The sequence below is a fragment of the Drosophila grimshawi genome, unplaced genomic scaffold (genome assembly GCF_018153295.1).
Source record: "Drosophila grimshawi isolate 15287-2541.00 unplaced genomic scaffold, ASM1815329v1 contig_1377, whole genome shotgun sequence".
NCBI classification, from domain to species: domain Eukaryota; kingdom Metazoa; phylum Arthropoda; class Insecta; order Diptera; family Drosophilidae; genus Drosophila; species Drosophila grimshawi.
In genome coordinates this window covers 3,611,619-3,881,907 of record NW_025062900.1, presented here as the reverse complement: position 1 = coordinate 3,881,907, position 270,289 = coordinate 3,611,619, and the positions used below count along the sequence as shown (strand labels likewise).

Below are 270,289 nucleotides of genomic sequence, written 5' to 3'. Positions count from 1 at the left end.
AATCGCAAAATATACGCAGCTAAAGTCGAGTATGCAAAGAGCAGTTGTCACAGAAGTGGGAAGAGGAGAGGTTGTTGGGCTTAAAGAGGTGAGGAGGGGAAAGAGTAGCAAGTTGCGGGTTAAACACAAACACTAAAATGAGTATCTATTTGGGTTTTTTTCTCCACTTTTTCCACAATTACGAGGAAAGTGGCAAATTTCAAATGAATGAAATGAATTAAAAGTGAAATTAAGTGCGAACAACACTAAAAACAACAACAAACAACAAAAAGCTGTAAATGTGTCTTACGGAAGAGTCAGGGACGTGGCAATTTGTACTGCAAAGCGGCTTAAGTTGAACGCATGTTGGCTTATATAATAATGGCCACAATCTAAAGATGTTTTTTTTTTCTTTTTTTTCATGCTGCTTGCGACAGGCGAAATTTGTGAGTTACTTTTAGCTTTCGATTTCATTGCCGTCGACTATTAAATGGCATTTATGACAATTCAGCTAAGAAACATTTTAATGAAAATCTAGTTGGCAAACTGCCCGACTTACATATATATGATATATATATATATATATATATGATATATATATATATATTTATATATATATATATATATAGTATTGGCTATATCGAAGGCAGCAACTATTTGTTTTCACTTGTAAGCAACAACAACAACAACAACAAAAACCACAAATGCCATAAATATTATTGCAAATATAATCTTCAAGTGTTTTTTGCGGTTTATTTGTGTGTATCAATTTATCAACATTGCCCCTGCACCCTCCTCCACTTGTCAATAAATTGGCAATGGCCCAAAAAAAAAATAATAAACTTGCATTCAGTTGATTTGAACTGTTTCGACTGGAAATATTTAATAACAATTATTATTTTTACTTTGGCCGGCTGCGCTTTTCTTTTGTATGTTATTTTTAATATTGGGTCACGGAAAATGCTGAAAAAATTTCAATTCGTGCATTTTGCCATGATTTAAATGAAGTGTGCTGCAAGCAAAAGTCAAGGTCTGAGGGGCACAGCATATGAGGGGGCTACGGTTGTTGGCAGGAAAAATGAGATTAAGTTTTTATTGTTATTTGGCAGCTGCGTGCTAAGGAGCAAGTTTTTCACTAGCTGTCCGCAAAATTTACGACCTGCAAATGCCGTGCCGGAAAAGAGGAAAACTTCTAAATAAACATAATCAAGAGCAACCGAAATCTTTATGCTACTCAGCTCTCTTTCTCTGTCTGTCTCTCCTCTACTCTCTCTCTCTCTCTCTCGCTCTCTCTCTCTCTCTCTCTCTCTCCCTCTCTCTCTCTCTCTCTCTCTCTCTCTCTCTCTCACTCTCTCTCGCTCGCTCTTTCTGCAAGGTGAAAGCCAACACGCTAAGGCTAACAGCTTTACATGAGTTATGGCCAAAACCTTTACAACTGCAAATGCAACTGCAGCCACCACCCAGAAAGCCAGTAAGCTAGCTGACCAAACAAAAAGACAGCTCAATAGCCTGGCTTTAAATTAGTATTCTACGAGCCACAGCTTGGACCATTTTATATACCCTATAATTGTGTGAAAAATGAGGCTTAATGTTGAGTTAGTTGGGCGGAAAGGAGAACTTGTACAATTTGGAAATTCTATCTAATTTATAATTTTTCGATAAGGGATTTTATTAACAAACTATAAGAATTAATAATATGCCCGCAACATGTTCTTGAAAAAATATTTGTTTGGCACCTCGGCACACAAAATTTCAAAGAAAAGTTTCTGAAACTGGTTCTTAAAATACTCTTTGTTGGCTAAAATTCTTTGAGACATAATTTAGAGTCTCTTCTATATTTATAACAATAATCCTAAAATATGAAACACAGAAAATATTGAAGTAAAGTTCTTTCCTACGGTATTTCACTTACATTCATTTTAGTCGAGCACTCCCAAAGTATATTTTTATTTATTTATGGCTCGTGCCAAGCCATTAAGCCATTTACTAAGCTACACAAACTTTAAACACGAATTTCTAACCTTTTGGCTGGCATTGAAGCAGTGAAATGCAGTGCAATTGCCATTAATCTGAAACATTTTTCAGATGCCAGCAGCGATTAGTTGCAAAAAAAGTGTTGGTGTGAAAATGTGAAATGTGAAAATGCAATCGGTTATTTTTCTTTAGAAGTGCCTTGGCTTTATTGATTTTCCGGCTTATCAAAACAGTTGCATGGTGTGGGCTCTCTGCCAGCCCCACGAACTCTCCTCTAATTTGCCAGAAACATGAAGTGATTGATGGATGGAGGCAGCTGCAACAGCAACAGCAATTAGCGGCTGTGGCTAATGGTTAAAGTGGAGCAAGTGGAGCAAGTGGAGATCTCGATTGCATGCCAGGCTGCCTCCATTTAGTAAACAAATCGGACACAGCGTGTAATTGTGCAGCTGACACAGATACCGCATACAATACAAGATACAATTTGTATATGGAAGTATCTTTGATTCGATCACATGCTGTATTTAGCCTTTGTATCTTTGCATCTTTGCATCTATTCATCCTCGATTTGACTTTAAGCTGACTGACTCATTGTGTCGATCAATGTGCATTCGTTGCATATTCTTTTCAAATGAGCTCACAACAATTGATGATAACAGAGAGAGCTCGTCTCTCCAATAAATTCATATTTGGAGCTTCCTCTTTGCTGGCAACCGGTTTAAGAAAGTTGTTTACCCAAAACTGGTCGCTGCCAAAAAACACAAAAGAAACATACTCAAGAACAGTGTTCTTTTTATTTATTTCATTTTTTTCTTTCGTTTCTGTCTTGACAGCTGGGTCATTGGCTGCAAAATGTGCTTAAAGTCTTTGTTTCAATGTTGAAAAAGTATGCAATTCGAATTTAATAGGAATGGGTATTAAAATTTTCATTGGAAATTGTTGATATTTCCAGGTTTTTTGCAATTCACCTTATAGATTACATTTTTCAGATGAATTTGCGTACAATTTTCCACATTAAATATATATTTATATTATTATTATATATACAATGCATTTTATATTCAATATTTTTTTATTAATTTTGATGACTTGCAGTTTGGGAAATATTAATAATAATAATAAAGTCTATCATGAAATCATGAATGAATCATTAAATCTATATGCAAATAATCATTTGAACAAAAGAGATTTTTAAAAATGTATATAATAATATATAAAAAATAAAACAAAAATGTTGGAATTTGGGAGTTGTTTTAGCTGCAGTTGATGATTAAGAGACTACTACTACAGTTGGCGATCTCGTCATTGTCGTTGACATAGTCAGCTGCTTACGCAGTCAACAGTTACCCACAATATTACAACAATAATAACAACAGCAGCAACAACAACAACACTCGCTTTTAACAAAAGTTCAGCGATGAATCACAGCCAAGTTGTTTTACCTGGGTGCTAAAAACTGTTGTTGTATTGGTGTTGGTGTCTCGTTCGTTTCGCTGGAATGTCTTCAACACACACACACTCAAGCACACACAGCAACAAACACACTTACAACACACTTATCAATGAAAAATTAATTTGATAACAATACGACACACATACTGATATAGCTATATCTATATATGTGCATAGAGCACTTATCCCTGACAATACCAAAAAAAAAGCAAAAAACTCAAATTGCATTCAGATTAAATAAAAAAAATTGAGAACTGTCAATAAACGTCACCAACACACACACTCACACTCACACGCACAAACACACTCACACACAAATTCACAAACACTTATTTGTTTCTGTATTTGAATTGAATATATTTGAAATTTTCTATCAAAACTCTTTGTAAGCACCACCTGTAGCCACTTGGCTATATCTCTCTTTCTCTCTCTCTCTCTCTCTTTCTACATTTCCCTGTCTATCTGTACTATTCTGTTAGTTTGCACTCTCCCATTGAATATATGTATAGAATTTGCATACACTTTGAGCTACTCATTAGCATCTCTTTTGATTTTTGAATTGTTGTCTTCATATTCTTATAAGAATAATGTTTGCACTTTTGAGACACTTTATGAACGCTTACATTTTCAATATTTTGTACACTTAAAACACACACAGAATAGGGAAAAACTTGCGCCACGCCGCGTAAAACTAATAATTGCGTTGTTGACGAGCTTAAACTGTGTTTTTTTTATATATTTTTATTTTCTGTTTTTGTATTTGTCGTTATTTGTTATTCAAACTCAAGAATTGTGGCACACTCTTGAAAAAACGCGCGTCCCGTTGCAGCACGTCTGAACAGCGCGAGTAGGTAAACTGAACTAAATGTTAAGCGCCGACACCGACACTGCGGCAAGTTTGTGTGCACAGCATTGCCAGACTGTTAAATATTGTACTAAATGAGTGCTGTAGCAGCCAGCTTTGCAGTGCATTGGTTTTGCGTAGTTTGATGAACTTCTAAGTGTAGTTAAATGAAATGTTACTTTTTGCAGAGATATCAACATGCTTTTTATTGGAATTATGCATTTTAGATAAAAGAATATAATTTAGAATTCAAAATAATTATAATAACATTTCTTATGAGTGTAAATAATAAACAAGAATTTAAAAAAATTATAAGAAATGTATTTATATAAAAAACACTGCTTTTAATAAAATTGTAAACGTTTTTTATGTGGGACTCTATTTTGTTTCTCAGAGTTCAATGCATGTTTATTAAATTAGAGTATTTATTATAAAATATTGTTTATTATCATGCTATAACTTAACGCACCAGTTGCTTTAAGCTTTCCCATTTTCCATGGCATGATGTGATTTACATATATTTTTGGTGGCATGTCAAATAATTTGTTTATTTTCGATGGATTATGTCAGAGTTGACATATGATTTAATCCGTCTTCTGATCCACATGCAAGCCAAATACCTCTACGAGAGCAATTAAAAATAACAATAAATATATATGTATATATATATACATATACACATAATAATGTCCAGCGATCAGTTTTGCAATTGAGCTGAACGATCAGTGATCGCAGTATTCAAGCACCGCTTAATGTGTAAATAATTGTTGAGCTAGCGAGTCGAAACGTTCCCATTTGCACTGACCTGACTGTATAAATAGGTCTTCAAATAGGGATAGTCTCTCCAAATCCATATCGAAAATGTTGCCGAATTTTGTGATAGTGCTCGTCATTTGCACAATGGCCTTTGACGTGGCCTTAGCTTGTGTAAGTTACAAAAATTAATAATTAAAAACTAAATATAAAAAACATTGTTCAACTGAGTTTCTAAGGCAGAAAAAGGCTTAACTTCAGCTTGGCTTGCTTAGCTTTTTCGTTTACAAGTCGAGGAGTCCTTAGAAACTCAATTAAAGCCAATAAAAGCTAACTAAAATGATTAATTGCATTTGCAAATGTGTTTAAAATTAGAATGGCTACAAGGCAAAGCTTGTGAAATTGGAGAATTGTGCCGGTCCGGATGGCATTATCCAGTTGGATGAGGACTTCAGTGTGAAGCTGAACAAGAAGTGCGAACTGGTGCCAACTGGCTGCTTTTCGAACAAGGCCTTCTCAACGGCTGTGTCCAAGTACAAGGTGCAAAAGGATGGCATTGTGATGAAGGAGGGCAAAATGGATTTATGCGCGATGATGGATCAGGCGCCCAGTGAGGCCAAGGATATGTTGAAGGTATTCGGTGCACCATCCAAATGCCCAGTTGCCGAGGAGAAGATCTGTTCCAACGATCACAGAGTCGATCTGACCAAATACAAGAACATGTTGGGCATAGCTCGGGGTCATCTCATCATCGACAGTGAAATCAAACATGATACTGTGAGTTATTTTTCTAGATATTTACTTATTTCTCTCTTTCTCTCTCTCTCTATATATATATATATGCGATGTGATTCATATTTATTTATTTATTTTGTGTCTCTTTTTTCTTTGCAGGGCAAGTCATGTTTCCACGCTGAGGTCGAAATCATAAAGAATTAATATCCTCCGAGATCTGCTATATTATATTATGAGTCTTGCAAATTAGTTGTTCATTTCTGGTGGCAATAAAACATAACGGTAATGGAGTGCACAACACAATTAACAATTGTCTTTTCTTCTCCTATATATGCCTGTGTGTGTGTGTGTGGTTGAGTGTGTGTGTGTGTGAGTATTTTGGCAGTAGCTCGCATAAAAAAAAAAATTGAAATTTGAAGAATAATAAATAAATTAACTACTAAGTGCTTACTTTTGATGAATATTTCAAAAACTCAACACAAGTTCGACTCAGCATTTTTTTCTATACTTTATTCACATATTTTTCTGTACTGATTTGATGAGTGATGAGTAAGTTTTGAATACATTTGTTTTCTATTTAGAGAAGTGTTAATATTAAATATTATTTTGTCAGCTTATTTGTAGATAAACAACATGTGGGCTTTAACAGCATTTTTATAATGTAATTGACGTTGTTGAATGTTGTACTTTAGATTCAGTCCAATCATCCGGAACCTGTGCTGCCTTACTTTTGATGAATTGTTTCCATATACTACGTAGATACATTGACAGATGCAGTGACGCACTTTTATTCCCAAACCAGATCGGGTGTCGTACTTCAGATTCAGATTCAGATTCATTTTCTTTTTCTGTTTTCTTGGCTCGCTTTTCCCATCTTATCCACAACAAGTACTGGCTGAATGATAGTTTCACTGCCCGCATCATGATGCAAGAGTACTGGCTTCTTGCTAATGATAAATTCGTCACCATCGGTTAGGCGACGCCTCTTGGTGACGTGGTAAAGGCCGCTTTTCAGTTTCCTGAATGTGGAATCCTTGAAGTGGGTGCCAGCTGGCACGAAGATGACACGATTCTCCTCCAACAGCAGATAGATACCCGTGCCGTGTCTGGAGCACGATCTTTGAGCCGATTCCACTTTGTAGCTGACATTGCGAGTCATATCTTGGATGAGTATTACAGGATAACTCTTATTATCATTGGAATAATAGAAACTGACGCTTGCCGGCACTTTCCACACGAATTTTCCATTAATTGTTTTTGCTATTGACATATTGCTTGCACCGCTGCTGTCCTTGCCAGACTGATGAGCTCAGTTCAATTGCAGTCGCTTTTATAGACGAGCCTGTTGCTGCCTGTTGCTGTTTTTCTCGCATTTTCCTTTCCCCGGACTTGTCAGTCGTAAACTCAACAAGTTATTAGGGTGTAAAGGATGTGCTGTCAATTTTCATTGAGTGTTTGATTTGATTTCTGAGTTGAGCAGACTTCACAATTGCATCCGAGTCGATTGCACCCACAACTCAGGTAGAAATTCACCAAACTAAAACCGAATAATTGAAAAACAAGACAAGCAAGAAGAAACTCGCAGAACAGAATTTCTTTTTTAATTTATGCAAAAAATATGTGAAGTGCATAATAATCAAAAGTAATCATAATAACTCGAAATCAGAGGGTTTGGTTTACGATCGATGCTGAAATGTGTATTGAATTCTGAACCCGGTTTGACATCCCAATTAATAAACACCTTTTTTCCTCGAATTTCACTCAGGATCGTTGACAAAAATAAACAGATTTTCACAAGCGATGCCATTTGATAAATCTTTGAGCTACAGATTAATGCTACCACAGATTTTAGATACACATTTATTTAAAGATAGATATATCTCTTTGATACTATACGTAAATTGAAAACATATTCATCATGCGATAATGAAGTAAATGTTGAGCATTCTTACTTGTTTTTGTTTATGTATATTTTTAACATTTTACAACACTTTGGACTTACAATATATGATTTCCAAAAATATCAAATCTTAAGGTTAGTGCTCGATGTGTGCCACACAAAGAGTTTGGGGTTACTTGGAGTTTGCAACTGAAAGTGAGGAAGCTAAGTTTTGTGTAAAAGAAATAGAGACCGTCTTGAGCAGAGCGAGGACGAGCAGATGAGTTCCACAGGTGTTCCAGGACTGTTCCACAATGTTCAGCAGATGCCCGAAAAGCCATAATCGCAATCGTTGTCCTTCTGTTTCAGGTGGCCCAAATAGGGCGAGTGCTTGATCCCGAAACTGTAGGAGGGCATATGGGATAGATTCACCTGTGGATTAACATTAACAAAACAGATCGAATGGCAACATTTATTTTTTGTTATATTTAGTTGACATCATTTTAATCTTTTTCTAATTTGGCTTTCTGTTAATGCTCTGAGTGGATTTAATGGGCTGTGTTCAGCTTATGGAAAGTTCTTATAGGGTCGATTTGTGAGCAGGCAGCGTGTATAACGCTCGGGCAACATATATGTGCCCAACTTGCCACAGAACTGTGAATGCATAATGCCAAAGGATATCGAAGGCGTCGAACGTTTCTCCCAATACTGCGGGTCAGGTCAGGTCAGGTCAAATAAATAAATAAATAATAAATTTAAATTGCCTACCTTTTCGGGACAGTGTGCGCCTGGGCCGGGTTTATTATCATCGCTGGTCATCTTATATTTGCCGCGCATCGTATAAACTGGGGGCTTGGACTTGGTTACCGTATACTCGCCATCGTAATAACCGGGTCCGGGCAACACCAGTGCAGGAATCAGCGGCTGGCGCATCCGTCCGGCCATTGTGAAGGCAGGTGCTGAACGTATGGGACCCTCCTTGCTGCTGCCCAAGACAGTGGGTATCTTGTAGACGTTAGGAGCTGCAGAATAAAAGACATCATGCACAATGTAGACCATCAAATACACACAGAAGAAGCAATGACCAGCTTATGGACATGGATTTCGCTATATTCAATTTGTACAAGTACAAAATTCTTCAAAATAAATTATTCCGAGTTAATATTTACTCAAAATTGTAGATTATGTTGAAATGGCTTTAATTTTTTTAAAGAGAAATATTAATAAAAATCCAAATAAATATTTTCCTGACTCAAGAAGGAGCATTGAATGCAAATTAAGTTTAATATTTAATTTAAATGTAAAATGAGATTGCCTCAAGTTTGAAAATGCAGCTAAAATTAGTAATTAATTTTGGGGTCGGTTTTTAATACAAAACTTGAGCTAAGCTAGCCGACTTTTGCTTAAATTATGCTACAATTAATTGTAGTAAATAAGAATTGAAAAACGTATCCAAATGAAGAATTTTGTACTTAGTTTCAGGTACTTCAGACTCGGCTAAGAAACGATTCTGTTTACAGATGTTAATCTTCTATTTTTATATATTTTTTAGGTTATTAGAATTGGTTGACTGGTTGTTTGAATGGCTGGGTTAATAGGTGAGAGAGCTTGGATTTTGATGAGGCTGCAAAAAAAAGAAATAAAGAGAAAAACACACAAAACAACGAGTAACAATTAAGGGGAGTTTAGTGGGGCGAGGGTTACCTGATTATTTTCTCTTGCACGCTGCTCGCCTCCACAGCGTACTTGACGGTGCTCGATTTGATGGATTTGGCACTTGTGACAATTGCACCGTCACTTTGCACCACTGTGCGTGTGCTTGCCGCTGCCGCTTTGGTGGTGCTGGCATCCGCTTTGCCTTGGGCGGTGACTTGAAGATTGCCCCTTTGGGCGTGTGCATTTGCCACATGGTGCATGGTGGTGTGCTTCAATCTTGATTGATCGCTCTGATTGTCATTTGTGCTGTTTACGACTTTTGTTGTCTTTGTGGTGGTTGTTGTTGTTGTTGCTGTTGCCGCTGGGACTGGTGCTAGCTGTGTGTGTGGTGTGGTGGTGCCATTTGTGGTTGTGTGCTTTACGATTGTCTTTGTCTCCACTTGACCCTGCTCCTGCTGCACTGGCACCTGAACGCCATTCACAAAGCGCGTCTCAGTGGTTGTTGTGGTGGTTGTTGTTGTGGTTGCATTGGTGTTGTCATTATTGTTGCGTACTATGATACAGATTGCAATTAGACTCAATTCAATTGTGTATTTTGCTATGTCGGTTTATACACAATATATACATATGCATACGAGTACACAGAGAAAATTAAATGCATTCGAACAAAACAAACTAGGAATGGTGAATCATAATCTCAACCTGAGGTGTCTTATCTCAGATCGAGAGAGTGTCGGGAATACAAATGAGAAGTAAGCATTCGAACAACATTCGAAGTAAACGAACTTGATACGATTTTCTTCTCTGTGTATGCATGTATGTAGTTTCCCACGCCTCTAGCAACTTATCAAACGTTTCAAGTACTCTGAATGCCAGTTGAAATTTCACTTGACCTTAAACGATAACTGAGCTATGGCAATATCATAAAGAAATCGAATTATATTTGGGAATATTGAGTATAACTTAAAGTTATAATTACAAACAACATTTTGTGTATGCATTAATTCAGTACCTGTGGCTGCCTTAAGAAATGAATGTGCAATTGCACACCTGCTTACATTTGGATGTGTAAAATTTGTAAAAGGGACATTTGGCAAAAGAAACTGGAATATACATAACAGCTCACGATCAGGGTTCAGGGTATATCGTAGTCGACTTTTTACTTTACTCTTTTAGTTAGCATTTCACTTATCGGCAACGTCTACGCTATGACTGCTTCAGCTCGAGCTTCAGCTCCAGCTTCAGCTCCAGCTTCAGCTCCAGCTTCAGCTCCAGCTTCAGCTCGAGCTCCAGCTCCAGCTCCAGCTGTACTCTGTGGTCTGGCTGCTCTTGGCTTAGTCGCTTGCCACTGCTTGTCTGCCAGCTGCAGGGTCTTCTGTTGTCGTCGTTGTATTCGTTGAGTTGGGAGGCATTATAATTTGCATATGCCAGGCGCATTCTCTTTGACATTTGTTGAGACTGGGCCACTCGTTGTGCTTGTGGACCCGCTGGCACTTGGAGAAAACTGATACACAGTTCAAAATGATGCGATGGAAGACATAAAACTGGCGACGGGGTCCCTTACAGTATCGCTCGTTTTTGTATTTGTTTTTCACCAAACACGCCCCGTTTGGTCTAACTAAAATGACAACATTTTGGAGTTTCTTGCAACGGCTCTCTCTTTGGCTAACTCATTATAAACTTACATCTGCCACTATCGATCAATGAGATGATCCAAAATACTAAAATTGCCATAATCAACCACTTCATTCTTCTATCCAACAGTGACTACAAACTCTATTTGTATATTTTTTTGGCTTTACGCAACGGGTAACAAATGGATTTCAGTGTATAATTGCAATTAGGCATATTAAATGAAAGTACTTGAAAGGTTTTCGAGTATTTTTGTTGGATGCTCTCTTACCGGGACTAGCCAAGCGTCGTTCACGTCTTTGCAAGATGCGATCTTCAATGTAAGCGCCTCTAGATTCTAGTGAGTGCAGTTTGGATGAATATACAGTTTTGTATATATGTATTGTATATACATGTGGTACATATATATGTATGTATGCAGGCCAGTACACCGATATAATGTAAACAAAATATATATATATATATGAGATACACAGAAAATAGGAAATACAGAAAATAGTACATACAAAAATAAAATTAAACAAAGAACGGCTAGCTTCGAATTGCCGAAGATCGAATACCCTTGCAGATATATGAACATATATCTTATATCACATTGATTAGTTTAACAAAAAAAAAGTTTAAAAACACTAGAAAAACATACAAAATTCAAATATGGAAGCTGAATATTGTTTGACCGTTTCTACACTCAGAAAAAATCGCCTTAATTTTAGAAGCTAGTCATAGCTTAATATTCAGAAAGTATATTTCTAAAAACCAGATTTATCCATTTTCTTAATTTGAAGGTACATTTTTCTAAAATTTAGTGTGTTTCTTCATATATCTGAATACAGAAAACTAAAATTTTTGAGTGTATATGAACTATTTATCCTATTTGGATACAAATCGGACAAAATGCTACAAATAAGTAAGGAACCTTTAAGTTCTGCAAGGGTTTGTATAAAGCATGCGAATATCCAGCACCAGCTTAAAGCTTAGAACAAAACATAATAGGCAAGCAGCACCTACCTCGAATGATGGGCATAGGTGTTGTCTTGAGACCAAAACTAAATGCCGGCGAGCTGTCGAGATTGCATTGCTCTGGATGATAATGTCCGGGAGCTAAGGACAGGCGTTACAAGATGCAGCACACAAAACACATACATAAATATATATATATTGAAACAAGACAAGACATAAAGTAAGCAACATGCTGGTGAAAGTAAGCCTAAGATGTATTGGATAGTAATACTAAGTAGAGTTCTTTACCGGGTGTATCGGTGGTGACCTTGGTCTCGGATCTAGTGCCAAATGTGTAGGCTGGTGTGTGCTGAGTATTGTGCTTTTCCGGTTCGTATGCAGTGGGTGCTACAAAAAATAAAGCCAAAGAACGAACCGATTTGAGCTCATTTGCAAGTCAAATGAATACCCCAATCCGCTTTGTGCTCAATTATTTACCTGGAGTATCACTGATCTGTTCCCGTTTCAGCTTCATGCCAAAGGTGAAGGCGGGCGTGCCATCCAGCTGACAGTTCTCCGGTCTGTAGTCACAGGGTGCCGGGGTATGGCTGACATGCTCGATGATCGTCCGACCTGTAATTGTGTAGGCGGGTGTATGGTCGAGGCGTACTTTCTCTGGCGCATAGTCGCCGGGCGCCGGCTGATGGGTGTCCACCTTGGGGTCATATTTGCCACCAAATGTGTAAGCGGGTGCATGATCCAGTCGCGTCTTCTCCGGCGAGTAATCCCCTGGCGCTGGTGTGCCATTTGTGATCTTTATATCATGCTTGCCGGCCATCGAAAATGCTGGGTTGTGATCCTGACGCACTTTCTCAGGCGAATAGGCTCCAGGAGCTGGAGTTTCGCTTGGCCTGTGCAGATCATGACGACCGGCAAATGAGAAGGCGGGAATGTGATCGAGCCGAACATACTCTGGGTGATAATCACCAGGAGCAGGTGTATGATTCTCCACTTTGGGCTCGTTCCTGCCACCAAATGTGTAGGAGGGAGTATGATCCAATCGAGACTTCTCAGGGGAATAGTCCCCAGGCGCTGGTGTGCCATTTGTGATCTTCGTATCATGCTTGCCAGCCATTGTGAATGCTGGATTGTGATCTTGACGCACTTTCTCAGGAGAGTATGCTCCAGGAGCTGGTGTTTCACTTGGCTTTTGGAGGTCATGACGACCGGCGAAAGAAAATGCCGGATTGTGATCTAATCGAACATTCTCTGGGTGATAATCACCGGGTGCAGGTGTATTATTCTCAACTTTGGGATCATTCCTGCCACCAAAGCTGTAAGAAGGTGTATGGTCCAATCGAGTTTTCTCAGGGCTATAATCTCCAGGAGCTGGTGTTTCACTTGGCTTTTGGAGGTCATGGCGACCGGCGAAAGAAAATGCTGGATTGTGATCTTGGCGAACTTTCTCAGGAGAATAGGCTCCAGGAGCAGGTGTTTCACTTGGCTTTTGGAGGTCATGGCGACCGGCAAATGAGAAGGCGGGATTGTGATCTTGCCTCACCTTTTCTGGGTGATAATCACCAGGAGCAGGTGTATGACTTTCAACTTTGGGATCATTCCTGCCACCAAAGGTGTAGGCAGGAGTATGATCCAATCGGGATTTTTCAGGCGAGTAATCTCCCGGAGCTGGTGTCCCATTTGTGATCTTTGGATCGTGCTTGCCAGCCATTGTGAATGCCGGATTGTGATCCTGGCGAACTTTTTCAGGGTAATAATCACCGGGCGCTGGTGTATTATTCTCAACTTTGGGATCATTCCTTCCACCAAATGTGTAAGCGGGAGTGTGATCCAATCGAGTCTTCTCTGGACTATAATCTCCAGGAGCTGGAGTATCGCTTGGAATTTTGGGATCATGTTTGCCAGCCATTGTGAATGCGGGATTGTGATCTTGGCGTACTTTCTCAGGCGAATAGGCTCCAGGAGCTGGAGTCTCACTCGGCTTATGAAGATCGTGGCGACCAGCAAAGGAGAAAGCGGGATTGTGATCCTGTCTGACCTTTTCGGGGTGATAATCACCGGGAGCAGGTGTATTATGCTCCACTTTCGGGTCATTTCTACCACCAAAGGAATAAGCGGGAGTGTGATCTAACCTAGTCTTCTCGGGACAGTAATCTCCAGGTGCTGGGTTATCATTTGAGATCTTTGGATTGTGTTTGCCAGCCATTGAAAATGCTGGATTGTGATCTTGGCGAACCTTCTCAGGAGAGTATGCTCCAGGAGCAGGTGTTTCACTTGGCTTTTGGAGGTCATGACGACCAGCGAAAGAAAATGCTGGATTATGATCTAGTCGAACATTCTCTGGATGATAATCACCAGGAGCAGGTGTATGATTTTCAACTTTGGGATCATTCCTGCCACCAAAGGTGTAGGCAGGAGTATGATCCAATCGGGATTTTTCAGGAGAATAATCTCCCGGTGCTGGTGTGCCATTTGTGATCTTTGGATCGTGCTTGCCAGCCATTGTGAAAGCCGGATTGTGATCTTGTCTGACTTTTTCAGGGTAATAATCACCGGGCGCAGGTGTATTGTTCTCAACTTTGGGATCATTCCTGCCGCCAAATGTGTAAGCGGGAGTGTGATCCAATCGAGTCTTCTCAGGGCTATAATCTCCAGGTGCAGGAGTTTCACTTGGCTTTTGGAGGTCATGCCGACCAGCGAAAGAAAATGCAGGATTGTGATCTTGCCTCACCTTTTCTGGGTGATAATCACCGGGTGCAGGAGTTTCACTTGTGATCTTCGTATCATGCTTGCCAGCCATTGTGAATGCTGGATTGTGATCTTGACGCACCTTCTCAGGAGAGTATGCTCCAGGAGCAGGTGTTTCACTTGGCTTTTGGAGGTCATGACGACCAGCGAAAGAAAATGCTGGATTATGATCTAGTCGAACATTCTCTGGATGATAATCACCGGGAGCAGGTGTATTACTCTCCACCTTATGATCATTCCTGCCACCAAAAGTGTAGGCAGGTGCATGATCCAGCCTGGTCTTTTCGGGACAATAATCTCCCGGGGCTGGCGTGCCATTTGTAATCGTCACTTGATGCTTTCCAGCCATGGAAAATGCGGGATTGTGGTCTTGTCGCACCTTCTCGGGGCAGTATGCACCCGGGGCCGGGGTGTCGCTCGGCTTGTGGAGATCGTGTCGGCCGGCGAAGGAGAAGGAGGGATTGTGGTCTAAGCGCACTTTTTCGGTGTCATAGGCGCCTGGGGCTGGGGTGTCGCTGGCTTTGAGTGTGTCATGGCGTCCGGCGAATGAGAAAGCGGGATTGTGATCGTGCCGTACTTTTTCGGGACAGTAGTCGCCCGGTGCCGGAGTGGAGCTATCGAGTCGATGCTCATGCTTACCAGCGAAGCTAAACGCAGGCGTGTGATCGCTACGATACTTTTCCGGGGCATACGAGCCTGGGGCCGGGCTGAGGTTTACGGATTTCAGCTCGTGTCGGCCGGCCAGCGTGTAGGAGGGCGCAAAGTCCAAGCGCACCTTCTCCGGCTCATAGGTGCCGGGTGCGGGTGTCTCTTGCGACCTGCTCAACTGCACCCGTTGCCCAAAACTGAAGGCGGGTGTTTTGTTCAACACACACTTCTCTGGCTCGTATGCGCCGGGCGCTGTAAACAAATAAAAGATGCGGAAATTCCATTTAGAGTAGGAATAAAGCTACGGCTTAGAAATATAGCTAAAGTTTCGCATTGGCTTGGAACTTGGCCGAATACACTCACCTGGTGTGGCATCAACCACATCATGATTCGCCTTGCCAGCGATGCTAAAAGCGGGTGTCGAATGCAATTTAGACTTTTCAGGACTGTACGTGCCGGGTGCTAAGGTTAAGAATTTAAGTGCATTTAATCAGTTGTGATTAGAGCAAGGCTCACGACTAGACCCCACCTGGCGAATCGTTGACTTGTGTGTGCTTCGTCCTCAGACCAAAACTATATGCGGGCGTGTGCTCGAGGACTACTTGTTCCGGCTTATAAGAGCCAGGTGCTGCAAGGGTTCACAAAATTGAAGCCGATTGGATGCAAGTCTTATATCTATATGCTACTTATGAGTGTCTGCTCAATGTACGACCTGATTCGTTATGAATCGTTTCTGAATTTCAATCAACTTTTATAATGCAAATAAAGTATTTTAATTCAAGCGAAACTTTTGCTTAGCATTCACTAAAAAATATAGATTCAAATCGACTAAGAACTGATTGATGCATAAAAATATGTGATTAATGGGGTTTATTTCTGGGTCAGCTGCGCTTCGGGTGCTGAGAGTTTTAAGTTCAAGTTTTTGGGCATGCAATGTATTCATTATTCTTTTAACATTTGATCAGTTTTGTGGCAGTTGACTATTTAACTTCAAAATAACACTTATTTTAAGAACTACTTGCAAGGAATCCACTTTGAAAACAAAATTATTGCTCAAATTGTGTTATGTATGCTTAGTGCCACAATGGATACTACTACTGATGGTAAACTACAGATATTTACAGCTTGAAGGACGTACATTGAGGTGTGCTTGGGTTATAAGTTGTATTTAAGTGGAGCTAGACAAACCTGGCGTATAGTCGGATCGCAGCTCATGATGTCTGATGCCAAAACTAAATTCGGGTGTCCTGCTGAGCTTCACCTTCTCGGGGGAATAGGCGCCGGGAGCTGTACGGGTTAGATAGGAAAATGATTACTATGTGGAACTGGAGACCGAAATGTTCGTGTTCGTTTAGCCGGGTGTAATCCAATCCGAAGTCTAACTAGATGCTACTACTGGCTAGGCATATATTACAGACAAGTGCCTCATTGCTCGTGGGTTTGAGGGAGTTAGGTTGTGTGTAGGGCGTAGGGCAGGGGGAAGGGAGTTTGACAACATATTACCTGGTGTATGCTGATCGTGTTGGATTTTAGTTCGTCTACCGAATGTGTAACGTGGCGCATTCTTTCTCGATTGCGTAACCTTTTCGGGACTATAGCTATTTGGCGCTGTTAGTGTTAATAAAACAAATAATTACGGTACGGGTAACGTTTTTCATATTTTTTAGTTTCTCTTTTTTGGTTTTTAGACTACAAACATGGCAATAAGTAAGACTAGAGTGGGTTAAACTGAATGAGTTACGGAGTGTTGTTACTAGGAGTTAAAGAGATAGAGATGGTTAGATGGAGAGCACACCAGGAAAACCAGAAGTGGTGAGGAACACATGCAAAAGAGAACGTGTGTGAGAATGTGTGGATATTAACTGGATGGCGGGGCAACAGACATTAGCCAATTGGGCCGGCAGTTAGTTGTGTTACCTGGATTGTTAACTAGGTAAACGTTAACCTTAATGCGAAAGGAATAACGAGGCGCACGCGGCTTAATGACATCAAGCGGCACCACTTGATAATGGTTAGGACCTAAAAAATGTTGTTGTTTTGTTTATCGCAGCATTCGCGATTGGCAGTCAGTGAGTGGGTCAGTTAAATTTGGTTTAAAAAGAAGAAAAATGTTAAATGTCAAAATCAAAATCAACAAATCAAAAATCAAATTCAACAAATCAAACACAAACCATACAAAGAAAAACCACATAGAAAATACATTGAAATACAGCTAAATGCCTACTAATTACATAAAAAAGTACAAAAAGAAAGAGAGGGAGAAAGTCGTCAAATTAGGAAAGCAAAAGAGTGGGAGGGAGACAGCTATACCAGACCAACTGGCAGTTGCAGTTGGCGGTGATGGTACAAATGTACCAAAACTAGACAATTTATTTAGACAGTGGTACATGGTACATGGTAAAGGGTACATTAATTCTTTTTCGCTTTGGTGTGATAGGTACATATAAATGTAGTGATAAGAATGTACCAATTAACTGTACAATATTTACACGACTTGAAAATTGATGAAACAACAAAAAAAAATATATATAATTTCATTTTTTTTTCATTAAAGGCTTGTGATAACATTAAAAAACATATGTGGGAGTGTACATGGTTCAAAATCTACGACTATCTACATACTCTACACAGCATTTGTTACTCGCTTTACGATAAGTCTAGCACACTACACGATTGCCTTCAAATTGACTATAATTTGTGATATTTCATAATATGCTCCTATTTAAAAATTGTAATTTTCTTTGAATATTTTTTTTTTTGGTACAAGTTGCCACAGCTACGTGATTACTGAGATATATAGATATATAAAGATAGAGGGAGAGAGAGATATGTAGCAAGCAGTTACAATTATGTGACTACTGAGTTAGAGATCAAGAGAGAGAAAGAGAAAGAGAGAGAGAGGGAGAGAGACACAAATATACTAGCAAGCAGCACAAAGTTACAGCTACGTGACTACTAAGAGAGAGAGAGAAAGAGAGAGGCAGAGCGAGATAGAGCTCATGACTTTTAGGGCAGCGTTTACTTACGCGCTGCTTGGATGAGATTCGATTCATTCATGGATCTGTTAGCTCGATATGTGATTCTTATATATACAACAATGATGATGATGATGCGGCCTGTCTCCGTGACTTGGATCTTGGATGTCTTGGATGTCTTTGCTTGAGATATGAGGCTTCTCCGTAATCCATAGCGATAATGATGCGCATGCAACCCATGACCAATATAATAAGTACACAACACCATAATAAAAACGCATAGCCATTCAAACAACCAACAGGAACCAACAACAAACCAACAACAAACCAACAACATCAACAACAAACCAACAACAACCAACACGGTGAACACTCGTTTGGGCCATAAGGACCGTCTCGACTTACCTGGTATTAGCTGGAACTTGGCGCTCGCCGGCTTCTTGCCAAATGTGTATTTGGGTGTGGCATCAATGACAGCCTTCGCCGCCGGCATCACATCGTATTCACCCGGGCCGGGATTCACGAAGCGTGTCAACTCCTTGGGACGACTCTGTAGGGTAGCGGCACGTGCATGATCTCTGCCTTTGGGTCGCATTCCCGACACATTGTACTGTGCCGGACCGGGTCCGGTTGTTTCATCCCTGCCACATAACTTGTGGCCAAAGGAATATGACGGTGCGCCCTTCTTCTTTGAATCCGGCACTTTGCTGCCTGTGAATAACAATCGAAATTTGACTTGATTATTGCATGTAGAATATAGAATATGCTTACCAATTAGCGTTGGTAACTGGACAATAGCTGGTCCCGGATTTGTAGTCTCCGCCGCAATTCTACCAATGCGCACTGTCGGCGTCCACGGACGTTGTTCAATACTGCCGGCCATGTTGAGCGTACGGATATTGCGTACGGGCTTACAGGGTCCCACTTCCTTCGACTTCGATTTGGATTTGTGTAACTGCAAAACGCAGAGTGCAAGGATTGATTATCAACTCTGCCAATATCATCAACTTATATCTAACATTCTTAGTCATTTTGGTGCAGCACTTTTGGGGCACAATCAGTGGATTAATCAATTGAACAATTTTCGAATATTATATCTACAAAAAATGAAGTTTTCGTATGGGTTTTGGGCGTTTAAAAATGGTGTACTTTTGATCGATATTTGACGGAGCTGAGCAGTAAGCTACTTTGATTGATTTGCAGAGCTTTCAATTTGTGTGAAATATATACTTAAGTGTGATTAAATATATATAAAGATATAAAGATTAAAGATAGAACGATATTTTTCAGCATCATTTCGTGGTTAAAGACTCTTGCATGTAAAACTGATATTTTATATATTTGGGGTTTTGATTATTTCAGATTTTCATTTTGGAATGAGTTAGCCAATAAACCAAATCCTTAAATTACCCTCAAAATCAATGGCATAAATTCCATAAAGTCAAAAAAGAAAAAAGGGAGAGGCGCCCCTTAACTCTGAACGTGACTTCAGCGATTTATTTGTTTGGAATTTTCTGGGCCACTTTGCTGCAGCAAAGTGATTTGGTTGCCCACCTGAAAAAGACAAACAATGGACAAAAACTATAAGTTTGCGGTAGGCTCTTCAACCCGTGACCTTCTTTTTTGAGCGGCATAGCCCAAAAGGCGCTAAAAAGCCCTTTTGGAGCTGTCAGGCACTGCTCGATATATATGCCTTGCCATGCCTTGCCTTGCCCTGCCTTGCATTGGGGCTTGCGTTTTGGATTTTGGTAACAGGTCGCGACATCGCAGCGGATGTAATCGATACTTTGCGATGACGACCTCAATTGGCTTTGGCTTTGGCTTTGGCTTTTTCTTCGCTTGAAGCGATTAGCTGACGCGATTGAACGTTAGCTGAAACGCCCATTTCCCCATTCCCCGCACTTACTGATGACTGACTTGGGCAGTCTGGCAGCAGCAAGGTTGCGCCCCAAAAAACAAAAAAAAAATACAAAATACAAAATAATATTCAGAGTGCTAATGTTGCCCATTTGGCGCATGTAAGCCCAACAAAACGATTACTTTTAATGACTTATGGAGCGACAATTGCATGCCATGAAACGAGCACCTCAAATTAGAGTTGCAGCCGTGTTTGTACTGGGTATATTCTGATAATTCGTAACGCGTCCTATATATCTATATATTCTTGACTCTTTTTTGTTGTTTAATTGGATTCTTTGTGGACCAGTTTGCATTTAAATACCTTCAGAAATCTTATTCATAATTGTTACTTTCTGTGTTTTCCCCAAAACATGTTAAATGTTTTAGACCAGTTTGCTTTTAAATACCTTCAGAGATCTTATAAATAAACCTTTTTTGAAATTTAATTATAACATTTTATATATGATATGAGTCCACATTAAATAAATGAATAAATTTAAATATTAATTCAATTCAATTTTTTTGTTGCTGTTTGTGTTTTACTGTGTCGACTGATATTATTCGACTTTAAATTAATAAATAAATAAATCAGTCGAGTTTTCGACCAGTTTTAAAGCCATCTTGTTGAAACTGGAAATCTATGCGTCATTTAGCGGCAAACAGCATATAAGTCAGAGCCGGCAAAAATTGATAATTATAGCTTATATTATCATGAAGTCAGAGACAATATCAGTCGAAAGATGAGTTTTTGCACAAAGAACATTTGTTTGTTTGATTTAATTATTGTTTTTATAATTCAAATATTTATTAAGCTGTCTCTAAATACATTACTATATAGCTTTAAAGTGTCGGATATTTTCATTTGTACTGCAAGTTAGAAGTCAGCAGTTGGAATCCTTTCTGCAAGGGTATAAAATCTTTGTTATATTTTTTTCATGCCATCCTGTTTGATTTTCAGTTCGTGTTCGTGTCACGTTGTTGATACGTTGCCAACTCTGGCTCAAATTGAAAAGGGAACAAGAGCAAGTCTTAAAGTCCAAGTGGCTGCGGACGTAAATGGTGGCAGTGGCACTAACAGTTGATGTGGATGTGGCAGCGTGGAAGCGTGCAACTTCTTTGGCCGTGAAATCAACAGCTCCGCTTTATGTAAATAAACAGCTGAGCCAATTTCTGAGTGGGTGTGGCTGACTGCACTGACAGAGGCAGAGTGAGGGAGAGAGAGAGAGCAGCAGCGGCGGGGCTGGAGCAAAGCTGTTCAAATTGAGGCTAAAAAGTGGGCGTGTTTGCGCCCCGCGACCTCGCACGCAATTGAAACATGTTTTTGTTGTTCTTTGTGTGTTTGTTTTTTGGGTAGCTTTTTTGTTGCTTTGCTCAGTTGTATTTAGATTACCATATGCTCCGCTAAGTACGAGTAGAAGCGAATCTTACATCATCATTGAAGCTAAATCTGAATGTGAATCTGTATCTGAATATGCACCCACACGCGCAACGCACTTCAATTGCCTGCTGCCCCGGAGTCTAGAGACGGGTAGAGATGGGGGGTAGCGGTTAGCGGGTAGTGGGGCTCAATATCAATCAGTGCTGCCGCAACCATATAAGGCCACCGCTCAAGTGAAATCGGATGAATCAGCTATACATATAGTCTGATTGATGCCAGACATTTGCGTGGCTGCAGTTCGCAACCATGAAATGAACTCAGCAACAGTCTTGCAAGCACTGAAATAATTCGTGCTGAATTTTAGAAAATCTGAATATGTTTCTAAAATGCAAAAATGTATCTTTTTAAGAGGAGTGCCTTTTCGAATCATTAGAAATTGATTGCCAATAATAGAAAACATTTATAGAAAATAGAAAAAAGCTTGTTTAATTTTAGAATTATTTTTTTTATAAATATACCAAATATTTTTAACAGGCAGAAATGTTAATTTTAGGAATATTTTCTACATTTTTCTATGTGTTTTTTTTTTAAGTGTAGGCGTCGCAGATTTCATACATTTACAGAGTAAAGGAGTCCATATGCTCGCTTAACAATTATTTACTCATTATTTTGGTTTGGTTGCGCAATCTGATCAAACAATAATAATAATCCTCTGCCGAGCTATTAGAAAAATCGCAGTGCAGTTATTAAATTTAAGAACTCGTTTTTGTACAGTGTGTTTGTGTGTCTGAAAGTGTTGCCTGCCAACAGCTTATTAATCTTAATTTGTGGCACAAACACGAGGCAGCCGACAGCTTAGTCCCATTTAATCAAGTTAATCGGACATGCAACTTGACATGGCTTTCCATGACGGAGCTGAGTCGGGGGCAGGTGCTTTCTAAAATTGAATTATAGATGGTGCAACTGATACGAGTACGAGTTAATCAGTGTCCAGTGTTCAATGTTGAGTTTTCAGTCTTGAGTTTCAGGTGCACAGGTCAAACGGCAACCGGTTCTGTGGCCAATTGAGCGTATTGAAACTGATTTTGAATTGAGCACACGCCCACATTAGCTACTGCGATTATTTACCTCCCTCTCTCTGTCTCTCTCTCTCTCTCTCTCTCTCTCTCTCTCTCTCTCTCTCGTTCTCTGTCTCTCAGTCTCTGTCACTGCCGTTTGCCGTCAGTCGGCTATTTTCGTTGCATGACTCTATGCAAAATTTGCCACTTGAATCTTGATGGATGATGCCAACTTTGAACTCGTACTTTTTTTCGCGGACACATCACACACACACACACACAAACACACACACGCAAGCACGCTTCATGGGTAACAACACACGGCAAACAAACAAACAACAACAACAACAATAACAATAAGTAAATTATAGAATAGCCATTCAGAAACCTGGCGCACGTCATCAACAATTTATGCTATCAAGTAACAAGATGAAAGAATAACTAAACAATGCCCAAATACCCTAACCCCAGCAGGCATATGCATTATCCCATGCATTATTTGACAGTTGGTATTTGTGGAATGCAGATTAAAAAACTAACAAAAAAGCAACTGAGAACGGCTATCTTTGCGTAAGCCTTGAGTCTGAAATATAATTATTTTATTTATATTTATTATTTATTTTATAAGTTTTCTATTTCACGATAAGCTGTGCTGTGTTCACATTTGGGATATTAAATTCTTTTTAGAATGGTTTAAACGTTTAGAATGAACTCGATTGTATAACTTAAAATACATATTTTGTCCGATTGTTATCACGGCAGCTATATGATATAGTGGTCCGATCCGGTCGTCTGTACTGCATTCAGCAGTAAGAATTTTTTCAGAATTTGTGGTAACAATTTATGTTTTAACAGGAATTAAAGCTGAGCGAGTGTCAAGTGCAAAAAATGAAGGCAGTGTTGCTGATGAAGATATATATATATATATACATACTTTACTTTTATTTATATATACTTTATGGAGTCGGAGACTTCTCCTTCAATGCCTTACAATCTTCACAAGTAAATTATATTGCCCTCAACACGGTCAACATATTTACAGAGATCGATTGCAAATTTTAAGTTTGGTGAGCTTGGAGCTATATTTAAGAATAAAAGGTTTTCCTATGCTTACACCTGTAGAATCAATTTCATATAGCATATAAATCATATTCAAGGCTATATTTGATATACCCTTTGATAGCTTTTTGTATTTCGCAATGAGTTCTCAACTTTCATATTTCGTGTATAGTTCCTACTACTTGGTGTAGATGCTAGGGTATATATTTAATAATAATAAAATCAATCATAAGTTTAACAGCATACACAAAGAGAAAAAAGAATTCATTTATGGCAATTCGAAGAATTTATACTCTCTCCAAAATATGGTTTGGTTATAAATCTTAAGCTTTAAATCCAGCTGAAAGCCGACTTGCAATAAATTATTGATAGAAAATTGTTGGATTAAATATGGAAAGAAACGATTGATTAATACATATTGTTAGGCACTTAAATCTGTTGAGTTCATGCCATAAAACATCTGTCAGCTTTAATCATTATTAACAATAGAACTTTTGTTGTTGTTTTTGCTCATTTTAATAGTCGCATTTCACGCTCTCTAAATTGCCAAAAAAAAAACACACACAAAATAATAATAATAAATACAAAAAATATATAGACAAAATGAGCTCATTTTCCAGCGTTGATCATCAACTTTTACGCCCAAATAGGGGCAAGTTGGCTGCGTCGTCCGGCTGTCTTAGAGACTGTCTTGGCCGTTTCCTTTAGCCCACATGGAGTTGGCCAAAATGTTGGCCAAGTTTCCAGACAAGGCGCCCACACACGTTACGCCGTTTTGTATCTCAATCGACGGTCTTTGCGACCGTCTCTTTCTCTTTGCCCAGTTAGTACAGCAACAGCAACAACAATAACAACAGCAGCAGCAAAAATCACAACAATCAAGTTGTGTTTAAGTTTAATTAACAGCAAAACAAGGCAACAAGACAAAATACCGGCAAACTGGTAGAAGCATCAGCAACAAATAAAGTGTTTTGTGCCAAAAACGGGTACAAATAAAAAACACACACAAAAAGTGATAAACACACAAAATAAACAACAAACTGACGTCAACTATGTGTGTGAGTGTATGTGTGTGAGTGTGTGTGTGAGTGTGTGTGTGTGTGAGAGTGTGTGAACTAGTTTTGTGCTCGAAATCTAATTAGAATTGGTAAACGTGTTTTGTGTCTTGAGAACTTAAAGCAAACGCTTTTGCCAAGTGAAAGCTGGCCAAGAGAGCTCCTGACCAAACCCACTTTTGGTTTCCTGCCAGAAAAACAGACAAACAGACAAACAGACAAACAGACAGGCTACAAAATACAATATCTAACTGAAATATATATAATTGGGTATATATATATAATTAGAGACAGTTAACGGAATGCTAATGCCTAAGCTGTGACTAATATTTGCCTACCTGTTTCTTGTCTTTCTCTCAGTTTTTGCCTTCCCAGTGTTATATCATTTTATAAATATTTATTTTTTGCTGCAAACATTCATAATTTGTAGTCGTTTTTTTTACGCCTCAAGCTTTTTCACTTCTCTTTTACTTTGGTAATTTAATTGTTGCTGTTTCTGGCTCATAATCGGTGGCTTTGAAAACTGAGTCTGGCAGCGAGAAAGAGACAGAGAGAGAGAGAGGGAGAGGGAGTGTACAAAAGAGGGAGTGAGATACATATATATAGAGAGATAGATAAAGTCGACCGGTTTGCATTTAATGGAGCTGATGTCATGGGCTTGAAAAAACACTAGAAGCCACAATGAACTTGCCCAAAAAAAGATTTCCTCGTTTGCCACTTGTGGCACAACATGTCTGTGTGTGTGTGTGTGTGTGTGTGTGTGTGTGTGTGTGGACATCAATACAACATTGACAAAACAATGAAACGGAGCAAGTTGCAAGCATAAACAGATGTTGTTGTTGCTGCCACTAAATGCCAATACAGACAGACAGTCAGACAGGAAGACAGACAGACTGACTGAGAATCGACCCAATCGACTCCTGCCCCAACTCTGCGTTCAGTCAATGAACTTTTAGGTCAGGATAAGCAGCAAGCACGCAATGTTAAGTAGCAGTCACAGTGGCTATCACAGGCACCGGCACAGGCACAGTCACAGTCACAGTTCCTGTTTGCAGTGACATTCACCAGTCACAGGAATAGTCAGTCGGGTCAACGCCTACTTACTTAGCTAGATTGTTTGCTGTTCCTTGATTACCAATCGCTGCACAGCGCCAAAAAAAGAAGCTAATTCGTTTTTTAAGTAATCTACTTGCTAGCTTGTTCTTTAATCAGGTAATAATTTTCAAGAGATAAATATTTCGTGTTTAAAGTTTTAAAAAATAAAGACGAAAAAACATGTACACAAATCTTTAGATCTGTAATTAATACTTGACTTCGTGACAGATTTTAAGCAGATACTTCTGGAATCAGTTGAAAATGTCGCTGTACGCTTGGGATAAAGTTGCTTTTACACTTTTGCCTCAATCAAGCCAATTTATTGTTATCTAAAAATCTGACATTGAAAAAGAAATTCCCTTGAACTTAATTTATTTTTTTTTATAAAATTGATGGGTAACAATTGAAGTTGAAAGTTGATGATTTTTGTGCAGTGTACTTACCACAGCTGTGTGTCTAGGCCTGCTGTCTGTTGTCGCCCTTTATTGTTTGTATTAATTTTGTTGTTGTTGCTGTTGCTGTTGTTGCTGTTGCTGTTTACAACTTTGGTTTGCACAATAATAAACTTTGAGTTAGCACACGGCTAGCCGTTATAATGGCAAACAGTCCTTGTTGCTCTTGCAGCCCGAACTGGAGGACTTTCAAAACATCTGCGTACACGTTTCCACACACGAGACAACACGACGCGAGCGAGAGAGATGATAGAGATAGAGAGAGAGGGAGAGAGAGACAGGGATGGGGTGGAGGTGGAAGATTTGTTTTCGTTGTTCGCTGATCGTTAATTGAGTTAAAGTGACAGCTGTTGGCGAGCTGAGTTACGGTTTGTTAAATTGAAAAAATAAATTGCCAAATAATATACTGTTCAACTATTTGTTGCTACTGTTTTCCCATTTGCTGATTGCTGATTTCGGATTTAACTGGCTTTTTTCGTATCGCACTCGAGCGCTGCTGAACCCAAACTAAGCGCCAATGTTGTCGTCTGTCGCCTTTTCGTTTCAGCTTCGCTAACAGAGCAGAACATTAACAGCAGCAGCAAAGGCAAAAGCAAAAGCAAAAGCAGCAGCAGCGCCAATTTTGTTTTCTGTCGCGTTTTGCGTTTCAGCTTTGCTAACAGAGAAAAGCATTAACAGCAGCAGCAAAAGCAGCAACAGCGCCAAATGTGTCTTCTGTCGCGTTTACGATTCAGCTTCGCTAACAGAGCAGAACTTTAACAGCAACAGCAACAGCTGCAGCACACTTAACAGTCGCAAGCAGTTGACAGTCGACTTGTAAGCTTTTGCGTAGGCATTAACAGCAACGCCCACTGTTAATAAATTGTATTTTTGGCAATATTATTATTAACGGTTTTTCAATTGTTTTGACCTTGCTGCTGCTCTAGGAATACAACATTTTGATCTGGAACATACGCAAGACTGTTTCGCCCACAACACAAAATTGCAATTGTCGTTTACTTAATGGCTCATTGAATAGCCATAATTCGTTTGAGGTTTACTCATCGATCTTGTCGTTTATGGCGCTTTAACAATGCCGCCTCTTGTTTAATTTTTTTTTTCTCAATTTTTTATATAATCATATTTATTCTCGGTTGGAGCTGCGGTCGCACACAGACAACCTTCACCCACACATGTGCCAAATGGTGCGTGAAAAGCTTTTTGCTTGCCCACCCCCACAACCATATAAGATCATTTTTCGCAGTATTTTTCATAGTGAACATGTCACTGCAATTAGCCCATGTCAATTTATATATAAAATTGATTAAACTATTTGCAGTTGAAAAGTTCGCCAACAAATTTTTCATTTCCTTGCTGTGCATTTCCCGTAACTTTTTATGGATGGGCGCACAAAAGTTCCGCTAGATATGCTAAGGAAATGATCACCATTCGCACTTATAATGAGTATGCATACTTTTCGGGAGAAATTATTAGCCAAATCAATCTTGTTTTAAAAATAAAGTTGTCTTCTAATACTAATTTTGAATGCAAATAGTGAGAGATCTAGAGATAAAGATATATAGGTTTATATAACATTTTCCCGATAAACAAAAGAAAACCAAGAATTTCCTTGCTATTGAAAATTTCAACATATTTAGGACCATTTATTTATATCATTTATTAAGTAGCAATATCACGTTGAAGATTTTTGGTGTATTGTTTGTTTTGTTGTTGTTGTTGTTTTTATAGCGTTAATGTGGATCTATATAAAATGGTATATAATATATATATATATATATAGTATATATATATATATATATAGTTCTATATGCATAGGCGCAATAAATCAACTAAGCGGCTTATTTTGATTAAATAGTATTTTGTATGGATTGCATATGTTCTTCTAGAGGGATTATTGTATTTCATAGCATGTGATGAGTGTGTGTGTGTGTGTGTGTTTGAGTGTTTGTGTGAGTGTGTAGATAGACCGCAGGACATAGGACGCTCTACCGATTCTAGTTAGGATCAGCTCCAAGATTCTTCTTATCAAAAATGCAGTTTTGTAATCAGAGTTGAGGGTTCGTTTTGGCTTATGGACGTATAACATAGATGTGTGTTGCAAAAGGATTGTATTTCTATATGCTATATATGTATGTAGATTGTTAGTTATGCTAGGGATTGTTCTTACAAGCTAGACATATAAACGCATGTCTTAGACTTAGACTGGCTCAAGCAGCGCTTCTGTATCAAAACTGTATCAAAATGTCGTATAAAATGTTGTTGTCATGTTTGTTAGCTGATTTGATTACTGGTGTTGTTGCATTTGATTTCATTCTTTGGTGTTACATTGGTGTATATATACTTTATAAGTCTTCAGTTTCAGTTGCATTCGGTTTGGTTCTGTTAACGGGTTCGGTTTTGTTTGGTTTTGGCTCTGTGAAACCGAATTCTTGTGCGTTCAGTCTGGCCCATAGTATCTTGATGGTTTCTCTTCTTTTTTATTTGTTTTGTTTTTTTGTTATAGCTAAAGAAAAAGCAAAATTAAACAAAACGCAAATCATAAAAAAAGTAGAAAAAATAAAAAAATGAATTAATTTTCATTATACATTTTATTTGTATATAGTATTTCTTTTCGTTTCTTATGTTGCGAATTTTGTGGCTTATGCGAACGATAAAATTAATTAAGTAAAACTTTTCTCATAAAATTAGGTAAAATATATATATATCAATATAAATATATATGTTTATGTATTCGTATGCATATTGCTGATGATGAATTTAAAAAAATAAAGAACTGAAGAATCCATTTTAAAATTGAATGCATATAAAGATAATATATATATATATAGATATAGATATATATATATATAAAAAGAGAAACTGAGACGCATACGAAAATTGTTTGCGCAACGCAAATGAGAAATGATTAAACAATAAATCACAAAACTTAAGCTAAGCACGTAAAATTCTAATCTAAATAAAAAAGTGTTTCCTTTTTTTTGTTTCTCGTTTGTTTGTTTGTTTCGCGTTCGACTTGGAGGAGAGCTTAAACATTTAATTTACGCTTAATCAGTTTTCTTAGATTCATGTTTCTTTCTTGTTTGTATTAATTGTATGTGTGTGTGTGTGTGTTTTGAGTTTGCTTTAACTATATAAACTTACTTAAGAAAGCACAATCATTTTATATATTTATATATATATATTTTTTTTATATATTTGCGTAGTATATCGTATCGTCTGCATACTTATCAATATATATAAATTTATCATTTTGTAATTATCATTTTCATCATTAAACGCAATCGTTATGAAATGTATCAAAAATTTGACTATTAACTACAGTTATCTATACTCCATATATGTATATATGTATTTGTTGTTGTTGTTTTTTGTTTATTGTTATATGCTCACTACAACCATATGCATATAATAAATACGTACACACACACACATCTATATTCCGGTTTATATAAACATAATGATATCATTTGCTCAGCTTTAGCTCTGTATATATATATATATATTTATTTATATATGTATGTGTGTATTATAAATAAAATTATAATTCAAAAGTGAATAATCGTTTGGCTGTACGACAATTTCCGTTGAAATACGTGCACATACATACTATATATTATGTACGATCCGATTCGATCCGTGAATAACTTTTTTTAACTCTCCACTTAAACTTAAATGTTAATGCATATATCATATATCATTATACTGTCTGTCTATCGTTAACTTTAGCTCATTATAGGTAAATATTTAGGTTTATGTGTTTATTTTTATGATGTTGATGTTGATGTGGATGTTGTTGTTGATGTTGGATGTTTGATGTTGATCAGTGCTAATCAGTGCGTGATCCCAGACATGATCTCCATTCACCTCCATTGTTGACCTCTCCACGTCTCTAGTCGGTTAGCGTTTGGGCAACAAGTGCCAGCTGCTCTTTGAGCACACGGAACGAAGGACGCTCCTCGGGCCCATGCGACCAGCACTTTTTCATGACCTGCAATATAATTACAGGCAATTATATATTAGATACATTCATATATATATATATATATATATATATTTGTATAGTAAATATAGCATTAACTGCTTTTAAGTGGGTCAGTTGTGTGTGCTTTTTCTCTTTGCTGTATGCTTTGAGTTAGTGTTGGGTTTTCTTACACATTTCTTGCTTAATTGCTTGCGTTGAGTTTTGGTTGAGTTTAAAGTAGTTTTCATAGAATATTATAGACTAAAAAGTCAGTTGGCTAAATTTGATATAGTTAGTAGCGAACCTCAAAGCGCAGCAGATTGTAAAGACTTAACCAGGAATGTAAGTAGCATCTCAGAGAAACTTGTTTTAAATAGAAATATGCTCAAATTTGTGTAGGTTGATGGAATCAGAGTGTCAGAGAATCAGAGTTAGAGATATATCTAACAGGTCTCAACGCATGAAGCGCCTTCCAATATTTATAATATTTATTATTATTATTATTAAATACAGTAAAATTGCAGTTATGAACTGAACCATCTCGCTTAAGGGGCTTTATATCTAATGGATATAAGCTTAGCTATATTATAAATAATATTAAAGTAGTTTTGCTGAACTTTTGAACTAGCTTTGCATCATTTTTACAATAGTCCCATAGCATTTTGAAACCCACTTTGCTGCTTTTTCACACAGTCTTAAGTTATGCATCACTTTTAATAATAATTATAAAAGTCGTCTACAATTTGCCGACTACTTTTATTGAATATCTCAGCAGTTGTTTAACGTCTATTTGCACAAGCTCTACTCTGAAAGCAGTTGCCAGCTATATATATTTAGTTGTTGTACTCACATCGTATATTTCCTTGGCACACGACTTTGGTTTCTCTAGTATAATGCCGCGCTGCACACGCTCCACGACTTCGGTGTTCTTTAGACGGCCATAGGGCATTTTGCCACAGGTGAAGATCTCCCACATGAGCACGCCTAGAAATGCAGAGAGATTTAGTTTGGGCCTATAGCTTATAGATATTTTGATCTGGCACTCACCATAGGCCCACACATCGCTCTTGGATGAGAAGCGTGTGTAGTTGAGCACCTCGGGCGGTGCCCATTTGATGGGGAACTTGGTGCCGCCCGAGCTGGTGTACTGATCATCGAGCACATAGCGGGCTAGACCAAAATCGGCGACTTTAACCACATTCTCGGAGCCGACGAGGCAGTTGCGTGCCGCCAGATCGCGATGAATGTAATTGTGACGCTCCAGATAGGCCATGCCCTTGCTAACCTGTATGCACATGTCCAGGAGCAGGCCCATATTGCCAATTAGAGTGTTTTCGTGCCGGCGCAAATAGTTGAGCAGCGAGCCGTGCTTCATGTATTCGGTGACAATGTAGATGGGTCGATGCTTCGAGCAGACGCCATACAGCTGCACCAGATTCGGATGCTGTAGCTTTGTCATCACCTTGGCCTCCTCAATGAAATCATCCTCGGACATGGTGCCCTCTTTCATCATCTTAACGGCCGTGTCAATGGAGCCACGCCATTTGCCGCGACGCACCACTCCAAACTGGCCGGAGCCGAGCTCCTCCATCAGCATCAGCTCCATGGGATGGATTTCCCATTTGTCGTGTGAGAGGCCCGCCGTTGGTGGTACTGGCCGATCGCAGGGCGAGGACTTTAGTCGGCAGGCTAGTCCGCCCGAGTTATGGCGATGATAGTTAATTAGATCCGGTATAGTCTCGCAGCAGTGCTTCTCACTTAGATAATACTCGCCGCGCGCATTCTGCTTGATGTGGTAGTGCTTCACATGCGATTGCGGACTGTTGCAAGTTGACAAAGCAGCAAAGATTAGTATTGTGAAGTAAATAGATTTAATAATATATTATGTAATATATAAAATTGTATAAAGTTAATATAGCTATCCCGTAATTGTGAAATGAATAATAGTTAATACAATAGTATATAATATTAACAAAGTTATACTTAATCATCTACACTAAACCAATTTACAAAAGGAGCACATTTGTTACCATTGTTTAACCCCTGCATTGAAATTTGAAAATACGATTTTGTTTCGAAATTTAAACTGTTCCAAAAAGTCGCATTTTCATCAACGATTGGAAATGCTACATTTTTAGCTCTTGCTACTGCTAAAACAGTTTCATTTCAGTTTTTTACTATTACCTCTGCAAATGCTCTGTTAAACTTGGTAGTGGCTATTTTGTAGCAAATTCAAACACTGATTTTTACATGAATCTCGACATAAAAACGTGATTCCCAATTTAAATGAGTATGAGTCTTAAGACGAAGCCGTGCTCAAAAACTCTGCCACTTACCCAAATGTTAACCACTTAAAGAAACCCATTTTTAGTTATAAAATCTACTCCGTCGAGATAAAGTTATGCAAATTTCCATAAAAATATGTATTCAATACCGGGTGTACTTTAAGCCCGGGCCTGACCAGATCACTTTGTTAATGGAACATATCGAAATTAGTCTTTCTACTCTTAGGGATACTTAAAAGATGCTTATGAATTTCTAATATTTTAGATGAATTACTTACACTTTGGTATGCAGCGATAGTGTGTAGAGACCCTTGGTCGATGACTTGCGCACCACAAAGCAACCCTCCTTGTCGCCCTGCTTTAACAGCGACTCGGCGCGTTGTCTGGACATGTCGCCCACATACCATCTATGCATAGAGAGAAAAATATGTTAAGTATACCTGTGCAACAGTTTTTTTTCTATGCATTGGCTTACTCGTAACGCTCGAGACCCAAGAGGGCTTTGGGTTTAACATAATTGCTGGGTATGTAGCCGACGTTGCCAACTGTGTCCTTGACCTTCCACCAATGCTCCTGTGAGTCATCAATGACCTCATATTCAGCATTCTAATTCAAAACAGAGATTAGCAAATATACATTTATTGTTAGTTAAAGTTAACTGCTTACCTTCTCTAGGGATAAATCGCCGCCTTCGATGGCTTTGAATGGATAGAGCGCCACCACCAACTTGACAAAGTGTGAATTGTCCTGGAATTCAGAGAGAACGTTCAGATTAAACAAGTCAAATTGAGCTAGACGGGTGTAATCGACTAGCAAATACCCTGTATTCTATTAAGAATGGTCGTTTTACGTCTTATAATATCTGTGAATGCAAGTAACAAGTGAATAAACCAAAAGCTAAAACAAAACCTCTCAAAAATATCTTTGAACATTTTGGGAGAAGTTATTTTATAAGTGTATTACATAATCTTTGAAATTTGTGTAATAAACTCAAGTTGCATAACGATCTTTATATAGTTTGAACAAATACGAGAAGTCTGTTCAGCTCCTTTGCTCTTTTAGACTTATACGAGACAGACAGTCAGACAGATCAACTCAAGATGTTATACTAATCAATTTAAATAACAACTTTATGAAATCCTTTTACTCTACTCTATCACAATAATTTACAGTATTTTGATGTTTACAACCTATAACCAATTGTGCAGCTTGAGGCCAGTAGCTTACCTTGGCTTTGGAGTTGGGCGTGCCGGGCGTTGGTATTCCGCCGGGCATGTTGGCATCCAATAAAACGCCGTTGCCGTTAAGTAATGTGGGTGACTGCTTGAACGTTGTCAGCGAGGACTAAATGGTACAGAAAGGAAAAAATCGAAGATGTGGTTAGCAAAATCATGCCACATTTTGTGGTCGTGCCAATAATTTACCTGTGGCTGCAGCGATGTGGGTGTGCAACTACCGCCGCTGCCGCCGCCGCCTCCTCCTGCTACACCGTTGGGGCTGCCTAAACCTGCAACACCAGCGATACCACCACCAACGCCACCACCACCTCCAATCCCACCGCCAACGCCGACAACTCCGCTGACGCCGCCGCCTAGGCTGCCGGAGCTGTTGTGCTGCAAACTGAATTGACTGTTTGTCGTCGAATTGTTTGGACTGATGCTGCGCGTCGAATTCTGGGCTGGAGAACTGCCGTTGCCTGTAAATACAAAAAACAGCAACAAGAAATTAGAAACGGAAACGGATATGGATAAGATTATAGAAACAAGCAGGTTTACATTTTACTTTTTTACTTAAGTCACAAAACATTATAAATTCAATTAAATATATACCCCGCTTGTCAAGTTTGTTGCCTAAGTCTTTCGTTGTTTTTTTTTATTCGCCGCAGGAAACAAACATTATTTCCTATAAAAACTTGATGTAAGCTAATTCGTTAAATTGCTTGTTTTTTTTAGCGTAGTTAATCTCATCTAATGTGAATAAATAAAAAAAAGCTTTTGTGTTTTTTAGGCAAGTAGTGATCAATTTTGGGGTCGTCTCCTTTAATGAGGGACACACATCATTTGCAACATTCGAATTATTTTGATTTTAATTTGCTTGTACAACAAGCACAAAATTTGGTTTGGCTTGCTGAGTTCAAGTTCGTTGCCTAAGTCTTTCGTTTTCAAGGCACACACAATTTGCCGGCTATTTGGCAACAACATATTATAAATGACACAAGCATACAACAAAATGCTGGTTCAACACTCGTTGGCGATAATTAGCCGAGCCAAAGTATCGAATCGAAAATCGCCTTACGCGAGACACGAGACTCGATTCTTGCCAAGGTTAATTACCGCAATGCGACACTGAATGCCAAGATTCCAAGGCGGCCAAAACGCCCACAATTGGTTGCTTGGCATTTGAAGTGGACAAGGGGAAAGGCGGCCAGCACTGATGGCTTTATCTATTTGATCGGCTCAGTCAAGCCTGTCAATATATTTCTCACTCACTATGCAAATTCAAACGAACCAAAAAAAAAAGCCAAGCAACCACAAAACTGAACTCCAAAGCTAACCCCAATTAAGAGTAAAAAAAATTTAGAGATTTATTTGGGGTATTTTTTTGTGGGCGCAAGTTATGCAACAATTGCACACATATTTTATACAGCTATATATACTATAATATATATATATACGTATATGTATATGTATATGATGAGTAAGCAGCATTAATATTTTGTGTAAGCACTCGAATCGAGTGCTCGAGTAGGCGCCTCTTCAAGTACGCTGTGCGCAGGCGAGAATCGAACAGAAACACACAACAAAATATTACAAATAATAATAATAATAATTGAAATCACAAAAAAGTGAAGGTTAATCGAAGCGAAAGTGTTGTGCCGAGCCAAGCGCATTTAATCATATATATTTGAGATTTTTAAATGCCCTGCGGACGCAGACAGACAATGGGGCAGAGAGGAGAAACCCATTTTTCTCAATTGATCCAACCAATTTTTTCAATATCACAAAACAAAATGCAGGCCACATTTTTCATGTGAAAACTCACGATTTTAGTTGACTCCCCCGAAAAAGAGACAGGCTCAACATCTCTCCATCTCTCTCTCTCTCTCTCTCTCGGTATCTCTCTCTCTCTCTCTTTCTCTCATATCCCTCTCTTTCCCACTCTCTCTGTATAAACAACAAGCAAAACGTGCCAACGATAGGCGACACTGAAGCCTGCAGGCAGCTTCAAATTCAACTTTAGTTGCAACAACAAAGGTGCAGACTCAATAGAAAGAAGAAAAATAGAAAGTTTTTCTTTTCCCAGCGCACTTGCCGGCAGCAGAGTCGTGCGGCTTTTGTTATGCCATTTTCCATGCAAATGAAAAGTGCCCACAGTCATTTTCATTGTCTGGCAAAAGCAGCGAGGCGACATTCGCCCGGCACACATGTATGTATATGTATGTATAATACAATGTCATTTGCATTACAAGTTGCAGATATAACTCAAAGTTGGTCGCGATAAATTAAGGATAAGTCAGCGATAGGATAGATATATAGAGAAAATATTTTCAAAAGTTAAGTTAAGCCAGTAAGGAAAGCAAATATAATAAATAAAAATATAATATATAAACCTCATGTTCATGAAAATAAAGATAGTTTTCATTTAAAACCAATTCCGCAATTTATTCCAATAGTATAAATAAAATAAATATTGAAAGAGAGAATTTGAATTTTAAAGCTATTCCGTAGTGTACAATTATTTCTTAAAACGGAAAAAAATTGTTGGGAATCTCTCTGAAAATAGCCAACAATTTTTAATTTGCACATATTACAATTTTATGCCTTTATTGTATAAGAAATGCCTCAAACTCTAATCAACTCCTATTTTAGACACATTTCCTTCTTTTCTTTACATTTCTCTAAAATACATTTTTCCCATGCACACTATAATTTTCCGAGCCTGGACTGCAGCGTATTCAAGCATCGTTGTTGCTTCCAAAAAGCTTTTACTCAATTAATGCAGGCTTTCTAATCATAATTTTCCTCGCACACACATAGCCGTACATAAATTGGCCTGCTCCTGAGCAACCAACGGAAGCAAAACTATTTTATATGCATATTAAAATGTCTTATGATTGGGGCGCGTTACAAGCCACATTCAAAAACAGCCCCAACGGCAAATTTGTCATTAACTGTCTGCATACATAAACACAAACGAAGCAGGCCGCAATCGTGTTTATGGCCAATTGTGTAATTTTCTTTGCATTTTCTTGCACATTTTTTGTTGTTGTTTTTTTTGTTTGGTTTATTTGCTTGGCAAATTGTTATGCAAATTTTATGTGCAGCTGCCAGACCTTGCAAAAAAAATGACTACTTGTCAGACTTTCAAACACGTGTTCTATTGTTGTGCTTATTGTTGTATTTGCTGTTGACTGACGGGTCAGGTGAAACTGCGCTATATTTAAATCAAGCGTGACTCAATCGTAGAACGCCCACGAAAAGAGCATTAATGCTAACTATTATTGAAACAAGTTGAGCGGCATTTTTTTGATAAATCAATAAGGGCATGCCGAGAATACAAGAAATACTGGACCTACTACACTGAGATCAATTTGAATACCATTCGCAATATTTAGGGAAGAAGAAATGTTGGTGCGGAGCGGGGAAAAGATGGTTTATTTATCTATTTATAATTTATATAAAACAATAAAATAGTTTGGTATCTTTAAAAATCGCTAAAAACAACTTTCAGTTAGCATGTTTAATAATTTTGAGTAATTATTTTAGGCAAAACTTTTTATGTACAACTTTTTCGCATTTCTTATCATTAATTAATAGATTATTCATTTAAATAGATAATTTGATCCTCAAACTGACTAGTCGAATCTTTTAGAAACAAATTTTGAAGCAGCCGCATTTTCCATACAAAAAAATAAAGCGAAACCTTTTCAGAAACATTTTAGTTAATCTCAAAACCATCTACAAATAGTAAAAGCAGCAATTCAGCAATACTAAACATTTTGTGTGTGTGTGTGATTGTTTCTTCCAGTGTATTCGTCATTTTTTTGGCTGTGGTCTTAAGTCATCTTGTGATTGTCTTACCCAGCTTGAGAGCCGATAATAGCATCATCTCTAATGCGGCTGCAGCTTCAAAAATTTCAAATCGTGCGACGCGCTCAAAATCTTTGTTTGTTTTTATTTTTTTTTCGTTAGGATTTCGAGTGGAAATAGAAAAAAATGGATTAACGCCAATTTAGCCGTATTTGTGTCAATTCACTTTCACGTAAATCACTTGTTCAATTTTTCAGTTATTTGTTGCTATTGCTGCTGCTTCTTGTTGCTGTCGTTGTTGTTGTTGCATTCGCTTTGGGGCTGTTGTTAAAACTGGTTTCATGGCTGCTTCCTTTTAGCAAAATTTGTTGTCGTAGTCGTTGCTGCTGTTATTATTGTTGCTGTTGTTGTTGCTGGCATTTTCATGCTACTTGGCCTGACCTTTAGGCGTTCGACGATCTGCTGCGACTGGCTTTTACCGTTATTTGTTATGACGTTCACAGCCTGGCCCCCAAGTGCTTCCTGTCAGCATACGAAATACAATGCACAATGCATATATGTATATATATTCTAAATATATTTATAATTATTTGTTGCATTAAATTTGTTTATTATGCAATTTGTGTTTTGTTACATCTTCATCGTCTTCTTCTTATTCGTCTTTTGCATTTTCTTCTTCTTCTTCTTGATAATGATGATGGCTTTCACGCAATGGCAGCGGCAGCCATTTTGTAAAAAATTTCCATGACAAGACGAAAGTTGTTTTTTTTTTGTGTTTGTATTGTTTTTTTTTTTTTGCACTATACGAATTTTACACAACAGCAATAAAATGAACAAGCTAGTCGCTCATTAATACTAAAATAATAATTGAATTATGCATTTAATTGGCACTTTTATATATATATATATCTTTTTATTTGGGTATATTTGAAGTTTTGGATTTAGCGCCGTCGCGAACTGTTTCAGTAAATGTTTAAAAGCCAACTGACAAAACGGCAAATGAAATTTTTGCTAGCCACCGCAAGGCAGCAGCAACAACAACAAGAAGAGTAACAGCAGCAGCCGCCGAAGGTGAGCGACGACGTTGGCAAGTGTAGAGCAGAGTAGAGCAGAGCAAAGCGAACGGCGAACGCATGAATGGGAAAATAAAAAATAAAAAACTTCAACGCCAGCAGAGGCAATAAACATAAAGTAAAACTTAATTGTAGCAGCAGCAGCAGCAGCAACAACAACAATCAGTGCAGGTGGCGGTGAGTGAAAAGCAAAAGAGCAAAGCTTTTGAGCGAAGAGAGCGCGGAGAGTGGAGTGCGGAGCATCAAAGTTAGTAACAAGCAGCAACAACAACAACAGCAAAAAGCAGCAGCAGCAGAAGCCGCCAAGCGCAACGAAGAAGAAGGCAACGTCGAAGACAACGACGACGATGGCTGCTTGGGCAACAGCAGAGCTACAGCAGATCAAGACTTCTGCCCACTGGGCATGTGTATGTATGTGTTTGTGTGTGTGCATGATTATGTGTGTGTGTAGCTGTATTTTCTTAAATGTTACAGTGCAAAAAGGCAGCGTTAAGGTTCCAAGTTCCAAGCCAGGCCAACAACAATGCTTATTTAAACTCTGCTCAAAGAAAACAAAACAGAAAGAAAAAAGAAACAAATCAAGTAACAAGTTGCAAACAAAAAGCACTTGTATAATACGTCAAGCAAACAAAAAAATGCGTTTGTGGTTTTTGTGTAAAGTTTTGCGATCTTTTTTTTTCCTTTTTCTCTTTTATGCAGAGTTGCTGTAACTGCTGATGAAGCAACAGGCAAGCCAAAAAAAAAAGAAAAGAAAAACTGCGATTGTGAAGAGAGCGTGAATCTAAGAGAGAGATTGCGTTGGATAAAGAGAGCAGCTTATTGTGTGAGTGCAAGCAAACCACTGACTAAATGAATTATATAGGTTCAAGTAGTTGTAAGTGCGAAAGCTTCTCTCTCTCTTCAATAACTTTAGTTGCAATTAAACGCAGCTCTTGCGCTTTTCAAGCGCTGCCTAAAAGTAGGCAGCACAAAAGAGAGAGAGAGAAAGAGAGAGCGCTGACACACTCTTCAACACAAAATCAAAGCTCACTTGTAGAAAAACAAACATGAAGATCCATTAGTCTTCTGCTTTACTAATTTGCGCCTCTATTATGGCTGTTATTGTTGTTGTTGCTGTTAATCATGCACATGATGAAGGCGCGTGCAGCAACAGCAAAAAACAACAGCAACAACAACCGCAACTGCATTTAACAGCATTTTGTTAACACGTAAGGCAAAGCAAAAGAAGATAAAGAAGAAGAAGCAGCAGCTGCAATTGCTGCTGACATCTAACATTTTACATAAAAAAAGATCAAAAACAATTTAGCGGCTCTTTTTTTGTCTCATTGCTTCAACACGAGCCACGATGCAAATGCACAATGAATGATGATGGAGAAGAAGAAGGAATTGATCAGAATAAGCATTAAATCATTGCTAAAACTTACGCAATAAGCAAACAAACTGAACAAAACAGAGAAAAAACTCAAATTATTTCTGTTAAGAAACAATTTACACTAACACTAACAAATTAAGGTTAAATGTTTACATCCGAAGCGCATAAAAAGCGTGTGAAAAATGTTGTCAACTAATTCGCAATTTGCATGATAAAGAAAACTTTGCAATTACAACAAATAATTAGAAAAACAACAACAACAACCACAATCAGACAGGAAACAGCAAAAAAAAAAAACAATTTTTAATCGCTATGCAGTTGTTGTTTATTGTTTATCGTTGTTGTTGTTGTTGTTGTAGCATTTTTATGCAAATGTAGGTTAATAACATTTCAACGCATGCGCGACTCGCATATTAAATAGCAACAATAACAAATCTAATAACAACAACAACATTGATTCATGCGTAATAAACATTTGGACTTTTAATTAGATTCGAGAGCGTAAAAAATACGCAGCGAAAAAAGCAAAATATGCAACAAAAGAGAAACGAGCCTAACGGGCACATACCCTGTTGCTAAAGTTGTTTCTTTGAGAGAGAGAGATAGAGAGAGAGATTAGAGGAAAACATAATCTGAAAGCTTATTATCATATATTAGATACATTATATATATATATATTCTATAATTATTATAACAGATTTATCTAAAACAAAAAGGATTTTGAGTATTTTTCAACTCATTTCAAATGGTTACAGAGGGTATTGGCCTATAGCAGATTGCAATAGTTCAGCCAAGAAAAATAGAGGCTGTGGACGTTTCGCCTTGCTGCTGATTCGAGTTTTGTTAATTGACTAAAGAGCAATTTATGCGCTGATTACTCAGCGCCATCACAGCGTGTAAAGCATTCCAAGTATGCGAAATTTTCATGCTAGACGGAAGCGAAATTCGAAGTGGCTAGAAAACAATGAGAGAAGTGAATCTCTAGTGAGAGTTCGGCGAGGTAATCAGCACTGCGTAAACTCCCTTTTAGTTAGCGTGTCTAGAAACTCCCTTTTGAATAATAAGTCGATAAATCTTTACATAAGACGTTGTTAATTATATATTTATATATATATACAGCTTAGAATAAGTCACGTTTTGGCAAGAAATTATAGGCTATCATATACTATTTACGATTTCTAGTGAGATCATCTACAAACAAAAAAGTTTTTCTCCTTGAAAACAGTTAGCTTTGATAACTACTGATTATAATTTCATTGTTTTTAAGATAGAGTTATTTTTGTAGTAGTTTTAAACAATGACTATTTAAATTCATGTATAATAATTGTATTCAATTTTACTCAAATAATTTTTTACACTCTTCATTTGGTATTTACAAATAAGCCATTAGACGTAATAAAACATTTGCCAAGTCATCAGTTTGTAAATAAATAAATATGATATTTATGTCAAGTTTGTCATAGGTTTAGTCGAAAATATAAAGAATTTTAATATGCAAAAACATAAGAAAAACTAAAAAACACAATCAATCATTACAAACAAAACAATCCGATGTGATTAATTTTCTAAAACGTTGTCTGAAAATGTTGCTCAAATTGCTTAACTAATTTCTTTTTAATTATGTTTTAAACATCGTAAGTGGCTTTCAAAATGTTTTTCCCCCCCACAATTTATTTTCACAACTATCACTCTCAATTTCACTCCAACAGATTTGCTTGCCATAATTGGTATCAAAAATGTTAGGGAAACAGTCGCTGTTGCTGTAATCTCTTGACCCAGACCCACCCGCTGGCTATGCGCTCAATTAACGCAACATAAAACCAACACCAACAACAACAAATCAACTTAATTTGCATATGAAAAATGACAACAATAAAAAAAATACAAAAAAACAAAAGGCGGGTGGTTATATATTTTTTTTCATTTTTGTTTGTGTTGTTTTGTTTCAAGCTAAAAACAAAAAAATGCTGACTAAAATATTTTGGTATTAATATTAGTTGTTGCTAGTTTTTGTCGAGTGAATGTCGATGTTGATGGTGATGATGACGATGGCGTGGATTATTTTTATGCATTTATAACGAAACCATTTTAAAGGCAAAAGCAACAACAACAGCAACTGCCCACAACTTTGGCGAGTGACTGGAAATGTTGTTTTAAAAAGTATTGTTGTAAAAGTATTTTTGTTTTTATTTTTTTGATAAGCAACTTTTGTTGCTCTTTTGACCTTGGCTACTAGTCTCAGTTCAAGCTGCGCATCACAGTTTTTTTTTTTTTGGGAATTTTGTGCAATAAATTTTTCCCCATTTTTCAAGCTGTCAATATATAAAAATTGCTGAACTCGTTTCCAGGTCGCATTATATGCAAAAATTGTATTGTTGGAGATTTTTCACCCTGGCTAACCGGATATTCCAGCTGAAAGAGATCTCTCACGTAGCAACGTGTCCAGCACTGCACGGAATGGTCTTACAATAATATATATATATATATATATACATACTACTTAAACATTAAGATTGGGCATTTTGCATATGCATATTTAATTCATTGCTGTATTACTTTTTGTCAGCGAACAACTCTCGGCTGGGTAATACGTGCGCATTTCCCGAGAGTACCAGTTAAAGTGCCGACGACCAACAAATAACAACTAGCAACTATTAACTACCAACTGGCAACTGCTCTTGGCGTTTTTATCGCGAAAGCAGCAACAACAATTTGCAAATGTGTCACAAGCTTTGAATTTGCATTGAGGCACGACTGTGCTGTGACGTCATGACTTTATAATGTAATGACGTCATACTTTTCTTGCGAAAACCTGGCTCGATATTTATCGTCTATTGGTGAGCATTTGTCTCAATAAGCGATCTATTTAGGGAATTGTTATATACTATTTCACTTTGTTATCGATATTGATCGTTATCGATAAAGATATATATGTTGCAGATTTATAAATTGGAACGTTGTATCGACGCGGCTGCCGATCCTGATCAAGAATATGTATACTTTCTGATTCATTCTGCCTTAAGGCAAATATTCCCCTTCGTTTATATACGCAAATATTACAAATAGTTTTTCCAATGTATTATCGATAACAAATTTCAACAAGCTACAATATTTTAGCGGCAGTTCCACTGAAATACCTTTGCTATAAACTGAATTCCCCTTGTGCTGGGTATAAAAGCGTAAAAATTGATTGACCCCGCTGGTCAATTGCTTGGCCAACTTTAAAGCAGCCGGCAACTGTTGGCAACTGGCAGCACAAGCAACAATCGATTACAAATTACAACAACAAGCAACAACAACAAAGGGAACACAAACCACAGCTTTTGGCCCCTTTAGTCAAGTGGCTGTTTGACCGTTTGGCTCAAATTGCAAATGCAAATTGCGAATTTTTGTGGTCATTGTTAACTAAAGGCCATAAAAAGGCGCACAGTCAAAGCAACAGCAGCAGCAACAACAACAATAAACACCCATCAACAACAATGCAATAATTTTATTGTCAACTTTACATTTTGCTTTTAAGCCCAACTACAACAATTTACAGGCAGTAGATGCAGATACAGATGCAGATACAGCTACAGATACAAGATACAGACACATAAACAGCGCCCGACAAACAGATACAGATACAGATTGAAATTCCTCAAGTGCGCTTTGAGGCAGCTTTCAATCAAGTCCATAATTGCCACATGTGAATGAACAAAGGCAAAGATGCGCATAAACTGAATAACTGGCAAATAAATTACAAATGTTCAGCGATGTTCACTCTAAGAAACAGAGAAGAAAAAAAACCATTTATATTAAGGGGAAAGCCTTTACTTAGAAATGCTACAGCAAATCAACTCTACTTCACAATCATTTTTGTATTATTTTATCGATATACAGTTGCGATCATGATAATAGTTGTGCTTGTAGAATTGTTAACTGTTTTTCCGAGATTTTGACCATCGTTTAAAACATAAATTTCCATTCGTTTGACTACAAAATCAAATTTTCAACTTTGGTATTTTATTTTATTATGTTAAGATTGTAATTTTTTACTCAATGAACTAAAATCAAACTAGCTCAATTTTGATCAATTTCAAATTGAGATACTTGACAAAAAACAACTCAAAACATATTTAATATACCTAATGGAACTGAGTAAACTAAATAAAACAAAAGAGACTGGGATAAAATAAATGCTGCGTAGTGAAATCATTGAAAGAATTAAACAGAACATGAAAAGATTAATAAGGAAATTTTGCTATGCAATATATAATATTTTATTCAGTTTTTTATTGCAAGTCAATGCACAGGGGCAAGTCATGCTAGCTGTCAACCGACTTTGACATTGATGCATCTCCATAACAGATATATATGTGTGTGCAATAATGCAATGCAATAAGTGCTGTGTTTGCCACGCCCCTTTGTTGCATTTCCTTATTGGCACGCTTGCCACTTTCAGTTTCAGTGCACTTCTCTGTCTTCTCTCTGGGGCATGCTGTGCTTTGAGGCTTGGCTGCCTGCTAATTCATTTCAATTATGCAATTGCCGCATCTGTTGTCTGTTGCCTGCTTTCTGCTGTCTGCATCTGTGTTTCATTTTGCTTTTTACTCATCATGATCATCATCATCATGATCGCAATCATCAGTGTATTTTGTCTGTCATATGAGGATGCGTTCGTTGCCGATCATCTAATAACTGCCTGCCATCATCATCTACTCCAGTCAGCCTGATATTTAACATAATTGCCCCCATCGAGGAGCAGAGAGAAGTGGGAAGTGAGAAGTAAAGAAAAAGAGAAGTGTTGTAGTTGTAGTTGAGCTTGTAATGGCTCAGAAGTGCAGCTGACAACTCAGCGCAGACTGCAGATTGTCTTGAGCCAAACCTTGTGATTATTATCCATCGACAGAGCGACGCCTTCAAATGTATATACATATAAATATATATATACAAATTATAATTCGTGGAGTGATGTGCGATACGTCTGGTCTTTGAGTTCTGTTTCAATGATCATCGAGACTTAGCACGTTTAGCCAAAATGTTATATAGTTGTTTCCGCTCACTTTCACTTTTTATTTTAATGAATTCATTAGATTTTGGTTGATTTTTGTTTTGTGTTTAATTAATTAGTCAACTTTAGTTTAAAGGGGAAATTTGTCTGTATATTTGTCTCTTATATATTAAATTCTAAAAGAAACAATACAACTTTTATGTAGAATTTGTATTTATTGAGTTTCGTTGATTAGTTAAAAATAAATAGGTTGCGTCAAAAACAGGCTCCACAAAAGCAAGAAAATGCAGTTTCTAAATATAAATTGAGTTACGGGTTCTTCTACTAATTTACCTCCCCTCCCTCTATCTATCTCTCTCTCTCGGTTTACACTTTTGCTCTTATTTCTCTCGAGCTAAATAACAGATACTCTATTAAATGCTAATTCTAAGTTTATTACTTTAAATTGGCATCAGTTCAGAAAATCAATTTGAAATTTGTAACCGCTGAGAAATAAATATGTGAAACACATTCAGCGAAAAAAATCGCTCTGAAAACTAGAAAGTTTTTCTGGTTTTTAGAAATAAATTCAAAATAAAAGATAATAAATTTCTAAAAACCAGAATATACAAATCGCCGTTAAATCGAAAGTTTGTGTGTGAAATCTTAAAATACTAATATTGATTAAATAATATAATCAAACAAACTAGCTAATTTTAGAGTTGCTCGGAAGACCCTGAAAATTAGACCTGTTTCATTTAAAATTTATAAAAATGTACGCTGAAATTAAGAAGAGAAAAACGCTGATTTTTCGATATATGCTCGCTGAATAATCAGGTCAGTTTACGGTTGAGGAATTGCTAAAATTCATTGCAATTATTTGTTAAGCACTTTTTTTCGACTTTTCAGTTTCTATTGCTTAGTTAGATTTTATTGAGTTTTTACCTTCTTTGGCCTTGGAGCTGGTTAGGCTATGGCCGATGTGATTCCAGAAGTTGAGGCGGCAGCCAAACACTTTCATTTCCTTGACGCGCTCCTTCATGTTGCCAATGACGCTCGTTTCGGCGAGACTCACGCAGGGTATCATCACTGTACTACAACGACAGCAAAAACAACAACAGCTGCTGCTGCGCGCGGTTTTTGTGCGTTTTTATCACGCGGCGCAAACAAATTTTGTTATGCAAAATCTGAGCATAAATTTAAAAAAAAAAATAAACAAAAAAATTCATTGACTATTAACAATTTGTTGTTGTTGTGATGGCAATTTAAAATCATTTGACGGTTGGGGCAATTGCTTCACTTGCTTGTAATTGTGATTGACAGCGTACACACACACAACACACACACTCACACACAACACACTCGTTTACTTGGCACTTTTTCAAGTGCTCATCGTTCAACGCTCGCGGAAGCGTTTTATGGACATTATTTATTTTTTTTTTGCTAGTTTCTTGGCCAACTTTTTGTGGTTTATTGTACGCTTTAATTAAGAAAAAATAAAAATGAAGTAAAAATTCATAATAATAAATAAATCGCACGCTAAACGCAATTTTTAACAATCAATCACAGCTATAAATCTGAATTTTTCATAAAATGTGCCGCACATTAGATACCCTAAGAATACAAATTAAAGTTGTCCGATTTATTGCTATGTATGTAGAGCTCTCGGGTTTAGTTACAAGTTAACTTTCAAAACCCATAAAGCCCTCCAATTCTCTAGCGGAATAAATCTGAATTTGAATTCGTCAATTTGGCAATAAATCAATCAAATACCAAATCAGCTGCTGTTGCTGCAACTTTTTTATTTTCGGCTCGATCTCTTTTGATTTATGTTATTAAACACAAAACGTGCTTTGTTTGCATTGCTAATCAGCCAACAAAAAAAATTCCCAAAGAAAAAATACAAACAAAAATGTCGATGTTTTTTTACAAATGCCGCCAAAGATTCTGTGAAGAACAAAATCACGAAAACTTGATGCCAAACACAAAATCCAAAAAAAAAAAAGAAAAAAGTTGCGTCATGAACAAAGAAACAGAAGAAATAATACGAGAAAAAAGAAGAAACAGAAATATAAAAATATAAGCGCGTAATGACAATAAATGAGTTTATTTTTAAGCTGCTGAAGTTGCATTTAATGATTGTGATAATGATAAAAGATCAATGAATAATCTTTCGAGATGCACAAAAGTCGGTTGAGGTTAAGTTAAGTAACCCCCCTTCCTTCCCCCCCAAACATTCCACAATTCGCACCGCTTCAATAGCGAGTAGTTTGCCTCGTTAATTGCTTAAGGCAAAATCATCAAGTTTTAATTTTTTTATTTATTGATTTTGTTTGGGTCTAATTAGGCAAGCAATCCGCTGCCTCCTTCCCTCTTCTGTGAGGGAAGTGTGTACTTCAAAATCTTCAAGTGGAACAGATATAGAGCCCTGAATATAGCCATGACTTAATGACTTGATCAATAAGAGAAACTAGAACACTTTTTACATACGCTCAAAGTGAGTGATGATTTTTTCTTAGTGATTGATTGATTGCAGGAAAATCATATTGGGCAAAGCTTTAAGTTTTTATTTGCTAATAACTATTGGTTCTTAAATAAATTCTTGGGTTAATACCCGCTCAGAAAAAAAAGAAAAAACCCCGCTTTGCCTTCGAGTTTATTTTACCATATGATAATGATTATGATGATGACGAGATGTGAAGACCTTGGCTGAGCAGATGAATGAGAAGCGAACACATTTTGTACGCATATTTGAGTTTGTTTGTGCAAGTATCTGTAGCCATATCTATGGCCATATCTGTATTGATGTATCTGTACCTATGTATCTTAAACTTTGTGTGCCGTAGGCGCAGTTCAATGAGCTGACAGTTAGACTTGAGTTTTAGCTGCTGTTGCTGCATAATTAACATCAATTTCGACTTGTTATTTGCTTTTTTTGTACACAAAAGCACTATAAATCAAAACTCAATCAAGAATAGCCTAGGCACATAACAAATGAACTCTCCTCCAAAAACGATAAGCAAAAAAAATAGAAGAGCTGCAAAAAACAAAAGGAAAAAACACAAATTGCTTCATACGCTCTTTTTACAACAGACACAAAAGGGGCGTGGCGAGAATTTATTGGCTCATAAAATTTACATTTTAACCAATTTTTTTCTTGATGTAATTTACGATTTGAAATTGAAAATTTAATATGTGTTTCTCAAAAAACATTTGACAAGAGCATAAAAACGTAGTTCTTAAAATAAACGATAAATTTGTTTGAAATGGTAATAGAAAAGACTACTTTAAAACAAATGTAATTTATATTTTCAAAATCTAAATATATTTTTATCTTTAGATCTCTTACGTAAGTCCCCCTTTAACAATATTAATTTAATCATTTAATGGATGTCAAAGCGGAACCATAACTTAAGTATAATTAATTCATATTTACAGACTCGTAGCTAGCTTTACACGATACAGAACCTACCTTAAATCAAATGAAATTAAATATAAATTCTGAATAACTGAAGACAACCGCTTATCGCTGATGTTATCACCTCAAAAATAAATTGCAAAAAGCTAGCAATAACTGTAAGCTTGAAAATGTACAAAAAAAATCACAGTAAAACTGTAAAACTAACTGAAATTGTTGCAATAAAAAAAACCGCTCGCTAAGATTTCATCTGTTGAAGTTTTTATTTGTTGTCGGCATTTCAAAATAGATATAGCCCCATTGTGTTATATGATGTATGTAAATTGAACTTGTTTTGACCTTGCGGCTGAGCAAAGAAAGCGCAGAGTGCATGCAAATTTTTTTTTATCGTTTTTCTTCTTTTTGTATTTTTTAATTTCCCTCTTGTGGTTTTTATAATTTGGGGTAGGCGTGGCAGTGAAAGAAAGCAACCGTTTTGACCTGATTCGGGTGGACGACAATAACAACAACAACAATAATAAGAACAGCAATAAACAACAACCCAAAAGCAATATGAGAAACGTGCACAAAGCAAAAGCTCCAAAATAATAATAATAATCGTCGTACAATAAAAATTTAAGGCGGTCAAGCATTGCGACTTTCAAACTTAACAACGAGGCCAGACAAAGACAGAGAGCGAGAGAGAAGGGCGTAGGGGGAAGTATGATAGCAGGGCATAGGGGTTATTTACTTAGCCGGCTTTCGCTTGTCATCCAAATGAAATGGGCACGTCGCTGACCTTGAACTCATCATGCAATTTTTATGCAATTCCCTTTGCCCACCTTACCCTTACCTCTTCACCAACACCCAACACACTCTCGATCAAGTTAATTTACTTTGATTAAATTGCTAACGGTACACAAGTTGTGAGGCTTCTTGCAAAAGCATTTGCCAGCCAATGAGATCAAGATTTAGAGAGAGAGAAAGAGCGTGGAGCGAAGAGAGTGGGAATTTGGCTGGACTGGAAGAAACTTGTTTGTGCAGATCTGTTCATGTTTCGACAACAACCTTCGAGATGTGCAGTAACAAGAGAGAGAGTGAAAGAGAGGGAGAGGGGGAGAGTGAGAGAGAGAAGATTGCAGAAACAGCAACAAGCACAAGCAAACAACCTTTTTATTAGCGTACGCAGCAAAACAACCGTTAGCTAAAGGATCTCCACAAACAGAGAGAGAAGCAAGTGAATAAGAGAGAGAGTTGAGCCACAGTGTTGCCGACTTGAAAAATATCTTGTTCTTGAACCAAAACTAAATTTTAATTGAAAACACAAGTCACAATATACAAATTTTACAGTTTACTTTTCACATTTTCTCTCTAAAATATATCTTCAATTATTAACTACTTGCCTTAATTTTATGTATGTAAACGGTTAATTAATTTTAAATAATTTTAATAAATATATTAAAAATGTAATTGTTAACCACTTGTTTAAATTTTATAATGTGAATATTTATAACAATTGTAAATAATTTAAAATATATATATAAAATAAAGCTAAAATGCCCTTCGAGAGAAAACAAAGACTTTTTATGCTTAAAATTGGCAACACTGGCAACTTCAGTAACGCATTATAAATTAGCCATGCCCAAACAAAAGTTGCAGTCGTTTGGCCTGTTTTCTAGGTCCGTCGTCGTCGTCATCGAGTCGATTTTTCTCGCTGCAAATGGAAATTTGATTTTCACCAAAAGGTGCATAACTAACAAACGAATTTCTCTGTCCCTCTCTCTAATGGAGGTACCTTTTTTCTGTGTGTGTCTGTGTGTATTTGTACCTGTAAATGCCACACAGGGTTCTCAATATTTCAACGATCCTAAATATCCCAATTACCAAATGTTCGTTGCTGCTGTTGTTGTTATTTTTTCGATTTGTTGGGTACGCATTTTATGGCTTTTATGATCTTTAGACGGCAATCGCATTTACCGGGAAATTACTCGCCGGCTTTAAATGTGTTTTTGTGTATTTTTTTTTTTTGGTTTCGGTAGCGCTATCAAAATATTTGTGTAACTCGCCGTCATTTTATGGGCAGGTTACATTATGAACAGACAAATAAACAAACAACAGTAACAAATTGAAGGCGAGTGCATTTTTTAAGTGTATCTTATTTTTATTTTCTGCCTTTTTAACGACAATTTCAAGGGGGGAGGAGGGCGAGTGGTTAAGGGTCATTTTATGATCAGCTCTTTTTCAGCTGAAAGCCAAAAGCTGAGACAAAAGCTTTTGTTGAGAGGCAACAACAACAAAAGGAACATGAGTCGAGTTTTGTTTTTAATTGATTTCTATTGAAATTTGAAACGGCACTTTTAATGCCCAGCTAGATAAGAAGAAGAAATGTTTTTAGTTTTTCTTTCTTTCTTTCTTAATTTTACGATTCAACTGAAATGTCTAAAAATAGTGCCACAAAATTAAGTACAGATAAGAATTACATCGAAAGAGATTTTCGATAAAAAATAATGAAAAGAAAAACATGATTATCTTTACAATATGTAAGTAAGTAAATAAAGTGAGAACTTCAGGAACTGGTCAAGTCTCTCACTTTGAGTCAACTGACGTGTCTACGTGATAAGCAGACCCAAACCAGACGTGCCTGGCCTCAAAAACGAAACGTTCAAAACACACCGAAAGAAAAAATTACAAATAAATTCCCGATAAAGCAAAAAACCAAAACAAAAATTCAAACAACACAAAAAAACCAATTGCAATCAAAGTGAATAAATAAACTAAAGAAGCAGCAGAAGAAGAGAAGATCCTGTTTGGACAACAAAACACAATAGAAGAGAACAATATTGAATTACACAAGAAGTGGAAGAGAAGGTCACATCTACAGTCTGAGGATGTTAAGTGGATGTTAACAGCAGCAGCTACCTGCTTAAGGCTGGGTAGTAGGCAACAACGACTTAATATTTGAGCTACTTCTCAACACAGGCGCCTGCGTACTAATTGCTTTGTTATAAAGGAGATACATAGAGAAAGAGAGACGAGAGAAGACTCTATTTAAAATTGCACTTCTTTTAATAACTGCAAATACAGCAAACACGTGCCGCAATTCAACATTAACAATTAAAAATTACAGAGTGACAAAAAGTAGCCAACAAATTGCTGAAATTTATGCATGTTACGTTGCTGTGCTTTTCTTATCTTTTGCAACACACACTAGCAAAAACCATAAACTGAAATTTCCCTTTTTTGGGCTTTTGTTCTCACGAAATTTCAGCTTTTATTCCGTACAAGTTAATTAACAAAAAAGATTTTCGTTTTGTAGAAGCTGCTGCGAGTTAGATAAAAACAACAACAACAGCAGCAGCAGCACGTCCAGAGCAGAAAGTCACAAAAAAATGAAGAAAAAAAACTGCGCACGCCAAAAAAGAAACAAGTTAAACAGCTTTGCGGCGACGGCGTTGCCAGATTGTCGCCCAGCCCCAGCGCAAATATGTATGTGTGTGCATGTAAATGCAGAGGTGTGTGTGTGTGTGTGTGTGCGTGACATAAGCCACTTTTACTGTTAGAAATGCACTCGGAGATGCGCACATTTAAAGCTGTTTGTTGTAAGCTGTAATAACTTTCGCGTCAAATGATTTTTAACAATTGGCTCTTATTTATTTGGAAATTATATATGCATTTACATTTTTTTCAGCTGATGTTTTTTTTCTTTCGTTGTTTTGCCTCCTTTTGTTTTGTTTTATTTTATTGTGTTACACTTGTTTTTTTGTTGTTATTATTTGACGTTTGATTTACATTTTGTTGCCGCCACGTTTTGCTCATTAACCGAATGCAATTAACTTTGTCTGGCTGTTAGACTTGACAATTATCATTGCATGACTTTGGCGTTGTGTTATTTTTCTCGCCTAAATCACATTAAAAGCGCGACTTGTTGGGAAAAATGGTGACAAAATAAATTTTACTCAAGTTGACGGCGAAGTTGATTTTTATTTATTTTTTTTCGCTTTTGTTTTCTGAATGGCACACGCGCTTAACGGCAAAACGACGACGACGTGAATTGAACAACGATGAAGCGCGCAGCGCTCTCTTAAAAGCCTGTTGCGCACTCAAAGACGGCTCGTAAGCAACTGAACGAAGACGCCGAATTGAAAAGTGCGAGCAGACCAAAGAAACAAGTTGTGTGAGGGAGGGCGTGCGCTCAGAAAGAGAGAGCGAGCGAAGAGCGGAGAGTGGAGAGAGAACTAAGAGTGGAGGAGAGCAGCACGACAACATTTTGGGAGTTGATGCCTGCCATATGGGTGGAAAAAGTACATAAACAAAAGCAACGAAAAGAACAACAAGAACGCAATGCAGTTGTTGTTAAACATACAAAGCCATATGTACACACACACACATGTATATATATGCGTGTTGTGTGTTTGCATGTATGTATATGCAAGCAGCTTGTTGCTGTTGCTTTTAGAGTCTAGGCAAATCAATGGGCACACTTACACTTAAACTTACCCATACCCACATGCAGTTACAGTTAGAGTACGTACCTGCAAAGAGAAAGACAGAGAGAGCAGGTTAATTTAAGCATGCAGTGCTGACAAATAAAGTTCTAAAGTTCTGTTAAATTTGCTGCGCAGGAAGAGTCACAAGCAAGTTTTTTTTTTATATATACTTTGTTTGCATACCCTGTTCACATTTCATATGTAAGGTATATCTGTTTCCTTTTAGAATGAAGAACGATATATTATATTTTTACCCTTTATATATTATCTCACATAATATGTATTTTAAGAACTCAATTAACGTTTTATTTTTTACTATTGTATAAAAAAACCATTTAATATTTACTTGATCAATTTTTTTTATAGGTAAATTCCAATTAGGGTATCTACTAGTTGGGCAACTCGAGTACTTTCAGTGGTACACAACATACAACTTGCAAGGGGGATGGGGAAGGGGTATTTTGTGCATGTCGTTGGCTGCCAGCCAAAAAATAGAGTTGACGATGGGAGAAGATGGCGACGACGATGGCTAATATCAATAATATGGCGCAATTAGAGAAACATTCTGCAAAACGCTAACAATAACAACATAGGCTGTTGAAAGGAGACATTTTGAATGTCTGCCTGCTGGCTAAACACATTTTTTTCTATTAATTCTTGAGCAATTTGTTGGGTTTCTGTTCTATTCAATCTGTGAATTTACATAACAAACATTAGTATTTCAATGCGTGAGTGTGTGTGTGTGGCCTGAAGCTCGAAAGCTGCTTATGGACAAGCGTCAAGCAAACAATCATCATCAGCGTTGATTATTAACTTAACTTAAACAGTTGTCAAAGATAAATTGGTAAAATGTGAGGAAACAAAAATAAGCATTGCGTAGCCCAAAACGAAAGGAAGAGAGAGCAACTGCGATTACGATGAGAACAGCGATGGGGAGGCTGCCTTTCAAAAATCACATGTGAGAGAGGGAGCTTTTAAGCGCGGCTGCTGTAACTGATTTCCCACGTTTAGAACGAATCACAACAGAAACGCATCATTAATCATGCCAGGCAGCAGCAAGCATGCGAGAGAGAGAGAGACAGACTGAATTTAAAGAGAGCGCTGCGTATGTGCGGGGAAGAAGGAAACCAAAAACTTTAGGCTAGCAAGAGTGGGCAGTGTAGGGCAAGGGAGGGCAGGGCAGGCAGGTCAGTCAAGTAAGAAGTAGCAGCAGCCAAAGATGCATGAAAAGGTAAAGGCACAAAAAACACAAGAAGAGTGCTTTACTCCAAAGGTAACGACTAGCAAACACCCTTACTTGTACGTAATTATATGTACAAACACGAATTAACATATATATAGCATATACGAATAATTATCAAATTTGTATAAATAATTAATAAATATGTACAACTTTTCACTTTGTGAATATTTACCATATTTAAATTAAATTAAAATAATATACACATGTTTGTCTAGATCGTGTTCGTACACAATTTCAACTACCCGCTTTTAAACATTTGCAATGTTAGCATGGTATCAAAAAGCGCGTTTGGATTGTGTCTGTGGCTGGGTTTGGGGTTTTTGATTCTCTACTGCTGCTGCTACTCGACTGCTGCTGTTGCTGCTGCTGCTGCTGCTCTTTTCATGGTCAATCACCCGACGCTTTTGAAGGAGACGCAACAAAAACAAAACCAAAAAAAAGACACTACAAAACATCAACAAAAGCGCCTAATTACAATCATTTGTGACTTTCGAATGGGTGACTGTGTAACCAGGGATTGGGTTGAGGAACTCAGATGCCTATCGTTAAATAGGCGCAGCAGCGAATTAAAGAGTGAGAGAGGGAGCACACGATATATGTATTAATCAGAGCAGCGACAAAAGAAGCAACTCCACTTCTTTCTACAACCTTCCCCCCTCCACAACCCCCGTAGCCCTTTTGCAGCTGCAGTTGCGCCTGGAATCCTCGCAGCACTCGGGGCAAGTTCATTGCACATGCCCCGCCACAAGAAACACACTAGACACAAAATTTTTGTTTACTTTTTCTACTGGCAAAAACTGGTTTGTTTTTGTGTTTTTTTTTCGCTCTTTCGGCAGCGTCGCTCTTAAATATCGAACTGGCTTTTCGAATATGTGCCCCGAATGCCCCAACAACAAACAAAACCAAAAAAAAAACATACAACACCAAAAAAAAAGAAACCAGTTTCCAACTTCAAGGAACTCCAGCAGGCATCTCTTCCAGCTCCGCGGGGGTGTCCGAAAAATATATACATATATAAAAAAGCGATGTCGAAGTCGAAACCGAAACCAACAAAAACGAACCCTAAACCTAATAGAAAATTGTGTCTATTTTGTGGTATACCCTGTAATTATGTCGAACATAGTTCATTTTCTTATATTTAATGATGACTTAAAAAATGCGAAAGATAATCAAAATATGTTTCCTAGAAATATTCAAAGATTATTCAAGTGATTTGTGAAAATTGTGTGATTTACTATTTACTATTTTCTTTTTATGCTCTGACACCGAAGATATCAAGAGTATATCGGTTTTGTCATTGGAATGCTAAATCCACTAGGTGACTAGGAAATCGATAAAATCGATAAGACATAAATATTGTTGATTGTTGACGATGTCCTTCAAATATTGGCATCAGCCACGCCACCTCCGCCCCTTCCGCAGTTATTGATTCTTCTGAAAGTGTAAATCGATAAAACCGCATATCTGCCACAATTGTAAAGATAGAGTCACCAAACTTGAAAGGCAGTTTGCTGGTAGCCTCCTCCAAAGGTCAGCGTATAAATTTCAGAAATCTGAAATGCGCATATCTGCCGCAAAATCTTCCAGAGTATGGCGCAGTTGGTTACGTCCGACTGCAATGTTTTCTATATTGTTTTATTTTTTGGAGTAATACTTGAGTTCAAGTGCGGACTTATTAGACGAGACGCAGAGCGATGGAGAGAGAGAGAGAGAGAGAGAGAGAGATGGCGAGAGAAAGAGAGAGAATGCAAGAGAAAAAGTGCCGATAATAATCAGAGACATGAAACTATTTTCAAAGGCACTTAAAAACAAGGCGAGCATAAATCTTTGACAAGTGTTTTGCCGCAATCAAGGGGTTGGTTAGCTGTGCAAGGAGGGGAGGGGAGGGGAAGGGAGGGTGCGGATGGGGCTGGCGACATCGTAAAACTGTGACTAGCTGTTGATTTCGGTTTTTTTTTAATTACCCAAACGTGCAAGGCACGCAGCGAAAGTATGAAAGAGAAAGATAAGTGAAATAAAAGGATGAGAGACGAAAGCACAATTAATCTCAACGCATGGCGAGCAATGGGGAACCTTTTGCGGGGGCGTAGCTGACTAAAAAAAAGCAGAGATTGCATTCATTGACAGGCTAATTTATTGTAACGGCAACTGACAACAGGAGCCCCAAAAAAAAAGAGAGAATTCATCCTAAATGCGGCTGATAAATGGCACACAGCTGAGAGGGCGACCTGATTTCGCAACACACACAAAGGAGATCTCAACAGCAATAATGACTTGCCAAAAAATATGGCAGACTTAACGGCAACCTAAAGTGAAGTTCACAATCTTCCCCAATCTTCCCCCTCCCGGTTTTGTATTAAGGGTAGTCCCTCACTCAATGCGAGCGAGACAATGCGGGCAGTTGTTCCGTTTGGCTGCATTTTAATCGGATGAGATCGAAATCAGCTGAGCTGACAAGCAGTCCAAGTAATTGGTTGAGCTGATGGGAAAAGTTCTTATCTCGCAGTGCAGCAGGACTCCTGAATAGAGAAGCGAGAAACGAGCAGTAGACACAACAAATGTGACATTCATACAATGGGTATGTGTTTAATGCGATTTTAAAATCGATGAAAGGGCTGATAATGAGTAGAATGTGCATTCATATTAAAGGTGTCTGCATAGATTGAAAGATAAGTTGACAATGAGCATAGAATATAAGGAGGAAGACGGGATAAGTAGTGTATCTTAGCAGCCTTCAGAAATGACATATCTCAACAATTTGGGCACATTATATTGTTAAAAAAGAATTCATTTTCAAAAAGAAATTATTATTATGGACTTTTAAAATATCTAGAAAATAAAGATGCAATCTTAAAGACGCGATGATAATAATATTAAAGGTGTCTGCATAGATTAAGAGGCAGAAGATGGGATAAATTATGTATATCAGCAGACTTCAAAAGTGTCATCTCTCAACAATTTGGGCAGATTATATTATTAAAAAATAAACCCATTCCCTTTCAAAAAGAAATTATAAATTTCAAGCAACGAATTCGATTGGTGGACTTTGAAAATATCTAGTAAATAAAGTTAAGATTTGCAATCGAAAAGACGCGATAATAACTAACTAAACATAGAAAGACTCACTTGCATATCAGATGCTCTCTCTCTCTATTGCTCTCTCTCTCTCTCTTTCTCTCTCTCTCTCTCTCTCTTTCTTTCTTTCTTTCTCTCTCTCTCTCTCTCTCTCTCTTTCTTTCTCTCTCTCTCTCTCTCTCTCTCTATCCTAAAAGATAAGTTAAGTTTATGAGCCACTACTTGGAATTGGTAAATAGTCGACAGCCAGACTGCCAAGTTGATTGCCAGTTGGCCAAATGCATTAGACAAACTCAAACCAAACTGAGAAGAACTGAGACTGTTTTGTTTGTTCCGGCCACACACGCGTTGGCAAAAGTATTTGCGCATCTTGCAGATACACTCTCATTAACAGCTCAAATGGGTAGCCAGTTGTCACTGGCGGGGAACGGCGGCGGCAACGGCAGGGCGGGGCAGTGCCTGGGAGGTGTGCGGAGCAATGCACAATGTGTCAAATTGTGCAAGGCAGCGACAAGCCGGGGAATGGTGAAAAGCGCTGCGAATGGCAAACATGTGTGAAAAGTCAAGAATAGCTGTGGCAACAACAATTCAGCCAGTTGCAATCGGATGCAGTCGGTCTCGTGCACAACAACAATCCACAGTCAATACACAGAGAGAAAGAAAAAAACAAATCAACGAAAAGAAAGGATTTCGTATATACAAACATTTTAGATAGTTTATAAAGTCAAATCAAAATTTAAGATAGTTTCAAAGCTGAGGGACTGGTGGAATGAAGAATAAAACAATTAATTAATCAGGTTATTCGGGCGAAAATAGTGCGTTTTTTCTGGTATCTAGAATTTCTCAATTTCTCCAAGTGTAGCTAAGGAGAAGTTGCTTCTAGTTGCTGTTGCTGCTGCTGCTGCTGCTGCTGATATCTCCATTAGGCTCAGCCATGTCTAATGAATGACTCGCTCGCTCGCTTGCTCGCCAAAGGTGAAAGCTTCAAGCATGAAATTAAAATCGGAGCACATTATCCGACACCAGACCCAGACCCAGCCCCATCGTCAGCCTTTGCTCCAAAACGCGCCCCGCCACACTCCACAGCAGCCCCATTGGCCTACGTCCATTTCCAAAGCCACGACGAATGCCTGCCACAGTTTATCGCCACATGTTGCAATGCCAAAGCGAAGCACAACAAAACAATGCGAGTTCAACAACAAACAAGAACCGTTATTGTATTTCTTGTCGATGATCCAATACCCTAAGAATATCAAGATGATCTTAAATAATAATAATAATCTTAATTCTAAGTTTGCAACGAGAAAATTTTAAAACATATAAAAAAATTCTTTGTTCAAAAAAGTATTTTTTCAAACGGCCTAAAATAATGTAAGCCGATATTGCAATACAATTCTCAAATCGTAATAAATATCATAATCTGAATTTGAATTTAATTTCTGCTTAAAACCCAAAGAATCTGGGGATTCCGATTTGCTATCGGGTACTATATAATATTATACAGAATGTCAAGATAGTTTTTTTAACAAGAATAAAAATGAATTTCTATGACTCTGTGTAATTATAAAGAGATCCATTGATAAAAATAAATTGAATCTTTTTTTCCAATCTGGTATATCAAATAATGTTAACTTTTCTGGCACAGCAACTGGGTAAATAAATATTTTTATTTTTTATCAAAATATGCTCACATTGAGCGTTACACATTTGGTGACAAAATTGAAATGCCTTTTTTAGCACCTTAACCAAATGAAAAATGTGCAACCCCCAGAATCATTTCAGAGTAGACAAGAACATATTCCACATGGTTGCCTGGGCCTATCTGCCGCCCTATAAATAGGCACCGGGTCTATAATGGATGGGGCGAGGGAGAGAGCGGCAAACAATGGAATGTAGCAGCTGGTCGTCGGATCGACCCCCAAACAGATTTGGAGCAGGAGGAGGACTCTATGCTAAAGACTGACGCCATGTTTGCAAAATGTGGTTGGTTGGTTTTTGCTTACTTGGATTGTTATTGGCCTCACGCCAGTGGATGGCGGCTCGGCATCCAAATGTGCTCCTTGTTGAACCCTTGCAGCAGCTCCACTTCTTGCCAGACCAGAGACCCGGATGATAGCGATACGATTTGGGCGTATTGCTGTCTTCACAGACTGCAACAGAGAGAGAGAGAGAGACAGATAGAGAGTGTGAAAGAGTTAAAAATCGTATTATAAATAAATAAATAAATTGGACTCTAGCAAACTGTGCTGATTTGGGTTAAGCATTAAGCTGGCCCTGATGCAGAGACTCCAACTCCAACTCCAACTTCAGCTCTTATCGTGTTCAAACGATTGGCACAGCTGCAGCATCTGCACCTTTTTTTCTGTATACTCTGTTCCGGCTGTGGGAGAATGAGTTGATTGGGTTTTCTTATCAATGCTATCGCATCTATATACTCAAAACTTTAACATCTGTTTGGCATATTTGTTTGCCACTCTTACTTTCCGCAAACTTGAAGTTAGTCTTACTTTTTGGAATGGCTTAATTGATAGCCATCAAATTGTGGATTTACACACACTGGCAACATTGCCAGATCAGTGTAAGCACCTAGAGGCAGATGCCAGAGAGAATTCGCTCGGCAAACTGCTGGACAAAAATCCAACGAGCATCAGTGATACTCTGTAGAATTTGAATTGCTGGGAGTTGAGAATTTAATTCTACATTTTAGAGTTGTATTTATTTATTTAAGAGTATCACAAATTATTTTTGGAACGATCAACAGAGTAAGGTACAGTCGTGTGTGCTGTTGACTGTATTTAACTGATTTTTTGGGGTCATCATTCATACTTTGCGACTGGAGATGAAGTTGCAGATGGAGATGTAGATAGATGGTTACCTTGTCGTATGGCGTGTATCCACTCGGTGCGCTCCTTCTCGCTGTTGGCTATCACGTAGAGCGTGTATTGAGGCACCGCTCTAAAAACCAGTTGCCCCTCACTCCCGTTAGCAGTTTGCTCTTTTTGTTGCTGTTGTTGTTGTTGTTGTTGTGCGACGCTTGTCGACGGCGTCTCGCAGTAGCCCACTTGAAATGGATAACCCTGTGCAAGTAATTGTAAATGTTCATGTTAATCAACATCAATATCAATATCGGCCAAATCTAATTCAGATTATGTGGCACTTACATCCGGCGCAAAGGGATCGCCACCCTCTCCGCTAACCGTTGCCTCCTCCACGAGGCGAACGTCTTTCAAATTAATTCGACCCCGTTCACGTCGTCGCTAAAAAACAAAGAAAAAAAAATGGGAAAAAGAAGAGGATAAGATTAGCTGAACTACAGATTTTGCCAGAGGATTTTCATTATTTTTTTGCATTTGATATAATTATTTTTAATTGCTTTTACATCCGCAATTTTATATTTTACCCCAAAACTAAACGAATATTTTTAACAAATTGTGCTTCTTAATCAAGATTAATATTGCATTTAAAAATTATAAACACATTTCTAGATTGAAATCCATGTTGAGATTATGGTCAAAGAAGAAGAAAAGAACTATCAACTATATTTCAATTTCGTAATACAATTTTTACTCGAAATACGAAAAGTTCTTGCTTTTCCGTCAAGTCAACGAGTATTCTAAATACCGTTGTGCTTGAGATTTAATCGATTTAAAAAGTACGAACAAAAAGAAAAAAGAAAAAAAAAACATTAACAAAGCACACACCCTACAATATATGCAACTGGTTTTAATAATGTGTTGGCAAAAATTCAGCTTTGCCAGCTTCTTCCTTCTTTTTTTTTGTTGCGGGGATTTTTTTTTTTTGATTTTTTGGCGTGGCATTCCACTTGGCGGCTCTGAAGTGACGTGCTGGCTGCCTTGCTCCTTTGTTGCGACAACGGCGAGGGTTAATTTTTGCACGTGTGCCGTATTTGCTGGCGGAAGGGGGGAAGGACAAGGGTAGGGAAGGCTGTTGCTGCCTCAATTGTGCTGCAAGCGCAATTAAGTCAACATAATTGGCCTAATTGACTTGAACAGAGGCTTAAAAAAAAAACAACTGGCGAATGGGAAGTCCTAAGAAGTTTTTCCTGTCTTTGTTTTACACGTTTTTGGTTTTTTTTTTTGGCTAGCTTGATAAGTAGGGGTATGTGTGGGTGTGCAGAGGGGGTGGGGAGGGGGGAGGATGAAGAACATATGCAGCGTGGCGTCGCAAAGTGAAAACCCGTAGAGATAAGCACAACGCCCGGCGCGCTGAGCCTTATCACCAGCGAAACATACAGTTGTGGTCAAAATAATAGTAGTGCTGCTTTTCGAGGCATTTCATAAGAATATGACTCATTTTATGATTAATTTAAATAATAATTTAATAAAAATAAATATAAATTTTAGTAAATTTGAGTGGTTTTTTTTTTTGTGTTGTGTGTTTCAATACCAATTTATTCTAAATTTTCTTAACTATATTTTAAGTATTTTTTTTTAAACATTTTCTAAAACATATGTGAACTCTATTAATATTTTTACCGCAACTGTTTAAAAATATTAAAAAAAAACATCAAAAACAAAACAAAAATTGGGTCGACGACACAATACTCTCTTCACCAGTAAAAAAACAGATATAGAAAAGAGCAGAAACAAAATCGATGCTTTTTGATTAGGAGGTAAGTGAAATTGGAACTGTAACTTTAAGATAAATACTTTGATAAATATATATAGTCTTTTTAGACCTTTATAAAAGGCATTAGCGGTAAACGACATTTGAAATTCCATGAGACTCGAGAACGAGTTCATTTTATCAATTTGCAATCAATAAAATGTTAATATTTTTCCAAGTTTCTAGTCGCTCAGCCAGACCAAAGTTTTTTTTTTAAACCAAAAGCTAAAATCCATTTTTTTTACAGAGTGTAGGAAAAAACTGAAGCAGCAAGTAGTCAGCAGCGAAGTTGACATAAAGACCTCAAATAAACAAGCAGCGATTTCAACTAAGAAAAATACAAAAAATCCAAACAAAAACCAACGAAACACTTTAGACTCTAAAGTGAAAAAGAAGAGGCAAAAAACGGCCCAGATGCAGAGGCAAATAAAACAATTGGGGTCAGTGGGAGGGTAGACGATAAGCAAAGAAAAAAATAACAAGAAATTTTACTTCCTCTGAGCTTTTTTTCAACGTCTCGCGAGCTGATAAGCGAAGCCAAAGTAAACAAAACCAGCAACACACATAATAAAATTGAAGAAAAAAAAAATTTACATATATATATAAGTATATATATAGAAGAAATGTGAACGAATTGAAGTAGGAATTTGTTCAAGTAGCACAAAAAAATTCTGTTGAAAGCCACATTTGAAATTGAAACGCACTTGAAGAGAAAAGAAAGATTTCAATTGGTGCTAATTTGAGAAAAATATTAAATGAGCGGAAGTGGCCGCTATTTGTAATAATTATGTAGCATGATAATGATAATAAGCAGTTGATGATGATAAGATATGTATCTAAAAGTTGTACTACTTTAATAATTTTATAAACAGAGCCGAAATATGTAGAGTATTTCAAGAAAGTGTTTTACAAAGGCAACGATTCCAATTTTCTCATTACTTTTACAACGAAAATTATGTAGTTCTACTTGCCAACAAATATCGGACATTAAAGCTAAGTGATTGTGGCACTATTAGAGAAATACATTCAAAAATAACGAAAGGCGAAGGCACTGCCAGTGATATGGCACCTGAAGTTCGTATTTTAAACAGAATGCATTTTATAATATGAGTTGCTCTTCGAAGCGTAGGTTATTGATACAAATATACAATGATATACGATGTTTTTTTTTGGGTTTTCAGGGAATGAGCCATACTACAACTTGGGAAACAAGTATCCTTGGTAAATAGCTTATAAATTGTGCTTAGCAAAGATACGAAGGCGTTAGAAATATTGCCACAGTAATAAAATGTATCAAAACAAAAATAAACTGAGCATTGCAACCGTCTGCAACGTATCTGCAGCAAAAAGACGGAGCCATTCCAAGTTTTATATTTATATCGATATTTATACCTTATGCGTCGATGAGCCAAATGGCTTCATTGGGTTTTCCCCAATCCATGCAACAAATGTTGGACTATTTTGCATTTAATATTTCCATGTAAATTCAACGAGTGTATTGCAAATAGAATGAGTGGGCGTGGCAGAAACACACAAGCAACGCAAAGTAGACTAAAGGCAAAAAGGAAAAAGGAATAAGAGTCACAATTAGAACACGGCAACAACCGGCGGCTATCCGACCGGACAGGTCGTGAAGTTTTAACATTCAGTCGGGCAACATTGTCTCAAAGCCTTTTTCTGACGCTTCCTTTTCACAGCTGCTGTCACAATTTGTGGCACATTTTCCGGGCAACAACTAGCAATTGAAATGGAAATGAAAGATGCGAATACGAATGAAAATTTATGGCCAAGTGGTGAGTTGAGAATTCAAAACGATAGAAAAACTTTCCGCGAAAGTTGAGTGAACTTTGCGCTTGCATTGCATAAATGTGTTTATTTTATGGTGTGCTGATGTGTGTGTGCGTGTGTGTGTGCGTGTGTGTGTGAAACAGCATATTGGCAAAACGCGACATGTGGCAAAACGAGTGGGTTGCCCCCAAAAGGCATATATACATACATGTACATGTATGTATAAAATACAGCTGCTCCTGATTTGCATGTTTAAATAAGACTCCAATTAAGCAAAAGAGATGAAGAGATGGGTAGAGAGAGAGAGAGAAAGAGAGAGGGGGACGCGAGGGGACAAACAGAAAGGGGGTTAAGGTAGTTAACTAAGCTGAAGACCTTCTCGACTTAACGATCGACACTCGAAACCAAAATCCGAAAAGCTGACCAACAAAAAAAACACCAAAAAAGTGAAAGTCAATTAATGCAACATTAATCAAATTTGGCGTTAAATGCAGTTGGACATTCAAACAGACATTGGCATTGCTTCAGGGCTTTAAGAGAGACAGAGACAGACATAGAACGAGCGAGAGAGAGAGAGAGAGAGAGAGAGAGAGAGAGAGAGAGAGATGGCCAAGAGTAAACTTTGGTGTTGGAAATAGTTGAGAGCAAACAAAATAAGTGTTGAATCAAGACTAATGGGAACTTTGCCGCAGGGTGAATGAAATAGTGCTGTTGAAAGCGTTTGTCAGATAGCCAGCAGTAAGAATGCTCTAGTCGAGCTCTTTCGACTAGAAGATACCCCTTTTAACGTTTCACATTATTTATGGCAATCGATTTGTATCGATACGAGGAAAAGTTATCGATAGGATGAAATAAATTGAGCAGAAAAGAACTTTTATTCCAAAATTTGAAATCTTTAGATCTTGTTCCAGAAGGAAGAACCATATAAACAGTTTGTTGTTGTCCTCTTTCTTCTCATTTTGATTCCCAACGATTAAAATGCTTAATTTAATATGTGCTATTCGAGAGTACATCATTTTTCTCAGTGTGGGTCAAAAAACTGGCGACTGAGCAAAAATATCGAATTAAATTCTTGCACCAAAGTTGAAAGAATTGAAATGAAGTCTGAGCAATTTATTCGTTTTTTTGTTGGTCTTGTTATTGTATACTTAAAATTTGCGCTGCGATTTGCGCGGCACTTCAAAAAATAGAAACGCAGCGCAAAAAAATGGAAAGTAACACAATATGTCAAAGGAAACACGAAACGGGACCGAGAGCAAAGCCCTTGTTGGTAAGGAAATAGGGAGAGACTTAGGAACACCTGTGCATAATTGAAAGAACAACTGTCAAAGCAAACACAGCGACAACAAATGCTTCAGCTAAATGTGTCCTCTGAGAAATGCTCAAGAATAGCGCAGAGATTAAGTGAAAATTGCATTTCAAATTGAGAGAGTAAGAAAAGGACGCGTGGAAATGTGCGGAAGAAATGAGAAAGCGAAACGGAAAAGTTGAGAAAATTATAATGGAATTTCCAAATTGAAGAAATTTGAGAAAGTGTGTGGCGAATTAAGAACTATTCTGTATTCTAAAACTTGGATAATCTAGGATAAACTAATCAATGATTATTATACAAAAATACTATATTTTGCTCCCTGAATTCCTGAATAAATTTAAAAGCTCGGTAAACCAGCCTAAAAATGCTTTATTATTTTACATTATTATGCAATTAATGAAATCAGAAGCTTTCAAATCAAAGTGACTACTTACGAAGAAGTTGAAAGAGTTCACGGTCTGATAAGTTCTATAATAATTCAATGAGACATTTTGATGTTTGAGAAAAGTGAATTTCATTGGGCTGGAGAAGGTCTCGTTTTGGGAACTTGTAGCGGGAGGCGGCAACCGCCCACGACAAAACAGTGCAACTAATGAGGCAATTCAGGCAAATCAAACAATTCAAGAAGGAACCGCAGCTCAAAGTGCAACCTTTCAATGTTGATTAATGGAAACACAAACGGCGCTGTTGCATGTTGTGTTTTGTTGTGTTTTGTGTGTGTGTTTCCAAGTGTTGCATGTTCAAATAACATTCGACTTTGAGCTGCGTAACGAATTTGACGACCATACCCTCAAATATACCCGATGCCCTACTCCCTACTACTCTCCCTATTCCCGATTGATCCACGCGAATGACAATGGAACGGAGAAAACTTAAGAATTGGGAACGACGTCTCCAATGATTGATAATACGCCCCTGGGTGTCTTTGCTGTCTGTCTGACCACATGCAGCGTGGGGGCAGCAGTTTGCTTGAAAAATTGTCTCATATAAATTATAACTGTAATAATAAAAAAATAAAAAAACAACAACAACAACTAACGAACTTGAAGTCCGAGTGAAGTATGTGCCTCAGATACAAGCAAGCCGAAAGTGCAACATGCTCGTTTCGAAAATTAGTATTTAATGGTTTTTCAATTTCACGGCTCAATGAAAAATCGTTGGGGTTGTGCCACAGCCTATGGGTAAGGGTATGAGCCTCGGTATGGGAAAGGGTCTGCGTTCGGCTATGGATAAGGGTATGAGTCAGGATATGGGTTAAAGTGTGAGCTAGCTTAAGAGTTAGGCTGTGGTTTAGTCTATAGTCTTATGTGTTAGGTTATGGGTTAGATTATGCCCCAGGCTATGGCCATGGAAAAGGACATGAGCCAGGATATGGATTAGCCTGTGAGTTGTGGTATTTTTTGAACAGAATGGTCAGCATTCAGAATTTATTTACAATGGTTTTAATTAAATAAAAAATAAATTGAATAAATTAAAAACATAAATTGATTATCTAAACATTATAAAACAAAAACAATGGTTATAAACAAAGAATCGATTATCAATAATTGTCAATTTTGGATAAACTGAAAGAACTACAATTGATTTTATTACAGGGCATTTGCTAGTCCAACATTTTGAGCGAAGTCATTCTTACTAATTAATTTCCCACATGTGTTGAAATGCATCCAATGAAACCAACAAACAAAATTAGATGCATAATATTTTCAATGAAAATGCAAGTGGAAAAACATTTTCTCATATGCATAATTTGAGTTTAGAGTTGTGTTTGTTGAGTGTGTGTTTTTGGCTGGTCTGGGTTCTCACATCAAAGGACATGCTTGGCTGATCTGTTGTTTGCTCAATGTAATTAATTTGGCTGCTTGAAAACGTTTCGAAAGTATCTTTTAAATGCGTCGTGCTGAGTCATGTCCACTTCTGTTTTGTACATATATTTTGTCTGTGCTTCTTCCTGTCTGTATCTCTCTCTCTATATATATATATATATATATATATATGTTTCTATGAAGTCCGCTTGATGACTTCCTTTGCCGAGACTCTGCTCAAAAATTTGCATTATATATATGTTTCTGTATCCGTATCTGTATCTGTATCTGTATCTTTGTTGAAAGCCTACGCTATAATTTGAGGCCCCACTGGCGTCCTGGGAAAGGCCGACGAAGCATGAACTGTACGATTTCGATGGAATTTTGTTTTTTTTTTTGTGGATGCATGTTTGCCTAACGATCATCAAGTAATGATCTATCAACATCATCATCATCATCATTATCATGATTTTCTAGAGTCTGGGAAAACAAAAAGCGCGCGTCGCCGATCAAATTAACGATAAGCAACGCCTCTAAACAAAATAAAAAAAAATATATATATACAATAAAAATAAAAAAAAACTTAAGAAAAGCTATATTCACAATCCCAATAATTAAATTTATTGAAACCGCAGATAGACAAGAAAACCAAAAATCAAAAGTTAAGTTGATCATTAACGATGCTTAAATACCCTTACCATATGTGAAAGTGAAAGAAAGTAATTTAGAATGTGATTATGAACATAGAAAAGCTAAAATGTGATCAACACATTTGTTTACTTGAATAGATATGGATTATTTTTCATTGGTCATTATGATTATTAAAAAAGTGTTCAATTTGGATTCCGGGTTTTCTGTGATGAACTGTGATGAAAATTCGAGTATACCCAGCCGTAAGAGTATTTTCAAAATAATAATGAGAAAAAATACAGAAAATCGAAGTTAGAGATGCGCGGCACAGATAACATCAGAGACAAACTCCAACACACACACACACACACACACACAGCTGATCAATCAGCTAAAAAAGGTGTGCTGTAAGACAATTCCCCACCCTCCCCCAAAAACCAAACACATATGCTGTCGTATATAAATATGAAAATCGTGACTTGATCGCTTAAAAAGCGCTTAAAACGTATTAAACAAACATATGGAAAACTTGTGTAAGGCCGGGAAAATGACAAAGAGTCACAAATAGACAGAGACGGAAAGAGAGAGAGAGAGAGGCAGGAGTAGGAGGAGGAGCAATAGAGGATGAAAAGCGCATAATTGAAAGGTAAATGATTTGAATAGAACGTGGAAGGGGCAAGAGATGAGGGAACACAGTTAGATTATAAATGCGCAAAGGTCAAAAGGCAAACCTGCATAAGAAATGACCAAAAAAAAAAAAACAAAAACTTAAAACCCTCACATAATTACAGCCGGCAAGAGAGTGAGAGAGAGAGAGAGAGAGCGAGAGAGTGAGTCGCAGGCCAAAAGGAAAAGGGAGAGAGGAATAGACGTATCTTGACAGCTGTGGAATAAAATGGAAAAAAACCCCTACGCACTGGAATTTTTAGATATATATATATATAGGTTCAGCTTGCTTAGCTGTTTAAATACTTGCCTCATTGCACATCGGCGAGAAACAAGAAGAAGAACACCAGCAGCAACAACAACAACAACAACAGCAAGAACAAGAACAATTTGTGTGTATATTTTTATGTTTTGATAAATGCCCCCCACGCAGCGGAGTTCCATTCAACGGCATTAAAAACAAGCAATTTCGTGGAATTTACAACAATGTAATTGCAAATGTAAAATTAAATGTTATTCGCCTTGATAAATAATAAACGAAAAACTGTTTTCATTAAAATTACGAAATTTCGTTTGCTTATTTGGAATTGTACGTAATAAATATGGTGTGAATATTAAGCTAAATATATATTTATATATATGAACACAGCAGCGTCAGCAGAAGAAAAAAATTGAATGCGAAAAAATAATAAAAATTATAGCATATTTTATGACCATTTCTAATTAAAAATATCGCATGCGATAAATTTTGCAGTCAACAAAGACTAATATATCGCACGCGATTGCTCTGTCAGCAAATATATTCTTATTGCTTATTTCTGATTAGAAATGTTGCATGCAATAAATATAGCAAAATACTCGCAATCATAAAAATAAGGGGAATACAAAACAACAACAACAACAGAAAACTTTGCTTGGTCTATTTTTGGCCGGCCTGCATATGGCATTTGTGATGTGCGTTAGAGAAAGATAGCAACAAAAACAGTCGCACACAAACACACACTCACACACGCAGTGACGCTCAGCGAGAGCAAAGTGCGCTCTTTTCGCTTACTTGTTAGTCAGCCACAGCGCCTCAGCATGCAAGTGCCCGGGTAGCTCAGTCGGTAGAGCATTGGACTTTTAATCCAAGGGTCCAGGGTTCAAGTCCCTGCTCGGGCGAGCCAAACTTTTTTTTTAAATTTTCTCTTCCAGTTTTATTTCAAAATATTTATTCGTATATTTTAGAATTTTGGTGCGTGTGGGAAACTGCTGGCGGCGCAAAATTTCATTAATAAAATCCAAGAAAAAAGAATCTGCATGCAATTAGCACAGGAAAAGGGCGGCACCCGCTGCCGACCAGTAGAGCACCATACACCTAAAAAAAACAAGATGCGCAAAAGCCCATATCCCATATACAGCGATATATTAATGTATGTCCGTCCATGTCCGTGTCCCATGCAGAAGAAACGTAGCCTTCGCAATTCCTGACCGATGAGTGCGCAACGCCCCCTAAAAAAGTGTGTGTGTGTGTTGCAACTTGTTGGGCCTCTTGTAGACTGAAAACTGTAATGCCAACCGGATGTGAGGCGGATGCCAAAGCGATTGAATCATTCACTCCACTCCAACCCACCACGACCAGCGCCTCCCGCCATTCCCCCCTAGAAGTTGCAATTTATTCGATAAGCCTGTCGTGCGACAGCTTCATTGGAATTTTGATTTGGTGAAATTTGTATTTATTTTCCATGCACTCAGAAAATTAGTCAAGGCAAGTTTGGCGACGATTTATCATCTGAGTCTGGGTCTGTGTTTCTTTTTTTTTCCTTTTTTTTTACGTGTTTACAGTTATCGCAGTTTATCAGGAAATTTTTTTCACAACGAAATGGATGTCAATTGTACAGTGGTGAAAAAATGCAACATTTATTGAAATATTTTCGGATTGCAATTGTTTTTTTTTGTTAATATAAGAATTCAAATTTAGCATAGTTTAAAAAAATGACAGCTTGTGAGCAACTTATTTAAATTTATTAAACCATTTAAGAAATATTTGAAAAATGTTTTGTTGCTTGAAAACTCGCTGGATTTTGCATAAATGACTTAAGCATATGGAGCAATTTCCCAACTATTGATAAATGATTTATATATTAATAGAATAATTAGTTAGAATATATATTTCTGCCGCAAATTGATTAATTTATGCCAAGGTACAATATAAATGAACGGCCTTTGCGGTGGGCCAATGCGACCCACAGTCATCGCATCGTATTGTGGCACGTCAGCTTATGCCGCACTAAATATGAGGCAGCCACATTGAGTTATGAACTTAAGCCCCAGTCCGGACCATAAAGTACAAAGAAATAATAAAAACAGCTTCGCTGCTGAAGAAGATGTTGTTCTTGTCATGTTTTATATGCCTATTGCTGCTGCTGTTGTTGTTGTATTTTAAGATGACTCACAAGCAACGAGTCGCGATAAGATCAATCATCACACACTCCAGCACACACACACACACACACATTTAGAGAGAGAAAGAGAGAGAGAGAGAGAGAGGGAGAGAGAGTAAAGGTAAATGGGCTGAAAACGAGCTCATAGCTTTTTGGCCAACACGCAGCTCTGCGGTTTATTTATTTGTTTATTTATTTTTTTTTTTGTGTTGACCATCATCATCCGTGATAACATTAAACGAATACGAAAGTAGACAAGTTTTGGAACATCCAAGACTGAAACCGAGCCTGAGACGGTGTCTGTTGCCGTTGTTTGTTTGCTAACCGGCTTCGAATTCCAATTATTTGGAACGGTTCAGATCGCGCGCGTGAGCCTCAAATTAACGTCGACCAAAAAAAAAAAAGAAGGAAACAAAAAACAGCAGCGGAAATAGCTGAGACGATTGAAGCCAATAAAATATAAACTTATCTTTAGTCGAGCATGTTCGACTGGCAGAACTTATCTTGAACATATCAAGCCATCTTCGATTATGAAGATATATATTTGAAATTGTTGCTTTTATTGCACTCAGAAAAAAAATCGACTTGAATTGTAGAAATTCATCTTTTTAGAAATAATTTCTAAACATAAGAAATCGATTTGCAAAAATTAGAAGGGCTTGCCCTAAGTTGACAATCCTAATAAATGCGAAGATAAGAAAAATACCTTCTGAGTAATAAGGTGAATTACCATTGAATTACTAATTGCAATTGCAATTAATTCTCTCTCTCTCTCTCCCTCTCTCTCTCTCTCTTTTATTGTCTGTCACATAATCGTGCATAAATTCATGATGCCGTTTTTACCAATATTCAATCAGTTTAGGGTATAAAAAGAGGCTAAGTCTCACAAGTTATGTTCAGTTTATCCGATTTCAATAGAAGAGTGATTTTCAAGCTATTACTACTTATTTTAACTTAACTCTAATTAAACGTTTGTTTATGAGTTGGACACTTGCTGCAGCTGTGGAGGCGGCTGTTTGCAAACTACTCTCGGCGGGATTGAGGAGAAGTCTTCCTTTTTGCCACAAGTAGTTCTTAAGTTTACGGCAAAATATGCAATAACTCAACGCTTCGACGCGTTTCCCGGCAGACAAAGGTGCAAAAAAGAAACAGGGATAAGGGTGGGGCAGCAGACAGGTAGCCTGACGATGGGTAAAGATTATTTCAGAAGGCCCATAACGAAGCATGAAAAGGGGGGACTGATGGGTGGGCGGGTGGAAATGAAGTGAATAGGCAGACAGACAGACAGACGGATAGACAGACAGGTGGGTTCATTAGATGTAGCAGTCTCATTGAGCATTCGAGTCATGGATGGTGGACCCACCACAAAGCGAGTTGAGTGCATCTGCTGGGATTGTGACTGTGGTGAATCATACAAAAATTATAACGTTAATAGGCGAATCATGTATGTAGAGAGCAAAGTTGCGACAGAAAGAGAAAGAGATAGAAAAGAGAAAGAGAGAATCAAGGTGGCCAACAAGTTTTTTTTTTTTTGACTGCTCAGCTACCTTTTTGATTATGATTCATAATCGGTTACAAGTGCCTTTACATATTGAAGGGCTTGGCCCCTTTTGTTGGAAAACCAGTCAAAGCCAAAGCTACAACAATTGATATGTAATGTGTACAAGTAAAATACATACACACATGCATGTGTAATTGGTCAAAAGCGGCCACAATTAGTCAGCCAAGCAGCAGCTGACATTTGCAAGCGATAAATAAATACCCTGTTAAATCTAGCAAATAAGAGAATTATATTAAAATATTCCGATTTTATATAGCGATAAAATCTAACAAATAACAACTTTTCGTTTATTTCGAAATGTCTCGTTTCAACAGATAAGAGATTAATTAGGATAACAATTTGTAGTTATTAATATACAATTATTGCCTCAAATATTTTATTATTATTATGATTTAATTATTTATTTTTTGTTCACAAATAATCAGAGTATATTATTTGTGACGTTTTTAGATAATTCATTTCATTTTTTTCATCAAAATATTTCGATTATTAAGAAAAGCTATTGATAGAGTTGCTTGTACTACATATGAAAAGAAAAAACCAAACTGAAAATTAATCTTTTATAATAATATACCTTAATTTTAAAAAATAGACAGTGAGTAATTCTGTTCGATTCCGGCGACAACTGTTATTATCACCTGACCCGTTTGTTAAAAGTTTATCAGCTTATCAGTTAAAAATAGCAAATAACAATATTCGGGAGAGCACAAAACAAATCAATCATAATGTTTACGAGAGAAAGACATTATCGAACTGCACAGAATGACATTTTCTGATAATAAAGTAAATAACTAAATCCAAGCATTTGGACTATTCGTGATCTTTGATCATATTCATAATCTTTAATTGTATAAGTAATATTTTCTTGAACTTCGTAGCAAATTAGTGCTCATTTAGGAAACATATTTTTATTCGATTCTTTTATTTTTTAAGAGCCTGTTTCAAATTGTAAGTGTATTCAAAGTACGGTGTGCTGTGTTATTGCTGGTCTTAACATGTGTTGCTCGTGTATCCATATAAAAATTGTTATTTATTTAATTGCGAAATGTATTAGAGTGCAGGGCAGAACCAATGGGTTCTCAGTTCGGTACTGTTCTGGGTACGGTACGGTTGAGAAGGAAGGCGCAAAGTGTTTACAAAGCAAAATGCAGGCTCAATTAGCATAGCAGCTAGTCTAGCCGATTCGTGGCATTTGCCAGGTAAATCCTGTCGAGTGAAGACTCTTTTTTTTGCTCGCTCTTTATGACAAGGTTAGTGACACCCAGCAAGAGCTTAGTGCAAAAATGGCTCAAGTAGCTGCAAAACTGAACTGAGTCGAGGGCATTAATTAGCAGCAACTGACCCCTATACAGACATGATGCAGCTGAGAGACAGCCAGACACAATATGGCAGCAGGAGTAGGTAGGAACAGGAGTAGGAGCAGCATCCGGCACATCAACTGCTACTAGACAAAAGGCGTGCCAATCAATTAATTGAGCATTTGCCACACACAAGTTCATCGAACCTCAAACTCCGGGCAAAAGCAGCAGTTGAAGCGGAAAAAAGACACAGCAACAATAAAAGCAGCAGCACTGAAGGGTTGCCAGCTGAATGAATGAATGCGTCAATGAATGATAAAGTAAGAGCTAAAGGGACTTTAGATTGAGAAATACCCCATTTGCTGGGATATAAGAGACGATCGAGCAACGCATTTTATTAGTGTGCTTGTTGCTCAAGTAAAACATCAACTAAATCAATTAAAAAACTACAGTTAAGGATTGTATGCTGCTTACCTTCTAAGGGCCGATAGGCGCTGAGATAATCCTTTTAAGTTTCTGGCGCCCCCAACGGGGTGCGGCAATCAAAACCGAGAGAGACAGCCCGAGAGAGCGAGAGAGAACGAGCGGGCGTAGAGGGGGATAGCTAGACAGCAGGACAAAAACACTGGCTACACTTGAAAAACTTTGCCGTTTTTCCTACAATTTTTTCTGGGTGGGGTTCACGTGATATTTTACGAGAGATATATATTTGTCGACACTCTATTTGGATTTGGATGCTGTTGCGATAAACGATATATATATATATATATATATATACCATGTATATGTGTGTTAGGGGCACGTACACAATTTTTAAAGCATTTATTGGAAATTACAAATATATACAAATGTATGTATAAATATATATATATATATATACATATATAATCTATCTGTGCGACTAAGGGTTGTTTGGAACTTTTGCCGAAAAAGCACACGTTCACAAAATTTTCAAGGGTGGCACGAATGCCGGGCGCGTGTTAAACTATAACGCCAAAATTGCGCGGAAATGCAAAAATGCAATGCATATTAAGTAAGTGCCCGAAATAGTTTTAGGCAATGTATTCATTTTTGTATATTTGTGTTATTTTTTTGGTTTTTGCGAGTTAAATGACGAAAATGGGAAAATCGAATCGGTAACGGAAAGAAACACACACAGAAACAACGTCCACACCCGACGAGGCAACGTTCGAAACTCGAGTCGGTTAGTGAACTTCGTTTAAGCTGGATACGTGCGATTTCCAATTGGAAATGATAAAGGGGAGAGCGCAGGATAGCATAACTCTACAAAAAAAAAATAATAATAATAATAAGGAAAATACAAAATACGGGGGTGCGTCTCTCACACTCACTCTCACAATCTCTCTATGTGTTTTGCCGGCGCTGGAAAGCGAAAAACAGCTGCTGCTGTTGCGGCAGGGTGTGTTTTTCTATGTCCAACCACAGAGGTCTTCGGGAGACTGGAAGGATGTGTCGACACACGACGAATGCCGAATGCCGAATGCCGAATGACGATTGTTGGCCGTTTGTTTTGAAACGAAAGCCTCTCGGGCAGCTGTGCTCCCATTCACAGGCACAATCACACCCCCTAACCGGTCTTGCTAACCTCTGACCCTAGCCTAGCGTTAGTCCTAACTCCAGTTCGTTGCGTTAGGTGCTGCATTAACGACGCAATAAATGACGATACCATGACAACAAGCCGAGACACCCACTTAAACATGAATAATGGCCAGTCAGATGAATACCCCACCACACCACACTACAGAATACCAGCCCAATTCCACAGCACCCACAGCAGCCTTTGTCTTCGTCTTAACTAAGCTGAACTGACAAAAAATACAGCGCAAAAGGAAGAAATTAAAACGGACTGAGAGAGAGTATTGTAGAAATTAAAGTAAAACAAAAGTATTTCTTATTAAATGTCATGAATTATTACAGATTTTTATATTGAGAGAGCTGCGCTTCTAATTAAAAATAGTAATAATAAATTTATTTGTTGCCTTCGACACAATTCTTATTCAATATTTTATTTTTTTTATAATTTATAGCAATTTTAATCTGAAAATAAAATAGAAATTATATCCTTTTTAATGTGTTGTATTTAAATTAATTTGTTTTACTAATCATTTTGCAAAGAAGAATGAAATAAAAAGACGACCAGCTGTTCAAATCAGCTTTGTCAATCACACGAAACTCAGAATGTGATTGTAATAAGCTAATCACACAGAGCAACATCTTGCGAAACGAGTGGATTATTATCAGTTGCAGTTGTTAGTTGGTAAATAAAATTGATTAAAAATGAATTTTAAAATGCTCAACATATATATATATATATATATATATATATATATATATATACATATATATACATGTTAGTTACAATTCCTATCGATCTCTAGCTAGTTGCAATCATATGTATGTTGTTGTATTCCATTGTCTTATTTAGTTAATGCTATAAGTACATATGTTTACTTATTTATTTTACTGGAATATTGACTCACCTCCACGTTCTCCACATCGTAATAGCAGATCGTTCGCTTTGTCAGCTCGAACCAGCGATGTTTATAGTTGACTGGGGTGAATCGCTTCTTGTTTTGGGCCCGTTTCACCATTGAGCCACTTTTGACTATGTCATACAGATGCTCGGACATTTTGTCCAATTTGACCTGAAAGGATTTGCCGCTGGAGCGCAGAGATAACGACGATTTGATGCTACCATGTGAGCTACGATGCATTTTGCTGCTCAACATTGCGAGAGAGAGATCGCCTGCAAAGAGATACAGAGAGAGAGAGCGAGAGAGAGAGAGAGAGAGAGAGAGAGAGAGAGAGAGTGTTTACTTTTAGTATACCATAAAATTATGTTAATGTTATGGCCAAATATTGTTGGATTACAACATACGACAACGCCTCGATCCATAAATCAGTCTAGAGCGTTGTGGGTGTGCGAATCTTATGCCATTGACCGTCGCCGAATCGAATAGCCGACTAATTGCTGTGGGTGTACAACAAGCATTGACGCATCAATCACAAATCAGTAAAGAATGACAGGCAGAGAGAGTGAGAGAGAGCGAGGAAGAGAGAGAGAGAGAGAGAGAGAGAGAGACAGAGGCTCAACAAAAGAATTGCAAATCAAGCGATTAAATGGTCAATTAGTTAGCCAGCCGACCAGGCGAACAGAGTTGGAAACTGGACTACGTTCGGGGGATCTTGGGCATAAGCCAGTTCCACTATGATTGCTGCTAATTAACAGTTAGCTCTGCAGGCTGATTGTGCTTGAGCAATTATTATTATTAGGATTGCCTTTAATCGAATTTCTCTAGTTCAAATTTTATGTTAATGTTCCTTTAATTCCTTTTTTATTTGACGTACATTCAAAACACCTAACTTTTGTGGAGCAAAAAAAATTGTATAATGCAAAAAATCCAGTGGCGTTAATCGAATTTCGCGGAGGGTATATATCTATTTATAGCCATATTTATTTGTTTATTAAAGATTGCAAGTACTGAAACAATCGGTGATTGGTTTGATTCTTCACAGACAAAAGAATGTATACAGAAATGTGAAGCTGATTTTTGTGTTTTTTCATCATTTTTTGTTTTCAAATTAGGCGGACGAACACAAAATATAATTTTGGAAGGCATCATAAAATAAAAAATTAATTAAAAATATTTTTTTTCAGTGTAATTGCATACGTGCATACGCATACGTGCTTATCTTGCATGAGTTCTGTGTACATTTGCAATAAATGTTTGGCATTTGCCACCAACAGTCTCAGTCTGCGTTTGAATTTCAAAGCGAAATGGAGTCAATCAATTATGGAGATCTTATCCTTAAAAGAGTGAGTAGTTTAAATGTAGGGATCACTAATTTTATATAAAACACATACCATTTTTTTTTAGGAACTTGGAAAAGGGAGCTTTGGAGAAGTCTGGGAGGCCACGTATAAAGGCAATAAAGTAGCTGTTAAAGCAATAATAGGGGACATCCAGACAAATATTGCAATTGTAAACGAGGCTCATAATCTGGCAAAGGCCAATCATAAGAACATCATCAAACTATATGGCACTACGTATCACAATGATAGAAGCTTCTTAGTTATGGAATATATGGCTGGTGGATCACTGTGGCATTTATTGCATCAGCAGAAAAATAAAAAATATGAACTGACTGATAGCGTTCGCTGGTTAACTCAGGCGGCAGAGGTACTTATATATACATATGTATATGTATATACACTAATGAATCATGCTTTATTTCTAGGCTCTGGCTTATCTGATATCAGAAATAGGAGTTCATCGCGATGTTAAGCCCCAGAATATGTTGCTTGATGCTGAACAAAAAAATTTGAAAATTTGTGATTTTGGCATGGTACGAAAAGTGGCAACATTTATGACAAACAAAAGGGGAACGGCCGTATATATGGCACCCGAGGTAAATATAATATCTCTATATTATCGTTTAGTTCACATTACCGAACTTTTTTTTACAATGCTCAGGTTTTCAATGGCTGCAAATACTCTGATAAATGCGATGTGTATAGCCTGGGCATTTCAATGTGGGAAGTTTTTGTGCGTAAAGTACCTTATTCTGGTGTTGATGTAACAGGAAATGCAGATCTCTTAATAGAAATTGATATGAAAAGTATGTTACATCTCCGCACATAGTGTCCGATAATAATAATTGACAATAATTCGTGTAGATCTACGACCCTCCCTAACGGATTTGGCTAAAAGCGAGTGCCCCATGAACATTCAAACATTGATAAAGAAGTGCTGGGATAAAGAACCGAACGTGCGACCATCCATGCAAGAGATTGTGGACGAATTGAAGTCGACAAAGCTATAAGCGTAAAAATAATAATTTTATATATTCATTATATAATTTTGTGTATTTTTGTAAAAATATCACAAATTGGAATAAAGCATCCAAAATCATATAAATCGTACACATGTCTGCTTGTTCATAAATAATAATATATAATAAATAATAATAAATAATCTTTTTAAATAGAGAAATGTAAAGTATACCAGCTGACAACAGGTGGCGAAGCACATTCATGTGAATATGAATAATCTTTAATGTGCCATTGAAATTTGGTAACTCAAACTTTGAAATTTTGCGAGGTATTCTTATGTGGTTTTAATCGATTATCTCGATTTGACTAATACTTTCACTCTCTTAATACTTTAAGCCGAGAGATCGTCTGTGAATTATCGCACTTGAACAGCAGCAGAAAGCCGCATGCGGATGCGCATGGAAATCAACAAATAAGAGCAACAAATGCACAACAACAACAATAACTGCTAAGCCAGCGCCCACCACTCCACTTCTCCTCTGTCGATAGCACTCGTCTGCATCGTTTATGCGACGCACTTTAATCAAGCAGAGCGTTGAGAGGCCAGCACACATTTGCCAGCAAGAACTGTGTAATTCATGCAATGCTCGACTCAAAAACACCCTGTGCAATTCAAATTAATTAATTAATTTTTAAGCTTGTATGCGTCTCAATAGATCAAAAGTAAAAATAGTTATTTCAATAATGACTTATATCATTTAAGTGCATTTGATTCACTATTTCCTTTAATCAGTCCATTAGAAAATAAATTGCCATTTAAAGTCTCGATTGGTTTTGCCATATTTTAGCCTTAGTTTCTGTAGTGTACACCCGCTGTTGATGCAGTCAAAACTGCAGGTCATAATAAAATAAACACCGCAAAAGGATCGCAGCAACGGCGTATACATAAATCTTTCGCCTGGGGCTGGAGGAGACAGGCAGAGACTGCCTCTCTGGCTGGACATGGAGCAACAGACAAGAGGCGAGGCGTGTCCATGGTCACGGTATATATATATATATATATATATATATATAGTAAGAAAGAAACACAGCAGAAAAAATTTAGTTTCAAGCGACGACTTCAAATTTGGCCACGCAAATGTCTGCATTTAGTTTTCATTCTGCTTACTTATTAATATTTTTTTTTTTACCCTTATTCTTGTTCTTTTTTGTTATATTTAGAAAAATGCTATTTTGCTTTCTGTTTATTGTTGCAAGTTTTTATTTTATCCCATTTACGATGGGGGCGTGGAATGCGTTGGCGTTTCACGGCGACCTTTGAAAGAATTTTAATCAAAAATCAAAACGAGTTTGCAGCTTCAAAGAAGCATAAAAGAAAATGACAAAAGAGAACAAAAAACAAACGGCTCGAAGGTAGTGTGACAACATATGATCTGATTGGTTCTTATTGAAATGTGTTAAAGGGAGGGGGAGAAGAGTGGGGAGTAAATTTAGATGTGTGTCTGATTTGAACTGTAATTTCTACAGTTTTCATATGTAAAATTCAAATGTGCTGATCAAACACAAATCGAAGCCAAGAGCAAATGCAATCCATTTGAAAGCACCAATCGCAATTCAAGCTCCAACAAGAGAGAGAGATAGCGAGTTCGATAAATGTGCCAAACTTACCACAAGTGCCGTGGATTGCAGCAACAAACCACCGAACCGAAAATAATAACAACAAATCACTTTCGTTTGCAACGAAAACAATGAAAAAGAATAAGCGACGCGACCGGCTTGTAAAGCATTTGGACACTGCTTGGCTAAGGCAGAGGCGCTCAAAATCGAAAAAAAAACTTAATAAACAATTCCGCTTGGCTCAGCTGTGACAAGCACACAACACACACACACATGCATATGCATGAGAACTTTCCAACACACACACACACACACAGAGACGCAACAGGCGGCTAGACGTTTGCTAATTGCGGGAACAGCAGCAGGAGCAGCAAGTGCAGCCGGCACTCTTTGACTGGACACGAATGGTCCACTTGTTTATAAGCACTTAAAATTGCTTACTGCTCAATATGTATTATTAAATATAAATGCGGTGTTCTGGGTGTTGCGAGTTGCTAACGCGCCGACGCGACTTAACTTTAAAACGGCTATCGATTTGCTATCGTGTCGACTGTATTGATATCGAGCGACCGCCTCATTTTTCGAATTGCAGCGTTGATTCCCATTTTATTGATCGCAGCGCAAAATATATACAAATTTATATCGAATAGAAAACAGTTCTAGAAACAGAAAGGAATAATTTGTTTTTTTTTTTTTTTAGAATACTCTGCACTTAGTTTAATAAGTTTTACAATTATAGTTTGTAGGAAACAATAATTAAATGCGCATTCGTCGCTGACGTTTTTTTTAATTCTTCTGACTGGCAGATAAGCGCCAAGCGCCGATTAAATAACGCAGCCAAATCATAAAGAGATCAATGCCCATTTGCAACCACGACCAGAATGGCGACAATTTGGAGCCGTCTATCTCTGTCCAGCGCACAGCCACCTCGACCATGGGCAGACGGAGACGTTCAGCCAGATAAAGCAGCTCCACATCAAAGGCCCAACGTTGCACGTGCAAACTATTGAATAGTTTACGTGCGGTTGCACGTGTAAATAGCTTGAAGCCACATTGTGTATCTCGCACCGATCTCACCGCAAATATCCAGACAAGCGTATGAAAGCCATGCATTAAAATTGTGCTTTGGAATAGAATAAAAAGTGATAAAAATTACTTAATAAATCGTAATACAACTGGGAGAGCAAATAGAAACAAATTAATTCCGGTTTACTTACTTACCGAAAAAAGCTACGCCTTGCAATTGACTCATTCTCGAGATGAGCACGTGAACCAATGGCGATGCCATCGTGACGCCATTCGGGCGCCACACTGGTCAATGTCTCTGCCAGTTTATCATAGACGGCAAATTTCGTTGCACCATCGGCATCGGCGAAGAGTAATTGCCGGCCACGGGCACTGAGCATGCCCAGACGTACAGCGCCGCCCTTGCCACGATTCTGGACAAGCTCCAACACACGAAATTTATCCGCACCATGCAGCTTGGAATATTTGAGGGCCATAGAAACTGTGGCATCGCTGCTGCCATATATTACACAATAATCATGTGATTAATCATTACTCAAAAAAACAATAACAACAAAAATAATACCCACGTCGTTGCTCTTCATTCTAGGTCGGCACAATGACGCTCAGCTCCAAGGTGGGCGGTTCATCCAAACTAGGAAATTCAATTGTTTTTATCGTTTTCGGATCCAAATAGAACTTTTCATCCTTGTGTCGTGTTATAATTGGATATGGTTTTGTTTTGTATAACAAAACCAACACCATCTAAAAACAAGAATTGCGAGTAAAATAAATAAGAAGCAGAGTTATCGGTTTTTGTGCCATTTACATACCAACAACACGGTGGCCAATATGAATGCGACAAGATAACAAAACAATTGCAACAACAGTGCCAACATATTGTGTGTTGTTAAATTAACGGCTATTTGGCGAAGTACATTACTATTTAGAATTAGCGCGAAAATACGATGCGTAAGCCACGTATTTTGTGAAAACTTTTCGCTCATTACAAATTGTCCGATGTCAGCAAGCGCCAATCGATTAACGCTATAAATATCGATGTTTATGGCTGAATTGCTGCCAGTGTGCATTTATAATGCGCTTATACCGGTTCTTACGTTAAATTTTGCATTGTAATTTGTTTGCAATTTTTGTGCATTTATTAACCACAAGTAATTGTATTTATTATTAAATATTTAGTGTAACCTTACTGACCTATCACAACAGGTGTGCTAATGCTTAACTTTTCAGATGTTTATTACGTGAATTGTTGGGGAATTGTTTATTTATTATTATTATTTATTTTATTGGAATATTGACTCACCTCCACGTTCTCCACATCGTAATAGCAGATCGTTCGCTTTGTCAGCTCGAACCAGCGATGTTTATAGTTGACTGGGGTGAATCGCTTCTTGTTTTGGGCCTGTTTCACCATTGAGCCACTTTTGACTATGTCATACAGATGCTCGGACATTTTGTCCAATTTGACCTGAAAGGATTTGCCGCTGGAGCGCAAAGATAGCGACGATTTGATACTACCATGTGAGCTACGATGCATTTTGCTTGTGCTTGACCAACATGTCAACAGTTGTTTTCCGATTAAAGTTTAAGTTGGTAATCGACAGTTGAGCAGCTACGAAGGCTGTCGTTAAGGAACGGTCTAAAATCCGACTATCTGAGTTGTAAAAAGTAGTTGATTCGAATTTTTTAGTCGAATTTTGTAGTTATAAACCAATGTGGAAGCTGAACACATTATTAAAATGTTATTTTCATGTCATTTCTACATATTAAATTATTATTATTATCATTGCCTTTTATCGAATTTCCCTAGTTCAAATTTTATGTTAATGTTCTTTTTAATTCATTTTTTATGTGACGTATATTCAAAACACTTACCTTTTGTGGAGCAAAAAAAAGTTTTCAAATTTTATTTTCAATTTTATAATGCAAAAAATCCAGTGGCGTTAATCGAATTTCGCGGAGGGTATATATCTGTTTATAGCCATATTTATTTGTTTATAAAAGATTGCAAGTACTGAAACAATCGGTGATTGGTTTGATTCTTCACAGACAAAAGAATGTATACAGAAATGTGAAGCTGATTTTTGTGTTTTTTCATCATTTTTTGTTTTCAAATTAGGCGGACGAACACAAAATATAATTTTGGAAGGCATCATAAAATAAAAAATTAATTAAAAATATTTTTTTTTCAGTGTATACGTGCTTATCTTATCTTATCATACGAGTTCTGGTGTATACATATATATGTGCAATATACAGTCTCAGTCTACCTCTGAATTTCAAAGCGAAATGGAGTCAATCAATTATGGAGATCTTATCCTTAAAAGAGTGAGTAGTTTAAATGTAGGGATGACTAATTTTATATAAAACACATACCATTTTTTTTTAGAAAATTGGAATAATTAGCTTTGGAGAAGTCTGGGAGGGCACATATAAAGGCAATAAAGTAGCTATTAAAGCAATAATAGGGAACATCATGTCAGATATTGACATTATAAACGAGGCTCATAATCTGGCAAAGGCCAATCATAAGAACATCATCAAACTATATGGCACTACGTATCACAATGATAGAAGCTTCTTAGTTATGGAATATATGGCTGGTGGATCACTGTGGCATTTATTGCATCAGCAGAAAAATAAAAAATATGAACTGACTGATAGCGTTCGCTGGTTAACTCAGGCGGCAGAGGTACTTATATATACATATGTATATGTATATACACTAATGAATCATGCTTTATTTCTAGGCTCTGGCTTATCTAATATCAAAAATAGGAGTTCATCGCGATGTTAAGCCCCAGAATATGTTGCTTGATGCTGAACAAAAAAATTTGAAAATTTGTGATTTTGGCATGGTACGAAAAGTGGCAACATTTATGACAAACAAAAGGGGAACGGCCGTATATATGGCACCCGAGGTAAATATAATATCTCTATATTATCGTTTAGTTCACATTACCGAACTTTTTTTTACAATGCTCAGGTTTTCAATGGCTGCAAATACTCTGATAAATGCGATGTGTATAGCCTGGGCATTTCAATGTGGGAAGTTTTTGTGCGTAAGGAACCTTATTCTGATGTTGATGTAACAGGAAATGCAGGGCTCTTAATGGAAATTGATATGAAAAGTATGTTACATCTCCGCACATAGTGTCCGATAATAATAATTGACAATAATTCGTGTAGATCTACGACCCTCCCTAACGGATTTGGCTAATAGCGAGTGCCCCATGAACATTCAAACATTGATAAAGAAGTGCTGGGATAAAGAACCGAACGTGCGACCATCCATGCAAGAGATTGTGGACGAATTGAAGTCGACAAAGCTATAAGCGTAAAAATAATAATTTCATATTGTAACGAACCTATTTGCTAGGTTGTGTTTTAGCGAAGCTAAGTTCGATCTCAGTTCGCGCAACAAATTTATTAATTGCGTTTCCAATAATTAACAAAACAGTCGATGCATATACTCGTATATTAAAACTTGCTTTATTAACTTCTTTTATTTGCGATTACACTGTTGCGTTTATTTGTTTATAATCTGTCCGTTCCGTGTCGTCTCGCCACACATCGGTGTCCTTGGTCAGTTGGAAGCGAGCTCCTGTGCGCCAAAATCTGCCCCAGGCACTCCGCCCGCCAGCTACGCAAGCCCGGATCTCAGTCTGCCCGCCAGAGATTTCGTACAGCACTCCTGATGCTCACCAGGACTAGTGGTTTCCTTGTTCCTCAAGGATCGCCCCTAGTACTCTTGTGAGTCAGGATTCGCGTGTCACTCTCTGGCTCAGCACAGACCAAGCCTCGTTTGCTTCGCCTGGTTTCTTGCGGATATCGCCTGTTGCCACAATTCTGGCGTGGCAAGGATATACGCTTCACAACTGTTTACAGGACCTCGATGTCCTGTGATCCTTGTGTTTTTATTGAGTCCTTTGACACTCCGTGTCCTTGCACTTTCACTGGTATACTTTGACTTTCACTCGCACATATATTCGCACCGTCTCGCGTATATGTTTTCACCGTCTCGCGTGTATATGCGCGCAGCCTCTCGTGTTTAATTGCACAGCCCCTGCCTTGTGCTGCGGCGTTCCTTTTATAGGCCGTGGCTGGCCACCTTTTGCCGGGACTGTACCTCGGTGGCGAGATCTTCTGGTAATTTTCCACTGCCCTTTTGCTGGCGCCAGCCATTGTCTGCCGTCAGTGTGAGTATAGACCACAGTATTGCTCCCACAATACTCCTCACACACTAACGGCACATGTCCTGATGGACATTCAAATGGCTGAACACCTGCGTTAGAAAGGGAGAGGGCGAAAGAGAGCGAATTCACCGCAACTGCATCACGGCCGGATTTCGGCCTGAATGGACAGTTGTTGTGAGGGCGCATATAACATGCTCATGGGCATTTCGTATGCCCATTCGTGAACATACATACGTATATATGTTTATAATCATAAACATACACATATGTATATGCATGCTCACAAGTGCTTGCTTCTATGGCTCCTCACAATATATATTAATTATATAATTTTGTGTATTTTTGTAAAAATATCACAAATTGGAATAAAGCATCCAAAATCATGTAAATCGTACATATGTTTGCTTGTTCATAAATAATCTTTTTAAATAGAGAAATGTAAAGTGTACCAGCTGACAACAGGTGGCGAAGCACATTCATGTGGGAGTGGTGTGGACGTGCCTCAACCTTTCAATAATCTTTAATGTGCCATTGAAATTTGGTAACTCAAACTTTGAAATTTCGCGAGGTATTCGTATGTGGTTTTAATCGATTATCTCGATTTGACTAATACTTTCACTCTCTTAATACTTTAGCCGAGAGATCGTCTGTGAATTATCGCAATTGCAGCGTTGCTTCCCATTTTATCGATCGCAGCGCAAAATATATACAAATTTAAATAGAATAGAAAACAGTTCCAGCAACAGGAACAGAAAGGCATAATTATTTTTTTTTTTGTAGAATACTGTGCACTTAGTTTAATAAGTTTTACAATTACAGTTTGTAGGAAACAATAATTAAATGCGCATTCGTCGCTGACGTTCTTTTTTTATTTTTTTTTAATTCTCCTTCTTCTGACTGGCAGCTATGCGCCAAGCGCCGATTAAATAACGCAGCCAAATCATAAAGAGATCAATGCCCATTTGCAGCCACGACCAGAATGGCGACAATTTGGAGCCATCTATCTCTGTCCAGCGCACAGCCACCTCGACCATGGGCAGACGGAGACGTTCAGCCAGATAAAGTAGCTCCACATCAAAGGCCCAACGTTGCACGTGCAAACTATTGAATAGTTTACGTGCGGTTGCACGTGTAAATAGCTTGAAGCCACATTGTGTATCTCGCACCGATCTCACCGCAAATATCCAGACAAGCGTATGAAAGCCATGCATTAAAATTGTGCTTTGGAATAGAATAAAAAGTGATACAAATTACTTAATAAATCGTAATACAACTGGGAGAGCAAATAGAAACAAATTAATTCCGGTTTACTTATTTACCGAAAAAAGCTACGCGTTGCAATTGACTCATCCTCGAGATGAGCACGTGAACCAATGGCGATGCCATCGTGACGCCATTCGGGCGCCAAACTGGTCAATGCCTCTGCCAGTTTATCATAGTCGGCAAATTTCGTTGCACCATCGGCATCGGCGAAGAGTAATTGCCGGCCACGGGCACTGAGCATGCCCAGACGTACAGCGCCGCCCTTGCCACGATTCTGGACAAGCTCCAACACACGAAATTTATCCGCACCATGCAGCTTGGAATATTTGAGGGCCACAGAAACTGTGGCATCGCTGCTGCCATCGCTGACAATGATCACCTCATAGCTAAACTCCGTTTCTCTGGCGGCCTTCTCATCGAGAAAGCTCAGGCACTCATCGAGCATGGCAGGCACTGCACATAGTACACCATAATCATGTGATTAATCATTACTCAAAAAAACAATAACAACAAAAATAATACCCACGTCGTTGCTCCTCATTGTAGGCCGGCACAATGACGCTCAGCTCCAAGGTGGGCGGTTCATCCAAACTGGGAAATTCAATTGTTTTTATCGTTTTCGGATCCAAATAGAACTTTTCATCCTTGTGTCGTGTTATAATTGGATATGGTTTTGTTTTGTATAACAAAACCAACACCATCTAAAAACAAGAATTGCGAGTAAAATAAATAAGAAGCAGAGTTATCGGTTTTTGTGCCATTTACATACCAACAACACGGTGGCCAATATGAATGCGACAAGATAACAAAACAATTGCAACAACAGTGCCAACATATTGTGTGTTGTTAAATTAACGGCTATCTGGCGAAGAACATTACTATTTAGAATTAGCGCGAAAATACGATGCGTAAGCCACGTATTTTGTGAGAACTTTTCGCTGATCACAAATTGTCCGATGTCAACAAGCGTCTATCGATTAACGCTATAAATATCGATGTTTATGGCTGAATTGCTGCCAGTGTGCATTTATAATGCGCTTATACTGGTTCTTACGTTAAATTTTGAATTGTAATTTGTTTGCGATTTTTGTGCATTTATTAACCACAAGTAAATTGTATTTATTATTAAATATTAAGTGTAACCTTACTGACCTATCACAACAGGTGTGCTAATGTTTAACTTTTCAGCTGTTTATTACGCCTGCGCTCTTTCTCTCTCTCTCTCTCTCTCTCTCTCTCTCTCTCTCTCTCTCTCTCTCTCTTTCGCTCAACATCTTTCACTCTCAGTCAGATACACACTAAAAGATTTTTTTCAGAATGCGTTTTGTTTTCACATGAAATGTTTGGGTGCTTTTTAAAAGCATAGAATTCCAAATAAAATGAAAATAGTGCTGTTAATTGTTGGCTGGCTAGGTATAGCCTGCAATGGCTATAAACTACACCTGCAAGCCAACGTTGGCGAATTGTTTACCTATAAAATTGAACCGCAACTTTTCAATTGGACGCATCAAGTGATTAGCGAACAGTTTCGCTATCGTCCCTCGCTGGAGAATTATCCCGATTTGCCCAGTTGGATGCGCTATATGTATAGTCACGAGTATCATGCGGGCTTCCTGTATGGCACTCCACCCGATTCGGTGGCTGGGAAAACCCTCAACTTGGATCTGGTTGCCCTAAATCGACAGAATTATGAGACGCGTCAATTGATTATCACAATGTTTGTCGCCCACAAGTTTATCACACCGAATGTGATCCAAATGAAGATTGATAATCTGAATTGGGTGCACCTGATGGATCCGGGACGTGTGGAGAATTTACGCAACATCTTTCGCAAGGATCTATGGCCGGCCAGCAAAGATGATCTCAGCATTGTATTCATGGAATCCGCCGTAAATATGGGCGGGCGTTTGCCACTCCGTCCGCAGCAGCGCGAGGGGTGAGTCAGTGAAACAAAATAATAGTACAAAACATATATACAAATTATCTATTTTATTTCTATATCTTAAATGCATACATAACAATTTTTATTCGATTTTTGGTTTGTTCATCAAAATTTAGACTCGTTAAAAGCACTCTTCTTTTAGAGAAAAACAATTCAGATGAAATAAATCAGATATATTCGAATTTTCTGTTTTATTATTATAATTTGTAAGATTTTCAAGTTTTTCAGATCAAAATCTAGAGTCCTTAAAGATCACTCTAACCATTTAATTATTTACGTACAGTGTAATTGTGCACGTTGGCAGTTTTGCGCAGTTCTCGGCACGCTTGAAGGAGCTGCAGGAGGAAGTGCGTCCACTGTACAAGTTGCCATCGTGCACCTACAAGCGAACCTCTGTGCAAAAGATATTCGAGAATGTTGGCTTCAAGCTCGATTGGTGTGCCTTTAAAATGGTCGGCATAGAGTCGCCCACAGAGATACACTATCACAACAATCATGCCAGTGGCAGACAGAAGGATCATCAGCAGCAGCAACAGCAGCAGCAGCAACAGCAGCAGCAACCGCAACAACACTTCGAGGAGCAGGAGGAACGTTGGATAGGCATTCCACGGGAGGATGTACCCGTTCGCAACTATATCGATGAGTTTGCGTTTGCTTTTGCCATTCCGGGCATGATCCTTGCCATCCTCGTTGGCATTCTATCTGCTGTGCTCTGCTTTCATCATCAGAAATTGTAAGTTCTTCTTCCAAAGAAATTGAAATGTTTAGTTCTACTTTTCTAATTATTTGATTTAGTTATTCATATTTGTTTATTAATTTCGTTTTTATTTCAATTATTATACTTCTTAGTTATGATCCACATTCTGAGTATTTCTTTGCCAATATTTTTCACATATGCGAAGAGTGTTGCGCCAAAACGCAAAGCGACTCGGAAGCTGACGAAGACAGGTGAATTTTTCGTTTGACTCTTGAGTTTTCAATTAAACACACACATTAAAGGACTTCTTTTCTGTTTACAAACTAACGTGTTTGTGTTTAAAGTTCGATCAACTTGGATTATCCGATGTCGTCGACGGTGCAAATGGTTCAATGCTCCGACACAAATCCCATGCAACCGGTGACAACGCTAAAGAGCCTCAAGGATCCCAATTTTCTGCTCGACAATATAAGCATGCGTTCACAAAGGTTTGTAGCTTTTAGATTTTTGTTATGTATGTATTCCATCTCAAGTCATATTCCAAACTCAGTCCTAACAACAGTTTGTATCTGATGGATGGTGGCGCCTCTGGTTTATATGCACGTCCCAAACCGCCACCGTATAAGGGCGGCACTCTCGGGCGGAATGGTGTGGATATTTGACAGACATCGCCTCGAGTGCTCTACTGTTAAACAAAAGGCGCTTCACTTAATTGAAAGAAAAAAAAACAAAACAAAAGTAAGCAATACGCAAGATAGTCAAACTGCAATTGGCCGGCACAGCAGTATTAGGCACAAAAATACATATTACACTAGTCTGGCATATCATAATAGCATTGAACTACATACATATATAGTAATATCATTTATATAGCGTTATGTGTAGCAAATTTTACTTTGATGTTTAGCTTTGTTGCAAATAAATAATCATTTTTAAATGTGATCGTTTCTTTTATCAAACATTTAAATAAAGCGCGCTTCGCCATTTTACAACATTTTATAACGCAATCTCTGTAGCCCTGCACACTTACCATTCGAAACGAAACGCTCCCGGTGATGCTGTTGCTATCGGTAAAAGTTGTGCACTAATCGTTTTCCATTAGAAAATCCTGACGAACAGTTCAAATTCAATCTTATTCAAATGATTGCAATAGCAATTGTCTGTCATTCGCAGGTGCCCGAAGCGTACTTCAGTCATTTCCATAAATATCAAGTTTTTAAGTGTGGACGGTTCTTTTCTGTTCAGATTTGACAACATTTTTGAAAATTTAAATAAAGCGCGCAACTAACTGGACTGCTATTATATAGCAGCGACAAATTGAAATGATGCAGCCCTGCAAATTTGTCATTCGCAACGAAACGCCGCCTTTGCGCTGATGATTTTGATAAGCGCATTTCTCTTGGTGAAAGTTGTAAATTAATTGCTTAAGTTACGAATCAGAAAAAATGTTGCTACAAGTGATTGGCACCCTCGAGGATCTCATCGATCAGTACAAAATCAATGTGATTCAATTGATATTCATCACATTCATCATAACGATCGTCTTGCTGGGCAGTCTAATGACGCTGCTCGAATCTCATCTGCCCAACTGCCTTCGTCAATCATTTCGCTATGGCAAACATGCCCACAAGGGCGCAACGGATGCAATTGTCAGCCATTTGGAGGTGCCCAAGGCATGGTTCAGTCATTTCTACATCTTTGCCTTGGCCTGGTCAATGCTGGCGCTCTATTTGATCAGTAGCGCCGTCTGGCATCAAAATGGGGCATCGGAATACGTGCTCCGTTTCCTGGATTTGATGTGCGGCGGACGGAGTCAACGCCAGGTGCTGGTGGACTCGAATACAGCGTTGCTGGGCTCAGCGCTGCTCGGCGTTCAATGTCTGCGTCGCTTCTACGAAACGAACTTTGTGCAGATCTTCTCCAGGCGCAGCAAAATAAATCTGTCCCATTATGCCGTTGGTTATATGCATTATTTTGGTGCCATTATCTCGCTGCTAGGCAATACGGCGGGATTTGTGCGTGGCACTGAACCGACACAGTTTACATTGCAAAATGTTACGCCCATCCAGGGATTGTATACAGTTATCTTTCTGTTTGCCTGCTGGCAGCAATATGCCAGCAATTTGTTGTTGGTCAGACTGCGCCAGCATCCGAAGACGGGCGACGTTCAAACGGAAGCACATTTAATGCCCAGTGGCGGCTGGTTTGATTACATCTCGTCACCGCACATGTTCTTCGAGGTGGTCATGTATTTTTGCCTTGCGGATCTCTTCACGCCCATCATCACATGGAAACTGATCTTTTTATGGGTCGCCAGCAATCAGACGATTAATGCCTTGCTCACGCATCAATGGTACAAGGACAGCTTCAAGGATTACCCCAAACGTAGACATGCCATCATTCCTTGGCTGCTCTAGGCTTGGCTTAACTTTAATTTTTTTTATGCGAACTTAATTAAATTAAATTTTTTACCAGATGAAATAATTACTGTAGGGTCAGCGAATATCGACGAAGTGCAACCAAGTAATTGGGAAAATATAGATATATATATGAAGTGTAGATATATATATGAAGTATAGATATATATATGAAGTATAGATATATATATGAAGTATAGATATATATATGAAGTATAGATATATATATGAAGTATAGATATATATATGAAGTATAGATATATATATGAAGTATAGATATATATATGAAGTATAGATATATATATGAAGTATAGATATATATATGAAGTATAGATATATATATGAAGTATAGATATATATATGAAGTATAGATATATATATGAAGTATAGATATTATATGGTGAAAGTTATGGATTCTATGGACGACAACATGCCGGAAGATTTGGCAAGACTTATTTTCACAATAAATGAATGATTACATAGAAAATACGTTGGATTATTTTAAGTGGTTTAGTTGGAAAATGTAATCTTGTTTTCTTGTCTAACTGAAACAATGCGATGAAAATTCAATTCCACAATCTTTTTTTTCAATTCTCACTCATTTATAGTTTAAATAAGTATTTTGAATTGATCAACTTACAAATGGTTTTACTGTGTACCCAATAAAAAGGGCAATAAATGAAAAGGTGCAAATTATAAAAGATGTTGCATTTTTGATAATTAAGTTCTTATGTTGTTATTAATTTAGTAGTGGCATTTATTCAATTCAATCCGTTTTACACACACGTAAACACACATTGCTTTCTGCTGTTTGGTTTTTTCACATCGTTTGTATTTTTTTTTATTTTGTTGTCAATTTGAACTATATATAAAACGTTAATAACATTCCACTTGAACTTTGTTGATGATGTTGGTTGTTGGGCGACTCAATCGGATTCTACTTGAACAAGAAACTGTAAAGCGAACAAATATATATGTAGATCAAAGTTTAGACTGTCTCAAGTTAAGTTTTAAGCTTACCTATAAGGATAACCCTGCGCCTTCGAACGGAATACGGATAGCAGAAACGAGAAGAATACGGTTAACAAAACCAAGCCCGCAATGGCTATAATCCGATTACGATTATTCGGCTTCTGTGTGCCCGACTCGATGAGCAGAATCATGCCCAGCACAATCATCGCATCTGCAATAGAGTATTCGTTTTTATAATTGTGGAATGAGGGAAATTCTTTTGAGGCGGACTCACTCAAGAACATGACAATGTACGTCTCCACGACAAGTTGACCCTGCGAGGAGCCATGAATATAGGCGACGCCACCGTTTTGCGTCTTATGCACCAGCGGCGGACCACGTATATGATTCCACATCTGTCCGGAGATCATGGCGAAACAGAAGAATACCGCCGCAGCACCCCACAAATTCTTATTGTACAAGAATTCCAAATTATTGCGGCGTATATACAAAAAGCTGCCAACCAATGCGGCCAACGTGATCATGGCAACAGTGCCCGAATAATTTGGTGGCCTAAACACCCGTATGGTTATGTCCGTGCGTTCGGCAACAAATTTCGCAATCGAATCGGCGGAGAAGCCCACACGATGTATATCCATAGTATCCGCACCCTTTGGCTTACCCTTGGCGGGGAAATGCATGAAAACCGGTGCCGTATTCAAGCGCAACAATTGAAAGACATCGGAACCCTCATCAAAATCGACGCTGGCAAAGAACAGCTTGTTGGAGTAGATCGGTAGAAAGCGATAGGAGTTCGCCACAATGGTGAACTCATCGTGGGCATGCCGACAAATCTGGCATTGACGGGACGGCGCCAGAGCCGTCAGCATCACAATCATTGAGTAATTGCGCGGCGCATTTTTCACATATTCACGAAATTTGGCACCATTGAAACGCAATAGCGGCTTCTTCATGTTCATCTCCACAAGGTTCTCCACTTTCTCCGCCAGCGACAGGCCCGTCTGCAAAATAGTTAATTAACATTATTTTAGTTGCCGGCATGCGCCATCAGAATTAGAATCAGAATTAGTCAGTGACGTGGCCAAAAGGGGCAGAGACTAAGATTTTACCTTCAGTTTACCCTGCGCTGCGACAAGGAACAAACAGCCGCCTAGCACAATCAGCGTGCAGAGCAGCGTATTGCGCAGCAGCGTCATTTTGCAGCGATTCTTTTGTTTTGATTTCGCTAAAAATTTCACTAATTTAAACCGTGTTTGATGGTACAATAAAAAAAGATTTTTTGTAGCGGCAGCTGATTGTGAATGGCATTTGCGTGCGGCGTTGCCAGATTGCACAACTTCTCTCTTCTTCTTCTTAGTGTATTTGCTATTCACGTGTGCTCTTCGATTGAATGGCAATCGGCTCATTTCTATCGCGTTGTCGAGACGCGTTTTTTTATTTGTCTTCATTTTATTTTAACTTAAGAACTAATTTAATATTAAACGCACTAATTGCCATGAGCGATGTATTGAAGAGTTCGCAGGAGCGCTCCCGCAAGCGCCGGCTGCTGCTTGCCCAAACGGTGGGTTTTCAATGATCTGTTTTTGTTTTGTGTTAAATATTCATAATTTATTTGGCAGCTCGGTTTGTCCAGCGTCGATGAGCTGAAGAAGGTGCTAGGCAATGTAGACGATGCCGGCGGCATTGGCGGCAGCAGGCAGCTCAATACCCCTGGTCAACGGGATGAAGAGGATGGCGGTGGTGCTTCCTCATCGAAGAAAGCACCGAATGAAATCATTTACAGAGATTCATCAACGTTCCTAAAGGGCACACAGTCTTCCAATCCGCACAACGATTACTGCCAGCATTTTGTGGACACCGGCCAGAGGCCGCAGAATTTTATACGCGATGTAGGACTTGCCGATCGTTTCGAGGAATATCCCAAGTTGCGGGAACTAATCAAACTGAAGGATAAACTCATTCAGGATACGGCATCGGCGCCAATGTATCTGAAAGCCGATCTCAAGACGTTGGATGTGAAGACGTTGGGTGCCAAATTCGATGTAATTCTGATTGAGCCACCGCTGGAGGAATATGCACGAGCTGCGCCCGCTGTGGCAACGGTGGGTGGGGCACCGCGCGTCTTCTGGAACTGGGATGATATACTCAGTGAGTCCATTCCCATATTTACATATATATTATCTCGAGTAATATGTCGCTGCATATAGATTTGGATATCGGTGAGATAGCCGCTCATCGCTCGTTCGTGTTTCTTTGGTGTGGCTCATCGGAGGGATTGGATCAGGGGCGCAATTGTCTCAAGAAGTGGGGATTTCGTAGGTGCGAGGACATCTGTTGGATACGCACGAATATCAATAAGCCGGGCCATTCCAAACAGGCGATACCGAAGGCTGTTTTCCAGCGCACAAAAGAACACTGCCTGATGGGCATCAAGGGCACCGTACGCCGCTCCAGCGATGGTGATTTCATACATGCCAACGTCGACATCGATCTAATCATATCCGAGGAGGAGGAATTCGGCAGCTTTGAGAAACCCATCGAAATCTTTCATATCATTGAGCACTTTTGTTTGGGTCGACGACGCCTACATGTCTTTGGTCGCGATTCGAGTATCAGGCCGGGCTGGCTGACCGTTGGACCCGAGCTAACCAATTCCAACTTCAACGCTGAACTCTATCAGACCTATTTCGCCGAGGCACCAGCCACCGGCTGCACCAGTCGCATCGAACTGCTGCGGCCCAAGAGTCCGCCTCCCAATAGTAAAGTGCTGCGTGGCCGTGGGCGCGGATTTCCACGTGGACGTGGCCGTCCCAGATAGTAGTAGTCGTAGCGATGATGAGGAGCCACTCTCAATTGCATGTATTTCATAGCTTCTAAGCGCAAACAATTGTTCACTGGTTGTAGCATCTAAATATTCGATTGGTCCTTGATGCCGTTGCAAAGGTCGCTTAATAATTAGAATGTTTCGACTTTAAATGTAGTTTCTTAAGTTTATTTGAATTTAATGATTGCAAATGACTTATTTTAAATTTACCTTTTAGTTTAATTTCCAAGTATTTTCGAAGGTTTTCATAGAAGAACTCATCCTCATATTGGAAGTTCCATTTTTTTTAGACTTCTGACTTAATTTATATATTTTTAATAATTGCAACCTATTTCAAATTTAGTTTCTATGTATTTTCGACTGATTCTTAATGCACCGACTTTTGACTCGTGTTTCAATTTCTTTTTTCAGTTTATTTGTTTTTAATAATTGCAAATTACTTATTTGAAATTTATTAATTTCTAGACCACTTTGTGTTTTCGAAACTTTTCATATCAGCAATGCTTCCAATATGTTTCAATTTTATTTCAGAGTTCTAATTATCGAGCGATCACTGTACTGCACTGATTAATCGTAAGTTTAAGCAACAGTTTTAAATATATATATATATATATACGTATGTATGTCATTGTGCTCCTTATAATGCTAGGTTTAAAGCTATAAAATAAAAAAAACTAATGCTGCAGACTTGGATGTTTGTTCAAGTGTCGCATATAAACATCGAGCTCATCCTCATCCTCGTCGTTGGAGGAGCGTCGCTCAGGCGCAACTGGCCTGACTTCCTCCTTATTATGATCATCATCATTGTCACTGGATTCAAAGTAGGCATCCTCTTCATCACGTTCGATTTGCTTCAGATCATCCAGCTGGGCATTGTCATCGACGCTTGCATAATCAAAATCCTGGTCCTGCCCGCTGAGAAATCGCTCCTTCATCAAGCCCATAAACTCGTTGCGCAACAGTTCACGTTCAGCGGGATTATAGTATTCGGCTGTGGTTATTCTCCCGGCTGGTGGGCCAATATTTCGACTCGTCGAACAGGCCACTGGCTCATCATCAGCGAAGCCGCCCCATTGCTGGCGACATGCATCGGGCACATCACAATCGTTTAATGGTGCCGCCATCGGAGTCGTGGTCTCTTGCTCCTCCCTTAGGCTGGTGTCGATCTGCTGGAGCAGTTCATCCCGCTGCCTCTGCTCCAGTGTGTGCATTAGGATGCCCGAGAAACTTGTATTGCGTACATCGTAGCTATCCCGTTGCTTCTTCTCCGCCTCCGTCAAATATTGTCCGACCAGTTCCTGGTAGAGCTCCGGTGCCCGTTGCATCATTTCGTGCTCACTGAAATATTCACCCTTCTGCAGTAGTTGCTCCATCGCCTGATAACGTCGATTCTTCACGCATATGGATCGTGTGTGCAGTTTGCGCTTGAAATCATCGAGCAGCAGACGAATGTCTTCGAGACTCTCGTCCGGCTTGATGGGTTCCTTTATGGCCAGAGATTGCAACTCGTTCAATTGTCCATCGTCCAGATGGCTGCCGAAACGTATTAGAAAATTTTCTCGATTTTTGTTAAATGCTTCCTGCACAATTTGTTGTTTCTCCAGCAGATTCAGTTCGGGATCATCAATTTGCTGGGATTTGAAGACAATGCTCTCATTCTCTGCAAGTGCCTTGAATATGTCTACAAGTTGAGTTGGTAATTCAGCGGCTTGTGAATTACTTTCGCTATCCGCGATCTCAGTTTGTGTCATTTTAATTAATCATTTATATATTTGTAAACAAATGCTGCTTCTTTTCAGAAAGCCACTCACCGCGGCATGCTAATAATTTGTTAAGTATCGATAGTATCGATATGTAGAATTCTAATATAGTTCGATTTTATCGATGGCTTTTCCAATCAAGTGTGTACGTCGCAGCTGGTTGTGCATCAGCTGTTTCTTTATTAGTTATAAACAAGAGCGGCGACAGCTAATCAGTAATAATAAGCGACTTTGCACAATAAATATTTATCATTGACTTGCGGCCACCCCGCCACTTTCCACTGTGCTGAGATAGCAAACGATGACTAAGAACCAAATTGGAGTGAAAAAACGAAAAAGTCCCCTTGTTGCATACGTCGGGCTACGCTAATAAAGTTAATTAACTAAGAGGCAACTATGTCGGACATTGATTGGAATTTCACATGGAATTGGACACAGTATTGTCCAACGGGCCTCAAGCCGTTCGCCAACGATACAAACGATCTGTTGCCCTGTTTCCAAGAAACAGTGCTCCAGCTGCCTGTTTATACAATTTTTGCAATAATATCCGCCTACAATTTCGGCGATCATCGACATGAAATCACTCGCAATGCTCTCCAACTGCAAATGTTGGCACTGCGCACCGGATTTAGTATTATTTTGGCCTTGTTACCCGTATTCAAGGTATTTGCGTTCCATCGCCAAGGCATCGATTTACATGCCGCCGATGTTCTAGTTGTCTGCGCCGAGTGCATAATGTGGATAGTCCACTGTGGTGAGTTTTTTTTTTTAAATTTTTGTTTGTTTATTATGTGTGTGTGCTAATTAGATAGGCATACATAGACAGAGTTCAATTACTCAATGGTGAAATCGATTGCGCTGCATTTGTTGAGCCAATTTAATTTTTCTGTTCCCTCCTAGATCCACCAGTTATTTCCTTCTCTTAACTGCTGTATAAACATTATCTGCTACTTCATTAATCATATAGTTAAGAGTATTTATATAAAAATGTATATATAAAATTAAGATTACTTATCTAGTAAAAATATAATTGATAAATAATTACTCGGTTTTAGGTTACTTGGTGACGGCACGTCATTATGGAACGCTGAGCCATCGCGGGGGGCTGCTGATCAACGTCTTGTGGCTGACAGTTGTGGTGCTGGACGGGATTTGGTTGCGCACCAGCCTCCAGTTTGAGTGGTGGCCCTGGAGCCTTATCACATTGCTGTGTGATTTGAGCTATGGGGCCACATTGGTGCCGCATGGCAATGCCGTACTATCCTCCGCCGCCATGGCTGTGAATAGGGAGCAACGGGAACAGGAGGCACTGCTGACAAATCGTTATACCTACTTTGATTTTGATCTAAACGAGGCCGTGCTCGGTCACGCCCAGGACGAGGCCAGTTGGCCGTCACGTTTCGTCTTCCACTGGGTGCAGCCATTGATCAGCAAAGGAGTCGTCGGCAAATTGCGCCGTATCGATGATCTCTTCGATCTGCCGGATGCATTGAATATCACCCGGTTAAGTGATCGAATGCATTTGGCGTTGTCACAAACCCAGAGCTTATTCCGTGCATTGCACAAGTGCTTCGGATTCGAGTTCTATTTGATTGGCCTGCTGCGTCTGGTGGCGGATATTAGCAGCTTTGCGGGTCCGCTGCTGCTGGGCGGATTGCTGCAACAGGATAGCAATGCAGCGGATAATCCACAGGATAATCGTGCCTATTATTATGCACTGGGTTTATTTGGCAGCACTTTATTGTCGGCTCTGTGTGGGTGTCATTTCGATTGGCGTATGTCAATGGTCAGCATGAAGATGCGCGCCGGCGTCGTCAATAGCATATATCGCAAGGCACTTGAGGCACGCGGCGTTCGTGAAACCCGACCAGAAGTGGCCAACTTAATGTCCACAGATGCCGATCGCATTGTCCACTCGTGCATCAGTTTTCATTCCTTTTGGAGCATACCCTTCAAACTGTTTGTCACGCTGTATCTGCTCTATGTCCAGTTGGGTGTGGCATTTTTGGCTGGCGTTGCATTCGCTGCCCTGCTGATACCCATCAATCGTTGGCTAGCCAAACGCATTGGCGTCTATTCGCTGGGCTTGATGACAGCGAAAGATGCCCGCTTGTCGGCCACCACGGAAACAATGCGTGGCGCCAAACAGATCAAAATGAATGCCTGGGAGCCAATATTCATCACGAAAATCCGCCAGTTGCGTCAAACGGAACTCAAATTTCTGTCGAAGCGCAAGTATCTGGATGCAATGTGTGTTTATTTCTGGGCAACGACTCCAGTCCTCATGTGCCTGCTCACCTTTGGCATGTGTGTGCTGCTGGGCAAACCTTTGGTGGCCTCGACAACATACACAAGCGTTGCATTGCTCTATATGCTCATTGGGCCATTGAATGCTTTTCCCTGGGTACTCAATGGGCTGATTGAGGCATGGGTCTCGTTGCGTCGCGTCCAGCAGCTGATGGATGAACCAAATCTGGATTATTCCAGCTATTATAATCCCATTATGCGCTCAACAACAGGCGATGACAAGGCGACTGTGCTGCAAATGATTGGCGCCACCTTCATGCACGACCAGGAACAGAAGCACCAGGAGAGCGACAACAGCAGCACCACCACAACAACAACAACTACAACTGCCTCGCAGTTCCGTTTGCGTGACATCAATGTGAACTTTTGGGCGGGTCAACTGATCTGCATTGAGGGACCCGTCGGTGGTGGCAAGAGCACCTTTCTCAAGGCTATCATTGCCGAGCTGCGCTGTCTTGAGGGTGAGGTCTGTGTCCAGGATCTCACCACGGGCTTTGGCTATGTGCCGCAGACGCCGTGGCTGCAACGGGCCACCATTCGCGACAACATCGTTTGGGGCAGCCACTTCGATGAGCAGTGGTACAGAACGGTTCTCCATGCCTGCGCCCTCAACGATGACATCCGCCAGCTGGGCGGCGATCTCATTGGTGTCGGCGAGAACGGCGGCACTCTCTCCGGCGGACAGCGTGCTCGCGTCGCTTTGGCTCGTGCCGTCTACCAGGATAAGAAGAGTGAGTTAGCAAACAGACGCCTCTTAAACGTTCTTGATTAGCTGAGTTTCGAGTGAATAGTTTTTTTTTATTATTATTGGGGTATTGTATTAACTGCTGTAAGCTGCTAGATCTTTTGTGGACCTTTTGGAGCCAAAATCATGTCATCTTCTAGTTAAGACGACGAAATCTGCTATGGCCGTTTTAGGATTCTTTCATATTACTACTGACTATGTCTAGTTTAGTCAGATGACTTCTTAGTCTGCTATGTCCTGTCAAGAGATCGTTAAGTATTCCAAATCTGTTCTTTCTCATGGCTATTACTTTGCTTAGCTTGTCGGAGCTCTGGTGCCTCTGCCCATCTAATGATATGTATTGATGGGAGTGCATCGCATCCTGTCATGCAGACTCCTTATCAAGTGGTCATTCTCCTAACTATTATCTGCCATAGCCATGTACACCAAGACTTCCCATCTGTTGTCTTATTGCAAGTCGAATATTATTGTTATTTCATGGTCTCGTTTTGTTCACTTCCAGTTTATCTGCTGGATGATGTGCTCTCTGCTTTGGATGCACACGTTTCCAAGCACATAATCCGTCATTGTCTGCTCGGTTTGCTGAAGCAGAAGACACGGATTGTGGTGACGCGAAGCACACAGCTCTTCTTCCATGCCAATATGATACTGCATGTGCAGGATGGCCAGATGCGCACCAGTGACTACATGACCGAGAGCATTGATCTCAGTGAGGATGAAGAGAACGAGGAGATGCCGAGTGATCAGGTGCAGGCACTGAAGCGTCGCTGCTCCATCGACCTGCTAGGGGATAAACCTGCCAATGATGAGGATAAGGCGGAACAGCACACTGATAGTGTTCTGCAAGAGGAGTCGCGAGAATATGGACATCTCGCCGGCAACGTATTCTCCTGCTATTGGCGTGCTGTGAGTAGTCCGCTCGCCGTGACTGTGCTGGTGTCCGTGCTGCTGATGCAGCTGACACGGAATCTGAGCGATGCCTGGCTGGCCCACTGGGTAACCGAGACAACGCTCGATGGTCATACGAACGATACAACGCTACAGCATCAGCTCATCCGACCTAGTATGGCTGCGAATGCTGACACACATACCACTGGCTACTATTTGGGCATCTTTGCGGCAATTGCCATTACCAATTCTCTGGTGACGCTCGCCCGTGCCTTTCTCTTTGCCTATGCGGGTATCAAGGCGGCCATTTCCATGCACGAGCAACTGCTCAAGCGGGTCATGTTCGTGAGTGCAATTAATTGTGCCATAATATCACTTAATCACTTATAATCAATTTCCATTTCCATTTGCAGGCCACGTTCAGTTTCTTCGACGTGACCGCGCTGGGTCGCATCCAGAATCGTTTCTCCTCGGACACGGACACCGTGGATGATTCGCTGCCCTTTACATTGAACATATTGCTGGCCCAGCTGGTCGGTTTGGTGGGCGCATTGTGCGTCAGCCTGTATGCGATGCCCTGGCTGGTGGTCATCATCATTCCAATGGTGCCCATCTATTTGAATCTGCAGCAGCGTTATCGCCATGCCTCGCGGGATATTAAACGCTTGTCGAGCAATACAATGTCGCCGCTTTACTCGCACTTCCAGGAGACGCTGCTGGGCCTGTCGACGATACGCAGCATGCGGGCGAGTGCACGTTTCCAGCGTGACTTTCAGGCCAAGCTGGAGGAGAGCACCAAGGCGCAATTGTCGGCATCGGCGGCTCAACAGTGGCTCTCGTTGCGTCTGCAATTGCTCGGCTGTTTGCTTGTGGGTGGCACTGGTTTTCTGGCAGCCATAACGGCGGCGCACACAACAAATCCTGGCCTGGTCGGACTCTGCATCTCGTATGCTTTGTCAATAACCGGCCAGTTGAGTGGCCTGCTCCATGCCGTTGCCGAAACGGAGCAGGAACTGGTCGCCGTAGAACGTGTGAATCAGTATCTGCAACTGGAGCCCGAGCATAATGCCGAGGGCAGTGCCGAGCCCCATTTTGGCTGGCCTACCCAGGGTGTGCTCAGCTTTAGGAATGTGCAGCTCATCTATCGCGAGCATTTGTCGCCGGCACTGCGTGGCATTAGTTTCGAGACGGAGGCATTCGAGCGCGTTGGTATCGTGGGACGCACTGGCGCAGGGAAGAGCTCGGTGCTGGCTGCACTGTTGCGCGTTACGCCCTTGGCCCAGGGCGATATCTATCTGGATCAGATGAATCTGAAGACGCTGCAGCTGAGCGTGCTGCGTGAACGTATCGGCGTCATCACTCAGGAGCCATTCCTCTTCAATGGTAAGCCTCGTAGTGTATCTTTTATATATGCCCAACTTGACCAAATCTCCAAACGCTTTGCAGGCACCGTTCGTGAAAATCTGGATCCACGTCATCAGTACTATGATTCGGAGATTTGGCATGCCATCAAGAATTCGGCGGCGGCGACGCTGCTCGTCCAGCAGCTGGGCGGTCTCGATGGGCGCGTGGAGCGTGGCGGTCACAATTTGTCTGTCGGACAGCGACAGTTGTTGTGTTTGGCGCGGGCGCTGCTCAAGAATGCCAAGGTCGTTTGCATTGATGAGGGCACCTCGTCGCTGGACGATGAGTCCGATCTGTGCATGCAGCAGGCATTGCGCAACGCCTTCAAAAGTTGCACCCTAATCTTTATTGCACATCGGCTGCGCGGCTTGCAGGCCATGGATCGCATAATTGTGCTGGACGATGGCCGGATTTGTGAGCAAGGCAAACCGCAGGAATTGGCCAACGATGCGGACTCTGTATTCCATGGCATGCTGCGGGCGCAGGACATCAGTGTGCAGGACTTTGCTAGCATCGATTAAGAAAACATTGTGTATAGGATGGATTTTGCATCTGGCGTATTTATTGCTTTACAATCGTTAATGTGTATATTTAGTTGTTAGTTTTTATGTTTATATGTCCAAAAAAAAAATATAATACACGATTTTATATGCGACAAATCGAGCAGACACAATATTAATTTTACTATTTTTTTTCTCAATTTTTTTTTTGTTTTTGTAGGCTTAACAACTTTTAGGGTTACATAATTGTTTTAATGTCGCAAACTGTTGAAACTACACAGTATCTCAATTGTCGAACAACAAGCAGGATATATTTGTGGAAATTGTATTACGAACCATAACAAATAATTTATTATAAAGTTTTGAAAAAAAAAAGAAATTGAGAAAATACTAGAGTAAGTTCAACAGGATTGTGGAACGATAAACAGCTGAGTTGCTTTAAGACATGACTTTGATCAACTATCCAACGATAATTATTGTCAAGAAGCAAGCTATATTTATGTCACTTTTAGCTTGCTTAATAAACTAATAAAAAAAAACTAATAGATATTTGTAATTTGTCTTGTGTGGAAGTAATGAGTATTGCTGTGCTTTGCTTAACACGTTCAATAAGTTAATCAAAAAAAAAAGAATGTGTCTAAATATATCTAAATGTAAAGCTGCTCGCCGGGCTTGCCAGTAATGTGCACAAACTGATGGGATCGAAAGGGCGGCTTGGCCAGCATATTGATGATGGAGCGCTCATAGAGAGCCGTATAAAGACGCAACTCCATGTTGGTATGATCCTGTCAAGAACGTAAACAGTTTATAAATACAATTGAACATATATATATAAGATTAAATCGGCACCCCGAATCTATGACTGACAAAGTATTAATTGATGTATATTGTGGGAGTTTAATTAGTTGGTGCTGGTTTTAGTTAGTGAGATTAGTATATGAGATTAGTGCCCGATGAGACCAGTGATTAGTGTTCATTAGTCCATACAACGGCAAACTCTTACTAATACCTGGCAATTGATACGCACGAAAGTCCGGCAGCTATAATTCAGCAAAAGATAACATTCGAAGTGTAAAGTGTATTTGTATCTACATCGAGTAGCGCTAATACCTTTAGATCTTTGCTAACCACATAAACGATGCGTCTCAAATCGTGTATGGCCTGATTGATATGATTATAGGCGCCACCCTCACACTTCAGGATTATGATGCGCACCTCAGTAAACTGATGCTGGCAACGCTCGTAGAAATCCCGAAACTGAAATAGTCAAAAAATAATCAATTAGTAACAATTACAAATATAAATATTATAAACGGTAAACAAGGTTTAAATTCTTTAACATTTTAGAATGACATTTACTGAATAACGACTTGCAATTTTGATAATGGAATTCATTTTCTATATATGAAAAAACTTAACTATAGATATGAGATTGATTCTATGATATTAAACAATTTTCGAATTATTCAGTAATGTTAATCAACTCCGAAGCCGATTACATTAGAAACACAAATAACTAGATACAGAATGCTGTATAAGGACGAAACTCACATAGTTCAATGTGAATTGCTTATTGAAGAATTTGTCGATAGTCGTCAGCTTCATAATATGCCCGCTCAGTCTGTACAACATGAGACCCATCTCTCTGGGCGATATGTTCACGGAATGAATCAGACAGGGTATAACATTGTTCTGGCTAGCTTGTGTGGTCAATTTCGATTCCATCGGTTGTGGAGCGCATTTTGGATTGGTTGTCAGTTGAATGCTATTGCTTTTTGTGGTGGCATTGGGCAATATTTTTGCTATGGAGATTGGCGTCATCACTGACTGATGTTTCATTAGAGTGTCATCCTTCTTGAGGGGCGTATAGGTGCCAGTCTTGAGATATGTCCCATTTGCGTTCACACAACGTTGCGCCTCCTCCGAGTCCTTGACCATGGTGTACATATACTTCAGATCATTGTTAGCTTTGGGTATGCCATCCGTTGCTGTTCGTTCTGGTTCCCCAACCAATGACTCTGTCGTCGTCTTCTGGGCATTTTTGTGGGGTGTGCTGGAGGCGCCGAGTCCCACTTGGGATGCACCTGACCCATTATGGGTTTTATTACCCAAATTCGATTCGCTGCTGTTCTCATTGCTGGTGCTATTGTTGTTTGTGTTGTTTTTGTTGTTGTTGCAGAAACTGTTCTTCTGCTTCTGCAGCATGGTGTTGAGGTTGACAAACGACCGGATGAGAAAACCGGCAAATGTCAATGTGCAAATCTGCCATAAATCGAAGGCAGTCATAAAACCGATCGGTAGTTCATCCTTGATTTTATCCAGACCCGGTGGAGTATTATAAATATAACCCTTGAGTATAATCCAACAGTTAACGATGCGTGTGAAAACGAAAATGAAATCCTTAACGGCCCAAGCGATGCCCTGTGAATTAATATTGGGCAGTACACCATCCGGACGCAACAGATCCTGTTTGAGGCGGGCGCACAGTGTGTCGATCTTCTTGAAGCAAGGACGCTGGCAATGCGTCATCGACAGTCGTTCGGCAATATCGCTGCCCATCAGCGAGATGTGTGTTAGATCCTTCAATCGCTGCTGCGGCAATACTATCTCCGAATTGCGACGACCGCTCTGCTGTACGGCCGGCAAACTAGTGCTCTCAAACGTATTCGAAAAGTTGCTCGATTCTCGTTTGCTAAAAAAAAAATCAAATACAGTATATATACATAGTTTTAATTCTTCAAAATTTCATATAGATCTCAAATACAAATACAAAGACGAGCTTATGAATTTCGCAATTTTCGCTAAGTGCGATAGATCAGTTGGAAAGAAGCTGAACAGGGTGTAAAATCTTTTCCTGGCAAGTGGTATTTTTTATTTGATTTATTTTTATTTAAATATTATATTTAATTTGTTTTTATAACTTACACTTCATCCGTATTCGTTGCCTGATGCTTGTATTTGCCTAAAGGCGTCGCCTCCTCGATGACATCGGTTTGGATGGCTGCATCGCGACAACGTTTGACAATCGAATACGTTTGGGTTGTCGTATTCCGGGTTAGCTGCTTCGCTGGACGCTGTGATCCACCGCCACCACCATGGGCTCGTTGTTGTTGCTGCCGTGGCATATAGAAGCCGCCACGCGATTGTTGCATATATGATGTTTGTCCATCGGCTGTGAACAAAAAAAAAAAAAAGTATACAAGAGAGTGCTCGAGAGAGATAGGTAGCGATTGCTAGACTAAGAGCGATACCCTGTACACTTACACTAACATTCATTTTTAGCTTGGTAATCATAAACCATATAAATATTTTTTTGTTTTCCAAATTTAAATATTTAATATATATATTTATCATTGAGAGTGATCCAGAGAGAGTCATTGCTCGACTAAGAGAGATATCCTATACTTAACTTTCTTTTTAAGCTATGAAAAACTACAATTGACATTTATTTTGTATCCAAATTAAAAAATATAATATATATATTTATCGATAGAAAAAAAATGAAGTGGGAAGTAATTAAGGGGGAGCCGAGAGTGTTTGCTAGATAATCTATACCCAAAATATTTTCCTTTTGTTTTGCAAATATAAATATATAACATATGTATCTATTTATCGTTAGAAAAAAAGATGATCATTTTGCGTTTCACAACACTTAAAAAATGGCCGTCATTTACCGTTTGAGTAGAATTCTTTCACGCACATACAAAGCATATATAGTAAGCAAAAATAAAAAAAACAGGCAACTGAAGAGGAAAACTTACCCGAACCAGCTGCATAATTTTGGTTACTTGCCCGGTTCGGCATATAGGTGAAGCGACCGTGCATCGGTGCGCGTTGCGGACGTGTTGGTTGCCATTGGGCACTGAAATACAGACTGTTTGGCACCATCTGTGGGTGATGCACCTGGAGTGACGAAGGCATAGACATCGACCAGGAGCTTTGGGACATATGCGACTGCTGCACAACGACGGCCGTTTGGGACTGATCCAAGTAGGTGCTCTGCTGGTACATCGATTGCTGCTGGGACTCAATTGCCAGCATTGGCATACGGTAAATGGGTGCATTAAAGTTGAAATTCATATTGCCAGACAACTAAAAAACCAGCAACAAAAAAAAACCAAAAAAAAAAACGACACTGCGAAAAAAGTAAATTAGTAGAATTTTTTATAGGTTAGCTTTTTGTCAGCTGTTTTCGGTGATTTTTTTTTTTGAACTACTTTCAATTGACAATTCGACTACGATTTGAATTGGTCTGGCGTGTACATGAAAAGCCACAAAACAGCAACACACACACACACAATTCGAAGGAATACAAAATTATGAAAATGCTCACCGAAAGGATTTCTTACAACGGACACCGACAGCAACTGTAACGAGCCGATGGCGACGGCGCAAAGCACATATTCCAAAAAAAAAATAAGTTGTGGAGATGTGTGAAAATTATCGGGCTAAGTGCAATTTAACATCTGCCTATCGAGTCGATCAATGAGCTGTTATAAAAATAATTAGTTTTTAGATTGGGAAATAGAATACGATTTGTTTTAATGTCACAGTGTATGACAGATCAAAAACTATCGGCTTCTCGTGCCTTAACGGCTAACATATATTCAAAAATTTCGTATATTCGTTTAATCAATAATTTCGATAACTATTGCCATGGACTACTGTTCGGTAATTTGAAATAATACCTTTCGTTTACATTTTTAGTTATAAATTGCATTCGATTGCAAAAGCAGCAGTCATCGCTGTTAATAACAGTGCAAGCAAGTAAAATGTTATCGATGCTTTCTGACCACCGGCTGAAGAAGAAGACACTTTGATATTTGCCGAACAACAACAAAAGAAATCCGAGTAAAAGCAATAAAAATGACAGAAGAATCAAATTTTGCCGAACAAATCGTAAACAATCACAATAAAACAAATGTGCGCTGTCAATATTGCAATAGTCTAATGCTGAAAGCAACAGAGGGCACCTACTGTGAGCAGGAAGTGAGTAGAAATACAAACAGTAAATGACTAAATCCATTTGCTAACACACCCGACAAATTCAACCAGATTGATGTGCCGCTGATGGTGCAGAAGAAGGACAGTAAACCCGATGCGCTCAACACAGAGAAACTGGCTCATTTTTGGCTGGTCACCGATATGATGACGTTCGAGAACATTGGTTTCTCGCACACCGTCGACGGACGCAAGTTTCTCGTCTGCGCCGACTGCGAACGTGGTCCAGTTGGCTACCACGAGTTGGCATCCAAGCGTTGTTATCTCGCCCTCAAGCGCGTGGTGCACACGGATACCTAAATTTGGAAACTTGGTCTTGGACGAACAAAAAAGACAAATGTCAAATCGCTTTTATTGTATAATTGTAGTTGTTCATGCTAAGTGAAAAGTAATCGAGTACAGTGATCACTCCCAATGTAGAACGATAGTTACATATCTCAGACTATTCTATTTGTTTCGGGTGCTCACTGTATTTAATATAAGTACAATTCCAATGCTAGCTTATACACAACAAGTCAAAAATTTGTATTATATTTTTTTTAATAATATTTATTGTTTTTGTTTTTTCGGTCAAACATTTTAAAATTGTATTGCATTAAAGAGAGAGAAGGATTCGTAACTTAAAATTTGTCTCTAGAAAATGTGTTGTCCTGCGTTTTGTGAGTTACAATTTGAACTCAAAGGGTTTTTTGTGGCTTTTTGGTTTCTACTACGTTTTTTTTCACAGTGTTTCCATATGGCTATCTCTTTCACACTGCTCCAGTTGCCGAGCTGTTCTTCTGTGCGTTAGATTATGGTTTGTTTCATATTCAAAACGATTTCATATTTTGTTTTTTGGCAGTTGGTTACAACGAGTGAGTTTTATTTTTTTTTTTTCAGTATTTTTCTGTGTTTTGGGGCGTGTTTGTCGCTTGCCCTCGGATGATGTTCCTCAAGCGTGTTCAACTTAACCTAGAAGTTTTTTTTTTTCCTTTTTTTGGGGGGAGTGTTACGAAATTTGACTCGATGACATTTATGTTCTTTTTTATATCATTATTAATTAGACTAAGAAATTGTTTCACTATTTATTTATTTATGCAATTGTTAAGCACGTCTGCTGATTTTTAAATAATTTTTGTTAAGCTGTTTTTACTTTTTTTTTTTTAAGTTGGTTTTTTATGAAATTAAGAAAAGATAAACTCAGACAACAAGTGTTAACATTTATTTTATATGTATGTACCACTAAGTTTATTTATATTTGTCGTGTTTTGTTTTGTATTATTTTTATTAGCCTTAGTTATAACATTTTTTTAATTTATTTAATTAATCAGTTTTTATTGTGGGGCTTTAAATACTGTTACTAACTGCGGTAGGTCTTTAATTTTTTTTTATAATACTTTCATGTTATTTGAAATATACTTTTATTGGCCAATTGTTTAATTTGTTTCCTTTTTTTATTTACAATCAAAGAGTTTTTAAATATTAGGTTTTTTGGTTTTGGTTTTTGTTTTTTATAAAGCTTTTGACGTTTTTTTTTTGCGTAGAAAAAACACAACTGCAAAAAAAGAATTTCAATGAGGGTTTTCAAATTGAACCTTGATTAAATTTATACTTACCAGAGACTGTAGCAGCTGAGGAGTAATGAGAGAGTTTTTGCTTTTGGGAATAATTCAGCGACAGCATAACAGAAAAACAAATTTGTGTGGCTTGCATTGAAAAACAATAATCAAAATGGAAAATAAAAAGAAAAGAAAAAAATATCTGTGCCTGTTGTTGTTGCTTGTTTAGCGCTGCAACCACTTGAAGGCGCCCAGGAGGAGGCCAACTGTGGCCAGCAGGCCCAAGGTCGAGATGCCGCTCAGGGAAGCGGCACCATTGCAATTGTCCGTATCACAGGAGCAGACAACCTGTCGGCCTCCAAAGCCGGCACGCTGATAACAATAATTAGTCGATGTTTGATTCTGGAAGCCGCAGGTGCGTATCACACGGCTATCTGGCGGCACTGCAAACATTTACAAACGTGATTAACAACATTATTATAAGGTCAATTGTCTGCAGCCTAACACTCGTGGCAATTTTTTTCTGAGTGTAGAAGCAACTGGATTTGTACTCACGGCTATTTACAGAGAACTCAATGATCTGTGTGATCTTGCGGCAGTAGGTGGGCAATCCCTTGCCACGTGTCGAATACTCCTCCTGGCAGTCCTTGAGCAAATTGTCGGGCGGAATATCCAGCGCACAGTTGGCGTCTTTATGACTGTTGCACACAAAACACTTGATGGCAACGCCTGCAATCAGTTAGAGCGAGATAAAACACAAAGGAAAGCAAAATTAGAAAATTGCATTAGCAACTGTTTCTGTTTCCCGTCCAAGTCTAATAAGCTGCAGTCAATTAGGAAAAAGTTTCCATTATATATAAATATTATTTATATATATGTATGATCGAGCTGGGGCCACTCGCATACGCTTAACCTTAATTGTTTAACAACAAGAACAACAAGAAGCAACAAAGAAAAAAGCAAGTGTAAACAAATATTAGACACTGCATTAAGATGAAAATTTAGACTGAGACGTTGACTTAGCTAAATTGAATTTAAGGTCGTGCGCGATAAGAGATTCGCATTATTCCATTTCATTCAATATGTGTGTGCACATATTTATTCGTACGTATATTCATATACATATTCACTGGTTGCTCTGAATTCAAAGGATATATATTAATTGAATTGAATGGTTCTTCTTTTAAAGGGCTTTCGAAAAATGCATTTTGCTTGATCATGATCAATGGCAAGGACAATTTAGTCACGATCTCAGGAACTATAGAGAGAGGCTCCAAATTTGGTATTTAAATAAGTTCGATAACTTATCTGCTTCCACAATATCGATAAGAATCGATTAAATTTTAATTTAATTCCAAAGATACATTAGAATTTATATATCTTGATATAAAATTGAATAAGTACAAACACTAAAGACTTAGGTTCAAGGTATCTCCTAGTCAAGCTCACTCGACTAGTGCCTTCCTGCTTGGCTTTTGTTGTCAGTGTGATTTCTGGAAATGATTTTTTTTGAGCACTTTTATTATGCAATTGAAATGCGCTTTTGTATCACGTTGTGCCAAAAATGGCACATTGTCGTCAGGCAGTCAGGCAGATCGTGTTTCCAATGCCGAAGATAGTAGTTGAGTTGCGACGCCTCCATTAGTGTCTGGCTGTTAAGCCTCTTGAGTGCCAGCCGCTAATTAGAACCAATCTCCTCCGTCAGCTGCAGCTGCAGCTTCATCAACAGCTTTAGTTTGTGCTAATGGACTTCAATAACTCGTCGCTAGTCGCATTTGCTCACCCCCTCAAAACTGAGAAATACTCTCCTAAAAAAAAGTGGGTTACATAAGTCAGGCAAAAGTGCTAGCAGCATTGTTTTTTGGAGTGCCCCCAGCGAACAATGGAACCAAATAAGTAAGACATCGTACTGAAAACTACCCCAACCAGAGAGCAAGAAGCAGAGCAATGACTTTGGTGCTTACTTTTTTCATTAAATCTGGAAAACTAGCTTTTTGTATTAGAATTTGAATACTATATGTATACTCAAATTTGGAGGGATTAGTATTTTAAAGCAGTAGAAAATATGATAAAAGATATTCTCTTCTCCTTCGTTGCCTTTCCTATATTAAATCAATATTATATTTTCATAAAAAACTCAGAGTGCTGAAGAGTAATTAACAATTATAAAATTTAGATAACTAATTGTCATTTAACAAAAGTTAATAACCTTAAATGTTAGCCAATTAAAATAAATATGGAATTAGGAGCAAATGGAATGCAATAGATTTAACAACAATAAAAATCGTAAAGTTTTTCCACTTCACAAGACTGTCTTGCAATATAAGTTTTTCACTGTTACGCTATATAAAAGTTGATTATGGTTAATTGAAGTTGTAAATTGCATCAATTGCTCACTGTGCAAATTGATAGACAAATAATATACAATTCTGAATGTTCTGTTCTGTTTTTTTTTCCAGTTACACTTGGAAAAAATGATAATCGTTTTTAGTTGTATTGATGTGTGTATATATGTACATATGTGTACATACATATATATGAGTATAAGTTTTGCTCCCTGAGGAGTGGTGTTTTGTTGCATTTGGATTCATGCCTGCTAACCGAATGAAAGGCAGGACAAATATATAAATAACGCAGGAGTGCGCATGTCCTACATTCCCATACACAAACGCACACCCTCACAGCCCTCACACACACACACTCACACACGCACACACCCACACACACATACTCACACACTCACTAACAGACTTGTGTTATAGTATATGCTAATCGTAAAATGCGATAACGAGCTTAGTATAATTAAGATATAAACTTTTAGTAGTTAAAACATCGATTTTGGGTTATTCTTAAAGTGAATAACTTGGAGGGTAATAATAGAGGTCAAGTACACTTAGAGAAAATAACTATTGAAATTAAATATTTATAATTTAGAAATTCGTGGTTACTTAAATAACCAAATATTAATAACTTAAATCGATAATCGACCAAAAATACTCAATATTTCTAAGAAATATATTTTCTTCGTGTAGAAATGCAGAGCGCTAGATTTGTTATTGGTTATTAGTGTTCTTCAAATGCATATAACTATAAAATATACATTGAATTTCTTCATAAAATACCTACATAATTTAAGGATAAAGGGCGAGCAACAATTTTATATATTTTTGTTAACAAATTAAGCCTGCAACTTAGATTATTACTTCTTTCTTTCAAATCGAATTTCTAATTTAGAGATGAAAACTCTCAATTTTGTCAAAGAGACTTTCTGAATTTTACGTGTGTTGTTTTCAAGTGTAGGAAAACGCCTTGTGGAACTGCAATTTGTGTCAGGCAGTCTGCCAGCTGGGTAGACTCCCAAAGATATTTCCGCTGGTCAAAAAGGCGCCATTGCCACCGGCTCTGAAAAACGGCGTCAAGTCGAGTCTGTCTCTCTCTTCCTCTCCCTCTCAATCACTCTCTCCCTCTCTCTCGCTCTCGGTATCTGCTTGAGTGCAGGCCCCTCAGTCCCCCCACAGTCCAGCTGTAACTTCCACTCTGCACTTGCTCCTCGGCGTTCTATCGTACGCATTATGTAATCGAAATCGCTTTGCTAGATTTCCGTTTCTTTTTTTTTGAACAATTGGAATTGTGAGTGTAGCAAAGGGGGGACTACTGTGTGTGTGTGTGTCTTATATTATTTATTTATAATTTTTTGCTCTTTGCTTTGATTTACCTTGCTGCACGGCAATTGCCAAAATTAGCGCGCTAATCACATAGATGTACTGCATTTTAGTTAAATTGCAAAATATGAATTTACTCTACGCCTTTTTTCTTATTTAATACAATTCAGCAAATGTTTGCTTGACTTCAAGTTTTATTCTAATATTTTGTTTTATTTTAATGAGATTTTTGGTCTTATCTTCAATTGTGTGTGTGTATTTTTTACTGTTTTTTTTTTTTTTTTTGTTATTTTTTTGCAAGTGAAAACGGCGTACGGCGATAGAACACGGAGAAGAACGGCGAACGTCACAGCGACAACAAGCGACAACTGGAACTGAAACTGAGTTCGAAGACGCAGCTTGCGCGATAAATGTGACACGAATGAATGGCTGAATGAGCAGATGAGCCACTCACACTCACTCACTCACTCGGTCAAAAATATTCACAAATTCATTCGCACTCGCAGTCAGCGCAATTCAGCGGTAAATTGCCCACTGAGAAGCTTTCAGCTGAGCTTTTGTGAGAGCGAATAATGCGTGACAAGGCTACAAATCCTTCCGCTCTCGCCAGGACCTACCAGAGAGGGTTGTCACTGAGTTCCGCAAGGGTGATTAACTATTTTCTTTCTCAATTGAAGACTAACAAACACTATCACAATTATTGTTGGTGATAACAATTAATTATACCTCATTAGGATAATTTCCGGAGCTTGAACCGAAACCGGAGTTTACCAATTGAGAAACCACCAGCAAAGTTAACATTATTTTGCCTGGCTCAATTTTGTTATGCAAATGGCAATTAAGCATGGTTCTCGATTATTTCTACTTACAGCAAACTATTCTCAACCCTGAGCGCCACTTAATAAAATGATGACCGACAATAATAAGAAAAAGCCACACGTTAAATGCGTTCAGTTTTTGTTTTATATATATTTAAGTCGTGTTCCAGTTCACTGCTGGCTCACAAATCTGTCCAACATATTAATTAAGCTTAATCGTAAGTTTCCTTTTTTTTTGCCATCAAGTCACCAAGTCGTCAAGTCGCTGTCCAATTGAGTCTTCTTTATTTCTATATATATATATATATTTGTTTTTTGCAATTGTTTGTCGCTTTTGTGTCTCAATCGGCGCAAAAATCGCCGAGCTTCACCAATTTTTTTTAGTGGCAGTCTCTCAATCTGAAAGCTCAATCTCAAACAAAGTGTCTTGCCCTTTTGGGCGGGCAGCTGTCTCGCTCACTCGCACACTCATCCGTCTATTCCGCTGTGTTTTCAATTGATGTCATTACCACTTTGATTGAGCGACGCTTGTCTATAAATAGATCTGGCAACTCTCGGGTTAAAGTACGCACAAAAACACTAATTGCTTCAATTTGACGCGTTCGTTGGTTAAAGCTTTCTAGAAAGCTGCAACGGCTCAAAGCTTATCAAAGACACCAAAATACTGGTACTTTTGGAAAAACAATACAAATTCCCATTGTTTTTTGTGGGTGGAAAGCTCAAAGAACTAATCTATACACAAATGTTGAAAGCGCCGCTATTTTTCGAGGGTCCATTAAATGTGGTTGTTGTTGTTGTTGTTCTTGCCTATTAATGCAAAGCGTCGCCACAATATTTTTTGCTATTAATCTTGAAAGCGTTGCGTCATGATCAGGGCAGGGGTGGGTGGGGAGAGGGTAGTCTAAGGGGAGCCGGGGACTTACAACAACTATATTAAATCGAAATAAACCGGTTTCAACAAACAATCATTTTGCTTATACACAGTTGTTTAAACAAAACAACATTTGGTATTAAAAATAACCAAATAGAAAATAAATGAATATGATATAAATTTTGGATTTCTCTTAATAAGCAAAAACAAAAAAGGTTTCTCAAAGTCAACTCTGCTGCTTAGCTGGTTGAAACCGAATTGGTTGAGTTTTTATAGCCCAATACCAGTTTCAACTAACTGTCCCACTGATAAGGAGGCTGGCACTTAAGTCACTTAAATCAAATACTCATTCAAAATTCAATCAATAACATCATCAGAATCAAACAAAAATGAAAGAAAAATGGCATTTTGCACGTGTAAATTGACCCAAATTTCTTATCAACTTCTGCATGCTGAAATAAAAATAACATTTTCAGCTACACTGACAGAAAATGAAAATAATAAAATAACTACGTTTAATTTGAAGAACTTTAATAACAAAAATCAATTCAAAAACCTGTTTTAAATTTAATTATTTAAAATGAGCAGTAAAAGAAGGCAATAAACTTTATTGCAATTATTTGTTGTTGTTGTTAGTGTGTTTTATGTGAAGTGTACGCCCGCACACACACACACACACACACAGATGCGATAAAGTAGGGGAAGTTTTTCACGCCCTTCTTGCGAAAATTGTCTCTTCTTCAAATATCAGCGAACACCTCTGATAGGGTGATGCTGCTGCTGATCTTCGCTCTCTTACGCACACACACACACACACACAAACACACACACACTCAGACACACTCTCGGCTAATCTCAGCGCTCAGCTGCAGTTTTCCAAATCGAATCTGTTTTGAAAAACTCGACGCAAGTTTTCAGATTGATTTCGACGGTGCGCGCGTCAAGTTGTGTTCTCGAGATCTCGTCTTAATTTAATAACATTCCAACATCATTTGTGAGTCACACACTGTGCGCTATTATACATATATATATATATACTTATGTATTTTACATATGAGTGATTAAAATCAACAATAAATTGCATTTCTTTTTCATTATTAATTATTTAATTGACGAGCTTGTGATAAAGGCCAATGGAAAACAATATTTATATAGGACAAAAAAACAAGTGGTTTTAAATAAGTGCCACAAACATTGAGCATCGCAACTCTTACAAAATTGTATCAAAGAGATCAACTCAAGAAACGAAGAAAATGTTGTAAAGTAATCTGGCGAAGAGCTCTTAAGTAAATGCATTAATGCTAATTCACATGTCAAACAATTTGTGCTAATCAGTACTAAAAGCTTGATAGCAATATCTGTTCGTATTTACTTATCTAACTATACCCTCGAAAACGTGTTGATTGGGTGTAACAGACTTTGAATTTTTAAATTGGATCTCCTATTTATTGGCCAGTTTTCCGTTCCCCGCAAAAATTAATACATTAACAAATCTCGGTTAAAATCGTGGCAGACAAAATTCTCACATAGCAAACGCAAATTGAAATCTTGTTAATTTTTTTACCACTTGTTTTTTTAGTATTTAAAAGTAATGCATTATTTTTCACCTATAGTTCTCGTTTGTTTTGTTACATAAGATATTTAAACCATCAACTAATTGACTTTACCGAGTCCAGACACAACTAGAGACGTCTGCCAAAAGAATATACCGAATATAAAAAGAGTCTGAGATTAAATCAGCTGAAGAAGAGCTGCACACGCACAACACACACACCCCATCAACACACACAAAGATACACACGCCAAATATAAAACGACGAAAATGACAACGAGATTCGCCTACATTGTGTTAATCGCTTTAATTGCGAACATCTTATCAGGTAAATGATGAAATTATATAATAAACATGCACAGAGAACAACAAGAAACAATTTAAAAATTAAGAAATATTAATTCAATTACAAAATGCATTTAAATCGAGATTCTTCTTCAATGTAATACTAAATCGTATGGTAATAATATTTATAAAGTTTAATTTAGTATTTAACGATTAGACAGTCAAGAATGTTAAGTTTTTATAATGATTTTTTCTCTGTGTATAGCATGAAGAAAGAGGCACTTTAAGATACATTTTAAGATAAGAATGTCTATTATTGTATTATTTATTCTAGAATGAAGAACCTCGATTTAATTTTGTAATCCTCGCAATTCCCATTTTTAAATGAAGTATAAAATTTTTATATTACAATTAACTAGCCTAGTTTATCATAGTAATTTTTATCTCTGTGTATAGCCAGGTCAGGTGTCAGGTGTATGACGTATTTTGGACTAGGTTAATTGGGCGGCGACAGACTTCTCTTGTTAACTCAGTTAAAGTGCATGCAGAATTAGCCAATTGATTTAGTCATAAACAAGACAATTGTTTACATCTGCTTTTAGACTTAACAATTTAGATTTCTTTATGTGGACGCGCTGTTGTGGAACACAATGCCAAATTGGGCAGGCAAATTGAGGGGGTTTTTTTAATCAGTCAAGTGAACAAATCAATTGATTGTTGAGCTTTGCACTTTAATTAAATTAAAAAGCCAAAAAAATACGATAAAATCGTAAATTGATCCGGTTTCACATATATATATATATATATATATTCTCAATGCAAAACGAGTGATAGAAGAATAGAAAGGTGCCAGGTGCTATAATACAATGTTGTTGTAATGAGATTGAATATGAGTTGAAATACAGCAGATGAAAACACACACGACGGCCAAATACTCAGTCTCTATTTATTCATAATCATGCAATAAAAATAAATATATATATTTATATATATATATTTATCAAGTGAGTCAATTTTCGATGTGGAAGTTGAGCCATTACCCAAATTGAGGAAGAGGGTTGGAGACGTCTACAAACTTTAAAATACCCACAGCCAAGGGGAGAAGAACAACAGCGGTAATAAAGCAAAACTGAAATCAAAGGAAAATTGCAACTGTTACCGCAATTTGGCATTTGAGATTTGAGATATGAGATATGGGATCTGACATTTGCATTTAACATTTGCGGTCAAAATAAACTTGAACTTGTAGCGCAGTGTTCGTGCTTGGCAAATGTGCGCTAATCAAAACGCAAATGTCTCGTATAACAAAAATTGCAATGCAATATGCGATATACATATATATATATATATATATATATATATATATATATATATATATATATATATATATATATGCATATATGCATTTTATGATACAAAACTTGATTGTGCAGTTGCTTATCTGATTAGCGCCAAATAGCAGCAATAAATTAACGCCTCTGCCTCTCATCGCGGAGCATTTCCGAGCTAAGCACAATGTGTGGGAGAAGTTGCACTTAAGTTCTCATGATGCAAAATGTAACTTCAATTGAGTGTTATTAAGTTAGTGCATACATACATATAAACATATATTTATATACATATATATATATATATATAGAGACATACATGTATCACCTAGTGAACTCTATGCAAATGTTACAAGCGTATGCCAATTGAATGTTATTTAGTCCCTTCTTACACCAATATACAGCAGACACAGTAAACGACAAGTGAGAAGGTTGTAATCAGTCGTAGCCGACTGCTTAATACTCTGTTAAGTGCTGAGGAAAAATCCATTCTGCTGGTGTCGCAGTTAAGGCCGGTTGACCCTTAAAAAGACAATTAGCGATCGATATTTGAGATTTAGATGAATTAGCATTATATCTGCAACATGACATGCAACACTCTATGCAATATATCGATATCGATATTGATCGACATTGATGAATCGATCACCAGTTTGAGGAAGATGAATGCCGATCTTTACAAATAAGGTGAAGTGGAAGAGTTAGTCAATTTAGCTTGGATCACTTCTGTAACTACATTTCGACTCGACTTAAGCTTAAAGTTATTTCTTTGAGCTGTGGATGCCTTATGCTATTTTGCATATAATCTTATTTAGGGTATCTCGAGTAACTTGCATTTAAATTTGTTTGCTGCCTGCGTGTCAGTTACAAAGCAAAAAAGAAACCAGTAGCAAAATAAGAAACAAGAAATGCTCGCCAGTTGACATGCAATTATTCAGCCCAACTGCCAACGGTCTGTCAGTCAGTCCATCAGTCAGTTAGTTGAGTTTGTTGCGTGGCGGGCTAATAAAATAATTTTGCCGTCAAAATGTCTAAGCATATTGTGAAAAGGGCACTTTTACATTTTTGAATGTCCGTTGAATATATCTGTGTGTGTGTGTGTGTGTGTGTGTGTGCTCCTCTCGTTGTTGTTCTTGACAAATTGTTTTTCCGTTTTCCGTTTCACTTTTCCCTTTACCATTTTCCATTTCGATTTATTTCTGCAGCTTGGGGACTGCGGTGTCATCAGTGCAACACCCACGACAACGATGATTGCGAAAGTCTGAGGGTGAATACGCCACGTGCCCAGCTCGACGATCAATATCTGAAGGATTGTGCGCCGAAGGATGGACAGCCGCCGTTCTGCCGGAAGACGATCATTCGGCTGGAGGTGCCGCCGGAGCAACGGATTGTGCGCAGCTGTGGCTGGGTTCAGGAGAAGATGCACAATACCTGTTTCACTGCCGACAACGAGGGCTACAAGGAAACGATTTGCACATGCAGTGACGAGGGCTGTAATGCTGCCGGCTTCTCTAGCCCTGGTTTGGTCACACTCCTCGCAGCTCTCTCCGTCTCCTTGGGCTGTGCTGTGCTGCTGCGACGCTGATTCCCTTCCATCTCATCTACACTAACCTGCATATCTAATCTCGATAGAAAGTCATTATTATGAAAACAATTTCTTTAAAGTAGAAACACTTTGCTTTGATCCAAGAAAACTTTAAATTTTCTTAAGAAACTTATTTCCAAAACCTGAAAATTATTAGTTTTTTTAAGCACTTTTTTTTAAAGATACTTTGTTAAACAAAATACAATATTTAAATTTGTTCTTTTGACATCTTTCTATAATTTAAATAAGTTCTTTGCTTGCTCCAATTGAACTAGATACAGTTAAAAAAAAACATACTTATACAATATTTTTAAAATTCTATATCATATTTTGTTTGAGTTAGTAGACACAAAACTAGAAATTTAATAAAAGCCGTACAATATTAGCATTTAATTAATTGTTTTCGCGCAATTGCGAAATTTCGCATTTGTATTTGATAATTGTACAAGAAACAACTTTGATAGTAACAAGTATTCAAGCATATGATTTGATATTTTATATTTTTGGTGTAACTTTAATTCTCTTAAGAAAATTATACGCAAAGGAAAAAAATGAGTAAAGTACATATTTATGATTCAGATATAAAACGAATCAAAAGTGAACACAGCGGCAAAAGTCTTAAGCCAAGAATAAATTCATAGATATAAACAAATTTGATGTGTTCTTATTTAGCATTTTTATGGCATAAATAATTTGATTAAATTTAGCTTGAAAGCAGATGTAATGAACATTGAAAATGTGCACCAATCACAAGTTATTTATGACCAGCACTTTCGAATCATTTGGCCCAAACTCAAGGCTCAACTCAAATGCATTCCATGGCCAGCTGTTATAAGTGTCTGGCAATGCGTATAGAAAACAATCATATTCTTTTATTTTTGTTACAGTTACTAGTTATATATATATATATATATATATATCACTTATGTACAATTTGACCAAGGACTTCCCGCCCTCACGAATTGGGCCAAACACCAGTGCTTGGCCAGTTGATGCCAAAATGTCTGCACAATTGTTTTGTGGCTCAGTCGTAGACGCAGTTACGCAGCAAAAACTACGAACATAACTTTGTTAGTTTTATGGCTGGAGCCAAGAGCCGAGGGGGCAAGGATGAATGGCGACAAGGACGGACGACATGTTGCCTCACTGTTGGCTATACTCGAAAAATACAACAAAAAAAAAAAAAACATAAGCAGAGAAATGTGCTTGAATTGCCCTCATCATTGTGTAATTTTCTACTATTTACAAATTAAATTTATAAGTCGTTATTTTAGATTATTTATTTTGTATTTCATATTTTCCATACAATAAAATTCTTTAGCTAAGATTTGCAATTTTATTTGTAGACTGCTTTTTTTCTCTGTGTATAGCTACAGCTAGCCATTTTAATATTTGGCTCGTTACATGTGTTGTTGTTTGGCTTTTGCCCAGATTCAGATACAAATACACACACGCACACACACACACGCGTACACACAAACAGCTTCAGAACAGAGAGAGAGAGAGAGAGAGAGAGAGAGAGAGGGAGCTACATCATGTTATATTTTCTGGAACTGCTTTCGTCGCCAGCTCAAATCGCTTTTATTTTATTCACAGTCTTTGTCTATGAGTGCTTCGATGCGAATGTGAATGTGAATGGTGATTGCGATTGTGAGTGTGTTTGTGGATGAGTGGCTGCGTGTGCGTTTTGTCGCCAGCCTGGCGCCATCGTCCAAGAGCAACAGTATCCACAGCTTCCGTTCGAGAACCACTGACTTCCACAGCCGCTCAACTCCCTCCCACATTGCCTCCTCCTTGGCCAGCCAGTCAGTTTTATTTTATTTTCGCGGACTCCTTGGCGCCAACATAAAAAAATTGATTTTCAATCCAATAATTTTCTTTTTGCCACTTGTTTTTGCTCGGCGTGCGTAATTCGATGTGGCTCTCTGGACACTGGACACTGAAGGACATTGAGCTTTTCCTCCTTGCCTCGATGCCATTTGGTTTATTTTAAATTGCATTATGATTTTTTATTATCTCCGCTTCTGCGAATCGAGTACTCTTTTAAAAGTATTGATTCTGGAAAGCCTGACAATATGCAATGAATAATTGAAAAGCTGCTTGATTTCAATGGCACTGATTTCGATTTGATAGTCGTCCTGAGATTAATAGAGTTTAAGAGAGCATCTGCTTAGCATGTTGCTTACCAAGGTATCCCAAATAAAAATAATGGTTGCGTATTTAAATATTCTTCTTCTGTAAATGAATAGTGCAATTTTCATTTGAGCTGTCAACTCCACCTATATGCCAGGGCATGTTTTATTCGACCTGTCAAAGATGTTTGCACTTTCGTGCTTAGAGCTCTAATCGTATCAGCACTTTCAACTAGAAAGTTATATTACTTACTTGGAATTTTATAAATATGTATAATAAAACTTGTCGAGCTGAGAATGCCAGCAAACTTTTCTTTTACTTCCTAAAATATACTCGACGAGTGCAAAACACGTAAAAACTATTTCCAGCACATCAACTGCCATTTTTTCCTTGTTATCTCTTTCAGCCATCTTTTGCACTTGACTGCAACTGCACCTGCAACTGCAACAGAAATAGAGACTAAGTCAGATGGGCCAATTGATTGTCCGAGGCTAAAAGATATTATATTTCCAGTTTACAGGTCAGTGAGCTGGCAAATTGCACCTAGCAATAAACTTAATGACGATCGGATAAGAGACTTTAAAAATACGTGGCATGCAACAGTTTTTATGCCCAGTTTGCCATTAAATGGACGAATTTACGCTTATCAAAATATAATATATAATAGCATTGATCATTATAAGGATATTTAAAATTATACTTGCCGAACTAAGTCTTGTTCATCTATATTCAATTTTAGTTATAAGCCGTTTAAGCTGTTGGCAGGATAAATATGAAGTTGTGTCCTTATGCAGCTTTCTATGAGCGCTCCAACTTCAATGTATTTATATATATCATTATACCAAGTTGGCCAATGTGTTTTACTAGCAATTGCAAATAAAGAAGCCAAGAAAAAAGGCAACTTTTTGCCAGTTAATTTACTACAATTCTCAATATTGCTGCAATAGCATTGCGTATACGCAATAAAAGTTTATATTGCTTACTGTTGGCTCTTTGGGTAAATTGCAAACTTTTTATTGGGTACTTTGTAAATATATCAATAGCACGCAGAGAGTAAGTGGAGTGATGTCAATAAAATGCATGCGTTGCACGATGGTATCGAGGAGTTGCGTGTAAAAGTGTCAAGTTGTAGAAATTGCTAAAGCATAATTTATGGGCTGACCTTTGACCAACAACCGGAAACGGAAACGTGCGTAAACATTTTTAATTATGTCCCGTCACCGTCGCGTTGTGGCATGCAATGAAAGAATCTCATCAGTGCCTCACACGACGCACCACACGTCACCCCCACGGATTATGACATCAACACCAGGGTCGACGACGTCATCGACAAGTGGACAACAATATGGAGGGAGAGACTCTAATGTGACCTCGGCACGCAACAGTCGCTTAGAAATTGGGCAACTTTGATTTAATGTTGGCCTTCATTTACATGTGATTTGTTCACAGCACCCCTCCACCAGAATTAGGCCCGACTCTCAGTCGCAGTCTAAGCTCATTTCGCCAATGTCCACTCAACATAAATCCATAAAAATGTAAATAAAAATTGACCTTGCTAAATTGACGATTACACATCTTCGTATTCCTAATCGTCGATTAAACAGTTTGCCAGTTAAGAGCCAACTGCTATAATGTTCTTTATTTCTATGAGCCGGTCATTTTTAACTTTATCCATTTATTATAAAGGTGGAATCTAATGCGCCTTTTTTCTGTAGATAAACAACTAATATTCATTTTATTTTAAATTGAATTTACGAAACAATATAGATAATAAATTAGCATATAAATTTAGCATATTTTTATGTTGCTTTATTTTCAAAAAATCATACTTTAAAAGTATGATTGCAGCTAAGTTTTGGATGTATATTAAATGATTTTAGATTTTTTGATTGAAATGAAGATAATCATTATTAAATCAGTTAGGTAATCATTGGCTATAGCTTCAGCACTTCATGATCTCTTTGACAACTATCTGAACTTAACAACTTAATTTATATTTATTTGTATTTCACTTCTTATTATGCAGGTCAGACTATCGCCATCTTGCAATTCATCAAGCATCATCATTAGTTGAACGGTGCCTTTCAGATGAACTATGCCAACCATGCGGCGGACACTTTGACCCCATCAGAAGCTATCGCATAGAGGCAGCGCACAGGTCAGAGACAGCCAGGGCGACTCGGGTATTGAGAAAATGTATGTCATTTTGTCATTTTTTTTATCTTGGAAATTTGGCTGCAGCGCCAAGGGACATCCCGCCCTGACCACGTGCCTGGGGTCCCTGATGTTCTGGGGCAAGCAGCATGCAAATGTTTGGCTAAGCTACTACTATAATAAATTTAAATGAGAGCATTTAACGATGCGTTTTACTCATGGGATATATGGATCACAGATGCCCCATTAAATGATAGTTTCCTATTTCCCCTGAACCATGAACTATGAACCATGAACCATGTTTGAGCTGTTAGACAATCCCACAATCCTTGAATGCAGTTGGTCGATAGAGTTGGTCCTTGTGATACTAACGTACCAAATTTGTAGGAAATTCTTTTAGAATATAGCCGAGATAGAGCGTATTTTCTGATATGTTATATATTATGCATATAATTGCACAGCAAAGCATATTAATTTTTAGTGTCGCTCAAAATTATGCAATGGATTTGGATACATTTTGGCCTGATGCACAGCTACAAATATATATTGCTTTTATCCAACTACAGAAAGCGCTTAAAGCTTGACATGCCCGAAAGTATGCAAGTTTTAATCGGGAAGTTAATCGGGAAAATTGACTATTCATTTATTCTAAATAGCAAAAAGCAATATATACTACTACTATATATAATCGTAACCAAAACATGTATATTTATAGAGCTGTGGGAATATAGCAGACGAATCACGTTTGTTTAAAAATAATCTGTGTTCGCGCGTTGATAAAAAGATATTCGTGATTTTAACTCACTAATTATTATATTATGAACATATTTCAAATTTAAATATGTATTTTGCCTGTCTGTAAGTCAAGTATTTTATATACATAAGGCCTTAAATTAACACAAAATTATAATTTGATTCCGTTCGGCAAGGATATTTAATAATCGGCTTACCAAATATAGCTGTTTGGATTTATTTTCTCTTTCTTTGGCTGTTGTTAGGGCCAGGGCCGTGACCTATACCAATCAGGGGCCGCATTGTTTATGATAAATTAGAAATACTTGCCAGTTGCAATGTCTACTCTGCCAAGAGGATTTTGAATGCGATAAACAAACGCCCACAATGAAGGCGACAAGCGAGGACGAGAACGGGAAGGGATCTGTCGGGGTCGGGGTCGGAGATGGGTAGGATAAGTTTACGCTCTGGGAGGCCACTAATTGCGATGGTTTGTTCTTGTTGCACAGTGTCAGCTTTGTATGTGTATCTGTTGCTGTGGTTTGCCTTGTGAATACATAATTGCATTGCAGCAGCAGCTGGATTGATAACTTTTAGATAAGTTTTTTGAAAAAGACGTCTGCTGGGACCCAGCTATTGGCCTTAGAGGATGCATATGGCTGCAATTTCGCAATTTGAATACCATTATTTTTTTCATTTCTTTATTCATTTTTTTTTTTTTGGCTTGGAGCCATGTGGGAGCCAAGAGGTTATTACTGTCATAGCCACTCGAGTGCGGCACACACAGCACAAAGAGGGGGGAAAGGATAGCGGAGGAGGGGTGCAAAGGTTACGATGCACCATGGGATGAACTAATAATTTGTGTGGAAGAAAATCACAACATCTTTTGTTACTGCATTATTATTTGCCGAACATGTTTAAATCTGCGTCTGCTAAGATAACAGCTATATAGGAACTAAAATTAGGATTTTTTAACTTTAACTTTAAAACAATTAAAGTTTATTCTCGACTGAACCAACTTAAATCTAGTTCCGCTTTATGAATTGAGTGTATTGCATAGCTTCATTGAAAATTCAAATTCCACAACAAAAGGATATTTTAACAAGTTTAACCATTTTTCTATTCACGAAAATGATATAAAGAGTTTTTCTATTCATTTATGCCACAAAACGTGCCTTTCTTTGGCCATGGTACACTGTGAGGCAGACCAGCGCCACGCCCACATGCCACAAGGTTCTCGTGTTCGTGTCGCCTTCGTGAGTGCGCTGTTTGCCGATGACGTAGCTGAGAGCCAAAAATATGGTTCTGGCGCCAGCAACAGAGCACACAATTCCCAATTCCTTAAAACAGTTTGCAATTGGCCACCGTTGGCGCCAGAACCATCTTTTTAGCTCTCAGCACGCGTCGAGCATAGCGCAAAAAAAAATATTTAAAACGCTAAGCCGAATATGATACAAAATATTAATACACGGCAATAAGAAAATCGCCAATTGAAAATTGTTGCAGAAAGTGCAAAAATCCCATTAAAAGTTATACAAATTAAAAACAAAAAGTGCAAAAATGTGCGAAAATCGCCTAAGGAGGTCGTCAGCTATTTTGTTGCTTTTGCACTTCCTCTGCTGTCTAACAAAAGGTGTGTGCGTGTGTGTGTGTGTGTGTGTGTGTCTGTTGAGTGCTCTGCCTGATTGTGTTTAAAGACTTCTCAAGTTTATCACTTAAACAACAATTTTACAAATAAATTTCACAATAAAAGCCAATTAAACTAATAAAATAAATCAAATGAAAAATGTGTTATTAAAAAATGGCTTAACAATTTTTTTAAAAAATGGCTCACACAAGTGAAAAACTATTTTAAAATAATAAATGAGTCTGGAAATCGTTGTAGAGTATTGTAATATAAATACAAATATTTGTATATTAGATTAACATTTGGAATAACTTACAACATTTTAAGAAACTGGAAAATAACAATTTAAAACTATGATAAAAATGTTGTAAATTCAAATGGTGCCGCCAAAATCATTAAATATATTTATGTCGGCTGCTATAGCTTAATAAAAATAATTAAAAAAAAAATAAAGAACATATATGTTAGGCACGCTAAATTTTTTAAGTCCTTGCAGATCGGAATTCATTTGCTTAGATCCAAAATTCGTTGTTTTTCCTCTTTAATTAATGGACACTTTACTATATCGAGGCTGATCATGAATAAATGTTATGCTTTATGTCTTAATTAGAATTAGTATATGATAGAACAAGAATAGATAAGAATGAGAATAGATACTTAATTGAAGTTGCATACAATCCACAGGCGCAGCCATAAAATGTTTTGTTTGCGACTCCAGCGATAATCCTAGCTGTGCGGATCTCGGCACCAACTCGAGCATTGTTCCCGAGGTAAGTTTACCGTTACGTGCCACAGATCTTTGTGTAGGAGAATGTGAAGAGTGTGTTCTTGAGATATCTGGCAAAACGCTTAACCTTTGCCCCAAGTAACCCATTCAGCCAATCGGCCCACGATGACCTCAATCAAAGTGGCTGCCCAGCTGGGGGAGACACACAGTAAATTAAGAGCACATAGCACATAAATTGTGAAAAACGGAAAGCGGAAACAGAAATGGAAACGTGCAACGTCGTCGTCGACATGGTCGTTGTCGTTGAGACCGCAAAGTGAATAGATTGCCATTTTTTTCTATTATATTTTTTCAATCTGACCCATTGAAAATTGCATTTGGCCAACTCTACGAGCGTATATTTCAACAACTTGGCATTTTGACATACTGTTTGCCGTTTGATGTATATCACTTTACTAACTAACAATTCACATTTGACTTGAAAAACATTTTTTTCTTTAAGAAAATACGTTAAGCAAGTATTAGCCATTTGATCTCATGTTAATTAAATAGGCATACAAGCTGAAAGTTTTCAGAAACTGGTTAGGAGAATCTAAAATAAGAAAATTATTCATAATCAAATCGTATGAAAAGTAAAAATCGTGTAGCAAATCTAAAGAAAAGAAATTGCAGCTCAATAATAAAACGTACAGAAATGCATAATGAATTATTAAAATATTTACATTAATATTTATTTTATAAACTGAGGATGCTTCAGAATTAGTATAATATTTGTTGTGTACTTTAAAGAAATTTATTTTATATTACACTTATTTTAATATCTGCAAAACATAAACCTTCGAACAAGAACCATTTTTGAAAACCAAGCGCATTTTAAGATATTTTTATTTAGAACCATGTCAACTTACGAATCTTATAGATAATTGCAAAAAACAAACACAAATAATTCGTAGAAAACAAGCTTTATTAATGCTTTCAACGGAATCATAATTAGATTAGAACCTTTGTTTTTTGCGGCAATTCTTTATTTAAGTGTAAATAACAGGAGATCATAAAATAATGAACAATACCTTTTGTTGACTTTTGATCAACTTCATTTCTGGGCCAGCGCCTGCAAGTTGCAAGTTGCACTCTTGATAACAATTACAATAACGATAACGATGCTCGACATAGTGATAAGATAAACGATATTTTTACTGCAGCACTTGCAATTAAGTGGGGAATTACACAGACCAATAAATCAAGGCGAGGTTAGATAGAGGATGTAGATGTGGAGAGGGTCAGAAGATACACAATCAGATAGCAATCGAATACAATCGACTGACTGATCAATCATTAGCCATTGTTCGTCGTGTTTCTCGCTAAACAAATATTGATCGATGTCTTTACGATTAATAATGCTACCTGAATTTGTTTCATTCTAGGAATGCACATTGGACAAAATGAAATCTCTGGACACCTGGCTATTCGATTTGAACAAGTTCTCCTACTTCGATAACGGGGGCAACAAAAATCCGCTGATGAACTGCCAAAAGGTTGTGGCCAAAGATCGTAAGTACACAAGTCGATCAATTTAATATGTTTGCAACTTAGTTTTATGATAAACAGTATTGTGATATTTAGTATTTCCATAATGAAGGGGGCAGAAATAGGGAGTAAGCAATACAAATATAAAATATTCTTGACAAGTGCACTCAGAATAAAAAATCACCTTGAAGTCTACAAAATAACCCTGAAAACTAGAAAAACTTTCTGTTTTTTTTTTTAAACTTAACTTAGAGATTAAAATTGTAAGTTTATCAAATTAAATTATATATGAATTTGTAAACCATCGACGCTATTTGCATATTACGAAATCTTTAAATAATATTTAGTAAAAAAAACAAATGTAAGAGTTCTGTGAAACGGAATTTTTGAAAGAAACAATTTTGCTCTAATATATTAAAAATATATTATTATATACAATATATATTATTAGTGTTTTTATACTTTGATTCAGAGGATAGCAGTTTTGAAGGGTTCATTCGCCCAAAGACGCAGAGTATCTTTTACAGCTGTCAGAGTATCTAGACTGAGAATCTTCGACTGTAATAATTCTCACTTGATTTTCACTCTCTATATAGTAATATATAGGTTGTTATTGCAATCTTACGTTGCAACAGGTTATTGGCAAATAAAACTCGTCGTTGAACAATTGAATATAGAAATTTATTCTATGTGCTTCGTTGCACGTGCCAATCTCGACTGAACTAAAGTTTCTAACACGGTCAGCTTACGATTAAAGCATTTCTTAATCTAGAGTTTATATGTAAGATAGATAATATGTATTGAATTGTGTTTATTTTTATTAAATTTCTATGCTTTGTTGTGCTTCACAGCTGATACGAGAAAGTTGGTCACCGCACGCTTCTGTCAGCTGGACACTGGCGACTCGAATGCCTGCGAAATTCTGCGCTCTAAGCTGAAGATCACCAGCGATAGTGGCAGTCAGCGCGGTCAGCAGCGACGCCGTGAACGGGATCAGCAGCAGCAGCAGCGACGCAAAGGATATGGCCAGGATGCTGAGGAGGAGTCGCCCGAGGAGCAGTTCTTTTGTGACATCTGCAAAATGGATCGCTGCAACGGCGCTGCCGCCGTAACGCTGACGTCATGGATGGGCGTAATAGGCGTGCTGCTGTTGTTACTGCCACGCCCATTTTACTGCTGAAGCGGTGGGGTCGAAATTGAGGCATGGACGGGGCTGGTTGCATTTAGGTTGAGTTACCGTTTACCATTTACTTTGTAAATATTCGAGCGCCCATTGAGCGACAGACATCATTGAAAAAGAAGTAAAAACAAAAAAAGAAGAAGAAAAATACACACACCACCCACCAGGGGGCAGCCCCTCCTCCTCCTCCTCGAAAGACCACCAAGCTGGCCGTTAAAGCCAGCACGGCCCTAGAAATGTAAGTGACAGCAAACACACAGATACACAACACACAGACACATAAATACCCACAGATACGGATGCAGATACACAGCTAAAGAGATACAGATACAGATACAGATACAGATATATACTACTCCCATGCTGCTCCGCCTGCTCCCCGCAGTGGCAATCGCTTTGTGTCCAAGCAAATATGCCAATTTCAATTAACAGTCAGCTTGGGCAATAACAAATAAGCCATTAGAAGAAAGTAATCCGATGTGCATAATTGTCTGCCAAAATGTAAAGGGATATTTGAAAAACTGAAAAATATTTAAAAACTTGGAAAATCAAAATTGCTCATCATCTTTTGACAGATAATTACGCAGATAGCTTTATAATCCGATCCGGGCAGCGATTTACCCAGAGAGCTTAACAACCGACTGAGTTACTTGGATAAATGATTTTTGGCTTTATCGACTTGGCTTTTGTTGCCGATCAAATTGATGGAAAATTTATTACATTTTCAATAACAAAACTTTGCCAGGAAGTTAGTAAAAAATGGATCCCCAAAACAATGAATATGACTTTATTGAGTTGTAATTTGCAATTGTTAATGAGCTGTTTAATTGTGGGATGCGAAATGAATTCACCAAAGGCCTTTAATTTTCTATTGTTCACATTGTAAGCAAGTGTTGAATATACATATATATATACATATATATAATCGTATTTAATATAAACATCTAATGGTAACATGAAGTAACCAAATACAAATGCCTGATTTTGAGTTGGGCTAGCTTCAAATCGGTTCAAAACTGTTAAATAAAAAAACATAAATTTTATTTAATGTTAAAATTTGTTTTATTTTTTTTATTGTAATTTATTGTATGTACTATGTGTATTTTTAAGTAGAGAGATCATAAAATAGATATGCTTGAAAAGAGAAATTATAAGCAAACTAATCAAAAATGTTGAACAAATTATTGCAAATGAAAAAGAAAAGAAAACTCAGACCTTTCTAGACTCTTTCCGAGCTTAAATCAAAATAATGAATAACATTTATTTCATAATTTTAGAAGCCATTTTCATTTGTACGGAAAGAGTAAATGAATCTTATGAAAAATGCTTGCAACATTTTTATTTAAATGTTTCAGCAAAGTTAAGCAAAACAACCAAAGCAATAACCTTAAAATATACACATTAGAATAAAAATGTATTTATATGATTTTCAAAAAAACACGCAAAAACAATCAGCAAAATGTGTGAAGAAAAACGAAAACAAAAGCAAAGAAAACTAAAAGTGCAACAAATGTTAATTAAATGTGCAATTAGGAAAGTTGAACAAAGCAATACTGAAACTAATAAGAAATAAACTAATAAGTGTTTACGTCCCACAGAAATAAAGCAATAAAAAGAAGTCCAACTTGATATCGTCGTTAAACTCGAGTTTTAGTTCGAATTTAGTAATGAAAAAATGGCAAATAGCAAAAAATGCGTTAAGCAAAGTCGTTTGAAAATATAACAGTGTGTAGCACAGTTCGTATACTGATAGCAGTATGACAGTTACTACTCTGGCCAATCAGTGACAATTAAAAATGTTGGTAAGTAAACAGCGCATCGAGCAGAACCGTATTTTGGCTAGTGTTATACGAACAGTCTCTCTCTTTAAGAGTGTAGCACAGTTTTGTCTTGATAATAAATGTTCGCAGCCCAATTTGAGATTTGATGGTTTTACAGAATATGACAGTTTGTGTTCTCGTATTCTTCCTTATGTACACAGTCAGTAGCAATCAGTGATAATATTCCCATTACTCATGTTTGAGGTGTAGGCAACCAATCCCCTCCTACTCCTCTTCTCCACAATCAGGCGCACATTTAATTTGCAACTCTTTTGGGCGATGCTATCGTCGCCGTCGGCTTGTCATCATACCTCAGGGCGACATGTTTTTTTTCTTGCGGTTTTTTCTGTGCAAATGATATTTGCCGCACAGCCAAATATTCTCAAACGGAAAACGGCAGCCAGCCGAAAGCAGCAGCTCCAAACGACGTGTCAATATCATTACGGCTGGTTCAGTTCAATTTACATTTTCGGTAGCAGCAGCCCGAAGTTTCTCGATCCACTTCCGATTTCCTCCAACATTTTTACATAAAATTTGCAAAATGCGGTCAACATTATTGCTGCTGTTCTGGTTACTGGTGGCTGTGGCTTGTGGCTCCAGTTCAGGTAGGTAGCTATGTTTGCTGCCACCGGCCGGCAGGTGGAGCCATCTATTGCATTTTCGTTTCCAATTAATTTCATTTCATTTAATATTTTGTTATTAAATCGAAGAAAAAGACAACCGACTGATTAGTTCATTAACTGGATTGTGAAAAATCGGTGCTTATTTTAGTTAAACATTAATGAAAATAATTTTTCATCATTAAAAAATAGAATACATTTTTTAAAGAAGAGGGTTTTTTTTTGGATATTTTTTATATATTTATATCAAAACAGTTCCCATGCGCTGTATTTCGTTATTGTTTCCAATGTTACTTTGGGGAAAGTGCAAGAAAGAAAATCATATGATCCAAAATGAATACTTCAACAGTTTTGATGACGTTGTCAAAAGTATTTTTAAATTATGTCTTAAAAAAAAGCATTTGTATTTGTAATTGCATAGACTATTTCTCTTAATATTTCAACGAATCCTTAAAGAGACAGAGAGAGAGAGAGAGAGAGAGAGCAATAAACAAATTCCTAGAAACTTGAATATATGCTTCATTCAATTGCAAAACTTATGAAACGTTAACAAGAATGTCTTAATATTTGACTTGGCCGATTTATTCTCAAACGACGAAGACTGAATCAAACATGTTGTCTCATTAATTACACATTCCTGAATTGAGTTTCAAGTAAGAAATGCAATGCGAGATTATAAAGCTCTTAAAGAGAGTTAATCAAGTTAACTTAAAAATTGGAACTGTCAAAAATGTATATTGTGGTCACAGCTTCCCATTCGGGACCGATCGGTAGATCGGTAGATAATTCAATATTGACATATGCATTACGACCTTGATTCCAGCGCTGCGGTGTTACACATGTGAGGATTGCGATGAGGAGTCCCACTTAACGGAGTTGACAGAATGCATTATGCCTTCATTCGTGCAGCAGCAGCAACCGCCGGGTGCCGTGGGATCACCAGCTGTTGTACCGAGCGATAGTCCCAGTGCTGCACCGAGTCCGGCACCAGCGTCCAGTCCAGCGCCCGCTTCAGCTTCAGCTCCTGCTCCGGCTGCAGCTGCACCTGCTCCGGCTGCAGCTGCGCCTGCTAAGCCTGCAGCTACACCTGCCAAGCCTGCAGCTACGCCTACTAAGCCTGCTGCTGCGCCTGCTCCAGCTGCCGAATCTGATGGCGACGATGACGACTATGAAAGTGACGAAGATGAATCTGCACCACAATCCACGCTGGGCACTAAACCAGCTGCTCCAGCAGCACCAGCAGCTGCAGCTCCTGCAGCAGCCTCTGATAGCGAGGACGAAGATGAGGATGATGATTATGATGAGCGAAGACGCAGACGCAGCGCCAGTCGCCAGTCAATGGGCAACAATCAAATAGCCGTTTGCTATCGAGCCAGTCTAAGACGTAAGTAAAACCAGAATGAAATTAACAGCTCATGTGGGGTACACCGAAGATAGCATACACTCAGAGAAAAAATTGCACTGGATTTTAGATATTCTCCATATATTCGCCAAGGGTAACTCACCTTAAGGTCAAACTTTCAATATTTAGTGTTGTGGATTTTTCTGAAATTTAGAAAAAAAAGTCTAATTTAGTGTGTGTTTTGCTTTCTACATTTTGTTGGGATTATTGATTTGTGGCTAATTTCTAACTTTTAAAAAGTTTTTTTCGTATGTTTAAAAATTATTTCTAATAACAAGAAAATATTTTTTACAACATTTTAGTCCGATTTTTTTCTGATCGCAACGATTCTTAATAAGGGAGTTTAGCTATGATATATTGGAGTTTAGTTAAGATATCTTCTCATCTTTCTCATATCTTATTTAGACATCGAATCATTGAATCTACTTTGTCTTTCAGTCAACGGCACGGAAATAACGAATCGCGGCTGTACACTTGTCGTGGAGGACAATTCGACAGCCGCCTGTAAAAACCTGTTCAATGGCTGGGAAGTGGTCGGCTGTCAGCTGTGCGAGTCGAATGGCTGCAATGCACCCATCCGTGAGACAATTTCGTCTCCATGGAACACGGCCAGCAGCTGTTGGATGTCAGGGTGGAAAACAATACTTGGAACGACGCTGCCATCCCTAATGATACTGCTTGCAAGAGGGTGTTGAATCTGAGTCTAAATCTGCACCTGATAACATATATGTGTATAATCTATAATAATAAATATATATATATTTATATGTATATATATATTGTCATCGTAATCTTGCTCGATTTATAAGCCATTACAAAATCAAGTTTGATCAGTATTTTTAGTTGGTGCGTAGGCGATCTATTTTTGCCTAATTGTTCAATTGGCGATATGAGTCCGGGTCCGTTTTAGGTTGGTGGGTGAAAGTGACCCATCCTTGGGAACAACTGACACACCTAATATTGCTCTAGTCGGGACTGGCTGACTGTTATGATACCCTGGGAAGACTGAGCAGCTTAAAATAAAATCAAATTTGCAACCATTGAATATGAATCTGTATGTAAGTTTGCTTTTTTTCTGAAAATATCGAGCATAAAAAATTATTGATTGGCGCTTGTCACAATACTCAGGAGAATTGAATATTGTACTATAATTTTTAATTTATTTATATACTTTGGACACATTGAGTATAAATAATTTGTATGTTTTTGCTCTACAAATTTCAGGAAAATCTGCTTCAATGCCTCTGGTGCACTCATGTTATGATGGATACTTTATTGAAGTTTCACTGATTGCAAGTAAAACGATGAGTGTATTTCTTAAAATTATGATATATATATATCTAGGACATATATACCCTATTGAGTTTAAGTGCAAGGGTATTGAGTATGATAAATTATAGCCACTGATAAGCCTAATGGCGATGACGACGAGCATGACCAGTAGAATGCGAATAGTGGTATGAGTTCAAGTAGAAGTGCTCCTCGTGTCCAAAAAATCGTGACTTCATTTCTATTGCTGATAACAGATAGGTAATAACTGGCGATGATGATCAACTGATACCATAAGGCCTCAAGTGGGCAATCACTGCCCCTGCGAGTTGAGCGATTTACAACTGGCGACAGAATGAAACAGCAGATTGCGATCGAGTTACTCATTTGGGTGATGAACGAATCTACCCGTTATCAAACAACAACATCACCGAGAAAGGAAACTTGTTCCCACACAGCAGCAGAGCAGCTGCCAATATTTAGCAATTGCCAAATTTGTGATGCTGTGCAAAACTCGTATATTTAGTATAGACATCTGGTATCGACTTTGCTTCCCTGTTTTATTTTTGTAATATCTTCCGGGAAGTTTTTTTTTTTGGATTACAAAAGGTTATCAAATACTAAAAGCATCTGATGAGAGTAAACCGAGAATAAACAAAAAACAAGTACGTATGGTAGGGATGATCCAGAGAGCTGGACTACAAAATACCCTGGACCCAATTCAAATTTTCACTCACTGCGATTATCATGCTGTCTCCTTATCTGATCTTGATGAAATACTAGGAGTTGATCAATAATATATCAATATATATTATGTATTAATTAGAAGGCTTCAACTTTAAAGTTGTAAAATCGATTTTTATCAATATTGAGGGGAGTTATCGATAAATTAAAATTAATTTGATCTGCGTATGGCTGTTGTTGATGGGTGTAGAGCACAAAAACAATTGCATTCTCTACGTAAAATTCAGTTGTAAATCTTGGCTTAAGAGTTTTTCAGTTTTAATTCTTAGAGAGAGGCAAGAAGAATACAAGTTCGATTTAAGCGTTCTTAATCTCAGAATTTATTCACATTTTATACGTTTTGGCACTTGATTCGAAACTGATTGTTTTTTTTTTTGTATCTGTATAACGCTCTGAGAGAGCTGTGTGAGATATTTTTTTCCTGCGATTTACGTGATTTCCTCAGCAATTGGAGACTACAAATTTCGAATTTTATTTTGATGTTGATTTTGGTTTTGGCTTTTCAGTCAGTTATCTGGCAGACAGCGTCTTGCTTCTGAAATATTGATGCGTCAGTTTAACAGTCGAGACACTAAACACCATTTTCAGTCATTTGGCACGAACCGCTCAAATAAATGATACACTGACGACCAATGCACAACAATACATGGAGTACGCACGATCTAAAGACTCGCAGCACAAAAAATAAAATGGTATCAGGGTCAAATTTTACATGTGACCTAAGCCCAGCATCAAAGCAACAGACAAACATGTGCATTATCGTATTTTGAGATTGTTGATCTTAATTTGATATTCAATTCTTGAGCTGAGATACGTAAACTCGATTTTTTTTCTCTCCAGGCCGAAAACTCGGGCAGCTGGAGAGTCGCACAATAGGTGTAAATAAGTTGCGTAAATACCAAAAAAAAGAATAAAAATATAGCTGTTAATTGTTTATTTATGTTTTTTTTTTTTTTTTTGATTTGAAATCGTGTTTTTAGTTTAATTTGTGTGTGCTCTTCATATTGAGTAACATTAATCATGAGACACGCGCACAACATGAACATTATTATGTAAATTGCAGTCTAAGCAGAGGGATCAGAATAATTATTTACCTCCAAAAAGGGGAACGTCCCAGTTCCGCAGGTGTGGATATATTATTGTTGAGAAGAACAGGTAATAATAATTCCAAACTAAGTAAGCTGTAAATTAGCATATCGCTATAAAATATATAGGATATACACACATTTATTTATATATACAAGTTGTTGGGCAAGTAATTCAATGGGGAATTATTTAAAAAAAAAACCCAGTACTTGAATCATCTTAAATTGCGGAAAATCTTTTATCGACTTCTCTTCGCGGCATGGAAACATTGAAAGCAAAAGTTAATAATGAAAAAGAGCACAAGACAAAGAAATAGTGTGCGGTAGGGAGCGATAGAGACAGCAAGACAGAGAGAAAGAGAGAGGGATAGACAGAGTGAGAGAGAGAGAGAGAGGGAGTGAGTTCTTTTGAGCTCGTTGGACTTTTACTTTTTAGTAAAATTTCGTTTATTGCATTATAAATTAATTTGTTATCAACAAAATAAATTCATACGTACACATACCAACCATACGACACGGCTTCTTTCCCCTCTCTCTCTCTCTCTCTCTCTCTCTCTCACTCTCACTCTCACTCACTCTCACTCTCTATCTCCCTCTTTCGCGCTCGCTCTCTTGCCCGCTGGCTTACTGAGCTGGCCGTCTCTTTCTCGAGCGTCGAAGCTGTCGGCATTTGTGTCGCAGTCGCTGCGAAACTCGCTTATAAAACTCTATAAAATGTCTCAAACAAATCAGAAGATTTTCAGTTAAATTCCAGAATTCGCAAAAAGCGGTCGCAAAAAACTGAAAAACACAGAAAAACATTAACAAAACCAACCGCCAACAAAAAGTGCAAGTGATTTAATTCATTTGGCATAAATCTTTCGTAAAGATTTATATCCAATATATAACAAATATAATTTTCCGGATTATAAAAATCTAAATAATTCATATACACAAATATACAAGATGCGTAGCACCGGTGCAAATAGTATGAAGTTGGCCAATGCTTTTATTTTGCTGCTCGTCTTGCCAGGTAAGAAAGAGTTCAAGTGTCTGTCCGTCCGTCCGTCCGTCCCACAAACGGCAGGACTCCCAAGTGTAGTGTGATAAAAAATAAAGCGCCCCGATTAATGTGCCAGTCCAAAAATAAATAAATATACCATTGATTCTGATATGATATGTTGGTATTTACAAACTATTTGTGTGATTGTCAAAAAAAAAATAAAAAACAAAATAATAAATAAAAATAACAACAAAAGAAAATACAATACAAATGCAAATTTTTAATTTAGCTGATCATCAAAATTTGTTGAATTCCCAACGTTTATGGCATGTTAAACAACAGCGAAATATATTCATAAAACAAAAATCACACAAAACAATAAATAAAAAACAAACAATACGAAACTGCAATTGCAGTTATTTTTTTATAAAATGTCATAAATAATGCGAAAATTGCTGGCCATTTAACGTTCACTTTTTTTGTAAGAGGCGGAAATAAAATATTCATATATTTATATATATAAGTCTATGATAATGATAATGATACTTAGATATGCCTGCTCGATGTGACTGCTTATAAAAAGCGAGTGCTTAAACAGAAAAAAACTTTTTTTTTTTAAATCCATCCAAGTTTTAATTAAATAGATAAAAGTTGTTATATTTTTAGCTCTGTCTAATTTCTTATTCGATTGACTTTCGGCTTGCAGACTTTCTGCATCGAATTTACTGAATGTCTATTATTATAACTATTAGCGAAATTTATTTAATTTCTAGTTATTTGCCATTTTAATTCGATTTTTCTGATTTTCTCAAGTATTTATTTAATTACTTGCTCGCTCGCTTAACTCAACTCGCTCGTATTGCAGGCAGGCGTAATTTTGGCATCTTTCAAATCTGGTATTATTCAAGTTGTTTTTTTTTAAGTCTAGTTTTTGACATTGAAACTGCGTCAATTGCTAATTGAAAAGCAGCGATTTCCAGTTATACTTTGGCTAGTAAGAATGTAAGTACATATGTATATATGTATATATATATGGAGACGCATGACGGCTGTCGCTTAGCACATTTTGCAGCAATAGCAACAACTGCACAAGCGAAAACAACCTGTTCAATTGATTAGCACCAAATCAGAGAAGAAAAATGGAAAAAACCTGAAACTCTCAGCTTAATTGGTATTCGTTGAAAAATGTAAATTTTACTTACACACACACACTTAACTCGTGCAAAACATTTTGCAGATGTTTTTTGTTAATTAGTTTATTTTACAACGCGGCCAATTACGAAATGGCAACAATATTTAAAGATCTGTCAGATTACGAGCCAAACTATTATTATGAATTATTGATACTTATATTTTGCGCACTTGGAACTCAACTCATTAACTTATTGCACACAAATATATATATATATATATATATATATATATATAAGTAACTGTACAAAATCCGCAGTAATTCTTAACGTAACTGGTTTCGAGCGAGCCAGCCGCACGTATAATGCAAATGAATTGTTTATTTCATTGTCTGTCGCACACAAATGATCAAATTATTATTATGTATTGCAAGAGCGAAAAGTTCAAGTGTAAGTAAACTTACAAATTTCCATACACTTTGCTTATCACGTGCCATTTATGCCACTGTCCCGCTCCCGATTCGGCTTCGGCTCCGGCTCCGGCTCCGACTCCGGGTCCGTCGTGCGTCCATCAATCAATGTTATTTATTAATTAGTTTTTAAGTCAACAATTGATAAACATTTTTGCATATCGTGCTGAACTTTTGCTTTGTGTAAAACATTGAATGGACTACATAGCGTATGAGCAATTTATTTATACTCTGATTGCGATCGATTACAATAGTATATTGCTTATTTGAACAATTCAAATATACATAAATATTTGTACAACAAATATTCTCGTTAATTAATGAGAAATTTGCTGGAAAAAAGGAAAGAAAAAAAAAAGAAAAAGAAGAGAAAGATCTGAGCGATCTCAGTCCCGATAAGAGGTCTGGCAGACCAAACATATATGGTGTGTATTTCATTGATGACTTCTGTCGTTTCACCAATATCGATAAGAATCGATTATCGATGGCAATCAAAATTGAATCAAGAATGAAAAGCCGGAAATATTTCATTAAGAGCGGTTGACAAACGTGGACAATGATTGGGTATCAGGGTATTTTCTAGTCTAGGTCTCCCGACTAGGTCATTCTTACTTGATATTTATGGTTTTTTTTTCTTTTCTATTAGCGGAAAATAGATAATTGCAATCGTATTTGGATGAGCTGAGGTAAAGCCTTGATTTTGCCTCGATTCGGATGATTCATTCAGTCAGGCACTTAACTTTTCAACTGGGGCACTATTACTGGCACTGATAACTGATAACTGATAACACAACTGACGCAATTACGTTGGGAAAATATTTGCAGTTGTTTTGTTGTTGTTATTAGCGCAACATACAAACGGTGGCTGTTTAATTTGCATGACAGATAACAACCCTTCTTTTGAAGGGGACTTTGCAATAAAGAATGTGCTTATAATACGCCAACAAAGTATTTGATTCCTTTGATTCATTACAAACTGATGGTTATCGACTTAGACTTTGGCTTCGTTCGATTTATCATCGTTAATCGTTGTTTGGTTACCCCAAAGCTGTAAATGGTTCAATTTGACTGTAATATGACATATGCATACAATTTCCAGGTGATCAGGTTGGGTTTTTCTTTTTGTTTTATTTTCGAAGATCATACATGTTCCATAAATCAAAATTAATTATAAGTTAAATAAACACCACTAATAACTATCGGGAAAAATAATAAATATGTATATTTATCTGAAATCGCCCCCTTAAGCTAGATTGATCAAATTATAAATAAACAACAAAAATTTATTTTTGTTTCTTTAATTTTTAATAAATTGAAAAAATGTCAGAGCTGAAGCAAGCCAAAGAAATATTGAAATTCTGCTCATCTTGGGCGTAATAAAACATAAATCGAATGGAATATTATGTATATAAAAAGTATAGACAACTACACTTTCTTTAATTAATTCTGCGAATTAATTAATTATTCGAATGCAATTTCAACAAAAACACTTATTCTGGCTTAACATATTTGAACAGCTTGTCTGGCGGATCTGAAGTGCTACGTTTGCGATAATTGCAATGAGGTGACCAAAGATACACCGATGATGTTGTGTAACGCTGACTTTTTCAATAATGCTGGCAGCACTGAAGCCTCAACATCCGAAACTACAACTCCAGCAGCCACCACAACTGCAATCACCATGTCCACTGTGACAACACCATCGAGCACCAGCACCACGGACCCAACCACAACCACAGTAGTCACAGAGGAAACCACCACAGAAGAGTTAACCACAAATGAGATCACTACCGAAATCGCTGAAACCACTGTGCCACCACCGCCATCGGCTCAGACAATCGCTCCCGTAGAGACAACCACGTCGCATCCCACTCCAGCAGATCAGGGTTCCGTTCTGAATGCACGCCGGCGTCGTGCACTGACCGAAACAGGCTACACCTATCACTGCTACACAGTTGAGACAGCTGGTAAGTAATCAAACACAAAATCGGTAAAGCAACTTAGCGAATGCATACATTCAGAAAAATAAATTGTCCTGAATTCTAGAAAATCGCTGTGAAATCGATTTTTATTTTCCTGAGTGTATTTAGCGATTGCAATTTGATGGAAAATCAAACTGAACTAAATCCAATTTCTCAAATTCGCAGAGAATGTCAGCAAACGCGGCTGCTCACGTGTTGATTCACAGCAGGCGGTTTGCACGGAAGTGGAGAAGGATGGATTTGTGCCGAAGGGCAGCACATGTGTGCCTTGCAGCATGAATGCGTGCAATGGTGCCACATCTGTGTTGCAATCATCGCTGCTGGTGACGATTCTACTTGCTGTTGTTGCCGCCGCTGTGCAACGTAACTAAGTACATGGAGAAGGAGTAAAAGGAGAATGACAAAAAGAAGGAGTAAAAGAAGAATCCTAAACCGTTTCACCGATCACTCCAAATCCCGGTGTTATTTAGTACATATTGCTCATTTTTATAAGGCACACACACACACACACACATATATATACACACAGAGTCATCACAATCTGCAATCTGCTCTCATTTGTTAAGTCCGACAACATTTTATGTATTTTGTAAGCGACACACACACGAATATCGAAATATAAATATACTATAACCTATACTATATATATATATATATATATATATATATATATATATATATATATATATGATCTAAAGCTAACCAAATGTGAAGCATAAGACAATTTAATTGATATGTAATAAACTATTTGTACATTAAATATGTTTTCAATATATTTTATTGGGCGCATGGGAGAAACATGGGAGAAAAATTAAAAAAAAATTAAATTACGCTGTTAATCATGATGAATTTTATATGAATTTCATAATCAAATTTATGAATATGAATATTTGACTCGTTTGCAGACAAAAGTGAACATCAAATCTTCCAAGCACTCACTCAAAAAACTCTTAACTAAAAACATATTTACTCGAAGTTTATTTTGAAATATTTCTCTTTAATAAATCAACTTTTATATATATATTAATATTTTAATTATAGCTTTAAACGTATTCTTTATTAGAAAGAGTTTAATTCTGATGATAAGTATAATAAACAACTGTCATTCTCCACTTTATGACTAAACAAACATATCAAAAAGTATAAAACTTCAGATAAAATACATGAAAAAAACAACAACAACAAAAAGCATACAATGTAAAGCAAAGCGATGATTGTTTTTGTGGTCGAATCACGTGTAAGTAGAATATGGGTCTGGGTCAATGTCACGCTTATGTTCTGTGGAGTATTCAGATTGCGCATACGCCGCATTATGCAAACAAAGGAAGGCATACTTTTAGGCCATCATGACAATTGCTAAGTAAATTTGCCTAGCACAAACAAAACCAAAAGCAATGAGAGCGAGCCGAGAGGTTCCCCCAACAAAACGATAAGATAAGATCTCAATAATAAAAAAAAGGAATAAATAAATAACTAAACCTGGCGCTTCTCTATGTGTACTCATTATATATATATTTATATGAACCGTGCGTACGAAAAGTGTGTGCACAGGCATAAATAATGCTACCAAATGGGAGTATAATAAATTAGCGGAGATATCAATTTGTAAAGTTGATTATTTTCATGGAATTTTGATTTTCACATGTATCTAGAAATAGAGTTTCGTTCAACAGCTACTCAAATTATGGCCCATGACAATTATAGACGTTATCTGAGCAGAGAGATAAGCTACTGACTTGAAAAAATTTGCAATGTGTGTCAAAATCTATATAAAAACGACTGCGAAATACACTGATACCAATAAATAATACCATCTGGTAACTGATGCTACTCACGCCCCCTAAAACTAGAAAGGCCCATATCTTCCGCAGTTTAAGAGCTATAGTGACGTACCCAGTGAGTGGAAGGAAGATTACTAAGAACCTCCTCTAATCATTTTTTTTTTTTGCTTAGTTTTAAACCCAAGCTTGGAGGATCGATTTCTAGAAAGTTTGATCAAAGATCGCTATTTCTTGGCTACACCCTTTCTGTTCTGTGGCACTTGTTATTAGGTTGTATTACTTATTGGTATTAGAATATTTCACAGTCGGCTACACTCGACTGCAACGTTCTCTGTTGTTATTTTTTTAGTTTTGTTGAATGCCTGCGAATTGGCATTGAGTCTACCTTTAAGTGGATTGTCATTCAAAGTAGGGGAATACGATAAGTGCAGCTTATAAAAAGTGCAAGTGTCAATTAATTATGGAACTTTATCATCATAGATAACGACTTGATTACAGATTGATTGACTTTGAGTTTTTAATAACTTGAATGAAACTTCTGAGTCCCATTTCGGGCTAGAATATTTCTGAATGGCAATAAAATAATAAGACAATTTGGCAATACACTGCACCTTATCAGTTTTTTAAGGGAACCAAAATACGTTTCGGTTTGATAACCCGAGAATAAAGCGAAAAACAAACCAACCGAACTACGTGACAATTATAAAAACAAAGAATTGTAAAAAACAAACAATAAAATATTTACTTTCTAAATTGTATACTTTGAGAAGACAAAGCTTCTTTGTAATTCAGCTGTTCAAATATCGTGAATCATAATAAAGCTAATAAAAATAATCGGGAAAGTACAATTCCCCATGGCTACTCTACGTGCATCCGTATATATATATATATAAATTGCTATATATATATATATATAAATTACTATCATATAATTGAATCATTTGCTTATCAATTATTTGTGACAAAGTTGGTAACTAAAATATTTTCACAAGTTTAAGCTATTTTGGAAGCATTTTAATTGGGTACATAACATTGGGCTTAGAAACCGATCAAACTGATTAGATTCATTTTACCAGTTTGTCCTGCTGGATCTTAAGTTAAAAAGACTTTGCGATACTATCAAATGAAGACCAAAAACTTCAATCTTTTACAAGTGGAAGTGAACAATGAATTGATTTAAGGCTTTCCAGTGTCGAGCTCAGTACACATTATTGTTTCTCATCAATTGAGTTCTATTGCCTTGTGATAAGAAATCATAATTTTTGTAGTGCAATACCACAAAAGCTCCATTCACTTATTTTATTAGTTATTTATTGTTGCCAATAACAATATACCTACGTCCGAGCATTCACTCAGCAAAAAAAATGTGTTAAAATTAAAATCGATTCTAAAATTCAGAAACAAGTAATGCACCCATATGAAAATTAGACATATTTATTTTTTATTTTTTAAAATATACCCTGAAATTAAAAATAAACCCCTGGTCTTTAGAAATACTGTCTGGTATTGTAAATTTTCCAAATTTAGTGTGATTTTTTTCTGAGCGTAATAATCGTTGTCGTTAATTAAACATCCTGCGGAAGTACGGTTCCACTCAAAGACTCTGGCATTTACTGCATGCACACACACACACACACACACAATTGCTTATCAGCAGCAGAAGAGTGATCGTATCATTAAGTTTATAGGCGATGTTATCGGTCGAGTCGAGAAAGGGGTCCTAAATATCCACACAACAAGGCAATACTGTTTTCAGCCAACGGGGCGCTCTGTTATCAGTAACATTGGCCCGACCTATTCGACCAACCCATGAGTACCACCTACCTACACACACCTATCATATCGCTCTGGCTCTGTGTGGGCCAAGTGATAAAAAAAGAAACAATGTTAACAATATATTTAAATGGTAGTTTGCTTTCAAGTCTCAAACCGTGCTGTTGCCTGCAATTTTAAGTTGCTGACGCTAAAAAAAAATAATTAAAAAAAAATAGATATCCTAATACATATCCCTAAGTTCTCAAACAAGATGCGTTTTAGTCTATTGGTCCTGTCGCTGTGTGTTTTCGCCGCCTTTTGGCCAGGTGAGCAGTACGCGATTTTCGGGCGTTTCACAAGGCGCACTTGCCTTAATACGCATTCAAAATGAATCCTCGACGTTGTAAAGTGCATTTCAAACATCAGGAAACTTGATTCAAATTTATATAAAACATACAGCAGTATAAAAAAAATTTATATAAATATATATAAATATATAAAATCTGAGGAACATTAATCAATATATTCAATATTCAATCAATATTATTAAAAATTGTGAAATTACCAAAAAAAAAAAGTTGTGTCACTTGTAGAATTGATGTTTTGTCGACAAATATCCTTAAAGTGCGATACACCTAATACAATCAATCACATAAGTAACAAAAAAATACAAGCAAAAAAAATGTGACATCGATCGATTTAATTTCTTTATTGTCTAATGTTTCATCAGCAATGTTTTTATGAACAAACTACAATAGTTGTTCCTCCAGTATGAGAAAGAGCACATGTCTTATCAGCATGTTGTACTCGTTTCAGCGAACCAAAGAATCACGGCCATGCCCATTATTGTAATTAGTTCACATTGGAGTTAAAATTACGTATGCCGCAAAAATGCGAGGCCCCAAATGGGGAATTAAACTAACAAACGAAAAATGCGGAAAAAAAACAGAAATTAATTAATTCCAATATGCACCTCAATTATTATCGCTTTTAACAAACAGCAGAATTTATCAGTGAATTTTATTATGTATAAATATTATATACATATTATATTTATCAACGATTACATAATATTGGAATTGCTTAACAGATAACAATAAATTTATGTTTAATATATATACATTCTTTTTCTTGTTCAATTTTCATGGAATTCCAACGATCAAGATACACAATATGATATTTTAGCATTTTTTTTTTTTTGGTTTTTCTACTTGATTTAAGAGTATTGCAGCTTTTTCGAACTTAAACCATATTGCGCAGCATTCTTAAGCCCACAAAAGTCAGCGACTTTCGAGCTAAATTGAAAACAAAGTCCGGTGAATCATTCCAATGTTATCGCTAGACTTGCTGCAAAAATCAGAAGAAAAAAAAGTCAAAAAGTTTAATTGAATATGTTTTTTGTTATCATTTATAGCAAATGCACTAAATTGTTATGAATGCATCGGCTCCGATTGCGATGATCTGGATAATGTGCCCGTTGTTAGCTGCAATTTGGATGAGAGCCCGGAATTGACAACACCCGATGATGACACGGAGAGCACTACTGATGCAACGTCAACCACCTCGCCAAGCATCACAATAACGACACAAACCACACCTGGTGAAGGCACTGAGGGTACAACTACCACAGCACCGACAGAAACCACACCTGATGAAGGCACTGATGGTACAACTACCACAGCACCGACAGAAACCACACCTGATGAAGGCAGTGAGGGTACAACTGCCACAGCACCGACAGAAACCACACCTGTACCTGCTGGTACAGATTCTACAACAGAATCCCCAACAGATTCGACAACTAATATAACTGGTGAAACTGGATCAGAAACCGCAGAGAGCTCAATATCGACTACAGAAGAAGGCACAACTGACACCGCAACTTCACCATCAGAAACCACACCAGAGACAACAGAGCCCATTGCGACTACTGACGAGTCTACGGGTCCAGCGAGTACAGATTCTACAACAGAATCTCCAACAGATTCGACAACTGATGTAATTGGATCAGATTCCACAACCACTACAACATCCGGAACCGAAGAGAGCTCATCATCGTCAATCACAGTTGACACCACAGCTTCACCAGCAGAAACCACGCCAGATTCAACCACACCCACAGTTAGCTCATCCATTAGTGAGGGATCTTCGGAATTATCAACAGCAGAGACTACAACAGACGTCTCATCAGAACCAACCACTCCAGTAAGTGGCGAAACAGATCCGGAATCAGTTACTACAACAACAGAATCAACAACGGATGCTGTAAGAAATATGGCCGAACATTTGAATGCTGGCGAACCGATGAATCTGCTCAATGATATTCAAAATTTAGCACGAGCCGCTGGCTTGCGATCGGTTCGAGCACGTCGCTCTCTGGCTGCCCAGGCAGCCGATCATCTAATCCGCAATTATCGGTCCTTGGAGGCAACGAAAAATGTCACTAATTATCGAACATCGGCCTGCTTCAGCATCGAAAAGGATGGCAGTAAGTACAAAATTCAGTCACAATATGCTCGCAGAATTCACAATCAATCCTAATTACAAATTATTTCTCATGTGAACAGCGATTCAGCGCGGTTGTGTGAGAATACCGTATGACCAAGACGGTTGCCAGGCGGTGCGTGAATTGGTCGGACTACCCGAGGATTCAGTTGGTGATCTCTGCGATGTTTGCCAGACGGATCGCTGCAATGGCAGCGCCACTCTGCACATCTCCCTGGGATCACTGCTGCTGCTGCTTGGCGTGGGTCTAAGGAGCCTCTTCTAAGTGATGCATTCGCATTGCTGTGTTTTATTTTAATTTTGTATTATATTTCGTATTTGTAATCTAACAAAATAAAAACGAAGAAATCATATCGATTAGTAAAACGAAATCAAAAAAAAATATTCTACATTTTACTATTGCTCTTCAAGAAAATATTCTGAGCAGATATCAAATTTCTGGACATTACTAATAAAAATACATAAAAAATAAGATTGCTTTTTATTGATGTTTTATTAGTCTTGTGTTTAAGAATCAAAGCTACACCGAAGCTATTGTAGTAAGTGTCGATAGCAAAAACAAATAAAATTCAATAATAAAGTCATCAATAGTTGATCGGCCAGAAAAGCTATTACACGATATGCCTGAGGACCATATATATATCATATATATAGTTGATTATCTTAGCTATAAACGAAATCATCAATGTTAAGAAAACCATTTAGTGACTTAAAATCGCAACATTTGCAAAATGTTGCTGTTTTATATATTATTCTTATATAATCTTATCTTAAGTGCAAAGCAATCACAGCTCTTCATAAATAAATAATTGCTCAGATATATGACCAATTGTCATGAGATCACTAGGAGAAGGTGCGTTTCCACAAAGTCGTATCTAATCACAGCTCGTGATAGTGGATTGTTTATCTACTATAAATCTATATATATTCAATCCAAATTGCATCTAATAATTCGGTTTTATATGCAACATATATTGCATCTAATAGTTCGGTGCTATAATGCATTTAGTTTTACTGCATTTCTAATGGCTTACTTCCTACTCGAAAGCCACGCATTCTACAAACAATTGAAAATGCTATAGTCTCGAGGGTTCGGCAGGGTGATTCCCTGAAGATAGCTGTTAAATATTTAGTAGACTCTGTTATCTGGCTTTAGCTTGCAAAAAATGAATGATATATGTGGGCTAACAAAATCTGTGCTTCTTATCTGACCTCAAGTAAATTTTATACAGTTGATCAAAAATATGCCTGGTCATATAATATATCAAATGAAATGCTATTTCTGTTCAATTGAGTTTTTTATTGTAATCGAAAATCGATTTAGACACTTACAAATCGGGCACATATATCCAAAATTTAAAATCTATAACTATTATACTCACTGCGATCGGCTTTCTCAAAAAGACAAAGGGATATGGCTAAATCGACTCTGCTGTTGATGCTGATCAACAGTTTATAAAGATGATGGATTCAGATATGCTTCCTCCAACTTCATTATATTTGTTTTGCCAATTTAATGGCGCATCTAGAAACCAAGTCAACCTGAAAAACGTTATCCTTCCCTGTGGTATACCCATTTGCATTTGGTATAGGGTATAATTAGCGTGTGCTCAAACCGCACCAAAACTTGCAAATAGCTTTCAAAGCTTGAGCAAAGCTCGACCAAAAGCTATTGCATTTAACAAAACAAAAAACTCATTTCGCAATCATATATCAGATATGTATTATCGTAGCCAATTTACCATTGTTATCAGTAAATGTTACAAATAGATAACATTAAATGGTGGGACAGCTTTTTATTTCAACGTGTGTTGCAACTGAACGGCCAACCGGCAAAGAAAGAGACAGTTAAACAACGGCAGCCGAAGGCAACAGAACAGTAAAAGAAGCGAGCTAAACCCACCCAAGCACAACTGATCCATCTATCCAAAACTTACACAATGCTGAGCCATAAATTGTGCATTGCTCTGATAGCGACGCTTATCACAATCAGTTTCAACAGCTGTCAGGCGCTGAGTAAGTTACAATAATTGTGAAAAAGAAGACAAATTTAACAAAACGAACATTATTAAAATTGAAATTTTTACTAAACACAGATTGCGCCACCGCACTAGCGGGAACCAATCCCACCGCATGTCCGGCTGATGTTACCCAGTGTTTTATTCAAACAGGTAAGTCGCCTCCGATTTTGGTTTAGGTTAGGTGACTCACAAGTATATATGCCAATAGATAAGTAGGACAAGTTCATTTTAGTACTTATCGGTGTGTGCATGGGTGTGTCTGTATCTGTGTGTGTGTGTGCTCAAGTGACGATAACAACAAATGTATACAGCTAAGTAAAGCTTCTGCTGCGCAAATTTCTTTGTTGGACATTAACTGGTAATGATTATAAACCAATACTGAAATATCTCATATTGCTTAAAGTTTGATAGCAAATATAACGGATTAAAGTTATTACAAAATATTTTGAGTCGATTTAACCAGATTTAGTCTGTATAAAGAAGCGGATCTCAGAGACTAAAAGAACTATAAACATCAAATTTGAAACACAAGTTGCTCGTTTTTTACCACACGCAGATCAAGATTATTATATTTGATCGATATTTGCATCTGTTTGCGAATATCGAATCAAAGAGGCTATCTGAGAAATGAGCTCCTATTTTCATGTTTTGTTTGGTGACTCTCCCGTATCTGGGCAAGCAATAGAGAATTGATACCAATAACCTGATAGCAATTCAGTTTGCGCATTCGTTTAAGGCGAGATAAGATTAGAGTCTGTGCCTAAGAGGATTTATTTATTTAACTGTTAGTTTAGTGTTTCCTCTTGGACGAGAGCGTTCTATCTTATTAATATTAATATTCATAATAATTAAATTAAATAGCTTCATATTATTTGTTATTTCATATTATTTATAAGATAAGAATTTAAACGAAATATTTGAGTAATTTTGCTTATATATTTTATAAACACGTAATACATATCGTAATATATAATTATTTCTACTATTTAATTGGTTGATTGGAAATGCAAAGCATTGTTTTGAAGGATTAGGATTGCGTTCAGTTTGGATCATCGGTGCCGTACAGGTGTGATTCATTTAATTTTTATTGTTGTTAGTGCACAATTGAAATTATTTCAAGATAAATTAAATAAGTTTTTTTCAGTTCATTTTGATGAATCACAAATTAAATATTAAATTATTCGATAAAATTACAAAATTAATAAGATACTTGCAACGCTGGGGTTTAGAAAATATAGATAAAGAAGTAGAAAAAAGTACATTAGATAAAATATTATGAATATTTAAGGGAGCTTGGGACTATTTAAGGTTATATTTTATGTGGCTATAAACTCAAAATCCATTTTGAATTGTAGATGCCGCTGGGACTGTAACGCGTGGATGCCTCGCCGCCGGTACGACGTGCACCGCACCCAACTGTCTGCAATGCAACACAGATAACTGTAATGCGAATCTGTTGTGCAAGACATGCGCTGCCACCGATGTGACATGTTCGACGACAGATGGCAAGTCGGTTGGCAGCCAGATGTGCACCGCAGCAACACAGCAGTGTCGCACTGAATTGAACGCGGACGGAACTGTGACCCGGGGTTGTAATGAACCGTGTGCGACAACTGCAGCCGGCACCTGCACGGGCTGTACAACGGACAACTGCAATGTGGGCTTCTATCCGGCGAATCGACTCCAATGCTATCAGTGCAATAGTGCCAACTGCAACACAGTCGCTGCATCGTCGCTGGCGGCCTGTCCAACTTATCAGGCGGATCAAAAGTGTTATACGATCGGTGCAAATGATGCAGCGATGCAACGTGGCTGCAACACGGATGCGGGCAATAAATGTGCCGGTACCACGCCCGATGCCGCTTGTGCTTTGTGCGGTACAAGCGGTTGCAATAATCGTCCATATGAGCAAGTACTGGGCAATTGTTACAGCTGCAATGATGCGGCAGGTTGTGTCGGCGGTCAGACTGGCACGGCGCCAGCCTGCCCCCCCGCACCGTACACACAGACGGTCAATAGCTGTTACACCCAACAGTATGCCAATGGAACTGTGCAACGTGGCTGCACCAATGAACTGACTAGCGGCTGCACTGCAGCAAATGGTTGCACCCAGTGCGATGGCGATACTTGCAACAGCAATCAGAATGTCTTTGGTTGCCTCATCTGTCGCAGTGATAATTATGCCGAATGTCGTGCAGGTGACGATGCGGTGCAACCGTGTGTTCCAAATACCGGCGATAATGCAAATATATGTTTCGAGGGAGAGTGGGGTGAGTCATACGAAAAAGCACAAACATTCAATATTCTCTTTCATTTTATTCCATTCCATTCCATTTCTTTCTTTTCTTTTTTTGTGTCGACATGAAATAAATAAATTTAATTTCATCCAAGTTAAATTAATTATTTTTGAAAATTAAATATTATATTAAATGCAAAATTATATTAAATGCATTTTGGTTTATCAGTGCCGTAAAAATAATTTATTAAAACAAAAATGTTGAAAATGAAATATCGTATTAAAAAGAAACTTGACATTTTTGACCTCTTTTGATAAACAATTGAAGTTTATTCAAGATAAATGACAAATTGGAGTTAATTTTCAACGTAATATATCCAAACGCAGTTTTTTTTATTAAATATTATATTTAATGATTTATAATTAATATTTTGTTTGTTATTAATGCACTTTAAATTGGTATCTTAAACATTTCATTTTAATTAAATTAGGCATAATTCAATTTATTTGTATCCATATATTGGCCACAAAACTGATCCATTTATACACTGATTCCAATAATTAGTTTTAATTATTATTATTTTTTTTTTTTGATTGCCCTTTTCACAGATGGCGTTGTGCTGCGTGGCTGCCTCGCCAATGCAGGTCCGCTGATGACTTATCAATGTACAAATAAAGATGATAATCGCTGCACTACTTGCAATACATCCGGTTGCAACAAAACCCCCTTTAGCGGTGCCTCCACATTGTCGCACATGGGCGTCGGCATGATGTTCGGACTGATCTTCATTATCAAACAGTACTTGTAAACTCTGTCTGTAACCGTAATAAAATGTACATACATAATCTATCAATAACAAAAATACTTCAATAAACAATCACTTAACAATGGGTTCCATGAGTCATAATAGCCAAAGTTCGAACTAAATAAGCCAAATAGTTGAGTTTAGTAGCAAACCAAAAATGAATTGCTTTTATACGTCGACTTTAAAATCATATTAATTTAATTTTACAATTGGACCAGCTCTATAAAATTGAATCAATAAATGTCAATATATATGATTTAAAGATTTTGTTTTTTAATATTAAAAAATGTATATGCATGACTCATCATTAATGATAAGGCAAATCGATAATACTAATTGCTTCATTAATCAATTTCCAATATTATTGATAATAATATCAAATAATAGACTATTCAGATAAAGCTACTATTGATTTAAAGAACGTAGCAAAAGTGAACAAAGAAATATATTGCTTATAGTGATTTTATATCCAGAAAGTTTATATTGAAATTATCGAATTAGCATTCTTAAAAGGTATTAAAAATAGTTCGTTATGGGTAAATATATAATGAATGAATAGAAATAAAATACAACAAAAAGAAAGTTATTTGCAGATGTGACACAAATTTAGTTGAATTAATAAAAGTAATTAAGATATTTTATAATAATTAGCAGAATACATATTAAAATCGAATTTAAGTGAATTTCTAAACGTAGCCCAAAGAAACAATTAGACATAGACTCCAGACTGTTAGGCTGCCCAGAAGCTGAGCGCCAGCGTCATGTATCTCATCCTTGTTGCAAAGCACTCCCGAGCAGATCAGACACAGTTCCTTTTCCTTGTGACAATATTTGTCACCCTCCTCCGTTAAATCCGATGCACAGCCTCGCATTATTAGCTTCGTATCCCCTGGAAATGTATATATAATTTGCAATAGAATTGAAAGGGCAATAATAAAGTTGTGAGTGTGCAACAGCCAGAAGGAAACATCTCCGATCCCATAAGTTATATACGAATATTCTCGATAAGGATCAACCTATCTGCGAGCTATATGAAGAAATCAATCTGGGATACGACCACAATCAGGCTTTTCATTTGGAATCTAACTTATCGGTATACCAAACGCATATTGAGTTTATTTCATTTATCGATAACTGAAACCGTTTCGTGAATTTCAATATAAATCGATTTCAGATAGCCAACCTACAACGTAAAGCTACATCCAACCTTGCAGTTGAATGTTATTATTACTAAAAACAGCTCACAAATTTAAAAGAAAACAGAAAAAAAATGATTCAAATAGACATTTAAAAAACCGATTGCAAATTAAATGATATAAATTAATTATAATAAACTAACAAAGTTAAGAACGCACTGAGAAAGAATGAGATCGAAAATGAAGAAAAGAGAGTCAGGTCTCAGAATCTTTGGAGTAAGTTAAACTTAGAGATTTATTTATAATGATCAACAGCTGATGAACATTCATCAAAATCTGATAAGAATTCGAGTTTGGCTGTTGTCAGATTTAAAGGCCACTGGTTCGAATCGACACAAGCCAAAAAGAGTTGAAAAACCATCCTTAAAATTAGACCCAAAATTTAGAAACATACTTTCTGAATGATAAGGAAAGTTCAACTTGGTGACTTTTTAAATATCAGAATAATTCCTTGTTCATCCAATTCACAATTCGCAACTTACGCTTGAGCATCGTGTAGCAACCGCTGCGTTTGCTACTCATGGGGCACTGTTGCCGCTCGGTGAAATTTTGGTGGCAATGACCCCTCCAATCGCTGGAGCAGCTGAAGCAACTGTGTTGCACCGTTATATTCACTTGCTTCGCCTCGATTCCAGCGGCTGCAGTGGGCACAGCTGCTGCTGCTGTTGCTGCAACTTGAGGTACGTCTGGTTCTTGCGGCACTGCATCGTCCTGATAGTCCGATGGCGTAGTCATTGGCTGATCTGCCTTCGATTCGTCCTCGGCTGCTGGTTCGCTAGCCGGTTCATCTGTTGGTTCGTTTACTGGTTCGTCCACTGGCTCATTTCCTGGTTCATTTACTGGTTCGCTTTCTGATTCATTTGCTGGTTCGCTTGCTGGTTCATTTGCTGGCTCGCTTTCTGATTCATTTGCTGGCTCGCTTGCTGGTTCATTTGCTGGTTCGCTTTCTGGTTCATTTGCTGGTTCGCTTTCTGGTTCGCTTGCTGGATCTTTTGCTGGCTCGTTTGCTGGTTCGCTTTCTGGTTCATTTGCTGGTTCATTTTCTGATTCATTTGCTGGTTCATTTGCTGGTTTATTTTCTGGATCATTTCCTGGCTCGCTTTCTGGTTCGCTTGCTGTTTCCTTTGCGGCTTCAATTTCCGGTTCATGCTGCTCAATCGACTGTTCCAAAGTTGGTACCAGTTCCCTTTCTTTACTAACCGTGATCATCTCCACATCCACATCCGGTTCCTGCTCCTGCTCTAGTTCCTGTGCCGCTCCTTGCAGCAACAGCAGCACAGCGATTGTCACTAACCAACTCAGATGCTTAACGATCATCATTGATTTCTGTGTGTTTTGTCACTCGATAAATTGCTAAATGGTATTCAGTATTATTAGCAACAATGATTTCGATGGTGAATTTCACAAAAGCTCTGCAAACAGGAAAATACCTAAAACTGTGACTGGTTTATTGTAATTATTTGTTTGTGCTCCTGTTCCGCTGCCGACTCGTGGCCAACTGAAGCAAGGCCATCAAATTGCTGACCATATGTCGCTGATTGTCACGCAATTATCCCACTCTAAATTTAATCGATATATGTGTATATATATATATATGTATTAATATACATACCACACAGTCGACCCATTTGGCTGACTCTATCATATGTACTCATTATAAACTCCCGGTCATCCTGGCCATGACACCGTTTCCTGAATTATTAATCATGTGAACTTTTGGCATTGCAAGCCTGCCAATATATACAAATAAGCAGCACAATAATATGATTGCTATATGTCCAATTGACTGATGTGCCTCTTTTGCATTCAACATACACTTGGAGAAAAAACACCAACTAGAAATTACAAATATACATTTTCTTGACTCAATTACAAATTCTATACATCATTTTCGTTTAATAAGGAAACGAGAATCAAGTTGATTGTCTTCTAATCAGAGTTTTGATTCCGATTTAGGTAAGTAAAGTATACAAATTCAGGTAAGGATTGCGATCTTTTTCCAATCTTTTTTACGGTTCAACAACCGATAATATCGGTTACAGTTTTCAAAATATTTGAATTTATGTTCTGATTCCCAATTTCAATTCTGAATTACAATATGTAAAAATGCGGTTCCAGTTCCGATTTAGACATTCCGCTTCTAATAAATCATTCTAAAGTCACATTCCTTATCTGAACTTATAGTTCATAATATAGGGCTAAAATCTAAACGTAAAATGAGAAATTCCTGAGTTGCAATTCACACAATTTTGTCTTTAGAATGCACTTTTTTGCTCAGTATACAACAGACGGCTTGTAAATTAAATTGGCAAGTCACACAACGAAAGCGAGCTTCTCCTTTATTAATTATTTTTGAGATAATAATAGCTTGCAACATATTAGCTAGTTCTTGAATATTCAGTTATATATATATGCGGCATTGGGAGTGTCATTTATGTGATATTTAAGAGTGCCGAATATCGCGCTCTTTTTTATATCCTGGATGCAGGGTAAAATGTGAAAAGGGTATCATAAAATTGTGCAAATTTTGCGAAAGGCCGAAGGAATCATCTGCCAAGTATATATAAGCCGAGCTCAGATATCAAATAAGTATTCAAACAAGTATTACCATAGAAAGTTCAATTTTATTCGTTTCTTAAATATTGATATAGGTCAATTTCTGATAGCAATAAATGACACATTTGTAAAGATAAAGTCTCTCAATTAATATTTAAAAAATTCATTTATTTTCCAAAATGCATTTTCATGATAAACAAAATATAATCAGCAACCTACTTTCTAATCAACAGATAGGCTCAGAGTATGTTCTAGTCGAACTCTCCCCACCAGAGCATTCCAACTTGTTTCAATTATAGTATAGCTGAGTAATTTAAATAATTGTATACTCTCTAAACCAACCTCATCGACCAACGACTAACAACAAAATCCACTGTTTCAGAAATTAATTACTTAAAAGTGTTTTCACTTAATGAACTAGCAAATGAGCTCTTTAAAGTCATGCGACGATGTGTGATATCAAAAACATTTATATCTATAACCATATAGTCAATGACTATATTATAAAAAAAACTTCTATTCTACATTAATTGGGAAATCACTTAGCAACGTTTAGACAAAGCATTCAATAATTAGAAATGCACTTTACATTTATGGCAAGCATATCAATTTGATTTTAATCCTTATCCTTATCGCACTCACTGATAGTGGCCATTGTTTCACTCTGTGCAGACTTTAGATAAGCCATAAAACGGACAAATTCGATTCTATTTTGCTAATGCACAAAAGACCCAAATCAATTTAATGCAGAAAGCTTGCAGCAGCTGTGCAAAATGAGCCAATTCTCGATACTTCGACTACTGCTGTTGTTTCTGTCATGTGAGCTTATATCCGATTGTTTGGGTCTAATGCCTTTCCAATATTTGTCGATTACAAACATATATAATTATAGGCCTCACCATTCAGTTAACATGGGCCATTGTCTGCTATCATTGCGACTCCATCGCGCTGCCCGAATGCGCCCAAACCCTCGGTGAAGTGGGCCAACTGCCCTTCAAAGAGTGCCCCACCGAACTGACGTGCACCATGTCAATTGGTACGTACTCATAATCAATCAGGGATTAAACTGTTTTCAATGCTTTCAAATACTCTGGCGAATACACTAAACATATATGTACATATATATACATTAATGTTTATCGGTATGTGCGATTTAGAAATGATTTGGTGAACTTTTCTTATGCTATGATGACTAGAGACTTGAAACTAAAAGTATATAGTCGTCTGTGTGGCGAGAAAATCGATAAAAATCGATTAAATCGATCAGAATTCAGGCTATATCTTCCAAAGTTTTTTAGCTATTGACAAACAGTTTTGAAGGTACTTTACCACAAACTTATTTTAAAGATCGATAAATAATGATTACTCCCATACTAAATGTGATACTAAATAAATTGCTTGGCAGATAAAATATCATTCAACATCGCTACGAGATTAAATATAATTACCAGCACTTGCTCAAAGGGGACCAATTTGTAAAAAAAATAACAAAATAAAATTAAGTAAATATTATGTATTATTATTATATATGAAAGCAAGTATATATTATTCGAGAATGAAGAAGATTTCAGCTCTGTTTACTTCACATTTTATCATTTTTAATAACACTTTGACTTGGAGTTGTAAATAGATTAAACTTCAAATCAAGAGTGATTTAAATCTATTTAAGAATATATGCATAAAACTTATTAGAATTGAATAAGAAAAATACCTAGAAAATAAAAAAAAAAAATGGTAAAATCTCTTTGAAAGTTGGATTTAAAAAATGTTAGCAAATATTAATAATTCAAATATGTTAATCCCCAAAAATATGTCCCCCTTTTTGCAGTGGACTCGATAACATATCGTGGTTGTGGCGTCGAAACGCCAACCATCGGGGCGACCTACTCCAAGCGCTGCTCCACCAATCTGTGCAATTCGGGCGTTTATCCGCCCGGTCGACTCAAGTGTCATCATTGTGCCGGCGAGGATTGTGTGGCTGCGCCGGCTGGCAGACCGTTGCCATGTCGCCAGCACCAGGAGGAGGATCACTGCTACACGGAGGTGAGCAATGCAACTTGGGCATATCGTGGCTGCAGCTCCGATAGCAACCATACGGCAGCCGCCACAGCGCAACTCTGCGAGATTAATGGCTGTAATGGGGCACAAGGGGCATGGACTTTGAGCTGTGTGCGCTGTGATTCTCAGCGTGGACGTGGCTGCAAGCGAGATCTCTTCCAGCTGGGCAGCAACGAATGCAGGATTAGCCAATACGAGCAGTGCCAACAGCAGATGCTGCTTGGCCAGGAGCAAGAGCAATATTGCTACATCTACAGCCAGCTAAATCGTGTAGTGCGTGGCTGCTCCGCAGAGTTGGAGCCGCAGGTGGAGGAGGAGCTGTCTGGAACTGTGGTCAAGTGCTCGTCGGCGGATAATTGCAATGCGGTCTGTTTGCCGCAACAAACTTGCCTCATTTGCAATTCTGCAGAGACGGAGAATTGCCGTAAAAATGCCAGCGCGTTGAGCAGCAGCATTTGTGGCTCAGCGGAGGCATCCTCCTGCTATGCCTGCGAGCAGCCAGATGATTGGACTGTCCAACGTGGCTGTGGTCAACCGCTTCCGTTGCTCAACTGTTACGAGTGCGCCGGCAGCGATAAGATCGCCTGCAATGTGCTCGATTTAACGCGTTGCTATCACTGCAGCAGCTCCAATTCACCCGGCTGTGCCAACTGGGAAAAACCCGGTGGGATTTCTATTGAGGAGTGTGCGCAACCAGCTGCGCCGTGCCTGGTACTTAGCCATGTCAATGGCACCACGCAGCGTGGCTGCCAGCGACCCGACTTCAATTGCAATCTCTCAACGGTGGCCAATTGTCGCAGCTGCGAGGGCAGTTTCTGCAACAAGGGCGCGTTTCCCGAGCACAGATTGTGGTGTCATCAGTGCCAGAATTGCGATCATGTCGAGAGTCGTGGCCAGAATGCGTTTCCCTGCAGTGTGGCGGCCAATGAGCCGACGGATGAATTGGCCGCCTGTCTGGAGTTCTACGATGAGACCAGCGGGCAGGTGGTGCGCGGCTGTCGTTCCAATGGGCAACTCTACTACGAGTGCCTGCTGCGCAGTCCCAAGAAAGCCGGCTGTCGCCTGTGTGGCAAACATGGTTGCAATGCCACGCCTGGGGCACATTTGCGCAGCATGCTGCTGGCGGAGGAGCAGCAGCGTGGAGAACTCTAGGAAGCATCTTGATTTGTCATTTAATCACAATAATATTTGAAACACTGATTAATTTTAGAGAATATTGAAAAACTCTGCTGCCAAGCTTAATAATTTCTATTGACAAAATTCAAATATTCTCCCACAAAATTCTCTTTAGTTCACTAAATTCTAGAATGCAGCGCATTTTAGTTTTTTTTAACTCTCTCTTCCTACTTCAAATATTGTATTACTATACATTGTAATTGTAATTAAAATGTTGATTGATTTAAATATATAAGGAATATACATTTATTGCAGAATAGCTTAAGAATATGGGAATTCAGCAATTAAAAAAATTGGATTTGAATTCGAAAAAGTGATAAGTTTCAGCGAATACAACTCTTTTTCCGCATTTTTCACAAAACTCAAGTGAGCTTTGCCTCAGAAACGAAACTGCAACCAACGAGGCAATCTACTCTCAGCGCTGCTCCTCAAATCGTTAATAAACATGTAATGCACACAATATTCTATTTATTTTTGACTAAATATGAATGCCACACACACTATGTATATTTAAATATTGCTAAATATTGCTGTCTACTGCTGCTGGGCATCGAGCTCATTTGCCCGGGGCGGCTTGTAGCTTGGACTCAAGGCGCGTCCGCGATGATTGAATGTGTAGAAAGATGGGAAATTGCCCAGTGTATCCCAGGTGCGCTGTTGCATATCAACTGTGGCACGTATTTCCTTGAAGTTGCCCACAATCTGTATAATATTATAGACGACTAGCACCAAGCTGATCACAGTTTGCAGAATAATCTGTAAATAATTTGAAACATTAGTTGTAGCTAAGGTTTTGCTCGTTAAATACTCACATCCAGTGGCAGACTGGTCCACTCCTGCTCCGTGAGACGCAAATAGGTGCGATCTATTTTAAATAGAATTACAATTTACAATTCAAATTTCATTTTCACTTTTCAGCGTGCAAAGGTTGATAAAAAGAATCTCCACTTACGATGTGCGGCAGAAAAAGCGGCATGCGCCAAACTCGCAAAGCCAGCCACCAGTAGTAGTTTGTTAAATAATTTGCTGCCCATTCTAAGTCACTAAACAAACACGACAAAAAAAAAACTTATATATTGTTTGCAAATTGCAGCGAAAAATAAATTAGTTCAAGTGTGTTGGAGATGTAAATTTGCCAGTCACGCGTCAACGTCTGCCGGCGACCAGCTGTTCACATTTCCATGGCGTTGCCAGATCTCATATCATTCACAATCGTCACTTGCCAGTCACACGTCAGACAAACAGCTGTTCACATTAATTGCCTGGCGTTGCCAGATCGCAAACAGATATGAAACACTTGCCCATTCACAATCGTCACTTGTTTCGCTTGCTTATACGCTGTTCATTCGTTTCTGTGACTTCGAATGCTTTGGAGGTTTTGCGCGCTCTATCAAAAACCCGTAAAATATTCTCCAATTATAAAACAAACTACACAACAACCAACACCGGTCTCTTTACGCGCGCGTAAATAAGACTATTTTAAAATCAAGCGAAAAATAAAAAGGCCAGCAAATAACTCAAGTATTGTGTTAGTGCGTGTGTGTGTTTGTGTGTGTATCCTTAAATCCTCGCTGCTGCCCCCGCACAACAAACTGCACACAGGGTGTGGTGTGTGTTTTGTTTGAGAAAAATTCCAGCACAAGCGTAAAAAAAATTTAAAAAAAAACATGTCTGTCTCCTCGAATGCCTCGTCCGCATCCCGCAACGGGAGTGTTGATGATAGCACAACAACAACGACAACAAACACGGAGGGCTCCGAACTGACGCACATCTTGAATCGACGCCAGGAGATTATGGATTCGCTAGAGGCGGGCATTGAGGTGCCGCGCAGCTTCAAGGTGGTCAATGTCTACACCGAATTCCATGAATTTTCGCGCAAGCAAATCAAGGACTATCAGAAGACATTCAATACGTAAGTGACGATGCTTATATCTATATATTTCGATTTTAATATAATACTATATGCAAATGCATTTGAAAAATAATAGTACAATTAATAATGCAAGTGAAAACAGTAGACATTTAGCTATATTCGTTTTTTATTGAGTTATCTATTTTCTTTTCGTTTTCAAACGTAAGAAAAAATAAAATATTGTTTTCTTATATTTGTTTGTGCTTGTTGCCAGATTGTAAATAAAGCTCAGAAGAAAAGGATTTATCCAATCAAACAAATTTTGATAACTCATTAATTTTTTCTGCAGATTGTAGTTGAGCTCACATCACTTAAATGAAATATTAAACCAATAAAACCAAGTTTTATAACTCATTAAATATTTGCTGCTGATAAACTACAATCAATTGCTACAGAGTATGCTCTAGTCGATCACTTCTCTACTTGTTTACCCCTAGACTACTAGTCAGTTTACTTTTATGCTTTACCCAGTTCCCAGCCTCACACATCTTTCGGCTTGACAACTCCCGGGCCCAAAAAGGCCAAGCCAAAAGGCTTTTGCGCTTAATTGGCAACTAAATTGCATGTATCCCCCTTCTTCCCTCACTCTCCCCGCTCCCCATCTGAGATGCAATGGAGCATGAGTCACACCAACTGACTTTGTCACACTCACTTACTGTTCCACACACACACAGAGAGGTCGTTTAAGTTTTCAATTTCAACTCACGACCGATTTGCCATGAGTCAAAAGCGAACGCGCTACTTAAACGAGTGTAAAATGAATATATATTCATATTGATATTCATAATATTGATCATATCATGCGTTGCGGTTTTCGATTGCCAGACAGACGTCTGTCAATCAGTAACGGGCTCTGACCCGACACCTCGTCAACTACCTAGCTAGAATTACCCACATATACCCTGTATTTATTAAAAGGTGATGTGAAAGTTAAACAAATGGTTAACAAAATAAATCAACTATTTTTTGGTATGAGTGCAGAAAAGAGAAATTATTTAAGTGAAAAATTTTAATTGTTTATCATTGCTATATGAAACGAAGAATTATATTATTACTATTTCTTAGCCTTGGGTTTTTTACACTCTTTATCTTATTTCCGCTGGTTTTTCATGTTCTTTTCTTGCGTAAAGATATATTTTTGTATATATAAGTACGAATTTTTGTTCTGCAGCATATCTCTCAATCGAGTACTCTAACTTGTTTTTTGTTTGTTTTAAATACTGCATAGATCTTACCTATAGCTATAACTGTCGGTGTGGTATTTCTTATTAGACAGGATATGGCTAATGATCTACAGATCGTAGCAGCTCTCAACTACTTACAGGATATCTCTTAGTCAGGCATGCCCACTTGTTCATCTCAGCTTACCACACACGCTTGTTGCATCCGCTGAACGATCGCATTTCATCGTCCAATGAAGCATAAACAGAAATTGTTGCGCAATTTGTGCCTCAAGTAGCTAATTCTTAAAGCAGTTGACTAATATATGCTAAGGTATTTTTTGATATCTTAAGTGTTTATATAGTATATATATATATATAGTATATCTTATGCACGTCCCCTTGATAGCACTTATCTCCGAGCTCATCCAAATTTGGATTGCTGATTACGCATGGAAAATGATTAACAGCTTCGTTTTCTCTCTCTCTCTCTCTCTCTCTCTCTCTCTCTCTCTCTCTCTCTCTCTCTCTCTCTCTCTCTCTTTCTCTCACTCTCTCGCATTGTTCAACTATCTCTTTCTCAGAACCGGCTACTGATTCAATGCTCTATATATATATATATATATAATTATTTATTTTTACTGGAACACCTGCAAGTGTTACGCTGTGCAGGTTGTACAGGTTGCTTTGGCAATTAGCAGGCATTGTTTTTTGTGTATTTTTTTCATTAACACATTTAAAGTAAATTTGAAGCATTCCTTGGTCAATACCAAGTTGCCCAATCCACAAACAAATCCCTGTTTGGCACTTTATCAAAAACGACATGGAAAAGCAGACGAACGTGCTCTGAAATTGTAAGCGCAAATTTCAGCTCCACAATGTCTGTGGGAATGCATGAGGACAAAGCAAGAAATTCTTGCTTTGCTACGTTCAAAAATGAGAAAAAGTAGTATATTATATGGGATATAAAGTCGAATGAGTAGATTTTATAAATAACTTACTTTGGTTTGGTTTACATAACACAAGAATTTAACTTCTGATTGGCTTCCAATAAACATTTTAACAGGTTCCCATTTGAACTGGCCTTATCTATCTAGGAGGGGGGGATGAGGTATAAAAATACCTTTCGACATCTTCACTTGCTCTTTTAAAGTTGTTGTTGTTATTATTGTGTTTATCAGCCACAATAAATACAAAAATAAAAACCGGCTATGCAGCTTTTTTGGCATTTGGATTTCGCATTAAATTCACCGCTTCTTTTTTTTTGTTTGTAAATTTAGCGCACAAACTTGAACAAATATTGTAAAGCATAAGAAAAAAGAATAATAATAGTAAAATATTCTGAGTCACGAGATGTTGTTTTTGGTTTTAAGGAAATCGCCACTGAATCAGCGCACGATTTGTGTGAAACTAAACAATTGCAAAACAACACATTAGAAATACATATTCATGAACAACATTCAGCAATATCCAAACAGGGAAAGAATAAACTGCAACCACAGAATTATATAAAAACAATTAGGAATGCGGTTGTTAAGAAAACTTAGATAGACTTCAATATACCCAGCAACCAGCTGTTAAATATTTGCAATTAGTTTTTCATTTCCCTTTAAAAAGTATTGCATATCCAAATGTAAGCAGGTGAGTTAGTGATATCATTTCATAAGAAAATGGTTATTTTTGACGATAACTTGATTTGGAAGAGGAGGATTGCCGATAACCGTCGTCCATATATATGAAATTTATTCTTTTGACGCCGTTTTTTATTATTGATAAATTCTTTAAGTCTTCAGTTATCTAAGATTATGATTTTTATTGCTATCGAAAAACGATATGTATCGATACTTGCGAAACGGAGAAACTGTTATCGATAAAATGAAATAAACTAGATCTGCCTATATTTCAAATTTCAAGTCTTCACCTCGTATATTCTCTGGGATCTGGCTGTTGATCCTGATCAAGAATATATACTGTATGAGATGATTCTTTCTGCCTGCTACATACTTTTGAACAAAACCATTATTCCCATTTTCATTTAGTTCAGGGCATCATGAAAAACAGAATTAATTTAAAAAATTATTTATGAGAAAAATCACAAATATGTCCAATCATACTTTAAATATTCATATGTATATTAGTATTGGTAAAATCCGCTTGGAGATTTTCGTTTCCTAGGGCCGATAAGTTCAGAGACGTGCTGATATTGTTCACGACCCAATTGCACATACATACATACATACGTAAATAAATACACACATACTCAACATATAAACATACACTTGCAATTGTTTATAAGTGGGAAAGCAGATGAGGCAAAGATGAAAGTTAAGCGAACAGAGAGGAGAAGAAGAAGGGATGATGGAGGAGGGGAGGGAGAGGGCCGAGGGAAAAGTGAATTTGTTGAGCCCACGCTCTAGCAATCGCTAATCGGACACGCAATACTAATGTAATGTGTTTTATTGTAACGTCGTAATAGTTTGTTGATATTGCTGCGGATTTTAGTTTCCGGCTTTATATTTCTTTCATTTTTATTTTTTGTATTTTGGATGCGCCATTTTCCGCACGCTTTTCCGGGTAGGCGATAAAAACCAGACGCGCTCGCCACTTAATCATATTGATTTTCATTTTTATATACACACTTAATCTATGCATTTAATGGCAACGCCTTGCGAACATAAATAATTCTCATACAGCCACATATAAATTATGCCTGGCAACGTCTGTCTGCTTGTGATAAGCTTGCCAAATCCTTAAGTCACCCAAAGAACTAACCACCATCAATGCAGTCGCCTCTCACTATTTACTCGCCTCTCTCTCTCTCTCTTTACTGTTCACTCCAGCACATTTTGCATTCTGTATGGGTTTCGCTTATTGCGTTTTCAACTTGATTCAGTCCGCACACAACACAACTGCTTTGATTAGAAATGAGTGCGTGGCATGCATTGTAAGTGTCTAAAACTAAACACAAATTTAAAACTCTAAAAAGTTGTCAATTTTAAATATCTAAATTGTAAATTCATATATAAACATATTAAGCAAATTGTTTCATTCGTTACACAAACTATCGTTTTAAACACGCTCATCACTAGCTGCGATGTCATTGCCATGTCACAGCAAGCTTACAAATTGGGTTCATGGCAAAAGTACAGCAGAAAAGAACACACACACACAGCCAAGCAAAGACAGACACACACAACACATGCAAATTTATGCAGACATCTAAATCAGTTACACGCACACGCACTTTACAATTGAAAGAGGTGTTGTGGATGAGGGCTGGAGGGGGTTGCTTTTAGTTTTGTTCGTGTGTGGGCTTCACACAAATACACAGGCATATATCATGGCAACTGGCGGCGAGAGCTTTTAATTAAACCACAATTACAACCACCACCCATTATTACTGAAGCATAACCCTCCCCCTATTTAGCAAAAGGGTTGTTGCACATTTTGGCTCTTTAATGCACTTCCTGCCTAGGGGGGAACAAAAAGTGAAACATATACACACGCATGCATATGCGAAAATGATCATAGCTACATATATGCATATGTGTGTGTATGTGTAACAGGTTCATCGACATTTTACATTTGAATTTGTCATTCGTTTGATGTGTTTACATTGCATTTACAAACATACAAAGACAATGATTGCTGTTTGTCCTCTCTCTTTCTCTTTCCCACATCTGCAATGCAGTCTGTATGTAGTATGTAGATGCTGTAAGCGTCAATCGATAGCACTCTTTTGTGAATAGACTTTGGCTAAACTTTGCCAAAATGTACTAATAATGAATGCAGTTGGAAATTTTGCAACTGGCGACCAGCTGTCTGGCAACTACAGCAGCAACAAAAACAACGTGCAGCCATTAAGAGAGGGCGCGCGCACGCACGCAAGCGTCATTGTGTGTGCTCATATGTTGATTGGCAATGAAATAAGTAAATAAATGTAATATGCTGTTGTTAAATCAGTATTATTATGCTTTGCTATGTGACTAGTGGCAATGTCATGCCATGTCAATTGAGGAAATATCAAATTAAATACGGCAAAAAAAAATATACATAGAATTATCATGGTCCTTTGTGCTGGCAGCAATTAGTCATTCACTTCTATAATTTGCTTATCAAAAGCGCATTCAATCAAACTGCATAATTTGTTGTTAGTTGTCAGCACTGACTCATAGCGCGCTAGTGCTTGTTCTTCCCCTTTTCTTTTTGTTGTTGTTGCTTCCTGCTGCAACTATAAATACGCACAACGCGACCCACGCAACGGTTTTTATTTTATTTTGCTTTTGCTCCAATTTCGTAATGTCAAAATATAACGGCACATTTTGTGTGAATGTTTTGTATTTTAAGATTTTTGCTTCAAGCAGAATGAGTAAAACTTATAAACAAAGTTGCCATATTTTTTTCGATTTTTAATGAGTACTTTAAAGTCTTATTATCATATCAAACTCAACGATGCATTTAAATAGCTGTTGATTTTTATTGATTCTTTATGCACACCGCACTTCACACAAGAGCCTTAAATACAAAAGAGGTTTTGGGGGAGGTAGGTGTATTTTTAAATACACACAGGTGCATGCTCGGTTTCGAAATGAAAACAACAAAAAAATTGTGTATGCAAGACGACGTCAAGTTGTGTACATTATTATTATTTTTTCTTTGCTATTGCTGTAAGAGTTGAGTTGAGTTGACTTGATACAATAGATAAAGCGACTTGGAAATCCATCAAATTCAGCGCTGCAATGCGCATTTTAAAAACGTTATGCACAATAAACCGTTACAAAAGGTACAGTGGACAAAAAACAAACAAAAAAGTTCAAGAACATGACGCGTTGTGACTGGCAAAAAGGTGTTGTTTGGCATTAACACGCTTGGGACATCGAGCATAGAGAAACGAAAAAAAAATAACAGCCAAGCTAACATGAATTCACAATTGCTTGCTACTAGTACTACTACACACACACATGCATACATACACACGTTCGATAATTGCAAACTGCTTTGTGTGTTAAGGTACTCAAAAAGGCACAAATATAGCTCTTGAAAAAAACATGCATTTTATGCAGGCAACAACAACAATAGCCAGCTGACCCCGTTATTTGTTGAACTGTACACTGTACGCTGTACGTGTGTATGTATGTGTGTGTCTAAATAAAGCCAAGCAAAATCGCATGCAATGAAGCATATATCTATGTAAATTCAGCTTCTTATTATGAAATCAACGAAACGAAAATGTTTAGAAATCAATAACAGAAATTAGATCAGCTCCTGTTAAGAAGCACCACATATACATGTTAATCAGAGCGAGATAGAGCATGGGTAGCTAAATGAAAACATTTTAGAATCAATAACAGAAATTAGATGAACTCCCTGTTAAAAAGCGCTGCATGGGAGGGCGTGGGGTACAGCAGGTGAGACAGAGCATGCGTAACAGGCTGATAAATGAAATCATTTTGAAAGCGATAACAGAAATTAGATCAATTCCTATTAAAGAGCGCTGCATGGGGGACGTTGCCAGATTACCTGCAGGCACGCGTAACAAGCTGCTAAATTGCAAATTATATCAGTTCATCAATTAAAACAGCTGGGTGGAAAAAAAGAAAGACAAACAATGTAACTTCACTCTTAATGAGGATCTGTGTGTTAAGCGAGCCAATTAATTGAAAAGAAAACCACAAAGTAACATCAACAATAGTAAAAAAAGCAAAAGTCTCGACGACAATTGTCAACATTGACGCAACATAGTCAATTGAAGTTAATTAAATGCGAGCATGCGCAACCAGCAGCAGCAATAATTATCCAACACTGTTAAATGCGTGGTGACACCTTCGTGCCTGATTACTATTTCTGCTTCTTCTTGCGGTCTGTCACTTTTAATTACTTTCACTCTACCGTAATTTGTCGTCGATACAATTAACAACGAAAGCGAGAAAACAACAACAACGAACAACAAGAAACTATTTTCTTTACTTCGTCTCAGCTTCTTCTAATGTGAAAATGCAATTGAAATTGAAAGCAATGCTTTTTAGCGTAACGTAATCTTTACAGCGTAATCGATTGCGTTATTATTTATTATTATTACTAATATTTATTTACAAATTTGTCGACAACAAGTCAACTTTGTCGCCTTGTCGCCAGTTTTTGTTGACTGTTTTTACTTGTCTACCTTGCATTGCCTCAGCTAACTGGCTGTTACTTTAATGGCCAAGCTTGTCTTATTTTTAGACCAACTCGTTTAACTTGTTTCAAGTCGCATCCTTTAGCGTGGCAAGGTCGAACTTTTCCGCAACATTTGTGGCATCTTTTGCGGCAGATGCGCAACACGCGACTTAAACAATAACAACAACAACAGCAACAAGAAACCACTTGCGTTTTCTCTATTTTCGTTGTTTGCATTACGTGATTAACTAGCTAAAATATATTTCTATTTACATTTTTATCGCCATATTTCCTGGCCACAGACATACACTTATTCCAGGAAGTTGTAGTTGAACTCTTGACTCTAGCCGAAAATTGATTAACAAATGACACTGGCTGAAAAGTTGTCGCTTGCATCATGTGGCATAAATATAATGAAAAAACAGATGAAAAAGAAATTCATGTTGACAGATTTAGCTACATTTTATTTTTAATTTGGAAGATTGCTTGCTTAAGCACAGCTCTAGTCAATAAATTAATAAAACCGATTAATAGGTGAAGATAAGCTGTAATTTATTAAATTAAACTGTTATTAATTCTAATTTATTAAGTGATTCTGCAAAAAATTATAATTATAAAAATTGTATAATGAAATTGTTGAGAATTATACAATAGTTAGGAAAAGCATCTCGGAACCCATCGGATACCAGATCGAGTGACTATATTATATAGATTATATAGATATAATGAAAACATTAATATTAAACTGTCAGTAATTGCTCGCATTTGTGCAAACAAATTTCAAATTTATAAGGAATTTAATTATTAATTAACTGATGTGTTTACGTACATAAATAAATAAGTAAATTATACGTTCCTTTTATATTGTCATTCCGCTCTCACCTCACTTTCTCGCTCTTGCGCACATCTTCAGTTTTCACTGGCGATTATTTTTTTTTTTTATTGCCAAGTCATGCAGAGTGGGCCACAAATTGTGGCATCAAATTGGGTTAGCTGCTTTGCCTTTTTGCCATTGCGCGATTTTATCGATTAGCCAAACGGGGCAATGACCACAACAAAAAATGCGTCCTCGAACAAAATGACAATTGATTTGCTATTGTTAATTATCATTATTTAATTTAATTTTATTTGATTTTCTTGCAGCTATGATACGGCAAGAGATGGTTTCTTGGATTTGAACGAACTGAAGTATATGATGGAAAAGCTGGGTGCACCACAAACGCACTTGGGCCTGAAGCGAATGATTGCCGAGGTCGATGAGGATCACGATGGCAAAATCTCATTCCGTGAATTCCTATTGATCTATCGTAAGGCGCAGGCCGGTGAATTGGATAATGATTCTGGGCTGAATCAATTGGCCCGGCTCACCGAAATCGATGTGGAACAGGTGGGCGTCAATGGGGCAAAGAGTTTCTTTGAGGCGAAAATTGAGCAGCAGCTGCAATCGAATAAATTCCACGATGAGATCAGGCAGGAGCAGGAGGAGCGGCGTCGCGAGGATGAGGAACGCGTCCAGAGACGCCAGCAGTTTCAGCAGCGTGCAGCCATCTTTCAATAGAAAGCGAGAGATATATTCATCTATATCTATAAATACATATAATTTGTAGGTTAAACGAAATGCTAATTAGCACACATATAGGAGCAGGACTTTGATACACATGCATTACATAAATATATATATATATCCCATCACTTGAATACCGAACTAATCACATCCATAATTACTATATACACATATATCCTCTCAATCTATAATGAGCATACCAAAAGCATAACTTTTAGTTACACATATACATTATTTAAGTACAAAGGAATCAGAATTATATATTTTGTGTTTAGTTTTAGTGTCTTCTTTTTTGGTATTGCGTTTTTCAATTGTTAAATTTTCTTTGCTTTTAATTTTTGTTATTGTTAGTGCCATTTTTTTGTATTTTTTTTTATTTCGTTTCGAGTTTGCATTTTGTTAATAAATATTCAACACACACACATATGTTTAAATTTCAAACACACAAAAGAAGTACTATTTTTTATAACAACATTTTGTACATATTTATGTTGAAATTTGACTTGAAATTTGTACGATGTATGAAAAAAATAAATATATATAATTTAAGTTGAAAATTGCAGTATTTTCCTTCAGCATACATAAATAAATAAAACGCCGTGCAAGCAATATTATTAATATGATTATCAATTAAATGAAACGGCAATTACTATACTTACATATGAATTACTACTGTATATAGTGCAAATAAAAAAAATATATGTGGAAAAAACGATCAAATGATTTTTTAATGTTGACGAAATTGATTGTCGATACAACAAAATAAACGGGAGCTTTATATGGTCTAGCTTTTATAGCTAATATATAATATTATATATTTTTTATATATAATATATTAAAGTTGTTTTTCTGTTTTCTGTGTAAATGTAAAATTAATTCAAGAGAAAATTCCAAATAACGCACTCAAAATAAGCCTCTCTTTTCGTTTTCTCCACTGCTTCTTCTTTAATTAATTTCTTTTACTCTACAAAATTTCACCACACAAAAAATTGCACAAAAGCGACACTTAGTAGGCATTATTATTGCCAATAAAGGCATTTAATTTGATTTCTTTTCATCTCATTTCTATCGACTCTATATTAATTTTCTTCCAATTTACACAAAACACATTTAAGGCATTACAAAATATGTTTAAATTTGCTTAAGCGAGTCGCGTATTTGGAGAGTTTCACAGTTTACTCCATAAGAGACCCACGGCATAATAGAGTGACCCTATACTAAATCCCTGGGTGGCAGTTAAAGTTATAATTTTCAAATGTAAAGTATTTTGAATTGTTTTATATTTATATACTTAATAGATTGCTTATACAAAAAGGAATAGAACTAATGCTGAACAGTCTTCGCCTGCTCAGTTTCGTTGGCACTGGCGCCCCGTCGCTGCGAGTGCCGGCAGCGCAGCATGTCGCCCTTGAGGGCATAGCGATGCTGGCACACAGGACACTCGTGCGGCTTGAACTGCATATGATAGCCTCTGATGTGCTGGGATAGACCATTGCGGCGCTTGAACACACGCTCACAGATGCTGCACTTGTAGCGTCGCTCCGAGCTGTGCGTAATCCGATGCTGCTTCAAACCCGTCAACGAACCGAAGATCTTCTGGCAAATGCCGCAACTGTGGTGGGTTCTTTGAACCGGATGCGATCTGCGTCGTTTGCCAGAATGGCGATTTCTGCTGCTGCTGTTCGCCTGCCGCTGCTTGCACTTGAGTTCGTGCCGCCGATAGACGCGCCAGTGGGTGAAACTGATGCTCTGGCAGTGCCGGCACTTGTAGCTCTGCAGCCGAGCATTGCGCAAAGGCAGCGATTGGCAGATGTAACGCATATGCTGACGCAGGCCAAGACGCGTGCGAAACAGTCGCAGGCAGCCAAAGCAGCGCACGGCAAATGTACGTTGCGGTGGCACCACAAAATGTCGCCTCCTGCGACGATGTTGCAACAGTAGTTGCACACTGCCAAAGCCACGTTTGCAGCGTCCGCAATGCAGCCGATGATTAGCGGGATGTGGATGATGTTGACGCTGTTGTTGTTGCTGCCGCAGCTGACGGCACTTGTGTTGCAGCCGGCGGAAACGTGCCGCCAACTTGGCATAGGCCAGTGGCTGCACATCGACTGATTGCTGATGACTCACTGCTGGTGGCATGGCAATGAGATCGTTGCAATGCAGAAAACTGCGCTGCATATCCAGTATATCGATCTTTGTCTTGGCCGGTAACTGAGCAGCCGGCCACCAATCCGCTTGCCAGTAGTCCACAGCGGCAGCTGGTAGCGACAAGGAGCTGCTGGCCTCCAGCTTAAGGGAGCTGCCTGCACTGGAGAGACTGATGTTTAGAGGAGGAACGCTAACCATGGGAGCGGGAGGAGGATGAGCAGGAGGAGCAGGTGCTTGAGGAGGAACAGCAGTTGGAGCCGGCAGAGGAGGAGGAACAGCGGCAGGAGTAGGTGCTGGAGGAGGAGCAGCAACAGGTGCTGAAGGAGGAGGAGGGGGAGCAGATGGCGGCGTCTCTGTGGGCGTGCCATGTGCCTGTGCATAATGCTGCTGCAGACTCTCCGCCGTAAAGAATTTAGTGCTACACAGGCTGCAATCGTGGAGACGGAATGCCGAGGATTGCACCACACTATCGTTGAGGACGACAATGTTGGGCTTGTTGCTCGTCGCTGGCGGTGGCAACAGTTCACAGATCATCGGATTCGGTATCTGGCTGACATTGGTGACAATTGGCTTGCAGCTGCGCGTCTCACTTGGAGCTGGAGCAGCTGGAGGAGGAGCAACTGCTTCATTCAATTCAATGCCCTCCACTTTCTCCGTTTTATATTGCTGCAACGGCCAATCCTCCTTGGCATAGTTGTGCTCCTCGGTGAGCAGCTCCGATTGCAGCAACTCCTGCGCTGTGGGCAATACGGGCACGGGCTGCGGCACATCTGCATCATCGGTTATATTGATAAATGGATCATCCAGGTTGATAATCTCCATAATATCACAATTGTTGATGATGTCCTGCGGATTGAAATCACAGAATTGAAACTTCTGTTCGGTCTCATCGTGTGGCTCCGGCTCGTGATCGCAGCACGCCTCGTCCAGGCCCATGTCCAGCTCGTCGGGAAAGAGATTGTCGAGACTCTCGCATGCCTCCTGCTTCACACGCACCACCGGCTCCTGTTTGATCTTCAGCTGTCGCCGATATTTACGCTGGAGTTCACTTTGTGCCAGCATCACGACATCGCAGAACTGCGAGAAGCGCTGCAGCTGCCTGCAGCAATCGCCACAAATATCTTTCGGCAGCGGCAGTGTATCATCCTGCAGGATTTGGAGTGTGGGAAAACATTTCTGGATCATGCCAAAGAGCTCGAAACTCTTGTCGAAGGACACACAATTTGGCGCCGTGTTGCCACAAAAGCGACACGTGCTCTTGGTGCAGTTGCTCGTTGGGGTTTCAGTCGCTGCTGCTGGCGCCGACTGCTGCTGTCGCTGTTGCTCCACTTGCCGGGATTCAGCATCCTCGGGCAGCAGTCGCAACGTGGGCACCGCATTCTTTTTCAACGTTTTGCGATTGTTGCTGCAATTGAAGTCGGAATCGCTGAAATGGCGACTGCACACCGCACTCCACTTCGAGGGCATCCATTGGCCACTGCGTTGAGTGAAATCCTTCCATTTCTGCAGCAAATCCTTGCGCTTAAATGGAAATCTGCAAAAGATCCAAATTTATTTTTAGCTGTTGAATTAGAATTTTTTGTGGCGATTTACCTGTGAAAGGATATGCTGCCGGAATGTACATATTTATCGCTGCAATTGACCACCGCACAGTGGGCGGGCATTTGGCATTGTCTTTACAAGCTCTCAGTCTCTCAAAAATGTTTAAACCTATTAAAAATACGTGCTTAAAATGGAATTTTCTTGTTTTGTTGGGTTTTGCGTCTTAACAGCATCAATAATGTTAGCACAAACAGCTGACAAAAACAGCTGCTATTTGGAAATGTAAATAACATTACCAATTGATCTGTTATTAACATCTAGCTTTTATGAATGTCTGGCAAAATAGCCGTTAAAGCGCTATTTTTAGAACGAAAGAAATGTCGCTCACAAATTGCAATATATTTAGATTGTCAAATCTACAAATATAAAGGTCTGCTGAGAGCCAAAAAAATAATTCATTAATGCTCTCGTCTTTTATAAGTCCACTTTTCTCTTGGCGAATAAAATGATTTAATCAATTTTTCTTTCAATACTTTATGAACTCGCTGTAAATCTTGAATGTTAACAGCCCAACGCGAAAATAAGCTAATTATGTTGTTAATGCAGTTCAATTGGAAGTGAAAAGAAAAGACTAGATTTTACTTGACTTGAAATAATGAGGATCCGTAGTCACAGCAACGCAAAAGTAAGCTAACAGCCGTTGTTAATGCAGTTCATCTGGAAAGAAAAGATTAGACAAGACGAGACTAGACTAGACTAGAAATAAAAACACTTTCACTCGCTTTAACATCCCAAAATGAGCTACCAGCTGCTGTTAATGTAGTTCAGCTCACGCTGCAAAGCGAACTGGTTCGCTGCTTATCAGTAACAGCTGATCGTAGACGAATCACCCCACCCATCCACCCCCAGGGACAGCAGCAACGGCAGCAGCAGCAGCAGTTGACGATCTGAATGAGTGGAATTCGTTAGTTAATCTGCAGTTGTGTTGGTGGCATTGGGGCAGGCGCTGTTATAGTTTTGTAGCTGGAGCAACGTGCGCCATTGGACAAGGTCAAGCAAGGTCTTTTTGCATTCAGTCAAAGCAAACCAAACAAACGACGAAAGTGAAAACAAACCAAATAAAGAAAAAAAAATGGCACAGCTGATGATGAGAAAAGGCGCTTCACTGGCAGCAGCGCGCTTAAGTCCCGTTGCCGGGCAGCGTCGCTGGCAGACCAACAACAACAACAAAAAGTGCGATAAGTTTTTCAACGCGTGTCAATAATAAAAATAATGGAAAAAAACACATGTAATTAATTAAGGAATTTTTGCAGTGATTACGATCTGGTTGTTGTAGGTGGCGGCATTGTTGGCGCTGCCTCAGCACGTGAAATCCTGCTGCGTCATCCGACGCTGAAGATTGCCGTCCTGGAAAAGGAACCCAAACTGGCGATGCACCAAAGTGGCCACAATTCGGGCGTCATCCATGCGGGCATCTACTACAAACCGGGCACGCTGAAGGCCCGCCTTTGTGTCGAGGGACTCCATCTGGCGTACAAATATCTGGATGAGCATCAGATACCCTATAAAAAGGTGGGCAAATTGATTGTCGCCACCGATGAGAAGGAGGTCAAATTGCTGGGCGATCTCCATGAGCGAGGAATGAAGAATAATGTGCCCGATTTGCGCCTGATTGAGGGTGATCAAATCAAGGAGGTTGAGCCGTTTTGTCGGGGTGTCAAGGCCCTGCATAGTCCGCATACGGGCATCGTCGATTGGGGTCTGGTCACCCAGCATTATGGTGAGGATTTCAAGCGTGCCGGCGGCGATATTTATCTTGATTTCCAAGTCAAAAAATTCACGGAATCCGCAAGCGATGGCAGCGCCGATTATCCGGTGACCATTCATGGCGGCAAGTCCGGTCAGAAGGTGCGCACCCGCAATGTGCTCACATGCGGTGGTCTGCAATCGGATACGTTGGCCGAACTGACCGGTTGTCCGCGTGATCCGCGCATTGTTCCGTTCCGCGGTGAGTACCTGCTGCTGTCCAAGGAGAAACAACACATGGTCAAGGGCAACATTTATCCGGTGCCCGATCCTCGTTTCCCCTTCCTCGGTGTCCATTTCACGCCACGCATGGACGGCTCCATCTGGCTGGGACCCAATGCGGTGCTGGCCCTCAAGCGTGAGGGTTACACGTGAGTAAATTCCAATTCTACACTCAGCGAAAAATATCGAACTGAATTTTAGAAAATCGCTCGAAAAACAAGCAAGTTTTTCTTGTTCTTTGAATTTGTTATTATAAATATTTTATGTTATTCAGAAATGTATTTCCAAAAAGTAGAAGAAATCCTTTCTAAAATTCAGAATCAACAATCAAAAAAAAAATTGCTCTGAATTCTAAAAAATCAACCTAAAAACTAGAAAGCTTTCCTCGGTTATCTCAATTTTCTGAAAATTCATAAGGTTTGCCCCAAACCCTTAATTATTTAAAAAAAAATCATTTTAAATTCAGAATCAAGTAATAAAATTTACTGGATCGACTTTAATATTAGGATTTAGTTTTTCCAAATTCAATCATTCCAATTTATAAAATATCTAAAATGTTTGTATATGTGAAATCTAAAAATACTAATCTTTATTGCTTATATAACCAAAAAAAAAAACTAATGTTAGATTTGCTCGTAGCAAACAAATGAAAACACGAGTTGAAAATTAGACAAATTTTTCTAAATTTTAGAAAAATATACCCTGAATTTAAGCAAATAAAACGCCTGTTTTTTAGATTTATACTTTCTGAATAATAAGGTGAATTACCTTTGTCAATTTTCTAAAATTCAAGGTGATTTACAAACATCAAAATTTGTATTTATTGCATAATTTTATAATTTCCAGCTGGGGCGACATTAATCTGTTCGAGCTGTTCGATGCACTCCGGTATCCGGGCTTCCTGAAGATGGCCAGCAAGTATATTGGCTTCGGTTTCAGTGAGATGGCCAAGTCGGCGTTTATCAATCTGCAGGTGAAGGCACTGCAGAAATATATACCCGATATCAATGAGTACGATATCCAACGTGGACCGGCGGGTGTGCGTGCCCAGGCTCTGGATCTAAGCGGTAATCTTGTCGATGATTTCGTCTTTGATCGAGGCGAGGGCAGCGGAGCGCTGGCCAAACAGGTGCTCCACTGTCGCAATGCTCCGTCGCCAGGCGCCACCAGCAGCTTGGCCATTGCCAAGATGATTGCGGACAAGATCGAGACGGAGTTCTCCATTGGCAAGGCCAAGTAAGATTAGCTCAATACGACCACCATCCACTTCTGATCCGCTCCTTTGCTGTGCATTTTTGTCCATCACTCTCGTTTTATCTCTATCAAGCATAAAGTTCCGCTCGCTGTACAAAAAAAACCGAATCGAAAATAGTTATAGTAAATATTTTATGCTTTTTAGAAAGTTAATTTGCTTTTATTGTTGTATCAGTGTTTTTTACATTTGTAATTGTTATCCCTTTTGTTATCCTTGTTTTCCTTATACATATTGCTAAGCATTTGTCACTCATATTCCACGATTTTTAGTTATTATCTTTTTATAAACTGCCCTTTCAATATTAAATCATTTAAAATCAATTCGGATATTATAACAAAATTTCTCACACCAAAGTTGTTCACCAAAAAAGACTAAGAAAATTGCTTACAAATAACAAAAAGAATAATTATAATTTTAATACCACTTTCATTCACAAAAGAGACTAAAGAAAATAAAAAATTTTAATTGTAATTTATAATTATACAATCTGATTTGGCTTAAGCACAGAACATCTATGAATCTTAGATTTCGCTTTTGAAAACATTATGGAGTACTCCAATTTGCGCAAAACTATTCCGTTTTCATTTTTGACTAAACGAACATAAACAAACATAATTGTTTTGCTGTCAAATTGTACCTTAAATTTCAATTTGAGATGTGCTTACAAAATATTTATTTAAAATATATTTAAGAGCTACTTTGCATTCATAGAGAACCGACTTAAAATAATTTCAAGTGCATAACTTTTGCTTTTATATATGAAATTTGATATTTACTTTTGCTATTTACATTTTAAAAATGTAAAAGTTTTCCGCTTTTACAAATTGGAGCACGCCTAAGTTCTAATTTACGAGCGACAATTAGAACAAAGATAACAATACATAAATAGATTTGTATTGATTATTAAATTATGTGTACATCAATCAGTCGAATCAGTAAAACTCAGTTGAGTTCCAAAATGTGCCGCTTGCCCTTTTTCCGCTTATCCTTAATGCCCAGCACTTGAATCTTCCTGGGCAGCTGATCAGCAGCTACATTGCTCAACATTTGACGACACTTCTCATTGATGATCTTCAATCCATTGGCGGCATGCTGACGCATTTGAGGATCACACGCTTCGGCTGCTTCGATAACACGCAGCAGCCTATAAATGGGCAACAGCATGTCCTGGTAGTCAAGTAGACTCTCCATGCCTGCCAGCAACTCGGCGAGCACCAAGAGAGCGCCACGCTTGGCAGGCACATAGCTCCCGGTGCTAAGTTCCGTGTCGATGAGCTGCAGCAGCTCCTGGAAGAAACCATGCACCTGGTAGGTGAGCAGGCGGCACAGCTGCGCCAGATTCGCATACGCCGAACTCCTAAACTCATTCAGCGGCGACCGTGCGCCGTGCAGGAAACAATTGAAGAGCACAGCCTTATAGCGATAGCAAAGTGGACCTGAAAAAAGTAGGCAGAGAATAGTATTGGTGATTGCTTCTTTTGATATTGGAGGAATTTTCTTGCTGCCTTCTCTTTAAACTTGTAGTTCGCACTCTGCTATCCATAAGCCATTTCAGTTCATATGCTCCAATAATAATGAGTTGTGCTTATGCTATTTCTGCTATTAAGAATGTAACTTAAGAAGGACTCACCAATTTCGTGGGCTGCTTTCATGATGGCCTCACCAACAACCAGACGATAGTCAAGATCGGCCGTCTCCGCCAGATATTCATCGCTGAGCGTGTCCAGCACCTCCGATTCACGGATGTGCACCAGGGCGGCAAACAAACGCACACAATTGAGGAACGTGTAGGATTCCTTGTTCCTCAGCGTGCTCAAGGCCAAGGCCATAATACGTGGTGCTTGGGAAACAAATGAGGGATCCTTTTTGTGCAACGCATCCAGCATCAGTTGTATGCCATAAACCTGTAGATGGGGCTGATCCCGATTCTCGATGAGCTCACGCGCCTGCTGAAAACTGGCAAGTGCCGCTGGAGCGGAGCACAGCTGACCTCTGAGCAGTTCCAGCAACGGCAGCAGTGCATTTCTCAGCAGAAGATTATCGGTTTGTTTGGTCAGCAACTGTTGCAGTGGTTGCCTCAAGCGTTGCGTGCTTTCTGCCAGCTGTAGCTGCTCATTGTGCTCGAGCAACTCCTGCAGCAGAAGCAGCAACATAAGCAACAGCATCTGATCCGGCTCCTCATCCAACTGTGCCAGGAATTCAGCGAGCAATTGCATAAATTGTTTGCTATGCGTCGTCGCCAGCTGTGCTTTGAGCGGCTCATGTCCAATCAGCTGCTGGAGTCCCAGAAGCAACTGCAACTTCAACTGATAATTGCGTTGCAAAAACTCAGCGAGTTCCGTTTCGCTGGCAAGCAGATCTGTCCTAATTTGGGATGTTTCTTTTGCTGCAGCCAGCTGTTGGAGCATGAGGCTAAGCAGCGAAAGAAATACTTTGCAGGTGAGCGCTTGATCGCTGCCAGCCATGAGTAAAGTGGGCAACATGCTGCATGCAGGTTGCTTCTCATCCAACTGCTGCTGCTGCTCCGCAGCCACTTGCACCTTAACTTGATCTGTCTGCACAATTTTGAGACGTGGATGCAGCGCCTGAAATGCTGGCAAATCCCATTTGTAAAGACGAAGCAGCAGTGCCGGCAGCTCCTGTACGGGCTCCCTGTTATCCAAACAACGTGCGATGAGAGATGCCAGTTGCTGGCGCTGCTGCTGCAGCTGCTGCGCTGGCAGCTGCTGATGCAGCTGCAACAGGAGCGGCATAAAAGGTACAAGCAGCTCGCTGGGCAAACAGGCAACGGTCGAGCTGCAGAAGAGCTGCTGAAAGAGATGCAGGCGCTCGCACAGCTCCGCCTGCTCCCACACAATTAGACCATTGAGCAGATCTAGCGGCGATGTCAACGGTTGCCAATGTGACATTAGCAGCTGCTCAATCCTTGCACGATTCTCCACACGCAGCTCGCAGAGACGTCGCAAGCTGAGCACACCAGCAGGCAGACTATGCAATGGAGCCAGTTGACAAAAGTCGAAGATCTGGTGAACTAAACGCAGCTGCAGTCCGGCAGAATAGCCACGTTGTGCCACAATATTGGCCATGATATCGGCACTGCGCGTGGCGTCCAAGTTTGAGGAAGAAGACGTCAGCGCCGCCAACAGGCTGGCAAAGCCATGGGGCAAACTTAGTTTGCCTAGCAGTTGCTGGTGCAGCTGCTTGGACAGTGGAGTGCCCAGTTGCGGCGTCGCCTTCAGCAGCAGCACATGCCGAAAGTAATCCGCCTTGGATTCGTTCTCCCAAAGATAGGCGAGTACTCCATTCAGTTGGACTTCCTGCTCGGTGCTTAGTTGCTCATCCGTGCGCAGACTCATAATAGCTGCTAGCAGATCACGTTGCACCAGTTCCATGGCATTGGCAATATGCAGTTGACGTATGCACAGCGGGTGCACAAAAAACTGAACACTTAACAAAAGCAGCGATGAATCACAACGCAGAAGATTCTCTGCTTGTGCCTGCTGGAACACTGGTGATTTATAGAAGTCCTCGTGCAGTTGAATGCGCAGTGCATAGTAGGCTAGCTCCTGTGTCACCTGAATGCACAGCTTGAGATGTGCCACAGATATTAGGTCCTCCTTGGCATCACTGTTGAAATTAATGTTGTTCATCAACGATTGTAGCACGTGCATCAGTCGCACTATATAACAATTAATGGTCTTATTCGTATTTATCTGTGGCGCATTGTCAGCTGTAAGTTGCAGTCCTTCCCACAATTGCTGTAACTGTTGTTCCACATCCTGTGGCACATATTTCTCCAAGATCCTCAAATTGGCCACAAGACTTGCTGGCAATTCTGTTGCCGTCGTTTGTTGCTTGCTTGCTGCAACGTATACAACTTGACAATAACTGATAATATATTGATAAATAGCTACGACTCACGCAATGCATTTGCAAATGATAAATTCTCGAGCAAAACGATATATTTCGCAACATTAACCATTGCGCGCCAAATGATTTTTGCACTAATTTTCGCATTTACATCAGCTGTTGTCCGAATTAAGTGGCAACGCCAAGAACATCACATATAATTCGGCACAGTGGCACCATAATGCATTTGTAAAACTTAAATTTAATAACGTACAAATATTAATATTTTTACAAAAATCATATATAGGCACAGTGGCACCATAATCCATTTATAGGAGTTCAATTTAATAATATCCTAATATTTTGTTGCATTAATCATTGCGTTCTTAGCATTGTCATCAGCTGTCTGCTGTTGCAAAAACTATGTGGCAACGCCTGCAGCTGCAGGTGTAATGCTGGAATGACACCTATTCTTGTCTATCTCATCGAAAATGCAAGTTTTTTGCAAAAATACGATTTCGGCACCTATTATTTATAATGATCCAAACCTAATTTTGCTCTTATTTAAATACATATTTGCAGAATTTAATTAGTAAGTTAATGTTTACTCGTGCAACTTTCTAAATGCAAACATGTTTGGAGTTTCGTAAATGCCGTGCTCGATTGCAAAATCGTTGCACAGCTCTAGTTTGCAACGGGTGGCAACCTTGCACAGCGAGTTAGTGAAATCCAATTTAATTGCAGCTAAAATTCATTCGTTCTTTTATTGCTGCTAAATATTGTAAATAGTTATTTCGCGTTCTTGTATATATAGACAAAAGATAATGTGCAGCATCAATAAATAGCAATAATACCAAAAATCGTGTATTTCATGAGCAATAAATTTCTTGCCGTCAAATCTGTACGTGTACGAAGCAGGAAAATCGAACAACTTTCTTTTTCCGTAGTGTGCGTGTGTGTGTGTGTGTTGAGTGTTGGTGTGCGTGAATGTGTGTATGCATGTGTGTGTGTGTATCGTATGCAAAAAAGCGCAGCGTAAAAAACAATTTATAAAAAGTGCGCAACAACTAAGTTAAAAAATTCACAACAATTATTAGGCTAGCGGCTGCCTTGACACGCCCAGTGCTGCGAAACGCCTACGCAAAATACACACACACACAGACAGCTGCAGTTGTCGCTGCTGCTGCTGCTGCTACGAGTAGTAAACAAACAAAAACAACAGCAAAAACTGAAAAATGAAGAAAATCCTGTCGAAATTCGACAGAAATGAGAAATTGGAAAACTCGCACAACAGCTCCTCATCCAAGGAGACAAACAGTTTCGTTGGCAAGGTTTTCACAGTCGGACGAGTCACTGTCACCGTCGAGGATGTCTTGGCCGAAGGTGAGTCTGTCTATATGTGTGTGTCTGGAGTGGGAGTTTGTGTGTGGGAGTGAGAGAGCGCTTATCAAAATCTGACTGAGTATGTGTGTTGCGTTAAGCACAACTGATTGTTTTCACTTGATTTAAAGTGTAGAGTTTCCAGTGCGTCAGATAAGATTAAAAAAACAGTATATATATTTACATTTTCAATGTGGGGCGTAAACAGCTGCACTGCCCCCTGTTAAGCTGTCGGCACCACTTGTCGCGTGCTTCGACCGAGAGAGGGATAGAAAAGGAAATGGTTCGTTTTCTGCTACACAAATCGATAGAAATTCATTCAATTATGCGAATTAATTAAGCCAATAAAGTAAAAACTACTATTCTTTCTTGCAGCAGCCGCAAACAACGGTGCCATTTGCAAATGGCAGAGTTCAGTCAACGCAAGGCAGCGGTGTCAGTGTTGCCAATTTTCAAATAGTTTAGCTTTTTTTATTAAAATAGATTAGAAAAAGTTAAAGCTATACTCTAATAGGAAAAACTAAAAGCTTAAATGAAAAAAGCAAGATATAATTTAAAAAAAAGGCTAAATTGGCAACACAGACATTCTACGTGGATATATTTGCCGTTTGTCCTTGAATTGAAGTGAATAATATTCTGCACTACTGCAAATGACGCCCCTCAATTGCTGAGTGCTTTGCAAATAGATTGCCACTATTTTTAACAGCTGTCAGACATTTCATTTGCATGTGTGTGTGAGTGAGTGTGTGTGTGTTGATGTATGTATGTGCTTGGAGTCTCCTTTTCACCTTTTACGCTTGGCTACAGTTATTGATATTTTACTTTTCTTTTTTTTTGGCAACTTGGCAGCCAAAAATGTTGTTGTTGCTGTCAGCTGTTGTTGTTTGCCGTTGTTTCATTCGACAATTAAATGCCAGCGTTGCCAGCTCAATTACGTTTGTTTTGCACGCAAAAACAACAAAAACACACATTTGAATGACTAAGTGCAAGAAGCAGACTAAGCTCCAAAAACATAAGGAGTTTACCGCTCATGCCGCCCCCCTCGTCCACATTTCTGCCTGTTAAGAGTGGCACCTGTCGCTATCGCCATCTTTTTCATCTGTTTTTGCGTTTCAAATTGACTTCTCAACGTTTTCTCTCGCTGCTGCTGATGCTGCTGCGTTACAATTGCAATTACAATTTGTGCATTGTTATTGCTGTTGTTGGCCACTCACAACCTTCAGCATTGATTAACATTTGACGTTATAATTTCACAAACGCCAACTAAAAAGTCGAATGGAAATCGACTACAGCTATACACAGTTACTGCTACATACAAAGTGTACTGTTTCTTGATATTTTTGTTGTTGTTATTGCTGCTCTGGTTTCTGCCCCCCTAAATGATTTTTATTATTCTTGTCATTGTTGTTGTTATGGTTGTTGTTGTTGCTGTTGTTATACGTGACCTTCAATAGTTTTGTACAAATGTACACATGTACCCATTATGTTCATTTGTATGTACATATATTACGCCGCTTTTTATCGTTCATTGGAGTGGCTCAAGAGTAACGGGAAAAGGGGGTGAAGGTAACTGCGTTTGTAGTGTGTGTTGAAAAACAACTTCTAATGCGCTGCATAACGAAATACCCTAATAATCTACATAAATTGCATAGCTAAGCCAATTGTTGATTAGCTTTGCTTGATTAAATATATATATATAATATATATTTTCTAAAGTAAGGGGTGTATTAATCTTAATAATACATAATTTGATAGAGATAAGCAATAATATTTCATCCTATGTAAAAGAGACTGTTATTACCATAGTTGTGAAATGTTAAATTTACTAGTCTGAGCAGATAAGCTGTCAGAGGTAAACAGTAAAATTGCATGCTATATAAAGTCGACTGTGATTAGCATAATTGTTAAATGTTGAACTAAGTCAATCAATTCCTTTAAAATGCAAACTTTACAAGTTAGGTTCTAGACTTTGTGTTTTTTTTTATTTATTTTTTGTATCTCAGATACGAGTTTCTTGCTTGGCCTCCAATTTGTTGTTATTCCAGCTGTCAACCGTCTAGACTTTAGACGACCCTCTCATACAGACACCCACGATATCAATTTACAATTAACAAATACATTTGTCGTATTACAGGCGGTTTTGCCATGGTTTTTCTGGCTCGTGGAAATGGCGGAGGAAGTGCATCGGCCACAAAATACGCACTGAAACGTATGTACGTCAACAATGAGCACGATCTGAACGTGGCCAAGCGTGAAATACAAATTGCCGTAAGTGGCTTAATATTGATTAAATCTATGTATATACACATTTATCATTTAATAAACTGTTTTATCTCTGTATGTAGAGCAATTTGAGCGGACACAAGAATATCATTGGGTACGTGGACTCGAGCATTACGGCCACCGGGAACGGAGTGTGCGAGGTGCTGCTCCTGATGCCATATTGCAAGCATCACATGCTGGCCATGATGAATGCTAGGTGAGCTATGGCCAAAACTCAAATTCTATTAAATCTCAGTCAGTTGGGTGGGAGGTTAGTAGCATTTAACAAGCCCATCCTTATGCTGCTCGTTAGTTCAAAAAATTAATAACTTATCCCGCAGGCGACACCTTTAATTATACCCTAATAATATCTTAATGGGAAAGTCATAGAATTGGTTACCTTATTGCATACAAATTACTAAACAAATTAATTTGTCTTGCAGATTACACGTTGGCTTCACCGAGCCGGAAGTGCTGACCATCTTCTGTGATATTGCCGAGGCTGTCTCACGTTTGCATTACTGCCAAACACCCATCATTCATCGGGACCTGAAGGTCGAGAACATTCTGCAAACGGACGCCGGCAATTTTGTGCTCTGTGACTTTGGTTCCGCCACAGCAAAAACACTAAATCCGCAGCAGCACGGCGTCACCGTTGTCGAGGAGGAGATCCAAAAATATACGACGCTCTCGTATCGTGCACCCGAAATGATCGATTTGTACAGTGGCAAGAGTATAACGACCAAGGCGGATATCTGGGCCCTCGGCTGTATGCTCTACAAGCTCTGCTTCTTTGCCTTGCCCTTTGGTGAGAGCACGCTAGCCATCCAGAATGGCCAGTTTGCCATACCCGATAGCTCCAAGTATTCGCGTGGCATTCACCAACTGATCAAATACATGCTCGACACGGACATGGAGAGGCGACCAAATATTTGGCAGGTGTGCGAAGTCGCCTTCCGACTGGCGGGCAAAGAGAATCCTGTCCAAAATCTGCACGTAAGTTAATTAATTGTTAATAACGCCTCTTGTTTAGAACAGCTTTTTATATTTATTAAATTAAGTTTATTTATTTATTTGAGGTCAACTTATGTCAGTGGACACAAAAAAGAAAAATAATATGTAACATTTAAATTTTTCTCTTTGGGTTACTTTTAAATGTGTAAAACTACCTTTTCCTACAAATTTCACAATATCTAAAAAAAATATCCTTTTTGGAATAAATTCCCAAGCTAATTTTCTGTTTATTTTGTTAAAGTATAGTTGCTGATCTAAACAGAAAATGATGTTGCGTAAGAGTGGTTTCAAGATTGTATACATTATATACACATATATATTTATATATAAATTTTTTATCTTGCAGAAATCGGCAATGCCTAATTTTGAGCAGTTGTTGATACCCCCCTTTGAGTCGGAGGCGAAGCGGATTAATGCCGCCGCTAAAGCAGCTAAGCCACAGCAGAACGTTTCCCTTGTGGAGGCGGGCACGAGTGTGGCGCCACGTTCGCGTCCCAAGGGCTCGACGTCGGTGCATGGGCAGAATGCTCTGGGATTGGGGTTGCCACCCAGTCCATTGCCGCGACAGGGCATCACATCGCCACAGCCGCAACCGATTGTTGAGCAATTTCAAGCCAATTTTCCAGCAATGCCCGCTGCAGCTGCAGTAACAGGAGGAGCAGCAGCAACAGTAACAGTAACTGGAGGAGCAACAGCAGCCGCAACAGGAGGAGCAACAGCAACTGTGCCGGCAACAGCAGCTGCAGCGCCAACAGCTGTTAACAGTCTGTTCGAATCCAGCGCCTATCCGGATCCATTTAATGAGGCACCTGCAGCAGCAGCAACTACAGCTGGTGTTGCAACAACAGCAGCAGGCATAGCAACAACAGCAACAGTTGCTACAGCTACTGCAACTGTTGCAAGCGATGCAGGCAGCGAATTACAGCCTGTGGATGCAACAGCAGCAGCCATCAATGAGTTGGGTCTGCCGGGCACGCCCACCAAACACATGCTAACACCGCCCAGGGGAGGAGGTGGAGGCGGCGGTCATCGGCGCAATGTCAGCGACACTTCGGCCTTTAATAAGTAAGTGCCACAATTGCAGCTACTCAATATGTGTGTGTTCTTTAATACCCTGAACTCTGGCGAAAAAGTGTGTAATGATTTTGTGCAAATGTATGTAACAGGCAGAATATATATATATATACAAAGTTGATAATATATATAAAGTATAGGTATATATATAAATGAAGTATACATATTCATAAGTGGAATCAACAGTAGAGTCGATATAGCCCTGTCCCTCTGTCCGTCTGTGCAAGCACGCGAATCTCACACACCATAAGAGCTAAAGACTTTACATTTGCAATATAAGTTCTCGAATACCACTCGCAATTCAAGTTTAGTTCATTTTATCGATAACTGTTTCTTTGTCTCGCAAATATCGATACATCTCGTTTTCCGATAGCAATGAAAGCCACAATATTAAAAACAGAGGCTTCTAATTGATATATACTATAAATGAACATATTATTGATCAAGCATTTTCATATGAAATGCGAACACTTGCACACCTACTTACATATGGGTGTGCAAAACTTATAAGATATTTAACAGCTGGGTTCAGGGTATTAGCGTAGTCGAGCTCACTCGACTGCAACATTTTTACTTGTTTGTTTGCTTTGCCACTTGTCGATGTATTTCTGTTTGTGACTTGCTTTTCTCTTGCTTTCACTCTTGTTGTGCTTCCACTGTCTACTGTCATTCGAAACTTAAGTGCCACAAATGACGATGACGCCGCATCGCAGAGTCAATAAACAAAATATCTAATTGTTGTTTAAGCCTGTTTATAAGCATTCCATTTAATTGATTTGATTTTATTTGCCTTGCTATCTTCCTTACACCCTTTTTGTCATCATACATTTCACTTGCAAAAAATCTCATGTTGCGTATTATTAGAACCTTTGCCAACGAGACGAGTCAGTTTCTGGCGCCGTACAACAACAACATGGCAATGTCGATGGCCGATGGACCGCAGAATGGGGCGACACTAGCCAGTGCCGCCTCCAATCCAGGCATATATGCCGGTAGCAGCAGTACAACGGGCGCCTTCTCGCTCTCCAGCAACGAGCTGGCCAAGCAGACAATGGATAAGCGTGTCGAAGCCTGGAATCCCTTCGAGGAGGAGCAGCCCTTCAGTCAAATGACCGAAGATCACATATTCGAGGCTGAATTCGACAAGATACGACAGCGCGGCAGTCAAGGCAGTAAGTGAAGAAGTCAAATACTATTCAATTCACTCGGAAAAAAGATCGACCTGAAAACTAGAAAGATTTTATTGTTCTTAGAAATAATTTGAAATTCATTAATTAGAAAGAAAATGCTTGTCTCAATCGTCAATCCTAAAAATATATTTTCTACATAATAATTTACCCTTGGCACCAAAAGTATATCGAATATTCGAAAGTTCAGGTCAATTTTTTCTGAGTATACTAAAAAAAATAATTCAATATTAATTATTTGCTTTTGTTGCAGGCATCACGGCCAAGTCTGCATCGACCACATCTACACTGACGCCGACGGAGCAGAATGCGACTGTTGCAACAGTGGCATTAACAGCAGCTGCTGCCGCTGCTGCAGCTGTTCCTGTTCCTGTGCCTGTTGTGGCAAGCGTTGCTGCTGTCTCGCCCAATCCAAATCCAGCAGTGGAGGATCCATTTGGCTCGGCACCGTTCAGTTTGCCGCCGGGTCTGCGCGAGAAGGCGAGCTCGCTGCGCAAAACTGGAGGTAAAGCATGAAATTTTGAATTTTAATAATGTTGCAAAGCCAGAAATACGTTTAGTTTCTCGATTGTTGCTTTTGTTTGTTGCTCTCAATCTCTCGATCTAGAAAGTGAAAATGAGTTGAACGTAGACGTAGTCTAAAATACCCATCCCACATTAGAGTAACAGCAACAGCAACAACAACAGCAACCAGAACTACAGCAACAACAACAAGAACAACAGCAACATCGACAACAACCAGCAGCAACAACAACGACAACAAGCAACAACAGCAATGCGACAACATCATTAACAACAACCAATAATAACAGAGAGAAAGCTGCGCTGAGCTTTTAGATTATGCTTTAGCTGTCAGTCAGCTTTTGAGAGAGAGCAGAGAGAAGTGAGAGATAAGAAAGAGATCGAGTGCGGGCATTGGGTGGGTTGTGCAGTGAAATAAGCTTTTAGAGTGCCATAGGAGCGACCCTTATGATTGATCCTCCTGTCATTACTTAAAAAAAAGAGAGAGTGTTATATATACATTTGTTTTTGTACATATTAAAATGCACTCAAATACTAATCTATATTTATAGTATCTATTGACAAAGAACTTTACTTTACTTTACTTGATCTATTACTAAACTTCCAACTCCAATCTAAGCGCTTCTAACAAAACAAATTATTTGGTGCTGGTTCTATGCTAGATGAAAACAACAATTATTACTTAGTAAACAGTAACACGTAATCTAAACAGTACACGTAATTAGTGGTTGTGGTTTTAATTTAATCGAAAACATATATTTTGAACATAAATTCAAGCAATGTAATTTTTGTAAAATATTCTCTTTGATGTGTATGTGTCTAATGGCTGTTAATTGCAGTAAAATATTAATAACAGCGCATTAAAGCTGCTTATGTTAATGCAGCAAATGTTGTGTCAATATAACAGCTTTTTAATTATTTTGAATTGTATTTTTTTAAAGTTATTTCAAATTGATTCAAATTCAGCCTTTCGACATATACTTTCAACATTTGGTATACTTATTGCTATATAAATATTTCTGTGTGTTTTGTAAACTAAATTAAGCCTAAGTGAATTGATATCATATGAAAAGAAAATGTGTTTTTTAAGCAATAATTTGCTGCATATCAAAATTAATTTTTAAAAACGTGCAATTCTAAATATTTATGCTAATTAACTAAAGATTATTGATTAGAGATTATTCTGCTACTGCTCAAAATGACAAAATTAGAACATATTACAATTTTATTTTAAAATTCTTTTCGTTTTTCGTTTTTTTTTTTCATACTTTTTGCAAAGTTCGCGTCAAGCTGCGTTCGCTGTGGATGTGGCAGCAATTAAACAAATGATAAACAATATTGTTATTATTATTGATCAACGAAATCAATGTCCAATCAATGCTAGACAATATATATATGCATACAATATATATATATATTTGCACAACAGTCCATAGGCAAAAGAGATTTTTCGTTCCTTGAAAAGCGACCACAACAACAACAAAAAACTATTTAATAATGTTCAACTTAGCTATTAAAACCAAAAAAGAAAACCTGTTAATACTTGTACATAAATGTTATTATAAAAACATTTAAAAAAAAACCACTCCAACAATTTAAAGTATTATTCCAAAGAGCAAATTTCTATAAATTGAAAAATATATATGAGAACAAATTTGAAAAACAATTTGAAGAACAATGAAAGCAACAAAAGTCAGGTAAACACGCTATTAGCAAAAGCAAATCAAACTTCAGATGGCAGTTATATATACTCTATAAATATATATATATATACATATTACACACAATATATAGATATATATATTTATGATATAAACAAGTTGGACGCGAACGAAAGCAACGCGGAGCGTTATTTTTAAGTTAAAAAAATACCCAACAATAATGAATTTGTATGAGAGTTAAGCAGCGTTCTAAACTGATTTCAAATGCAATAAACAAAACAAAAACCAAAAAAACAAACAACATTGAATTAGCTAATTTAAGCAACTACTTAAATTTAATATGGGAATTTCAATAACCATTTACTAACACAAGGGCTATGCACAGGACAATTATACCTTACTTAATTTTAATTGTAACAAAAATTAAAATATTCCATAATTAAATTTTTTTTTAAAGTAAACCATTTAATATTGTAAATATTTGTGATTTTTTTCAAGTTAGTACCAATATGAAAACTTCCTTGTATTAACTGTATTTGACAGTTTTCTATGTATTTAATTTAACGTCTTTCTAAACAAAAAGCGATTATTTTATACTCCATTCTCTGATAATTCTAAATTCATCGTAATTCTAGTAAATATTAATATAACAGCGCTGTAAAATGATCATAACAGCGCACTTAATCTGTTATGCTAATGCTAATGCAACAAAATTTATGTAAATGTAACAGCGCTGCAAAATATTATTTTATTAACAGTTTGTTAGGCTTCAAACTTCTTTCTTAAAAACCCTATTCATGAGTTTCAACTATGAGTTAAAGTATTTAGAGACTTATATTATCCACATAAATTGCATTCGTCATTTTAAATTCGATCGAAAAGTTACAAAATCAGCTAGCTATATTCTTCAGCTAATCATGAATGAAAACTTATTGTAGTGTCCTGTGCATAGACCCTTAAGCCTCATGTATATCCTTAGATCATCGCTTAACTCACACCCAAGGATGACATCGAGCTACAGCCATCAAATTCGCGTTTTCCACGTCATATTTGTAACTAATCCTAAATGTTAAACACACGACAAACCACTAACAACAAAAAATAACACTCAAAAACAATAAATATTACACACATTAATGAACTCTTTAAGCACTCAGGCATCGTCACAAGCAAAACAAAAAGAACACCAACAGATCCCCTTCTCGTAACTAGTCCGTAAACTCATTACCTTACTGCATAAAACGTACTTGATCTCATCCACAGCGAAATTCATCGTTAGCTGCTCCTCGGGCGGAGTTACGCCGATTGCCACAGCTGGCGGCGGCAATCCAATGGTCTCATCCAGCTCATCCAAGTGGCTGCTATCGCCCACACTGGAGGAGGATAAGACTTCGCTGATTGGCAGCAGACTGAAAACCGATTCGGATGACATTGGAGGAGGTGGTGGCGGAGGAGTAGGAGGAGGACTACAATCGGAGGCAGTTGCGGGTGGTGGTGGCTTTGTCAAGTTGCCGCTGGAGGATCGCAACAAATACGAGAAATTGCGCAGCAATGATCAGCCCACATCGGATGATTCCGATTCGGAGTTCTTTCAGCAGGACAGCGATGAGGGCAACAAGAAGGGTGCGGCGATCTTCAAGCAGATTGTGACCAGCAACATACCCGAAACCATACACAAAATCCAACAGGTCGCCTACCACAACATGGACAAAACCACAAATTTGCCCATCGTAAAAAAGTTGCGCCAAACGGCGACCACAAAACGACCCTCATCCTCTGCGCAGCAGGCGGCGCAACAGCTCAACCTAATGGCAGCCGCAGTGGCTGCTCAGGCGGCACAAGCCGCTGCAGCGGCACAAGCGGCACAGCTGGAATCGGATGACGATGCGGATTCCATTGGATCGGCGAGTGATTTGCGCGCAGAGGACGATGATCTGTTCGATGAGAATCCGCGTGCTGGTTCGCTGGCAAAGCTGCGACGTCCGCCACCCCTCGATATGGACGGGATCAGTGAGAGCGTGAAGACCTGCTCCAGTTCCGCTTATCATGCCGAATGCGAGAGCGTCACCACGCACGAGGATGATGTGCGCAGTCGTGTTGTGGTCAAGGTGCGTCTACGTAAAAAGGATCGTGCGGCGGCAGCTGCTGCAGCAGCAGATCCAAAAACCGCCTCTGCGGCGAGTGGTGGCATCAACATTAATAGTGATGAACTGAGTCCCACATCGAGTGATCTGCTGCACAAGTTTGGGGATCGTCCGCTGCTGCTGGACGATGAGCTGGACTATGGTTCGGCGGAGAGCAAGAGCAGCAGCAATGAGTCATCGTCCGCGCAGGCTGTGGCAACTGCAACCGCAGCTGCTGCTGCTACCCAGGCAGAGCTCAGCGACGAGCTCGATGTGTTTGCCATGGCGCCGTTCAAGCTGCCTGTGGGTAAGCCGCCCAAGCGACGACCCAGACCTAGCGAGCCGGAAATGTGGACCTCGACGCCGGTCAAATCAAGTCAGCCCCCGCCGACTGCTGACTGCAATTTTGCCAACTTTCCCGAGCCGGAAGTGAATGCCGCTGCACCCCAGCTAGATGAGTTCAATGAGCCCATCTTTAATCCGTTTATTGGATCTGTTGCATCAGAGGCAGAGGTGGTAGCAGCAGGAGGAGGCGGTGGCGACGGCAGCGAGCAGCGGGATCTCTTTGGCTCTGAGCCATTTCCACAGGTAATACGCAAATGTATCGTTGTCGAACAGCCAACGCTCCCGCTCCAGCTCCAGCTCCAGCACTATCCCAAAACCAACAACAACAACAACAATATCAATATGCATAATAATAATAATGTTAAAGTAATCCCCGCCAGCTGCTCACAGCTGGTGACAATCAATCATTCGATTATAATAAATAAAACGCCCGAACCACCTCCGCCGCTGGCTAACAATAATAATAATCACAAGATTAGCAGCATCAGTAGCGTCTATGTGAATGTGCCAGCCGCAAGCAGTTGCTCCGCCAGCTCCTCCAGTGGCACCAACAACACCAGCATCACCTCAACCAACACACAAGCAGCTCCAGCTCCAGTTCCAATTCCAATTGCAATACCAGCACCACCAACCGTACCCGCAATTGCTGTGCCCGCACCACCTCAGCCACAATTACAATTACAACCTACACATTTGCAGCCGTTGCTGGCAATTGCTGATAATGGTTTTGTGCAAATCTCTCAAGATCGCTGCTCGGACTTTACACCGGACGATGAGGAGGAGCCGGTGGTGTTGCGTTGTTCCGCCGACCTGGTTGCGGATGGATCCAACCACATCCCGGCCACGGCAACTGTTAAGCCCAAAAAGGAAAAGTCCCATTTGGCTGTGAGAGCGCTGCCCGCCAAGCTCACCCAAAAGGTCAAGGGGCATGCGTATAAAAAGGTCAGCGCCGGTGCACTGGGCTCCACCTCATCTCTGAGCTCCGGCAGCAAGCAGAAACATCAGCGTCTTCAATATCAATCCCATGACGATGATGATGATGATGATCTTGCTGTCGCCCAGGATGAGAATCGTGTTAGTGGGGCTGGTGCAGGAGGAGTAGGAGTAGGAGGAGCCGGTAGCAGTCGCAATTTTCAATCGAATACCATACAGAACTCGGCAAAGACTGGCTTCAGCAATATGAGCTTTGAGGATTTTCCATCGGATCAGGAAATCGATCGCATGTCCAAAACAATACCCTTCGAGGTGGTGCGCAAGGAGAAGATGCTGCTCGAGGCCGAAAAGAAATTTGGTTCGCTCAAGCGGCGCAATAATCTCTTCTCTTAGAGAAAGAGTGGACTGTTATCGTTTATCGGTATCGATAGAGTGGTCGCTCCAACATTGAGATCTTTCAGAAATAGCAATCGTTGTAAATTTTCATTTTTTATCCTACAACACATTGGAATATAGTTTGTTTTGATAAGTATTTGTTTCTAGTAATTCCAATATTTATATTCATCTTAATAATTATAATACAATGTAAAAACGTAAGAGTTTAATATAGCAATGTATTTTTGTATTATTCGAGTAATTCAAATTCTTTCAAATATCAGAATATCATCATCAAATATTGAAACTTTAAACTGTACTTTTAAAAACTATTATGTTTAAAACACCTTCTTTTTTTTTAGGTGTATCATCATTCCAAAACTTATTAAGCACTTGAATATATCGTATTACTTAAAGTATATAGAATAGTTTATATAAATATTGTTTAAAACGATCCAATTATCGAGCGACCACACGGAATGTTCCGTTATCCGTTATCAGCGTGTGGAAAATTCCTAAAAAAAAATATATATATATAAATGAAACAAAGCAGAGTAGAGACTGGGACAATGTTTAAAAAAAATGATACAAAATTGTCATTAGCCGGATTATCATCCGGTTGGATGATAAAACCCGTAGCTTTTTTGCTTAATTTAATTTTTCGATATTCCGTTTTGTACTTTTTTTTATATCATTTGCATTTTCGCAATCATTACGATAAGCAGAGCCGCGACACACAGACACAATGAACTTCCATGCACATAACCCGATACATATACATACATACATTATACATACATACATATATATATATAGCCAATATACCGTTACAACGGCAGATAATGTATTTTTTGAGCAAAGTATTTCTCTGATTGTTTAATCAGAGCACGAAAACTCTTAAGGGAGATGATGACAAGGGCAGCTGACCTAAACTTGGGAAGAGTAAAAATATGCATATAAATAACAACTAATTGACAATTGATATCTATATACGAATACTGTTATTTAGTGCAAAAAAAAAATCGAAATGAAGAAAACTGTACATTAGATATACGTATTAAATATATATATTTATTGGCACATTTGAGCTGATGTTGCAAATGATGAACACAATAACACAATGGATTTAGAATTTATACGATGCGTAAGTTTACCAAAGTTACATTTATTGTTTAATATGGCATTTTCCAATTTGATTTGCTTTTGTCAAATTTACTATTATTTATTTATATATACATACCTATCTATATATATACATCTATATACAAAACATCAATGTGATTATAATACCCTAACACCCCAAAAAGATCAATTATAAACAACAATAACATTATATATTTACTAACAGCCGTTGAAAGAATGGCAACAAATATTTAAATTAAATTCGTACTCAATTTGTTTATGAATATGTATTATTATCGACTATATAAATTATCAATATGTATTTATATATAAATATATACTTATTATTCTCAGCGAATAAACTTGTTTCTCCACAAATCAAGCAGTTTACTAGGTGTTTTATTTTGTGCAACAGCACAGTAATAAATAAAGCTGAACGAAGGTGTTGTTATTTAAACACTTAGCAACAAAAACAACAACTGCATTTGAAATAAACAAAATACTATTTTAATTTTGATTTGCTTTATGGAAAATGTTATTTAGCATGTACACGCACCATTGGAACAAATGTGGTTGATTCATTGGCTAAAATTCATTGATTAAAAATGTGGCATACTTTTAGGCGCAGATAGGTGACAACAAATTATATCAAAAATATCCTTACAGATCTTCAAAGTACATGGCAATTTAGAACTGCTTCTTCGAAGTACCCAAACAATTAAAAAATTCATTGTCAGAACGAGAGGAAATTAGGCGAAATAAGTAAATAGCTTTTAAATGGATGCATCTAGAATACATATACCCTAGATATTCGATGCTAGATGCACTTATTAAAAAGAATTTCCCTACTACAAATTAAATCCCTTCTCACTGTGATAGAAATCTACAATCTAGAAACCATATATATTCATGGGATATATGGATTCTAGATGTCATTTCCAGGAACTCATGGCACTCGATGCCGTCGCTCGACTCTGCAGCCAAAGTTCTTAAGAGAGAACATCAATTTGCCATCAAGTGTCAAGGCTCATCAGCCCAGATCCTGTCTAACCGCTGGGATGTGCTGCGATGCATGAGAATCAGCTATGTTGTGGGTAGCACAGAAGTCAAGACTCCTATGGGAATCTCTAGCAATTCGACAGCTGTAATTTATAGGGCTAATAGCCCCAAGTAAATTTGGAGTTGCACTGTGTCAATAGTCCACCCTGCAAAATAAAAAAAAAGTGCAGCTACATTTTAAAAACATTCCACATATTACAGCTATAAATTATGCACAATTCAGCGACCTTTTTATTTGCAACGCCAGCTGTCAACAGTGTCAACTGTACATTTATTTTGACAGCCGCTGTTGTCATTTCTGCACGCAGAGCAACACCAGCGCATTTGTAAACAGAAGTCAGCTGTGCGGCGAATAAGTGGAAGTGCATGTGTGTGTTGAGTATGAATGAGAATGCGTAGTTCAGCCAAATAAGAATAGCCCACACATACACAAAGGAAAAAAGCATAGTGTGCGTGTTGTGTGTGTGCTTTTGTAAAGAAATGTTGCCAGCACCGACAAATAACAAAAGAAAAGGCAAGCGTCGAGAACAAAACAACAAAACGTACTAAGCAAAAACTGAGAATCTCACGTAGGTAAATGTCGAATAAACATATATAAATATTTTACCCTTCAAGTGAAACGAAAATCATTTGCAATCGCATTTTAAGAAGCATGTTGCCCGCTACAATCGGAAAATGGAATGTGGAAAAAGCAGAGCGCATTTTAGTGAAATGTGGCGGCTTTTCCAGTCAACTAGCGCGCAATGTGAACGAAAAAGTTGATGGTGATCCCTTGTGGGGCTCCCGTTTCGATTGCACCCAACCCACTGCTGTGGTCAAAACGCATTTGGATTTCTTGCGCAACGGCGCTGATATAATACTGACCAACACGTATCAGTCCAGCGTGGAGGGTTTCATGAAACATTTGGGCAAAACACGCGAGGAGAGCATTGCGCTCATTGCGAAAAGTGTTCAGCTGGCACACGATGCCAAATCGGAATATTTGGCTGAATTGGCTGCAGCAAATAATGGCAACATTGACGCCGATATGCCCTGGATATTGGCCTCGATTGGACCGTATGGCGCCCATTTGCACGACGGCTCCGAGTATCAGGGCAGCTATGCGAATCGTGTCAACTACGAGCAGCTGCAGCAGTGGCACACAACACGCATCGATACCTGTCTGCTGGCTGGCGTGGATGGTTTAGCTGTGGAAACATTGCCGTGCCAGTTGGAGGCTCTTGCGGTTACAGAGCTCATCCTGAAGAGATCGACAACGGCCAAGTTTTGGGTGTCTTTTCAGTGCAAGGTGAGTGTTGGACTTTTGAAATATATATCTATAAAACTATTAACAACATAAAATTAAAGTCTTTAAATTGCTCACAAATGAGTAGTGGAATAGTAGTGAAGCTTTCTTAGCTTAAATATACATTTGTGGTAAACTTATATCTATTTACCCATAGGATGAGCTGCATTTGGCACATGGTGAATCATTTGCCGGGGCTGCTTTGGCCGTTTGGCGTCTCGTGCAGCAGCATGAGGCACAATCCCGTTTGCTGGCCATCGGCGTTAATTGTGTGAATCCCAGTTATGTAACGCCGCTGATTGAGTCTCTGCGAGCAACCATGGCGCAAGAGCAGCTGCCGCCGCTGGTCATCTACAGCAATCGCGGTGAGGTGTACGATGCCGAGCGTGGCGAGTGGACGGGCACCGGTCTCAATGCGATTTCCTTTGTGCCCCAGTGGCTGCAACTAGGCGCCCGCATCATCGGCGGCTGTTGTCGCGTCTATCCTGATGACATACTCGAGATACGCAAGTACATTGATAGCATCGCTCAGCAGCCTCAAGCGCAAATCCAAACATCCTCAGTTCCGTAATTTCTTTCCCACACACAGTATAAATCATGCTAATATATAAGTGTTACTATCTGTACAAATATATAATATAAATATATATATATATATAAATATATCAATATTTCAAAATTCTCAAATGCTGTTGCTACCAACGAAAATGTATATATTTTGTGAGTTTCTTTCACTTCTCATTTAGTTGGCCTAGACCCATTTTTAAAGCTAATATAAATATATGTATAATCTGTGGAATTGTTTGCTGTTCAGAGGGTAAATTGAAAGCTGCGTCTGATTAAACAGTTCAATGCTGCAAGGTTTTAATAGTGTTTTTAATAAGTATACGCTGTGCCCGCCAAAAAATGGGGTATATTGGTTCAATGCAGCATTCTTTTGTCTAAGGAAGTTATTGAATTAGTAAATTTAACTAGATTTCTATATTGTCCATACTCAAGTTAGACACTCTTATTGCATTTGTTGTTGTTCTTTCGATGTTTAATCATTTTCAAGGTCAGTTTTGCTAGCGTGCCAAAAAATTAAAAAAAAAAGAGATCTTAATATTTTGATATTCCCTATGCTAGTTAGATAAACCAATTTCTCGAATTTCTATGATATGAGTCTATAGTAGTTTTATAATAGTTTAAAATAGAGTAAAGTAAAGCAACATTATTTATAATTTCAACTATCAACTACTATTAGACTGTAACCAGAGAAATTTTCCGCTTTTTGTTCGATTCGAGCACAGCTGCGAGTGAAACATATAACAGCCATATGTTCACCGATTGAGTTCACACGACATTCTGTGTGGTGGCAAAGGCAGCAAAGGTTATCAAAACAGACGCTGCCGGCCTGTTTGTCTGTTTGTCCATCCCAGACATCAGCTGAACTAATCTCTGTCAGAGCCGGACTAATCTCTCTCAGAGCCGGCACTAAACATAATAGGCCTGATTAATACCATATTAATAAGACATTTACTAATCAATTAATGAATTGGCCTTCAACAAACTTTCCTCTAGCCACTTTTACTTAGAAAGCGTTGAATATCCTCATTATAAGGATTATTCTTTACCCATTATTATTACATCAGATTTCTTTACTTATCAGAAAGACCAAAGGCCAAAAAATTGAGGTAGGCCAGAATCACTTTTGAGATTTAGTTTCTTATTTCATTTGTATATATTTTAAATTTAAAACATTTTTTTAAGATATTAGTTAATTTAGTAACTAATAAGTAATTTAAAACAATATTATTACTTCTTTCTTAAAAGAATACAAAAAGAGCAAAAACTGACATCGCATCAGATCAACAAAAATTAAAAACTAATAAGTGATTAATAAAATTATAATTTTCCTCTTTGTTTTATTTAAAGAGTAAGTGATTAATATATATAACTATATTTTTTTTGACGAACATACCTAAACAGTATCGAGGTTTATTATTCACTTCCTTCTTTAGTTGTTAAACAAAGAGAAGTTATATTTTGTTTCAAACAAGCAAAAACTGATATTGTATCAGATCCGATTAAAAAATGATGAATAAGATACAATAAAAATATCATTGACGTTGTCCGGGGCACTTGTTATTGTTTCTTGTGACTTTAAGTTCATATTTTTACTTTATTGCTGCTGCTGCTGCTGCTGTTGAGCATATGGCTCAGTGTGATAAGAGCAGCCTATAAAGACAGGCGGTCAACATTGTAATCTGCCATATTTAGTTTGAGCTGCAGACCGAACGGAATATATATATGTTATATAAATACATTTGTTATTCGTCCGCTTAGTAACTTACAGAAAAATAACAACTTAATCAATTACATACACACATTGATACGATTTTCAAGGTAAGTGCTTTGTGCTTAGCAAAAATCTTCCATTAATTGCTGACAAACAACTGTGTTATTACTATTACTTGTTGTTGTTTTCGTTGTTGTTTGTTGAAAGAAGCAAGTTCATCATCATTAAACTCTCGATGCAGCTGCTGCTTATTGGAACAGAGGGTTGTAGTTCAAAAAGTGATAAGCTTCAACTTAATCAGTGACAGTGACTTAATATGTTAAAAATTGCTCTAGATATTGACTATCAGTAAACGACGATCATATAATTTAAAAAAGTTTTATTTAAATTTGATAGAATTTTTGAAAAGTACAAAATATCAAATCAAAAACTGTGCTAAAAAATGAGGAGTAAGAAAAATATTCAAGATTGTTCATTCTAGCACAAAAGCACTCAATCTAAATATAATTTTTGGTTTCCTTTCGGTACGTTTTTGTCTTGAATCTAGTTGATCAGTATTGGTCTTAATATTATATTAGAATTTCTCTCAGTGCACTTATTGGATTGTCAGGTGTCAAGGCTCACATTGATGATTGTTGTGTTGACAAACAACAGATGGCTCTGCCACTTGCTGATAAGAATCCATTACAGCGATGTAAAAATATGTTATCAGCGAGAATTTCTTTTAATACAAATTGAATAACAAATTCCCCATTCTACTATTTAGCATACAATTTATTAATTATGGTTCTGACGCGATTGCTGGTTAAGGATGGCGGGTTTGGCACCCAGATGACCGTGCATGTGGGCAACTCCGTCGATGGTGATCCGTTGTGGAGTGCACGCTTCAATGCCACCAATCCAACGGCCGTCATCAATACCCATCTCGATTTTCTGCAGAGTAAGTGATTAACATACAAACATATTAACATACATCTGTTAACCACGGCTTGCATTATCGATCTGTGCAATAGATGGCGCTGATATGATACTGACAAACACATATCAGACGAGTGTAGAGGGCTATATGGAATATCTGGAGCTGGATGAGCAGGAGAGCATTGAGCTAATCAAGAACACTGTACAACTGGCGCACGTGGCCAAAGAAAAGTATCTAACCGAATGCTATGAGGCGCAGCTGGAAGTGAACGAAGGTGAGTAAACAATTTTAAAGATTACTGGAAAACTGTCAAGCTTTCTGCGACAACAGAACAACCAATTTGACAGCAGAATCCTTGCCATAAATTCCTAAAATAGGTGTTTATTAAGAAGTTAAACAGTCTATAGTCACAAAACTGATTAAAAGTTAGACCCATTGGAAGAAATTTACTTTGTTAAGCTATCATTGATATTATTATACAAAGATTTCATCCTTGTTTTCGAACGACAGTAAAGCACCATATAAATTTAAAACTCACTTGATACCCACAATGATACGATGTTTTAGATTTGCATCATATATTTTGCGGTTTGCGGTCACAAAGTTGTTCAATCGTCAAATCCCGATAATACGAAATATGCTCAAATTGCTAAGATGCCCTTTATTTAACAGGTTACCCGCTGATTATTGCTTCGATTGGACCATTTGGCGCTCATCTGCACGACGGATCCGAGTACACGGGCGAGTATGCGGATTATGTGGCCCCAAAAACCATAACCGACTGGCATCGCGTCCGCATTGAGGCCTGTCTAGAGGCGGGCGTGGATGCGTTGGCTATTGAAACGATACCCTGCCAAATGGAGGCAGAAGCATTGGTTGAGATGCTCTGCGATGATTATCCCGACGTGAAATTCTGGGTGGCATTTCAATGCAAGGACGAGAGCAGGCTGGCGCATGGCGAAGAGTTCGCTGACGCTGCGAATGCAATTTGGGACATATTGCGAGAGCGAAAGGCGTTGGACAATTGCCTCGCTGTGGGCGTGAATTGTGTGCATCCCAAGTTTGTGACTCCGCTCTTCAAAAGCCTGAATGGTGAGCGTAGCGTGGAGGAACAAATCCCACTAGTGGTCTATCCAAACAGCGGCGAGGTCTACGATGTGACAACAGGTTGGCAGGGCCGTGAACATTGTGTGCCGCTCGAGAAATATGTGCCGGAATGGGCGCAGCTGGGCGCGAAAATCATTGGTGGCTGCTGCAGGACCTATGCCCGGGACATTCGGCACATTAGCGAGGCCGTCCACGCCATTAATAATCACAAATAAGTCGCTTGATCTAGAAATCCATGTAAATAATTGTATTTAGATTGTAAATAAAGGCAAAACTAAAAAAAATGCAGATCTGCTTTATGAATTGTGATCGCTTTATCGAGTTCGATATCGAGCTACGATTTCTGCGCCAAAAAAGTACAGAACTGATTATTATAATCTAATATTTTAGCACAATTAAAATTTAGAAATTTCATTTTCCTTTTTGTTAAAGAAATTTGAAAATATATCGATAAAACGTGCTATCGACATTCAGAGCACAGGTGAATTGCATACAGTTGGCAGCACCGCTCGAATGACATTCGCAAAAACGCCGCGACCCGAGCAAACTTGCAATAAAATTTAGCAAATTAATTTTAAATTAATATTTGGTATTTGGGAAAACCAAATAACACACAAGCACAATGTTGATCAAAGTGAAGGTAATGCCAATACGGCGAAGCAAGCAACATGCCCAATTTGCGGAATGATGCAGCGTCCACCATGCGTCAGCTTGGCGACCAACAACAAAAAAAATACAGCAAAATATATTTATTAATAATGTGAAACTCCTACTTACAGACACTGACTGGCAAGGAAATTGAGATCGATATTGAGCCCACAGATAAGGTTGACCGCATAAAGGAACGCGTCGAGGAAAAGGAAGGCATACCACCACAACAACAACGTCTCATATTCTCCGGCAAACAAATGTGCGTCAGGTATAAAAAAGTGTATATATGTAAAATTATTAAAATGTTGTTAATTTTTGCAGGAACGATGACAAAACGGCGGCAGACTATAAAGTGCAAGGCGGCTCCGTGCTACATTTGGTTCTTGCCTTGCGCGGCGGCAGCAACAAAACTAATTGATTAGACAGGCGTTGAACACTCGTCTTTAGTAAATTGATAACTCATTAAGTCATTTTCTACAAGAAATTCGTGTTTCTCAAATAAAAGAAAATCGTCAACGGTATTTACGAAGAACTACAAAGAAAAGCATATAATTTTTAGTTATTTATGAAAATGTTTTAAAATATTTGTAATTGAATTGATTTGAGAGCTAAACTCAGCGAGAATGATGAGTTTGCTAATCAGATATATAATATGTATCTATTTGTTTATTAACATCATGCAACCGATTCTCTACAACTCATTAAAAGTGCCACAAATAGTCACACTTGAACTCTTAAGCAAAAGTCAAAAAATCTTATAAAAAAATGCAAAACTTTTATTTGTTCTTTTTTTTCTTCAGATGGAAGACCTGCGACTTTTCCATATGTCCACATACATAGTATATTTTTTCCATACATTTTAAGATTATTCTTTTGGTTAGGCAGTGAATGTTGAATATAAAGTTGATATTAAATGCGACCGACTAGCAAATGATTCTTTGGCGTGCATTGCTCCGGCTTCAAGCGCGTTAGGATCACCTTGTAGCCAGCCTCCTCCGCCTGCAGTTTGCGATCAGTGTCCACAACGCACATGCAATGCAGCCCCTGCAACGTGATTTCCGGCTTGCAATTGACTGTGCCTAATTCGTGTGCCTGATCCGCTGTATGTGCTATATAGAGATAATCCTTTGTGTCGAGCACCTGGCGAAATCGAGCACTCAGCGGGTAGGCAATGTGTGGCATTGGCTGCAGCGAACCATAGCAGCAGGGACAGCACACGAAGCGCGCATGGACACGCTGACATTGTTGCAGCACAATGTCGGTGGCTGTGCCGCAGGCATGCAACGAGGCGCCAATATCGAAGCGTCCCATAAAATAATCAATATTGCACTGATAGAAGACGCAGTTGGTCAGCTTCAGCTCCGCGGCCCGTTTGTGGGCATGCGCCAGTGAATATGCCTTATTCTCCAGCACAATCACAATACACTGGGGCAGCTTTAGAGCCAGGAGTATAGCCAAATGCCCAGTGCCGCTACAGAAGTCAACAATGCGATCGTTGGCCTGTGCCAGAGAGACAACCGCATTGGCCATATTCTCTAGTTGTTGACGCTTACGCTCTAGCCGCTCCTCGGGCAACGCTGAGCTCTTCGCATGCGTCGGCTCAATATCCTGCCAATCGATCAATTGTTCGCCATATGTCTGCTCCGAATCGGTGCTAAAATGTAGCTGTAGCTGTGAGAGCTTGGCCAGAGCAGCATCGACTTCCAACTGGCTGGTGTAGATGCGATTCCGGGGACGATATCGCTTGGGGTCGGCTTTGTAGAGGCTCGCCTCCTCGCAGTCGGGTATGCTCAATAATTGTGTATTCTCTGCCGGCGCCACCAGCAGCGGTACATATAACTCATGCAGTATGCGGGCGCAGTTCGTATCAAAGCTATCAATCTGCAAGCAATTGAAAGATTAGTTAATAAGGGGTACAGATTAGGGAATTTAGAGCAGCTGACCTCACTGAACCAGGTGCTGGTGAGCGGAAAATGTGGCAGCATTTGGGCGCAATGCTGGAAGACTAGTCGGAGCAGTGGGTAGAGTATTAAATCGGCAATGGTAAAGCTAATGCCCTCGGCAAAACGATGCTCGATCAACAGTTGCTCCTTGGGTATGCTGCACTCGATGAGGATGCGATCTTTCCTCTTCACTGGTACACCATTTTCTCCCAACTGATTCGCCTGTTCTCGGGCCAGTTTATAGATGTTGTGCATGCGCACCGGTTGATTCATGTGCTGCTCAAAGCGCACCACCTCAGCGGGCACTTCACGCAACTGTAGCTCTCCGCTCTGCAGCTGGGTGACCAAATTAACCACATCCACCTCACAGAAACGCGTCCAAATGGAGGCTTCGGCGGGCGCTAGCAGGCAACTGCCCTTGAAACCCAATAGTTGACGCAAATGGGCACTCGGTTGGCGGGCAATGAGCTCCCGGCAGACGGCACAGGTGCCAGCAATGAAAATGTTTCCATTTCGCTGATAAATCGGCAGACGAAGATCCCTCAGAGCGGGCAGCGTTGCAGCCTCACGACACGTTATATGCTGTTCGGTTAGTTCACGTCGCAGCTGGGAGCTGCGTAAAGCTATCTTTCCCGAGTCAATTTTACTCGCAACAAAATTAACTTTAATATTTGAGGGCTCTTTGAGGTAGCGATATGTGTAAAGCGCTAGGAACGAAGGCACGCTGGTGTATATTGTTGTTTCCGCATTTTGTGTGCTTATCTCAATCTCCACATACAGTTGATCCATCGTCTCAATTAATTTAACTAATCATTTAACTAATGTGAATTGAAGAAAATAACGAAAAGAAAATTATATAGCGAAATCAATGTGAAAACACAAAAGAAATCGAAATCAAGCAATTTTGAGGTTATGTGCTACAAAAATACAAAATAAAATCAGCTGGCAGCCATGGGCAGTGGAAGATGCAGCTAAGCTGCCATTCACATGTCGACGCGCCTTGAATATATTTGAATTCCTATTTCGACTAATTCCTCGCGTTTTTTGTTTTGTTTTGTTTTTGGCGCTGCTGATAATAGAGAACTTTTCAACTCTTTTTGTTGCACTGCTAATTACAAAAATAATATGAATTGAGCTGTAAGCGCGACGCGTTTCTTCCTCCACATGCAAAGTTAGCCCTTGTTGGTCAGCTCAACTCGAAAACAAATCGCAAACGTTAGTTTAAATTTACAAGTTGTACGGAGAACAGGTGCGTGTTGTTGGCTTGCCAAATGAAAAACGTGCATTTTAATAATAAGCAAACACACACACTTGAGCAGTTCAATTAGGTATGCCAATTCGCATAATTAACAATCATCAGCTGTGCATATTTACATGATGTGTGTGTGAGTGACCAGTGTTAAGTGCTGCACTGCAGCTTTACGAATAAAACTGCATTCGAGTCAAGGTCGTCGTTCGCTTCATTCATTAAAAATTGTAACGGCAACGGATATGGGCCAATAAAAAACCTTAACAACTATTATATAACAAACTAATTTTAGCTCTCCCTCTCTCTCTCTCTCATTGGCCTTCAAGCTGAGCTTTAATTGCGCATTACTCCCTCAGCACTACCTCTACACTAGCAAAGAAACAACAACAATTAAATAGATTTATTGCACAATTTTGTTGTTCGATTCTAGGCTATATATTGCTAGCTGTGCCGCTCAATTGAGTTTTTTTTCTGTCTCTCTTTGTCACTCTCTTTTGACACTTGATTGTTGTTAATTTATACTATCTCTGGAACGACAGCTTAGACGCTATAATTTTTTTTACAATCAAATCTATTGGATTTATAAATGTATGTATATATGTGTATGAAATTTGTGTATGTATGTGTATATACCTACATATACATATATATTTAGTGTATACATTGATTAACGTTAAGTTAGTTTAATATAGTGCGACCACGACTTGAAGTTTGTTTGTTACTTTTGCGGCCTCATTGGGCAATGCAAAAATAAAAATGATCCAAAAATTACGTTCGAAAATGTTGCGCGACTAGTATATATCCCAACAAATTGGGAACTTTTATTTTTAAATAGTTATTTAAATATGTATTTAATTATTTTGTTTTTAAATATTTATTATAAAACTATTCAATTTAAATAATTACTGCGCCATCACAACTTCATAACACTCTTTGCCATAGATTTTAAGCATGTGCAGGGTAAATAAAAGTGCCGCAACAATGCACCTTAAAGTAAACCAAAAGTAAACAACATATTTATGTACCTAGATATGTACATAAATAAAGTAGCGTCGCAATCAAAATGTAAACAGAAAAGGTTATAAAAAATAAAATAAATAAGCCAATTAGCAGGGTTAATAAAACAGGCGCAACACAAGCAACACAAACACATATGGATATACACACACCCACACAGATAAAAGGCGTACATATATATATATATATATATATATATATATATATGCATATAAATATCTACATATGTATATATACTAACTGCCTAAAGATATGATGAAGATGGGACAACGACGACGACGACGAACTCGTTTCAATTGGAGCGCTTGAAATTGAATTCATTTCGCTTTCGAGCGTAAAACCAAGCACATTTCGATCGTGTGTATTCTGATCTTTTCAGACTACATAGTATATATATATATATATATTGTTTACTTTATTTATTCTGTTTTTGTTTGCTGCATTCCGATAACAACAAAAAGCCTTACCAAAATGGAACAGTGGAATAATGTGGAGCTGACGAGCATTACCAAAAAATCATATACACTGAATCACGTATACGATGGCGCCCAAAAGCTCAACAGTGGCAAGGCAAACGAGACGACAACAACGACTCCAACAACATCAACAACAACAACCACAACAAGTGCCACAAATGGCAAAGAGAGCGCGCCAGCTGAGGGTGATGGGGTGCTGCAGCCCGGCTCGGATATCAAACCGAAAATTGAGCCGGAAAATGTGGAGCCGCTGGTGCGACGTCTCTACGGGATTACAGTGAGCGAATTGAAGGAGCTAAATGCCTACGATGATCGCAACTACTGGATACAGGCCGATTGGTGAGTAGCAATAAATACTATTAATATTATTGTCATTGCTTTAAATTATTAATAAAAAAAATGTAGTGGCTCGAAAATTATAACTTATCGTTTGGCATAGTTTCAATTACTGAAAGTACTTCTTTTCCGGCAATTTCAATTTGCTGCAGCTCTTTGTACACTCAGAAAAACAATTACGTTAAATTTTAGAAATACGTCAAGGATTCAGAGAGTAAATTTCGAAAATTGAAAGCTGTGGACAAAGACATGATGTATATCTAATTTCCAGGGTTCTGTTTTCTATGTGTACGCAGAAGAATTCTTATATTAGCTATTTTGTTACTTATAATATTATTAAATTTGAGTATTTTAAGATTTCACATAAACAGGGTAACTTTTTTCCGAGTGTATAAAACACCTCACCCAAAGACTGCAAAACACAAAACAATAATGTTTACATTGGTTGTTGATTCGCACATTAAAACACACACACACAAACAGACACAGAGACACACCCAGAGTCTAATTTTAGTGATATTAATTAAAGTTGCTGTGGGGTGCAATTGAGTTTGACGTATTTTCCCTTGTTGTTCTTGGTGTTGCTGTTGTCAGTCATCTTGTCAACATCCTACTTTCTTATCTTTTGGGTTGGCACATAACTTTTTTTTTTTACATTATTTGACAGCGCTTGCCATAAATCATTATAGCAGTTAAGTAACTAACTAAAACTAATTGCAGCACCACATCCAAGCATAACAACTAGAAAGTATGTTTACATAACAACTAGAAAGTACAGCTATCTATGGGTTGCCAAAGTCTAAATACCCATCTAAGTATAAGTTTCAAATGAATATGGAATATTCGCAACTGAATATATCCAATATTGTAGATTAGAATTTCCATTTGAAAATTGTTTCAAGCAAAAATTATCGTAAATACCTAAAATAAATTATAATTTGAAAAGGTACTTACTTTGTGAAAGTTGGTGCTGTCAACAAATTTAAGACTTACCTAAATTCCATTTTTTTTTTTAATATTAACATAAATACCGACAAAATCGTGTTTTCAAATTTAAATATATCAATTTTCCGTAGGAGAAATCGATCAAAACGTTATTGATTTTAGAAATCGTTTGAGTTTTGACAAACTTATGTTAATTTGCATTTTACACAAAAAAAAATGCTTAAACCCAAGTAAACAAAAGTTAAAAGTTAATATATACACATAGATATGTATCATCTATACAAGAATACACTGTTACCTTTTCAAGTGTAGTTTCTAATTTTGATAAAATTCAATTGTGTGATTAAATAATAACAGCGACATCAATTGACACTTTCTTTATTGAGTTAACTAAATTTAAGAATGTTTTCTTCTCAGTGTTTTTTTGTGTTCCATTTAATAATAGTAGTCTTTTTTATTTGATTAAATTATTATAAATAGGGCAGTAAAAACAGACTCTTTGTCGCTTAATAAATTTTTTTAAACAAATTGCTGACACTCAACGAACAAAGAATAAGCTTAAAAATACTGAGATTTATTTTAGAACAGGTCTCTGCTGGAACCCAAACATGCTTAGCTTGGTTTGATTCTCAGCCAATTTGGCAGTCTTTGTGGCGGTGGTTCGCTTGTTCGTCTTTGGCTTGGACAGGCCAACACGTCGGGCAGTTGGCGCCAGGGCAGGTTTAACGTGCAAAGCAGTCTCCTGCCTACTCGGCACTGGTGCACTCTGTGAACTGGTATCATCCTCCGAGCAGGATGGCGAGAGCAAAATGATAGCATCATCATCGTTGTTACCCTTTATATCCGATGCAGTTTCAGTTACCTGCAATTGCTTGCTCTCGCTCTCAGTTGTATTAGGCTCTGTCTTTGCTTCAGTCGCCACTTGTGGCGCTCCAAAGAAGCGACTACGCACCTCCACCACTCGCTGCTCCTGGGTGAATATGCTCCGCTTTAGCGCATTTACTCGCGTCGAACGGTCCTCGCTCGATTTCTTTGGACTAAGCAGTCGCAGCAATGATGCATTTTCACAGACGATCGGCGAACGTGGTGTCTCCTTGGCAAACGGATTCGAGTGGCGACTCTTGCTGTGCACGGGCGATGCCGGAGGCGTTGCATTCTCATCAGGACTACGCTTGCGTTTGCCCGTATAACTGTATATATTGAAGAGTTCAGCTTCGGTGTGTTTCGCTTGTTCCTGGCGCTGATTGGCTTCGATCTCGTCATCTATAGTTTGGCCGACAAAGTCCACTTTCTTGAAGAACAATGCACATGATGTTTGCTTTGTCTCCTTTGGCTGCTCGACAAGTTCTTGGTGGCTATTGCTTTGCCAGATACTTTTGTGCTTGCTGTGTTTTATGTGCTTTGCTGGCTTCGTGGCATCCACGCGATCTGGATGCCAATTATCTAGACGCTTGAGCGTAAACGGATTCAGATTGCCCAGGGCTAAATGCAAGGCTTGTTCGTTATCTGCCAGCAATGACCCAGCATTGCTGCAGTAGCTTTCATCAGTCTCATTGTTTTCCAGAGCGCTCAGACGCTCCATGCGCCGCTCCAGCGGATTGTAGATGTACATGTGCTTGAAGGTGGCCTCCGCTTTCATGAAATTCTCGATATATGCATCATCCACCTGAACAAATTGCACAAATTGAACAAACAAAGTTAATTAGTTAATAGTTAATTGTTGCTATATGTGCTGCGTAGTTTCCCCCATCGAAATGGCGCATTCATCATTTTTTCACACTTATCAATAATAATATCTTGAGCGTAGTTATAACAATTAAGCTTACTTCATGTAGTAGTTTAGACACTTTTGTTTAAATATTTGCGAACAGAACAATAATATTAAAATGAATATGGATTGTGTCGCACATGAGTAGTAAGTGGGAATGGCTGTCGTTAGATAAGATCTTCCCTATGAAACCACATATCATCCTATGTGTGCATCCTATCCGTTAATCAAGCAACATTAAATGCACGTGGGAGGACAAAAGTGATGTCAAAAGTTGTTGGTGAGTTACGGTCCAAGCTAGACCAACTCGGAGCACACAATCACCCATAAGATCATAGTGGATATAGCAGGGAATGATGCGGCAGAATCAGAACCGTTTTGTGGTATGGGAGGACACACAATTTGGCAACAACTGCATAACTGAGGATCGAAAAATGACATAGGCGACAACTGAGCTGGGCGGAGGCATCAGACCAGGCAACCTCGACGGGTATCAAGCGGCTATAATCAAAAACGATAAGGTGAAAAACGGACTGGGAACACTCACCGATCTCTTGACAAGATATTGTAGACTAAGAAGTCAGCTGATCAAACAAGGTATTGTCGCTTTAACTAGAAAAGATGCAGTATCCTAGCGAAACATGCTTTAAACTGGGAAGAGATTAGTAACCCTCAACCAGACGAGGATGTTACACAAAGTACACCGGAATAATAATAAATAAATAGTATAGTGCTCATTTGAATTTTGATTCCGTAACTCACCTCCAGATTGCGCATATTGAGATATTGTGGTATTTTCTTCAATGCAATACGCATATCGTCCTGTTCGGTTTTTAGCATAAATTTACATGCCTTGGCCAGGCCAATGCCCGGCAGCGAGTCCAGATAATCACAACCGGATAAGATGCACATGCGTCGAAACTTGTCGAATTGAAAGCGCTCCTCGCGACACCCCATGGCCAGATGAAGCTTCTCTGCATCTACGAGCAGACCAGCGCCACTCAAGTCCAACTTGAATATGATTCGCTGGGCACCGAATAGCGTCAGATCCGAATCCTCCGTCACAATATACTGGGCGATGCCCGCCCGATTTAGCCAGGCCATTTGTGCATCTGCCTCGTACGGCGCCACAATGCAATCGATTTTGAGTTCGCGACACTCGTGGATCAGGCGCAGAGCCATCTCGTGGGTGACATCCACACAGCGACGCATTTGGGAGCGTGCCTCCTCCACACGACCCAATCGCAACAGTTCCGCGGCCCGTTTTTTGCTCTGTTGACGCGATTCGCGTCGTCGCTGCTCAGTCAGCGCCTTGGCCGGCAAATGTTGGCCATCAAAGACCAGTATGGGTTTAATATTGTACGAGACGAGCAATTGCACATACTTTAGGCAGTATTGCACATAGAGATCGGTATCCTCGCCACGGGCCAATTTCTCGGCACAGCTGAAGACGCCTTTGTGCAGCCAGCAATAGGTGTCCACGGCAACGGTGCTGCCGCGCATATCCTTCAGATGCACCCTGGCCGATGCCTTCTCCAGGAACGGTATCAGGCCCGTTATGCCCATGACAACAAATCACAAACAATAATCAACAATTAACAGCAAACAAAAACAGTCGGCTCTCTGCGGCGGAATCAACGCCAAAACACTTTCCGCCAAAAAAAAAACAGCAGCTGAATATTGATGCTGCTTCTTGCTCGCTGCTATAATTTGCCATTCGCCACGATCTTTGCGGGTTTTTAGGTTCATTGCCAAATTTTGCAACACTGCGTACGTTGGGTACATTGAATTTGGTTCAAATATTTTACTTGCGTTTTTGACAATTTGTAATTTATTTATTTGATTTAATTGCATTTTTATTCGTAATTTTTTTTTTTAGTAATGTAAAGAACCCTTTGATTGTGTCACATTGCCCGCATGGCTATGTGCTGAAAATTCTGAATGCCTTGGATTCGAAAAAGGAGGATTTTGTGGATGCTCAAAATCAACTGCTGCTCTACTTAGGTAAATATTTAATATAATGAGAAAAACTACAATAAAACCATACAAAACAATAAAATAAAATATCCGCGCCACACAAATTATTCCATATCTTGGAAGCACAATTTTCTCTCAAAATTGATCATTAAATTCGATTCGCTATTTTCATTAGACAATATCTTTGATGGGAGCGATGTTTTAAGTTATAAAAACAACAACAAAATGTATATATATAAAATAGTTTTTGCGCCAATTGTTATCGTTTAGTTAATAAAAGTTATCTGTCAGTACATAAATAAACAAACTTTACGTATATTTTCTTTGATAAAGTGTGATAAAAAAATGTTTTGTCTCAGCTTATTTGCACAACTGTTGCTATAATTAACCAATGTATTTATGGCTTATCATATTTATTTTATTTTTTCTTAGCCAAACAAAACGTGCAATGTCCACGACCCATTGCCAATGCACGTGGCAGCTATTACTCCGTGGAACAGCTGAGTGGCAATGGACATGTGGTGCGCCTGCTGGAATATATACCCGGCAAAATGTTTCACGAAGTGGATGTGACCAAAAATCTACTCTATCAGAGCGGTGAATACTTGGCCAAATTGGATCGGGCACTGAAGAGCTTTACGCACAAGGCATACGAAACCCACAAGACACTGTGGATGCTGCAATCGGTGCCACAATTACGCGATTTCCTCTACGTGCTCGAAGATCATCAGCGCAAAGCGCTATGCGAGGAGATCATCGATACGTTCGAGTCGAAGGTGTTGAGGTTGATTAACTTGCTGGAGCTGCAGATCATCCATGGCGATTACAATGAACAGAATATTCTGGTGAATGCAACAAATCCCGATCGACCCAATTCTTATCGCGTTACGGGTGTCATTGATTTTGGTGACACCAGTCGCTCGCCGCTAATCTTTGAACTTGGCATTGCGATGACCTATATGATGCTACAGGCCAAGGATTTGGCTAGCGGTGGCATCTTCCTTGCTGGCTATACCAGTGTCCAGAGTGTTAACGATGTGGAGCGTGGCTATCTCAAGTATTGTGTGGCTGCTCGTCTCGCTCAGAGTCTGATAATGGGCGCCTATACGCACACCCTGCATCCGGGCAATGATTATGTGCTTGTTACCCAGGCGCAGGGTTGGACCATGCTTGAGCAGCTCTGGCGCGACCAGCTGAACACCATTGATGAGCTGTGGGACACGACAGCACATCAGTATCTCACCCAGAGCACCAAGTAATTGCAAAGCTTTTTATTCCGTCCAAAATGCAACGAACTTTCTTTTGTCAATTAGTAGTATTTCAAAAAAAATAAAAAAAATTTTACGCAAAATGAGTCCAATTATCAAGTATTTGAGAATTTGCATTTTAATTGTATTACTTTTAATGTATAGCTATGAATATAATTATTATTATTATTATTATAATTATTGTATGTAAACATTTACTAAATATTTTATACATTAAAACTTGTTACATTGTATGCAGCTTTAAATCGAGTTCTTTTTTTTTTTTGTTGTCGCTCTATATAATTATGTTAACCAGAATGAACAATTCTCTTTACTGAATATGTAGTCGGAGCAATTTGCAATTATAATTACAACATTGGTCTAATTATAATTAGAGAAAATAATGTGGGTAGTAAAATTGTTTTTAAATCGGCGACAAATTGTTCTAGCTAACATTTAGTTGAACGCATAAGAAACGGATTACAACACCTTTCCAAACAAAATTTTTAATTATATTTTTTTTTTAGAAATCAATATTTCCTGTTTACAACTTACGACTATTTCTTGACGTTCACTTTATATATCCCACTATTTGGAAGGATTTGCTAGTCGACTTAAGCTAGTTAATTCAAGTGCTTAAAATGATAGAAATATAATTTACATGCAAAGAGCGCCTGCAACCGAAAAAGAACAGAAAAAATCCACAAATGCAACTTTCTTGTTGACGTTGCACAATGCTATAAATATATATATATATATATATATATATATATATATTTATTTATAATATATATATATATTTATTTATTTATAATATATATGTGCATATATATCTGTTCTTATCATGGTAATTAGACGATTCAACCGACTTTTATGAGCTTGAGGTGAATAAACATGTTTTTGTGTTATTTTACAGCTTGGAAATCAAGTTTATTTATTTTTCTCGTTTGTTGAATTTTCAGATTAAAGATGAAACAATTTTTTTTTTGAAAATTATAATTAATCAAAGTATATAATATGTATGGATAGTTGGCATAAGTCCGAGCATTCTTCTTTAAACTTCGAAACTGATATACGCTACCAATATAAACTATGCAAAACTTCAGACTTTATATATATACACATATGTATATATATCTACGAAATTTATCAGTACACAACAAAACTATATATACCTGAGCAACTAAACTAACCAATCAAAAAAAAAAGCAAAAATAGAAAGAACAAAATTATAAAAACACATTGCGCAAATTAAAAATATAATCATAAAAGATATACAATTTAAAAAAGAAAAAGTTCAGGGGTTGGTTGTTTAAAGGTGGATAAAGCTGAGATGTTGGATTAGATATAAATATTTAAAGTAATTTGTGGCTCTCTCTCTCGCCTTGAGAACCAGTTACACTTTTTAAGTCTCTACAAACGACTGTTTAGTTAAAAAAAAAAGATTGGGCTTAAAATATAAATGATTTTATATATGTATATATATATATATATATAATATGCAATATGCAACGTCAATTTTAAAGTGTGTTTGTTGCCTAAAATTGATAACTACTTCGGCTGCTGTTGCTGGGATCTGGGTCTGATTAGCGACGCTGTTGCCGCTTGCGCCGCTTGAGGAACACATAGGAGGAATTGAGCTCTTGGTGTCTCGCCTCCTTTTTCGAGGTGGGCAGCCGTTTGTTGGCCAATGTGGCCACCGTCGCCGTTGTTGCCGTCGCCGCCGTCGACAGCCAGGGTAGTATGAAATGTTCGCGTTGCAATCGTGGATACATCATATTCTCACCAAATGCCTGAACGGGCACCTCGCTCACAAACTGTATGATCTCAATGTCCTCGGGCAGTGGATAGAATGTCGATGTGGGCAATGGTGGCAACGGCACCAGCACCTCATCCTGATTGTGTCGCTGACGCAACGCTTCAATTTTATTCTGTTCTTGATTGTAGCGTGCATCGCGTTTTTTACGCTCAATCTCCTCTCGCACATATTTGTCGTGACGATGCTCGAAGGCATCGTTGCTCATCGGTTCGATTTCTTTGTCATCGGAACTGCGACGCAAACTGATCATTTTCCACTTGGGTATCTCGAGACTGGGATTATCGGCGAGCAGTTCGTCGGCTTCCTCCAAAAAGAATTCGTTGTCGCAGTGGAACTCTTGATCCTCCCACGACCGTGTCGTATATGGCTGCAAAGATTTGCGTAATCTGGACGTGCTGCTCCGATTGCTGATTGTCTTATTATTATTATTATTGTTACTATTATTATTATTATTATTATTGGATGCCAGCGGTCGCTTTCGTTTGCCACTAGACTCAGGCGTTGTAGGCGTCTCTATTATGGTTGTTGCTGCTGCTGGCGTTGCTGCTATTGTTGTTGTTGTACTGGTTTGGTTCTTGAGTCCTCGCAGGCGGGGAGATGTGGATGTGGATGTAGCAGCATTTGTGGGCGGTGGCGTCGGCGCTGGCGTCATGGCTGTTGAGGAGCCACCAATTGTTGTCGTTGGCTGCGGAAGTGGCGGATAGATGAGACTGTAATTGCTACCCATATTGATGTCCATGGGTGAACGCTTCAGGCGCTCCAGTGGCGGGTGTTGGGCCATCATGCTTTTGTATTGAGTCTGCAAGCGTTCGTGCTGCTTCTGCAGATGTTCGTGCAGGCGTCGCACAATCGTCTCCTCATCGACATTGGGCTCCTCCTCCTCCTCTTCCTCCTTGTCCGCTTTCTGCTCCTGCTTCTTATCTGACTGCTGTTCCGCCTGCTTCTTCACATCTGTCTGCACCTCTGAGATCAACGTGCTGTCCATTTTTTGGTGTTGTTCGTTGAGCAGTTCTTGTCGTTCCCTATTCCGTTCCCTGATCTTTTGCAGTTCGATCTTCTTTTTCTGTTCGCGTTCCCGTTTCTTTTGCTCGATCAGCTGTTTCCGCTTCTTCTCCTGAATTCGCTTCTTCTGCTCAGCACGCACCACCTCCTGCAAATTGCGCTGCGCTCGCTCTTTCTTATTCAGTTCTTCTTGGCGTTCCAACGCCTGACGTTGCCTTAGTGCCTCCGCCTCCACCGCTAGCTTTTGCACCTTCTCCTGCGCCAGTTGCTCTTGCTCCCTTTGTTTTTCGAGCTCCTCCTGCTCCTGTAGCAGCTGTTGTTGTTGACGCTCCCTTTCTCGCTCCTGCTCCTTTTCCAGCTTCCACTTTTTCTGCTCTAACTGTCTCTGTTGTTGTTCTCTCTCCTCCTCCTCCTCCGGTTTCACTTCCATTTCAAACGGTTTAACCGCATGTCGCAGACGTTCAGGTTCCAGCTCCTGACGTTGCCTTAGCGCCGCCTCCTCCACCTTCGCCTCCTGTTCTTGCTTTTGCAGCTCCAGTTCGTGCTGATTGATCTTCTCCTGCTCCAGTTGGTCTCCTTCCCTTTGTTTTTCGCGCTGCTTCTGTTGTTGTTCTCTCTTCTCCTCCTCCTCCTCCTGCTTCAGTTGCACTTCAAGCTGCTCTGCCTCATGCCGCAGCCGTTCCTGTTCCTGCTCCTGCAACGCTGGCTTGGCCAACATGCCTTTATAATTTGCTACAATTTCGTTGCCCAATGTTGAATTCTCCAGTGTGGGCAACTTTCGTATGACCTGCTGTTGATTAACTCGAGTTCGGGCAAAGGTTCTTGGCCCCTTTTTGCTGGGTTTCAGTTTCTGTGATACATCCATTGTTGAGTCCACTACAGTTGGCATTAGAATTTCGGATTGCGATTGCGCCTGGAGCAGTGCATTGACAACTTCATCCTCAGCGGCATTCGATTGGAGTTGTTGTTGTTGCTGTGGCTGGTTGGGAGACTGATTGCTGTCAAAGAGACGCAGCTGTTGCGGTTTAATGCCCAAACGGCGCTAAAAAATAAAAACCAAAGAGGTTAGTAACAGATGCTTATGGAAATATATATATAGCAGCCACTCACAAGTTTCTCAATGTCCACATAATGTCCAACGACCAATGTGTGACCATTGTTAATGCCATCATCAGTGGCCAATACCTGCTGCTCCGCCTCTTCGGTGATCAGTTCCTCCTCGGCGCCAATAATCGTTTCAGTCATGCCAACCATTCCATCGTGATAGATATGCTCATCATGCAATTGCTCCTCCTCTTCCAAGAAGACACCTTCGTGCTCCTGCTGTTCCTCATCAATTTGCAACTCAGTTTCTTCCGTTTCCTCATCCTGTTCTTCATGTTCCTGTTTCTCCTGCTCCTCTTGCAGCTGCAGACTGGATGATTCTTGATGGACGCGATGCAGTATAATGGTGCTAATCTTTTTGCCACCATTGAAACCACGCGCTTTGATGTGACCTAATGCTGGCGTCGTCGGTGGCAATTCTGTGACCGATGTGACAATCACATTTGGCTGCTTTCGTGGCAGCGGCGGAGGCTGCGCCGCTGCTGCTGCTACATGTGCCTGTGGTGGGGTATGGCAATGATGCATTGGCTCCATGACCAACACATCCTGCTGTACCTGCACCTGTTGCTGCTGTACCTGTAGCTGCTCCAGCAACACCTGCTGCTGCTCCGCCTCCGTCTGCGTTTGCGTCTCCACAAAGCAGGGCAGTTTCGCCTTGGGCGCCTCATCTTCATTTGCGGAACGTTTGCTGCTGCGACGCCGCTGATTGCGCAGCTCCTCCACTGTCTGCCCCAGCATGGCAATCTGTTGCAGTAGTTCCTGTTTTTGGGCGAGTAACGTTTCGATGCGTAAATTCTTCTCGTCCAGCAACTGGTTCTTCTTCTCCAGCTTGTCCGCTTGCTCCTGCAACAGATTCACATGCAACACAATCATACGCTTCAGATTGTTATTGTCCACAATCAAAGTGACGACATCTGTATTATTGCTACTCTTGGCCCTTTCTGGCGCTTGTGCTGGTGGTGCGGGTTGTTCGGCTGCGCGATGCAGCCAGTGTGCACGCCACGGTGGCTGTGGGTGCTTATAGTAATTGGCGGCGCCACCAATGCCAACATTATTATTGTGATTGCCGTAGCTGCTGTAATTGTATGCTTTGTACGGCTGCTTGTAGCTGGAGCGGGGCATGTGTTGAGCGTATGGCGGGGCATCCATGTAGCCATCGTTGCCGCCACCGCATCCTCCCCCTCTCTGCTGCTGATAGTATGTCGACCATTTATAGCGCGGATCCATTTCGTTTGTTTTGTTCACAAAGCGTTGCTCATAATTTTATTTGGGTTGTTGATTTGTTTTTGAGTCTCAGTATTCACCACGAAACACGAACGGCAACAACAACCTTTTTTTTGGACAGCCGCAGCTGATGGGCACTAAAAATGCGTAAATGCGCTCAAATTCACCACACTCGATTTTTTTCTTTTTTTTTCTCCTGATATCAATTTTTCGCAGAATTTTCGTTTTTGCAATGTTTTAGCGTGTTTACCGCATTGACATTATGTTAAGTGGCAACAATAGTTGGTCAGTTTACCATGAAATTGATTTTAAAATACTTGTTTCATTTGTTAGCGCTGTTTTTGTGAATTATGCAGATTTAATAAACTGGCCCGAAAAAAAGCATTTCAGAAGTATGGCGTTAGACTGGTGTTGCCAGGCCACACAAAGGCAGGGTTGCTAAATAATGCCACGCTGCCAACGCTGCTAGTTTTCACAACATGTAACACCTTGAAAATTTTATCTTTTAACAAAATATACTTTAAATATTCATATTTAGTGTGTATAATGTAATTTAATTGTAATTTTACAGCGATCACGCACAAAAATTATGTAACAAAGAGACGGCTTGCACGGTACAGGTTGGCAGCTCTACGAAAAGTGTGCACGTAAGCGTGTGAATGGCACTGGCAAAAAGCAGAAAAATGGCGCCAAATCAGCTTGATATTCCACAGTACAGTGTCATTTTGTGTGCTAAATATCTTATAATCCGTAATGGCATCCATGTTTGGTGATGATGGTGTTGACGACTTGTTCAACGATAACATTGCCAACGACAATGAAGATGAGCTACCCAGCGATGGCGAAGCAAATGCCGGCGAAAATCTGTTCGGCGATGACGAAGATGCTCCTAATGCGGATGGCGCCGTCGAAGAAGGCGTTGAAGCTGTCAAAGTAGAGCCTAAGAAGCGAGCAGTGCGCAATCCACGTCCCCGTCTCACCGTTGACACACTGCGCGGTCCGCGTGGCTTGCACACAATGGAACACTATTTCAAGGATATCAAATACAAAGGCAAGGGACACGAAAAAGCCGATCTGGATGAGATTTTAAGGCGATTGCAGCACTGGGGCCATCGCATGTATCCCAATTATACGTTCGACGATGTGCTGAACAACATCGAGCGACTGGGCAAAAAGAAACCGTTGCAAGTGCATATGGCACGCTATCGCATGGGCCAATTGGACGATCTTCTCGAGCAGCAGCAGCAAGCAAGCGAGCTCCACGACAATGCCAATGATGAGGATAATGATAATAATATCGACGCGGAGCCCTTCGACGAGTTCGATGCACTGCTGGGCGAACAGATTGCCATGTCAAAACTGGCACCGCGAACACCGGCAGCAGTTAATCGACACAACAATCTATCCACGACGAGCAGCTCGCTGGTGACACCCTCATTCTCACGCAATGCCATTGTGTCCACGCCATATTCTACAGCTCCACCCGGTCAGCCGACTCCCAACGATAATATAAGCGATTATGGTGAACCATTGCCAGCGACGCCAATATTATCAGCAGAGCAAATGGCGCGCATTGCGGAGAATCGTCGACTGGCCCAGGAACGTTTGCGGGCCAAGCAAATAGAGGCGTTGCCAGTTAAATAGTTGCATAGTTAATACTAATTTATTGTTGTCATAAATTAAGATTCGTAGAAATAATAGATATATATGTATAAACATTTATGAACACGATCGAGAGCTTAATATAAATACTTTCGGGTTAATTTCATAAATTATATCAAGTGGTTTGATTGGCTGGATTGAGTGCATCAAGCATAATCTCATGGTACAGGCGTGTTGTGCTGCTTATCTAAACAATAATCAATTCATTTTTTTTAGGTGGTAAAGCGCATTGCAACGCGTGGCAGGATTTCAGCGAGGCCTTTGGCACCCTTAAGTACCATAGCAAATATGTTCATTGCACACAATTCCGCGTTCGATGCTGACAACGAACCATCGGTAGTGGTGGGCCCATCTTCGTCCTGTTTGACCGCTTCGCGAATGACGTGGAGGAGGCGCTGATAGAGGAAAGACTGGCGATATATAGGCTTGGAGAGGCTGAGATGATCGTCTTTGAGCAGAAAGAAATCGCCGAAATCGATGCGCGACGATTCGGCGGTCACAATGCGCAACGGAAACTTGAATGTGGTCAGCATGGTGGGTGAACCCTCAGCCACGCTGACAACATTCACGTGCCGCAGGCATGTGTGCAGACAGCCCATGAAACGGCGATGCATCTCCAACAGTTTAGGTGAATTCTCCTCCATTTCCTTCACTTCAATCGATGGCGATAATATCATTTGCATATGCTGCTTCCATTTGGCAATCGATGAACCCCGATGCGGGGTACCCAAAAAAACAATACCCTTTGTATTCTTGGCCAGCTGCTGAACTTGCGGCTCGACGGAGTCCACCGATTTGAGTAGTATCAGCTTGGTGAGTAGACCACCCATGGAATGACCAATCCATACAATTGGACGACCATTGCCCACATCCGAGGTGGCAATCCGTTCGAGCAACGTGCTTGCACGCACATCGATATGTCCCTGACCCTTCTCACAGGGACAGTACTTGGTGAAGTGGGCCGACCATTCCGTAACCGCTGACGTGTAATCAATTCCAATTATGCTGCAAATATATAATCGATATATTCTTTGGTGTGGCTGTGAGTAATCTTCAAGATTTACCGTGAGTCCGGATAGTCATCGGGCAGCCATTCCATGGGCCAGCAATTTGTGTACTCCTCGCTAGTATCCTGATTGTTCCACTCATTACCAGACACACTGAACTTGCCACAGCAATTCTCATTCGCCTCGAGCGGTACATCCGGATGCACCACCTCCCAATCCGAATCCAGCTCGGCCTCGTTGTACAGTGTCTCGACAAACTCTTTGGTTGCCGCATCGCTTATATTCAGACGTTTCTCCTCCACCTTTTTGCTGGTCTTCAACAGAGACTCTGCTTAGAATATGGAATAATTATTAACAATTAAATTAAGTCCGATTCGTTTTTAGAATACCTTTTGATTCCGTTGGTTTGGTGGCATTTGTTTTGCCTGCTTCTGTCGCCGCTGCTTGTGTTTGTGCGGGAATCAATTGTTTGGATTGCTGTTGCTTATATTGTTGTCTGTTTCCATTCCGCTTCTGCTCGCCAACGAGGAAGACGTCATCCGTTTCGCTGGTGTAGAATGCATTTTTGCCATAGAGTCCGAGTTCGGTGGGTTTGCGATCCCGCTGGCGCCACGTAATGAAAACGCCACCGAGCAGACCATGGATGAAGACAATGTCTGCTTTGGGTTTGCGTCGGGTGCGGACACGTGGATGCAATGGATATACATTGGGCGGATAAGTGAACTGATTGGGGTCATCGTGATCGAGATTGGCCATTGCCTTGGCTGAGATTACTTGCAGTCGCAAGTCCGGGCATTGTTGCCATTCCGCCAGAGCTCCTACCCAGCCGGAGGCAAAGAAATGCTCCACGGCATCGGGCACCAAGGATAGATTGGCCAGGACTTTGCATAGGGTCGATAGTGTCTCATTGTCATCGGCGAATATTTTGCGCATCTCCATTAAATGCATCAGTCCACCACCGTGTGTGATCTTGGCCGCAATTTTCGGATCCTTGGTTATGTGATGCAGAAACGAGATTATCTCTTTCAGCAAGTCCGAGTCCTGCACGGATAGCGTTATGTTTTGTTCCTGTGTGAAAAACTCAATGGGATCGTCCTGCCAGAGAATAGATTCGATTCGATTAGAGATTAGTTCTAGATTTCAAATTAGAATCGATGCTTACGAGATGATTTTGATCTGGAAAGTATTTGCTGAAGAAGTGATCGACACAGGGCGATGGACGGAGATGGGCCAACATATCATGGAGTTCGGAGAGCAGCATTTTAGGATTTTTGATGCAGCCGCGCCTTGGCACCGGCATAAACCAGCGCATATCGGCGCCACATCGTGCCAGCGAAACCGAAGTCCGAGCATCACAAATCTGGGCGAGATGACGGAAATCCCAATCCTTGAGATGATCCATGCAGATCAGTTGCTGTACTGCTTTCAACCGTTCCGCCTGACTGCCATTTTGGGCGATATTTAGCAGGCGCCAGGCAACTGAATGTTTGGCAGCCTTCCACCATTTACCAATTGGATTGATGATGACACTGATCCATTTCTTTTCGTCCTCCTGCTTCTGCTGCAGCTTCCGCATCGATTCGCGATAAATGTGATATTTAATGTAGATATATTCGGTGCGGCGCTTGTCCGGCTCCTGTTGCTTCTTGTCCACATATTGTGCGAAATATTTACGGATTTGCGGTGACTCGTAGAAAATGATGCCGGCGCTAAAAATGTGCAGCAATTAATAGTTGTTATTCTATTCTATTATTGATTGTTGTTGTTTTTGTTGACCTAAATATCAACGGTTATGCTGCCAAATATTTGTTTTGTTGTTGTTGTTTGTGCCAAACGTGTGCGATAAACAACAATAACAATAACAACTGTTGTTATTTTTAAAAAGTGGGCGCGTCAACAGTCTCAAGCAGTACTGCCAAATTGGCTTTTTTGTACAAGGCACTTCCTTGAGTGTAGCGGGAATTTTGGCAAGCGAAATAAAAGTGAAATATGCTTATCTTTCAAATAAAGATACCTCATGTAATTTGCAATTAGTGATCATACTTAAAACATAAAATTTAATTAACTTAACTATTTATTTCACTTATTAACAATACCTTTGCTTACTTTCTTAAAATGGCTTTATTTTTGTTTTTCAAAATTTGGCAACACTGATTCCGAGGCAAGGGCATCACACACGCGCGAATTTCAAATCAAAGAATAACAACAACAACCAAGATAAGAAAAACTAAATTCGCGGGGGACATGTGCGAAAACTACTGCGCACTATTTTGGCTACCGGTTTGCTTGCTTGTGTGCGTGTGTGTGTGCGTGTTAGTTTGTGAGCCAGAGGGGGGCCTTGAACAGCTGTTAAAGCAAGCGAAAGGCGACAAATTCACAACAATAACAACAACTATCGTGCTATCTCATTTTCTCAAAATCGTACGTTTGTTTTGATCGTGATGTGTTAACATGAGCAAATAACCGAAACAGCAACAACAGTTGGCAGTTGGTCAGAAAGCGCAGAATGAATAATTTTTATAGTTGCTGTAAACAAATGACGTCACAGATGCAATCGGCTGTTGTTTGACTTGAATGCGGAAGGCTTTTGAATCATTGTTTATTATTGTTTTTGTTGCTGCTGTAGGTTCACTCGCACTCGATATATTTTTAGTTTAGTGTTTCAGGGCCAAGTGGCGCCACTTGAATTTGTAATGACGAGCCCCCATTTTAATTACAGTCTTTAGGTGTAACCAGTAACATCTGTTGCTATTGGTTCTGTTGTTACAGCTGCTGCTGTTAATGTTATTTTCGTACTTACGTGGTCAGAATGCCAAGACCACCAATGAGCTTTGGAAAACGCCGTAAATTTGCTTTGATATCCTCTAATGACATTGCCTGCTGTATTTCTGTTGTGTGTAGCTTGGCAGAGCCCACTGGTAAAATTTGTCAAAGAGTTGCCAAAAGTTTACTTTGTTATTTTTTTATTTTGTTGTTGTCACAAAAAAATCACACTTTAATTTTAGATTATTAGCTCAGACTTCGAAATTATCACTTTCGACACTTTTTGAAAATTATTCAAACTGTATATTAACTTGTATCGTATTTTATTAATTAATAATTGTACTACCCCTTTGGGGATTTAATGTTTTTTTTCTTTCTTTCGAACTTCTGTGTTGTGCTTCAAGTTGTTGAATGGCTGATTTGTTTTGGTTCGTCTCTTTTATCTCTTTTTCGTAGTCGTGAGCGCTGCCACACTATCTGCCGAGAGTGAGTCGAGTGCTGCCAACTCGCTTAACTATTCGTTAATAGGGTCGTTATAAATGTCTGGTTAAATTATTAACTGGTTTTGATTCTTCGAATTTAATTCATTTAAATTTCTGAATATGCTCTTGTATATAGTCGAACGGTGTTGTAAGCTTTAGCTAATTGGTTTACACTTATAATCGGAGCAGCGTTAATCGGGCGATAAATGTTCTCTAGTGCGCATGAATTCAAGAACAACTATAATTAATCTGTAGGTGCTTTGAAATTAGATCTAAAACTAGAGTGAGAAATTAATTTAATGGAATGCCTTCAACGCTTTGAATTAATACGTGCTTTTGCCATTTTTTATTTATTAATTTTCATCCGTTTCTTAAGCGATTTAAAATTTTTAAAGTGGTATTTTGAACAGCCGCCCAATTAACATTACATGAAATGTTAAATTTGCATATGCGTCTGGGGTGCTGCTGTGCGTCTGTTATGATTTAGTATATGGCTGGTGCGCAGGGAATGTGCATGGGGATTGGTTGTCGCTTTGCGGATTTGTGTTTAGAAATTCAGCAATCGTCTTGATTTAATGTCCAATAATGAAAATACATTTTCGGGAACAATATGGCACCAAAGGCGAGGAAATACTCTATGTGACGCCGGCAGGTGAGATCCAAATTGTGTACTACGGTTCTAATTTGCTAACAATTCTAATTATGCAAACATCCATTTAAATAGATCAAAGTAATATTGTTCGCGTGCCTTTACGTGGCGATAAGCTGGTCATACAGGAAAAATTCTTGTTGTTTCGTGTGCTGCAGAATATATTTCTGCCCAAGGGCTATCCAGACTCGGTGTCCGATGATTATGTCGTCTATCAAATCTGGGACACACTGCAGGCCTTCTGCAGCACCATTTGTGGCACTCTCTGCACCCATGCCATACTGAAGGGCATCGGAGTCGGGAGTGAGAATATCAATGCATATTCCGCCACGGTCACCTGGATACTGAAGGAGGGCAGTGGCCATGTGGGACGGATATTGTTTGCCTGGTGGCAGGGTAGTCAGCTGGATGTCGATTCGAAAAAGTGGCGTTTGCGTGCCGATTTTCTAAACGATCTCGCCATGGGCATTGAAATCTATGTGCTTCCCAAATATCCACATTTTAGTACGCAAATCCTGTGTGGCTCCACGATGCTGAAAGCGATTGTAGGCGTGGCCGGTGGCGCAACACGTTCGGCGTTAACGCAACATCATGCGGTCCGTGGCAATTTGGCGGATGTTGCCTCCAAGGATAGTTCGCAGGAGACATGCGTCAATTTGGTTGCCTCGTTTGTTGGGCTCTATCTGCTCACGATGATCAAGAGCCAGGCCATGTTATATACCATTTTTTATATTGTTGTCACGCTGCATCTGTACGCGAATCTTAAAGCTGTGCGTTCCATCTGCCTGCGCACCTTCAACGAGTCCCGCTACTTAATTGCTCTGGAGGAATTCTTTCGTTCATCCCACATGCTGACACCACAACAGGTGAGAGTCTATACAAATCTTGGTTATTTGATATTCATAACTGCTTTATGTACCTGATAACTTGATAACTGTCTATATACTATAACTTGACGATTTAACTATTTCTTTAGATTGTTTTTGTTATTTATAGATAGTTTAATAAGCTATCAACAGCTTGTTGAAGCCTTATCTTAGTATATGTATATATTATATTATACCTGGCAAGGCGCTAAATTCAAATATTTAACGAATTCATTATCAATTAAAATTTCCTTGCTGCTGTTGCTAACACTTATTATAAAACATTATAGTATTTAAAGTTTGCAAAATATATGAAAATTGGTTAACAATAGTAGTATATACTACAAGTTTTAGCTTTAATGATTTCTATAGACCGTAATTTTATTGTTTTTTAAGATATTTTAATTAGGTATTATCATCTTCTTGAAAGTTAGCAATAAGTAGTATTATTATGCATTATTTATTATATTAATTATGGACACGTATTTATATTATATATAGTCAAGTTTGCTTAAATCATTTTATCTCATATCTCTTCTATCTGGATAGGTCAATAAAATGGAACGAGTGACTGTTGGCCAAACGGTATCCGTTTCACTCAATATACGTCTGGGCCTGAGTGTAAAGCATCTTATTGATGAGTATAAGAGCAGCAGTGTCATTGAGAACATTGTTTCCTCATTTGATCCGCATGAGCGCTTCATCATTGCGGAAAGCAAGAAACATTTGGGTGTCTATCTGCACTTTGATACCCGTCCGCAGGATGTGTTGAAGGCATACTTTTTTGCTGTCTCCTATCTGCAGGATCGAAATCAAATCAAGGAACAGTATTGGGACATTCAAGGCAAATGGCAGGAGTTTCTCAATCTGGCGCAAAAGGAGGGTAAGTCAAAGTGAAATTAACAAATAAATACAATTATAAACAATATTTGTATATTAACCATATAGGTTGGTTAATCCATCAACATTTGTTGCTGGTCGATGAGTATCGTTTGGATTGGAAGGCTTAGGGTCTAAGCTAATGCTCAATAACTGGACCAAACATTCAGATACATCGCTGAGATGCTTGCTTTGAACGATATTATTTGGAGTTTTTTTTTTGTTTTAAAAAAACACATTTCTCACATATCTCACATGGTAATACACATACCCTAAAACCATAATGCAAAACGTTGATACTAGCAAAAGGATAAAAATCAAGAAACTATTGCGATAATACACACTTATTTACACACACATTTAGATTTAGTCTCACGAATCTCATCTCAAAAATATTGTGAAAACAAAAAACAAACAGAAATTCGAATATACATAACGTGAACATCTTCCAACTATGTAACTCTGCCTTAGCACAAAGTAACGTTAGTAACCCGATATTCTTATAAGATATTCAGAGGGCCGTCTGAACATTTCTCAAGTATATAAGTATATAGCTTAGCCGTCTAAAACATTTTTAAATTAAAGAATAAAATGTGCTTATTTTGGACTAGAAACTTGAAAAAAAAATCATAAAAAACTCAGCAGACATATAATATCTCTATTTTGTAATAACTTACCACTTGTATATTTCGAGAGGGTACTTTTTACCAAAGTGAAAAATATCAAAACATAAAAAGAACATTTAAAAAACAAAAATCCGAAAACTACGCATCGAACGTGCAGCTTCAAATGCATTCCACAAATAATTGTACAAAGTTTTTAAGCTTAATTTTTTAAAAGACTTGTTTATTGTAAGCTTTGAATTTATTGCTTTAGGATTATATATACATACATATATATATATACATATATATGTATATATATATATTATTTGGCGATTAGCAAGTCCGTTAGCTTAGCACTAAATAACTATCTTGAAAATGCTTTTGTATAATGTGAATTAGTAGTAAAATACGCAACAGCCGCAATTGATTTTAATAGAGGAATGAATAAAGTTCTTCGAAATTTTACGCAGTAATTTAATATAAATATTTATATATATGCATTTTTAATGCTCAAAATATTATTTTTTACATTTTATTTAAAATACTTATGATTTTAACCTAACAGGGCTGTCTGCACGCGATTTGTTGTTATCGATATTTGCCGATACTGTCTATCGATAGCACTAGCGATTAGTTATTGCTTTCAATTAAAACACGTGCGCCTATTCAACGTGCTGCTGTTTGAAACAAGAAAAAGAAAACAATATTAAACGCACTGTTAACCAATGGCAGCTGTGCCGCCAGAGACGACGGTGCCAGCCGACATGGAAAAAGAAGCAATTCTTACACAGGCAGCTACAACTGAATTAGTTGTACCAGAAACAGATCCGCAAACTAGCTCAACTAAAATGGTTGACCCAGTAGCAGAGACAAAGACCACGCCTGAAATTGATGACACCAATAAAATTATGGCAGAAGTAAACAGCGAACAAGAGGCATTAATTGTAGAGACAAATACAATTTCGCAAACAGGTAAACAAATAGGAGTTGACGGATGAACTAACTCTTTGTATTGTGCTTCCTGGAATGGAACTGAAGCCAAACTGAAACGCCTAAACTTTAAATTCAAATGTTAATTATTGGTTCTTCTATGCTATTCGCAACAGAAACTGCAAGTATTTGCCCAAGCTGCCAGAGAAGAACCGGAACTAGCCAAGGAGCCCACAACAGTGCCAAATGAGCAAATTGCTGTGCATGGAATTAATCCCACGCCTCAAATCGAAGCTCAAACAGAAATGGAATGCGAAATAACAGAGTCAAGTGTGGCAAGTGTGACAAATACGCCAGAAAAAGAGTCCACATCAAATGGACTCAGTTTGTTGGCTACGTATAGCTCCGATGGGGATACAGATACGGAAACTGTACACCAAATAGACGATAGCGACAATGAGGACGATGTGGTCGAAGTGCCTGTTCCAGCAAATACTTCTACCGGTTTGCGACAGGTTGTTGCGTTGAGCTCTGGTAGCTCTGAAAGCAGCAGCGACTCGGATTCGGAGGGTGAGTATCTTACTGTGCTGCGCAAGAAGATCGATAAACGCATCAATACGGAGGAAATCGACGAGGAAGATGACGATGAGGATGAGGATGGCACACGTCCCACACATCGCCGTCAGCCGCCCAAGGTGCGTGGTGAAATGACGTTGGATGAGTTGCCACCAATTGATCAACTAGAGATTACGGTGCCAGAGGATGAGTGCATTGAGCTGGGCAAGGTGCAATCGATTGTTGATCAACTGGTGTTGGTCAGCGTGCTGCCAAATTCGATGTTGTTCGATCTGGACACTGTTCTGTTTCTGGAGAAAGGCCGCAAAGTGCTTGGCCAGGTGTTCGATGTGCTCGGCCAGGTGGCCGATCCGCTCTACTGTGTACGCTTCAACACCAATCAACAAATCAAGGATCGAGGCATTAACATTGGCGACATTGTCTATTGTGCCCCGCAAACGGAGCACACCCAGTTCGTTATATTATCGAAGCTGATGCAGGTGCGCGGCTCAGATGCATCGTGGGAGCATGATGTGGAGCCGCCGGCTCGTTTCATTGACTACTCCGATGATGAGGAGGAACGCGAAGCCCGCTGGGAGCAACGCAAAAAGCGTCAACGTGAGCGCACCAATTCCACAGACTCTGTGGAAACGGTGGCCACTACCAACACGGAGTCAACGGAGTTGGCGCCCCGCCAACGTGGACGTCGCGGCCAACGAGACAGTCGACATTCGAGCAATTTCCAAAATGGCAACCAGCCTCAACAGCAGCAGCAGCAACGGCAACAGCAGCAGAGTCCAGCTCGGGATACACAGTACAACTATCATCCCAGCTATAATCCTGGTAGCTGGCACTCCAACTACTATCACAATTATCATCCGCCGGCGGCCAACTTTAATATGATGCCTGGCATGGCGTTTCCCATGCCCCAACATGGCTATGGTTATATGCAGCCACCGCCACATCCCTATGGAATGCCGCCACCGCATGCGATGGCCATGGCAATGCCACCACCCCATATGTATCATCCACATGCGCCGCCTCAGCAGCCATCCTACAACCAGCACCAACAGCCGCCCAATTCAGGCAATTAGATTAAGACTAGAGATACGTTTAACAGACATGATTATAATTTCTACCTATAGAACATGACTTATGATTAATTAAAAACTTATACAAAAAATAAGAAAATGTTTGTTATTTTTTATATTTCATATTTTCAATGTATTGTTACCAAATCGTATAAAGCGCATATTGGTTTGTTGGCATGCGTCTATACTCCACTTACTCCTCGTAAATGGGCACATGATATAAGATATATCAAGGCGCTAACAGAATATTTAAAGCATTTATTTATAATTTTAAAATATTGCTTTAATTTTAAAGTTTCCAAATAAATGTAAACCTCATTTTATTTATTGCCCTGTTAGCAATTGATATAAGGAGTATATTGGTTCCTTGGATAGAGAGTATTCCAAGAGAGTATTCTTATAAATGGGCACATTTATTATTTTAAAACGTTTTTTAAATATTTGATTGCAAATAATTTGCTTGAATTTTATTGCCTTGTGCCACAAGTTCTTCGTTCAACACTAATCAATAACTAATCATTCAGTTAATTTTTCTAATGCGATTTTCTTTATTCCAATAAAAAATTCGTAAACAATTTGCTTTTGTGTTGTTTTTAAAAATGTTCTTGTTAAAATGCTTCAAATATTTATTTTTGTTTTGTTTTGTATAAAAAGGTACTTAATCTGTGTGGGATCTCAACAATAACGCTGATTGCAGGTGTGATTTGTGTGTGCGCCTTGTAAATATGTTTAGGTAAAAATGTAGGGGCAATACCCAATTGACAAACACTCTAAGGCAAAGAAAGAATAACTCAAACCGTTCAAGGATAAAATTGTTTGATCTTATAAAATGGATTCTAGTATTTTGTTCTTGTATAGTATTGTTAAAGTTACGTTAAATTACTAGAATTGGTTTGATAGATTTTTAGGATATTTAGGTATTTCAAGTTAAAGTATTTCTAAAATTAGAATCGTTTTAGGTATTACATTTAAAAAGCGAAACTTATTTTTGATTTATATATATATATGTATATATACATCACTAAACTTTGGATATGGTATGGGAAAACCATCTTAAATTTCTTGTTGCTTAAGTATTCTGTTTTCTAATACTGCACTTAAGAAAAGCTTATGAAATTGGTTAATAGAAATTATTTAGCTTAACTTAACTTTTCGAGGTTTAGTTGAATTTTAATTGTTGTTATATTGTTATATATATATATTACTATTGCTCAAAAATTGCTCATAAAATAAAGCACTCGTTGTTTGGAGTTTCGTTAGCTTGTCAACTGGGCAGATTATAAGAATATATAGGTGTATATACTATATATATATATGTTTGCTTTAGTATATAATACAGCAATTAAAACTTTTTGGCGGAAGCACTGTGAGTCATTTAAAAAGCTGCCAATAAACAATTGATAATTTTGTGTGTGTATTTTTGTGTGTAAATAGATGTGTATATATATATATATATTATATTTATATATGTATCTGACAAGGGTGGCATGCAAAAAATATATATAGATTGTGATTGAGCTTATTCGAGAGGCAACCAAAGTGGCGCCACAGGCACATATGAGAATGATGATGATTTGTGGCATCATTCTAGAAATGCGTACTTAAACCTATTTACATTTATATAAACAAAAAAATTAAAACAGACAACAATATGCAGTTAACAAATTCAACCCAAGAAAAATATAAAGAAAAAACTCAGTTGGCTAAACGCGGGCCAATTTGCAGACGTGGCTTGAGCAGCACCAGAATGCATGTGATATTATCCTGGGAATCACGCTCCTTGGCAGCCTCCACCAGCAGTTTGGGAATGTCATCAAGCTTCGTTTGCGGATCAGCAAGGCACTCATAGACCGTATCCACGATAAAAGCCTCGGGCACATGATCCCACAATCCATCCGAGCCAAGGACCAAAAAATCATGTGCCTCACTCAGTGGCACATCAACGAAATCCGGCTCAGCAATCACTGCCTCAAGACAATAGTCGCCAATGGAACGACCCACATTCAGTATGCCATTGACACGCCACTGACCCTGGGCATGGATAACGCTGCCGCCGCACAACTCAATGCGTCGCCGCTCATCCACAGCTTCCGGCTTGTGTGGCTTCACCAGCTGCAACTGTGTACGTTCACCCACCAGCAGCGCCTTCGAGTCACCCACCCAGGCAATGTACAACTGACGATCGTCAGTGATCAGACCACAGACTGCTGTGGTACCGCTGGTGATGCGTTTTCTCGCAAACCGTTCGTCTGCTTGCAGAAATGCCGTCTCAAAAGCTGTGCGATAGAAATCCGCATTGCTCTCCATGGACTCCGGTGCGCGTCGCAGCTGCTCAGCCAGCAACTGGGGCAACTGACTGGTCACATAACTGGCGGACAGGGCCCCCGAATGGCCATCGAAGACGCCAAAGAAGCGACAATCCGGGTGATTTTTTAGCTGATAGATGGCACCGAAGCGCTCCAGGCACACATGACGATCCTCCATTTTACGCGGCTTATTCTTAATCGCTGCTGCACTACAAGTCGGCGGCTGGGAATCCAATGATCCGCACTGACAGCTGCCAGGCTCCGTGCAGAGAATGCCATCATCTGCATAGAGTTGTAGCTTTTCCAGCGCAGCATTATCCGTCAGCGTGAGTAGCAGCTTATCCAGCTGTGTTGCGACATACTTTTGCAATTTCAGCAGATCATATTGTGGCTCCGCAACGTCCAAATTCGTCTCAAACTCCTTTGCATGGCGTATCTCGTGCTCCACTTGCTCCCGCGCCGAATGTAGCAGCTTCAACTGAAAGCCCTGCGGACAGCCGCGTGTGTTGAGCTGTTTCCAAATGGCGGCAACAATTTCGGCACGTCGCTCGTCGCCGGTGACTTTGTAGGTGTCGTTGCTGCTGCGCGTTACACAACTTCCGTTGCGGGCCAATTCGTTGGCCGCGTTTTGTTCACCACTTTTGTTGTTGCTGTTGCTCCTGGCTAGAAATTCCTTGAATTTCAGTAAGCGGGCACATTTCGTTGCGGCGTCCGCATCGGTCGACATATTTTGCAATCAGCTGGCTTGTCTATTGTTATTGGGACATGTGGCTTAATTAGTAGTAACGATGATTCACCAGCTTAAGCATATCTATCTTTTTTTACGCAATGTTTCTATTTGTTTATATACGCTATGCAGTGTGACCGTTGTGTGCTAACTAGAATATACTGCTTTCCTTCTCACAAGTATCGATACTTTAATTACGATAGTAATCGATTTGAGATGTGAGAATGGCAATGCGTTGCTTCTTCTTGCATTGCCGGCAGCAACAGCACTCAGCTGTTGCTTTGTTGTGTTGCAGCATCAAATTAATTTTATTTTCAATATTTTGTGTTTTTGCTTTTGCGTGAAATGTATGCTTAAGCATACTGATATACAGAATGTCAACACCACTCGAACAGCAGACAGATGAGCGTGAAGCCCTGCAATCCATCTACGAAGGCGATGACAATTTCAAAGAAATCAACTTGACGACTTTTCAATATAAAGTAAAAAGCCACATGTGCAACAAAAACTTAAAATTATTGTTATTAATGTGTGAAATGTTTTTAGTATGGCGAAGAGGATAATTATAAGTCATTTCTGGTGGAGCTGCAATGGGGCGATAACTATCCAGATGAAGCGCCCACGATTAACATGAACACTTTCTACAATCGCAATCTGTGAGCTAAAATTAGTCTCAATATTAGCAATATACAAATATTAATTTCCATTTCAAGACTGCCCGCCGTCAAAGAGGAGATACAAACGGCGCTCAGCACAGAGGCCTCCCAATGGCTGGGCTGCGGCATGACTTATACACTCTTCGAGTGCATCAAGGATAACATTGAGCAATTGACTGCCGGCCAGCCGGAATGTGCACCAACTGTGGCCGTTGTGGACGATGGTGTTGGTGCACTCAAGATATCCGATGCCACTGCGGATGCCAAGCAAAAGGAGCCAAAAAAGGAGCAGCTGACCAAGTCACAGAAGCGTCGACAATGGGAGCGAACTGATCACAAAGGCGAACGCGCACGTGGACACGATTGGGTGGATATCGTAAAGCATTTATCGCAGACCGGCAGCAAAGAGGACGCCGCAGTCGCCATGGAAATTGCAGCGGCAGCAGCAGCCGCTAATCCTGTGCTGCATCCGCTAAACACTTGAGCAATGACGCCGGCCAAATGCAACTAGTTAACTAATTACAAATATCAGACACTAATCAATTCAATCAACAAACGAAAAAAATAGTAAAAACAAAAAACGAGTCAAATGAGATCTGTTCTGTTCTGTTCTATTAAAGACGATCAATTTACGCATGCTTGTCCGGCTCGTTTGGATAGACAAGGCCAGCCACCTTGCTGCCTGCTGCTGGCTGGGGTCAAGCACATTTTCATATGGAAAATTAAATCATTTTTAAGAAGCTCTAGTCGAAATTGGTCTATGCACTGCGACAGTCGTTTATTTTGGTGTTGCTGCTGATGATGTAATTTAAACGCAATTCAGTTACAATTTGAACAGCTTTAATGGCAATTCCCTTTGCATTTGCTTAACTGTAAATATGTTGTCAGTTTATGATTGAGTCTCGTCAAGTTAAAAACACACAATTTTAAATACTGCAAAACAATTTGGTCGCGCTTCGCTTATCATTTGTGTGTTAACCGGTTTAGAAACGCCTTGAGCTTTAGGCACGCCCGCGTCTGATAGCATACCAATATTATACACATATAATCCACAATGGGACAGAAATTCTCTTGCCTGAAAGTGTGTACAAATTCCGACGAATCACCCAAAAGTGAGACAGACGCGACAACGGTGCGCAAGCGTAATGTCAATGCAAATCTATTGACGACTCCGGGTGAGTATTTGTGCACATAGTTGATATAGATACAGTGGTCTCTCAATAATTAAACTGCTTAGTTTTTGAAGGTAGTTTGATTCACATATAATATTCATAAGAAAATGAGGTATTTTTGCAGACTTTTTAAGTCATAATTCCAAATTTGTTGTTGTAGAAACATAACAATTCTAAGAAAGAAACATCTTATTTTTGCTCAGCTTATGGGTAATTTTTTTTACATTTTCTCCGTTGTCAAAATAATATAGTGGTTATTTGTAAAAATTACAATATTTGAGCTTTCACTGTATTTGACATATTTTGTTTGGCTTTGTGCAAACTTGTTTAAAGCGCTTAGGTGTTGAAGATGATTTGTTAAACATAAGCGGTAAAAATGTATTCATAGCACATTTAGCTATATTTGCAAACTTTTTCAAGTCGTAGAAAAATGTATAATTCGATTATAATTTAAAATTGATTTTTGTGTTTCTGTATTGTAAAGCATTTCTTTTGTAGCAATATCAGTTTGTAAATCAATTTTGAAAGGTGTTTTCTATGGTTAAAATAGTAAAGAATAATTTTAATTTCAAATTATTTCACATATCTAAAAAATTCAATAATCGAACGTTCACTGTAATTGACACATTTTGTTTGTTTTGTACGTGTTCTTGACAATGCGAATGCATGCAAATATTACCTAATAATGAAATTGCCTTTTTTGCTAGCCAATTTTATGATCACAGAAGGCGTACGTGTAAAATTCAAATCAACCTGCCCACAATCTTAGATAGGTAGACTCACAGTATTTACATTTATATATATATATATATATATATTATGTATAAATTATTGAATACACTTAATTCCATTTTGCTGCAAAGACTTATTCATCAATAATTCTTAAAATTGCTTACACTTGAATTGTTGTTGAATAAATAAGAAAACACCTGGAATGCTGTCAAATACCTTAAACAGCAGTCTCAAAATTCGAACAAGTGTTCAGATACATTTATTTCATGCGAAAATAGCTTGAAATTTAACATTTCATTGCTGTGCCAATGATTTTAATAATTTCAAGTATGTGTGTAAAAAAACAGGGGAATTTTTGGTGGTTGTCGAACTTTAAAAGTCGCTAATTTTTATTTAGATATTTTTTCAGGTGTGTAAAGTAGCTGATAATTATATTTTTGAATGAATACTAAGATCCGTGCGTCAAAAAATTATTATTTTCTATTATATTAAAAGATTACTAAGGCCTACAATTAAATGTCAAAGACGGGAAAGTCTTTGTTACTTTATTTAAATGGCAACAGAGTATTAGTTTTTGCTATATAACTTTTGGTTAGATCATATATAAATTTGGTGTTTTAGATAATAACTGGTTTATAGCCCCAATATTTGTTAAAGAGCACCCAAAATTGGGTTAAAAAGCAAAGTCACCAAATCTGTTTAGCACTTTTATTGGACAATTTTAAATTGGCGTAGGAATGTTAACTGGTTCCATTTGTCATTTGTACATATTATTCAAATGAGTAATGTAGTCTACTTATACATATTTATATAGTATTATATTTGTGCACATTCAAATTAAAACAATTGCAGTGCATGCAAAATCAGTGATGATATTTATGATGATGATGCTGATGATAATGATCAAGTTGAGGCCGCCCCAGGCCTATTTGCTCGAAGATAAATCAATTAAATTGGCCTCATTCGTTGCGGCTGTGAATCAAGACTCGACTTGGAGCACGAAACCATCAAGCGATGACGTAGTCGCCCAGATGTTGGTAACATTTCGCTTCTACTACCAAGAGCCAAGAGCCAACGCCAACGGACGGACACAAATCGCTTCCCGTTCATAATTAATAATAACAGAGAGACAGACAAACGGAGAGGCAGAGAAAGATAGAGGTTGAGAGAGAGAGAGGGAGACTAGCTAACGGACAGCTGCAACAAGAGCGCTCTAGACGGGAGCGCTAGACTAGCAGATACTCTGTAGACAAGTTTTTAGCTATCATAAATACACTCGGAAAAGTTCAAGCTCAATTGTAGACAACAAATATATAAAAATTAGAGAGGCTGGCTATAAATCGACAACTCCAAAATTTGGTGTTCTTTTTTCTTCTTTTTTAAATAAATACATATAGAAATGTATTTCTAGAAACTAGGAATGCAAACACTTTATTTTTACCTATGATGTTTATATATGTGAAATCTTAAACTACTAATTCTTATTAAAAATATAAGCACCAAAAAAGGTAATATTAGTGTAGACAACACCCTGTAAGTTAGTCATATTTTGATTTGATTTTTAGAAATATACTTTCAAAAAATAAAATAGCGATTTTCTAAAATGCAGGCAAATTTTATTAAATAATCTAGCAGCCTTATCACACCCTATTTGGCTACTTCTGCTGTGTAAGGGGTATAAATTAGAGAGAGTTTGCTTTTGCCAGCCAGCCAGAAGCTATCTCAATTTCGATTCCAAAACTGATCAGTGTGAGTTAAGGCGTCGCTGCGTTCAGATTCAGTATCGGTTTTGGTTTTGGTTTTTCTGTTTGTATTTCGTTTTCGGTTTCGGTAATATTCTGGTTTTAAAAACTAGCGCTAGTTTCTAGAGAAACTTATCCGTTACGCTTTTCGGTGTGTGTGCGTGTTTTGAATTGTGGTCTTAGACAGGGAGACAATGGGTAATTGGTATCGCAACTATGCGCCAAGTTGGCTACAACGCTGGATACCTCCACCATCTTCAACCAGGCGCATAAATCCATTTCGCAGCATACGCCCCGATCCCGATGTTGAAAGTAATTAATTACAATTAAAGTGTGAAAACAAAATGCAAGAAACAAGAATATAAATTCTTGATTTAAGTGAAAAATAACTTTTTAGAACAATTATTAAACAAGCTACGCCATTTATTATTTGATTTATTTATTTGTGACCCTATATATGGCATTTGTGGCACTCTGCAGCAAACAAATTAATAATTGTTAAGTCCACTTATTTATTTTTTCGCCTATGACTTCACTCGCTGTTTTTTTTTTTTTTGTTGTTTTATTTTGTATTTGTTTCTGTTTTGTTTTTTTAGTTGTTTGACACGTTTTGTGTTTTGCATATTTTCGGCACTTTATTTATGCGTTTTAGAATACTTTTATTTTTGTTTGATACTCGTAGTTATTTCCTGCTCGAGAGCATAACTCATGTGTCAAATATTTATTACAATGAATCACTTTTTTGAGAAATGAAGCGGTCTCAAGTCTGCCATCTTATCGCTGTCAAATTTCGCATCCCAAAAAAAAAAAACACTTCTGATTAAAAAAATCAATTGAAATTGGGGTCTCCGGGTGCAGCCATGTGGAAATGGAAATAGAATTAGCAAAGGCATCTGTTTGGGATCGCGATCTATTGAAAAGTTAAAAGCATAAATTATACATTATTTTAAATGGATATTTATCGATGTACTTCCTAATATTCTATCTCAGATTCATTTCAAATTATTATAGAGACCATAGACAGAAGCTTTATCTATACTGGCTATATTAACAATAAAACCATTTCATGATCAAATTTTCTAAATATATTTTGTGCTCTTCACCATTTAAGAACGCCAAGTAAGCATACAAATAGTTCATTTATAAAGTTGATCCAATTTACTGAGCATTTTTCTCTTGCTCTTGCAAATAAAAATAAAAAATAGTTCATTTTTAAAGCTGCGGAAAAAAACACATGTAAATAAATCAACATGCCAGCCATATGAAATCTCTTGCCATTATTGTTAGGACCCACTAAGTAGCTATTTAAAAATATAGTAGGAAAATAATTTGACATGAAGATTTCATCGCATAGTCGTTCGTCGAACAGCTGAACTCAATAGAGAATATATGTTTTTTCAGCTAGCATAAAAATATATTTGATGGATTAATATGTTCGTTTTTTTTTTATAGAACTTGATCAAATGTTAAGTATACGTATTTTTTTTGTGAATAGAAAACTGTCCGTCAACAAGTGTTGAGTGTTATTGCAGTAAGTTCCGCTTGCTTGGGGTATAATAGCTTGGTCGTGAAACTTGTAACGCCTGAAAGGAAGTAAGTCAACTAAAAACGGAGATTAAAAATTAATTTATAAAAAAATGTGCTGGCAAAGATTTTGTTATAAATTTAAAAGATAATCATATGTCTGCCAGGGTATTTAATCTTCGACCAGTTCTCTTGTTGTAGCTGTTATTGTGGGCGATGTTAGTCTATAGAAAATCGCTCATACGCCCGATTGTCCACTCAGAGAATTAATTGTGTTGGCATTGAACTCTTTGGACAGTGTGCCGCAAACTGTATTTGTTTATGGCCAAAGGCGATTATTCACCCAATCCGTTTTGGATGCAACAATTTGACTGAGATACTCTGAGAGTCAATCGAGCTGCCCGCCCAGCTTTTCATAATGAGATCATCATCGAGATCTGTAATCCACTGGCTGACCTTTAATTATATATTAAATCAAATTGTTGACAGTGATTTTGATGCTCGTACACAGATTCTGGCAGCTCGGCGGTGCTGGGCGTGCAGCGAGTGGATCTTTGCCTGGAGGACAATCACGAGGAGCACCACACAAGTCATTTCTATGCTGCGGCAGCCAAGGAGGCGCTGATTGTACGACGTGGCGAACCATTCCGGCTGCGCATCTATTTCACCCGAGACTATAGTCCCAGCAAGGATGCGATTAGTTTCATATTCAGTGTGACAGATGATCCCAAACCGAATCCGGGACATGGCACACTGATGGCTCTCGTGCCGCACGATGGCATCGATTGTTTGGGCGATGCCCTCGAATGGGGTGCCGGCATTGAGGCCCATGAGGGTCAGATTCTCACAGTGCTAGTGAAGCCACCAACCACATGCTCGGTCACCGAATGGCGGCTGGATATCGATACGAAGCTGTTGGGTGATGGTTCGCGTAGCTATCAACTGCCCCTGCCCATTTACGTGCTCTTTAATCCCTGGTGTCCCGAGGATCAGGTCTACATGGAGAGTCGAGAGGAGCGCAAGGAGTATGTGATGCACGACACGACTTTGATATGGCGCGGCTCCTACAATCGATTGCGTCCCTCAGTCTGGAAGATTGGCCAGTTCGAGCGACATGTGCTCGAGTGCAGCATCAAACTGCTGGGCACAGTGGGTCGCATACCACCTGCCTATCGAGGTGATCCGGTGCGGGTGGCCCGGGCACTGTCCGCCCTGGTCAATTCGGTGGACGACGATGGTGTGCTGTTGGGCAATTGGACGGAGGATTTCTCGGGCGGTACAGCGCCGACCAAATGGACGGGCTCAGCGGAGATTTTGCAACAGTTCCACAAGACCCAAAAGTCGGTGAAATTTGCCCAGTGTTGGAATTTCAGTGGAGTGCTAGCAACGATAGCCCGTGCTCTGGGCATACCGTCACGTGTCATCACTTGCTACTCCTCCGCCCACGATACACAGGCATCCCTAACGGTGGATGTGTTCATCGATGCGAACAACAAGAAATTGGAGGCAGAGACAACCGATTCCATTTGGAATTATCATGTGTGGAACGAGGTATGGATGCAGCGACCGGATTTGGGTGTGGGCCAATTCGGTGCCTATGATGGATGGCAGGTGGTGGATGCGACGCCGCAGGAATCGTCCGATAATATGTATCGAGTGGGTCCCGCATCCGTGCTGGCCGTTAAGCATGGCGAAATCCTGCGTCCCTTCGACTGTGGCTTCGTCTACTCGGAGGTGAATGCGGATAAGTTATATTGGCGCTACAATGGTCCCGCACAGCCGCTGAAGCTGTTGCGCAAGGATACGCTGGCAATTGGTCATCTGATTAGCACCAAGGCGGTGCTGAAGTGGGAGCGAGAGGATATTACCGCTAGCTACAAGTTTGAGGAACGCACCGAGGAGGAAAGGAGCACAATGCTGAAGGCATTGAAGCAATCCCGTCATGCGTTCAGTCGCTACTACCTCAATGACAATTTCAATGAGGTCGAGTTCAGCATGGAGCTAAAGGATGACATCAAGGTGGGTGAGAACTTTACCGTTGTGCTTAAGGTGAGCAACAAGAGCGACGAGCGCATCCATCAGGCCACAGGACAGCTCAACTGTGATGCCGTCCTCTATACGGGCGTCGGTGCGGAGGAGGTGAAGATCATGGGCTTCGAGCTGGATCTGAAGCCCAAGAGTACCGAATATGTACGCATGGAGGTCACATTCAACGAATACTTTGAGAAGCTATCATCGCAGGGCGCATTCCAAATCTCGGCCGCGTGTCGTGTCAAGGATACCGACTACGATTATTATGCTCAGGATGATTTCCGTGTTCGCAAACCGGACATCAAGTTCCAGCTGGGCGATGCACCGATTGTCGCCCAGCAGGAGATCGATGTGATCCTGCGACTGGCCAATCCACTGCCCATACCACTGCATCGTGGCGTCTTCACCGTCGAGGGCCCCGGCATTGAGCAGCCGCTCAAGTTTAAGGTGAGCATGGCTCGAGGATTGTATATATATGACTTTTTTTATGAATACATAAACAAACACTTAGTTTTGCATGTTTTTCAATAGAATTTTTTTATATATTGTTTAGTATTTTTTCGCACTTTTTTTTAAGAGTCTTCTAAAAGTAATAATTTAATTAATATATACATTTCTTATGAGAGGTGCTATTACTATTTTCGCAACTGTATATCAAACCTAATCCCTAATCTCCTAATCCCTTGCAGATATTTGAAATTCCTGTGGGCGGCACGGCAGCGGCGACCTTTAAGTATGTGCCACCGTATGCGGGTCGTGGCACAATGTTGGCCAAGTTCAGTGCCAAGGAGCTGGACGATGTGGATGGCTATCGGCACTACGAGATTGAGCCCCGTCCCGCCGATATACTCCAACCGAACGGAAGTCACAGCAGCAGCAATATCATACGACGACGCACCGATGTCATTCCCTGAACCCCAACTTGTTCCCATTTTCTATTTGTTTTTTATGTACATTTTGTTTTAAGTTTAAGTTTTGAGTTTAAGTTTAAGTACTAAACAGTATAAAAAGATGAAATGAAGTAACTCAATCAGCAAAAAAAAATCAGAAAGTATAAAATATTTGTTTGTGGCTTTCTAAAAACCAGGGTTTGCATTTCTTAATTTCCGGGTGGTTTTTTTCTAAAATTTATGGAAAATATGTCAAGTTTTCAGACTCATATTAGCTTTGTGTTACTCATTATTATTTTAGGAATTCACAAACACAATTTAACTTAAAATCTGAAAATGCTTCCGAATTTATTGGGATTCAAATACGAGATCCATCGATCTCAAGTAGAGCGACTTCTCCTAATATAGCAGTCGAAAGTGGATATTTTCTGAATCTTGGAAAGGATTCTTTTCAAAGAATTTGAGCTTTCATTTCTACTTTATAGAACTGCATTTATTGATAATCTAAAATATTTCTAAAAAAATATAAGTATAAAAAATACTACATTTTTGATGTTTATTTTTTAGAAAAATGTTTTTTTATATTTAGAAATAATTGCTGAAAACAAGAATGACTCTCTAATTTTTAGGGTGATATATTTATTTTTTCCGAGTGCAGTTGCTGGTTTAATAATCCGTATCCTTGGGCAGAATATCGTCCATGCCGAGTGCAAAACTGGGCTTCTTGGCCGTCTTCACCAGATAAATGCCGCGTGATTCTTGCGGCACCGGATCGCCCATCAGAATCTTGCCACCGGTGCAGTTCTTGCCACGCAGCTCCTCCAATGTGCCACACGGCATGCCATAGAAACCCTTCGCGCTGTTTATGGACTCCGCATAGTACTCATAGGAGCGACCATGACTGCAACCGGCTGGAAGATAATATATATATATAGGGATTATTTGTATTTTATTTATTTATTAGTTTTGTACTCACTGAAAATCTGAGAGAGTTCATTGCAGCCCGGCTGTGGGGGACCACCGCCATTGGGATAGAAATCGACCATGCCGATGGGCTTCTTGAAACCCAAGTAGCCGGCACAGCTGTGAATAACATCCACGAAATTGGCATCCGTCTCATCCAAATGATTCTCAGGCCCAATGCAATTCTCGAATGCAGGTCGTGCCGGATCCAAGCCAGTTATGCGACCCACACGATATTTTGTATAGGAGCCAGCGTAACCCATAATATGGGCGCCCAGACTATGACCAATTAGATGGATACGCTGCGGATCCGCATCCTTCTCCTCGACAAGCAGATCAATCAGTTTAGCCACTGCTCGACCCACTTGAACCGTATAACGTGCCGGCGTCAGATAATAGATATTATCTGCCTGATCCTGCCAGTTAATGGCGAACACATTCACCTGACCCCGCTCGATATACGCACCCCTTATCGACTGTATCGAATTGCTCATCGTACTCGATTTCCAGCCATGCACAAGTATCTTGGTGTCCAGTTTGGCATCAAATTTCTCGGCCAGCTCCTGCCAAGTGTCGCGCTTGTGACGCACACGCTGAAAATCATTGTCATCGATCCAGAAACTCGAACTATGCACAGCATCACTAGCACGGTTAAAATAATTCAAATTTCAATGGAATTAATTATTAAATTATCAATCATTTTCCATAGATGAATGTTAACTGCAGCAGCGAATTGTTTGTTTTGTTTGAATTTGGCGCGCAGCTCCGCGATTGAAATGTAATTACATTCGCAAAATGGCGTAATGTTAGTTGATTGAAATGTAATTACATTTGCAGGCTCTGTTAAGTGCACTTAACATGCAGCAGCCAGCGTTAACAGCGCTCTCTTTCTCTCTCTCTCTCTCTCTCGCTGATCTGCCGGCTGCTACAGCCAAACATTCATTCGTGTCACGCACTCATTTTCGATTGTTTCTAGAAAACTAAATGTTCGATAACTAGGTGTTATTATTTGAAAATAAAGCGCAAACAAGGAAATCAGAAATGTACTCAAATCTTACCTGGCGTATAACTCAAATTGTATCAACTGTGGCAAATTGATGCGATTCTCCGGTGGTGGCTCGACCAAATAGGCAACCTCTGCCTTGCCATCGCCATTGGGCATGTAGATCCAGGTCTTGTTGTAATCCTCCTGGTTCAGCGCCACCTCGGCCCGTATGCCAACTGCAATGCAACAATTAACAATTAAAGAACTCACTTAATTAGATATGTATATTTTACAGAGTAGGAGCAGGGGTCGCACGACCTGGGCGAGTGCAGCGAATCCTGTGAATAGCCATTGGACAATGACAAAGGTGTTGGAGACCTCGTTGCGACAAGGATTGATCACATTGCAAATGCAGGCCAAAGCATTGGACGAAGGCATCTTAACCACTTGCTGGCCACAATTCAACTGAGCGGGCCATCAAATTGGCAACTTATTGGTTAGATCTCAGCATCTCTCTCCGTGTGACAAGTCTGACGCATTCTGTAATCCTTTTGTTCTTGAAAAACAACAAGCAAGATCGACTTTGTCGAGAGTACCCGACTCGCAGATACTCTGTATCAAAAGGTTCCCCTATTATATACCGGATATCCTAACCAACTCTTTCATACTTCATCATACCCTTTTCTTATGACCATTTTGTAATGGGTTCAGTTTATTGAGAAACCGGTTCAATGAGTAATTAATTCGCTGCCTCCAGCACTTAAAAATTAATGAAAAACAAAAAAAAGTCGGTCAGACTTGGAATACACTCACCTTGCCAGGCAACTGTCAAACAGAGAAAACGCAGCCACATTTTTTTTTACGTACTTTTATTTTTATTCTGAATTTCCCGTTAAAGTTTAACTAAGAGTGCCACACTATGTTCCGGTGATTTTTATAGTTAATTGCGAATAGGGCCAGGTGTCAATCATGACTGTCGCTTCCAAAATTCTGGCAACTAACTCGAAACATTGAAGGTAACTCGTCAACAAACTTATCTGGCACCACGGGTGATAATTGGGTTAAATTTAAATTAAATTCACTGCTGCATTTTAGTGGGGTGCAACAAAAAAACATAGATTTACCTGATAAAGTAGTTAAATATAAAATTATATTTCAGTTACAAAAAAAAGAGATATTTATAAGATTTTTGGTAAGACTATTTTTGTTAAACGGAAGAGAAACAACACAAATATCATTTTAAATTTTTTAAATTAAAAAAATCATTTTAAATTTTCTCCTAAATGTGGAAGATCTGGTGTCTTTTGGCCAAATCAAAATAATTGGTTTTTGTTTCTACAGGGTAATGGCTAACAATTTATATGCCCCTTAACTTATGCAATAAATTGTTAAACAAAATAACGAAAAATGTATGCCACATTTTTTAATTAAACACGAGAGCAAAATCTTTTCTACGCTTATTATCAAAAAAACGTTGAACTTACTTATTTGCTGATATACATATATATTATTTAATTTAATTATTTATATATTTTAATGTAATTGTACGTTGCTCATTAATATTTAAAAATAGTATAGCGATAGGCAAGAGTTCACTCATCGATATTTATAAACACATCTATCGATATTTATATATATTCTTTTTTTTGATATTTTAGTACTTTCCGTATACTGTCGTATTCTTTAAATGCGTCACTTTTTTTGAGAAACGCCGAGAAGTTTTGTTATTTCGCGTTCTTATAAGCGTATATCGATCGCAACTAACCCACCAACAATATAAGCAAAAGGAAAGCTAATCGAACAAAACAAGAATATGTCGGGAACTACACAGAAATACAGAAATTTCATAGCGGAGCCTATGGGACAGAAATCGGTGACAGAATTAGCCGGAATTGGTGAAACGCTTGGCGGTCGTTTATCCGAGGCAGGCTTTGATAAGGTAAAAAAGAAGAGCTGGGTGATGAGATGAGTTAATAAAATCATAAATAACATCATTTAGGCTTACACCGTGCTCGGCCAGTATTTGGTGCTGAAAAAGGACGAGGAGCTTTTCAAGGATTGGATGAAGGATGTTTGTAATGCGAGCTCAAAGCAGGCATCCGATTGCTATAATTGCCTCAACGATTGGTGTGAGGAATTCTTGTAATCGATCTTCTGCGGCCTTCTGCATAAAAATCTCTGGACAATGCAATTAAAAACAAAAACCACATTCTCCACGCTATAATATTCGATGCATACATAAATAGATTGTCCACAGTAACGTTAAGTCTCAATTAAATGTATAGCGTCTTCTCTAATTTAATAAACGTTTATTAATAAGGCCAACATTTTAGCATTTTTCATTAAAAACTACATATGCTTCAAATATACATCATAGAAATATGCAATATTTATTCGATAGATATTTGTTTGGTGTAGAGATCTAGTAATCGATAACGGGCTGTAGTTGTGCAGCGATAAGTTTGTGATGGTTGCCGGACTTTGAAAAACAAAGGTGAATGGAATGAAAGCAGCTGCGTTAAAATTGAACAAACATTTCTTAACAAATAAGCAAACAGTGCAATAAAGTGCAAATCAAGGCAAAAGCGTAACTGGCGCTTTGCTCCACATTGGTAAAACGCAATAGGCCACATAATAATAATAACTTCAATTACAAAAGTGAAAAAAAAACACAAAAAGTGAAAATAGTACGGCTTTGGCATGCATGCGCTTGTGTGTTCGTGTGTATGTTTTTCTTTGTATATAGATTCGTAGACAGAGATAGCTGTATAAAGTCGCAACGCTGTTAAGAAAACGTGTGGAAGCAAGCCAACCATATAGCTTGTGCAGCACAACTCTGTTGTTTCAGAGTTCCAGGCCAAACATTCTGTGCGACGAACGGCTGAATCGACTTTTTTGTGTGTGCAATGTGCACAACGTTAGCACATTAATTATATTTACTTACAATTCGTAAATAGCGCAATTTATAACAACACCAATAAGCGCAATTCTATTGCGAACGAAAATCTCAATTCGTCTGCATTTACAGATTGCCCCCTTCGCGACGCATAAAAAAATTATACGTGTGTGTGTGTGTTCGTGCGTGTGTTCGTATTTTTTTTTTGCGTAAACGTCTCTAACCAAAATCATAGTCGGAAAAACGGTAGCAACAACGTTTCCTTGGAAAAAACAAATTTGTAAATAGTAAACAACAAAATTTTCAAGTAAATGTGAGTAAATTTCAACAACAAAAAAAAAGAAAGGAAAGAGATTCGGACAAATCGTAAATGCTTTAACAACAACAACAACTATGCTCTCCAGTATGTGTTCCTAAATAGTTGTAAACTTCGTCGTCGTTGTCGTTGTCATTCAAATCAGTGTGATTGGGTGAGTGCGTTTAACTGTATGCGTGTGCGTATGCATATGTGTCTGTGTGTGTTTAGTGTGTGACGTATCGTCGTAAAAAGAGAAAGAGAACACGCGCGGTGCAGAGCGCGGGGGCGTTAACGGTTCCGGTGAAGTGCTGCTAAAACAGAGAGAGCGAGAGAGAGACAGCGTAACAGTGCGAGCGCAGTTGGGAGACGCAGGCAGGCAGGCATTTATTTTGTGTGCTCCGTATCCTTTTGCTGCTGCTCGAAAAATTCAATGACCTCATTTGTCTCACGTATGGACATAATATTTCTGTCCATTTCTGTCTTTTTTCTCCCAAAACTAAACAGGACCAATAGCAGCAACAACAACAGCCAGCAACAACAAAATATCACTCGACGGCGAGCTGTAAGAAAACGATCAATTATCGAGTGAAATTTATCGAACCAAAAGCAATAGAAAAGGAAAAAAAACAAGGAACCAGCAAAAAAATAAAACAAACAGCACAGTCACGGCTCGCAAAACGGAACTAGAGAAAGAAGAGGAAGAACAACAACAAGAACAACAATAGCAAAGCAAACAGCGACAAGCAGCAACAACAACAACACCAAAAACAAATGGGAACTAATTCGGGAGCCACCGCTGGCATCAATAATAAGCCGGTCGGTGGTGCAGCCGTCCTCGGCGTCGGCGTTGCCAACTCAGCTGTCGGCGGCGGTGGCGGTGGTGTGCTCTCCAACAGTCTGGGCGTCTCCGGCGGAATTGGTGGCGGCAGTGGCGGCGGACTCAGCATTAGCGGCCTGAGTGGCGGCGGTGGACAAAACGCCAATGTAGGTGGCATTATGGCCGGCATGGGTGGACCAGGTGGCGGCGGTGGTGGCAACATGGGCAGCGATGATGGTATGGGCGGACCTGGTGGTGGCGGCGGCGGCGGTGGACCCAATAATCAGCAGGCTACCACGCCCCAATACACAATTCCGGGCATCTTGCATTTCATACAGCACGAATGGTCGCGCTTCGAACTGGAACGTTCACAATGGGATGTGGACAGGGCAGAGCTGCAGGTGAGTAATGAAATTGTTCCTACTGGGTGTCCTTTTCATTTCAATGGATCGCTTACGTTATACTACGTTACGCTACATTCGTTACGTTAGCTTCCAGCCAGCAGCATTTCAACAATATTTCCCTTTGTTTTGTAATCATATCAACGTCGTTTTATGGTCTGCTTAATTCGGCTGCAACGGCTTGGAAAATGTTATCATTACTGGAATTGCGTTAGTTTTATTAATAGCGTAAATTGCAACATTTTGTGTATTGAGCAAGTTTTTTTTTGTGCGAACAATTATGCAACAATTGCCGTTTCTGCCGTTGCTATAATATAATATAATATTTATATATTAATATAATATATATATATATATATATATATATATATTATAAATAAACCTGGTTCTTTTTGCTTGCAAGCCCAAAAAAACTTACATTTTCGATATTTGCTTTTTTTTTAATATTAAATACAATTTAAACAGTTAAAAAAAAAACTAAATTAGCAACTCTGTGTTAAGACGTTGTTTTTCATATTTTGATAAACTCAACTCAAATCTTTGCACATTAGTTGCACATCGGAATGGTCAAGTTTGGCGGCGCTTTCACCAAAAATTACGCACCGTTCACACTGTGTTGAAAACGTGCTATCGTTATCGATACTACGCCGCATCGCTGCACTCGCCAGTATGTGTATCAGTGTGAACATACCGTTACGCTCTGAAAATCAAGTGACATTCAAAACGTCACTCAGCCTGTAATTGGAAACAAGTTGGCGGCGTTGACGCTACCGCTGTTTTTATTCTGCACATACACATGTATACATGCACCTATCTATCTATGTGTGTATATTTGTCGCAAAATTATATGAACCTGTTCGCCTTGTTTGTTTTACCAAAAAAAAAGAATATGAAATCGAAGTTGAGAGTGGGCAGCAGCGATACTAGACAACGACGACGTCAGCAGTGCCGCTGGAAGCCATTTTAGCGCTTTTGCATACAAAGCTATGCACATATGTGTTTGTGTGTGTATGTGTGTGTATATACACATGTCGTGTGCCGGGCGCTGCTGCTTGCGTCTATTTCTGGCCTTCGACCTGTTTGTGTGTCAGTGTCAGTGCTGCCCGCTGTCTGCCGCTGCTGCACATGAAACGTCCTTGTGTGTTTGTGCCGGTGCTACTGCTGCACTGCTGCCGCTACTGCTGGTTCATTGTACATTATCTTCCTACTCTTTAGTTCCTTTTCTACTCTTCTCTGACTGCCAGTTGTTAATTAGTCAATTTGTTTTGCATTCGACTTATTGCTCATTTTGCGCTGATGATGATGACAGCGATTAGAAGAAATAAAAAAATTGCATCTGTCATTTCCTATATATAATTTATTTACATTAATTTTTTTTCATTCTTTATCACGTCTTCCGCATTAATTACAAATTGCTATAAACAAATTCATTATTCACATTTTGTACCAACAAAATGACTGCATATTTTAATGAAGAAAAATTAATAAATATAATGCGGCAGCACCTGCCGCCTACACATTCCATCCTCCAATTCTGCTGTTGTCTCCCCAGTCGTCGTCGTCATCGTTATTGTTGCATGTCTCTGAGTAATTTGAAATTTTTGCTTGGCGTAAACAATCGCACACATATGCAGACACAAACACAAGCACAAACTCATTGCGATTGTTGCCGTTGAAGTGTGCCCTTTTTGCGCTGAATACCTTTTTTTTCAACAGCTCTTTAACAGTAACAGCATACGCTAACAGCAATCTAACATTTGAGAGAGGTTAATGCGTGCTCTTTAATTAGCAATTGCGCCAAATGAAATGCCATTGAACGTTAATTAAAATGCAGAACATGTTCCCATTACAGAGCCAGCAACAGCCGCAGCAGCGTGTATAAACTCTAATGACTTTACGCACTGTTGTTGTATGCTCATCGCCTCTGACGTTTACTTCCAGCGACGTGTTCTATTGCTCTCTTCTCATACACGTCTGCCATGTTATTAGCTTATGTTGGAATTGTTATTGTTATTTGCAAGGCGCGAAATCATTAAGAGAGCAGCAGACCAATTGTAAGTGTGTGTTTTCCGCCTGGGTTCTGTGAGCTAACGGAACAGCGGAATGCAAGCAAAACTTTTATGCGTCCATCGTTATGCACCTTTCTGTTCTGTTACTGTTCCTTTTCTCCTTTATCATTTATTGGGCGTCAATAAGCTAGATAAGCTTATATTGTTTCAGTTGCTGACGCAGCAAGTGTAGCGAGAGGGAGAGCGAAGAGTTAAATATGCGACTAGAAATTTATGGAAAGTCGACAGCGTTGCATTTATTTGTGTTACGCAGATTGCACTAACGGTAAATGTGGCCAGACTCTTGCCTGGTTGGCGCCTTTCCTTTTCATCAACTAATTGAACAAGCCTGTAATTTTATATTACTATTAATTGAATTTAATTGTTTTTCATTCGCTGCTGGCCTGGCGCAACGGAGCGTCAATTATGAGTTCGCCACGCTGCGGCATCGTCGCGCCAAACGCAGCAATTGGAATGCAACGAGAAACGCACACATTCATCACACATACACACAACATATATATATATATATATATATATATATATATATATACTAAATACGCAGCACAAATTTGTTGGCAAAGCTTTTAATTGTAGCATTAATGAAAATTAACTATACCCTGTAGCTATATTTGTTGACAGAGGGGCGTATGAGGTATGTGCATTAGAAATTGCAGTGTCCATTGCGAGTCTAGCTATCTAGTCAGTCGATAACTTTTTAAAGATTGATTTTTTTTTAAATCGATAACTAAAAACAATATGAAAATTTAAATCCACAATGTTAATTCGCAATTCACTGCTAAGCTGTGTGGATTTTGTTAATAGCTGTTCGACTGTGTCAAAATAATGAATTTGACTAGAAACATACAAGAGAACCCCCTATGGAAAATGTTATCGATAATTATAGATATTTTTAGCTCAGCCTATTTATCCAGTCGATTAATTTTCATCATTTATATTTGCAGGCGCGCATCGCAATGCTGCTGGGCGAGCGCAAATGCTTGGAGAGCCTCAAATCAGATCTGACGCGTCGCATCAAGATGCTGGAGTATGCGTTGCGTCAGGAACGTGCGAAATTTTATCGATTAAAATACGGCACCGATCCGCCGCAACTGAACGAACTGAAGCCGTCGTCAAATGACGACGGGGGTCTCGGCAGCGATGTGGCAACCGATTCGGAGGTGCCCTACAGCTCGGTATCGAATACCACGTGGCGACAGGGCAGGCAAATGTTGCGTCAATATCTTGCCGAAATTGGTTACACAGACAACATTATCGATGTGCGCTCGAATCGGGTACGGTCCATACTTGGTCTTAACAACAATGCGGATCACGATGGTGGCGGCGGAAGTGGCATCGGTGGCATTGGCGGCGGAGGTGGAATTGGCAGCGGTGGCGTCGGCGGCGGCGGTGAGAATCTCAGTCCCAATATTAATGGCAATGAGAGTAATAAACGTGCCTCGGAATCGGAAGGTAGGTCATTGTAAACCCCTCGAACCCTCACCCCCTTCCCCCCTGTTGAAGATTTGAATAATTTGCTCACATTAGGCCGTCATACTCCCGCTAAAAAAGTGCAACAATCGAATGATGCCATCATTACGGACACCGAGGCGGCGGTCATGGCCAATTTTGAGTTCCTTGGAACGACAGAGATGTCCGACGATGATGAGATTTCCGATGATCTGGAAATGGTTGCAACCGACAATGAGGACTCCGATGTTAAAATGGCCAAACGGCCCAAATCTGGCAAGGATATGCTTACCGAAGGTATGTCAAAATGATCTTGCTTGACTTGATCTACTCCCCTTTTTGTAGAGCTCATCCAATAACCCGTACAACAACAACAACATCTTTGATTATTAGCCCTCCCGCCCCGACGCCTCACATTTTACTCTTTTTCTCTAGTTTGCATATTTTATTATACATATTTATTTGCAAAACAAAAAAAGAAAACAAAAACATTCCCATCTTGCCCGATTTGCATCCACCATTAACATTTAGTCCACAATCCACAAGAATTCAAGAGCGCTGTATTTGTTGTCTTAAGCTTTTTGTTTTCTGTTTCCTTTCGCTTCTCTCTTTTCTCTCGTCTTCTTACGTCTTCTTCTTGTTGTGATGCGATCCATGTTTGCGTCGTAGATCTTGAGGCCGAGGTGGGAGAGCAGCTCTTGAACGATATGAATCTTATGACCGAAGGTGCTATAACTATAACCACAGATAACCAAAGATAAACAACAAATTGTAGCGCTGCCAACTTATCGATGGAAATCGATTGTTTCGATCATATTAAAACAAATTAATGTATAGTATAGAATATATGTATAGTAATAGCTGTGAGTGCAATAGATAACATAAGAATGAGACATTTTCAAAAGCATCTAGTTCGAAAGCATCAGTTAATGTAAACTCAATATTATATATATATATATATATGTACTATACAATTAGCGTAATATGCATGATTCGAAACAATCGTTGTTTCCATTGATTCTTCACTCATTGTTTCTAGCAGTTGAACTAACGTATTTTGCCCCAATTTCTCTCTTCGCAGAGGTGGACGGTTCGCTGGGATTGGGTGAGCTGGCGCAGCTGACCGTCAACAATGAGTCGGATGGAGCGTACGATGCAAATGCCAAGGATGGCACCGGTGGCAGTGCTGGTGGCGCTGGCTATCGCAAGACATGGAATGCCAAGTATACGCTACGCTCACATTTTGATGGTGTACGCTCGCTTATCTTCCATCCGGAGGAGCCGGTGCTAATAACTGCCTCCGAGGATAATACGCTCAAGCTGTGGAATCTACAGAAGACGGTGCAAGCCAAAAAATCAGCTAGTCTCGATGTGGAGCCACTGTACACGTTCCGTGCCCATACCGGCGCCGTACTCTGCCTGGGTATGTCGTCCAGCGGCGAGACATGCTATTCGGGTGGACTCGATGGCAATATCGAATGCTGGCAATTGCCATCCCCAAATATTGATCCATACGACTGCTATGATCCGAATGTCCATTCGGGCACCCTCGAGGGGCATACGGACGCCGTTTGGGGTTTGACAACAATGCAAAATAATATTGTATCATGCTCGGCGGATGGTAGTGTTAAATTGTGGTCACCGTACACCAAGGAGCCGCTGCTGCGCACCTATACGGCCGCGGAGGCCGAGGGCGGGCCCTCATCCGTGGATTTCGTGCGTAACGAAGTCGATCATATTGTTGTCGCCTACAACAGTGCCCATTGCATAATTTATGATACGGAGACGGGCAAGCAGGTGATTAAGCTGGAAGCCTCACAGGAGATGTCCGGCAATACGGGGAAGTTCATCAATAAGGTCGTCTCACATCCGACACTGCCCATAACAATAACCGCGCACGAAGATCGTCACATACGCTTCTGGGATAATACATCGGGCACATTGGTCCATTCGATGGTTGCCCATTTGGAGCCGGTCACATCGTTGGCCGTCGATGCACATGGTCTGTATTTGTTGTCCGGTTCGCATGATTGCTCTATCCGCCTCTGGAATTTGGACAATAAGACGTGCGTCCAGGAGATCACCGCACATCGCAAGAAATTCGATGAGAGCATATTCGATGTGGCGTTCCATGCCACCAAGCCCTACATAGCCAGTGCCGGTGCCGATGGACTGGCCAAGGTCTTTGTCTAGGTGTTTTGGTTTGGTTTTTTTTTCAATAGGATTCGTCACCTTCACCCGCTGCTGATGCCTCAGCGGCTCTCTCTCTCCCTTTCTCTCTGTCTCTCAGAGCAAATGCGATGATTACCGAGTTCGAGTTAAATAATTATACATATAAAATACACTTATATATATATATATACATAATACATATACTATATACATTTAAATCTAATTATACATTATACACAAGAGATGAACAACAACAAAAAATTGCTATAAGTGGGTGGAATAACACAAAATCCCCCCTCCCCCGTCGCCCCCCTAATCATCCTCCCCCTCATCATAAAATAATAAAAATGCTCGCAATAATTATGGCATTTTTTCGACAAAATTTGTAATCGACAAGTGAAAGAAAAAAAAAGCATGCCGCATTATTAACCACATATACATAAGTGCAACACAAACACCGCACACACACACTCACACATATAGCGTTAAAGCTCTTGATCCTGTGACCTTTTTGGCCACAAGCTCGAAACGCTTTTTAAACCATTTAGCCAGCATTAGATTTACAAATTTTTGGCCCGATAAAGAAAGAGCAGTACAGCGATTGTGCCAATTAGTGGCTGATATTTTTCCTGTACATTTTATATAATACACTTGAATGATGTAACGATGATTGATTGATGATTGATACTGATGGATGTGCGTACCTTTGTTTTATTGGCCGCTCGCTGTGCAATTTGCCAAAAGAAAAAAAAGATAGAAAGAAAAACGTTTTGTATCCGAAAAGATTTACTCATCTAGCAAACGTTTACGTAATATATATATATATATATATTTAAATACATATAGACGATCAAATTTGTAGTCTTAAGTGGCATAATTATTATATATGCATAAATCCACATTTGCCTGCCTCCCCAAAACAACCTATCCCACAAAAATAGAAAAGCGTGCAACAAATTGTAAATTAATATTGACGATATTGATAATGATGTTTATTTATTGAATGTAGTAGGAAGTGAGAGGTGTGCAACATACATACATACATACATACATAACACACATACATACATAATTAGTAAAAAAAAATAACAAAAAACCCACAAAATAAAAGCAAAATTCACAAGAAAAAAATAACTTTATTAAACACTAAGTGAAAAAAAAAATGAAAATGAGAATAACAAACGTAAATGCTTCTATTTCTATAATTTTTCATACAAAATGTGTACGCAATGCTTTGGGCCGATTCTACAGATCCAGATGATATAAATAATAATGCCGTTGAGCTGATAACTGTATGCTAAGCTATTTATTTAATTTATGCCTAGTATTAAACATTAAACAACAAACACAACAAAAAAAAAACCAGCAGCGCCAATCGCTGATCCAATGGATTTCGTACACTTGTAGTTGAAAATATAGATATATATATATATGTATGTGTATATATACATATATTCTTATATATGTATATGTCAGGATCGCTTAACGATTCGTAAATTGTAATCAAATAAACGTTATAAGTGGAAGTGAATGCCGAGCAACTCAATATTAGTTCTAGTATTACAAATTATAAAAAACGCGTTTAAAAAAAAATCAAAAACGAAACGAACGCAGCTAAAAAGGGAGAAGAAAAGAGAACCCAACTTGATATTCGATAACAAAAACAAAAATTGATTGGATAAAAAACCCACAAAAGAAAACAAAAAATGATAGCGATTCGTATGAGAAGAAAAAATTCTCTACTATCTATATACATAAATTATGTGTATTTTAATTTGTACTTTTAGTTGTTACAAATGAAAATGCGATATCATATATAAATATACATCCACACACACACATACACATACACACACACATGTAGATCTATACGACAATGGCGATTATGATATATGTACTACTAATATGATGGCAATTATACATACACACACACACACACTCTGATAGCAGTGTGTTGCGCATATTATACATATACACAAGAAAAAAAAACTAAAAAACAATACACAAATCTATTGATTTTTAATTTTAATTGTACATTTTTGATTTTTTATTACCTTGTATTTTTATTTTAAATAAAGTTTTAAAAAATTATAACAGCCTTGCGAATTTTGAAATATTAAAAAACTGACTCCAAAGTTAATTTAAAAAAAAAACAATCGTTGTAGACCAGCGGGTTCTGGTTTGCACCGATGCAGTTCATCGGAATAGAATCGGAAACAAGCAAAACCAATTCACATCGAACACTTTCTTTTTTTGCCTATTCATTTGAAGAAATTTTGCTGCTGGCAGCACTTTCATTTATTTTAATATAAAGGGTCTAATGAAAAGAAAGAACCAAAATAATGAAAAATAACGCGCACAAATTGGTTTTTATTTTTGTACCGTTTACAAAATCCACTGCCATATTTTTCCAACAACAACAACAACACGCATGCGTTTCCATAAGAAATTATTTTTCAGTGTTTCTGTTTTGTTTTTGTTTGTTTCATATATAGAAGTAGAAGCGCAAAATATTCAAATGTTATTCGGTAAATGACAAAGCTGAGGATATAAAAACGAACAAGTTAAAATTTAAGTCGTACAACGTTCATTGTAGATTCGAGCATATAGAAAAGACCCCCAATTTCCAGCACATAAGTTTATACATATAGAAATTAAAAAAGAAGAAAAAACAAAAAGAAAATTCATGCATATTAACTGAAAGAAAACCAAATATATAAATACTTTTATAAATAAATCGAAAAACGTACATAATACTTTAACAAACAAAAAATCATAAAGAACTCCACACAATTCATGTTAAGATATAAAATTAAAAATGAATAAATAAAATATTTAAAAACAAAAAGTTCGTTAAATGGCAAGGGCATCTTTCGCTGGGCTCTTTGCAACACTGAAAACGGTTACTTTCCGATAATGTTATGTAGTGTTATCGAATTTCGATGGGTTTGTTATCGCATTAAGTGTAGTAATAATAATAAGAATGGAGCCCAGCGCAAAGTTTACGGGAGATGTGGATAAAACGCAAATACCGCCGCTGAATCAAAAGCGCATACTGGCTTTTGTCAACCATTTTCTAATCAGCACCTGCACTTTTCTCAATGAATTCGCGCTTAACTGCGAAACGAAATTTATGCAAATGGAGCGCCAGTTGCAGCGAACAGAAGCCGCATTAATCATACTGGAAGCGAAGCTCGCATCAATTCCAATAGATAACGAAACAGACACGGCCGAATCGAGTACAATTGTTGTTGCAACCACTGCTGAGGAAATTGCTGACACGCCAGAAATTATAGAAGAGGTGGTGAAAGGCGTGCAAGTTTCGCAGGACATTCGCTACAGGAAATTCTTCAAAATGCTTCAAGTGGGCGTGCCAGCGCCCGCTGTTAAAATAAAAATGCGATCGGAGGGGCTGGAACCGCAGCTGCTAGAGTGAGTAGGAACACTTCCTGCCAAGTAGAGTTGTCAATTTTCACAAAATAAATTCGATGTGGAAATTGGTATCACTGCAACCCAAATAACAACTATATTAAATGCCCACTTTGCATTGCAGCCAACCCGATTTGATACTGGAGGACGGCGTGCTCGAGTAGCCTGATTCGTGTTGTACAGTCAATAATTGTGATATACACTCTAATTTTGTATAAATGAAAACATTTTGCTTAGATTTACGTCTACAATTTGTTTTATTTTCCACTTGTTGCACACAGACACACAACCCGCCTTAATAAACACTTACAATGCGTTATTGGCTGGGCTGGTGTTGTAAAACACAATAGCAGTCGATGAAAACAACTTAAAAACACTTCTTCAGTTATAAAAATGGAGGCGGCGGTTGGCTTAGAACTGAATCATTTGTCCCTTGCGCTTCTTATCGCCACCCAGCTCGAAGTGCTTGCAACGCTTGAGGGGCGTCTGCTTGCGGTACTTGCATTCGGTGCACTCCATACGCAGCACAATTTTCTTGGTGGTCTTAGCCTGGAAATGGGGAGGAAAATAAATGATTAGTAAAAAGTATATAGGTTATGGCTGGAATAAGGTTTTAACATTCATTTATCCTACTCGGGGCAGTTGTTTGAGGTGCTCGGTGAGGACTTAAGCGCTAAATAAAATGCGTCTCAAATCGCTGCCACCATAAAGCAGAAACAATTAAATTTACTTTTGCACTTTTTATCCCATCAAAAAGTTGGAAAGCTCAACAATTCGGTTCTACTGGAAGTGCAATAATATTACATATTTTTTCCACTTAAAATTAGTTTGTATGAAGGGCCGGTGAGGCTGAGTGGGCCCAGATATCGGGACAGCACCGCTGCCTTTGAGGCCGCACCAAAAGCAGCTTCAAAATAATCATTTCTTTTGCACGCCAATCCCACCGACATAAAGCTGTTTGAATCAGCAGGGTTCGGTTCTACTCGGGTGCCAACTACCACTTGAAAAGAGATTGGCGAACTCACCTTCTTCCTGAAGATGGGCTTGGTTTGACCACCGAAACCTTGCTGTTTCCTGTCGTAACGCCTACGGCCCTGAGCACCCTTGCGCTCCTTGGACTTCTTGTACTGGGTCACCTTGTGCAGCTTGTGAACCTTGCACTTCTTGCAGAAAGTGCGACGTTGTTTTGGTACATTCACCTGTAAAAATAAATTGCACAAATCACATTAATTTCCATTTGCCGCCTTAGCAGACTCGCAAAATTGCAATGCGAAAAAATGCATTTAAGCCACGCACATCTGCTCAATATTGCCATCGCATCACAGACAACGTTGTAGTATGCGAAATTTAAAAATTTGTTTTACATTTTAAAAGTATTTGACGCGGATGTTTCATGATTTTCATTATCGCTCGACAAAACACCTACCATCTTGAATAGGAAAGAAGACCCAAAAAGACGGAATTAGCGATGTGCAATTGTAACGTATCGATGTGAATGACAGAATGTCAGTGCTGCCATTTGCTGTCATATTTTGTAATCGATATCTGCAAGTCACTGGGCGATGTATTGCCAATCAGCTTAAGTTTCCCACCACTAGTTAGCAAAATTAAACAAAAAAAAGGAGATACGCACGTCAGAAACGCTGAAAAATTCTGAATTTTCAGTGGCAGTCGTGGATCCTGGTGTACAACGGCCTTGCGCCACTGATTGATGTGCAATGAACGAAGGCTGGAAGACATGCACAACCCGAATTATAACCGGATAATACCCTATAAATACTAACGGCACTGACCGTCGCAGTTGTGTGATATCGCATAATTAGCATAAAAATGAGATTGGACTGCAAAAGCGAGACTGGAATTAAAATGCAAAGAATGTACGCACTGTTGGCAACCTTGACATTTTGGTTTATCATCATACAATTGCCGTCACAATCCGAGCAGGCGGTGCCCACCGCTCAAATAACGGTACCATGCGATCGCAGTCGCAAAGTATTCACGGAGCCCTACGGCGAAATTAGCGACGGACCCTCCGGCTATAATTACACGCAGGACTCGCACTGCGAATGGCTGATCAAAGCGAAAAATGACAGTCAATTCATAACACTAACATTCCATAGCATGGGCACCGAGTGCTCCTATGACTATATATATGTATACGATGGCGACTCATTTAATTCAACGCTGCTTGGCAGCTTTAGCGGACGCACTCAACCCCAGAAACTCGTTGCACGCAGCGGCACTGTAAGTAATACCTAATTTCCACTTATATTACAAATGCTGCACATTTCCACAGAGCAGCAAAAGCTAGGCTTAAAATGGGTTTCACATTTGTCAATAAGGAGACGACTAGGAAACGTATCGTGCTGGCTTCAGCCCGACATGGTGTTGCCTTATTCAAACCAAAGCGGAAGTTTACGTCCAAACAGTTGTGGCTTCAAATTGGTGCTGGCGGAATTGATGTTCCAATGGAGTGCTGATTGACGCCGATTGAGATTAAGCCATTGTCGCAGGAGCTCGCATATTGACTTTAATGCTTCAAATTGTTACAGACGATTCCAAACTGCCAGCCAAATCTATACTTCAAATGATTTATTTTTTTCTACACTGTTTTAATTAAACTTCTCTTCTTACACAGATGCTCATACTGATGTACAGCGATACAAACTATGTGCTGGATGGTTTTCGTGCTTCGTACTACATATCAAATTGCCTGAACAATTGCCACAATCATGGCAAGTGTGTGGGCCACCAGTGCGTCTGCCATGGCGAATGGGTGGGGCCCGATTGTGAGGACGAGGCCTGCCCTCAGAAATGTGGCGAACACCAGGGTCGCGGCAAGTGCCAGAAGAGCATTTGTCATTGCTCCAAAGGCTATAGCGGCAGATTGTGCGATCTGAGCGATAATCCACCGGGCAGCAGTTGGCGTTGGCTGGCCACAGATGCCGAGGGTATGACACCTCGGGCTGCACACACCGCCATCTACATAGAGGATGAGGATGCGCTCTACGTATTCGGCGGCTATGATCTAAACAATGTCATCAGCACATTGCAGGTAATAGCTCGATTATTATTTGAAATTTTGATTAACTGAATTTTATTTATTTTATGCAGATATATCGCTTTAGCACCAGTCAATGGGAGGATGAGTGGGGCATTCCGTTGCAGAGTCGTCGTCACTTTTATCATCCGCAAAAAATCGATCATACGCTGCTAAAGGCAGTGCTGCAGCACAAGAACGAGGATGAAGCCAAGCTCTGGGGTCTGACCAGCGATGTGAGCTTCTTTCGCAACATACTCTACACGCTGGCCGAATCGAATTTGCATCAGCGACGCACACGCTCCTCACTCCCGCTGACCACTGTCAATGCCAATTCGACGGATGAGGAACTAACCGAATATCTGGAGGATATACTTGAAGAGGTAACGGATCATAAGCCACATGGTCGTTACGGACATGCAGCGGATCGTGTGCCGGGTGGATTTGTACTGTATGGCGGCAAGCATGTCAATGGTAGCTTCTACAACGATCTCTGGCAATACAATAACACTGAAAGTGGCGGCAAATGGAAACAGATGGCCATCAAATCAAAACTTCAACCACCGGCGCTGGCCCGCCACACGCTGACAACGGCTGCGGATTATCTGTATTTGTTTGGCGGCAGTGTGGAGTCCGGTGAATTCTCCTCCAGCGTTTATCGCATACGTCTGCCCCTGAGCGAGGAATCTCAGTGGCAGCTGGTGCGTCCCCGAGGTGGTAAACCTTTGGATGTACGCCTTGCAGCACATTCCACCGTCTACTATGCGGCAACGAATTCGCTGATTGTTTTCGGCGGCATCATGACCAGTTTGGCACGTTTCTCCAAGCTATCGGATCGCATTTTTGCCTTTCAACTGGATCAGCAATTTTGGACGGAGATCCTCTATCCACGCACTGCGCTGCGGGATACAAATATTCCGAGAGAACGTGCATTTCATTCGGCCACAATATCGGGAAATTATATGATTGTATTTGGTGGATATACGCATCGGCATAATAAGGACGAGATCTGCTACGATAATCAGATGTATTGGTATCATCTCAGCTGTCACATCTGGATCAATCAGGTTGTCTCCGCCGATGATTCGCTGTACCCAAAGCATCAGGGTGTTTTTGCCCATGCGGCTGCATTGCGTCGCAATCATACACTGCTCATTGTCGGTGGCTATCATGGCAATGTGAATGCAGATCTCTTTGCATATGAGTTGCCAAAGGTTCTCCGTGAGGAGAACACCCAGCATAATCACAATCCAGAAATGTCGTGTCGTTTGCATCCCTCGCACACGGCCTGCTTGTCGAATCCGGAGTGCGGCTGGTGTTCGGCGGATAGCAGCTGTTATGGTCGCACCATTGGCGCCAATTGCACCACAAATTTGCAGACAACCCGGTGTCCGGGCATTTGTCCATCCCTCGGCGATTGTCATGCGTGTCTGGTGCATGGCACCAGATGGGGGCGTGGACGAACTGGTGCCTCCTCCGTGGCCAGCAAGCTGGGACTCAACGAGTGCACGTGGTGTGTTCAGAATGCGCGTTGTCATCATCGCGATGACACCTACAGCAATTGCGGTGACAGCAACGGCTGGTGGGGCAAGAAGGGCACCGAGATCCGGGAGCCCATCATGTGCACCCGCACGGATCGACGGCCGGGCTTGACCTACATTAGATACAACTATCCGGTCAACTTTACGATGCCCGACTATGTGGGCATTGTGAATGCCACCATGGTGGACTTTGCCTCACCCCCAGCAGCTGCGTTCTTTGAGCAGCAGCAGCAGGGCGAGATGCTGGCTCGTCTCATCGGCTATGTCCGGCCGGAGAAACAATGGAAAAGTGACAATTACTCCGCTATACAGGTCTGTAGCAGCTATTCCTCGGCCGTACTGCGTGCCGGACCCGGCTTCGATCTCGACAAGCTCGAGGAGGTGACCACTCAAAGCTCAAATCAATCCTACTGCAGCACCGTACAACTGAATAACACGGATATGCCGTTCCTCATCGATTTTCAGGTGAGCTTGATATGTGATTGAGTGATTAACTGATTGATTGCTGAATAAAATACTGAATGAGTGATGCAAGAGTATTTGATTGAATGCGTAGATTGTTGATTACTTAACTAACTGGTCATTCCTTGATTGACTGATTGGATGAATTAGTGTTGACCAAGTGATTGAATTAGTGTTGACCAAGTGATTGAATTTGTGATGGAGTGACTGACTGCTTGATAGACTAGCTGACTCATTGATTGACTGGTTGTTAGAATTCATCTCTTACTCAACTGATTATTCCGTTTTCTTCTAACAATCTTCCAGGCCCGTCGTCGCCTTGGCCAGAATAACATTTACAACACGTATCAGAAGACGAAAATGGAGTTGCAGCACTTGCATCATGGCCAGTTGAATGCACTGACTTTTGAGTATTTGGAGCCGTATTACTCGGGGATGTGCAGCCAGTACAGCAACTGTTTGCACTGCTTGACTGATGCTTCCTGCTCCTGGTGCCCCTTGACCAACAAATGTCATTTACGATCTGTGAATGAGACTGCAGTCTGCTCGACCAACGATCCGGAGGATGGCTTCCATTGGGCATATCTGATCAATCAGCCCACACAGTGCTCCAACTGTTCCAACTATGTGACATGTCGAGCCTGCGTCTCTACACCTGGCGATGGTGATTGCGAATGGTGGCTGGACGATGCACGCTGCGGTCGCATTGGCAAATCCAATAGCAGTGTACGCGCAATTGCCCAGTGTCCGCGACCATGTCGCGAACGGCGTGGCTGTGATCAGTGCTTGGGCGAACGGGGACGCTGTGTGTGGTGCGAGGCGAGTGCTCAATGCTTCAGTTTCGCTGTGTACACCAGCGAGTATCAGTTTGGCATGTGCCGCGAATGGATCGACAAGGTCGCAACGCCAGTGATTGCAACAGCGACAACAACGCCAGGATCCTCGTCTCCGTCCACAACCACATTAACGATGCATCCTGCGCCGCTGCGTTCGCTGCAGCAGTGCAAATCGTGTGAACGTCTGCGTAACTGCACCGCCTGCCTGCGCACCTTGAGCTGTGGCTGGTGCTTCGATCGCGACAATCCCATCGAGGGCATTTGCATGCAGGGCGATTTCAGCTACAGTGCTGGCAACTGTTCGCTGGCCTTGAATAGCAGCTCGCAGCACGATGCCGAATGGGCCTATGCCCAGTGTCCCGATGTCGATGAGTGCGGCCTGGGACTGCATGACTGCCACAAGGAGGCCAAGTGCACAAATACCCAGGGCAGTTACAATTGTCATTGTCGTCGTGGCTATGTTGGCGATGGACGCTTCAGTTGCGTCCGCACCTGCTATGAGTTCTGTCAGCATGGCTATTGCTCTGGCGCTCCGAGCTACAGCTGCAAATGTGATCTGGGTTGGACGGGCAGCGATTGTGGCATCAGCTGCGGATGCAACAATCATTCCACCTGCATCGAGCGGCTGGGCAAGTGCGACCAGTGCCAATCGTGGACGGAGGGCGAACGTTGCGAGAAATGTCGCCAGGGCAGCTATGGCAATGCGACGGCCACCATTGGCTGTCATCCCTGTGAGTGCAACGGCCACGGCAATCAGGATCTGGTAAGCAATGACAATTTTCAATTGATATATAGATAGAAAGGGGGCACAATAGATCTGGTAGGTCGCATCAATCAATCATCAATCCCAATAATAATAATAATAATTTACTAGTTTAACTAATGCACTGCTTTCCTTTCTACTCCTCGCGCAGGGCATTTGTAATGTGCATCACGGCGAATGCTTTTGCAAGGACAATACGGAGGGATCCAAGTGCGATTTGTGTGAGCCGGGCTTCTATGGCGATCCCCGCGATGGAGGTCAGTGCTATTATCAGTGTGAGTCTCGTGGCATCCTCACCAGCATTGGACGCAGTGCCATTGGCTCGTATCAATCGTATCGTTCGCCTTGGGGCGCCAGTCTCAAGGTGCGTGAATGCTTGTGGATCCTGCAGCCGAAGACGTTGCAAGCGGATAAATCTCTGCTCCAGCTGGAATTCCAATGGAATAACCTGACCATGGATTGTGATGAGAACGCCGTGTATATCTATGACAGTCTGCCGGATCTGACGGGCGCTGCACAACAGAACCAGTTACTGGCCGTCGTCTGTAAGCCGTATAGCTCGGCGAGGATCATCGAGGCACGTTCCAGCCACGTGACTGTGTACTATAAACAGGGCAGCGAGCGACGCAACTTTGGCTTCAATGCGCTGTACTCGGTGAAGAATTGTGTGGCCGGCAGCTGTCTGCATCCGCACGTCTGTGATGCACTGCAGCGTTGCGTCTGCCCCGCCGGCTATGTGGGTGCTCGCTGCGAGATGGAAATCTGTCCCAGTAATTGCAATGCCAAAAATGCCCAGGGATATTGCGATACGGAATACGGTCGTTGCATTTGCAGTAGTCCCAACTTTGCCGGCGCCGATTGTGGCACCTTGGTGGAACCACATCATTTGGTCATGACGGAGCTGTTCAACACCCAATTGCTCAGCGAATCCATGGAGCATCTGCGGAAGACTATACCGCGTTTTGGGCACTCGGTGAATGCGGATCGACGCGGCTCGTTGTGGATGTTTGGCGGCTATTCGCCGAGTCATGGAGCCTTGAACGATTTCCGGCAATTCGATACGAAGAATGCCACCTGGCTGCAGGTGACGGTAGAATCGTCCACGCCGGAGGATCGCATGCCATTGGGTCGCTACTTTCATGCGGCCGAGATTCATGTGAAGCGACAGATTATTTATATCTATGGCGGCATTGGCGCCAGCTCACGTCTGCTCCAGGACTTTTGGCAGTTCTCCATACAAAACCAGCGCTGGAGTCTGATCGAAGTGGACGAAGGCAAGCAGAAGGAGCAGCAAGAGCAGCAGGAGCAGCCGGAAGAGGAACAGGAGCAGGAACAGGAACAGCAGCAGCCGGAGCAGGAGCGGGAGCAACAGCGAGTGCAGGAATCCCCACCAGCACTGGCCGGACACACATTGACGCACGTGCGCTATCAGGAACGTGACTCGCTGCTCCTCATCGGTGGTTTGACATTGAATAAGTCTCGTTCGCTGGAACTGTGGGAATTCAATGTGGACACCGGCCGTTGGCAACAATTGGCCGCAATGGGCGCCCGTCTACCGTCTATGCTGTACGGTCACAGTGCCGTCTATCATATGGAGACGCATAGCGTTTATGTCTTTGGCGGCTACGCGGGCAAGGCACGAAACATTCTCTACGCCTTGGATCTGAACAAGCTCAGCTGGAGCGAGTTGCCCACATTTAACGAGCTCAATGCACCGTCATCAAAATTGCCACGTGCCCGTTACTTTCACTCTGCAGTCACCACGGAATCCTATATGGTTGTCTACGGTGGACGGACGAGTCCGTTTAATGCCACCGATGTGCTCATTGCCTATGTCTATGCCTGCAATCAGTGGGTGCGTCTAACGGACGATGTGACACTGATTGGCCGAGTGCCAGTGGCCAGTTATGCCGAGGACATGACCATCGATCCGGATACGGGTGCCATCTATGTCATTGGTGGCTGGGATGGCAGCGCAACCCAATCGCATGTGACGCGCATTAATCTGCCCGATGACATTTGTCGTCTGTGGAGTGGTGGCAAGTCCATTTGCCGGCATTACATGGGTTGCAGCTATTGCACCGTGCAATCGACGTACAAGAACACCTCCACTTGCTACACCCAGGGTCGGACGCCGTGTCTCAATCAGAATGGCACGCTCATCATCAATAATGGACCCGCCTGCAATGATCAGTGGCTGGCGAAACGCGATTGCAACAATTTTTGGACCTGCAGCGAATGTCTGGCCTCATGGCCCATCCACCCAGAGGCGACACCGGTTTGCCAGTGGTGCGATGAGTGCGGCATTCTTCAGAAATGTGGTCCAGCTGGTGTCGATTGTATACGCGGCACTGCATGGAGCTGCCCCAGGGAGCTGAACGTTGGCGGGCTCAATAATTGCCCGCTGCCGCGTTGTCATCATTTGGGCTGCGAGGCTTGCATGCTGCGTAAAGATGAATGCTATTGGGCACACAACGATTTGGGGCATGTGGAGTGCATAGCGAGGGATCTTGTGATGAAGAATGCCTATCGTGTGGTCGAGCAATGTCCGGCTGCGTGTCACACGCACACCAATTGTAGCAGTTGTCTGCTGTCCGGGCAGGATGACATCTCAACGGATTGCAAGTGGTCGACCATGTTGAACGAATGCGTGTCGCCCAGTGCCCAACCCTTGCTTTGTGCCGGCGGCGTTTGTGGTCTGGTGCTCATCTCCAGTGAGCTGAAACGTTGCCCGGAACCGTGTCATGTGTATACACAGTGTTCGAGCTGCTTGGAGCATGCCCATTGTGGTTGGTGTGCTCGTGAGGGCTTCAATGGCGATGGTATTTGTACGGAGGGCGCTCTGGAGCATCGACAGGAGCATCCGTCGGGCTCGACCTGTGATCTCATCTACAGCAGTTGGCGCAACGATTCCCAGCTGACCCATGCGGACGTTGTCAGCTGGCACTATGTCCAGTGTCCGGCGGAGAATGAGTGCGAGAACGGTCATCACAATTGTGATGCCATCTCCGAGCAGTGCATCGATCTGGACACCAACACACCCGGCTACAAATGCGTCTGTGCTTTGGGCTATCGTGGAGATGCCCATGGCTGTGTTCCCGTCTGCCAGCAGGGCTGCGTCCGTGGCAGCTGTACCCGGCCCAATGAGTGCAAATGTGATTTTGGCTATGTCGGCGAGAACTGTAGCATTCAGTGCCTTTGCAACGGTCACTCCAATTGTGAGTCGAGCCATCGCCTGGACATCTGTCTGGAGTGCCACAACAATACGATGGGCGAACAGTGCGAGAAGTGTCAACCCCTCTTTGTGGGTAATCCCCGTGAGGGACATGCCTGCCAGCCGTGTCTCGAGTATTGTCATGGCCATTCGGATTCCTGTGTGGACTACGATGCAGATCCGGCTGTCTTCAATATGACCCGTTCGGATTTGGAGCGCATTCTGCCCGAGGGTCCGTCGCATAATGCGACCTGTTTGCGCTGTGCAAATCACACGGCTGGCGATCGTTGCGATAGCTGCCTGCTGGGCTATTTTAGGGGCAGCGAGGATCTGCAGCGCCAGTGCCGGCCGTGTCAGTGTCATGGCCATGGCAATATCTGCGATGCCGTCACCGGCGAGAAGTGCAATTGTGCCAATAACACGGAGAGCGATGCCACCTGCACAGCGGGCGGTGGCAAGAATTCCGCACAGCTCTGCTGGAGCGTTCAGTGTTCCAAGTGTCGCGACTCGTATGCGGGTAATCCCACCGATGGACATCAGTGCTACAAGCAAATCACCGTCGAGTCGCGCATGTGCTTCGATGCCAAACCCATTGGTGAGTTCAGCATCCACCTACTTCTCCAGAGGCACAATCTCTAATAGATGTCTCTGTTTCTTTCGCTTTCAGAGGAATGCAAATCGAAGCCGGCGGCGCTGAAGCCGGGTCAGACTGTATTCTTTGTCATCCAGCCGAGATTCATGAATGTGGACATCCGCATCATTATCGATGTGACAAAGGGGGAGTTGGATGTGTTTATGTCGCCGCAGGATGACTCGTTTATTGTGGAACCGAATCAGACGACGGGCTACCACGAGATCTTCCTCGACAATCGCTACAATTGGGGACCCAAAATGAAGCGAGAGCATCCGCTAAATGTTGCCCTGCCCCGCCACGACAATGTGACGCTGCAGAAGCTCTTTCAGCCGGATCGACGCACGGGCTCATTGCCGCACGGCAGCGGTGCGGGTAGCAACAGTTTCTATGTGCCACAGTTGCACGATTGCCGGAGTCATGGCGGGCATAGTTTCGTCGTCCAGGATCAGTATGCCAAGGATCTGAGCACCCATGTGACGCTCAATCAGTGCAACACGCTGCTCCGTCTCTTTGGGCTGAAGAATCGTTTGGTACTCACGCTGCCGCAGCATGCCCACAATTTGAGCGCCACGCGTTTCTTTATTGCACTGCGCGCCAGTTCTGGGCCGGAGTCGAGCTATGGCTCGGTTGTGTTTCGTCAGGATCAGCTGCACATCGATCTGTTCGTCTTCTTCTCGGTGTTCTTCTCGTGCTTTTTCCTGTTCCTCGCCCTGTGCGTCATCGTTTGGAAGGTGAAGCAGGCATCCGACTTGCGACGTGCTCGTCGCCAGCATGTCGTCGAAATGTTGCATCTGGCCAAGCGTCCATTTGCTCAAATCTTTCTCGCCTCGAACAGTCTCGATGCGGACAACAGTCCGCCAGCAACTTCGGCATCCTCCTCGGCCCGAGCAATGCGTCATCGTGCCCGTCAAGCGCTGCTCCTCCAACAGCAGCAGCAACAGCAACAGCAGCAATCCAATCATCAGATCCAGGTTGAGACGCAGGTGCACAGCCAACCCATACAGTTGGCGGCCTCCTCTGCCCCATCCTCGTCCGTGACACATGTCTCCACCTACACCTCCACGCACAACTCGACACACACACAAACCTCAGCTCGCCACATCAGCAACAGTGCAGGAACAGGCGCAGCCGCAGCCGGCAGCAGCAACAACAATAACAACAACTGTAGCAACAACACTCGTTCGGGGCATGCCACACAAGGCAACACAAGGACACGGCACAGGAGCCACAGTCATAGTCGGCCTCGTCATGGCCAGTCCACGGAGATCATGCTTGTGGCCATTGAGCCAACTAGCGATAATCTGGCCGCTGTGGCCACCGTATTTGTCAGCCTGCCCGGGCGCTCGAAGGCGCCGACAAGCATTGCGCTCGGCTCCACATTGATATCGTATCCGCGTCAATATCCGATCAATTCGCGACACTATATGCGTCAGCAGCGGAACCATCATCATCCTAATCCGGCCAATCCGGCTAATCAGGCCATTCAGCCAGCGCCGTAAAACAAACAAATAACTAGAACAAAAAGCAAAAGCTGTAAGTGTTAGCCAGTGTTTACTATATAATATACTAAATCCTCTAAACCCCTCAACCCGCCCTCGACCCCATTCCCCGCGCTCTCTCTTAGCAATATGATGTGCAGCAAACTAGTAAATTATAGATTTATATAGTGTTGTACTATGTATTTGTGTATATAGACAGGTTGTGTAAAGTTGTCGCTTGCTAAATTGAAATGAGTTGATTCCATTGAATCGTGATCGATTCTAGTTACAAAAATTATATGGTTGTAATAGATATATACACTTTATTTTAAAGTTAGTGCTTCTTAAGACCGATTTGTTGAAAGTCTTAAAAATGTTCAAAATAGGAAACAATAACAATTTTCGCTTGAATGCATTTCTCAGATTTATAACTCTGCTTTTAAAGACTTTTTCGATTCGATTCCAGTTAATAGTATTCACATAATTTTGATTCCTTCAAATTCTTTTTTTCCTTATATAAAAAAAAAGAGAATTTTCATGATTGTAATATATTGTATTTAAAACTGAATAATTTTATAAGATACATTTTGTTTTCAATGTGTAGCAATTTTAGATTAAATTCCAATTAATGAACATTTCTTATTTCTGATAGACCCAATTTTCCAGCGACTACTCTATATATACATACATATATACGTACGCACGTGGCAGGTATACATAATTTAGGCAATTTTTGTATATAACTTTTAGTTAACGAAACATAATACTTTATAATGCTATCTATAAAGAGAAGATCTGAAAACTAAAAAGACATATTTTGTGTGCAGCAGGCAGAGAATACTGAAAGTTAACTTTCGCATAACTATTCGAAACGAAAGAGGAACATAAAAACAAAAACAAAATATACTCTATTAACCCTTTGGTAATAGAGTATACCAAAAAAAAAACAACAAAATGAACAACTAAATGGAATTTGATCTATGTGTTAAGCTTAAGATATAAGTAATACTATGTGTATTGTCAATTTTACAGGAAAACTTTTGTGGTGCATTTCGGGATGAGCGCACATCAACTTTTTAGAAGCCATAGCAAACAAAGCTAACTACAATATATATAAAAATAAATATAAATATAAATATATATTTACATTTATAGAAAAAGCAACAGCAACAAATACGTATTATATGTGCATGTATTTACTACTACTAAATGTGTCATTGAGCCCCGCCCATTTTCCATTTTGGTGAAACAAACAAATAGCGAATACGAAATCGAAATCGAATCTCTCAATATATATTATTATATGTATACATTTTTTTTTGTATATGGTTTAAGGTCTTATTATTAACGAATCTGATTTTCTGTATAAAAGAGTTTTATGATGATAATTGTTTATGTATTCGTCCCTCTCTCTCTCTCTATCGGTTGATGGTTAGCATTTGCTCAATTTAGTTAATACTATGAAAGCTCTCGCACTCTGCACCTATGTACCTACTAATTTAAGATGAAAACGGAACAAATCGCAAACTATGTATTTACTGACTATCCATATACGCTCTCTACTATACACTATCTAAACACTTGTTATGTTTACACTTACACAATAACACACACAACAAGAACAACAACAATGAGCAACTATTGAACAAAAACATA

At 39.2% G+C, this 270,289-nt stretch overlaps 53 protein-coding genes and 1 non-coding gene across 86 annotated transcripts in view; 32 read left to right on the top strand and 22 right to left on the bottom strand.

Annotated features, from left to right (window-relative positions):
• The window catches only part of LOC6561707 (platelet-derived growth factor receptor alpha), a 24,738-nt gene extending 20,470 nt beyond the window's left edge, over positions 1-4,268 (bottom strand). For 3 of the 9 annotated variants that reach the window (XM_001989150.3, XM_032735899.2, XM_032735898.2), the window contains exon 1: positions 4,029-4,229. The gene's annotated coding sequence lies outside the window, so the exon portion shown is untranslated. Of the gene's footprint in view, positions 1-4,028 lie in introns of all 9 variants that reach the window. The other 6 variants (XM_032735902.2, XM_032735901.2, XM_032735903.2 and 3 more) reach the window with 3 other exon arrangements.
• A 680-nt stretch (positions 4,269-4,948) lies between these two features.
• Positions 4,949-6,040, top strand: LOC6561708. Its single transcript, XM_001989151.2, has 3 exons — positions 4,949-5,176; positions 5,378-5,779; positions 5,897-6,040. The coding sequence occupies exons 1-3, from the start codon at positions 5,111-5,113 to the stop codon at positions 5,939-5,941; spliced, it is 513 nt and encodes a 170-aa protein (XP_001989187.2). The 5' UTR covers positions 4,949-5,110; the 3' UTR covers positions 5,942-6,040.
• A 2,529-nt stretch (positions 6,041-8,569) lies between these two features.
• LOC6561962 lies at positions 8,570-26,696 on the bottom strand. 8 transcript variants are annotated; one of them, XM_032736411.2, is made up of 14 exons: positions 26,220-26,696; positions 19,004-19,187; positions 18,638-18,943; positions 17,175-17,276; positions 16,761-16,865; positions 16,446-16,544; positions 15,787-15,885; positions 15,621-15,719; positions 12,342-15,509; positions 12,153-12,251; positions 11,913-12,005; positions 11,176-11,241; positions 9,321-9,825; positions 8,570-8,638 (listed from the first exon to the last, which is right to left on the bottom strand). In XM_032736411.2, the coding sequence occupies exons 2-14, from the start codon at positions 19,113-19,115 to the stop codon at positions 8,632-8,634; spliced, it is 4,860 nt and encodes a 1,619-aa protein (XP_032592302.1). In that variant the 5' UTR covers positions 19,116-19,187; positions 26,220-26,696; the 3' UTR covers positions 8,570-8,631. The 8 variants fall into 8 exon arrangements, with proteins under 8 accessions (XP_032592302.1, XP_032592301.1, XP_032592304.1 ...); XM_032736410.2 differs by lacking the exon at positions 26,220-26,696 and adding an exon at positions 19,252-19,329; XM_032736413.2 differs by lacking the exons at positions 16,761-16,865; positions 26,220-26,696 and adding an exon at positions 19,252-19,329.
• LOC116805297 lies at positions 10,547-11,039 on the bottom strand. The gene is made up of 2 exons (XM_032736419.2): positions 10,958-11,039; positions 10,547-10,890 (listed from the first exon to the last, which is right to left on the bottom strand). Exons 1-2 carry the CDS (start codon positions 11,019-11,021, stop codon positions 10,607-10,609), a joined length of 348 nt encoding a protein of 115 aa, XP_032592310.1. The 5' UTR covers positions 11,022-11,039; the 3' UTR covers positions 10,547-10,606.
• Positions 26,697-28,837: 2,141 nt separating the features above from the next.
• Positions 28,838-76,208, bottom strand: LOC6561963 (tyrosine-protein kinase Btk29A). 3 transcript variants are annotated; one of them, XM_032736420.1, is made up of 13 exons: positions 76,132-76,208; positions 75,734-75,999; positions 60,285-60,380; positions 59,999-60,200; positions 59,127-59,273; positions 33,899-34,170; positions 33,702-33,818; positions 33,141-33,221; positions 32,950-33,080; positions 32,753-32,881; positions 31,237-32,009; positions 31,040-31,173; positions 28,838-30,216 (listed from the first exon to the last, which is right to left on the bottom strand). In XM_032736420.1, the coding sequence occupies exons 2-13, from the start codon at positions 75,980-75,982 to the stop codon at positions 30,118-30,120; spliced, it is 2,430 nt and encodes an 809-aa protein (XP_032592311.1). In that variant the 5' UTR covers positions 75,983-75,999; positions 76,132-76,208; the 3' UTR covers positions 28,838-30,117. The 3 variants fall into 3 exon arrangements, with proteins under 3 accessions (XP_032592311.1, XP_032592312.1, XP_032592313.1); XM_032736421.2 differs by lacking the exons at positions 59,127-59,273; positions 59,999-60,200; positions 60,285-60,380; positions 75,734-75,999; positions 76,132-76,208 and adding exons at positions 45,867-46,108; positions 51,996-52,011; XM_032736422.1 differs by lacking the exons at positions 59,127-59,273; positions 59,999-60,200; positions 60,285-60,380; positions 75,734-75,999; positions 76,132-76,208 and adding an exon at positions 37,556-37,598.
• On the top strand, positions 69,039-69,111 carry Trnak-uuu. The gene has a single exon. It is a non-coding gene; the product is annotated as a tRNA-Lys (tRNA).
• On the top strand, positions 73,021-78,177 carry LOC116805298 (mitogen-activated protein kinase kinase kinase 7-like). Its single transcript, XM_032736427.1, has 6 exons — positions 73,021-73,133; positions 76,912-77,070; positions 77,132-77,434; positions 77,493-77,663; positions 77,729-77,873; positions 77,932-78,177. The coding sequence occupies exons 2-6, from the start codon at positions 76,978-76,980 to the stop codon at positions 78,075-78,077; spliced, it is 858 nt and encodes a 285-aa protein (XP_032592318.1). The 5' UTR covers positions 73,021-73,133; positions 76,912-76,977; the 3' UTR covers positions 78,078-78,177.
• Positions 78,178-80,415: 2,238 nt separating this feature from the next.
• On the bottom strand, positions 80,416-81,165 carry LOC122322423 (dolichyl-phosphate beta-glucosyltransferase-like). The gene is made up of 2 exons (XM_043214431.1): positions 80,866-81,165; positions 80,416-80,767 (listed from the first exon to the last, which is right to left on the bottom strand). The coding sequence occupies exons 1-2, from the start codon at positions 81,144-81,146 to the stop codon at positions 80,431-80,433; spliced, it is 618 nt and encodes a 205-aa protein (XP_043070366.1). The 5' UTR covers positions 81,147-81,165; the 3' UTR covers positions 80,416-80,430.
• Positions 81,166-81,255: 90 nt separating this feature from the next.
• Positions 81,256-81,648, bottom strand: LOC122322424 (dolichyl-phosphate beta-glucosyltransferase-like). The gene is made up of 2 exons (XM_043214432.1): positions 81,483-81,648; positions 81,256-81,414 (listed from the first exon to the last, which is right to left on the bottom strand). Exons 1-2 carry the CDS (start codon positions 81,546-81,548, stop codon positions 81,256-81,258), a joined length of 225 nt encoding a protein of 74 aa, XP_043070367.1. The 5' UTR covers positions 81,549-81,648.
• A 1,416-nt stretch (positions 81,649-83,064) lies between these two features.
• Positions 83,065-84,173, top strand: LOC116805299 (mitogen-activated protein kinase kinase kinase 7-like). Its single transcript, XM_032736428.2, has 4 exons — positions 83,065-83,362; positions 83,421-83,591; positions 83,657-83,801; positions 83,860-84,173. Exons 1-4 carry the CDS (start codon positions 83,147-83,149, stop codon positions 84,003-84,005), a joined length of 678 nt encoding a protein of 225 aa, XP_032592319.1. The 5' UTR covers positions 83,065-83,146; the 3' UTR covers positions 84,006-84,173.
• Positions 84,174-85,713: 1,540 nt separating this feature from the next.
• LOC6562744 (dolichyl-phosphate beta-glucosyltransferase) lies at positions 85,714-87,114 on the bottom strand. Its single transcript, XM_001989157.3, has 4 exons — positions 86,899-87,114; positions 86,656-86,830; positions 86,186-86,582; positions 85,714-86,087 (listed from the first exon to the last, which is right to left on the bottom strand). The coding sequence occupies exons 1-4, from the start codon at positions 86,962-86,964 to the stop codon at positions 85,745-85,747; spliced, it is 981 nt and encodes a 326-aa protein (XP_001989193.1). The 5' UTR covers positions 86,965-87,114; the 3' UTR covers positions 85,714-85,744.
• Positions 87,115-87,418: 304 nt separating this feature from the next.
• Positions 87,419-89,705, top strand: LOC6562745 (epsilon-sarcoglycan). 2 transcript variants are annotated; one of them, XM_032736425.1, is made up of 5 exons: positions 87,419-88,065; positions 88,355-88,804; positions 88,921-89,019; positions 89,113-89,256; positions 89,319-89,705. In XM_032736425.1, exons 1-5 carry the CDS (start codon positions 87,509-87,511, stop codon positions 89,428-89,430), a joined length of 1,362 nt encoding a protein of 453 aa, XP_032592316.1. In that variant the 5' UTR covers positions 87,419-87,508; the 3' UTR covers positions 89,431-89,705. The 2 variants fall into 2 exon arrangements, with proteins under 2 accessions (XP_032592316.1, XP_032592317.1); XM_032736426.2 differs by lacking the exon at positions 88,921-89,019 and having other exon boundaries at positions 87,494-88,065.
• Positions 89,706-90,151: 446 nt separating this feature from the next.
• LOC6562746 (polyprenol reductase) lies at positions 90,152-91,340 on the top strand. Its single transcript, XM_001989159.3, has one exon. It carries the CDS (start codon positions 90,214-90,216, stop codon positions 91,183-91,185), a length of 972 nt encoding a protein of 323 aa, XP_001989195.1. The 5' UTR covers positions 90,152-90,213; the 3' UTR covers positions 91,186-91,340.
• A 584-nt stretch (positions 91,341-91,924) lies between these two features.
• Positions 91,925-93,498, bottom strand: LOC6562747 (tumor suppressor candidate 3). Its single transcript, XM_001989160.3, has 4 exons — positions 93,267-93,498; positions 92,432-93,158; positions 92,206-92,368; positions 91,925-92,138 (listed from the first exon to the last, which is right to left on the bottom strand). Exons 1-4 carry the CDS (start codon positions 93,351-93,353, stop codon positions 92,123-92,125), a joined length of 993 nt encoding a protein of 330 aa, XP_001989196.1. The 5' UTR covers positions 93,354-93,498; the 3' UTR covers positions 91,925-92,122.
• A 49-nt stretch (positions 93,499-93,547) lies between these two features.
• Positions 93,548-95,396, top strand: LOC6562748 (N6-adenosine-methyltransferase non-catalytic subunit). Its single transcript, XM_001989161.3, has 3 exons — positions 93,548-93,718; positions 93,777-94,305; positions 94,365-95,396. Exons 1-3 carry the CDS (start codon positions 93,548-93,550, stop codon positions 94,973-94,975), a joined length of 1,311 nt encoding a protein of 436 aa, XP_001989197.2. The 3' UTR covers positions 94,976-95,396.
• A 237-nt stretch (positions 95,397-95,633) lies between these two features.
• Positions 95,634-96,794, bottom strand: LOC6561938 (coiled-coil domain-containing protein 97). Its single transcript, XM_001989162.3, has one exon. The coding sequence runs from the start codon at positions 96,730-96,732 to the stop codon at positions 95,656-95,658; it is 1,077 nt and encodes a 358-aa protein (XP_001989198.1). The 5' UTR covers positions 96,733-96,794; the 3' UTR covers positions 95,634-95,655.
• Positions 96,795-96,930: 136 nt separating this feature from the next.
• LOC6561939 (ATP-binding cassette sub-family C member 10) lies at positions 96,931-102,748 on the top strand. Its single transcript, XM_001989163.3, has 5 exons — positions 96,931-97,495; positions 97,797-99,779; positions 100,296-101,026; positions 101,095-102,064; positions 102,128-102,748. The coding sequence occupies exons 1-5, from the start codon at positions 97,138-97,140 to the stop codon at positions 102,604-102,606; spliced, it is 4,521 nt and encodes a 1,506-aa protein (XP_001989199.1). The 5' UTR covers positions 96,931-97,137; the 3' UTR covers positions 102,607-102,748.
• LOC6561940 (protein mitoshell) lies at positions 102,625-106,715 on the bottom strand. Of its 2 annotated transcripts, XM_032736424.2 has the most exons (6): positions 106,347-106,715; positions 105,511-105,757; positions 104,137-105,277; positions 103,696-103,842; positions 103,595-103,625; positions 103,253-103,370 (listed from the first exon to the last, which is right to left on the bottom strand). In XM_032736424.2, exons 1-6 carry the CDS (start codon positions 106,663-106,665, stop codon positions 103,327-103,329), a joined length of 1,929 nt encoding a protein of 642 aa, XP_032592315.1. In that variant the 5' UTR covers positions 106,666-106,715; the 3' UTR covers positions 103,253-103,326. The 2 variants fall into 2 exon arrangements, with proteins under 2 accessions (XP_001989200.1, XP_032592315.1); XM_001989164.2 differs by lacking the exon at positions 103,595-103,625 and having other exon boundaries at positions 102,625-103,370.
• Positions 106,716-107,337: 622 nt separating this feature from the next.
• Positions 107,338-107,886, top strand: LOC6561941 (guanine nucleotide exchange factor MSS4 homolog). The gene is made up of 2 exons (XM_001989165.3): positions 107,338-107,574; positions 107,641-107,886. Exons 1-2 carry the CDS (start codon positions 107,452-107,454, stop codon positions 107,884-107,886), a joined length of 369 nt encoding a protein of 122 aa, XP_001989201.1. The 5' UTR covers positions 107,338-107,451.
• A 16-nt stretch (positions 107,887-107,902) lies between these two features.
• On the bottom strand, positions 107,903-113,157 carry LOC6561942. The gene is made up of 4 exons (XM_001989166.3): positions 112,840-113,157; positions 109,680-109,853; positions 109,182-109,567; positions 107,903-109,120 (listed from the first exon to the last, which is right to left on the bottom strand). Exons 1-3 carry the CDS (start codon positions 112,892-112,894, stop codon positions 109,350-109,352), a joined length of 447 nt encoding a protein of 148 aa, XP_001989202.1. The 5' UTR covers positions 112,895-113,157; the 3' UTR covers positions 107,903-109,120; positions 109,182-109,349.
• Positions 113,158-115,391: 2,234 nt separating this feature from the next.
• LOC6561943 lies at positions 115,392-119,877 on the top strand. Of its 2 annotated transcripts, none has more exons than XM_001989167.2 (3): positions 115,392-115,469; positions 116,113-116,355; positions 118,846-119,877. In XM_001989167.2, the coding sequence occupies exons 2-3, from the start codon at positions 116,298-116,300 to the stop codon at positions 119,223-119,225; spliced, it is 438 nt and encodes a 145-aa protein (XP_001989203.1). In that variant the 5' UTR covers positions 115,392-115,469; positions 116,113-116,297; the 3' UTR covers positions 119,226-119,877. The 2 variants fall into 2 exon arrangements, with proteins under 2 accessions (XP_001989203.1, XP_032592616.1); XM_032736725.1 differs by having other exon boundaries at positions 116,089-116,355.
• A 5,753-nt stretch (positions 119,878-125,630) lies between these two features.
• Positions 125,631-130,934, top strand: LOC6562538. Its single transcript, XM_001989168.2, has 4 exons — positions 125,631-125,877; positions 126,556-126,641; positions 128,023-128,149; positions 128,977-130,934. Exons 1-4 carry the CDS (start codon positions 125,805-125,807, stop codon positions 129,303-129,305), a joined length of 615 nt encoding a protein of 204 aa, XP_001989204.2. The 5' UTR covers positions 125,631-125,804; the 3' UTR covers positions 129,306-130,934.
• A 624-nt stretch (positions 130,935-131,558) lies between these two features.
• Positions 131,559-133,873, top strand: LOC6562539 (nucleolin). The gene is made up of 3 exons (XM_032736724.1): positions 131,559-131,730; positions 132,569-133,129; positions 133,586-133,873. Exons 1-3 carry the CDS (start codon positions 131,667-131,669, stop codon positions 133,840-133,842), a joined length of 882 nt encoding a protein of 293 aa, XP_032592615.1. The 5' UTR covers positions 131,559-131,666; the 3' UTR covers positions 133,843-133,873.
• Positions 133,874-136,986: 3,113 nt separating this feature from the next.
• On the top strand, positions 136,987-141,437 carry LOC6562540 (integumentary mucin C.1). Its single transcript, XM_001989170.3, has 3 exons — positions 136,987-137,257; positions 140,345-140,794; positions 140,975-141,437. The coding sequence occupies exons 1-3, from the start codon at positions 137,191-137,193 to the stop codon at positions 141,178-141,180; spliced, it is 723 nt and encodes a 240-aa protein (XP_001989206.1). The 5' UTR covers positions 136,987-137,190; the 3' UTR covers positions 141,181-141,437.
• A 2,965-nt stretch (positions 141,438-144,402) lies between these two features.
• On the top strand, positions 144,403-147,227 carry LOC6562541 (cell wall protein DAN4). The gene is made up of 3 exons (XM_001989171.2): positions 144,403-144,671; positions 145,760-146,833; positions 146,913-147,227. Exons 1-3 carry the CDS (start codon positions 144,617-144,619, stop codon positions 147,113-147,115), a joined length of 1,332 nt encoding a protein of 443 aa, XP_001989207.1. The 5' UTR covers positions 144,403-144,616; the 3' UTR covers positions 147,116-147,227.
• A 1,426-nt stretch (positions 147,228-148,653) lies between these two features.
• On the top strand, positions 148,654-151,998 carry LOC6562542. Its single transcript, XM_001989172.3, has 4 exons — positions 148,654-148,866; positions 148,947-149,021; positions 150,227-151,141; positions 151,717-151,998. The coding sequence occupies exons 1-4, from the start codon at positions 148,791-148,793 to the stop codon at positions 151,914-151,916; spliced, it is 1,266 nt and encodes a 421-aa protein (XP_001989208.1). The 5' UTR covers positions 148,654-148,790; the 3' UTR covers positions 151,917-151,998.
• Positions 151,999-152,359: 361 nt separating this feature from the next.
• LOC6562543 (protein TsetseEP) lies at positions 152,360-154,462 on the bottom strand. The gene is made up of 2 exons (XM_001989173.3): positions 153,592-154,462; positions 152,360-152,802 (listed from the first exon to the last, which is right to left on the bottom strand). The coding sequence occupies exons 1-2, from the start codon at positions 154,427-154,429 to the stop codon at positions 152,600-152,602; spliced, it is 1,041 nt and encodes a 346-aa protein (XP_001989209.2). The 5' UTR covers positions 154,430-154,462; the 3' UTR covers positions 152,360-152,599.
• A 1,891-nt stretch (positions 154,463-156,353) lies between these two features.
• LOC6561779 lies at positions 156,354-159,186 on the top strand. The gene is made up of 3 exons (XM_001989174.3): positions 156,354-156,484; positions 156,558-156,701; positions 157,494-159,186. Exons 1-3 carry the CDS (start codon positions 156,439-156,441, stop codon positions 158,873-158,875), a joined length of 1,572 nt encoding a protein of 523 aa, XP_001989210.1. The 5' UTR covers positions 156,354-156,438; the 3' UTR covers positions 158,876-159,186.
• Positions 159,187-159,352: 166 nt separating this feature from the next.
• Positions 159,353-160,059, bottom strand: LOC6561780 (ER membrane protein complex subunit 5-B). Its single transcript, XM_001989175.3, has 3 exons — positions 159,852-160,059; positions 159,712-159,764; positions 159,353-159,655 (listed from the first exon to the last, which is right to left on the bottom strand). The coding sequence occupies exons 1-3, from the start codon at positions 159,931-159,933 to the stop codon at positions 159,434-159,436; spliced, it is 357 nt and encodes a 118-aa protein (XP_001989211.1). The 5' UTR covers positions 159,934-160,059; the 3' UTR covers positions 159,353-159,433.
• A 188-nt stretch (positions 160,060-160,247) lies between these two features.
• On the top strand, positions 160,248-170,404 carry LOC6561781 (EF-hand domain-containing protein D2 homolog). Its single transcript, XM_001989176.2, has 2 exons — positions 160,248-160,811; positions 169,271-170,404. Exons 1-2 carry the CDS (start codon positions 160,567-160,569, stop codon positions 169,683-169,685), a joined length of 660 nt encoding a protein of 219 aa, XP_001989212.1. The 5' UTR covers positions 160,248-160,566; the 3' UTR covers positions 169,686-170,404.
• Positions 170,405-170,954: 550 nt separating this feature from the next.
• Positions 170,955-173,580, bottom strand: LOC6561782 (zinc finger protein 628). The gene is made up of 2 exons (XM_001989177.3): positions 173,433-173,580; positions 170,955-173,373 (listed from the first exon to the last, which is right to left on the bottom strand). Exons 1-2 carry the CDS (start codon positions 173,501-173,503, stop codon positions 171,015-171,017), a joined length of 2,430 nt encoding a protein of 809 aa, XP_001989213.1. The 5' UTR covers positions 173,504-173,580; the 3' UTR covers positions 170,955-171,014.
• Positions 173,581-174,298: 718 nt separating this feature from the next.
• Positions 174,299-177,127, top strand: LOC6561783 (L-2-hydroxyglutarate dehydrogenase, mitochondrial). Its single transcript, XM_001989178.3, has 3 exons — positions 174,299-174,614; positions 174,695-175,558; positions 176,256-177,127. Exons 1-3 carry the CDS (start codon positions 174,514-174,516, stop codon positions 176,647-176,649), a joined length of 1,359 nt encoding a protein of 452 aa, XP_001989214.1. The 5' UTR covers positions 174,299-174,513; the 3' UTR covers positions 176,650-177,127.
• Positions 177,128-177,156: 29 nt separating this feature from the next.
• LOC6561784 (transport and Golgi organization protein 6) lies at positions 177,157-180,672 on the bottom strand. The gene is made up of 3 exons (XM_001989179.2): positions 180,586-180,672; positions 178,295-180,526; positions 177,157-178,100 (listed from the first exon to the last, which is right to left on the bottom strand). The coding sequence occupies exons 1-3, from the start codon at positions 180,644-180,646 to the stop codon at positions 177,607-177,609; spliced, it is 2,787 nt and encodes a 928-aa protein (XP_001989215.1). The 5' UTR covers positions 180,647-180,672; the 3' UTR covers positions 177,157-177,606.
• A 602-nt stretch (positions 180,673-181,274) lies between these two features.
• On the top strand, positions 181,275-194,591 carry LOC6561866 (AP2-associated protein kinase 1). 2 transcript variants are annotated; one of them, XM_032736713.2, is made up of 9 exons: positions 181,712-181,896; positions 184,028-184,161; positions 184,239-184,372; positions 184,599-185,151; positions 185,516-185,807; positions 185,892-186,234; positions 187,108-187,415; positions 187,684-187,935; positions 190,877-194,591. In XM_032736713.2, the coding sequence occupies exons 1-9, from the start codon at positions 181,749-181,751 to the stop codon at positions 193,405-193,407; spliced, it is 4,695 nt and encodes a 1,564-aa protein (XP_032592604.1). In that variant the 5' UTR covers positions 181,712-181,748; the 3' UTR covers positions 193,408-194,591. The 2 variants fall into 2 exon arrangements, with proteins under 2 accessions (XP_032592603.1, XP_032592604.1); XM_032736712.2 differs by lacking the exon at positions 190,877-194,591 and adding an exon at positions 188,038-189,590 and having other exon boundaries at positions 181,275-181,896; positions 185,516-186,234.
• Positions 194,592-196,063: 1,472 nt separating this feature from the next.
• Positions 196,064-197,511, top strand: LOC6561867 (selenocysteine methyltransferase). The gene is made up of 3 exons (XM_001989181.3): positions 196,064-196,143; positions 196,219-196,858; positions 197,013-197,511. The coding sequence occupies exons 2-3, from the start codon at positions 196,223-196,225 to the stop codon at positions 197,424-197,426; spliced, it is 1,050 nt and encodes a 349-aa protein (XP_001989217.1). The 5' UTR covers positions 196,064-196,143; positions 196,219-196,222; the 3' UTR covers positions 197,427-197,511.
• Positions 197,512-199,176: 1,665 nt separating this feature from the next.
• Positions 199,177-201,443, top strand: LOC6561868 (homocysteine S-methyltransferase). Its single transcript, XM_001989182.3, has 4 exons — positions 199,177-199,240; positions 199,900-200,073; positions 200,147-200,326; positions 200,725-201,443. The coding sequence occupies exons 2-4, from the start codon at positions 199,917-199,919 to the stop codon at positions 201,372-201,374; spliced, it is 987 nt and encodes a 328-aa protein (XP_001989218.1). The 5' UTR covers positions 199,177-199,240; positions 199,900-199,916; the 3' UTR covers positions 201,375-201,443.
• A 239-nt stretch (positions 201,444-201,682) lies between these two features.
• On the top strand, positions 201,683-202,589 carry LOC6561869 (NEDD8). The gene is made up of 3 exons (XM_001989183.2): positions 201,683-201,799; positions 201,939-202,069; positions 202,132-202,589. Exons 1-3 carry the CDS (start codon positions 201,782-201,784, stop codon positions 202,226-202,228), a joined length of 246 nt encoding a protein of 81 aa, XP_001989219.1. The 5' UTR covers positions 201,683-201,781; the 3' UTR covers positions 202,229-202,589.
• On the bottom strand, positions 202,564-204,651 carry LOC6561870 (glutathione S-transferase C-terminal domain-containing protein homolog). The gene is made up of 2 exons (XM_001989184.2): positions 203,754-204,651; positions 202,564-203,691 (listed from the first exon to the last, which is right to left on the bottom strand). Exons 1-2 carry the CDS (start codon positions 204,540-204,542, stop codon positions 202,720-202,722), a joined length of 1,761 nt encoding a protein of 586 aa, XP_001989220.1. The 5' UTR covers positions 204,543-204,651; the 3' UTR covers positions 202,564-202,719.
• Positions 204,652-204,928: 277 nt separating this feature from the next.
• Positions 204,929-213,034, top strand: LOC6561871 (hydroxylysine kinase). Of its 3 annotated transcripts, none has more exons than XM_032735745.2 (4): positions 204,929-205,002; positions 206,481-206,834; positions 211,424-211,548; positions 211,954-213,034. In XM_032735745.2, the coding sequence occupies exons 2-4, from the start codon at positions 206,491-206,493 to the stop codon at positions 212,778-212,780; spliced, it is 1,296 nt and encodes a 431-aa protein (XP_032591636.1). In that variant the 5' UTR covers positions 204,929-205,002; positions 206,481-206,490; the 3' UTR covers positions 212,781-213,034. The 3 variants fall into 3 exon arrangements, with proteins under 3 accessions (XP_032591636.1, XP_001989221.1, XP_032591637.1); XM_001989185.3 differs by having other exon boundaries at positions 204,977-205,081; XM_032735746.2 differs by lacking the exon at positions 204,929-205,002 and adding an exon at positions 206,344-206,376.
• LOC6561559 (exonuclease 1) lies at positions 208,139-211,189 on the bottom strand. 2 transcript variants are annotated; one of them, XM_001989186.3, is made up of 2 exons: positions 210,307-211,189; positions 208,139-209,442 (listed from the first exon to the last, which is right to left on the bottom strand). In XM_001989186.3, exons 1-2 carry the CDS (start codon positions 211,108-211,110, stop codon positions 208,351-208,353), a joined length of 1,896 nt encoding a protein of 631 aa, XP_001989222.1. In that variant the 5' UTR covers positions 211,111-211,189; the 3' UTR covers positions 208,139-208,350. The 2 variants fall into 2 exon arrangements, with proteins under 2 accessions (XP_001989222.1, XP_032591635.1); XM_032735744.2 differs by lacking the exon at positions 210,307-211,189 and adding an exon at positions 210,092-210,167.
• Positions 213,035-213,599: 565 nt separating the features above from the next.
• LOC6561560 (protein male-specific lethal-1) lies at positions 213,600-218,328 on the bottom strand. Its single transcript, XM_001989187.3, has 2 exons — positions 216,700-218,328; positions 213,600-216,631 (listed from the first exon to the last, which is right to left on the bottom strand). The coding sequence occupies exons 1-2, from the start codon at positions 217,918-217,920 to the stop codon at positions 214,355-214,357; spliced, it is 3,498 nt and encodes a 1,165-aa protein (XP_001989223.1). The 5' UTR covers positions 217,921-218,328; the 3' UTR covers positions 213,600-214,354.
• Positions 218,329-218,528: 200 nt separating this feature from the next.
• On the top strand, positions 218,529-219,621 carry LOC6561561 (protein TIPIN homolog). Its single transcript, XM_001989188.3, has one exon. It carries the CDS (start codon positions 218,671-218,673, stop codon positions 219,559-219,561), a length of 891 nt encoding a protein of 296 aa, XP_001989224.1. The 5' UTR covers positions 218,529-218,670; the 3' UTR covers positions 219,562-219,621.
• LOC6561562 (protein SERAC1) lies at positions 219,554-223,764 on the bottom strand. 2 transcript variants are annotated; one of them, XM_001989189.2, is made up of 5 exons: positions 223,387-223,764; positions 221,749-222,295; positions 220,976-221,681; positions 220,644-220,914; positions 219,554-220,584 (listed from the first exon to the last, which is right to left on the bottom strand). In XM_001989189.2, the coding sequence occupies exons 1-5, from the start codon at positions 223,458-223,460 to the stop codon at positions 219,792-219,794; spliced, it is 2,391 nt and encodes a 796-aa protein (XP_001989225.1). In that variant the 5' UTR covers positions 223,461-223,764; the 3' UTR covers positions 219,554-219,791. The 2 variants fall into 2 exon arrangements, with proteins under 2 accessions (XP_001989225.1, XP_032591988.1); XM_032736097.2 differs by having other exon boundaries at positions 220,644-220,917; positions 223,387-223,757.
• Positions 223,765-224,340: 576 nt separating this feature from the next.
• LOC6561563 (RUS family member 1) lies at positions 224,341-226,832 on the top strand. The gene is made up of 4 exons (XM_001989190.2): positions 224,341-224,483; positions 224,556-225,346; positions 225,896-226,229; positions 226,295-226,832. The coding sequence occupies exons 1-4, from the start codon at positions 224,417-224,419 to the stop codon at positions 226,354-226,356; spliced, it is 1,254 nt and encodes a 417-aa protein (XP_001989226.1). The 5' UTR covers positions 224,341-224,416; the 3' UTR covers positions 226,357-226,832.
• A 642-nt stretch (positions 226,833-227,474) lies between these two features.
• LOC6561564 (H/ACA ribonucleoprotein complex non-core subunit NAF1) lies at positions 227,475-229,506 on the top strand. The gene is made up of 2 exons (XM_032736653.1): positions 227,475-227,802; positions 227,937-229,506. The coding sequence occupies exon 2, from the start codon at positions 228,066-228,068 to the stop codon at positions 229,407-229,409; it is 1,344 nt and encodes a 447-aa protein (XP_032592544.1). The 5' UTR covers positions 227,475-227,802; positions 227,937-228,065; the 3' UTR covers positions 229,410-229,506.
• Positions 229,507-229,930: 424 nt separating this feature from the next.
• On the bottom strand, positions 229,931-232,544 carry LOC6562509 (protein phosphatase 1F). Its single transcript, XM_001989192.3, has one exon. The coding sequence runs from the start codon at positions 232,437-232,439 to the stop codon at positions 231,102-231,104; it is 1,338 nt and encodes a 445-aa protein (XP_001989228.1). The 5' UTR covers positions 232,440-232,544; the 3' UTR covers positions 229,931-231,101.
• A 139-nt stretch (positions 232,545-232,683) lies between these two features.
• LOC6562510 (RWD domain-containing protein 4) lies at positions 232,684-233,727 on the top strand. Its single transcript, XM_001989193.2, has 3 exons — positions 232,684-232,921; positions 232,986-233,095; positions 233,153-233,727. The coding sequence occupies exons 1-3, from the start codon at positions 232,814-232,816 to the stop codon at positions 233,577-233,579; spliced, it is 645 nt and encodes a 214-aa protein (XP_001989229.1). The 5' UTR covers positions 232,684-232,813; the 3' UTR covers positions 233,580-233,727.
• Positions 233,728-234,063: 336 nt separating this feature from the next.
• On the top strand, positions 234,064-241,358 carry LOC6562511 (annulin). Of its 2 annotated transcripts, none has more exons than XM_001989194.3 (3): positions 234,064-234,270; positions 238,777-240,743; positions 240,986-241,358. In XM_001989194.3, exons 1-3 carry the CDS (start codon positions 234,150-234,152, stop codon positions 241,208-241,210), a joined length of 2,313 nt encoding a protein of 770 aa, XP_001989230.1. In that variant the 5' UTR covers positions 234,064-234,149; the 3' UTR covers positions 241,211-241,358. The 2 variants fall into 2 exon arrangements, with proteins under 2 accessions (XP_001989230.1, XP_032592543.1); XM_032736652.2 differs by lacking the exon at positions 234,064-234,270 and adding an exon at positions 236,751-237,053 and having other exon boundaries at positions 240,986-241,357.
• A 431-nt stretch (positions 241,359-241,789) lies between these two features.
• LOC6562512 (pancreatic lipase-related protein 2) lies at positions 241,790-243,572 on the bottom strand. Its single transcript, XM_001989195.2, has 4 exons — positions 243,428-243,572; positions 243,208-243,370; positions 242,163-242,791; positions 241,790-242,097 (listed from the first exon to the last, which is right to left on the bottom strand). Exons 1-4 carry the CDS (start codon positions 243,570-243,572, stop codon positions 241,853-241,855), a joined length of 1,182 nt encoding a protein of 393 aa, XP_001989231.1. The 3' UTR covers positions 241,790-241,852.
• Positions 243,573-244,798: 1,226 nt separating this feature from the next.
• On the top strand, positions 244,799-245,459 carry LOC6562513 (barrier-to-autointegration factor). Its single transcript, XM_001989196.3, has 2 exons — positions 244,799-245,073; positions 245,134-245,459. The coding sequence occupies exons 1-2, from the start codon at positions 244,948-244,950 to the stop codon at positions 245,278-245,280; spliced, it is 273 nt and encodes a 90-aa protein (XP_001989232.1). The 5' UTR covers positions 244,799-244,947; the 3' UTR covers positions 245,281-245,459.
• Positions 245,460-245,630: 171 nt separating this feature from the next.
• On the top strand, positions 245,631-254,315 carry LOC6562514 (striatin). 6 transcript variants are annotated; one of them, XM_043214465.1, is made up of 6 exons: positions 245,631-246,343; positions 246,833-247,546; positions 250,560-251,067; positions 251,143-251,361; positions 251,734-251,790; positions 252,146-253,435. In XM_043214465.1, exons 2-6 carry the CDS (start codon positions 247,100-247,102, stop codon positions 253,255-253,257), a joined length of 2,343 nt encoding a protein of 780 aa, XP_043070400.1. In that variant the 5' UTR covers positions 245,631-246,343; positions 246,833-247,099; the 3' UTR covers positions 253,258-253,435. The 6 variants fall into 6 exon arrangements, with proteins under 6 accessions (XP_043070400.1, XP_032591785.1, XP_032591784.1 ...); XM_032735894.2 differs by having other exon boundaries at positions 245,701-245,746; XM_032735893.2 differs by lacking the exon at positions 245,631-246,343 and adding an exon at positions 246,375-246,500.
• A 1,889-nt stretch (positions 254,316-256,204) lies between these two features.
• LOC6562496 (WASH complex subunit 3) lies at positions 256,205-256,907 on the top strand. Its single transcript, XM_001989198.3, has 2 exons — positions 256,205-256,668; positions 256,790-256,907. Exons 1-2 carry the CDS (start codon positions 256,220-256,222, stop codon positions 256,827-256,829), a joined length of 489 nt encoding a protein of 162 aa, XP_001989234.1. The 5' UTR covers positions 256,205-256,219; the 3' UTR covers positions 256,830-256,907.
• Positions 256,904-258,158, bottom strand: LOC6562497 (60S ribosomal protein L44). Its single transcript, XM_032736387.1, has 3 exons — positions 258,092-258,158; positions 257,691-257,864; positions 256,904-257,214 (listed from the first exon to the last, which is right to left on the bottom strand). Exons 1-3 carry the CDS (start codon positions 258,092-258,094, stop codon positions 257,077-257,079), a joined length of 315 nt encoding a protein of 104 aa, XP_032592278.1. The 5' UTR covers positions 258,095-258,158; the 3' UTR covers positions 256,904-257,076.
• Positions 258,159-258,294: 136 nt separating this feature from the next.
• On the top strand, positions 258,295-269,759 carry LOC6562498 (multiple epidermal growth factor-like domains protein 8). Of its 2 annotated transcripts, XM_032735687.2 has the most exons (7): positions 258,295-258,909; positions 259,304-259,720; positions 259,780-261,711; positions 262,015-263,307; positions 263,459-267,116; positions 267,189-268,688; positions 269,666-269,752. In XM_032735687.2, exons 1-6 carry the CDS (start codon positions 258,496-258,498, stop codon positions 268,652-268,654), a joined length of 9,180 nt encoding a protein of 3,059 aa, XP_032591578.1. In that variant the 5' UTR covers positions 258,295-258,495; the 3' UTR covers positions 268,655-268,688; positions 269,666-269,752. The 2 variants fall into 2 exon arrangements, with proteins under 2 accessions (XP_032591578.1, XP_001989236.2); XM_001989200.3 differs by having other exon boundaries at positions 267,189-269,759.
• The last annotated feature ends 530 nt before the right edge of the window (positions 269,760-270,289 follow it).

Excerpts from the sequence above, each read along its gene's own strand:
- LOC6561781 (XM_001989176.2), top strand. The coding sequence starts at position 160,567 with ATGTCTGTCTCCTCGAATGCCTCGTCCGCATCCCGCAACGGGAGTGTT. Across the intron at positions 160,812-169,270 it reads TATCAGAAGACATTCAATAC|CTATGATACGGCAAGAGATG; the intron begins GTAAGTGACGAT and ends ATTTTCTTGCAG.
- LOC6561963 (XM_032736420.1), bottom strand. The coding sequence starts at position 75,982 with ATGTTGAGCAGCAAAATGCATCGTAGCTCACATGGTAGCATCAAATCG. Across the intron at positions 60,381-75,733 it reads ACGATGTGGAGAACGTGGAG|CGACGACGTGAACGGGGTCG; the intron begins GTGAGTCAATAT and ends TTTGTTTTTTAG. Across the intron at positions 60,201-60,284 it reads GCGATCCCTTTGCGCCGGAT|GGTTATCCATTTCAAGTGGG; the intron begins GTAAGTGCCACA and ends TTACTTGCACAG.
- LOC6561780 (XM_001989175.3), bottom strand. The coding sequence starts at position 159,933 with ATGGGCAGCAAATTATTTAACAAACTACTACTGGTGGCTGGCTTTGCG. Across the intron at positions 159,765-159,851 it reads CGCTTTTTCTGCCGCACATC|ATCGCACCTATTTGCGTCTC; the intron begins GTAAGTGGAGAT and ends TATTTAAAATAG. Across the intron at positions 159,656-159,711 it reads GGACCAGTCTGCCACTGGAT|ATTATTCTGCAAACTGTGAT; the intron begins GTGAGTATTTAA and ends AATTATTTACAG.
- LOC6561562 (XM_032736097.2), bottom strand. The coding sequence starts at position 223,460 with ATGTCATTAGAGGATATCAAAGCAAATTTACGGCGTTTTCCAAAGCTC. Across the intron at positions 221,682-221,748 it reads TTCCAGATCAAAATCATCTC|GACGATCCCATTGAGTTTTT; the intron begins GTAAGCATCGAT and ends ATTCTCTGGCAG. Across the intron at positions 220,918-220,975 it reads CAAACCAACGGAATCAAAAG|CAGAGTCTCTGTTGAAGACC; the intron begins GTATTCTAAAAA and ends CCATATTCTAAG.
- LOC6561783 (XM_001989178.3), top strand. The coding sequence starts at position 174,514 with ATGGCACAGCTGATGATGAGAAAAGGCGCTTCACTGGCAGCAGCGCGC. Across the intron at positions 174,615-174,694 it reads ACCAACAACAACAACAAAAA|TGATTACGATCTGGTTGTTG; the intron begins GTGCGATAAGTT and ends GAATTTTTGCAG. Across the intron at positions 175,559-176,255 it reads CTCAAGCGTGAGGGTTACAC|CTGGGGCGACATTAATCTGT; the intron begins GTGAGTAAATTC and ends TATAATTTCCAG.
- LOC116805298 (XM_032736427.1), top strand. The coding sequence starts at position 76,978 with ATGTTTGGCATTTGCCACCAACAGTCTCAGTCTGCGTTTGAATTTCAA. Across the intron at positions 77,435-77,492 it reads GGTTAACTCAGGCGGCAGAG|GCTCTGGCTTATCTGATATC; the intron begins GTACTTATATAT and ends CTTTATTTCTAG. Across the intron at positions 77,874-77,931 it reads AATAGAAATTGATATGAAAA|ATCTACGACCCTCCCTAACG; the intron begins GTATGTTACATC and ends TAATTCGTGTAG.
- LOC6562496 (XM_001989198.3), top strand. The coding sequence starts at position 256,220 with ATGGAGCCCAGCGCAAAGTTTACGGGAGATGTGGATAAAACGCAAATA. Across the intron at positions 256,669-256,789 it reads CTGGAACCGCAGCTGCTAGA|CCAACCCGATTTGATACTGG; the intron begins GTGAGTAGGAAC and ends TTTGCATTGCAG.
- LOC6561940 (XM_001989164.2), bottom strand. The coding sequence starts at position 106,665 with ATGAATTTCAACTTTAATGCACCCATTTACCGTATGCCAATGCTGGCA. Across the intron at positions 105,758-106,346 it reads AAATTATGCAGCTGGTTCGG|CCGATGGACAAACATCATAT; the intron begins GTAAGTTTTCCT and ends TTTTGTTCACAG. Across the intron at positions 105,278-105,510 it reads GCAACGAATACGGATGAAGT|CAAACGAGAATCGAGCAACT; the intron begins GTAAGTTATAAA and ends TTTTTTTTTTAG.
- LOC116805297 (XM_032736419.2), bottom strand. The coding sequence starts at position 11,021 with ATGAAGTGGTTGATTATGGCAATTTTAGTATTTTGGATCATCTCATTG. Across the intron at positions 10,891-10,957 it reads ATTGATCGATAGTGGCAGAT|TTAGACCAAACGGGGCGTGT; the intron begins GTAAGTTTATAA and ends TTGTCATTTTAG.
- LOC6561708 (XM_001989151.2), top strand. The coding sequence starts at position 5,111 with ATGTTGCCGAATTTTGTGATAGTGCTCGTCATTTGCACAATGGCCTTT. Across the intron at positions 5,177-5,377 it reads TTGACGTGGCCTTAGCTTGT|AATGGCTACAAGGCAAAGCT; the intron begins GTAAGTTACAAA and ends GTTTAAAATTAG. Across the intron at positions 5,780-5,896 it reads GTGAAATCAAACATGATACT|GGCAAGTCATGTTTCCACGC; the intron begins GTGAGTTATTTT and ends TTTTCTTTGCAG.
- LOC6561870 (XM_001989184.2), bottom strand. The coding sequence starts at position 204,542 with ATGGATCAACTGTATGTGGAGATTGAGATAAGCACACAAAATGCGGAA. Across the intron at positions 203,692-203,753 it reads CCAGCACCTGGTTCAGTGAG|ATTGATAGCTTTGATACGAA; the intron begins GTCAGCTGCTCT and ends AATTGCTTGCAG.
- LOC6561560 (XM_001989187.3), bottom strand. The coding sequence starts at position 217,920 with ATGGATCCGCGCTATAAATGGTCGACATACTATCAGCAGCAGAGAGGG. Across the intron at positions 216,632-216,699 it reads ATGTGGACATTGAGAAACTT|CGCCGTTTGGGCATTAAACC; the intron begins GTGAGTGGCTGC and ends TTTATTTTTTAG.
- LOC6561563 (XM_001989190.2), top strand. The coding sequence starts at position 224,417 with ATGAAAATACATTTTCGGGAACAATATGGCACCAAAGGCGAGGAAATA. Across the intron at positions 225,347-225,895 it reads ACATGCTGACACCACAACAG|GTCAATAAAATGGAACGAGT; the intron begins GTGAGAGTCTAT and ends CTATCTGGATAG. Across the intron at positions 226,230-226,294 it reads CAATCTGGCGCAAAAGGAGG|GTTGGTTAATCCATCAACAT; the intron begins GTAAGTCAAAGT and ends TTAACCATATAG.
- LOC6562498 (XM_001989200.3), top strand. The coding sequence starts at position 258,496 with ATGAGATTGGACTGCAAAAGCGAGACTGGAATTAAAATGCAAAGAATG. Across the intron at positions 261,712-262,014 it reads CGTTCCTCATCGATTTTCAG|GCCCGTCGTCGCCTTGGCCA; the intron begins GTGAGCTTGATA and ends ACAATCTTCCAG. Across the intron at positions 267,117-267,188 it reads CTTCGATGCCAAACCCATTG|AGGAATGCAAATCGAAGCCG; the intron begins GTGAGTTCAGCA and ends TTTCGCTTTCAG.
- LOC116805299 (XM_032736428.2), top strand. The coding sequence starts at position 83,147 with ATGTCAGATATTGACATTATAAACGAGGCTCATAATCTGGCAAAGGCC. Across the intron at positions 83,592-83,656 it reads CCGTATATATGGCACCCGAG|GTTTTCAATGGCTGCAAATA; the intron begins GTAAATATAATA and ends TACAATGCTCAG. Across the intron at positions 83,802-83,859 it reads AATGGAAATTGATATGAAAA|ATCTACGACCCTCCCTAACG; the intron begins GTATGTTACATC and ends TAATTCGTGTAG.
- LOC6562543 (XM_001989173.3), bottom strand. The coding sequence starts at position 154,429 with ATGATGATCGTTAAGCATCTGAGTTGGTTAGTGACAATCGCTGTGCTG. Across the intron at positions 152,803-153,591 it reads TTGCTACACGATGCTCAAGC|GGGATACGAAGCTAATAATG; the intron begins GTAAGTTGCGAA and ends ATACATTTCCAG.
- LOC6562746 (XM_001989159.3), top strand. The coding sequence starts at position 90,214 with ATGTTGCTACAAGTGATTGGCACCCTCGAGGATCTCATCGATCAGTAC.
- LOC122322423 (XM_043214431.1), bottom strand. The coding sequence starts at position 81,146 with ATGGCCCTCAAATATTCCAAGCTGCATGGTGCGGATAAATTTCGTGTG. Across the intron at positions 80,768-80,865 it reads GCAAGGCGTAGCTTTTTTCG|CACAATTTTAATGCATGGCT; the intron begins GTAAGTAAGTAA and ends TCTATTCCAAAG.
- LOC6561866 (XM_032736713.2), top strand. The coding sequence starts at position 181,749 with ATGAAGAAAATCCTGTCGAAATTCGACAGAAATGAGAAATTGGAAAAC. Across the intron at positions 181,897-184,027 it reads CGAGGATGTCTTGGCCGAAG|GCGGTTTTGCCATGGTTTTT; the intron begins GTGAGTCTGTCT and ends GTCGTATTACAG. Across the intron at positions 185,152-185,515 it reads ATCCTGTCCAAAATCTGCAC|AAATCGGCAATGCCTAATTT; the intron begins GTAAGTTAATTA and ends TTTATCTTGCAG.
- LOC6562512 (XM_001989195.2), bottom strand. The coding sequence starts at position 243,572 with ATGCCTTCGTCCAATGCTTTGGCCTGCATTTGCAATGTGATCAATCCT. Across the intron at positions 242,792-243,207 it reads CAATTTGAGTTATACGCCAG|TGATGCTGTGCATAGTTCGA; the intron begins GTAAGATTTGAG and ends TAACCGTGCTAG. Across the intron at positions 242,098-242,162 it reads TGAACTCTCTCAGATTTTCA|CCGGTTGCAGTCATGGTCGC; the intron begins GTGAGTACAAAA and ends ATTATCTTCCAG.
- LOC6561868 (XM_001989182.3), top strand. The coding sequence starts at position 199,917 with ATGGTTCTGACGCGATTGCTGGTTAAGGATGGCGGGTTTGGCACCCAG. Across the intron at positions 200,074-200,146 it reads CCATCTCGATTTTCTGCAGA|ATGGCGCTGATATGATACTG; the intron begins GTAAGTGATTAA and ends TCTGTGCAATAG. Across the intron at positions 200,327-200,724 it reads GCAGCTGGAAGTGAACGAAG|GTTACCCGCTGATTATTGCT; the intron begins GTGAGTAAACAA and ends TTTATTTAACAG.
- LOC6561943 (XM_001989167.2), top strand. The coding sequence starts at position 116,298 with ATGACAACGAGATTCGCCTACATTGTGTTAATCGCTTTAATTGCGAAC. Across the intron at positions 116,356-118,845 it reads AATTGCGAACATCTTATCAG|CTTGGGGACTGCGGTGTCAT; the intron begins GTAAATGATGAA and ends TTATTTCTGCAG.
- LOC6562541 (XM_001989171.2), top strand. The coding sequence starts at position 144,617 with ATGCGTTTTAGTCTATTGGTCCTGTCGCTGTGTGTTTTCGCCGCCTTT. Across the intron at positions 144,672-145,759 it reads TTTCGCCGCCTTTTGGCCAG|CAAATGCACTAAATTGTTAT; the intron begins GTGAGCAGTACG and ends TATCATTTATAG. Across the intron at positions 146,834-146,912 it reads CAGCATCGAAAAGGATGGCA|CGATTCAGCGCGGTTGTGTG; the intron begins GTAAGTACAAAA and ends TCATGTGAACAG.
- LOC6562513 (XM_001989196.3), top strand. The coding sequence starts at position 244,948 with ATGTCGGGAACTACACAGAAATACAGAAATTTCATAGCGGAGCCTATG. Across the intron at positions 245,074-245,133 it reads CCGAGGCAGGCTTTGATAAG|GCTTACACCGTGCTCGGCCA; the intron begins GTAAAAAAGAAG and ends AACATCATTTAG.
- LOC6561561 (XM_001989188.3), top strand. The coding sequence starts at position 218,671 with ATGGCATCCATGTTTGGTGATGATGGTGTTGACGACTTGTTCAACGAT.
- LOC6562747 (XM_001989160.3), bottom strand. The coding sequence starts at position 93,353 with ATGACGCTGCTGCGCAATACGCTGCTCTGCACGCTGATTGTGCTAGGC. Across the intron at positions 93,159-93,266 it reads CAGCGCAGGGTAAACTGAAG|ACGGGCCTGTCGCTGGCGGA; the intron begins GTAAAATCTTAG and ends ACTATTTTGCAG. Across the intron at positions 92,369-92,431 it reads GTACATTGTCATGTTCTTGA|ATGCGATGATTGTGCTGGGC; the intron begins GTGAGTCCGCCT and ends ACTCTATTGCAG.
- LOC6562514 (XM_043214465.1), top strand. The coding sequence starts at position 247,100 with ATGGGAACTAATTCGGGAGCCACCGCTGGCATCAATAATAAGCCGGTC. Across the intron at positions 247,547-250,559 it reads TGGACAGGGCAGAGCTGCAG|GCGCGCATCGCAATGCTGCT; the intron begins GTGAGTAATGAA and ends TTATATTTGCAG. Across the intron at positions 251,068-251,142 it reads ACGTGCCTCGGAATCGGAAG|GCCGTCATACTCCCGCTAAA; the intron begins GTAGGTCATTGT and ends TGCTCACATTAG.
- LOC6561869 (XM_001989183.2), top strand. Across the intron at positions 202,070-202,131 it reads ATATTCTCCGGCAAACAAAT|GAACGATGACAAAACGGCGG; the intron begins GTGCGTCAGGTA and ends TAATTTTTGCAG.
- LOC6561782 (XM_001989177.3), bottom strand. The coding sequence starts at position 173,503 with ATGCCCGCCCACTGTGCGGTGGTCAATTGCAGCGATAAATATGTACAT. Across the intron at positions 173,374-173,432 it reads GGCAGCATATCCTTTCACAG|ATTTCCATTTAAGCGCAAGG; the intron begins GTAAATCGCCAC and ends GATCTTTTGCAG.
- LOC6562744 (XM_001989157.3), bottom strand. The coding sequence starts at position 86,964 with ATGTTGGCACTGTTGTTGCAATTGTTTTGTTATCTTGTCGCATTCATA. Across the intron at positions 86,831-86,898 it reads TATTGGCCACCGTGTTGTTG|ATGGTGTTGGTTTTGTTATA; the intron begins GTATGTAAATGG and ends TCTTGTTTTTAG. Across the intron at positions 86,583-86,655 it reads CTACAATGAGGAGCAACGAC|TGCCTGCCATGCTCGATGAG; the intron begins GTGGGTATTATT and ends TACTATGTGCAG.
- LOC6561962 (XM_032736410.2), bottom strand. Across the intron at positions 18,944-19,003 it reads CCAGTTACCAACGCTAATTG|GCAGCAAAGTGCCGGATTCA; the intron begins GTAAGCATATTC and ends TGTTATTCACAG. Across the intron at positions 16,866-17,174 it reads TTACCTAGTTAACAATCCAG|CGCCAAATAGCTATAGTCCC; the intron begins GTAACACAACTA and ends TAACACTAACAG.
- LOC6561867 (XM_001989181.3), top strand. The coding sequence starts at position 196,223 with ATGTTGCCCGCTACAATCGGAAAATGGAATGTGGAAAAAGCAGAGCGC. Across the intron at positions 196,859-197,012 it reads GGGTGTCTTTTCAGTGCAAG|GATGAGCTGCATTTGGCACA; the intron begins GTGAGTGTTGGA and ends ATTTACCCATAG.
- LOC6562497 (XM_032736387.1), bottom strand. Across the intron at positions 257,215-257,690 it reads AGCCCATCTTCAGGAAGAAG|GCTAAGACCACCAAGAAAAT; the intron begins GTGAGTTCGCCA and ends CCCCATTTCCAG.
- LOC6562539 (XM_032736724.1), top strand. The coding sequence starts at position 131,667 with ATGCGGTCAACATTATTGCTGCTGTTCTGGTTACTGGTGGCTGTGGCT. Across the intron at positions 131,731-132,568 it reads GGCTTGTGGCTCCAGTTCAG|CGCTGCGGTGTTACACATGT; the intron begins GTAGGTAGCTAT and ends CCTTGATTCCAG. Across the intron at positions 133,130-133,585 it reads CTATCGAGCCAGTCTAAGAC|TCAACGGCACGGAAATAACG; the intron begins GTAAGTAAAACC and ends TTTGTCTTTCAG.
- LOC6562509 (XM_001989192.3), bottom strand. The coding sequence starts at position 232,439 with ATGTCGACCGATGCGGACGCCGCAACGAAATGTGCCCGCTTACTGAAA.
- LOC6561938 (XM_001989162.3), bottom strand. The coding sequence starts at position 96,732 with ATGACACAAACTGAGATCGCGGATAGCGAAAGTAATTCACAAGCCGCT.
- LOC6562745 (XM_032736425.1), top strand. The coding sequence starts at position 87,509 with ATGAAAATAGTGCTGTTAATTGTTGGCTGGCTAGGTATAGCCTGCAAT. Across the intron at positions 88,066-88,354 it reads CGTCCGCAGCAGCGCGAGGG|TGTAATTGTGCACGTTGGCA; the intron begins GTGAGTCAGTGA and ends ATTTACGTACAG. Across the intron at positions 89,257-89,318 it reads ATAAGCATGCGTTCACAAAG|TCCTAACAACAGTTTGTATC; the intron begins GTTTGTAGCTTT and ends TTCCAAACTCAG.
- LOC6562540 (XM_001989170.3), top strand. The coding sequence starts at position 137,191 with ATGCGTAGCACCGGTGCAAATAGTATGAAGTTGGCCAATGCTTTTATT. Across the intron at positions 137,258-140,344 it reads TTTGCTGCTCGTCTTGCCAG|CTTGTCTGGCGGATCTGAAG; the intron begins GTAAGAAAGAGT and ends ATATTTGAACAG. Across the intron at positions 140,795-140,974 it reads CTACACAGTTGAGACAGCTG|AGAATGTCAGCAAACGCGGC; the intron begins GTAAGTAATCAA and ends TCAAATTCGCAG.
- LOC6562511 (XM_001989194.3), top strand. The coding sequence starts at position 234,150 with ATGGGACAGAAATTCTCTTGCCTGAAAGTGTGTACAAATTCCGACGAA. Across the intron at positions 234,271-238,776 it reads AAATCTATTGACGACTCCGG|ATTCTGGCAGCTCGGCGGTG; the intron begins GTGAGTATTTGT and ends GCTCGTACACAG. Across the intron at positions 240,744-240,985 it reads AGCAGCCGCTCAAGTTTAAG|ATATTTGAAATTCCTGTGGG; the intron begins GTGAGCATGGCT and ends AATCCCTTGCAG.
- LOC6562542 (XM_001989172.3), top strand. The coding sequence starts at position 148,791 with ATGCTGAGCCATAAATTGTGCATTGCTCTGATAGCGACGCTTATCACA. Across the intron at positions 148,867-148,946 it reads CAACAGCTGTCAGGCGCTGA|ATTGCGCCACCGCACTAGCG; the intron begins GTAAGTTACAAT and ends TACTAAACACAG. Across the intron at positions 149,022-150,226 it reads CCAGTGTTTTATTCAAACAG|ATGCCGCTGGGACTGTAACG; the intron begins GTAAGTCGCCTC and ends TTTGAATTGTAG.
- LOC6562748 (XM_001989161.3), top strand. The coding sequence starts at position 93,548 with ATGGCAATCGGCTCATTTCTATCGCGTTGTCGAGACGCGTTTTTTTAT. Across the intron at positions 93,719-93,776 it reads GGCTGCTGCTTGCCCAAACG|CTCGGTTTGTCCAGCGTCGA; the intron begins GTGGGTTTTCAA and ends TTTATTTGGCAG. Across the intron at positions 94,306-94,364 it reads GAACTGGGATGATATACTCA|ATTTGGATATCGGTGAGATA; the intron begins GTGAGTCCATTC and ends CGCTGCATATAG.
- LOC6561941 (XM_001989165.3), top strand. The coding sequence starts at position 107,452 with ATGACAGAAGAATCAAATTTTGCCGAACAAATCGTAAACAATCACAAT. Across the intron at positions 107,575-107,640 it reads GCACCTACTGTGAGCAGGAA|ATTGATGTGCCGCTGATGGT; the intron begins GTGAGTAGAAAT and ends AAATTCAACCAG.
- LOC6562538 (XM_001989168.2), top strand. The coding sequence starts at position 125,805 with ATGTGCGAAAATCGCCTAAGGAGGTCGTCAGCTATTTTGTTGCTTTTG. Across the intron at positions 126,642-128,022 it reads ACTCGAGCATTGTTCCCGAG|GAATGCACATTGGACAAAAT; the intron begins GTAAGTTTACCG and ends GTTTCATTCTAG. Across the intron at positions 128,150-128,976 it reads AAAGGTTGTGGCCAAAGATC|CTGATACGAGAAAGTTGGTC; the intron begins GTAAGTACACAA and ends TGTGCTTCACAG.
- LOC6562510 (XM_001989193.2), top strand. The coding sequence starts at position 232,814 with ATGTCAACACCACTCGAACAGCAGACAGATGAGCGTGAAGCCCTGCAA. Across the intron at positions 232,922-232,985 it reads TGACGACTTTTCAATATAAA|TATGGCGAAGAGGATAATTA; the intron begins GTAAAAAGCCAC and ends AAATGTTTTTAG. Across the intron at positions 233,096-233,152 it reads ACTTTCTACAATCGCAATCT|ACTGCCCGCCGTCAAAGAGG; the intron begins GTGAGCTAAAAT and ends TTCCATTTCAAG.
- LOC6561779 (XM_001989174.3), top strand. The coding sequence starts at position 156,439 with ATGAGCCAATTCTCGATACTTCGACTACTGCTGTTGTTTCTGTCAT. Across the intron at positions 156,485-156,557 it reads ACTGCTGTTGTTTCTGTCAT|GCCTCACCATTCAGTTAACA; the intron begins GTGAGCTTATAT and ends ATATAATTATAG. Across the intron at positions 156,702-157,493 it reads GACGTGCACCATGTCAATTG|TGGACTCGATAACATATCGT; the intron begins GTACGTACTCAT and ends CCCTTTTTGCAG.
- LOC6561871 (XM_032735745.2), top strand. The coding sequence starts at position 206,491 with ATGGAACAGTGGAATAATGTGGAGCTGACGAGCATTACCAAAAAATCA. Across the intron at positions 206,835-211,423 it reads TACTGGATACAGGCCGATTG|TAATGTAAAGAACCCTTTGA; the intron begins GTGAGTAGCAAT and ends TTTTTTTTTTAG. Across the intron at positions 211,549-211,953 it reads TCAACTGCTGCTCTACTTAG|CCAAACAAAACGTGCAATGT; the intron begins GTAAATATTTAA and ends ATTTTTTCTTAG.
- LOC122322424 (XM_043214432.1), bottom strand. The coding sequence starts at position 81,548 with ATGTTGGCACTGTTGTTGCAATTGTTTTGTTATCTTGTCGCATTCATA. Across the intron at positions 81,415-81,482 it reads TATTGGCCACCGTGTTGTTG|ATGGTGTTGGTTTTGTTATA; the intron begins GTATGTAAATGG and ends TCTTGTTTTTAG.
- LOC6561564 (XM_032736653.1), top strand. The coding sequence starts at position 228,066 with ATGGAATGCGAAATAACAGAGTCAAGTGTGGCAAGTGTGACAAATACG.
- LOC6561559 (XM_001989186.3), bottom strand. The coding sequence starts at position 211,110 with ATGGGCATAACGGGCCTGATACCGTTCCTGGAGAAGGCATCGGCCAGG. Across the intron at positions 209,443-210,306 it reads TCAATATGCGCAATCTGGAG|GTGGATGATGCATATATCGA; the intron begins GTGAGTTACGGA and ends CAATTTGTTCAG.
- LOC6561784 (XM_001989179.2), bottom strand. The coding sequence starts at position 180,646 with ATGGTTAATGTTGCGAAATATATCGTTTTGCTCGAGAATTTATCATTT. Across the intron at positions 180,527-180,585 it reads ATCATTTGCAAATGCATTGC|CAAGCAAGCAACAAACGACG; the intron begins GTGAGTCGTAGC and ends TATACGTTGCAG. Across the intron at positions 178,101-178,294 it reads GAAAGCAGCCCACGAAATTG|GTCCACTTTGCTATCGCTAT; the intron begins GTGAGTCCTTCT and ends TACTTTTTTCAG.
- LOC6561939 (XM_001989163.3), top strand. The coding sequence starts at position 97,138 with ATGTCGGACATTGATTGGAATTTCACATGGAATTGGACACAGTATTGT. Across the intron at positions 97,496-97,796 it reads AATGTGGATAGTCCACTGTG|GTTACTTGGTGACGGCACGT; the intron begins GTGAGTTTTTTT and ends ACTCGGTTTTAG. Across the intron at positions 99,780-100,295 it reads CGTCTACCAGGATAAGAAGA|TTTATCTGCTGGATGATGTG; the intron begins GTGAGTTAGCAA and ends GTTCACTTCCAG.
- LOC6561942 (XM_001989166.3), bottom strand. The coding sequence starts at position 112,894 with ATGCAGTACATCTATGTGATTAGCGCGCTAATTTTGGCAATTGCCGTG. Across the intron at positions 109,854-112,839 it reads GGCAATTGCCGTGCAGCAAG|GCGTTGCCATCAAGTGTTTT; the intron begins GTAAATCAAAGC and ends AACTGATTGCAG. Across the intron at positions 109,568-109,679 it reads TGAGTTCTCTGTAAATAGCC|TGCCGCCAGATAGCCGTGTG; the intron begins GTGAGTACAAAT and ends AAATGTTTGCAG.